At 46.8% G+C, this 288,358-nt stretch overlaps 1 protein-coding gene, 1 long non-coding RNA gene and 3 other non-coding genes across 6 annotated transcripts; 1 reads left to right on the top strand and 4 right to left on the bottom strand.

The window, feature by feature from the left end:
* The first annotated feature begins 47,122 nt into the window (after positions 1-47,122).
* On the top strand, positions 47,123-172,473 carry nau (myogenic-determination protein nautilus). Of its 2 annotated transcripts, XR_011509022.1 has the most exons (6): positions 47,123-47,346; positions 82,724-83,020; positions 100,039-100,167; positions 111,431-111,506; positions 141,174-141,279; positions 171,789-171,852. XR_011509022.1 is itself a non-coding variant. In XM_065439791.1 (5 exons), the coding sequence occupies exons 1-5, from the start codon at positions 47,344-47,346 to the stop codon at positions 171,890-171,892; spliced, it is 609 nt and encodes a 202-aa protein (XP_065295863.1). In that variant the 5' UTR covers positions 47,123-47,343; the 3' UTR covers positions 171,893-172,473. The 2 variants fall into 2 exon arrangements, 1 of the variants encoding a protein (XP_065295863.1); XM_065439791.1 differs by lacking the exon at positions 141,174-141,279 and having other exon boundaries at positions 171,789-172,473.
* LOC135908025 (uncharacterized) lies at positions 59,069-71,668 on the bottom strand. Its single transcript, XR_010566171.2, has 3 exons — positions 71,575-71,668; positions 63,592-63,650; positions 59,069-59,316 (listed from the first exon to the last, which is right to left on the bottom strand). It is a non-coding gene; the product is annotated as an uncharacterized lncRNA (long non-coding RNA).
* On the bottom strand, positions 138,669-138,741 carry TRNAL-CAA (transfer RNA leucine (anticodon CAA)). Its single transcript has one exon. It is a non-coding gene; the product is annotated as a tRNA-Leu (tRNA).
* A 53,101-nt stretch (positions 172,474-225,574) lies between the features above and the next one.
* Positions 225,575-225,647, bottom strand: TRNAT-CGU (transfer RNA threonine (anticodon CGU)). Its single transcript has one exon. It is a non-coding gene; the product is annotated as a tRNA-Thr (tRNA).
* Positions 225,648-226,039: 392 nt separating this feature from the next.
* TRNAT-CGU (transfer RNA threonine (anticodon CGU)) lies at positions 226,040-226,112 on the bottom strand. Its single transcript has one exon. It is a non-coding gene; the product is annotated as a tRNA-Thr (tRNA).
* Positions 226,113-288,358: the final 62,246 nt, after the last annotated feature.

Raw genomic sequence — 288,358 nt, forward strand, 5'->3', positions numbered from 1 at the left:
AAAGGACAAGACAGAGAAAGAACCACACGACACAGGCGCAGACTAACAACTGGTTTAATGCTCCAACACCTCTTTCCTACCAACAACAGAACATTGCTGACGGCAATGTTTGTACCCCACTTTTCGGCGGGACTAAGATTGTCGGACGCGCAAGGGATAAGAAAGAGGGTGAAGTAATCGAAGCTTTAGAAATCGCGAGATTAGGGCCAGATAAATGTGTTAGTGAGGCTTCCATACATTTGTACCGCAAGGAGTTGGCGTTTCTGGGCTCGACTACATGATAGCGGCATTGGTCTTTGCGATTGGTGCGCATGCGTTCTGTTGTTGGTAGGAAAGAGGTGTTGGAGCATTAAACCAGTTGTTAGTCTGCGCCTGTGTCGTGTGGTTCTTTCTCTGTCTTGTCCTTTTTTTGCGCAGTTTTTCTTTGTTCCCATAATACTCTAGTTGCCTGAATTCTGGTTCCGTAACCGTATTACCAAGAATAGTGATGGAAGCAGCGTAGTATGGAGGCACGGTGTACTTGTTACCCACACGCAAGTGCATGAAATTGTCAGGCCACTCGAACAGCGACACTATCCAAGCAGAGGATAACGCTAACTTTGCTAATTTTAACAACAGGTTGTAGCACAGTGGATGTGTTTTGTTACAACACATTGCATTGCGAACGCAAATATATGGACACTCCAGCCGCATTTCTGTAATCGACGGGAGGTTCCTTATAAAGTCCAAGGGCGATAAAAGCTGCACCGAGCGCCGTGTGCTGTATTTGCGAGTGAAAATGTGGGATTGTGAGTGGGTGATCGTGGCTCCATCTCGCGCACCCAAGCGAGGAAAACGGAGAGGAAGCGCACCGTCCTCCTTCGGGCGCAAGGAGAGAGAGCGAAGACAGGAAATGAAAGGTCAACCAGACGAGCACCCAGTTTGCTACCCTACACTGGGGTTGAGGGAAAGGGGAATAGAAACGGGAGAAAGCTAGAGAGTAAGCACTGAGTGCATTTGCGAGGATGCACAGGGGCACTATAAATGGTCTGTTAAGCCGGTGAACTTTAAGTATGCCACTAGTGCACGAATCGCTTTTCGGGCCAGTGACGAGTGTGGCCACGGTCGGAGTACCTTTGACTCGGAGAACGGTCATTAGTCTAGGAAGTTTAATGTTGCCCGCAGAGAGAGGCGTTGTACATGATACCAAGTGCATTTTCACAATAGCTGCTGGATGGTTTCCTTCCACCCACAGAAGACGCACACCGGGCTCTCGGTCATACCCATACAATATGAGTAGGCGTTCTTTAATGCCACTTCCAGCCATAGCCCCAAGTGGCACAGCAAGGTTTTTTTGGCGCGGGAAAGGCTAGATGGCAGTTGTAGCCATAGCGTGGGGTGCAGTCTATGTAATCGGCAACTGAAGGCACTTGAACTCCATAGATGTGACTTTGTGCGTGCAAGTAGGCGAAGTTCCCTGGCAGCGCCCGACCTCGCCAAAGGTATTGGACGTGTCTGGGCGTCTTCGTGGGCAGACCGGGCAGCCATGTCAGCAAGGTTGTTGCCGACGATGCCACAGTGAACAGAAAACCATTGAAAGATAATGTATGCCCTCTTTCCAGAGAATGGTGGTGCATTTCCCTGATGTGAAGTATCATCTGCTCGTAAGTTCTGTGATTTAATGCAGACTCGATACTGTGAGGAGCTGCCTTACAGTCACAAAAGATACGACCAATTTCTGGGTTGGCTCTTCGGTGACGTACAGTCGCCCAAATCTTTAACTGGTGTGCGGGAGTGGCGACTTTTCCGGGCGTCAGCGCCGTATGACGCGGCGAGGCTGGAAACAGCCTAGTAGACGATGGGCCCAGCTGAGCGCGCTTTGTCCGCATGCGCTTAGCCTCAGACTGTTTCCAGCCTCGCCCCGTCAAATGGCGCTGACGCACGGAAAAGTCGCCGCTCCCGCACACCAGTTAAAGATTTGGGCGACTGTACATCATAGCGGCATGGAGAGCTGGGAGTTCTGCCGAAGTAGATGTAGCCATGTGTGACAATTTGAATCAAATTGTCGCCTGCTTAGCTGCAACGACGAATGCGGCAGTTTAGCTAGTAGGCGAGGTCGAACCATCGGTGTATAAATGTATGTGGTCATGATAGGTCTGGTGCAGTAATAGGAGCTTAAGTTGCTTCAGAGCCGGCGATGGATGATTGGCGCTCTTCGTAATTCCAGGAATAGCAAAATTCACTTGAGGCAGCCGCAGGCGCCACAGGGGACATGAACGCCTCGCCGCCGGTGTATCAGATGATGGTATGCACTCTTGATGAGCGCTAATCACGCTTGCAAAGGTCGTGTGAGCTGTCTCGGCTGGCAGGGAAGCTAAATAACGGCCAGGGAACCTTGGCAGATGGCGAATGCGCGCGCTGAGAGAGTGAACCGCTACGTGTGTCTGGATCACATGGTCTCGCGTCATGGCAATGGTTGCTGTTGTTGAGGTGCACCGAGGGAGCCCTAAACACGTGCGTGGGGCTTGACCTTGTATGCTCTCCAAAGCGCGAATGTTCGTCTTGCATGTATTTGACAACATCGGTAGACTGTAACGCAGGAGTTCGAGAACCCTCTACAGCTGCATCATAGAATGGGCGGGTGTAGCTCAGTTTTTCCTGCAGATAAATTGGTAGACCTGATCAATGGCAACTAACTCCTTCCTCAGATAGACGTAGTGAGCGCTCCACGAGAGGTTGGGGAAAGTGATGACACCCAGGAAGCCATGCGTCTTAACATAGGACATAGCTTGACCATTCATTGAAACAGGATACACTGACATGGTTCTATCGGGAAGGTAGGGCGATGGGGGCGCATTCTACTCTGGGTGGGCTGGGCGGCCGCGCCCTCCCGCCCGGGCCACTTGATCTTGAAACGAGTCTTACGATGAGGGCAGAGTCCGCCGTGTTTTATTGGCTTAGTTCGCATTGATACGAGACGCGGCACGAAAGTCAACTCGCTCGCTGGTGCTGCCGCGTTTCCTTATTCCAGCGTTTCGACAGTGAGTTTCCACGGCCATCGAGCCAGATGCGTTCATTTTTGCTTGTGCACGCGTGACATCATCCTTGTTAATTTAGCTATTATGTCTATGTTTAAAAATTTATACGACCGATAGAGCAAGTATCCTTACTTCGCATGCTAGCTATCCACTAATTTCGTATCGCAATCGATGCTCCGCCTTTTGAGCGAAACTGAAACATTTGTTATTGTAATGTGAAAGCACTATATGCCCCCATAGCACGAAAATCTGTCGGCATAGTCAGCGGAACTTAAAGATGGTACCAAAAGTGACCAATGGCGACAATAGTAAAAAAAATGGCTGAAGGCTTAGCTTGGTTAAGCCTGGAAGATTGCGAAAGCAATACCCTTGGCTGCGCCTTGGTTCGCCTGATGGTGTGGACATGGTTGCCCTTTGTTACACTTATGGCCATACATCATCCCACATAGCGCAAGGCCGCGCGCCGACCACTGCGAGGAGCCGAGCTGTAGCCACATTTATCTTCCTAGCGTGACGTCACACCAGCGAGCGCCCTCTCTCGGTAGCGCCGCAGCAGCGGCGCGCAAGGCTTCGCCTCCACCATTGATGCCGCAAGCTGGGGCCCCGTCTCTCGGTCTGGCGTGACGTCACACGGTCACGTGACGCGCAGCTGTGTAAGGTGGCGCCACGACCAACGATGGGCCGGAAGTGCGAGCAGTATTGCTTTCGCAATAAAAAAAAAGCGCACATCACAAAATGCTCGGATTCACGGCAATTTTCGCAGGACTTTTCCTGTAAATGGGGCTCTTGCATTGCCGAGGGGGCGCTGCGAAAAAGGTGCTAAAAAGCGCCTTTTGCGCTAAAATGGGTCGTACCAAGCTCGGTCTTCTGCTTCGGAAAGCACGTTTACACTATGGACCCGCCACTTTCGGTTGTGTTGTTTCACGGCCTGCAGCGAATATCGGGCGCCGAAGATTTTTTCAGGGGTGGCACGCTGCGTAAAGGCAAGAAATTATGCAATGCCGAATATGTGTACGCCGTTCAAGAATTGGGCGGCGAAGTTTTAGCACCGTGTCAATCGCAAGTGAAGCGAGTCGCGTACGAAGTGGAACTTCAGGTAAGGTTTGCACGCTAGCTGCAAGATTCAGGCGCACAAACGCGAGGAAATGCTTGCTATAAATGAATCCACAGCGGCGATAAACTGCTCGAGAACTGCTCGAGCACACGACGGTACGCGCCGCGATGTACGAACTGCTCGAGCGCACGATCGTACGCGCCGCGACGGCAGCGGTCTTTCGGCATGCCGCGAAACGGCGGGCCTCCTGCAATCTTTGTTGACTGCATGCCGCTAAACAAGTAGTTATGCCTGCGTTGTAGTAGCGGCCATCTGTCCTTTTTAGTAACTGGTAATAACTGATGCAATGCATATAAGCTCGCACGTACGTGCGAATCGCGCTGCAGCGCGAGCACGTACGCCGCTCGCTTGATGTAGGTTTTAATGACAGCGCTGGAACATCGATGTGCTGCAATCAATACTGCCTTGCTGCGTTGCCTCAACGTGCTGGCTTGAGATCAAGGATGAGCGCATTTAACTCTCTTAACCTGTGCTGCTCGTAGCGGAGTAGTGAATTGTCATCGAATGAGCCCGACCATTAGTGCTCATTTGCACACACCTGGTCACTTCACCACTTCGCATTGGTCGAATTGTTAATTGTCGCTGTGGCCGGGTCTCGAATCGTGAATTACCAGCCATGCCTGCTGCTATGTCGGTCTCCTGTCGGGACTGTAGGTGCAAAAGACCGAACATTAGAGCGCAGATAATCAAGCAATTAAGCTTGAAGACAGGCGAAGCAGTCAGCATGGCGCGAAGTTTCGCTTACTCAGCGCGACGAACTGCAGCTATGCAGCGCGCCCGACGCTCCACTTCGTGAAGCCTTGAAGGAATACGGCAGAATATTGTTACGTAGAAAGACGCAGACGACAAGCTATGTACAAATATATTTACAAGGAAAATACGCTGCGCTTGGCCAAGAGGCAACAGCCCGCGCTAGCTTCTAAATCGTCGTCGTCGTCTTCACACTGCTGGCCTTTCGTGATCGCACATATTGTGCCGTAGCACTACCCCCGGCTGCAAAAGCGCCGTCCCGGAGCGACTAAAGATCGGTCTCGGAAGCAGTGTAGTAGGCCTTGAGCCTACTGACGTGTATGACATCACTAGATGCCACAGGAGAGGACGAGCTTGAGCCCACAGGAGCAATTTCGTAAGTCACAGGCGTCACCTGGCGCAGCACGCGGTAGGGCCCTGTGTATCGCGAAAGAAGCTTCTCTGAAAGTCCGACGTGACGAGAGGGCGACCACAGGAGCACGAGCGCACCAGGTGAAAACTGTACGTCACGATGGCGGGGGTTGTACTGACACTGCTGAGTGGTCTGTGAGGCCGTAAGTCGAGCACGGGCAAGCTGGCGTGCATGGTCGGCGAGGGCGATGGCATCGCGCGCATACTCGCTTGGTGAGACCGCAGCAGGAGGAAGTGCCGTGTCTAGGGGCAAGGTAGGTTCGCGACCGTACAGTAGATAAAAGGGAGAAAATCTGGCGGTGTCGTGCCGGGAAGAACTGTACGCAAATGTTACGGAAGGAAGGGCACCGTCCCAGTCGAGGTGGTCCTTGGAGACGTACTTGGCCAGCATATCGGTAAGAGTACGGTTTAACCGCTCTGTCAGGCCATTGTTTTGAGGATGGTATGATGTAGTCAGTTTGTGTTGAATGGAGCAGGAACGCACAATGTCAGCGATAACTTTCGAGAGGAAGTTTCGACCACGGTCAGTAAGCAGCTGTCGCGGGGCGCCATGAATCAAGATAATGTCACGCAAGAGAAAGTCCGCGACGTCAGTGGCGCAGCTGGTAGGGAGAGCCCGAGTGATAGCGTATCGGGTGGCGTAATCAGTCGCGACGGCTACCCATTTGTTCCCAGAGGATGACGTGGGAAAGGGACCGAGCAGGTCTAATCCAACACGAAAGAACGGTTCCCCAGCGACGGTGATCGGCTGCAGATGACCGGCAGGTAGCACCTGAGGTGTCTTCCGACGCTGGCAGGGATCACAGGCAGCAACATAGCGTCGAACGGAGCGAGCGAGACCAGGCCAATAGAAGCGGCGGCGGACGCGGTCGTACGTGCGGGTTACCCCAAGATGTCCTGCAGTGGGTGCGTCATGCATCTCAAAGAGCACAGTCTGTCGTAGATGTTGTGGCACGACAAGAAGATCAGGGCCATCAGGGAGGAAGCTCCTTCGGTACAGAATGCCGCCCTGGAGGACATATCGGCGAACGGATGCGTCGGTAGGTGTAGAGCGCAGACGCTCGATGAGTACTCGCAGCGATAGGTCTCGGTACTGCTCATCGGCGATGTTAGCGAAGGCAGACACAGAGAAAATGCCGTCGGCGGTACTACTGTCGGCGTCGTCAGGCTCGTCTACCGGGTAGCGAGACAGGCAGTCAGCGTCCTTGTGGAGTCGGCCAGATTTGTAGGCGACAGAGAACGAATATTCTTGGAGGCGTAAGGCCCAGCGACCAAGTCTTCCTGAAGGGTCTTTCAATCAGCATAACCAACAAAGCGCGTGATGGTCTGTGACAACGGAAAAGGATCGGCCATATAAGTATGGGCGGAATTTCGCAACCGCCCAAACTAGGGCCAGACACTCACGCTCAGTGATGGAATAGTTGCGCTCCGCAGGTGAGAGGAGCCTGCTGGCGTAAGCGATAACACGGTCGTGGCCACGCTGGCGTTGTGCCAGTACTGCTCCAATTCCGTGACCGCTGGCATCAGTACGGACTTCGGTAGGCGCAGAAGGATCGAAATGGGCCAGAACGGGAGGCGTTGTGAGAATGTCGATTAGATGAGAGAATGCAGAGGCCTCGTTATCGCCCCACTGGAAAGGAGCGTCTTTTTTCAAAAGGTCGGTTAGTGGTCGTGCTATGGCGGCGAAATTCCTCACGAAACGGCGGAAGTACGAACAAAGGCCGATGAAGCTGCGCACATCCTTGACACACTTTGGAACAGGGAAGTGCGTAACAGCATGGATCTTGCCTGGGTCCGGTTGCACTCCGTTCGCGTCAACGAGATGTCCAAGGACGGTAATCTGGCGACGGCCGAATTGGCACTTCGATGCGTTGAGTTGCAGACCGGCTCGCCGAAAAACGTCCAGGACTCAATCCGAGGTAGGGGATATACGTCCTTTTTGGTAACCCTGTTAAGGTGCCGATAATCCACGCAAAAGCGCCATGAGCCATCCTTCTTTTTTACCAGCACAACCGGTGACGCCCAAGGACTACATGATGGTTCAATAATGTTCTTGGCAAGCATTTGGCAAACTTCTGCGTGAATAACTTGACGCTCAGCTGGTGACACTCGATACGGGCGGCGATGAATGGGAGGGGCATCGCCGGTATTAATGCGATGTTTGACAGCTGTAGTTTGGGCTAAAGGACGATCGTTAAAGTCAAAAATATCGTGGTAGGAAAACAGAACGCGGTAGAGGTCACGAGCGTGCTCGGAGGGCAAGTCAGGGGAATCATTTTCCGTAAGTCAGCGATGGTACAATTTGTCGACTGCGATGGGAGAGGAGGATCGGATGAAGTGTCGTCTACTGCAATGGATGCTACTGAGTGATCCTCGAATGAACAAAGCTGGGCCAAAGACATCCCACGTGGCAGCACTTGTGTCGTCAAGCCAAAGTTCACCACTGGCAGGCAGACGCAAGTCGCCGTAATAGATAAAACTGTATGGGGTACTGTGATCCCGTGGGTAAGGAGGACGTCTGGCATAGGAGCCGCGATGTAGTGACCGTCGGGGACCGGTGGGGATGACACTAGGTCAACGTAGGTCAGTGCCGAAGGTGGCAAGCGAACGAAGTCGGCGGAACTGAGGCGACTAGGGTGTGGTTCAGCAGGATCCAGAACAGGCAGGTCAAGGCGGAGAGTACTGGCGGAACAATCGATGAGAGCAGAATGAGCGGAGAGGAAGTCTAAGCCGAGGATGATGTCGTGGGGACAGCGGGCGATGACTGTGAATAGCACGATTGTTGAGCGATCGGCGAAGGAGACGCGGGCGGTACACATACCAATGACAGGAGCTGTTCCGCCATCGGCGACACGGACAACAGGCGTCGTGGTGGGAGTGATAATTTTCCTGAGCCGGTTACGAAGGTCAGCGCTCATGACGGACAAATGCGCCCCAGTGTCTATGAGAGCAGACACAGAAACACCGTCGACTTGCACGTCAAGAAGGTTCAGATGAGTGGGCAAAGTCAGTAGAGGATTTGGCGGCGTAGGGGGCCATGCAGCGTCACCTCGAGGCGCTGCATCGTCTAGTTTTCCGGCTGGGAGCGGCGTCCGAAGGGAGTCGGCGAATAGGAGCGACGGGGCTGGGGAGAGCGAGATTGTCGTCGTTGGGGCGAAGGCGAACGAGAATAGGGGCGGTTCGTTGCAGGAGAATCAGTGGCGGCATTATCGGAGCGTGCGGCATAGGGACGAGAAGGGCCACCTGAGGGGCGAGAGTAGGCAGTATAGGGAGACCAGATCGGGGAACTCCAGCGACTACGACAGTGCCGAGAAATGTGTCCGATGCGATGGCAGTGGAAGCAAATAGGCCCGTCGTCTGCAGTGCGCCATTCAGATGGGTTGCGGAAACGTGGTGGGTAAGAAGATGCGGGACGGGGCGAAATCGAAGAAGCCGGGCGGGTATCAGGGCGATGGGCCGAGCAGATGGTGTGAAGACCCATGTTTTCAAACTCCTGGCGGACAACAGCCTGGATCAGTGAGACCGTGACTGCAGATGCGGTGGTGGGACTGGAGTCGAAGGCAGCCGGATAGGCGGCCTCGATCTCACGCCGGACGATCCTGGTAACATCGGTAGTGTTGTTGGGACGAGGAGCGTCGGCACAGGAAGATGTCGCTGGGGTGTTGGGCAGACGGGCAAACTGCTGGTCAATACGTCGGCTTTTGGCGAGTTTCAGGCGGCGGCACTCTTTTATAACAGCATCCACCATGGCTACGTTGTTGCAAACGAGCAAGTTGAAGGCGTCATCGGCAATGCCTTTCAGGATGTGGGAAACCTTGTCTGACTCAGTCATGTGGGTGTCAACTTTGCGGCACAGAGCCAAGACGTCCTGAATGTACGTGACGTAGGGCTCCGTTGACGTCTGCACACGACCGGAAAGCGCCTTCTGCGCGGCAAGTTGGTGACCGTAGGGGTTGCCGAACAAGTCTCGAAGCTTTTGCTTAAGCGAATCCCAACTGGTCAGCTCATCTTCGTGCGTCCGATACCAAACTCGAGGTGTACCACCGAGGTAAAAGACGACGTTGGCGAGCATGATAGTTGGGTCCCACCGGTTATTGCGGCTGACGTGTTCGTAAAGGCTTATCCAGTCCTCGACGTCTTCCCCATCTTTTTCCGAGAATACGCCAGGATCACGGGGAGCGGAGAGGGTGATGTAGGTCGTCGAAGTGGCAGCAGGTGTCGGAGCCGGTGGAGTCGGGTTGGCGTCGCCGGGAGCCATGAAGGTAGGCTCGACGTACCGTTCACTGCGAAGCTCCGTGACGAGGTACAAGGAACGTCCACCTCCACCAAATATGTTACGTAGAAAGACGCAGACGACAAGCTATGTACAAATATATTTACAACGAAAATACGCTGCGCTTGGCCAAGAGGCAACAGCCCGCGCTAGCTTCTAAATCGTCGTCGTCGTCTTCACACTGCTGGCCTTTCGTGATCGCACATATTGTGCCGTAGCAATATGATGTTGGGATTCAGGCCTTCTTGTTCTTGGCAACCCACGACGCAGAAGTAATGACGGTGACGCCTTCTCGAGGCTGGGCTAGGTATCTCCGGATCGGTGCCACCGATTCCGTCTGCTCCCAGCATTGTGTCCCACGGCACACGGAGAGCCCGTTTTCGTTAAACTATAGGCTGCGGCGAGCTCGCAGCGTGGTCGGCATGGTCTGCGAGAAGTGACGAGCCTTTTCGCACTCGCAACAGCGCAGTAAAAAGTGCGAATCGACGCAAAACTCGCCCTAGAAATGTGCTTCGCCACAGCCAGGGCTCAATACGACCCAAGCTGGTACGACCCAGATGTCGTTTCCCGCGCCGCCACCACGCGCCGCTACTATACCTCGAACTCCAGCGCAAGACGCCCATAGAGGAAAGAACGGCTTTGAAAATAATATTTTGTAAATTTTGGTCTGCGTGGGAATCGGACCGGGGCCTCCGGGATGCGAGACGAGCACGCTTCGCTGACTCCATAGCTGCTCCATGGTTCTCGGTGACCAAAGGTGTTCCTAGTGTCCGCGTCATTTCATACGTGCCGGCACAGCCAATGGAGAAGTGGTGGCTCCACGTCGTGAGTCGAGCCACTGAGAAGAACACTGAGCAAAACACTGAGCATTAATGTCCGATTGAACGTCGATGAGTGGTCCTTCGAATCATGAACAGCTCGTGGGCCAGCTAGCCTGTTGAGATGTTTGGCATGTTTATATTTGGCCTTACCGAGGCACAATTAGCAAGAAGGCGAGAGCTTGCACGGACATGAAACGCATGGAAAAAAAGTATTTGACCAAAGGCACTAAGTTTTTTCGCATTCCCACGAGTAAGTCTTAAGTGCCTCTGTGGAACTTTTACATTCTTTTTCGGCCATTCAACATTGGTTCGTAAGAAGCCATGCTGCCGCTATCGCTGGGATCGGCTACTCGGCACGGCAAAAAAATAAAAGAAAACTGAGAGAGATAGTGGTACGATAATTGAAACAGCTCCTTTCAACAGAGTATGATTACAACGATACAAATACAACGGAACATCGTTCTGTTCTCAGGAAAAGCAAGAAGAAGCATTGAATATTATGTACAAGTCGAAAATAGCCACTACGGTATGCCCACGGGAAAATATGTGTCGCCAGAATGTGGTCTTGGAGTGTATCTCACACCGTCTCGTGCTTGCTGGCATGTTAAAATTAGTTGGTGAGCACTGACCCGTGCAATTCATAAATGGAAAATTATGAGAAAGTTGGTGTATAGAACAACCTTCATATTTGTTTAAATTTCTTAACCTCGGGATCAATACCATGAGGTTTGGTTAATTATGTCAGCCTGTTCATTACATTACGATACCCTTACAAAGTACGTATATGGCGTCGTGCATTGGGTACAATCCTGACCGGCAAGTTTTTGCGTGTGTCTCAATATTTCTGGCTTATCAGTGCGCTCACACCATGGATGGGACGCACATACAAACACTGAATTATGCAGCGTGCAATAAAAAAAGGCACGTAAAACGTGGCTTAAACTTGCAGAGAGCATCCCTGAAAACTCCCGTCACCGATTCACAAAGCTATCCACAACTCGCGATACGGTGGGACTTCGCGAAATACGCGCGGGCGTTTGCAGTTAAGAAACGAACAATAAAGACTATTCTTACTGTAAGTTCTCCGGCCTGCGTTGTTCTTTCTTACGTGTATTCTTTCTTGTTCTTTTCCTTTTAAAGCGAATGTTTCTTTGCCAAGTATTCGAGTTTGGCACAGCTGGTGCTGGATCGCTCAGTACGCCGGCGTATATACTTGTGGATATACGCGTAATTAAATTAATTAATTTAATTATGGGATTTTGCGTGCCAAAACCACTTTCTGATTATGAGCCACGGCGTAGTGGAGGACACCGGAAATTTTGACAACCTGGGGTTCTTTAACGTGCACCTAAATCTTAGCACGCGGGTGTTTTCGCACTTCGCCCCCATCGAAATGCGGCCGCCGTGGCCGGGATTCGACCCCGCGACCTCGTGCTCAGGATATACGCGTAGGTTACATGCAGGCCAGAATGCAAATACTAGTGAACGGGCTTATACAGCCCCTGTATGTTGACCGATAAACTAGTGCTAGCAAGTAGGTACCTGTGTTGTGCGTAACAGATTATAGTATCAATTACTCAATAATTTATTTCAAGTGCCAAGGAACAGCACTCAGGTCGGAGCGCCGGTGCACAGTGAAACAGCAAAATGGTACCAATGTAAGACAGTTACAACAAAATTTATATGTGGGATGAAACATGGCGAAAAACAAAAGCAAGAATGAAGGCATAAACACCAAAACATTAAGCAACAGTACAGCAACAGCATACAATTGCGGTGGTCCGAAAGCCCTCACGGCGGCAAGCGCATCCGCTTGGGAGAGCGGCCGCCCTGAGAGCGTTGGCCGTGCCAGGCTTGTGAGTATGCATCGCTGCACGCCGTTTTTTCAAAAAGACCTCGTTTATATTTTTTTTTGATCTGGCTAGAAGTCACTACAACTGTCGTTTTAATGAATGATGCAATATCCACGGCAACCCTTCAGGGACAAACCTTTGTTTGCTACCCAATGCAGCATCGGAAGCCTAAGCGCTGCGATGTTGGGCCCCAATTGATTCGGCTGGAAAAGCACACTTTCGCTGGCTTCGGTGCACCATATGCTCAAGGTTGAATGGTTTGCGACAAGGTATCGCTATGCTGTACATGCTGCGATGGCGGCAAGAAGTTTATGTACTGCCGCGACGCCGCAGCGGTAATCACACAAGGCGTAAAAAAGTTGCCTATTGCTTGTAGACAAATCCTGAAATCAAAACTTAACAGACATTAAAATAACGGTCTCTTTGAAACTATGAAGCTAGGTGAGGTTCATAGTGCGAATCAAAGAAAAAAAGAGAGCGACATACTCAATGCGGGCGGACCACGCCCGTGCTTTCGCCGAGTCCGGACCGGGCAAGCATTGAGGTATGGTAAAAAATTACCGACGATTACGTTACTTCCTAATGCGAAATTTGAGCCCAGCAAATAAGCTGTTTCACCTTTTCGATAGATTGAGGCAAAGAAATCGAGCGAACGGCAGGGTCTTCTCGGCGGCGGCGCTTAGCCTCTGCTTCGGCGACGCGTACTCCTGGATCATCTCGACGGCGGCGACGGTAAGCTTCTGCTTCGGCGGCACGCACCTCTGGATTCTGACGGCGACGGCGCTGGGCCTCTGCTCTGGCAGCTCGTTTAGCAGCAGCAGCAGCAGCAGCAGACGGAGGACTTCCATCGGTCGTCTCGCTCATGGCTCAGAAAGAACTGGCAGATAATTTCGCAGTGGCGAACGGCAGCGGCAATTTCGGCTCGGGCGGTGCACATATACAGATCCGCCGCCACCGATCTGGCTCTCTGATTGCCACCGCACAGGGCGAACGGCAGCGGCAATTTCGGCTCGGGCGGTGCACATATACAGATCCGCCGCCACCGATCTGGCTCTCTGATTGCCACCGCACAGGGGTTGCATTGGAGGAGGAGCGAAGAAAGGAATTAAGTTCGAGCCGGCGCTTTGACAACCGGAGACTCGCACGAAGAGGGGGGAGGGGGGCGGCGTGTACACGCAGCGGCAAACGATGGGGGCAGAAGCGCGCGCAGCAAGCGGACAACACGATAAAGGGAGGAGGGAAGAGATAGCAGCGACTGACTGATGCCGCTGACGCCGAAAGTGAGTCAACCCCAGCTGCGGAGTTGGTTTCAGGGACAACGCCGCCGATGCCGGCACAAACAATATGATACCCTCGCTTCCGCAGCGCTTAGAACCAGGTCTAGCCGTGGGAAGGTGGTCACGTATTCGTCGACGTGCCGGGGCCTACGTGAAATAACCGGCGCGTCGGCAACTGAAGAGCACCCTATCCGCCACACAAGAACAGGGGGGGGGGGACCCTTTCCTCCTCTTTCTGCATGGCGGCGACGGTGTTCTATGCAGTCACGTTATCTTGACTCTCTAGCGGCGTCAGCGGCATCCAGCGGTATCAGTCGGTCGCTGCTAGCGCTGGGGGGATGAAAGGGGGGCGGAGCTGGTTACGAGGCCGACGACAACGCCGACGACGACGCGAAACGCAGGAACGGACGCCAAAGAGCTGCGCTCTAAAACAAAACGAAGACATACCTTTGTATTGATTGTGCAACGGTTACCAGGGCAATGTTGCGTAATGATACATTTCACTCATTTATATTGACACGCGTACTTATCTTTATCGGGCGACCAGGTTTCGCCGCCTAACAAATGTTATCTCACAGCGCGGGACGCGCCTGCATGCATCCGAAGTTTCTGGAAAGTTATCGATGCTTCTATACGGTTGTCTGTTGTCGCCGAACCTTGTGCTATCAGATTTCATCGCGTGATGCGAATGGTGTAGAACTTTGTGGAAGGCACGCGGGTCCCAGCGATTAGTCTGGAACATTCGGCGACTGTTGTATAAAAGCCGACCCGCTTGACCCGCTGATCAGATTTTCGACGATCGCCGACTGTGTTCGCCGCTATCGTTGTGCGATAAGTGTAGCCTGTTTTGTGGGCACAGGTTCGCCCAATAAAATTTAGTTTTGTCGTTCACAGTGGTGCTACTGTGTTCTTCAACGTCACCACTACGTGACAATATTTTTGTGCTTCCTCACTGGCTAGGAAGAGGCTCGCACAATGTCATAACCCAGATCTGGCTCTCCAAGAAAGGCGCGCAGCGTCCTAGTAGCCTGTGAAGAAATACGAAAAAAAGTACTCACTTGAAACGGTTTCTGGAATGAAATGGCACCTCGCAGTGTTTAACGTATCGTTGCTGCGGCCTATTCAGACCACGTGCTTATCTGTGTTTGAGGAAAACAGTACCCTGAGACCTTGTAGCCGGATATCGACATAGTTTTTTTTACGTCTTAGATATGGCCTCCTCCGTTTGAGCAGTTTGCCTTTTGGTATGTATACGCCTCTGAAAAATAAATTATGGGGTTTTACGTGCCAAAACCACTTTCTGATTATGAGTCACGCAGTAGCGGAGGCCTCCGGAAATTTTGACCACCTGGGGTTCTTTAACGTGCACTTAAATCTAAGTACACGGGTGTTTTCGCATTTCGCCGCCATCGAAATGCGACCGCCGTGGCCGGGTGAAAAATTTCCGTGCCGCGTGTAGTGACTAAACAAGCCATTATAAAGAGCGTACACTGCTCGCTATAGCCTTCGATTGCAGCCGTGCTGGCATGATCATGGCGTGGAGTGCCAGTGGCTCTCTACCGAAGCGGAGGGCACAGTGGCCACAGGCGGCACTGTTCGCAAAGCAATGATCGAGGCTCCTGGCGCGTACAGGATGCCTATAAAAATGCGCAGTCTTTACCCAGCAACAACGCAAGATTATTAGTAGGCTACTCGCAGCCGTCCTTCCCGGAATTGGCACCAACGCACGAGGCCATGAGGGGAGCCACAGTGGATACAGGGGGTCGTGGACCCTCGTAGAAACTTTCTGCGAGACGTTATTTGTCCGCCCAACTTTAACTTGTCCTGTCTAGTTCGCCTTTTCGTTCCCAATACTCCCCAAATTGTCAGCTCTAGAGAACAGGTGTCCTTCTCTTTCAATATAAATAAAACATTCGCAACAATCCGTGATAGCAAGGAAGGAAAGAATGCACGTGAAAATCACGTTACTGAATCGGATATTTGAAGCACAATGTCACTTCTACTGTACCTTCTTCAACTTACATATCAATGTGATCGAAATCCACCACCCAGCTAGGATGCGCTTTTTAATTTCAGCAATCATATTTAGTCCCCCCCCCCTTATTCACCAACAAAGAACTATGGAATGGTCACCAATTTTAAACGCTTACGAATGTATTACTAGCATGTCTTCGCTCCGACGCGATACCTTAAAACCGTACTAGTGGTGCTAATATGTCAAACATAGCAGAAATATGATGTGTAGTTACAAAGTAAGTAGCGAAGTTAATCCACAAGTGCCGACAATGCATGAAAAGCCAGGAAAGATGCTCAGCGTGAACGAAAACGGCTACTTTTTTCTTCAGTTTCACTCCGGAAATAAATTCCTAACGCTTCGGTTCAGTTACGTTTCGAGCAATATTGACGTCTCTTTTCTATTTCTGACTTTGCGCTTAGGTTTCAGTTCTACATCCTGCTCCCAATGTTTCGTTGACGGTCTACGTTTCTTTTTTTTTTACGCCACTGACCCCCTCTACCTTTGTCCTTCCAAGAATCGCTTCTTCAATTAGGAGGAAAAGGAGAAGCAGGAAAGAAAGTGAGAACCCAGGAATGTTAACCAGAAATGCGTCTGGTTCGTTGCCCTACTCTGGGGGAATGCGAAACAGGGAATACAGTCGACTCCCGATAATTCGAAGCCGCTTAATTGGAATTTTCGGTTAATTAGAAGTGAAGTGCTGCTCCCGTCAGTTTTGCATGTAATCCTATAGAAGAAATCGCGCGATAATTCGAAGTGCTCATCCAGTAATATTGTTTAATTGGAAGTTAATTTTCAGCCGGGATCCTCGAGGTGGCCGTCATTCTTAGGTAGAATGTGCAATTTTTCAAGTGTTGCAACAGTTCCGCGCTCCGCGTTGGTGTCATCGCCACCGCAGCCGCCCGCAACGTCATCCTTCTTGGAGCGGCGCGATTATTCATTGCTACGGCTGCCGTGGCCTCCGCGATCAACTCCGGCGGGAGACGCAGCGGCTCCTGCCGGAGGCCACGCGCGGCTCCCGGAGCTGATCGCGGAGGCCACGCGGGTGCCATAGGTGCACGCAGCGCTGCATACTGGCAGTGGCGAGATTGTGCGAGATTAGTCTTGCAGCGTGCGCAGCGTATGTCAAGACGTGTGTTGGTCGAGCGCCTTTGTGCGGGAAGCTTGTAGGCTAGGTTGTTCCACGGGTGATTCGGAAATGACTGTACCTAGTCGCGCAGTTTATAGCCATGGCAAACCGTGGCTCTTATCGCACGCTCGACCTGGCAACGAAAGTCGAGGTTTTGAAGGAAGTTGAGAAGGGAGGTGCCGCCAAACAAGACATAGCGCCGAAGTACGGGATCAAGCCGAACACGATCTCAAACTACATCAAGAACAAGCGTACAATAATGGATGCATTTGAGAACGACAAGTTCAAGACTTCTCTGAAGCGAATGCGCACCGGCGCTTACCCAGAGTTGGAGAAGGCTCTGCTGGTTTGGATTAGGGAGGCGAGGAGCAACAAACTTCCTCTCAGCGGAGACATCGTTGCGATGAAAGGCCGAACGCTTGCAGCAATGTTGGGGATCGATGACTTCGTTTCATCAGATGGATGGCTGACGCGCTTTCGCCATGACCTGGTTTTCAAGAGCGTGTGTGGTGAAAAGGCGTCCGTTAACGAGGAAACATGCGCCACGTGGAAGGACGGAAAGCTGCGTGAATATCTCGCCGAATACAGACCGGAAGACATCTTCAATGCAGATGAGACTGCATTCTTCGATCGGCTTCTACCAGAGAAGACCCTGACATTCAAGGACGACGACTGTGCTGGGGGGCAAACTCAGCAAGGAGAGGGTGTCGGTGCTGATCGCGGCAAACATGACTGGCACGGAACGATGTCGGTTACTTGTGATCGGGAAAGCCGCGAAGCCGACATGTTTTAAAGGCGTGAAGACGCTGCCTGTGGACAATGAGGCGAACAAAAAAGCGTGGATGATGGCCCAAATCTTCAAGAGCTGGATAAGCAAATTGGACCGCAAGTTTGCTGCTTCGAACGGCAAGGTGTTGTTCCTCGTCGATCACTGCAGTGCTCACGTGAATGTGCCAGCCCTGAGTGCAATACGCCTCGCATTTTTGCCTGCAAACACAGCGGCTGTTTTGCAGCCAATGGACCAAGGCATCATCAAGAATGTTAAAGTCCTGCACAGGCGGCACCTCCTCGAGCCCATGATTTTGTGTACGAGGTGAGCCTGCTTAGTGCCATCCACATGTTGGCGCGAGCATGGGATCGTGTGAAGCAAGAAACAATCGCAAACTGCTTCAGGGCTTGCGATTTTGTGGCAGCTTCTTCGGAGGATGCCTCTGAAATTTCAGCGGAGGAAGCGTCAACAAGCGAGCTTGACGGCATTGATTTTGGTGATGCTCTCGGGCACGTCAATTTTGAAGATTACGTCGCCGTAGACAAGGCGGTCGAAACGTGCGGTGCGCTGACGGATAGCGAAATTGTAGAGATTATTCGGCCCCAGGAAGCGACCCAGAAAAGCGACGATGACATTGAAGGCGAGCCGCAACCTAAGGCTGCCGATGTAGCTGCGGGCCTTCCTCTCGCGGAGCGCTTCTTTGCCGCTGAAGGTAACGCGGAAGAAGCGTTCCGCCACATCTACAGCCTGCAGAACTTGCTTTCAGCAGCGCGATTCGGCACGAAGAAGCAAAGCAAGATGACCGACTATTTTTCTTGGAGAAAATACTTGATTTCGCCACAAATAAAGTGCTGTTTTTTGTGTTTTGTGCCTAATTGGAAGTTCGCTTATTTCGAGGTTTTTTGCGGTCCCTGTGAACTTCGTATTAACGGGAGTCGACTGTATATAGATGAGACAGAGTTTGAGAGGGGGGCAGGAAGGACGCGGTGACCGCGCAAGCACGCGGTGGGCCTGAGCAAGTCAAGGCGTTCAAATAGGCCAGTCGCCATCAAGAAAGACAACACTGCCTTTACAGCTTTGTGGGCTGACAGCGATGTGGACGGTTTTCAAGTAGCCTTTGTACGGACAACGGCCGATCCTCGAGTCGTCGCAATGCGATAGATAATATTTGCTGTTCCGATTAAAATCGATGACAGTGGCACAATAAATGTTCGGTATTCTTTTCACCGCCGCAGACGTCGCACGCAGCACTGTCGGCCCTTCCAATCAAAGTAGTGTACTTCGTGAAAGCCACTCCCAATCACAGTCAGTACAGAAGTGATGCCTCACGTAGGTGAAGCCTGGGTGAGGTGGGAGTTAGAGCGAAGGGTTCAGTTCGTGCAACCTGGCGCGTCTTTTATTTGGAATTTTCCGCTCTGTTAAAGAGCGCCTATGTTCCAGGTCACGAAGCTGCCTTGCAGCGTCTCTCCAGGAAAGAGGAATGTGAACGCCGTGCTGTTGTTGATGTGACTATCAAAGAGCTATGTTTGGTTGATAATTTCCACTGAACGCGTGATGGCCAGCTAGCCACTGGCAAATAATTTTGTGACCTTTCTGTATATCGTCGTAATGAGGTTTGACAATATGGTACGTTAGCTGTTCGTGACCTCCATGTCTGAGAACTGACTGCATGGTGTGTAAAGCCGGTCTGGATTCGGAAAACACGACCCACGTACCAGGACTCTCCGTGTCAATAAATTTAAGCGCACTGTGAAGAGCCGAGAGTTCTGTAGTCATGGATGCTGTGACATATCACGTCTTGAATCGTAGTGTTATTCCTGTCGTCGGTATAAACACAGCACTGCCAGAACTGGTCGATGTATTCGACCTGCCAGTATAGAGGTGTATGTGGCTACCGTACTCTCGTACAACACGAGTAAGCTCAAGTGTATTTGTGCAGACTTTGGTAGATCTGAGTTCTTCTAAAGTCCTGCGATTCTGAGGTGTACTGCAGGATGACACAAGCACTATGGAGGTGACGCCGGCCTGGCTGCCGGTGTGTACCTCGATGTCAGCGAAGCACAATATGCACTGAGATTTGTGCTAAATTACGTGCGGGGTCTTTCCAAGGTGAGTGCGGCGAGGTGGTGGCAAGGGGTCCGGGCAATGCGCCTGACATGTCCACGAAATATCTCCACGGCGATGTGCGTAGTGTTTGAATAATATTGCGCAATGGCAATAGTTCCATCCGTTGAACCACTCCATGGTATTTCAAGGAAAATTTATTTATTTATCAATTGGTTTGTCTATTTATTTACTTTCAAGGTCGACACAATACAGAGAGGATCTGGTAAAACAGACAAAAAGTAGAACAGGGTAATACAATTATACGATGACACCGGTGATGGCAGTTTTGAAGGCGTTTGCGTCTGTGACTGAAGCAGTGGCGGCGGAAATGTGGTCCCAGTCGGAGCTTGTGGGGGAACAAATGAATTATAATAGAACTTGTTGCTGCAACGAGGTACATTCAGTTTGTAGCAGTGTACATTTACTATTGTGCACTATTAATTTTGCGGCGAAGTGACAAGTGAAGCAAACTCAGAGATGGTTTCGTTAGAGTAGCACTAGCTGTTCGGGAATAGTTCTACAGAAAAACGCGCACAGAGCAATTTTGGATTGCTTTGACAAAAAGGACGAGGAAATTAACATGGGAATCTCAAATAGAGGACTCATATTCCAATTTAGGATGCACTAATGTTTTACAAAGTAGGAATATTTAGCTGCTATAGCCAAGCGAGAAATTACGTCTTAAGTAGCCAAGTGATCGATTACGCTATTAATGATGTGGTCTATGTGTACTTGCCATAAAAGGTTCTTTGTAATGTGAGTGCTAGGTATTTGTACGAGGAAACTTGAGACAGCGGGGCATTAGTAAGAGAATAACTACAACGCGGAAAATTCACAGCTTGTGCTTGAATGCTCTGAATTGTGCGCTAATTAATTTTGCACGTGTTTGATATGATAGGTAGGCTGTACTGGTGCAACCAAACAAACACTACTTTGTACAGCTGCAACGTAGACTGTGTGGCACCTCCCCCCCAGTTCTTTCCTGCAAGGAACCTGAATGGGTGACAAAAATCAATAAGTCACTTTTTCACGTGGTTCACGTGAGGAGTGCAGGACAGGTCTCTGTAAATCACAACCCCAAAAACCTATAACTTCTGCCAGATGATATCACTTGTCTGTTGATTCACATACCTTATGCAGACATTGGCGTCCGGGTAAATGTCACCACTACGCACTTTTCCCCCGTCAACTCCTATCCTTGTTTAAGAAGGCGGGATCTCGATGAGGCCGCCTTCTGATGCCGAGCGCGAAGCTTAAGCCGTTTCACGCCCGACGCCCAGATACAGATGTCCTCGACGTAGATAGAGTCGAACAGCGCTCTATAGGTTCTCGAATAGTCCAATAAGGGCTAGATTAAAGAGCTTTGGGCTTAGTACTCAGCCGGGAGGGACTCCGTGGCTAATGTAATACTGGGGTGCCTGACCATCCCCAGTAAGCACGTAGAAAGATTGCATCTGCAAGTTGCTACGAACCCAGACATATATCTTGCCACCAACTCCTATTGCGCCTAACACTTTAAGGATGAATTCATGTGTGACATTACCGTAAGCCCCTTTAACATCCAGAAACAAGGCAGCAGACAAGCGTTTACAGGTCTTCTGGAATTCGACGCATATTACGAAGTCGCTATATATGAACGGCCACACCTGAATCCCGTCAACGTGTCCGTGTAAATTTCATACTGCTCTAGATATCACTGCAGAGGCATTAGAACCATCCACTCCATTACATTATCTACGCAACTAGAAAGCACGAACAGACGGAATGATGCAACGGCCAAAGTTAATTTGCCAGCTTTGAGGAGCGGAATCAGGCGATTTCGATTCCTGAGGAACGATGCCACTCTGCCACGAGCGGTTGTATAGGAGCAGGAGTGCCTTTCGAGCCCGTTCACCTAGCTTCTACAAAGAGCGATTTCTAATGGCCTCTGGTCCTGGCGCTGAGGATCAATAGAGGAAACGCCGCCTCTAGTTCATCCAGCGAACAAGTGCACTTTATGCGGGCGTCACGTGAGAATGATGAGTGGTCGGAGGTCTGCGTTCCAGTGGAACTGGCTTCACCGGCAATCCTCCTATGGGAGGATTCTGCGTCTGTAATCACTCTTCATTGTAGATTAGGATCCAGGGAATAAAATAGGTGGCGTTGTTCAGGGGTTGTACGGAGGCCCCGAATAGTTCTTCATGTACGAGACAAAGGCTTTCGGTGATTCAGAGACTCAAAGAAAGACATTCATCGTTGGGAAGCCAGCTTATTCATACGGCGTTGTATTTTTTTTTTGTGCGCGTCTGGCCCATCTCAAATCATGGACTGTCTTTTTTCGCCTATATCTTCGTTCCGCACGACGGTGAATCGCCCGAAGCTTCTCTAACTCGATGTCCGATTCGGTGCGGGCGGAGATCTTAAGGTGGAATGTGTGGTAACCTCTAAGGCCTTTTATTGCATGAAGTTTTTTTTGGGTGCTCTAAGCTGCATGATATGTTGTCTCCGCAGAAGTCTTCCAGGATAGATTTAAATTTAAGCCAGTCCATGCATTGGATGTCTCCGGCGAACTTGGAGCTAGTCAGCCCTTCAACTGTGAGATAAGGTGGGAAGTCGTCACTTCCCCGCGTATCCAAGTCCGAGAACCATTCAACCCGTCTTTTAAAGGAGCGCGAAACAAAGCTAACGTCCAGGAAGCTGCTATTGTTTGGACCGCACCGATGGCACCGGCTGTAGGAACCTCAGTGCTGACGCCCGTTATTGCAACTGGGTCGCAAGCCCCAAGGGTAGCGTTGGCCTGGCGGCCTGGGGCACACTGGAAGCATCCGAAGGTCCCAGCAAAGCATGAGGCGACTGCTAACAGAACAACTTGTTTATTCTAGCATCGCAAAGAGCGGGCGGTCAGGTCGACCGAAGTAGAGAGACGGGAGAGCACGTTACTCAACAGCAGAAATCGGAGCCTCTCTCCTGGCGTCCGGGGGCAGCTGCTCTTATACTCTCGGACTTGAGAGCAAGAGGGAAGGTCACGAGATGACACCACGTGACAGCGGCGACGGACGGACTGAGAGACACGTTGGAACAAGGAGGTGACGCATCAGACGGGCCGGCGCCGGTCAGACCTCCTCGCTTCACACTGGGGGAGCTCCTCTCCCCGGCTGCCGCGCTTTGACAAGCGTGGGCACACACACACACGCACACACACAAAGACACGTGGCACTGAACATGCCGGGACGCGCTCGCCGGGGAAGCGTCGCGGCCGCTCCGAACGGGCCAAAATGTCCGCCGCTTTGAACAAAGCCCCGGCGTACGTTGCATCCGCGCCGGCTTTAGTGCGCGTCGTAGGCGAAACGTAACAGACCGCCCCGCCGGGGGAGGGAGATCCCGATGGTCAGGGGACTGCATCCGCTGTCCGGAGGGATGTCGCTCAATGATGCTCATTACCGAAGTCGGTCGTCCCTCGGCGTTTCTTGAGCCAGCGCACCGAGAAGGCCTCGTTCTCACGTTCAGGTTCACAGAGGACACTGCAAAGTGACTTCGGGAGAGTTCTCATTTTTCTCTCGTTTTCAGCAAGCGTTAGAACTACGCCGAAACTCAGCCGCTCAGTCAGCAAGCACGGCACAACCCTCACTAAGCCATGCCAGGCTCTTTCCCCTTTAATACTACTGCCTAGTTCCTTACAGTAGTCTAGCAGCACTCAGAACGCGTCCACAAATCGGAAAATTGCACTAGAAAGCACATTATCACTTTGAAACACTACACAAAAGCAATATGTTAAAAATCCTGCCTCAGGAAGAAAAACATCAATAACAAACAATTTTGAGGCTGATTCCCACGTTAGGGGCTTCGACTTAAGCCATCGGCGTTACCGTTGAGACTCCCCTTTTTGTAACGCACCTCAAAGGAATATTGTTGCAAAGCGAGGCTCCAGCGCAGGAGGCGGCCATTTTTGGGAGAGATGGTCTGCAGCCATTGGAGAGGGCAGTGATCCGTCTCAATGATAAACCTCGAGCCGGCTAGGTAGCATGACAATTTCTGAACGGCCCACACGAGACACGCACACTCTTTCTCGGTGGCGCTGTACGCCTGCTCACGACTGGTCAGCTTACGACTAGCATACAGGACGGGGTGTTCTACTTCTCCATTTTCCCGTTGGCACAGTACAACGCCCATGCCTCGCTCACTAGCATCGCACTGAACAACGAACCCTTTTGTGTAGTCGGGCGATCGTAGCACAGGCTGGCTTGTTAGGGCGCTCTTTAGGGCGTTAAAAGCTCTTTCCTTGGTCTCCTCCCAGACGACTGTTTGCGGCTCTGTCTTTCTTAGAGCATCCGTCAGGGGAGCCGCGATATCAGAGTACCTGGGGATGTACCTCTGATAGTAGCCGGCGACACCTAAGAACGACCGAATATCGGTCTTCGTGCGCGGTTGCGGAAAGTCTCGCACAGCGGCCACCTTTATTTCAGACGGGCGGCGACGACCCCGACCAATCACGTGACCAAGGTAGACAACCTCGGCCTGTGCTAACTGGCACTTGGGAGCCTTGACTGTCAAGCCCGCTTCGCGCAGGCGGGTTAGCACTGCCCGCAAGTGTGCCATATGCTCAGACCAGGATGCGGAGAATATCGCTACGTCGTCTAAATACGGTAAAGCGAATTCTTGCTGTCCCCGCAACACTTTATCCATGAGGCTTGAAAAACAGTATGGCGCGTTCTTCAAACCAAAACTCAACACTTTAGGACGGAATGTTCCCATTGGTGAAATGAACGCCGCATACCTACTAGCCTCTTCTGTAAGTGGAACCTGCCAATAACCCCTGACAAGATCTAGGGTGGAAATAAACTGAGCGCTACTAACTTTCTCAAGGCGCTCCTCGATGTTAGGGATCGGATAAATTTGATCTTTAGTTATGGAATTTAGCCTGCGGTAGTCGACACAAGGACGAGGTTCCTTGCCCGGTACCTCAACTAAAATCAAAGGGGAGGTATAATCACTCTCACCCGCCTCAATAACACCGAGCTGTAGCATCTTCTTTACCTCAGCCTCCATAATATCGTGCTGGCGGGGTGACACCCGGTACGCCTTGGATCGTACTGGCTCTGGGGAGGTAAGTTCTATATCATGGGTAAGGACAGAAGTCCTACCAGGCCTCTCAGAGAACTGACCTTGAAACTCTTGTAAGAGCTGGCGCAGTTCGGTTTTCTGCTCAGGCGACAGCGGTGCTTTACTGATTAAGTCACTAATGACTTGATCGGTGTCTTCCCTGTTCGTCACTGAGCCTAGTCCCGGAAGCTCGACCGGAAGCTCTTCGGGAGCGTTTACCATCATACACACTACTGCTTCCCGTTGCTTATAGGGTTTGAGCAGATTACAGTGGTAAACTTGCTGTGCTTTCCGTTTTCCTGGCAGACTCACCACGTAGTTGACGTCCGACAGTTTTTGAACAATCCGTGCTGGGCCCTCCCACTGCACGTCGAGCTTGTTCTTTAGCGATGTGCGCAATATCATGACCTCATCGCCCACCTCAAAACGACGGGCCCTGGCTGTCCGATCATAATAAACTTTGGCCCTCTGCTGGGCCTTTGCCATTGCTTCACCTGACAACTCCTGTGCCCTTCTTAAGCGTTCGAGGAGCTTAAGCACGTACTCCACCACGACTGGGTCGTCGCCCCTGCCTTCCCACGATTCTCGAAGCATGCGAAGCGGAGACCGCAGCGAGCGACCGTACACCAGCTCAGCTGGCGAAAACCCCGTAGCCGCATGCGGCGCGGTCCGTAATGCAAACATCACCCCAGGCAGACACAGCTCCCAGTCAGTTTGATGTTCAAAACATAATGGTCTCAACACGCGCTTCATGACGGAGTGGAGCTTCTCAACGGAATTCGACTGGGGGTGGTGCACTGAGCTGTGTAACAGCTTTACCCCGCACCTTTCGAGAAAGGCTGTCGTCAAAGCGCTAGTAAACACTGTGCCCTGATCTGATTGGATTTCCGCAGGAAAACCAACTCGCGCAAATATGGACAGTAGTGCATTGACTATCTCAACTGAGCTGAGTTCTTTAAGCGGCACTGCTTCAGGGAACTTTGTCGCTGGGCAGATCACAGTCAAAATGTGTCTGTACCCCGTGGCTGTTACCGGCAGAGGTCCCACTGTATCAATAACGAGCCGTCTAAAAGGCTCCGTAATGATAGGTACCAACTTCAACGGCGCCCTCGATTTGTCCCCTGGCTTGCCCACCCGCTGACAGGTGTCACACGTCTTCACAAAGTGGTCTGCGTCCCGAAAACACCCTGGCCAATAGTACTCTTGCAAGAGACGGTCCTTAGTTTTCTTAACTCCTAGGTGTCCGGACCACGAACCCCCATGCGACAAGCGCAACAGATCCTGACGGTAGCACTGAGGCACGATCAGCTGATCGAACTCCACTCCCCTGCGGTCTATATACTTCCGGTACAGGACCCCACCTCTTTCCACAAAGCGAGCATTTTTCTTGGCGATACCTTCTTTGACAATGCAGCGTATGTTTTCTAGGCTGCCATCCTTCTTTTGCTCGGCTATCAAAGCCGACCGGCTGACTTTTAGCAACCTATCAAGTCCGTCTGACGTAGGCGCTATGAGCAAATCTGCAGATAGCTCTTCTAGCTTTCCCGCATCGGACATTTCCTCTCCAGTATCTGGTGCCTTCAACGCTACAGGCACAATTTTATTCAGTTCGGACGTGCTCTGAATATCAGCTTGCTGCGCCTCTGACCCTTTCTCATCGTTCGACAACGTCGGCCCCGCAACTACAGCCTTTGCAGCGAGCTCCCGAACCTTCGATCTGGTTAAGGCCTGAACGCTAGCCTCACCAAACAAAAGCCCCTTCTCGCGCAGGAGGTGATCGGACCTGTTCGAAAATAGGTACGGGTACTGGGGGGGCAGCATAGATGACACTGCCGCCTCCGTCTCAAGTGCTCCAAAAGGACCTTCAATAAGCACTTTTGCTACGGGCAGACACACGCTATGAGCTTCCACGGCTTGTTTGATCCATGCGCACTCGCCCGTGAACATATCGGGTTCTACGTAAGAGGGGTGAACTACATCCATCGTAGCTGCGGAATCGCGAAGCACTCGGCACTCTTTCCCGTTTACGAGGAGGTCTCGCATGTAAGGCTCGAGAAGCTTCATGTTCTCGTCAGTGCTGCATAATGACAAAAACACGACTTTTGTTTTTGTTTCTGGACACTGCGCCGAAAAATGACCCGGCTTCTGACACGTATAACAAACGCGCGCTTGCCTCGCCTCGAACCGCTTTCTGCGTTCGGCTTCGGCTGCCGCCGTCTCCTTACGTTCGGTCGGAATGCTTTCACTCGCATCCGTACTACGTGTGTCCCCCTTTGCTCTCATGGGCGTGAACTTCGGCCTCTCAAACTTGGAGCCAAATTCACCCTTTTGACCGTCCTTAGCTCCGCGAGCCCGACGCGTCACAAACTCCTCGGCTAGCTCAGCGGCTCTAGCCACCGTACTAACGTCTGGCCTATCCAAGACCCAGTACCGCACGTTCTCAGGTAACCGACTATAAAACTGTTCTAGCCCGAAACACTGCAGAACTTTCTCGTGGTCACCAAACGCTTTCTCTTCTTTGAGCCACTCCTGCATGTTTGACATAAGCCTGTAGGCAAACTCTGTATACGACTCACTTTTGCCTTTCTCATTTTCTCGAAACTTCCGACGGAACGCCTCCGCCGACAGCCTGTACTTTTTTAGCAGACTCGATTTCACTTTGTCGAAATCCTCTGCCTCCTCTCTCTCCAAGCGAGCGACTACGTCGGCCGCCTCGCCGGGTAACAAAGTGAGCAAGCGCTGTGGCCACGTTTCCCGAGAGAACCCCTGCTTCTCGCACGTTCGCTCAAAGTTAACCAGGAACAAACCAATGTCCTCTCCAAGCTTAAACGGCCGCATCAGGTCAGTCATTTTAAACAATACTCGTTCTCCTGCACTGTGTGCCTGACTTCCATTACGAGCGCGTTCCATCTCCACCTCGAGACGCTTCATTTCCAAAGCGTGTTGACGGTCACGCTCTTCTTTTTCTTTCTCTTTTCGTTCTTTTCGTTCAAGCTCATCTCTCTCTCTCTGTTCTTTACGTTCAAGCTCATCTTTCTCTTGTTTCTCTCGCTGTTGCTGTTGCTGTTCTTTAAGTTCGCGTTCCTGTCTTTTTGCCGTCTCCCTCTCCTCAATGGTCTCAAGGCATTCCGACAGCTCGTCATCCTCAGCTCCTAACTCAAGAATTGCCCTTAGCAGTTCTGGTTTTCTGAGTTTGTCTGAGACATCCAGACCCAACTCTCTTGCAAGCTCCAACAATTTCGGTTTGCGCAACGACTTCAAATCCATGGCTGCTCTGAATGCTGCTTTCTCTACTGCCTACTATTGTCTTGCCGCAACTAACCCGGCAGCAACGACAACCACAATTACCAGCTCTGTTTCTGACACTAACAAAAGCCTGGCATAACTCAGAAGAAGAAAGTCCCGCACTCACCAAACCTCGCAGCCAAGAATTCAGCGCAGTCGTTCCGCTGCAGGCAACCAGTCATCACACAGGGCTCGTTGCACTGCTCCCGGATGGTCGTTGTGCTGCTCAGCATACAGTCAACCGCATTTCTTCGCTGCTGGCCTCCGTTGTCGCGATCTCACCGCTGGCAACCAGATGTTTGGACCGCACCGATGGCACCGGCTGTAGGAACCTCAGTGCTGACGCCCGTTATTGCAACTGGGTCGCAAGCCCCAAGGGTAGCGTTGGCCTGGCGGCCTGGGGCACACTGGAAGCATCCGAAGGTCCCAGCAAAGCATGAGGCGACTGCTAACAGAACAACTTGTTTATTCTAGCATCGCAAAGAGCGGGCGGTCAGGTCGACCGAAGTAGAGAGACGGGAGAGCACGTTACTCAACAGCAGAAATCGGAGCCTCTCTCCTGGCGTCCGGGGGCAGCTGCTCTTATACTCTCGGACTTGAGAGCAAGAGGGAAGGTCACGAGATGACACCACGTGACAGCGGCGACGGACGGACTGAGAGACACGTTGGAACAAGGAGGTAACGCATCAGACGGGCCGGCGCCGGTCAGACCTCCTCGCTTCACACTGGGGGAGCTCCTCTCCCCGGCTGCCGCGCTTTGACAAGCGTGGGCACACACACACACACGCACACACAAAGACACGTGGCACTGAACATGCCGGGACGCGCTCGCCGGGGAAGCGTCGCGGCCGCTCCGAACGGGCCAAAATGTCCGCCGCTTTGAACAAAGCCCCGGCGTACGTTGCATCCGCGCCGGCTTTAGTGCGCGTCGTAGGCGAAACGTAACACTATATACTGTTCCTAGCAAATACGTGGGGCGTCCACGTTTAGCAAAGTTCTAGTTCGGAGGCAATGGAAACCAATCTTCTGCCCCTAAAGTTAACGTTGGAACTTCCCCAGGGATAGCGATGGCCATGGAAATCTCGAGTGGTCTCACACGGCTGTGGAGCCGTCGTCAACATTTCCCGTAAGCACTCGCTCTGTAGACAACTAGATGGTGAGAGGTAGGCTCGCATAATTGTGAAAGTAACCTTGCTCTTTTTCACACTGAAGCACACGTACGGGTTTTCATTGTCAGATCACGCGCAAACACCTCTGCTTGCAGTAATCAGCGTCGTGAAGGGTGCGATGATAAAGGAGATTTTCCGCGCGAAGCGGCAAAAATAAGTGCACAGGCCTACGAAACTTCGCAGCGCCTTGATAAATGTGGCCTTTGGGAACTCGGAGACTGCGCGAAGCTTGTCGGAATTGAGAAGGATGCCGGCTTTTGAGACAACGTGACCGAAGACAGTTAATTTTCGGGCAGCGAAAGGCACTTCTTCAGGTGGAGCCGCAGGCGAGCTGAAGAGCCACAGGTTATGATACCATTCCAGCGGATGAGATCCGTTAGAAAATTCTCTGAGAAAACAACTATTCCACCCAGGTAACACAAACAAGTCTTCCACTTCTGTTCACGAAGGATATCAACCATCCGCTCAAAGGTAGCGGGCGCATTGCAGAGCCCCAGCGGTATTACGTCAAGACTGTACAGTCCTTTGCGAGTGAAGAAAGCTATAGTTGGGCGGTCTGCATCAGCCATGGGAACTTTCCTATAGCCAGAGCGGAGACCTAAAGACGAGAAGTATACGGCACCTTGCAGACAACAAGAGCGTCGTTGATTTCAGGCAGTGGGTAAATCTCTTTTCACGTAACCCTGTTTAGGCGGCGATAATCGATACAAATCCACCTTCGTTGGAGCCATCTTCGTTGGAGCCACCTTCGTTGCGCGCTATAACGACAGGTGACAACCAAAGCCTTTGAAAACGCTCACTGATGCCGCGCTGTGGTATGTCGTCCACTTGATCCATGATAATTCGGCGTTATTCTGCGGAAACGCGATAGGGGCGCTGTCTCAAGGGGCTTTGGCAATCTATGCTGATGCAATTAGAGACGCTTGTCTGCTATTTTCTTATCCCTTAACGTTACACCTATCATTCTTCTTTCCATAGCTCGTTGCGTCGTCCTCAAGTTAAGTAGAACCCTTTTCGTAAGCCTCCAAGTTTCTGCCCCGTACGTCAGTACTGGTAAGACACAGCTGTTATACACTTTTTTCTTGAGACTTAATGGCAACCTGCTGTTCATGATCTGAGAATACCTGCCAAGCGCACCCCAGCCCATTTTTATTCTTCTGATTATTTCAGTCTCATGATCCGCATCGGCGGTCACTACCTGTCCTAAGTAGATGCATTCCCTTACCACTTCCAGTCCCTCACTACCTATCGCAAACTGCTGTTCTCTTCCGAGACTGTTAAACGTTACTTTAGTTTTCTGCAGATTAATTTTTAGACCCACCCTTCGGCTTTGCCTATCCAGGTCAGTGAGCATGCATTGCAGTTGGTCCCTTAAGTTACTAAGCAAGGCAATATAATCAGTCAATCGCAAGTTACTAAGGTATTCTCCATTAATTCGTATCCCCAATTCTTCCCAACCCAGTTCTCTGAATACGTCCTGTAAACACGCCGTGAATAGCATTGAAGAGATCGTATCTCCCTGTCTGACGCCTTTCTTTATTGGGATTTTATTGCTTTCTTTATGGAGGACTATGGTGGCTGTGGAGCCGCTATAGATGTAGTTCGGTGTTTTTACATACGGCTAGTCTACACCCTGATTCCGTAATGCCTCCATGACTGCTGAGGTTTCGACTGAATCAAACGCTTTCTCGTAATCAATGAAATCTATACATAAGGGTTGGTTATTTTCCGTACATTTCTCTATCACCTGATTGATAGTGCGAATATGGTCTATTGTTGAGTAGCCTTTACGGAATCCTGCCTGCTCCTTTGTTTGACAGAAGTCTAACGTGTTCCTGATTTTATTTGCGGTTGCCTTAGTAAATACTTTGTAGGTAACAGACAGTAAGCTGGACGGTCTATATTTTTTGAAGTCTTTGGGGTCCCCTTTCTTATGGATTAGGGTTATGTTCGCGTTCTTCCAAGATTCCGGTACGCTCGAATACATGAGGCATTGCATATACAGGGTGGCTAGATTTTCTAGAACCATCTGCCCACCATCCTTCAACAAATCTGCTGTTTCCTGATCCTCCCCAGCAGCCTTCCCCCTTTGCATAGCTCCCAAGGCTTTCTTTACATCTACCGGCGTTACTTGTGGGATTTCAAATTCCTCTCGACTATTCCCTCTTCCTCTATCGTCGTGAGTGTCACTGGTACTGTATAAATCTCTATAGAACTTCTCAGCCACTTGAACTATATAATTCATATTAGTAATGATATTGCCGGCTTTGTCTCTTAAAGCATACATCTGATTCTTGCCTATTCCTAGTTTCTACTTCGCTGCGTTTAGTCTTCCTCCTTTCCTGAGAGCATTTTTAATTCTATCCATATTATACTTCCTTATGTCAGCTGTCTTACGCTTGTTGATTAACTTAGAAAGTTCCGACAGTTCTATTCTAGCTATAGGGTTAGAGGCTTTCACACGTTAGCGTTTCTTGATCAGATCTTTCGTCTCCTGCGATAGCTCATTGGCATCCTGTCTAACGGAGTTACCACCGACTTCTATGGCACACTCCTTAATGATGCCCATAAGATTGTCGTTCATATCTTCAACAATAAGGTGCTTTTCCTGGGTTGAGGCCGAATACTGGTTCTGTAGCTTGATCTGGAATTCCTCAATTTTTCCTCTTACCGCTAGCTCATTGATCGGCTTCTTATGTACCAGTTTCTTCCGTTCCCTCCTCAAGTCTAGGCTAATTCGAGTTCTTACCATCCTATGGCCACTGCAGCGCACCTTGCCGAGCACGTTCACATCTGGTGTGATGCCAGGGTCAGCACAGATTCTGAAGTCTATTTCAATTCTAGTCTCGCCATTCGGGCTCCTCCACGTCCACTTTCTGCTATCCCTCTTGCGGAAGAAGGTATTCATTATCCGCATAGTATTCTGTTCTGGAAACTCTACTAATAACTCTCCCCTGCTATTTCTAGAGCCTATGCCATATTACCCCACTGACTTGTCTCCAGCCCGCTTCTTGCCTACCCTGGCATTGAAGTCGCCCATGAGTATAGTGTATTTTGTGTTGACTTTACCCATCGCCGATTCCACGTCTTCATAGAAGCTTTCCACTTCCTGGTCATCATGAGTGGATGTAGGGGTGTAGACCCGTACGACCTTCAATTTCTATCTGTTATTAGGTTTCACAACAAGACCTGCCTCCCTCTCGGTAATGCTATAGAATTCCTGTATGTTACCAGCTATATCCTTATTAATCAGGAGTCCGACTCCTAGTTCTCGTCTCTCCGCTAAGCCCCGGTAGCACACGACGTGCGCGCTTTTTAGCTCTGTATATGCTTCTTTCGTCCTGCTGACTTCACTGAGCCCTATTACATCCCATTTGCTGCTCTCTAATTCCTCCAATAACACTGCTAGACTCGCCTCACTAGATAACTTTCTAACGTTAAGCGTTGTCGGGTTCAGATTGCAATATCGGCTTGTCCGGTAGCAGGGATTCTCAGCACCCTCTGCTGCGTCGCATGTCTGACCGCCGCCGTGATCAGTTGCTTCGCAGCTTCTGGGGACTGAGGGCCGGGGTTTGACAGTTGGGTTCACTATATTCACCATAAATTAATATAAAATCGCTGACAACCTAGAGTTATAGCCAGAAAGCCACATTTGCGAAAAATCAATGTCACTAGCAACTTCCATAGAAAACATCCTCTGCACATCATCATTTATACAGCAGCACAGCAAGACGTCCTCCAGCCTCCCGTGGAACGCTCAAAACAGAGCACGTGGTAAGAGCTGCAGTAACAAAGGCAATAATAATATTAATAGGAAACTACTGTCGTAACGATTTCTCCCATATAAACGATTTGAGTGCTCGAAGTGGTTCAGAAATAAAACTACAGTATTCTTGATCGATCCTGTTGACAGTACCGGTAACTTGCAGCGAAAGCACTGGGAACTCTTGTATTTCTCTGGACGAGGGGACCACCCATGTTTCTTACGGCGTGTCTGTCGCACGGAAACATTTTTCTGTAACTGGGACAAATATATCACTGAATCACTATCATACTTTGTGACACTTACACTTGAATAACAGTCTGTAGTTGTTAAATAAAAGCAGAGGTAAAATGTCACAGTGCTGGAATAAGTCTTTAGTTCAAGTATACAAAGGTACGCAGCGGCCAAACGAAATTTTCTTTTCTGGGGCAAATGTAACTTTATGATCCTGCCTTGTAAAGCAGTATTTTTAACTTTTGTCGGGAGGATCCGTCTTACTCGGGCTACTGCGCCAATATCATTGCAGCCTTTTCACTGAAGATAATCGACGTGTCAATCTATGTCAAATGTATAGAAATAAGCACGCCAAGTTTTTTCACGCTGTCAACGAGTTGAATTACGGTGCTGTCTAAGCTTACCGGGAAATTCTTACATTCTTCGCTTTTAACCGGTACAGCCCAATTTTCGTTTTACTGCACTTTGTTCTTGAGAAATTTTGATCTCCCCATGCATTTAGCTCCTGTACCGCTGTATGAGCTATTGACGTAATAGTTCTGGGGAAACCCGCAACGCGGAGCGAAGTAATTATTTGAGGAAAAAAATGAGACATCCACACAATTGTAGCAATTGCTACAAAGGAAACTCGTACGAGTTCCTCGAAAGAGAAGCATCGCAGTTGAAGAATTAGTCCTGGTCCACGACTCGAAACCGGGACCACCGCACAACCGGGGCAGCCGCTCTACCATTTGAGCTAACCAGGGCCATCTGGACCTGGAGCTAACCAGGACCAACCAGGACCAGGACGCGGTAAATTTTTGCGGTTTTGTGACGTCGCGTGAGAGGCAGGTGAAGTGGGTGCAGCCCGAAAACTTTTGACCAATAGTCAAAGGCTGATGGCAAAAAGGCGTCGAATCAGAAATAAGTAGTTTTGATTTGATCGGTGAAATTATGCATAATCAGTGCGTACACGTCATATCATGTGGGGAGCTATCGCGGCTTTGGTGACGCAACATCACTGTGCGAAACTATAAACGATGGCTGAACTCCGCATCTCAAGGTGATACTGCTTCGACTAAGCCACCTGAATAAATATTGACAGTTACTTTAGCATAAGTAAAAAGCGTTAAGGTGAAAGCCAACGTGCTCAAGAGACATTCAATAAATTACTTGACATTCTCGTTGGAATGAATTGTTACTTCTTAGTGGTTATTTTCTCCCACTAAAGGTCGTGGGCACAAGTTCCTTAGTTTATGCTACCTAATTCATCATCATCAGCCTGGTTACGCCCACTGCAGGGCAAAGGCCTCTCCCATATTTCTCCAACAACCCCGGTCATGTACTAATTGTGGCCATGTCGTCCCTGCAAATTTCTTAATCTCATCCGCCCACCTAACTTTCTGCCGTCCCCTGCTACGCTTCCCTTCCCTTGGAATCCAGTCCGTAACCCTTAATGTCCATCGCTTATCTGCCCTCCTCATTACATGTCCTGCCCATGCCCATTTCTTTTTCTTGATTTCAACTAAGATGTCATTAACTCGCGTTTGTTCCCTCACCCAATCTGCTCTTTTCTTATCCCTTAACGTTACGCCTATCATTCTTCTTTCCATAGCTCGTTGCGTCGTCCTCAATTTGAGTAGAACCCTTTTCGTAAGCCTCCAGGTTTCTGCCCCGTAGGTGAGTACTGGTAAGACACAGCTATTATACACTTTTCTCTTGAGGGATAATGGCAACCTGCTGTTCATGATCTGAGAATGCCTGCCAAATGCACCCCAGCCCATTCTTATTCTTCTGATTATTTTTGTCTCATGATCCGGATCCGCAGTCACTACCTGCGCTAAGTAGATGTATTCCCTTACGATTTCCAGTGCCTCGCTGCCTATTGTAAACTGCTGTTCTCTTCCGAGACTGTTAAGCATTACTTTAGTTTTCTGCAGATTAATTTTTAGACCCACTCTTCTGCTTTGCCTCTCCAGGTCAGTGAGCATGCATTGCAGTTGGTCCCCTGAGCTACTAAGCAAGGCAATATCATCAGCGAATCGCAAGTTACTAAGGTATTCTCCATTAACTTTTATCCCCATTTCTTCCCAATCCAGGTCTCTGAATACCTCCTGTAAACACGCTGTGAATAGCATTGGAGAGATCGTATCTCCCTGCCTGACGCCTTTCTTTATTGGGATTTTGTTGCTTTCTTTATGGAGGACTACGGTGGCTGTGGAGCCGCTATAGATATCTTTCAGTATTTTTACATATGGCTCGTCTACACCCTGATTCCGTAATGCCTCCATGACTGCTGAGGTTTCGACAGAATCAAATGCTTTCTCGTAATCAATGAAGGCTATATATAAGGGTTGGTTGTATTCCGCACATTTCTCTATCACCTGATTGATAGTGTGAATATGATCTATTGTTGAGTAGCCTTTACGGAATCCTGCCTGGTCCTTTGCTTGACAGAAGTCTAAGGTGTTCCTGATTCTATTTGCGATTACCTTAGTAAATTGTTTGTAGGCAACGGACAGTAAGCTGATCGGTCTATAATTTTTCAAGTCTTTGGCGTCCCCTTTCTTATGGATTAGGATTATGTTAGCGTTTTTTCAAGATCCCGGTACGCTCGACGTTATGAGGCATTGCGTATACAGGGTGGCCAGTTTCTCTAGAACAATCTGCCCACCATCCTTCAGTAAATCTGCTGTTATCTGATCCTCCCCAGCTGCCTTCCCCCTTTGCATATCTCCCAAGGCTTTTTTTACTTCTTCCGGCGTTACCTGTGGGATTTCGAATTCCTCTAGACTATTTTCTCTTTCATTATTGTCGTGGGTGGCACTGGTACTGTATAAATATCTATAGAACTCCTCAGCCACTTGTACTATCTCATCCATATTGGTAATGATATTGCCGGCTTTGTCTCTTAACGCATACATCTGATTCTTGCCAATTCCTAGTTTCTTCTTCACTGTTTTTAGGCTTCCTCCGTTCCTGAGAGCATGTTCAATTCTATCCATATTATACTTCCTTATGTCAGCTGTCTTACGCTTGTTGATTAACTTCGAAAGTACTGCCAGTTCTATTCTAGCTGTAGGGTCAGAGGCTTTCATACATTGGCGTTTCTTGATGAGATCTTTCGTCTCCTGCGATAGTTTACTGGTATCCTGCCTTACGGAGTTACCACCGACTTCCATTGCACACTCCTTAATGATGTCCACAAGATTGTCGTTCATTGCTTCAACACTAAGGTCCTCTTCCTGAGTTAAAGCCGAATACCTGTTCTGAAGCTTGATCTGGAATTCCTCTATTTTCCCTCTTACCGCTAACTCATTGATCGGCTTCTTATGTACCAGTTTCTTCCGTTCCCTTCTCAGGTCTAGGCTAATTCGAGTTCTTACCATCCTGTGGTCACTGCAGCGCACCTTGCCGAGCACGTCTACATCTTGTATGATGCCAGGGTTAGCGCAGAGTATGAAGTCTATTTCATTTCTAGTCTCGCCGTTCGGGCCCCTCCACGTCCACTTTCGGCTATCCCGCTTGCGGAAGAAGGTATTCATTATCCTCATATTATTCTGTTCCGCAAACTCTACTAATAACTCCCCCCTGATATTCCTACTGCCTATGCCATATTCCCCCACTGCCTTGTCTCCAGCCTGCTTTTTGCCTACCTTGGCATTAAAGTCACCCATTAGTATAGTGTATTTAGTTTTCACTCTATCCATCGCCGATTCCACGTCTTCATAGAAGCTTTCGACTTCCTGGTCATCATGACTGGATGTAGGGGCGTAGACCTGTACAATCTTCATTTTGTACCTCTTATTAAGTTTCACAACAAGACCTGCCACCCTCTCGTTAATGCTATAGAATTCCTGTATGTTACCAGCTATATTCTTATTAATCAGGAATCCGACGCCTAGTTCCCTTCTCTCTGCTAAGCCCCGGTAGCACAGGACGTGCCCGCTTTTTTTAGCACTGTATATGCTTCTTTTCGCCTCCTAACTTCACTGAGCCCTATTATATCCCATTTACTGCCCTCTAATTCCTCCAATAGTACTGCTAGACTCGCCTCACTAGATCACGTTCTAGCGTTAAACGTTGCCAGGTTCATAATCCAATGGCGGCCTGTCCGGAGCCAGTGATTCTTAGCACCCTCTGCAGCGTCGCAGGTCTGACCGCCGCCGTGGTCAGTTGCTTCGCAGCTGCTGGGGACTGAGGGCCGGGGTTTGATAGTGTTGTTCATATAGGAGGTTGTGGCCAAGTACTGCACCAGGGTGGCCAATCCTGCTCTGGTGAGGGAGTGCGTTACCGGTTCTGGTCACCGGGATCAGGCCACACTCCAGGCCTGTTTATGCAATTTTTATCAACACGCGGATTTTTTAAATTTTTTTTTAATCCGGTGGAAGATTGCCGGCACCGGGATTCCAACCACGGACCTCTTGCACGCGAGGTGGGTGTTCTACCTCTACGCCACCGCTGCAGCCTTGCTACCTAATTAACTGAACCTTATTGAACTTCGGCCTAATTAACACCAAAGGTCGTGGGTTCGACTATCAACAGAGGTAGAGGGTGCGACTCAAACCAAAGGTCGGGCGCTTGAGTGCTTGAATTGGCTCTATTATAAATAACTGTTGCTTAATTAACTTTGCCTTCACACCAAAGGTCATGAGTCTGACTTCCGAATAGGCTCGAGGGATTGCTCCCATCGAAGGTCATGGGTTGAAGTGCCTGAAATAACCTTGCCTTTTTTCTGGCATGATGAGCGGCATGGAAGCCAGCTGTGGAAGAAAATGACGAGGAACTCGCGAGCAGTGGCTCGAGCGCGTATCTGCTCGAGGTGAGCCCGCATGAATTTACCGCACGCCTCGTTTTCCAGACCATCGGGCTTTCGCCTTAAAACGAAAGCAGTGACATCCTTTCATCTAGTGTTCCTGTATATGCTCGTGCGGGACGCCGAGTTGCGCATAACGTTTCCGGCGCAGCTCGCACCGCTATTCGCCGAGCGCTATCACGTGGCGCAAAATGACGTCAAATGTTCAACAGCGTCGCTGCGAAGCCAACTCTACAGGCGCGACGCCGACTCATCGTTTCCGTCAGTGCCTTCGGCATTGCAATCTGCGGTCCGTCGAGCGTGCGTTACCTCCATCGGCTCCGGGTTGCTTGTACGGCATTCAAGGATATTAGGTTAAGGGCATTGGTGCACTAATAAAGAACACACTATATTGACACATCTATTGCAGTATGACGGGGTGCAGCGCAGCAAGCTGCGCAAACCGTACGGAAGGTGGCAAAGCGTTCTAGGCGGTGCCGTGCCTACGGAAAGATGTGCGCCGGCGACTGGTATGCCTACTGCGTATGGGCCAACACCGGCCGGCTCCGAAAGGGACCACGATACGCGAGGTGTGTTCGCATTGTTTAAGCTAAAGCAATATTTCTCTCGAGTAACACCCCTATTGACGCTAACATACGTACGCCTGGCATGAAGGAAGTCCACTTGTGCGATTTTTGGCGTATATCTGCAGCGCGTCACAGACGCCGGACAAATAATGAACGACACGTCCGTGTCGCAATGCGCATATACGCCAAGAATGTAAACTTAAGAACTCGCCGAATTCCTTGTGTTGCTTGAACGATTGTTCGGACTATTCGGGTCTATAACAGTGTGTTCAAAAGAGAGTAAATGCTATCAGCTACAAGTTTCCTGTTGCAGCCTGGTTTTTCATTCCTGTGTTTTCTTTTATTTTTTGCTGGCATTCTAAATTTGATGTAACGTTGATTGATGTACCAGTGTTCATTGTTTTGTAGCAAACGAAAACCTCGTGAAATCCCACTTTTGAGACACCTGTGATAGCTTCGGCATTTACCTCCCGCGATATCTTGCTGGTTTGATCGGCCTTAGTGGACTTCAGGAATGTAAAATTGTGCCTGTATTTTTAATAAACTTAAGCACGATGTTACAGTAAATTGACCTTAATGTCCTGCATACAGGGCCATGTATAGACATACAGATGCTTGTCGGCTCTACTACTTTGTTCGTTCTATATATACAAGAATCGCGGGCTTTTGCTAGGTATCAGACAAAACACGCCAGCTGTTAAATATTGCACGTGTTTCTCCGGTTGTGTTTACTTATCGCGGAAACTGCTTTTATGCAGGACCACTTCGCGAACATTACAAGTTTCCCATCTTGATATGATTAGTGCAATAAAAATAACATGTTGTTACTCTCAATAGCTTCTTGCCTTTAACAGTTCCTTTGAATTCTCTCCCCCAAGGCTGCAAGAACCAGCACTCTTGCCCTGCTGCCAGAAGCCATTGGTCATCCATTCCCTTGTACGAAGTAAGCTTGATTTAGACGTTCTTGCATATTGAATTTTTTTTACACTTGCATATTTGCTGCTGCGAAGCAGCTGTTTAGTCTTGGATATGAATTGATTTTAAAAATAGGAATTGCATAAAATGTGTGCATGTGAATATTTGAAAGCGCTGAAATCTACGTATCTGAACAGCATATATCGAGAACATGCAGTCACTGTGCACAATGGTTAGCGATAAATGACGCTCGCGGTCTCTGACATTACTGCAGGCTCGGTATTTCACTTGACGACGATCATTATTCGGCCGAATTTGGCAGTAACAATGCGTTCAAATAACTGTCCACCATGGGTGTTTGAAGCTTTCTTTACACTCCCTTAAAAATATTTTGCCTTCCGGCCTCGGCAAGAAACTTCATATACAAACTGCAAACCATTGCACCGCTTTTCGTTGCAAGGTACTGAGTGTTTGTGCGCCAAGTTTTGAGCTGTTCGAGCCACGTTCATAGTCAGGATTTTATTTCGGGGATGAAGAGGTGAGCTACCCTCCATATGCACGTTCATACATGCATATATCTACATACAAACTAAAAATTTCTTGGTGTTGAAACCCTGCCCGCTCCAGCTAAACCAGTGGTTAAAAAAGTATCAAAAAGTGCATTAAAAAAGTGTCATCTTGCTCAGCGCTTGCGAACAATTGCCGCATGTAGCTCGCGACCAACAGACGAAATAGCTAAGGTTAAGCCTGGATATCTCGAAGCGAAAAGGTTCGGTGATGCTTATGGTTTAGCTTATGGTTATGTTTTGTGATTTAGCCTATGGTTATGCTTACGGTTTAGCTTATGGTTATGCTTTATGATTTAGCCTATGGATATCTCTCAGCTGACATTGTCGAACATCGCTGTTCAGCTTCCTTTTCACGCCCTTTAGCTTGTCGTCCCTGTCGTACTTCTGGCGATTCAAACTCGGCTTTGCTGCGTCGTTCAGCGAGACGTGCTTGTCGTTGTTCTGGTGTCTCGGACGCTCGTTGAGCTTTCAGCCATGCATTTCTTCGCTCCTTTTCAGCCAACTCCCGTGGTACCTAGCACTTCTGTATCGGTAGTATCACTCTCTTCTCCTTCTATGTTGAATGCGCGCGCCTACTCTCTGGCAAGCGGTTATATAGTCGCCCTCCGCGATAAACACGCGCTTGCGGTGAACGTCAAACGATGACGCATAGCGCGCGGCAGTGGCCACCTGACCAACGCGCAGGAGCGGCGAAAGGTCAGGCGACGGAGTCGGCGGCGGCCACCTGTGCCGTGCGTGACGTCACTCGTGCTACGATATACGCCGGCTCGCGCGAAGCGCGGTGTTGACTAGCGTAGTGAAGCTTTCCGCTTTAAAAGCAAATTGATAACCCCGCGGCATTCGCCTCCTGCGCGAGCGAGCAGTGGCTTCACTGCATAGCTGGAACATACTGGCGGACCTCTCAGCAACTCTGCTCCCTGCGGTAGCATGCACAGGGACACTAGTTTGATCTTTCCGCCAGAGCTCTCCAGCGACGGCAGGCGACGAGGTTTTCGCGCCCCTTTCGCGAGCCGAGTCACGAGCTAGCGCTCAGCAGTCACAACAAAAACAAGGGCGCGAACCTGTGCGCACAGCCGACCTTTTGTTTCTTGATTATTGCGTCGGTACTATGAGACGTGCTCGTAGCCACCATACTGTGCTGCCTACGCCAATGCGTGCGGCGACACTCCGGCACATTCTCATGCCGCTATAGTCAATCCCCGGAAGGCGAATACTAGTTTCGGTTTCAAGAAACATGCGTGCTCCAACCAGTTGCCGGATATTCTAACTTATTTTTTAACAGCGAAGCTTGCTCGCCGCGAAAGGGACCGCGTATCACAAATCTCCACCGACGCCCACCGACGGAGACACTGCGCGCAGCCGCTTTCGCCGTCGCTCCAAGATCTGCGCATGCACCGTTATAACGGTTACGAATGTGCATGCGCTTGACCTTGAAAAAGATATGAAAGCGTGTGCTCGGCGGCTCTCGGTCACTTAACGCCATGTGGAGGCCTGGGAAAGTTCGTACTGCCGGAGAATAGGCTGCGCATCCTGAAGCTAGACGTCTACAAGTCTGGCCTGCTTTGTAAGGAGATTTACGCCAGGTCGGAGTTTCTGGTTGAGACTCCGCTATACAAATTCTACAACGTAAACATAGACTGGGAGAAGCTTGGTCGTGAACCTGTCGAGAAACGGACTTACCGGGGAAGGTGCCGCAGTTCAGCGTCACAAGCGGCTTGAATATCCGCCCAAGCCAGCGAGACTACCGCGTTTGGACGAAGGGGAAACTACTTGAAGCCAAGTTGCAATCTAGCAGCAGCCACGTTACAACCTAGCAGTAGCCGGAATAGCCCCTAATCGACCAGCTTCGCTGTTTCAAATCTCGCGCGACCGAGTGCGAGCTTCCCCGCTTTTTTATTTCTCTTTTTGTGAATTTTAAAGAGGAGGAAGCGCGGGAAGTGGTTGCCTTCGTGCGTCCGTCGAGCTTACCTCCGCTCACGCTTGGGACTCGCTCAGCGATATCAAAATTTGGATCGCGCTTGGTACACTGCTTCGCTTGACGTCCCAAGTATGAAGATGGGAAAGACAAGACAGAGAAGCTTGATCAGGTATGAAACGAACGGAAAACGCAGAGAACCAGGTCAACCTGCCATTAGATGAAGATGGCTAAACGGGGCATCGCATGTCTTGCTCGACTTTGTGGTGTTCTAACACCCGAAATTCTATTTCTGCAATGTTTTTCCAGGTTTCATAATGACAGCTCGTAAGCACAAGTATTTCACTTCATTTTCTGCGCAGGTATTCATTTCGCATGAGTAAGCGATTTTTGTGCAAGCCTCAGTGAACTGACATTGGAGCAGTGTCGCAGGACCCATACGTCATGACGGCAGGCCATTTGCATGCTGTCGGTGAAATACTTGTACTGAAGGGCTTGAGTGCGTGTTTGTTGAGCTATACATTTTATTTACTCTTTGTCGGTTAGTACGGCCAAGGCTAAAATAAATAAAAAGAAAGCCAGGATGTTTTATCAAATTTCAATCGCATGACGGTAAAAGGATGCACGCGCGTAATTTCTGGTTGCGTTTTGATGCACCATTACTAAGATATCGTACTGAAGAACGTTGAAGCTCTCTATTTTATGGGAATTTTACCCAAGAGGCTGCTCCGTCAGCTTGCTTTAGGCACAGCTGCGGTGTAAGTTTTTGAGTACCTGTATTATTGACGAGGCGCAATCTTATTTGTTTTGCTGGCAAAAATGTATTTATTAATACCAGTTATACAAGTATGGCGTATTCATTGCTAATGAAATGCAAACTAGTAATCCCGCTTGCGATGAAGAGTGCTATTAGGTTTTTGTGTATGTGTGCTAATTACCGGTTTCTTGCGTTGATGTTGGTTCAAAACAGTGTCCTAATACTCGCCGTCCTATTCTGTATATGTGAATATGAGACAAAGTATGTCGACAGGCAGATTACATGCGCTTGTAAGCGCTGTAGAAATATGCTCCCTCATTTTGCGCCTGGTTCAAATAATGAGAGGAATTATAAGGGACTTCCTGTTCATGCAGATGCATATAGCCAGTTTGCGGACATGGCAGAAGATCCTGCTCGTGGCTGAGCTCTATAGCGGCCTGTTACAGTGGCCTGGTGCAGTCCTTCCTGCTGGGCATCGGGGCGCCTGAGCTACCTGTCTGATGACCGAGGCCGACGTTCTAGAGGCCGAGGCGTTACAGGCCAGGCGTTACGGGCCAGCTACAGCAGTGATGCATGAGTGCTAGGCACATCCTTATATAGAAGGACAAACGACTTCCTGATTCTAGCCCGCGTGTATGTAAACCGTCTGTATCGTGTTAGCATGTCTGTATAAAGTGTTTATCGCATGTAAAAAGCTCCCGTCTGCCGTGTCGTTATTGAAAGCACCCTGGGCCCAACGGAAACAGAAAGTTTGTTTCGATCACACTGACTTAGATAAACGTACTCATAAAGAGATTCTAAAGGCATACGGGCGACCAGAAATTCTTGTGTTCTTGCCACGCAGTTGAACATTATCTTTGTCTTCTGTGTAATAATATTCAATTCTACTCCCACACTTACTCGGTTAATCATTTGTTGCAATTTGTTCATGGCTTTGCCGAACAGAAAAATGTCATCTGCATACTGAAAGTTGATGAGATATTCGCAGTTGATATTCACTCTAATCATTCGCATTCTAATAGCTGGAACACTTCTTTGAATCATGCAGTGAACAGCATTACAGAGCTTATGTCTTCTTGCCTCACCTCTGTCTTGATATTTATTTTTCCACTTGCGATAAACTAGAAAGCTGGGAAACGTGTTGTACAACATCTGAAGCCGAAACTATCGCTGATGCAGAGTGACAGCGAGTCTGAGGACTTGCGGAAAGTTGCGCTGTAGCTGAACGTAAATATTGCCGTTACGCATAAATGAAACAGTTCCTGACTTGTCAGCCGAACGCTGCAAGCTAGCACCAGGGTCTGGCCGAGAAGTTTGTCGAGTCCTTCGATACAACGCGTGCGATGTGCACGTACCGCGCTAACTACAAACAAATGTCGTAGATTCGCCCAAACGCGATGATCTATGTGATCGAACTGTGAGGCCCTGGACGATTACAGAACATAATTCGAGCGAATTTAATGCTGACCTTGCCGATATTGCGCATTTTAGTGACCATGCTCATTGTCGTACAACTTTCACATTGTTCACTGGGCGATACTAGACGACTGTGGCCGGCTTTTTCCCGCCGTCTTGCGTACGTTCGTGCACGGGTATCCGCGTATCTGTAATTTACTCGAGCCTATGTACTCGACGTAACAAAAGTGTCGCCAAATGGATATAGCGTCTTGTACATTATACAATACCGTAAATGCGCATTTTATTGTGTACTGCTAAAGAAATTGCAATTTATAATTATAGAAATAATATAGGTCTATGGTGAGCGCATATTACTGCCGCTATATGAGGTAGTATATTGTAGGTTCTTTTTTATTTCTGCACCGGATGGCACGTTAAGAGTATGGAGCAGTTAACGGCGCTGACATCATGTAACATTCTGTAAACTGGATTGCAGGGCGGTCTATGACGTAACCTTGCTGACTTATTTCACGACGCTTCATTACGACAAGGATCTTTGTAGCCCATTAGATTCGAGAGGCATAGACGAACTCGACAGGTAATGTACGCTCAAATGTTCTTACTCACATAGAAGAGTATGCGTACACTTTCCTTTAACGTGACATTCTACAATAGTCTCATGCAACGATCATTCGCTCCGCTCATGAGGTCTATTTTATATCGCAGCATCACGTTTGTTCGAGCTATCCACGTGAGTTCAGCATGAATGGTGGTAGGGAATTTTATTCACCATCTATTTTTTTATATGTCATCGTATTGAAATTCCGCTTCGTTTCATAGACAGGATTGCCGTCCGTCGTTCGGACGCGTTCGCCCACACTGTAAGCTGCAGGATGACCATAACTGTGGGCAAATGTACTATGGATAAAGACTTAGTGCTACATTTAAACGGTCAGCAATATATTACAAGGCTGAGGCTAATAGCACGGAAGACGCAAGCGAATTCACCAAAGTGTTTTGATGATTAGAAACGCTTAGGCGTCTTTTCGTTGTTTCGTCTCGCATGGAAAATTAGAGCTTGAAACGCGTCTGGAAAAATAATCACCTGCAGTGCTATAGGTAAGGGCAAGTTCACTCTAGAAAATAAAAGAACAATATATAACTGCTGGAAACAGATTACTGACCAACGTGACGGTTGGCATGGTCATTGCCACACGTCTATCCGCTATACCACCCAATACAGTCTCACGACGAGCAAGCTATTCCGCCCGTCCGCGAACAAAACCCCTTAGACATTATTCACAAGCTTCGGCGCAGCGGAGCTGTTACTGCGTACCACTGCAGCACACGCCCAGTACACATACGCGCAAAAACTGTTCTATGCGCTGTGACATTACCAAGCAGAGCACGCAACAAAGATGAAGGCACGCCCCATTCACGGCTACCTGTTGTGGCTTCTGTACAATCGGCCGCAAAATCACGTTCAATCGCTTGTCCGCGGTAGCTCGAGTGGCGCCGATAGACATAATGATGTTCGTAAGTCTGCTACCACCTTGTTGTAAAAATTCGTTCTCAGGTCGGTGGCGGCGACTGCTGTTCAAGTTTTCCGAATCGTCTTACGCTTGCTTTCGGCGTAAGTATGGAAGTTCGCACCTTCGGTACCATTACATATGTGCCTTATGTCGAATGCCGCGCTTGTCTTTGCAGAGGCGGGCATCGCGAGCTTGCAGACGTTAAGAACGCTACTATAGTTGTGAATACACTCTTTTTGTAAGATCTTCCTTATGCGAAAGATTTCCCGAAGTTCGCTTAGTGAATCTCGCACCAAAAAAGCATTTACTTATAGAGACTACTCCTGCCTACCCATTTGCTTTCATTGCACGGAAGAGCATCTGTGGAAGATGCATGACAGTTTTATGCACTGCGGGTAAGTGCTTACACGCCAGCCGCCTCCTATTAGTGGCACGTAAAGTTTTTGCTATCACTGAATTCAGGTGCCTGGAGCTTCCGTCGGCAATTACCAGGCACCACCCTAACTTGTCCGGTCATTGGTCTCTTGCTGTTGTTGATCACCTTTGTTGTTACTTCTGGGAGGAAGACGAGAGACGGGCTCTTGGAGCACACGAAGTGGCAAGAAAAAGCTTCATGCAGTGTGTACAAATATGGCAGGAAATAGCGTATATGTAGCGATAAGAGCGCACCAGATTGGCTGGTGGCGAATCTGTTCGAACAGTGCGCTGTTAAGGCCTTTAATGGCCTTGCCTACGCGGGCTCGCTGGTCTATCGTCGGCCAGAAAAAGGTGGGGCATGTGGTGACGTCACCCGCATCGCATTCCTTCGCGTTAACAAAGATTACGTTGTTGAAGACTGGTGATCCTTCGTTTCACGTGGAGCAAGGTACTTTCGAGTCATTAGTGCGGTGTCCTTCAGCTGTCTAGCCTATAGGGTGGCGCCAGCGGCATGCGGTGAAGCTAATTTACTGCAATAAGTGCTCGTCCAAGGATCTGTAACACAATACTACGCCTTTGCACAGCCTCTCCTCACGTAAAAAAAAATTCAACTGGTCGATTGATTCCGCGGCCACTACGGCTCAAAGATTCCTCTTGTGAAAATGAAGCTAAATGCCAACCAAACACGCAATTTGTAGTAAAAGCCACATTATTATCCGAATACGCTATTTGTTTCAGAGGGGCGCTTGTGTTCGTAATGTACAAAAGAGCTTAATATTTTACTGTTGACCTAAACCTCAAGCCTTTATGGATAACTGTACACTTCAAAATCAATGAATGAGCATTCCAACAAGCTTCTCAACATGTCGGCACGCAATGCCTCTAGTTGATATAGTTGAAGCAAATATTCTTATTACACCTAATTTTTCGTCGTGGTGAAGTCAGTCAAAGCATTGCTAATATCATTTTGTAGTGGCAATATTTCTTCACGTGAGGCTTCCGAATGTGTTCCAACAAAATAACTGCTTAGATACTACAAAGAGAAAGTATTTCTCCACGATGGGTGGCCTCGAACTAGATCTGCGACCGTCCTGGGCCACTTCATCATTCATAATTTGTTTTCATCATTCCCGAGTTCATTGCTTGTCTGAGTTATTTATTTTCAGTGTGACGACGCACAACCGCCGCCTTCTCGCGGGCGAGGCAGTCGGCGTGCCGCGTTCAAACCCTCCGAGGAGGCGGCCGCAGCTTAGTGCCCTCCCAAGGGTCCCACCCCGGAGGGGTGGAACCCGCCCTCGTCTTCTGGGGGAAACTTCTTTCGCGACAGTCCCGCGGCCGGGCGACGTTGAGACGGGAACCGCGGACCGTTCGTCGGCCAAGTGGCGCACGGATACCAGACATCTTCACCGCTTAGCATGGTAAGCAGCAGATAGCGCGTTTCACTCAACATTGCAGTGCCATAAACATAAAGGCCAATGTGAAGGACTGATTCGTCGAAGAATGCGGCATGCTCGAAGAAAAGGCAGCTTTAATTGATCGATTCATTTGCAGCAGTTCCAAAAGGTAATGACGCCAAACCAAGTTTACAGGGGCGTCGTGCCGCAGTAGTATACTGAAGAAATGAGATCCCGTACAAGTGGAGCGAATCTCTGCTTAAGGAAGTTGGGTGGCTTTTATGTCTACGGGCCGCATCAGGTTTCCACAGTAGGTATGCGTTAACCTGGTTTTATTATGTCGTCTTTCGTTTACAAGAGGCTGTGAAGACAGTCCTCGCAGCTGTCGTATGTCACTTAGAGACCTTATATTTCGTCTTGCTAATGTCTTTACCTGGAGCAATTAAATGCGCGTCATGCTCACGTGAACAGTGAACATCACCAACATCGCATGCATGATGCCACCGCGCAACGTACTTGTGTCCGGCACCTCATCTTATAGTACCGGATCCTGTATATTGGCTGTAAGTATTGAAATCAAATTGGTGCAAGTTGTATGCAGTTGAAATTTGCAAGAAAGAAACGTGCGAAACTTTTCTTTTTTTGGCATCACAGCAAAATATATTACGTACATCTGACAGAATTATAGAACAATTGAATGAAATGATCACTCCGAATTCTGCGCTCTTCACTGCGACGTAGACAACCGCGTTTATCATACAGCAGGTAACAGCATACTGATTCATATTATGTTTAATTACAACAATTACAAATCTAGAGAATTTCCCGGGGAATTACAGATGGTTCAAATTAAATAGCATACTCCTACCTACGGCGTGCCTCATACTCAAACAATGATTCGTTCACGTGAAACGACAGAACTAAATTTTTTTAGCTCAGATGAGAATATAAGGTACCCGTGCTGGCTTGGAAGCATCTACTTTTTCCCCAGTGGCCGCTACTTCATTCTGTTACCTGACAAGAGAAATTCTCATCGAACTATTGTCTATTTTCAACTCATGAGCAGATATTACGAAGCCAGAGGGCATTTAGAGTGTTGGCTTGCCTAAGTACTCGTTTCCTTGGCCCATGTAAAGTGTGGCTGGCTGCCTTCTGCGGAAATCATGGACTACCCAATCCCTGTTATGCGTTTTTATTGTTACCGTCAGGAATCTGTAATCGGTGATATGTGGATGCTATTTTCTTATTATGGAATAAATGGCTTACAAGAAGTGGAGTGCCTGAACATTACTATGTCAAGGGGTACGTCTGAAGCATGGCCAATATGCACAAGTGAAAGAGATATACAAAAATGTAACGATTGCTGGAGAATGAGTTCTTGAGGCGTTTTCCTTTTTTATCACAAATGTTAAATGACGACTTCACTGCAAGATTCCGTGCTGTGTTCATTGATTCTATTATTAGCTCTCTTGTTCACTTTTGTTGCTGTTTAATTGTTGTTTTGAAATGATTCTACAACACACACTTTTATTCCCCCTTTGTGTTATGCCCTCCGGGCCCTCAAAGGAACACTTCGGCGTTTATTTTTTACATATTAGGTGACACGATATATAATGGCGAAATTGATATAGCCATTTTCTAATGGCATTAACAGTCCTGTCACTGATATGGTGGTTCATTTGGTTAGATACGAATAAAATATTTCGAATAAGGAATAAACCAGTTACTGAATCGGGTAGGTGCTTCGTATGACGTCACAATCAGTCGACGACGTCAGATCCTCCACAACTGTAATGTAAAGAAGCAGCACGCGCGGTGCTACTGCCAGAAAAGCGAAGCTGACCATGTCTTCTGACGACACGGGGAGCTTTTTGAACTCTTTCAAACAGGACGACGGCGATTTCAGCGAGGCTTTCAGCTATGATATTGCCGCAATAACATGTCAGTTAGGAGCACTTTTGTGAGGTACCCTTCCAAGCGCATCATCGCCAAAGCCCCTAGGGATTACTCATCGCATCGCTGTCAGAAGAATGCCAGCAAGGCCTCGCTCATGGCGATACAGCGCGTGTCCCCCGTGCACGTGCACACGGCAGGGCCCGAATCCCCTCGTCCAATGAGGAACGACGGCGTGGCTTCTGGCCTTCGGGGCGCGTGAAAAATTTGTTCGGCGTGGAGATGCGGTTGACCGTGGAATAGGCTCCCGCTAAATCTTTTTTTTTAATTGTGTGAATGCTTAGTATTGAGTGTCTGGGCACAAGTTCGTGCACATTAAAGCAGTTTGTTTAAGTGTGCTTCATTGAAGAGAGCTACATTTCTGGCGGAGGTGTGGGGTATGATTGGAAGTCCCCAGTTCGTAAGAGAACAGAGCCCCGATCCTCAGCGAGTGGAACCCAGGGAACTGACTCCAGTACACAAGCATACAAGCCGCCGCATCCAAGGAGACCCGCCCGAGTTCGGACCATTTCCTGTTGTTGCAGCAGTGTAAGCAACAGTTACCAGCGACGGTGCAATCTTGACCAGCCCAGTGACACCATGCCAGCTCATCTTGTACCCACCAAGCTCGCCCGAGTCCTTCCACGGCGATAGGTTTGAAGATGTGGAAGACTGGACAGAGCACTTCGAGCGAGTGGCAGATTTCAACGGCTGGGACGAGGCACGGACGCTTCGTAAAGTGTACTTCGCGTTAGAAGAGTCAGCGAGCTCATGGTACGTCAATCATGAAGCGGCGATGTCTTCATGGGAAGAACTTCGGCGACATTTGCTTGCCACGTATGCCAGCACCGATCGGCGAGAGATGGCAGAGCACGCTCTATAAGCCAAAAACCAGCACGCTAACGAGAGTGTCGGCATGTATATCGAGGACACGTCCCGTCTCTTCAAGCGCGCTGAACCAAACACGACCGAAGAAAAGAAATTGCGCCATCTGATGCGTCGCCTACAGAAAGAACTGTTCGCAGGACTCGTCCGCAACCCACCGCGCAGTGTTGCTAGGTTTCGCACCGAAGCGACGACCATAGAGAAGGCACTGCAGCAGCATGCCCATCACTACAATCGTGATGTCACCAGCGCAGCCGCCGATCTCCTGTCAGCAGGCCCAGGCAGTAACACCGAAGCACTAAGGCAACTCGTGCGATCAGTCATAAAGGATGAGCTTCGGAAGCTGCAGCTACCGGAAGCCACGCCGACAGTTTCAAGTCTCTACCCCGCCATTCGAGATGAAGTTCGCCACGTCATTCTGCAGCCAGGACGTGAAGAACCGCCTCTGCATCATGAGCAACCACCTTTGGTACGTCACGTGCCGACATACGCTGATGTGTTATGCCAACCGACCAGGCATAGTGCTCCATTCGCGAACCCCAGCAGCCGCCAGCCGACTCTGCGCAGCGGACCCCTTCTAACAAAGCGGAGGTCACGAAAAAGCGACGTGTGGCGCGCACCCGACCGGATGCCACTCTATTTCCACTGCGGAGAAGCAGGACACCTTTACAGAATGTGCCCATATCGCAGAACAGGTCTTCGTGGTTTTATATAAATGCACCTTGTCCCCATAATGGTGAAAGACCCATCGAAATTCAGGACTACTTGACCAGACAACAGTAACCGCCTGCTTGATACGAACACCAGTCACGACCATCCGCGTCTACACGCTACCGATCACCGAGTCCGCGGCAATCCTCGGTTTCACCAAGGTGTCGTTCACTGAGCCCACGTCAGGAAAACTAGTGCGAGCGACCTGTCGAGGCGAGGCCGCTGACGCTCGAAAAAGCCAAGCTCCTCCGTCAAGTTTACCGAGCAGCCACGAGGACCAGAAGCGGATTAATACCACAAGTGAACAGATAACTTCTTCAGACTTGTGCATTACGATAGACGGTCATGAATTGACTGCTTTAGTTGACACAGGTGCTGATTATTCCGACGCAAGGTATTCACTCACCAAGGAACTGAAAAAACGTTTTGATGCAGTGGAGTGGACCTCAGATACGTATGGCTGGTGGGCACGCAATTACCCCCCTGTGTAGGTTTACAGCGAAAATCGGAATTCGAGATTTTTCTTACGTCGCTGATTTTGCCGTACTACCAGAAAGTTCGAAGGATGTAATACTCGGAATCAACTTTCTTCTAACAAATGGTGCCATGATCAACCCGCAGAATTCTAGTGTGTAATTTTTTGCAAAGCAGGCTATAGACATGCAAGAGTCGGAGGAGCTAGAAGTTGCCTTGCGAGTTACCGACGATGACATAACCACGCCACCGCGATGCAGCATGCTAGTTCGCGTAAGAAACGAAGCATTCGACGAGTCGGAAGGTATAGCGGACATCAACGTGGAGCTACTGTTGAAAAAAAGGTATTTTCGTGGCGCGAGGAATTGTTCAAATACGCGAAGGGTGTGCTGATGTATTGCTGATGAACTTCGGTAGTGAATTTCAGCACGTCGCAAAGAACACAGCCATCGCCTTCCTGCACAGCGCTACTGCAGTCACAGATGTGTGTAGCTTAGCGTCAAGGCCGTCGGCTGTCCAAACTGCGCATGACGCCGTAACGTCAGTTGCGAGCAACCAAAGTCTGTCGCCAGCCCAGAAAGACATGATGGAGGACCTTATAAATTAATTTGCAGAACGTTTGTCCACCTCGTCAACGGTACCGCGCACACCAATTGGCGCACATCGTATAATAATAGACGCAGCGACCAGGCCAGTATACCAACATCCGTACCGAGTGTCACCGGTTGAACGAGAGGTCATAAAGAGTCAGGTGCAAGACGGGCTTGAGGACAATGTCATTCAACGATAGAACAGTCCGTGGGCGTCGCCCGTAGTCCTTGTGAAAAAAAAAAGGACCATACATTGAGATTATGTGTTGATTGCCGGAAAACGAACAGTATGGCCAAGCGTGGTGTAACCCCCTTCCCCGCATTGATGACACGTTGGATCGCCTACGACATGCAAAATTTTTCTCTTTATTAGATCTCAAGAGCGGGTATTGGCAAATTGAAGTAGATGGAAGAGACCGTGAAAATGCTTTCGTAACCCCAGACGTCCTGCACGAGTTCAAAGCGCTTCCATTCAACCTCTGCTGTGCGCCGGCGACGCTCCAGCGCATGATGGACAATGTCCTCTCGGATCTCATATGGCAGCCATGCTTAGTTTACCTAGGCGACGTAGTGGTATTTTCTGCAACATTCGACCAGCATGTCGACAGGCTGCGTTTAGTGCTCCAAGCCATACGCTCGGCAGGCCTAACCATTAAACCGGAAAAGTGCCAGTTTTGATCACGTCATTAGCGCGCAAGGTATTGTTCCGGATCCCGACAACACTGCTTCCGCCACGCGACTTCCAAAGCCGACAAACAAGTAAACAATACGGCGATTCTTGGGACTGTGCGCTAATTATAGCTGATTTGTGGAAAACTTCTTAAAAATTGCCGAACCTCTAACGAAACTTATTAAGCAAGGCGTACCCTTCATATGGAATACTGAACAAGAGGTTGCATTCAATGAATTATAAGAATGATTGCCAGCCCATCCGATCCACGTCCACTTCGACGACACTGCGGACACAGAATTCCACACAGATGCAAGCAATCTCCGTCTCGGCGCGGTTTTAGTTCAGTGGGAAAATGGGGAAGAGAAAGTCATAGCGTATGTTAGCCGCACTCTCTCGAAAGCACTCTCTCGAAAAGGAGTGTTTAGCTGTCATATGGGCCATCAGCAAGTTCCGACCATATTTCTATGGCAGGCCGTTCCGTGCAGTCAGTGATCATCATTCTCTTTGCTGGCTGGCAAACATAAAGGACCCATCTGGACCACTAGCGAGGTGGAGCCTCAGGCTCCAACAATACGACGTTACTGTTGTAGACTGGTCTGGAAGAAAACATAACAATGCTGACTGCTTGTCCCGCTCACCAGTGCAGTCTACTCCTTCAGAAGAAGAAGATTCCCGGTTTCTTACAGCGATGACAGCTTATGAAATCGCCGAGCTTCAATGGGCAGACACAGAATTGCTCCCACTCATCAAGCACCTCGAAGGATACGACGTCCAAGTCCCACGTATGTTTACGAGAGCTTTATCGTCATTTTGCCTCCGAGGTAATGCGCTCTACAAGAGAAACTTTGAACGCAACCAGGAAATATTCTTGCTCGTCGTACCGTCAGCAATTCGACCGGAAATTTTGGTAGCGTGCCATGATGAACCATCGTAGGGTCACCTAGGTGTCAGCCGGACGATCGCCAGAATTCGTCTGAGATACTTCTGGCCTAAATTGTTAGCGACCGTGCAGCATTACAGGAAGACATGTCGCAAATGTCAAAGGCGCAAAACACCACTCGTGAAACCAGCCGGCCTTCTCCAACCCATATACTGAACGAATACTTCATTTCAACAAGTTCTAATGGATCTTCTTGGCCCGTTCCCAACATCATCTTCATGGAAGAGATGGATCGCAGTAGCGACGGATTATTTAACACGATATGCAGGAACTGGCTGCCTTTGAGCGAGGAACGACAGTTGAAGTTGTACACTTCTTCGTTTGTAACATAGTACTGCGACAGCGTGCACCAATGGTCGTGATTACCGATCGAGGAGCAGCCTTCACAGCTGATCTGATGCAGTGTTTGATGAAGATGACAGTCACAGAAAAAATTATCCGACGATTACGATACTCCCTAATGCGAAATTTGAGCGCAGCTCTATACGTGTTTCCATTTCGCGATATCTTGAAGCAAAGAATTTGAGAGAGACATGTAGCAGAGTTGGTAATGGTCGAAAATCTGATCTGCGGATCAAGCGAGCCGGCGTTTATACATGACTCGTCAAAGGTTCCAGTGTGATCGCTGGTGCCGCATGGCTTCCAGAAAGTACTATACAATTCGCATAGCGCATACAATCAGAATAAGAAACAATCTCACACAATAACAACCAAAACAAGCGCGAACGAGACCGACCCAACAGAACCAAACAGGCGCGGGCGAGAGCTGTGGCGCGAGCAGACGATAGTACGAAACGAGCGGATCGGCTGAGACCAGACACGAGTGCGCATCGAGCCGTAAGGAGGGTCCGCATGACACCAGCATCGCGCGCGCACGTCACTGAAGGGGCCGCTCTCATTGGTCTCCGCCATTCGCGGCTCGCGTCCTTCGTCTCCCACTCCAGCGAAGGGGGGCGGAGCTGGTTACGAGGCCGACAACAACGCCGACGACGACGACGACGCGAAACCCAGGAATGGACGCCAAAGAGCTGCGCTCTAAAAGCATTGCATACCATGGCCAAACAAACGGCCTGACAGAACGTCTAAACCGAACCCTGGCCGATGTTCCGTCCATGTATGTCGACCTCGAACATAAGACATGGGACGCAATCTTGCCTTACGCCACTTTCGGCTATAATACGGCTGTAGAGGAGACAACTCAGGATACTTAATTTTAGCTCGTCTATGGCCGCACAGTAACAACCACACTGGATGCTAGGTTGCCAGTAGATGATGGCAACAACCCGTACGACGTCGACGACTTCCTACAACCAGCTGAAGAAGCCCGACAGTTGGCACGGTTCCGTATACGCCAGCAACAACGTAGAGACGCAAGCTACTACAACCTGCACCGCACAGAATTTCAGTAGCACCCAGGCGCCAAGCTCTGGGTATGGACAAGGGTGCGTCGTCACGAACTATGTGAAAAACTCTTTCGCCGGTACTTTGGACCTCACGAAGTTATTCGCCGAGTAGGTGACCTGAATTATGAAGTCATCCCCCATGAACAAGAGCGATCAAAGCGGCACAACCATGCGAAGATCGTGCAGGTATTTCCCATGAAGCCTTACTACGACAGGCAATGAAAACACATCTATAGACCAATTTGTTTCATACGCATCGGTGCTATGCGTTTTCGGAGGGGGATTAATGCCGCAATGAGCTCTCCACATGCCACTTACGAGCACTCTCGTGAAGTACCCTTCCAAGCGCCTCATGGCTAAAGCCTCTAGGGATTACTCATCGCGTCGCCGTTAGAAGAACGCCGGCAACGCCTCGCGCATGGTGATACAGCCTGTGTCTCCCGTGCACGCGCACACGGCAACGCCCGAGTTCCCCCGTCCAATGAGAAGCCACGGCATGGCTCGTGGCCTTCGGGGTGCTTTAAAAGTGCGTTCGCCGTGAACACGCTGTTGACTGCGAATTAGGCTCCCGTTAACTCTTCTTTTAAACTGTTTGAATTCTTAGTATTGAGAGTCCGGGCACAAGTTCGCCCAAAATAAACCAGTTTGTTTAGTGTGCTTCATTGAAGAGTGCTACAATATGAGTGCTGAAGGATCGCCTTTTGCATTGTACCAGCCGCTGCCACACGAGGCAGCTGACATTCACTAGCTGAACGCATTGTATTGTGGAAATACGAAGAGAACCACCGGTTATTACGTCTTTCAAAACGGCGAGAGTCGGCCGTTGTCTCGTAGAAAAAGAAACCAGCTTCACCGTTCGTGGGCAAAGTGCCGGTGTAGTCTCAGACATCACAAACACAGGGTGACCAGTAAATAGTCATACATCCATAGGCATGAGTCGGAACACGCAACTAATCTTTAACATTCATACTCAGGAAAAATAAATCACTTGATGTCGTATCGTTTGGCACAGATAATCAGAGTGCAAAAGAAAACGTATATTCAAAATTTTATTAACATCAGGGGATATCGAAAGATTGACGCAGTTGCCTTTAAGGATCATTAACTGAAATAGAATATATTGCTTGCATTCAGCCTTTTGGCGGCAGCGAGAGGATACGTTTACCTCTGCGAAGTAGGTACGCTCAGCTCGCGTTATTAGAAGCAAATCTGGAGAAGTAATTTGTAACGCATTTAGCAGACACCTAAATGTACCCAATGACTGATTACAAATATCGCAAAAATGAAAGTAGAATATCCTAAAAGTATTTATTTAGAGCGTGATGAGTACGAAGAAATGAAAATAGTGATGTTGGAAACAACATAAGGACGCCACCTTTCTCAGCAGATCTATTGTGGTTATCTGAAATTCTACTTGAGTTACAGACACATACGTGCGAATGGGTAGGTCACCCATCACGATGGCTTAGCGGCTGTGATGTTCCGCTGCTAAGCACGAAGTCGCAGGTACAAATCCCAGCCCAGGTGGCCTCATTACGATAGGGGCAAAATACAAAAATGCCGGCGCCCCATGCATTCGCGGCACGTTAAAGATCCCCTGGTGGTCAAAATTAAATTAGAGTCCGCCTCTACGGCATGCTTCATAATGAAATCGCAGTTTTGGCACGTAAAAGCCCAAAATTCAATTCAATTCAAATGGGCAGGTCATGTTTTGTAACGATCAAAATAGTTGCATAAAGTAATGAATAACCACGAGAGAGAGAGAGAGAGAGAGACCAAAGGGAAGAAAAGACGGGGAGTTTAGTCAGCATTCACATTACTGTGTGAATTTTTCTCGTTCTTCTTTCACTTCTTTATCCTTTTGTTCCCTTTATTCCTTTCTCCAGCACAGGGTAGCCAGTGTAAGTACCGGCTGGCTACCCTGTGCTGGAGAAACGAATAAAGGGGATAAAAGGAGAAAGAAGAGAAAGAAGAAAGGGAAAAATTCACACAGTAATGTGAATAACCAGAAAAAAATAATAAAAGCAGTATATTGTGGCTGAGTTGGTGTTCATAACGAAAATTTGATGACATTGAGTGGACTCAGTTGGTGGAAAACAAATGCAAATAGAGCTTTTCATTGCGTTATCACATCGTGTGTTTATATACAAGAGGGGGCATGCGCAGAAATTGAAAGGCAGTCACAAGGGGTATTCTAACAGCAAGTCGTTGTACTAAGAACATGCACTGTAAAAAAAATTTCTTCAGTTTACGGTCAAAGCTGCAGGTAAAACGTTGCCGGACACTTTTCCGTTAAATGAAAAACGGTGTTTCCGTAGAACGGACAGGCCGTAAAAATTATTTCCGTTAAATGGAAAATGGTGTTTCCGTAGAACGGACAGGCCGTAAAAATGTTTCCGTTAAATGGAAAACGGTGAGCTCCGTAGTTGTGATCACAGAATTGACCGTATTTTGCAAATAAGAAAAACGGTGAGTTCCGTAAAACGGAAATGCTGTAAATTGAGCCCCGTACTTGTGATTATAGTACATGACCGTACTTTGGTAATGAAGAAACGGGGACTTGAATGCTCGTGTTCTCGAGGCAAATTGTTTCGTTCATTGGAATAAGTTATTTTGGGCAATGAACCACCCAAGTCGTACATTACAACGTGGATAACTTGCAACATCATTTAAGATATAGCAGGAAATGGGGCAGAAATCATAGCACACAGGAAATACACCAGACAGAATGTGCTGTGTTTGCATGTTTCCTTCTAGTGTCATTGTTTTCTACACCGCTTATTCTTCGTGTCAGTGTTGTCATGTTGCACTTGGGTTCTACACCCAACATGTACACAGCATACATACAGATTTGTGTTCGAGAAACAACAAGCCACTTGAATCTGAAAAAACCTGTGTTTATTCTGCTTTACTGAAAAAAGCAGGGTGTGAGACCGGACTAGTTGGTATTCCATGCTGAAGTGATCAGCGCAAGAGTGAACGCAGGACACTAAAAAGGTGACAAGAACAGGTGCGAACTTCCAGTTGGTGTTTATTACGAAAAGGCATGTATATATACTCTTGTGCACTTGATCATAATCAGTTACAAGAGCGCACTAAGGCCGCCCCGCGGCCTAAGGCGGCCTCCCACATACAGACCCCAGGTATGCAAATTCTTTAATGTCAACGCTAGGGATAATTTGCTAATGCAGTTGCCTTATGAGTTATCTGCCCCCTCAATGATGGGCCTAGTGCTTTCTTGTGTGTTGCTTGCTATTATTTCTGTTTTTTCAGAGTGCATGACATTTACATTGGGAGGTGTGGATTCCAAGGAAACCCTCTCGCCCTTTTGTACTTTCGTATTACGTTCCTGTAGTCTCATATTTAGGCACCTTCCCGTTTGCCCCATGTAACGCTGCCCACAGAAAAGAGGTGTGCTATTCACTACTCCCCCTGAGCATTTCGACGAAACCTTTTCTGTGAGCAATGTTGAATGAAATTGATTGTCTGCTGACAGGGCTGGTTTTGGCACATAACTGAGATAACTTGTTGGGTGCGGGAAAAACGACCGAAACTCCCGCTCTTTCGCCTATTTTCTTTAGTTTATGCAAGATAGCGTGAATGTATGGGATGACTGCTAGATTCCTACGAACAGTATCATATAGGTGTAACTAAAGAAAATAGGCCAAAGGACTGCAGTCTTGGTCATTTCTTCCGCGCCCCGCAAGCTATCTAAGTTATGTGCCAAAACCAGCCCTGTCAGCAGGCAATCAAAATCATGCAACATTGTGCAGAGAAAGGGTTTCTTCAAATGCTCAAGAGGAATAGTGTATAGCATACCTCTTTCCTGCGGGCAGCGTTACATGGGACAAATGGGAAGTTCCCTAAACTTGAGACTACAGGAACATAATCAGAAAGTACAAAAAGGGAAAGAAGGTTTCCTTGGAATCCATTGCACCCAATGCAAATGTCATTGACTGTTTGAAAAAACAGAAATAATAGCAAGCAGTGTGAAAGAAAACACTACTCATCATTGAGGCAGTGGCTATTGCAGAATGCAACTGCGTTAGCAAGCCATCCCTATAGCAATGACTGTTAAAGAATTCGAATATCTGGGGTCTGTATGCAAGAAGCCGCCTTAGGCCTTGGTGCGCTCGTTTATTTGTGATGGCCATGTTGACTTGCACGATTGTAACAGATTATGATCAAGTGTGCAAGAGTACATATACATACCTTTTTGTAATGAACACCGGTTGGAAGTTTACGTCTGTCCTTGTCGCCTTTTTAGTGTCCCGTGTCCACTCTTGCGCAAGTCCTCTCCGCATAGACACTAGAAATTGGCTGACTAGAGGAAGGATTGGTTGAGACTTGGAATGACTGGCTGCTTGCAGAGGCTTTCGGCTTTGCCTGAAAAGAAAGATACACCAATCAATTAAGGCTGTTCAATTATTTACTATCATCATCACTATTGTTTTTCAGATAAACAATGATTTCGTATTCACAACTGTCACTGCTCCATTGCTCCATTAAACAACCTTGGAGATATTACTGTTTCCCAAAACTATGAAGTACTCTTGAAACAAGCGCAAACCATGCATGTTGTTTACTTCTGACCCAGAACAAGCAAGCCAAAGATATTGTCCAGCTGACAGGTCGGTAGAATAGCAACAATAGCAACAATACAAAAAAACCATGCTTGCACCACAACTGTGTCACAACAGCTGTCAGCCCCTTTCGGTTACGGTTTGTGTCACTGAGGAAGTATCAATGTGTAATATTCTTTTTACTCAAGCAGTGAAAATTGAAAGTTACGGTCGTGAATGCATCAACATGCCCTTCCCATCTTCATAAAAAGTTATAGTATTGCACTGTGTTCACCGAAAAATTTGCCCTTTTTGTAAAGAAGCCTGCAATTATGCCTGGACCCGATACATGGCTCTGGCAGGCAGTACTGTTTATTCTGTCCGTTTCTTGACTTGCAATCCCATAACAAAACAAATAATGCAACATATTTTTCCAGATTGCATTGCTTCATGTGAATGTGCTTAATTTGGGAAATTTCCGAAATGAATCAAGCCTCTCCTAAAAAATTTTAAAGTAGAGTAATTCATTAACATGCCTAAACATGAGCACTTCCTGTGGATTTTGAGAGCCAATGAGGACAGAGCTATTTGCTCAAATTTCTACGACTCATGGCAACAGGATGGCCGAATTCTGTGCTGTTAGTAAATGCAAAGAAAAAAAACTTTGGTCAATTTATGCAATGTTTCTTTCCAAAATTTTTCTTCTTTATACCGTAGTGGGGATACTCTGTGGGAATTAGTTGGAATTAATGCTATTGGCCTGCAGTCTGGTACAAAATATTTTTAAAGCCGCAGCGACAACACTATTTCCTTCAGATCTATCCAAAATGCAGATTCGGTAAAATCCAGGGAAAATGCTTCTAACTAAACAGGTAATTCTATATTGTTTTTTGCAGAGACACCTTTTTTTTTTCTTGGAAAACTAAGGTTAATCTTATTGTCGCCAGGCTGGGGCAGCAAAATAAATTTTTAAATCAAAATTAACAGTGATCGCCAGGCATGTCCAGTTGAATTTATCTGAACATGCCCTACTGTCTGCAGTACACATGTTGCCACATTAAAGGCCTGCAAGAAGGCACCAGTTATATTTTCTAGGGCAAGAAGGCAATGAAGTATGTTACTTAAGGCAATTAGTCACAGGAGTCCTGGATCAGTAGAAGAAAATTTAAAGACTATAAATTGTTTAGAAGACTTAAGTCACATAAAGGTACCACCATTGCACTGTGCTAAAACTAACCTAAGAGACTGAAACCTGACATGATAAAAATGGAGCTTGAGAATGAAGGCTTGCTCAACAAGCAACAGATATGCATGAAATGCAAAAAATGCAAATATGCAAAAAATGATATGCATGATAAATTTTAAAAAACGCGCTGATGAGGACGGTAAAGAACTAGGCACCATGACGAAATTTGTAAATATGCAAGCATAGGATGGAGTCAGTTGGCGCAAGCCATATATATTTACAGATTACTAGGAAAGGCCTTCGTCCCGCAGTGGACATAATGTATGTGAGAGCACTGTGCCCCTTCAATTACGCAGTCCCAGACTGTCCGCAAATCACCGGCGGCTTCTGGTCTGGCTTGCATTGACAGAAGGGCACATCACAGTCATGTGATCCCGCTGCCTGGGACTGTCCAAGGTTTTTTTTTTTTTTAAGCACCGTGATTGGAAGTCGCTCTCCTGGCTGCTGTTGTCTCCTATTAGCTACTTAAATTATGGGGTTTTACGTGCCGAATCCACTTTCTGATTACGAGGCAAGCTGTAGTAGAGGGCTCCGGAAATTTCGACCACCTGGGGTTCGTTAACGTGCACCTAGATCTAAGTACATGGGTGTTTTCATATTTTGCCCCCACTGATATGCGGCCACCGTAGACGGGATTCAATCCCACGACCTCGTGCTTTTAGCTTCTTGTAGATAGCGCCCTACCCAGCAAATTCAGTAGCGTGGTCATCAAAATGGTGCAGTCTCAGAGGCCATGTCGCCGACACAACCATAAAGCTTGCATAATGGAATCGCAGCCTGAGCACATTGAACATGTTAACAAAGCTCAGTTTACATCGTGCTCTCGCTCTTCGGGCCCCTTAACCGCTGTATTTAAGCCAGCTCATTCATTTCCTGTAAAATTTAAGCGTCATTGCCACACAAAAATAAGCAAAAACACGGTTGTGCCACATCACTGTTCACCCACAAAGCACAGGCCGATATCCTCAAAGCTCGTGAAGCTGTCTACTAAAGGCCTGACGTGTGTCTAGGACAGAGCGCGTCTACACTGTCTACTAATCCTGCACATCCAAAAGCAAAATTTCGAATTTGGGTAACAGAAGGAATCAGCACACATGTGAACAGCAATCGGTGAAGCTCTGACTATACAGGTTGTCCCACGTAACTTGAGCCAAACAATAAAAGTATGCAAATGTGACGTAGCTCGACAGAACCAAGGTAACATTGTTTGCTGTCACTTGGAGATACATAGATATTTTTTCATTCCACCACAATAAATATTTTATTTTCGTTAATTAATCAACTTTTCAAATATTATAATTAGATTAGAAGTGTCCATGAGAAAATTGTAGAGCAACATGAAAAGCTCCCCATACAGCTTTCTGTTGTTCGAGACATGCTGCGTAGAAGTGTTTTTTCGAGAAAGAAGCTTGCGAATACACGCAAAGTGCTGCGAATGGACAGTCACGCAACAATTTAGTGTGTATTTGCAGGCTTCTTTCGCGCTAGGAAAAACCCTTTTATGTAGCATGTATTAATCGTAATATTTGAGAAGTTGATTAATTACAGAATACTAATGATTTAATCTGGCAAAATGAAAAAAAAAATGAGTATCTCGAAGCGAGGGCAAACAACATTACCTTGGTTCTGTCCAGTTACGTGGCATTTGCATATTTTCAATATTTGGCTCAAGTTACGTGAAACACCCTGTATGCCACGCCAGCTACCAGCATTAAATATCTACATGCAATATGATATGTTTCCTTGTCCACCAGTTTCACTCATCTGAACAGCGAAATCTACCTGTTTACTATGCATATAGCAATGAGCATGACAGATTTCACGAAACACATCAAGAAAAGCAAGCATTTGCGCCTGATCACTGTGCATTGCCTTAAAAAAACACAAGGACTAAGGTTGCAGCAATTAGACCACTCATGAAAACCTCGCATTATGGCACACAAAGCATCGATTTAACGGAAGCGATAGCTGAGTGCATGATATTTTCTGTCTGGAACGCGCAAAGTACACATAAATACACAGCCTCTTTTAAAACATGGCGTCAAGCCCGCATGCATCTTTTTAAGACAGCTGCCGTCTGGTAGCTACTTGCATATGTCTGAACAAATATCTGCTGACAGCTCTGAGAGTCTGCAGAGTCTGTGACTTCTGGTAAAACGAATGCGATACTGGCTGCCCTCGGACTGGTGGATGGGGCTTCCGAAGCTGATTGAGAAAATCGAATGCGGGGCAGCAGTGCTAAGCAGTCCAGGACTGTCAAGGACTGATAATCGAAGAGGCCCACTAATGCTTTGTGTTCCTATCCTATGTAATCTCTTCATACTGATCAGCTCACGCTGCATAGCAAAGAAGTGTTGTTAGTGCTCTGAAGACAAGCCTCTTGCCCAAACATTGGCTATAGAGACGACCATCGTTCGACAACTGTTGATCTGTTCATAGAAGTGAGAATTCCGCGACAAACTTTTCAATGAAGTAAGCAATATGATGATGAACTTGTTTCACAACACTTCATAAGTACACCTGACCTTTGACTCACTTTTGCATGTAAGTAAATATGAAATTGTCGCTGTGAACAGTTGTTCCCGACTGCTGTACACTTGTGATAAAAAATTAACCGTATTTTAAAGTTTGTATAATTAGCCAGGAGAGCCGCACTTGCTGGATGGCTCATCATTTAATTTGGAAAAAAATTCAGCAGTGAGCAGCAATTGCATCACTAATGACCTTGAACATCTTTTATAATTAATTATTTGTAAACACCTGTTGTCGAACAGCCCACCTACTGAAGTTTTCAACACATTGTACACAATTATAGCACATACTACACGAAATAAGATCTGTAATAGACCTTACCAAATACAATATTAGTGTGGCGGCAGGTCAAATGGCTCCTTGCAATGCTTGCGTCCTTCCTGGGAGAACAAAAAACGACATTAGGCTTACACTGACAGCACCAAACCACATAATTTAAGTTGCAAACAAGTGCCCCAGAACATAGGAAGTTCTAATTAGATACGGTCAACCTGCTTAACCATGTCACAGACATTGAATGACAGAATGTACTTTTATGGAGCCTCAACTCCATGAAATACATGCTAATAGAAACATGCTAGTACACAGAATCAAATTGGATGCATGAAAATTCTCAGCAAACTTTTATTTCCTAGCAACCACAAGTTGCTCTTTGTGAAGTGCAACAAGTGAGTGTCTAACCTACACTAAGAAGGTGGAAAATTCGGGATCCTTTCTGGTGAATAACTAACCATATCTCTACCGGTACCCAGCAATACAAAGGTGAATTGTAAGTATTATATTGATTAAAGAAACAGTTCAGTGCTACTAAGCAAGTACAATAAATAAATTATTTCAAGTTCATCTTCATGTCAGGCTAACCAAGTTAATTTTCTTTAGATCACATGAGAGAATGGTTCGAAAAATATATTGGAATCTGTCAACAATGTTGAAGCAATTTTATGACGGCCTGCAGATAGTAGTTGTTGAAATAAGACCTGGGGCAGGGGGAGATAAGACAAAGAAGTGTGATAAAACAAAATGGGGCCTGTGCTGTGCAGCTACTAAATGCAGTTTTATTAAATTATGATGTGCAAAACAGCAGATGTAAGAGATGCGAGACCCTCAGGTGGTATTTTGCAATGTTGTTATGGGAAATTGTTTCAAGGAGCATGACTCCTTAAGCCTTCGAGAGTAAATGACGTAAATATACCGCACCGCGAAGTACAAAAATGGTCGATGCCGTATATTTACGGTGCTGTCTGTAGGCTTAAAAAGCGCGACAATTTCCTAACCTTTTCTTTTCTGTCATGTGCTGCCATTATGTGGAAATACAGGGAATTTCTTTTGCACGCCTCGCTCTCTCAGTTTTCGTTGCATGGTTTGTTTTAGCGCTAGTTTGCTCCTGCGCGTCTATGTACTACCGCTAGTGCATTGGTGTGCGCACGGGCGGGTGGCAGTTTGGGTTTTGTTTTCGCAGGCCGTTTCAGCTTCTTGCGCTTGCAAAACTGATGGCTATCTCATTACTAATCGCTCAAAAGGCTACTGCTTGTTTCTCGCTCAGTTAGTCCTCGCAGGGGTGCGCATAGGAAGGATGCTGCCGTGCATGCGCTTCTGTTGCTCCTTTTCTTTTTTTTTTTTGAAACTCGCGAAAACTAATTGCATCTGGTTGGCGATAAGATGAAGATTAGTGAAAGTTTGTCACACGTTTTGCTTTTTTGATGGGCACACAACCGCACAGTTTTCTTGAGTGCGTGCACCTACACAGTTCGATTGCGCTATGGATGTACTATCATAAGCAATATGAAAGGGAACACAGGAACGCATGGCAAACAGCCTTGAAACAGACTCGGAGCGATACACAGATGGCGCTGTGAAAAACGAAGGGGGAAAGGAGAGCGCTCTTCCACTAACTGGTGGCACTCCCACCACACTGGCATTTCTACAAAGGAGCAGCTTACGTCATGGATCGTCCGACAGCCAATAAGACGGTGATCGTCGCCAGTGACTTACACCGATTCACTTTCTTTTCTTTCATTCTCTTTTTTTTGTTCGTGCAACCACTTGATAGTACCCCGAGAAAAAGTTTGCCCTGTATTGCAAACCAATTCTTCATTTGAATCGACGCACTCGGCTGTCAGGGGCACCTCGAGCAGCGGCGACGCTCGTACCAATGACGACAGAGGAATAGAATAAAGAAAAATTAAAAAAAAAGAACATTGACAAACTGTCTCTCGTGCGACTGTTGCATGAAGTTCATTCAGAAAAAATTCACGTCGCTCACTGCAGTGGCCCACGCAGAGCAGTCAACTCTGAATTTGTAGCCTCAAGATGCCTCGAGTGCCTCTTAAAGAGCGGGAAGATATAATAGAAATGTCTAAAAGAGGTTATACGCAGCGCAATATTGCTCTTGTGACAAGCCGCCCATTGAAAACAGTCAACCGGATTATCCAGGCTTACCGAGACGAAGGGCGCATAAACGATGCACCGCACTGCACACGACCTCGATCAACAACGAACGACCAAGACCTTTGCATCGTGGTGCCGTCAGCGACAAGCCATTTCAAAGTGCAAAAGACGTTCGAGGTGCTCTTGGCTTGAACAACTTGAGCGACAGCACGGTACGACGAAGGCTTAGAGAAGCAGGACTGCAAAGTCGCATCGCCACACAGAAACCTCTGCTCACCGCAGCTAACAAAGCGGCTCACCTGAGGTTCGCTACTCAACACCGCAGCTGGAGTGAGAGTAGGTAGAAGTATGTAGTTTTCTCTGATGAGTTCACGTTCTCGAGCCGCTGGGACCAACGAAAGAGAGTGTGGTGTACCGCAAACACACACTTTAGCCCGCAGAATATCCAGGAGGTGGCCGCCAGTGGACACGTGTCTGTGAACGTCTGGGGGGCGATTTCCCACGCAGGCCTAGGCCCACTGGTGAGAATTGATGGGAGGTTCACCAGTGCTGCGTATTGCACTCTGTTCGAGCACCAGATGATCCCCTATGTGTTGAACAGGCTGCACCCGGATAAGTGTTATTTTTTCCAGCAGGACTTGTCTCCCGTTCACACATCGAAAGACGTGGCTCGCCTTTTGGAAGAGCGAGGGGTAATGCAACTTCAGTGGTGTGCGAAGGGTGCCGACATGAACATTATAGAGCACGTTTGGGGCCGTATGAAAGTGAACCTTTCGAAGAGCTCACTAGAACTGGCGAACTCCGACCAACTATGGGAAGCAATAGAACATGAATGGAAGCCCGCCTTCAGCGTGATACCGCATTCATCGAGGCTGTCTACGCGTCTTTGCCTCAAAGAATGGAGGCCGTCGTTAAGTTGACGGTGGCATGACGCATTATTAGGCCACCAACGAACAAAGCAAAGGACGAGGATAAGCTGCGATAACGCTATTGCCTTATTTCATTTGCTTCAATATCTTTTTAATATTCAGCAAGCGCAATAAACTTATTTTGAACTCACCCTTAAAGACAATTTTTTCCTGGTTTAGAAGATTTACCATAAATCAATATCGAAGTCCGGAACAGTGCTATCTTTTGTAATGATTCGACGCAAAAGGTTACTAGTGACGCAATATCGAACAGTGTTATGACTGTCTGCTGGCGATGTGAAATTCCGCACTTTGCAGACGCATGGCGGGAGTGCGAACAGTTGTTAGAACAGCGTCCCCCTTTCCACTTTGTTTCTGATGGTGGCCGCTGCGTATCACCCATATAGCTGGGTCTGAGGGTGTTTTCTACGCGTTCCTGTGTTCCCTTAGATATTGCTCATAATAGTATGTATTAGTGTAAGAGCAGGAACATTTGAGTCTTGCAAAGTATTCTCGTGTGCACATTTTCAAAGCCTTGAACTATAACAATGTAACAAATTTTTTACTCTTATAGGTTTATTTCCTTTTTTATTATTGTTATTCATGAATAAAGAGTACATATAGTATACCAATGCAAAATAATTTTTTTCTGGCTTTACGAACACCCTAGAAAAATTACGGTAAATTTTTTTCGAAATAAGTCCCTAAGAATTGGAATCTGCAATAAAAAAAATCGACCCTGGGCGGTCAAATATGGCGGAAAAGATCGACCCTCAAAGAGTTAATTATATTCATGTAATCTTTAGAAACGAATGGCATAAAGGACATACTTGTTGACAGTTTCATAGCGAGTCATGAACACGATGCACGCGGGAGTTAAGCATCTTTAAAAAATGCTCTAGAAACTTGCAAAAAGCAAGTTTCTATAACCTCTCACAACACCGAGCTGCACCTACAAGTGTTGTAACATTTCCTTGCAACCTTGTGCATTTCCTTGTTTGTGTGTGTGTGTGCGCGCGCACACACACACACACACACACAAACAAATATTAGGCCTATTTGTCCTGCCTAGTTGCAGCTGCAGGACAGCGGGATGTTGTAAACAACCACACAGTTGAACTGCTGCATGTGCCTCTTGCTACACTTTGCGTCAAGGCCTGGTCCGATTCACCTTTTTGAACCCAGATTTTGAGACTATGGCTGACCCCCTGAATGTGATCTAACAGTGGTCACACCACTGTAGGCCAATGTTAGACCTAGGTATAGAAGTTCTCCTCGACTTGTTGAGGATGCTATTTCGTGCTTCTGTGACAGAGCTTCACAGCCGAACAGTGCGCTGACGCGAAAGGCAGAATTCCCTCCTTAAAAGACGGGGCATAAATGCAGTGCACATGACACTCACCAAAGAAAACAATGAGGTCAAGAAATGGAAGATCACTGTCTAACGGTAGTTTTCCAGTAGAACACGTTGTGGGGCTACTTGGTGAAGGGCTTTCAGAAGATGAAGCGCCAACAGAGACAACACAGTAAGAAAGAACAAAGACAGGACAAGGTGCTACTTGCAACTGTTTATTTAGGTCAAAAGCAGCTGAATATATAGCCATGGGGAGAAGGGGAAGAAAAAAACAGAAGCATTGCTTGTGTGAAGGTGCACGCGTGAGAATACAGAAGATGAAGGGAATCATAAGATTAGCCAAAATTTAAAACTTATCTAAAAACATGCATTCATTTGTGTAAATATTCAGACACAGGCATGCTGACACAGGCATCCCCTCTATTCTTAATCTGGTCGGCCTCCAACAGTTCACGTGCCACAGTGTATTTGCTTTTAAGCACGATCGTTGTATCCTGAAATCCTGAAGCCTTGCTTCACATACTTGCTTATTCTCATTCCTGCAGGCCTTGCAATGAAGTGGCAAGTTTGAGCCATAACTATTTTTCAGCGAAAGCTTGTGCTCCCACAGGTGTTCGCTGATACATCAGCCAGTTTGTCCGATATACTCTTTCCCACACTTCCACGGTATACGACCGCTTCTTCACACTTCACAAAAGGATTTGTATGTTTAATAGAACACTCTACTGTTAGAGTCATGAGATCCAATCAGGCGGCACGAAGTAGCAAGCTTTCGGGGCGCAGCAAAAACTACAGGAATTTCATATTTAGCGGCGACGTGTTTAAGATTACGTGCCACTTCGTGAGAATATGGTATCGTCACTGGATACGGCAGAAATTCCTTGCGGGCACGAGGTCGGTATACCGACCCTGCAATTAATTGTTGCAGTATAAGTCTATGCACTCCAAGACTGTTAAACGTGCGATTGCCACTATGTGCCTTGAATTTACCCTTAAAGAATTATGCTGTCATAAGGCACACAAAACCTTTGACGAACACATTTTGAAGGTGAAGAAAGCTGCTTTCCTTGTTTGGTTTTGAGCAACGTTTCAGAGGCGTTGTTGAAAAAAGGTGCAAAAAAGAAAGAAACTGAAGCAGTGAAGAAGGTCAAACATTGGAAAAGAAAGCTAAACCAGTGGTGATACCGTATTCTCACAAAGCAGCGCATAATCTTACATGTCATTGTTAAATACAAAATCCTGTGGTTTCTTCCAACCCCAAAAACTCGCTACTTTGTGCCGTCTGATTGGATATGATGACTAAGAAAGTAGAGTGTTCTAGTAAACACACAAACCCTTTTGTGAAGTACGGAGAAGGGGTCGTATACTGCATACCGCTGAAGTGTGGGAAGGAGTAAACCGGACAAACTGGCCAATGTATTAATGAACGCCTGCAGGAGCACAAGCTTTCACTCAAAAATTGTTATGGCTCAAACTTGCTGCTTCATTGCAAGGCATGTGAGAATGAGAATAAGCAAGTACGTGAAGCAAGGTTTCCCGATACAACAATCATGTTTAAAAGCAATGACACTGTGGCACGTGAACTTTTGGAGGCCAACCAGGCTAAGAAAAGCGGGGACACCTGTGTCGACACCCCGTCTCCGACTATTTACAGAAATGAACGCATGTTTTTCGATAAATTTTTGATTTTGGTTAATCTTATGATTCCCTTCATATACATCTTCCACATTTTTGCACATGCGCATTCACATAATCAGTGCTTCTTTTTTTTTCTTCCCCCTCTCCCCATGGCTATATATTCAGTGCTTTTGACCTCAATAAACAGTTGCAAGTAGCACCATGTCCTGTCTTTGTTCTTTCTGACTGTGCTGTCTCTGTTGGCACTTCATCTATTGAAATGTAGTTTTCCCCCTTCCATGAGCTCATCTAGCACTGTAGAGAAGACAGAAAACAAATCACTCAACCCATTTAGTAGCTTTACTTCACGTCATATAGGCTAGAAAGTTTTCAATGAAGCAGAATACCTTTACTACGCTGGTCCTTACAGCAGCTAGTGTTTTACGACTAGCTGACAGTGTTCTCAGCAGTGAAAAGTCGCAATTAAAGTGGTTAAAGTGTAGGTTGTCTCCTACAAAGTGCCATGCATGTTCAAGTAAGCAAAACTACTACTGAAAGGCAAGCTCCACTATCTGGGCCTGAAGATTTTCTGTGGTGAGCATCGAGCTGGAGCTATTCCCTGCACTCAAAGGTGTTTTTAACTTTTCTATTGGTGCACTTGAACACTGAAGCATGTTGTTGCTACAGGAACACCAGAGAGCACATTTAACACTTGGTACCACCCCGACGTGGAGGGGAGCTTCCATAGCCAAGTACAATGTTTGCTTTTAACAGTGCGTTCGCACTGCCTTTTAGCATGCATTGCCAAGAAGCATTTAATGGAGTTGAACGTAGCTGACGTCTCAGGTCAGAAAACTTCGAGAAAGCCAAGGCCTATGACTGTTAAGCAATCTGTACACAAAGGCAACCATCAATTCAAGCAAATTGCTCAGAAAGTTGAAACTACCTTTTTATTTTCAGTGCCAAGCAATCTGGGCACGTACAAAATGTTAACCGAACCAGGGCAACACGTGAAGTTTACATCAAAAAGTATGTGCTGGAGTTCATAGGTACTACGCTTGGTGCTGTTTACAATATCCCACTGTCCTGCAGCCGCAATTATGTAGGACAAACCGGCCGACGACTCAAGGATTATCTTACAAAACATGCACAGACCCTTGACACAACATGGGGGAGCAACATAGCTATTGATGCTGCTTTGTGCAGTTGTACACCAAATTTTTAGCAGTGAAGTATCTTCATGACACATTTTCATAGCAGACATAACTTTCAGAATAGCTCCCACTATGCTAGCGTGCCATCACTTAACCTGCTTGGCAAATTGAAGTATTCAGATCAACCTGCCGAACGTTCTGAATTGGGCTGCTTGGTGCATGTTTAGAAGGGAACCGAACAGGGCTACAGACAGGACAAAGGGAATATGTTGCTGTGTACAACGCTGTCACTTCATACTGGCAGTAACACTGTTCGTTCCCTTTTAAATATTCATATCTTTTGGTCCCTGACCACGCAACGCAGCTGCGAGCTCAGGCTATAATTTTACATTGTTACATTGCCTTCCAATGTTGCACTTAATTACATCATCGCATACTCACCTGTTATAGTTAGCTCAACACTAGCTCACAGTGAGCTTATTCGTGGCTAATCTTAGTTACCATGGAGCCCATGCATGACAGTGCTAACGATCAGTGTGCACTGTTGTTGCATACTCATTAAGCCAACACTAGACAAACAGTTATTTTATTCGTGCATGTTTTATCTCTTGCCTCAAATCTTGAACTCTGGCACTATAAGTGTTTTTTAAGCACCACTCATATGTGCAACCAAGTCAGGTACGAAACAATATCCCTTTCAAGTCGACGTGCTAATACTGAACCAATTGGTTGCCACAGGAAAACAAATAATCAATTATCCTTTGAATGCATCTGCAAAAATTACTCTACTTGCATAGGCCCCGTCATTCCACCAACATTTGCAGTCACTGCCTATTAAGACTGCATATGCAAGACAGATATACAATAGAATGGCACAGCTTACCAGAACAAAGAGCACCACTAGACAGACTGCTGTGGCACACTTTTTCAGGCCTGCTGGCTGAGAAACTGAGCACAAACCGGCACACAGACATCCTTCACTGGTGCAATAGCTGCAATTGAAGCAAATATTATCAGGTATTTTCAGACCGGTCGTCCACAGTAAAGCAAAAACATTTTCATATACAAATACTCTTGCACATAAGCTTGTCACCGAATTACCGATTGCTGTGGTATTGTTTGGTGTCTTCAATTGTATCGTTCAACTCATTTAAAAAAAGACTTCATGAAGCACCTTCTATTCGGCAAAACAGCAGACATTTTGCTCTACATAACTCCCAACATGTATTTTAGAATAATTATTGTATTCATGCCTATATGCTGAAAATTAGTCTACGCAACTAGAGACAGTCAGTATTAGAACCAGCCTTTAACATCAGTGTTGACACATCTTTTGATTTTTTTATACCAGTTTGGAACATTTGTAATTTTGGATGTCCATTACACACTTTTGGGCACCGCTATTCTGTGTCAAGGTTACGTTAAAAATTACTTAGCACATGCACTTGCTTTACAATTACGGCCGCAGATGGGCAAAACTTACGTGGCAATCCACTCCCAGATTACGTTAAATGCTGACGTATTGCGTCAGAACGTTGATAGTCAGCCTGGTAGCTGTCTGAAGTAAAAACAAAACAAAAACTCGCGAAACATCTGATGCCGATTACCAGCTAGCAAAATAATCAATTTCTTCTCCAGCGACCCTTAATGGGTATCCACGCGGACACTTTCAAGTGCGATCGCGCACGATTGCTCGGGCTCGATCCCAAGGTGTTCCAAGGCACCGTGTTACACCAGTGTTACGTAACACTGCAGATCGCACGAGGTTACGGCAGCAAGCACGCTACACCGTCCATTCATTGTGATGTAGGGGCATCGCATGCAACATGCTCTATGAGGTCTTCATACACAAGCAGACTTTCAATTCCAGAAGCAGTCTTTCAATTAGGCATATGAACACAGCGATTATGCACGCCAAGCACACTGCGTCCTAAGCTTAAGGAAAAATAGAATTTCGCTGTGATGCAATGCGTCGCCGAATACGGCTAACATAGTGTTACACGCGCCGTGAGAGATTGCTAAGGGGAACAGTAACTTCACTTTATTTTGGAATGCCAAGAACACATCACAACACATTGCAAAACTGGAATGCCAACGTCAGTAAACCAGCTGCCACATACAGCCGATAACGAACTGCTACAGACGACATCCTCGCTGATGTTGCTTACGCGCCTCAATGTACTCTATATGCAATCAACACAACAAACGCTACACCATTTATCACAGTCTCGCAATGCCGCGGCTTTATCAATCCTCATGGCCAAGCGGGAATGTCGTTACAGGGCATTGACAGGACATGCTCACAACACAGTTGAGCCCGTCACCGGCCATCGCGGTGCATTTCGCACGCGCGACGTGCACCACCAACAAAAAAGGACACCTAAATCACTTACTTACGTAACAGTCCATCGTCGATTCCTTCTTATTCTCTCAGTGAAATCCCAAACGCAACAGGTATACCACCACCGCACACCGCCATTGCCAGCCGCTGTCCACTCTGTACTGTTGAGGCGGAGAAATGCAACCCGTCGTGTAGAAGCGATGGGGGGTGGTAAGCAGCGCCACCGCTGAAACCTCTTCCGTTTGTGCGTGCGTACTACGATTTGCCTATGAATAATGTTCAAGCAGCGTTACCTATGGTGATATTATGTAACTGCTGGTAAACGTGGGCGGTGTCTTTTCTTTATATTCGTTGCGTGTTGATTTTTCGCTCTTAACATGCTCAGTTGCCCTCCACATGAAATTACGGACGGTTCTCCGTATTTCAAAAAACAGAGCTCACGTCCGTTTTTTTACGTAGAATTCCGCCGTTTTTCATGAAACTGAACGGTCTACGTAATTTTTACGGCAGGTTTGACCGTAAAATTACGGAAATTTTTTACAGTGTGGTCACTTGAAAAAAAACTAACATTACGATTTCTATCTATTGGGATACATGACTTGACTAGGGATCAGCGCGATATAGGGGACAATAACGCACACACTACCCAGTTTTCTTATGAAATCAGCTTCTAAAATTTCCCCGCTGAGCTGTGAGCTGTCTCGATAAAACTTTCGTATGTTCAAAGAGGGGCACGCAGCCGCAGTCCCGGCACCGGATGCCCAAGTGGCCTTGGACAGTGTTATGGACGTTGTTATAGTGCTCTCTTCTACAGTGCAAAGTTTTTTTAAGGACATTGCATTGTGTTGGAAATGAAGAATAATCCTAATAACAGTTGGTATTTGCTGCCGCTGCTTCCAGATTCCCGTTTTATAAAATAGAGCAACTATTCCTGCGGGAACACTTCTAAAGTGATAGCTTTGTTTGACTATTTCCCACACTGTTGCGAATGTTTCTGGCATGGCCAACTTCGGGATACACAAGGTGTCGCTTTGTATGTGCCCGTCATGTATGTATGTATGTATGTATGTATGTATGTATGTATGTATGTATGTATGTATGTATGTATGTATGTATGTATGTATGTATGTATGTATGTATGTATGTATGTATGTATGTATGTATGTATGTATGTATGTATGTATGTATGTATGTATGTATCAAAGAAATAAACAAAAATGTCTGATGGTGAGCATCGAACACTGGTCCTCCAGGGAACACGCCAGGTAATCTTGGACAATGGCGCATGCCTGAAAGAATTAAACACCATTAAGAATTTCAGACGTGCAATTCAGCGGTTCAGACCCATATCGCGTTATGTTCGTCACATACCAACAATTATGAAAAGTGAACTAGCGTCTCTTCTAGATGACAATGAAGAAAAAAACATTACGCTATGCGCTCACGCCTGAAATGCGCAGCGCGCTTTTCATCGCACTGTGGCGCTGGGGCGTTTCTACAAGGTCAAGCGCGTCGTTTGTTGTAATTCAACGTGTTTTAATGCTGAGTAAAGCTACCGCCATTTCTGCAGGGTCTACCACGGTGGCTCAGGGACGCGTTCATTACTGAAATCTGCACCGCATCTTTTATCAAACCAAATATATCAACGAGTGGTTAGTTTTGCAGGGAATTTTAATCCGAAGCGCTCTTCTCTGACTGAAGCCACTTCTATCTGGCCGTTTTCATGACCCTATACCGATGATAGCGCAGTCTAAAAAAAAACAGCAGTAATAAGAAACAGCGGTTTGGATAGTGAGCATACATGATGTCTTCCCGCATTATATTAGGAGCTTCATGCCTGAAAACAAAAGTCTTTAGAATTGCATAATTGAGCATGACATCCTTGACGCTCTCCACAAAGGGATTTACATCAAATCCAGGCACCGCATGCTATAGATTTCAGGTCGCACTTGGAATACAGTGAGCGTGCGCGCGAACGCGGTTACACTCTGGACGTCTTTCAGGACGCTCTATATACCAACGTTGTGCTACCGAGCTTGTGCCATGCATATGTGCCCATCTATGTATACGTTACGAAAAGTCAAGGCGTCAAGCCGAACACTGGTTTCACTTGTGTATCACGCGTTCTTCTTCAATCAAGGCTATCCAGCGGAATGACCGTGAACTGTTCCACGTTTACCCTTCCTCCCGACGAAAAACATGATCGGCTAGGACATTAATACTGGCGCAACTTGCTGACACGTACAATGTAGGTAGTCGTACCCAGCGGTACCAAGCATCTCCCAATGTCCTAAAGCACTGCAGACACTCTGCGCAGTGCTTTGAACGGTCCTTGCATTACCACAGAGAGTTTCCCTGGCTTTGATGCCACGTTGTTTCGTAGAAAATAAAGTCGCCAACGTGACGTTCTCTTGGTTCTCTTTGTCCTATAGGCCGTTATTATGGCGAAAGCCCGAAGTGCCCCATGGGTCGAAAAATCTGTTGTCTGGTGGTGCCGAATAATTGACCTTCCGGTGTTACCGCACCAAAACCGATGGTGCGACCCACGGTCATTGATGGGACTGGAACCCACGAGTTTTGGTGGGAGTCGGAACCACGACCTTGGGTTTTAATTCGTGTAAGGTAATTAAGGCGCTTGAACACCCTACCTTTGGTGGGACAAAAATTCATTGGCACCAAAATTGTTGGTGCTACCATCGGTAGGGGTCGAGCCTACGACCTTCGGTGTGATTTAGGTGACGGTAATTAAGATACAGTTAAGATATACGTAATTAACACATTAGAACCCAAGAACTTTGGTGACAGTCACACCCACGACCTTTGGTGTCAATTAAGGCGAAGTTAATTAAGATAGAGTTAAGGCACTCGAACATTGGACATTTGTCGTTTATTAAGGCACTCAAACCCACAACCTTCGGTGGGAGTCGAACTGTCGACCTTGGTGGTACCAAAACTCAATAGTACCAAAATTGATGGTGCTATTGATGGTGCCCACAACCATTGCTTAGAGTCGAACAAACAATGTTTGGTGTTAAAGAGAAGTGAATTAGGACACATTTAATTAAGATATACATAACTAGGGAACCTAAATCCAAGACCATTAGTGGTAATTGAGCCCACGACCTTTGATGCAGTAATTCAGTCGCAGTTAATTAAGATCGAGTCAGTTAAGGAACTTGAAACCAAGAGCTTTCGTGGGACCAAAACTCGATCGCACCAAAATTGATGGTGCTACCATTGGTAGGAGTCGAAGCCACTCATTCCGTCTTAATAAGACGAAGGTAATAAAGGGACAGATAATTAAGATATAGATAGTTAATTCATTAGAACACACAACCTTTGGTGATAACTAAGATTAAGGTAATTAGGATACAGTTAAATAAGGCACTTGAACCCGATACCCACTGTGTTTAAGACACCATGGGTATCGTTAAGACACTCAAACCCACAACCTGGGGTGAGGTTAAGATAAAGTTAATTAAGGAACTTGAACCCACGACCTTTCGTCGGACCAACATTAAATGGCACCAAATTGATGGTCGAATGCGCCGCCATTGGTGCGAGTCGAACACACGAGCTTTCGTGGGTAGAAACAAGTTATAGAAGGCATCAGCGCATTCTTATGAGAATGTCAACTAGTTTACTGAACGTCTCGTGGGCGCGCAGGCTTTCGTCTTCATCCTCTGTAGCACATGCTGAAGTTACTGTGAACTTTTATTTGATGGTGTGTGAAGGAATTACGAGCTGCAGCCTTTCTTGTTTCTTCAACATTGTAGGGCTCGCTGTGTTCCCTAAATAAGAAAACCTGGTGAATATCTTGTTACTGCATGTTGGGTCCCGTTCACTTCTACAACAACGTCTGAAAGGTGTTCAATTATGATTTGTGAGGTTTTTCCCTAATTTTGCTTTGAGTCGATTCACTGTAATCTGATATGCGTTGATTTAATTGCATTTAGGATGCTCAGATGATGTGAAGAGCTGATGAATGTTGTCGTGTTTAAAGAACTGTTTGAACTTGCCTGCGGGGATTCCTGTGCCACGGTCAGAAATAATTCATCGGGCTTTGTCTAGAATCCCATGTCGGAAGGCGTGCGGGAGAAACTTTCTTAATTCCCTTCCCGCTAAGAGACGTGTTACCATTTTCGATCGCGCGTTCGCAATGAGAACAGTCATTTAGGTGGTCTTGATTCTCTTGTAAGGAAATAAGTTGAGCACAAGCAATAGGGCTTCAAGAAAACGCGTCTACTTCGATGTTATCGCTGTGTATCTTCTCTGGAAGGTTGACATCGTATTTATACCGCTTTAGCAGCCACTTAAGCAGGAGCCCCTGCGACTTTTTCATGTAAATGAGCCGTTGTAAGGCAGCGGGGTATGTCATGACAGTAGAAGACTTTCTATGCACGTAGCAATACCAATTTTCCACAAAATCGATTAGGGTAAAGCCTTCAAGCTATGTTGTATTGGGTAATTCTGTTCGTTTCGGAAATTTCCGTGGATGGTAAGCAAGGGGTGTTCCTTTCTTCGTCAACTGGTTATTTGTTGAAACAGCTCTGATACCTGCCTTTGAGGCATGTCAGTAAAAATGTCATGGCTTGTCCTCGTTGGATATTTTCTGTATTATCGCTTTCTTTAGACATTTTATTTCAATAAAAACCTGCACATCAAAGATACCACTCCTTCAGAGTTATTGCTCAGCAGTTTTGTAAGAGGATAAACAAAATTGCATAAATAGGGAATGTACTGCCGCTAGACCCTCATGGCCCCTAGAAAATGTTGCAGGTCTTTCTGAAATGTCGGTTTTCAAAACCGAAAGACTGCTTCAGCGTTCATCGTATTGAGTGTCACTGTGCTTTGAGAAACTGTGTCCTAGCTAGTCAATAAAACTCTGAGAAAAATGACGTTTTTCATTCAGCCTAATATTCTGCAACATAAGGTGTTCGGACAAAGCTTGTGAGTCAGCTATATGCACCGAAAATATGCTCGAAAACAGTGACTGTCAGCGAACTACTTGTCAAAATTCTGCAAATCTTAGTTTGGAACTACTGATTTTACCGATATTTCAAATGCGAGAGAGGAGTTCGTTAAACCAAAAAACACACCTAACCCATCCTATGACCGTTAGTTGCGAGAAAAGCCGGTTTAGAAAACGCTTCTTGGTGCATTTTAACATTTAAATATTGTGATGTGCTACCTAAAGTTCAAATGTACAGTGGCGCCTTAAACTTATCAAGCGCATCATCTTGTGCATGAGCTATCCAGATAGTGTAACGGCGTTACGTTTGAGGCAGCCGATGTACAAATGAGTTCGGCCGACATCTTTGTATGCCCCCAGGATGAGAGGCGCAGCGTAAGGTGAGAAAGATGGTCGTACTATACCATGTTTGTGAAGACAGCCGCCTTGTCATGTACTCCCCGCTTTGTCGAACTGGGAATATCGGTATGGTGGTCGCTCAATGGGAACGTTCTTGGTCAGTGTAATACGGTGTTGTTTATTTGCAATGCACCCAAAGTGCATTTGGCATTCGGAAAAAATATCATAGTTCCGAAGAATATCCTCTAATGCTGTTTCCAGAGACTCCTCGATAAGCCTTAAGTCAACACTCTGCAATGAAGGAGCACCAACGTGGAAACGTTCCCTTGAAACAAACCTATGGTCTTGAGTTTCAAAGGGAGATCAAAAAGCAGGCCAAGTAAAGGTTGTTCTGTGCCTTGGAGCACGTATGCTTGGACTTTCTTGTATAACTTTTGTATGCAAATTTCCATTTGCATGCGACGCGATATTCTTGTTTATCAAGTGTAACAGTGATGCAATAATTATTAGCTATTCGGAGTTTGAAAGCCTTGAACACTCTCGTTGATTGTAGCTCCTGTACACAAAATCGCGCTCAAAGTGTTACCATTCACTACGGCATCAGAATGATCAAGAATAAACTTTGGGAGCCCATTCTCGTTTCCCTGGTCCACAGCAGGGCTGGAAACTCTTTCACAGTGAGGGCCGTTAAGATTTCCAATAAGTTCAGCTGTGGCAAGTGCGGCACTCACCGGGGGCAATCCGTAGCTGTCATGACGCGTCTGGTCACTTTGTAACACAATCATGCTGTGCAGTGGCCCGCCTTCCTGACCGATGAAAGTCGGCGTGTTGCAGAATATAAGGACATTGCCACAAGATGCATTTCCATATCCGGAAGCAGATCCTTATTCAAGCCTGAAACGATTAGCGCTTGCTTAAGGTCAGCGAGGTGGCCCAGTTGTTCTTCCTTTTAGTAACCCAACATGATAGGTAGACTGCTCTTCAATCAACAATATATGAGCCGACAGAGTGGTTCCCTGACGGGCGTAGCAAAGCCTACGACAGCGCTTTCTTTGATACTCCCCCAAAATGTGTTAAAGTTATAAATCAGGGTCAAATGTAAGCGGAACGCCTCACCTTCCACGCGCTCACTGAAATAGTTTAACTTATCTTGCTCCCGCCTGCCTACGGCTGTCGTCCTTCCGTCAAAGCAGAGCCATTAGTCCACAGAGATATCTGCTGCTCCTGCTACTATGGCATGTTGATCACCGTTCGGAGCGCGCTCATGATGCTCTTCAGATAGATCCCGTCGACGTAATATGATGAAAAGACCATGGAGTTAATACAAACAATGAGTTGTTACCTCAACACGTGGGTCACACTGCTATATTTCTGCATCCCACCCAATTCCACTTTGTTATTCAGAGCCATCCTGCTGCGGTTACTCACTACTGAATATTCCACGTAAAACAATGAAGCACGCAAAGAGAAAGCACAAGAAACAATATCACGGAGAAGCTCTACTATAGATGCTTAAGCACACGTAAGCATTGTGTCATTGGCTCATCTCCAAGCATGTGACACGACGTATGTTGTTTACCGTGAGTGACGAAGAATTAGACGGTTCATTAAATTTACGCTTTATTGGCCTTGTTATCTGTTTTCGCTTTTGATCCGACCAGCATAAGCCATTTCAACAATTATCCGTCGTTATCAATCTTATTGGACTCAAGCCAACCCTAAGTACTCTGATCAACCTTTTTCGCTCGTTGTCAATGTTTTCCGACCCGCTTCAACTTTTATTGGCACTTATCGGTCGTTATCAAACTTAACGAAATCGACGAAATCGCTCTGACCATTATTAACCTGAACAAGACATGATCCGGCCCTTATCAAACATTGTCCGTCGTAATCCAACTTGTCGGACTCGATCTGCTTTCTATAAAACGTTATCGGACGTAATCATCATTACAGGACTCCACTCCACTCTTATCAACTTCTATCGGTAGTTAACAATCTTATCGGAATCGTCGCCACTTTAATTAACGTTATGAGACATGATCCGACCCTTATCGGCCCTTAGCAACCTTATCGGACTTGATCCGGCCCTTATAAACCCTTATCGGTCCTTATGAACGTTATCAGAATTTGTCCGACCATTATAAGCCCTTATCGCTCTTAAGCACCTTGTCAATCCCCGTCGAACCATGATCAACCGCGAGCAGGCCTAATGACCCCTCATCACTCCTTTCAACTCATTAACTGATTATCTCAGTGTTGGGCAACGACAGAGACAACGCATGCATACATTTCAGATATATTCGTTGTCTGGAAACGTGGGTGTTAACCCGTCGGGAAAGCCACCCGGCTTCTGAGTATGACACATCAGCGGCGGTTTGCCTCGGTGAGCTGACATAGCAATGCTTACGCATTAAAAAATAGTTTTATAACCATTACAGACGATTCAGTCATAACGCGAAAATGAACCGTGAAAAGTGAAACAAGCAGTTGCAACTTTGTTGCACATTCACAAATACAAATTTGACGTGACGACTTCGACGTGTTGGTACATATCTCAAAGGCGGCAGCGCAAAAAAGAAATTCACCGACATAGACAGCACAGCGCTCCCCCTTGTCCTGTCTCCATCCGCATCTTCTTTTTTTGCGCTGCCGCCTTTTCAAATACAAGTTCTGAAGTGTGCACAGTCTTTCTTATTTTTGAAGCATCGCTGAAAACAATGACAGCTATAGCAAGCGCGCGAGGCCTGCGCACTCTTAATAGCTTCTCGGACGCTACCGGACATGATAGGTACTTGTCCGACGAGACGGTGGATGCTATGTGGAAAAACTGCGTCATTTGTTCTCCGGAGGAATCGCGCACCTGCCCACACAGACGTTCAGAAATGAGCAGATGCGCGAAAATGGCGTAAGCCATCGCGCCACCACCCAGCTGTGATGGTTGTCGGATGCGGCCTTCCGAAAAGCGCCGCAAATGGACTGACATGTACATGTACATGCTTATTTTCTTCTTGTTGCTGTTGTGATAAAAATGAACAGAGGAGTTGTCGCGGTTTGGTGGCGACGACTACTGCATTTTGCGTGAGTGATAATATTGGCAAAAAAAAAAAACATCACCGGCCAAGCACTAAGTACAGATGGTTACCCAGCGAAGCTGAAACGTGCGGCCCCGGTGTTTATTACTGGGTTAATCTCGACGGTTCATTAAACGACGGCTTGGTACGCTGCTGGATCTTCGGAACGCCATTGCTGCTTGCGCGCGGCTGCACGGGAGTGTTTTGGTGTCCGGACTCCAACATCTGCACGGCGTAGACAAACTCAATCCTGGTTCTGCTGGCGGCGTTGCTGGTCGACAGCTGCGTGCTCCTCAGGAGTGCGTATGACACGTGACCTACCCATTTCGGAGCCGGAGAGAAACTGCTGCGCGAGCGCTCGGCTGCACCGGTGAGAAACGACGTCAGTACTCCCACAGCCGATGGCGCGGCTCTCTTTCTCTATTTATTTTTTGTCGCGCAGGCGCATGGGGTTGCGCAGGAGGAGTTTTCGGCGTACATGCAACGGTCGGATATAATACGCTAGCGCCATATAGCTTGGCTGTAAAGATAAAGTTAATATGGATCCTCGTGTGAGTTATTGCTTCAAACATAAAATAAGGAAATGTTTCAAACAACAAGACTGAAGCTCCCTCTCAAGAAGCTTTCATTTGCAGCGAAATCCGTGCAGGTCCAGGTAGGCATATTTGCTACCCTTATATGTGTCCAAGCTGCTGGGCGTATTTTGCTGCAGAGCTCAGTAACAAAACAAAGGATACCAAATTATCCTGGTTCGAACGAATATACGACATCAAGAGCACAATTCCTTTAATAAACCAAATGCCTATTAAACAACCACTAGGTAAGCTGGAAACGGAAAAGTATGACCCCGAGATAGCTGCAAACGTACCATATTTAGTACCATTTAGCTGTCCAGGCTGCGAGGCATTTTTTGTGCAGATTAACTCTTTGATAAAACAGATGATGCCTCAATATCTCAATGACGATAGAAATACATCATCAAGATCGAAATGATATTTGCGTAAGGTACGCACACTCGACAAGTTTTCGGCGGAGCCCGATATAAAACATTCTCGCGTTAAAAAATAATACAAGAGATTTCGTACATGAAATGAAGGTTATGGTGATGAATGTTGCTAGAACTGTGCCCTTGCAGGCGCGAGTCTTGTGAGAATAATTTGTGCGTGCCTTTACTTTATATGCTCCTGACCGTTACGGAGTCATTAATGAACAGCTTGCGCTGGAGTACCTTATCGGCAAAACGTTCTCATTTCGTGTCGTTTCTGAATGCCGTAGTCCAAAAGTACCCCCTTTCAACTCTGATGCGCAGGTAAGCGACGGGCGCAACCCGGAGCCCCGACAACCCAGCCCGGCCGAAGAGCAGCCGGGTCAGCCATCGTCCACCGAGCAGCACGTTCTCGCACCGTGCGGAGCCGCGGGCAGCGGTGCTCCAGGTCTGCGACGGTGCCTAGCCTGGGCTTGCCGAGCCTGCAAGCGGCACACGCTGGCCGTCGATCGACGGAGGGCGGCGACACTGCGGGAGCGGAGGCGTTTGCGCCGCGTCAACGAAGCCTTCGAGGCGCTCAAGAGGAGGACCTGCGCGAATCCCGGGCAAAGGCTGCCGAAGGTGCGCTTCCCTTTTGCATGTGCAAATATCAAGCAACTGCTGCTTGTTCGACGATTGATCAGTCCACGCCTTGTGGAGATGTGCGATAGGGAGGACAAGGGGAGCAAGGGCTGCTAGTAAGCCACACCAAGACAAATATGGGAGCACACTAGCTACTAAGTTGCTAGAGTTCTCCCTTATGTGTCTCAGTGCATTACTAGCCTTACTAGCTGTTCGTACTACCTTACTCGTAGGCCTTATGGCCTTCCTACATGTCCTTGTTTTCCAGCACGTCCCCGTAGCTGAGGGCTTGCTATAATGCTCTTTGCTTACCAGTTAAGCTCTTTAACTTACAAGTAAGACTTGTTAGACGAGCGCTATAAAGAGCAGATTTTCTGTCACGAAAAACAAACATTGATTGAGATTACACGTTGCACAGGATGAAAGGTTAACGCAAATGTACCCATAATGATGAGTAGTATTGCATTCATTTCCTGACTTCACTAAAGCGTTGCTAGACGCCGAAGGGAGCGTTGGATGTTCATTATTTGTTATATGGCGTCTGAGTGGGAACGATGCTGGTACAGCTGATTATCGCAACCACCAACTTGCGCTCAATAGAGGAATAGTAGCCACTGAACCGCCGCTTAGGTTTGCCTTCCTATTGCGGTTTCTCTGTATATTACATCCACATTTAGGTGAACAATGCTATCGGAAATCACAAAAGTGACGTTTACAACAAAAGCTCCCCCTTGTTGAATGTACCAGCAATGGTATGAGGGAAAAACTTACCACAGAACGCGTCTCACCATGACTATCGACGGTAGGGTAATTATACAAAAGCGAAAGTCACTTACCGTGGCAGCCTATTGGGAATGGTGATCCTGTGTTTACCTCATGGTTACGGATTTAATCCAGGCCGCGGTGGCCGCATTTTAATGGGGCTGGGATGCACAAACGCTTGTGTAATCATGCACACCCTGGTGGGGAAACCTAAGCTGGAACCCTTCACTACGGCATGCCTAATAATCAGAATGTGGCATTGGGAAGTAAAACTCAAGCACTTAATATGAAAATCTAAGCCGGTACTCCAGCACGTCTGTATTACGAGCGCTGATGTATAGTTTAATGTAGACGGATATGCAAATAGAAACATTAGGTTTATAACAACATTTATTTTTGAAAACACGCGCATTTTCATAAGATAAGCAACACGTTTGAAAAAAGAAGTGTTATGTTCGTCACGTGAACGCGTCACAACGGAAATCACGGCCCATCATAGGGCCAAGCCACGGTGGTCACTGTGGCCGCAAACGTTCAGTTGCTGCGTAAAGAAAGCCACCTGTTTCGTTCAGGACTGAAGCTCTTGTTTCCGTCTTTTGCAAAGCACTGTGTAGCACAAGAATCATTGTGATTCCTACTGAAGAGTAATAGGATAGATAACAATAATGTTTTGCTCGCCATGATGAAGCCACTTGCGTCAAATATGCAATTGCATTGTTCTCGGTTGGCGTGACGGGCTTAGAATACGCGTAGGCATCCGCAAAAGGCGAGGACACCCAAATGCTATCCGACTCGGCAAGTTCATGCAAATGCATACGGCACGAGTATGTCGTACCTCGGTACGACAATATATGCGCTTTGGCATTTCACGTTTTAAAGCCGTAGCTTCTCTTAGCTCGTTGATCAATATCATGCCACTGGTACCGTCTGTAGTGGTGGGCTGTTACCGAAGATCACGCAGTGTTAACTTCCCTCGAGTATGTGCCGCTGGTTACCTCCCACTGAAATTGTACTTATCTAAAGCGGTAGCGGTCATCGTCGCAATTCCTTCGTCACGCCATCGCTGTGATGGTGTCATCATTCTAGAGTCATCGTTACGCCGTATTCATACCGTTGTTGCCTTAAAGCCTTCGTCGTCCCACCTACGTCCTTGTTTCTTCGTTGTTCCGTCGTAATTGGGCTCTTGTTATACAGCCATGATTATGACGCCGCTGTCATGCCATCGTCACTATACAGTCTTCGACATCCGGTCATTTTCTCACCATCGTCGTGATGCCGTTGGTGTCGTTCTATAGTCGTCATTCCACCTTCATCATCCGATTCTCGTCATACCGTCGTCTTCACGCCTCTCTCGTCACGCTATGGTAGTAAAACAATTGTTTTCTTACATTCGTCGTCACGCCATCGTCATCAACCTGCTCGCAATCATCCTATTGTCATCATGCCATCGTAGTCACGCTGTCATCATCGTGCTATTGCGTTTATTTCATAATCGTCACCCCAATTTCGTCGTCTCGTCATTGTCACAGCGCCTGAGGCTGCGTGAGGGGTGGGAGGAAGGACGATGAGTTATCGAACATCCTAGGGGAGAATAATTGTTTAAACGACGATGCCATGAAACATCTTTTCGCAGAAATGTCATGACAGAAACGGGACCGATGGACGCCAAGAAATTCGGTGAGCTTTATATTAGGAAAATAAAAAGATACGAACACTTCAGCATTTGGGTGGCCCACTCGTAATCTTCCTACAAATATTTTGTGGCGGCCGCCATTTCTTCTTCAGCGAAAACTCAAATAAACAAAGAAATATTGAATGGTTCAATTTGCACAATGCATCACCTAGTATTTTACGCTGTGGGTGGCAAATTTCGATTCATATAATTTATGGATCTCCTCCCCTTAGGTAGCCTCTGTGTGGCGGTGTGTCATATGAATCAAAGTCCGCACCGCATTCGATAGCACTTGCTTACATCCCCTGTCGGCATTATTATGCCAAATCGACTTAATGACTTACATTCTCGCAAGAACAAAGTGCGAAAATGTATCTTGTGCCAAGGGACTTCAGGGTACCGCAGTGGTGGCTTCTGGAACCTCAGCACTTACCATGAGTTAACAGGATAGGCTCGGTCTTCCAATGGTTGGTGCTGTACAATGTGGCAACGCAACGTTTTCAGATTTTCGCATTTCAAAGCTCCGAATGAGACTTAATTCCAGGCGTACGCTTATCCAATATGCTTCACTGAAAAACAAATTAAAGACAATTGACTTGAACACACAAGCTTCACACCAGATAAAGCTCGTAATCTGCCTCAATAATGTGTGATCCGCCTATTTTAAGAGGACCAAATTTTTCTATGCGCCTATGCGGATCTCCAATTTGGGCATTCAACATTCACTGGAATGTTCCGACGATGCAAGAGTGGTACATACATGTGTAACTGCTGGACGAGTCTGCACGTTATGAAGTCACAAAGGCCATTAGGCGTGGATACACTGCTGGCATTCATTGTAATGTCAGCGAATATTCAAAAAGGCTAAAATTGAAAACATGTCGGAAAAGAACGAATAATGATTACGATCAATTAGGTGTTTTCACATAACGTTATCCTATAAGGCAAATATTGAGAAGACCAGTAAAATCGGGGAGCGTGATGCGAAGTTCACTGCGTAAAAGAGCGGATAATTGATGTTCAAGCTCATTTACCAGACATTACAAGAACATGATCAGCAACAGAGCATTGTCTCTTTAAAACACTTTAATGCATCTGCGCTCACCCGCGGGTGCAAAATGCTTGCCTAAATGGTGGACAACAAGCTAAATGAAGCTTGTGAATGGAAGGAAAAGCAAATTACTGATAAAGGATGTATTAATAACATCACGGTTAAAAGAAGAAGCGTGGCTAGTGATAAACAAGAAATCACGGTGGCGATTGGTATATTGAAGTGGAGGAGATTGGCAGGGAATATAACAAATACAGCTTGTTTTAGCATTTTGCTTTTACAAGACAATTTTCACCAAGAAATAGAAGCATAGTTCACGGCGATAAAAAATTTGTTGGCATGACGAGTACATATGTGTGGTTCTCGCTCGACGGGGGTAATCAGGACCAGAGCTCTACTGCTAACGACAACAAAAGGATGAATAATCCTAGTTCTTTGTATCGGCCAACAAAACTGCGGCAGCTTGGTTGCCTTGATATTGTCGATCATTCCAAGCTGAAGCTCTCGCCACTGGTTGCCTTGACACCTTGACGTAGCAAACGATGGCTTTATGGCCCACTTCGCTGCTACCACAATCTCACACTGTGTGGTTCCGGCTCTTTAATGGGTTTTCAAACTTAACTTTTCCGTTCGTTAGCCACGTTAGCCAGTTTGCGCTGTATTTTTTGCAGCTTGTTCAAATCCCCGGTCACCCAAATCGTACATCGCCGCTTCAATTTTTGCAAATGAGAACTCCAGCACTAACTTTTACTTGCACCTATGGCGGTGGCTGAGATTTTCGCATTTGAAAGCTCCCAGTAAAATGCTTACTTCCGGACGTACGGTTATTGAATGTCCTTTAGTGAAAAACAGACAACCAAGACGTTTTGTGAAAGATTTTCTTGCTTCAACTCCATCATTCTATAAAAAAAGCATAATAAAGGAAAAATAAAGAACACCTGGTGACGTGGCTGAGGCTTTGCGATATCAGTGGCTCCCTGTCGCTGTCGCATCCGATTTTATGCAGGACGTTGAACACCTCGGAATATTGAAAAAAAAATGGAACATGAAGAGCGGGAAAGCACATTTGCCGCAGCTGCGAACTCTCTAGTTCAAAACCGCAATGAAAATGCCAGCTTGTGAAAGAGGCATTACGCATTCCTGTACAGCAGGAAGAGAACAATCAACGACACCAGAAGCCTACTCAGGTTACTATAATGTCCCCTTTTGCCCCAAGCATCGGGACACTCATGTTTTGTTAACGAAATAAATAAATAAATAAATAAAAATAAGATCGCCGTAGCTTCATAGCTACAGCAGGGCGTGGGTCATGCTATGCCGATGATGTTCGCTATTACTATCGGCAACATTTCCTGATTCGCTTGCTTAATTTGTAATAACAACATGCACATTATTACAAAACTTAGCCAAATTTGTAATTATGCAGTAGCGCAAAAAAGTGACTTATTCGGACTCTTTCCATCTTTCATTTTGAAATAAACAGGTAACATTCATATGTCTTCTCGAACTCTGCTTCTCTCACAGTTTCTGCAGGGGCATGTGAAATCTACCTTTTGCATAAAGCTTCAACATGCTGCCTCGTCTATTCTCTCATACGATCTTTGTATTCTCCGTGCTCGCTTTGTGTTTACCCTGTTTTTAGTTACTGCTTCTTTGGAACCTTGGTTAGTTAGCATTGTGTCACTTCCTTCACGTTTAGAGAAGGCTTTTTTTTTAAATATTGGCGACATTCATTTGGAATCTCAACTTTCTGTCTGCTTCCGTCAGCCTGTTAGAATCAATAGAATTTAGCAGAATGAGCGCGATATTATTGAGGTGTGACCTTTGGCACTTCACAGTTTACATCGATTCAAACTGGGAGAGGCTTGGAAGAGAAGCTATTTATATTTCAGTATGCTTTAACCCTCAATACAAACCATATACTTTCCCCACTTCGGCAAACCGAGAGTTACATGCCTTATCGTAAGTCTTTACAAACCCAAGTATTCAAAACTTCGAAGTACAGTCCAGGGGTAACACCAGGAATTTAAATTGAGAGAACATGCACACCCTGTCGTCCGAAGAGCGAACATTTAACCTGCGTGGCCTACCTAGACATTAGATGCACAGGATGAGCCACGTAGAAAAGTACATGTGTTTCGTAAATTGCTATCGATTTTCGTTAATACAGTGCATGAAAGCAAAACACTTATTTGATATTATTGCGATTAAGATTTTTTGTCTACTTCAACTGTTTCCAATCTATCTATCTATCTATCTATCTATCTATCTATCTATCTATCTATCTATCTATCTATCTATCTATCTATCTATCTATCTATCTATCTATCTATCTATCTATCTATCTATCTATCTATCTATCTATCTATCTATCTATCTATCTATCTATCTATCTATCTATCTATCTATCTATCTATCTATCTATCTATCTATCTATCTATCTATCTATCTATCTATCTATCTCCTTCTTACGTCGACCCAGTGACCCAAGTTGTCCACCAGCTTGGATAACTAGGTACGTGCTCGTAGTAGTGATGCCATCGTGTATATTCAGTCGTCGTCAGTACGACCTCGTCATCTGACTCTCGTTAAGCCGTCGTCGTCAGGTCTTTTACGCCAACTCAGTGAACCAAGTTGTCTAATAGCTTCGGCTCCTATGTATGTGCTCGTGGTTGTAATGCGTCGTGGTCGCTTCAACGCCGTCATGCTGGCCACGTCACGCAACTCTCGTCACACCGTTGACGTCACGTCATCGGCGTGTCACAGTGATCATGTATTCGTTTCCATGCCGTCTTTGTATTGCGATCGTAACTCACTTTGTCATCTGATTTTCGTCATGCCATCGTCCTGAGGTTATCGGCGTCATACAATCGCCTTGCATTCCTTGTCCTACAACCGTCGCGGTGGCGTCTTGGTCCTTTCATCATCTTCAATCCAGATTCGTCATAAATTTTCTCGTGTCGTCGCAGTCACACCAACTTTGCCTTGCAGTCGTCGTGGTGGCATCGTCCTCATACATTCATTACCCTACAGTCCTCTTGATGTTGTTGTCGTCTTTCCATCGTCATATTCTAACTTCGTCATTCGACTTCTTCGTGCGCTCGTCTTCGAGCCATCTTTAACAAACACTCGTCGTCATGATACAATCGTTTCATGCCGTCATCATCATACCATCGTCGTTGTACAGCCGCGAGTCATCCGATGAGCCTCGCGTCATTGTTGTCGAACTGCCTTCATCCCTGTATTGTCGTTACTGCGTCACCATCATAAAAGAGCATTAATGCTGTCAGGCTAATGCCGACCATGGCCAACGAGTACCATGGCAATTTTAACCGCTGCCATGATTCCTTTTCACTTGTCGTACATTGAGTGTGGCGGAATGAGCGTGTAATTCTCGCAGCGTAATAGTGGCGGTGAAGACTCACGGAGTCGCCATCTGTCGGAAGCGCCTCGCTTGCGTTGTATGAGGGATAACGCGTCGCATTCATCATACGTCCGGCTGTCGGCGCTCAAACAAAAAGAAAGAAACACCATGGAGTAGCCCTCCTGTACATTCCTATAAGTAGTCTGAAAACGGCAGAAATATCTTACTGACAAAATAATAATCTTGCGTAAACAGAAAGCGCAGAATGATTTACAGACGCTGTCGCTTTACGGAATACGTACAGTGAACGCCGACTGTGCGCAGTCACCATGGTGGAGTCCCCCGAACAGGCTTCTTGCGTGAAAGGTAGGCAGTCGCCGAAGCAAACTATGTGAAATATGTTCTTATAGTAAACTGCTTGCGTAACCTAATGGAGAATAAGAGAATGAAGCCTCGATGCAGCGATCGCACGGTTTCGCAGCGACCGACTGCACGTCTGCATGCTTGTCCACGCACGATGTATCGCCTTCGCTGCGAGCGCGTTTTCGCCCCGTGCCCTGAGCTTTACGCCGTAGCACATTATCATTTTACAGTAATCAAGCAGCCATCGTTGCGTGGACAGATATATATATATATATATATATATATATATATATATATATATATATATATATATATATATATATATATATATATATATATATATATATATATATATATATATATATAATCTACGGGGCTAGTAGAGGACTCCGGAAATTTCGACCACCTGGGGTTCTTTAACGTGCACCTAACGCTAAGTACACGGGTGTTTTCGCATTTCGCCTCCATCTAAATGCGGCCACCGTGGCCGGGATTCGATCCCGCGACCTCGTGCTCAGCAGTTCAACACCGTAGCCACTGAGCAACCACGGCGGGTGCGCTAATTAAGGCTTTTACCTTAAAGAAGTGCAGGTAATAGGACAAGTGTTCCTATTATAAGTGTTCAGATAGGCCGGTCGATCTCAAGAAGTGCAGTAGAGCTTGCACGGTCTCCTGATGCGATCTTAAGTCCCGTCGATGTTGTAAAATTCTTCCGATAGACGCTGGTCTTGCAATTGGTTGAGCATGATGGCAAGCGATTGTTTCTGTGCACTGTACTGCGGGCCCTGGCCCAGAACATGAGAAATTGTTTCCTCGTCCCCGCAATGCCCACATGCTGTAGTTTCGGTCACCTGTATGTGGAACGCGTAAGAATCGGTAAAACAAACGCCCAACCATTACCTACACAAAAGGGTCCTGCCTCTTCAGGGAAATATTGGTTGAAGTCCAAGCTTTTCATACAGGGTGTATAATAGGACAACCGTGAATTGTGGTTCGCCCTACTCCAGTGTGGTCCATTGACGTGCAAGTAGGCGAAGCATCCTTTCAACATCTGCCTTTGACAGCGATATTGAATAGGTGACGGCCTTCTACATGAGTTAAAAGGGCAACTTGATCAGCGCGATCATTGCCGATAATGCCCCGTGGCTCGGGAGTTTGAACCACTGCCACTGATAAGTGCTTTCGTGCCCTTTCTGAGTCAGCTGGCGTATAGCCTGTGTAATTTCTAACTTCAAGTGTTGATGCGGACAGTGCGGTGACTGACAGTAAACAATTCATAGTCAACTTCGAGTCGTAGGAGTGGACGATTGGTGTGCTGTTTCGTATCTATTAAAATGTAGCACGACTGGAAGCGCTGCGAGTTCTGTGGCGGTGGATGTTGTCAAGTGTGAAGTTGTGAACCTTATGGTGGTGCCTTTTGCTGGAATGACGACAGCTTCGGTGGAGCTGTTCGGCAGGATGGAGTCGAGTCGTCGTAGTAAATGTTTGTGCGATTCCGGTACTTCTCATGTAGACTTTCTTCGCGTCATATACATGGGGGCCGCCATTTTTCGTGAACTTACAGCGCCCACCATCGAGTGCCTTCTGGACGCGTTGGTTGCCCCATTGTTTACAATAGCCGCGGCAGCTGCAGGTTTGAGCCAGGCAGCCGCTGTATTGGCCACCACGAAGAATAGTGAGTGAGTAGACGACGCAAAATTTGGCTAAAGCTGCAAAGGCACTGTAATTTTGGCTCCGATTTCTCGGCTCTGTCTGCAATGCGATCTTTAAGTGCGCAAGCTTAACGGCTGAAGGCAACAAATGTAGCCGCCTGATGCAGTTTTTTAACCCTTTATATGCGAGTCTTTGCAGCGGTACACTTGTAAGCATGTTACAAGTATGCACCTCTTGTCACCGTGAACTCAACGTGAAACAACTTCGTTTACGAATACGCGTGTGTGTGCACGTATCTGCTCCGACTACGATGCTATGTGCCGACCAAGTCGTTCATGTCGAGAGCGCTGACTACAAAGCTTATTTAGGAAAGGTTTTCTGATCATATGGAGCGCCGATAAAAACGCATTCGTGGACGTGTGGACAAAAATGTTACAAGTGATGAAGCGGCAGCTGGTCTGTTGTTTCATTCATTGGAAAAACTCGCAGTGCCCTCCTAGTTACAACGTTTAACTTCGCTGCTATGGAAAGTGAAGTTGTTCGAGTGAGTCAGTCGGACTAGCATATGGGAAAAGCGCTGCGCTGGCTTGTGTGCTTATCATAGTTCAATCTTCGTGATACTCTGTGGCAGGCGTGGTGGCGGCAACGCTGTGTTGTTACTTCGGTAGTTCCCTGTCAGCCATTACCGGCAATCGGTTGCCAGTCATTTCCAGCAATTTTTTTTAATACTGGTAGTTAAGGCTGTGCTCGGCCTGACGACAGTGCATGACGACAGTTTGTAAACAAATTGATGGTCTCGCGGCAGGTTGCAAGCAAGATAGTATAACCTCACGATGCGCGGATACAGTCAGGCAGAACGATCCACGTGGAATCTTCGCAGGTAGATAGGTTAGATAGTGGCATTATGTCCGGGCAAGGAGCCTTACCTGCACCCTTAGTGCTTTAACTGCGATGTCGGTCTTGATGAGGTCTCTAGGGCTCGAAATAGTTGCCGCCGTTGACGCACTTCGACGAAGACCTAGACAAATCCGGAGCCGGCGGGCCTCAACACTTTCCATGGTACGTAGGCTTGTTTTACTAGGGTTTGTTAATGCTCACAAGGTATACCGCGAAAGAACGAAAAAAAAGTGCCCTATATAGTTGCAGCATAGCACTCTGATACTTCCCCATGTCTTCCCATCGAGGACACTCAAAAGGTGACATATGTCTGTCAACTGCTTTTGAATGTACGGTCATTGGGGGCCCGATGAGATGTTTCTACTAATCTTGGCGCGCAAGAACTTGTTCGACCGAACGTACGGTTTCATTTGCTCCGATTAATGCAGGCTAGTGTGTCATGGACTTGTGAGCAAACGCCAAAAGTGCACGTTTCTCAGATGAAATTTCCAGGCTATGATTGCGGAAGTAAAGTGTAGTCGGAGTGGTAGCTTTTTGGAGCCCTGCGCGCATTTGCAGGCGTGTTACTCCAGACGCCCAAACGCATGTCATCCGCGCACATTATTCTTCTAACTCTACTTCGAAGGTAACCAAAGAGACCAGTTAGCGTGAGGTCTAACAACGTAGGGCTCAGTACGCCGCCCTGGTCCCACCAAGGTAGATGTGATTTAAATAAGTGTGACCATCGTCAGTGTTCATTAAGATCGCATGGATAGATAGCTGTAGGTCCTTTGAAGCAATCGAAAACCGAGGCCTACCTCTCGGAGAGCGGCGAGTAAAGACGTATAACGTTTTCGTACACCCCTCTGACATCAATCAACAAAGAAGCGCAGAAACGCATAAATCATTTTTGGTGCTGAACGTAGGTGACCAGGTCGACGCTATTATCAATCAATGAGTGGCCACGTTGGAAACCTGCCATGGAATCTTGGTAGAGGCTGTGGCATTCCAGGTACCACGGCAGGCGTCCCTCGATAATACTCTGCATAACTTTGCCATACAGCTCGCAAATGCGATCGGGCGAAACCGTGAAAGCTTGAACGACGGCTTATCAGGCTTCAGTTGTGGAACGAGACGACTACTCTTTCATCTCGTGGGAAATGTGCCATCTGGCCAGGATCAATTATACATATATAGCGGAACAGGCTGCACCCGCTCACCCCAATGACAAAGGCTCTGTAAGAAATTCCATCATGCCCTAGTGATAACGTAAGCATGCAAAAAGCTAGCGCCACCTTTAGTTCATAGAAGGAACATGGTAGACCGATGCGGGGGTCGCAGGGTGGCGGGAAGCTGATGGAATCTGATAAATTGTTTGGAGCTGTGAGTTTCGCCGCTAATGTAGCGCAGAATTACTATACGACACGAATATCTGGTCGATGTTGGAAGAGGTCCAGAGCCCTGAATTAGGACCACCGTAAGGGGGTTGGGCTGTCCTGAGACCTCGTGCTGTCGTTCATAAGGGGGACAATGGCTTACGAGGGTCAACCGATTCACAGAAAGCAGTCCAGCTTTCTGACTGCAGCTTGTCTAGCCAGCGATGCATCTTCTTTTGTATGTGTCTTGGTGTCCCTAGATAGTCCATTGACTTCGTTTGTCGGTATTTACATTTGGCAAGTTGCTGGATCCCTCGAAGTCGCCCTAATTCTATGAGGAATGCAGCGAATTTCGAAGAGCACGTCATAGTATGCTTAGTGCCTTGTACTGCACTTTTCATTGTCTTCCAAATTATGCAATAAATTACTTTCACGTAAGGCTTCCATTATAAACTGCAGTTTTGTCCAGTCCACAATTTGGGTTGTATCACAGGACTTGAAGAGGACGGTCTTTGGACCTTGACATAGGTGGGAATATGGTGACGCCTGTGCTTATTAATGTCCATAACCATCCAGTACACCTTACAAGACATCGTGAAAGGACACCAAGTCAAGACAGTTGCTATATGTCGAGCCTATGTAAAAATCTAGGAATGCCCTCATTTAAACCCAGGGTTAGTTGTTGGAGGCGAATGATACCAAGTCTGTGCCTTTCGCATTGATTTGCCTATTTCCCCGAAGTATATAGTGATGGTAGAAGTCCTGGATTAAAATGCACGCGCCAAGAGATGATGAAAGCATCTGTCGTAATCTTTGCTAATTAAATTGACTTGATGTAGTATTGCAGGCACCCACAACACTGACGGTCTCTTCTTTTTTTGCTGTTAAGTACGTGTATTGGTTATCCTCATGAGGTGGCACAGGCTGAAGAATCAGAGAGATACGACAGTAAGCACGTGGTTAGTCGACTAGAGTGCGAAAACAGCAGTAAGCTTGTTCTTTTCAGCAGTAGTTGCCGACATAAATAATTCATAACCTGATACAGTTCGATAAATTTGACTCGCAAATGACGATGATGGGAAACCCATCGGAGTACACGAACCGTCCAAAATCGGCGATGTGCTATCGCGGTCACCGGAAAATCCACTAAAAAATTGCTGCTTTGCGGACCTCACTCAAAAAAGATAGATACTGGTAAGCCATGCTTTACTCAAAGGCTGCCAGCACCGGACTCGGTGTGTCAAGTACTTGAAGTGCACTGAGGGTTGTATGCATGTTCTTCAGCAACAAGGAAATGGAATTCAGTAAAGATTGCAGTATGGTTATCACTTGTCGATCTCTGTGTAGCAGCTAATCCGATGGCTCTACTGGATGTGGCTCTTGCTGTGGTTTCTCTATAGGCCGTGCTTTTGTACAGAGATATTTCACAGTTTTCTTGCATCCAGCGTGGGCGTCTACTGCGCTGGGGACGGCAAGATTGTGACGTAATTAGTGCACTAGATAGGAGGATGTGGTGCGCAAAACATGACCTCTCAGTTCACATTTTGTGCAATAGCACCGGTGTATGACTTCGCTGCCAAGAAACAAATCTACTTGCAGAGGCTATTGCTTAGTTCTCTCCATCTACACAGCGAGCATTAGCCCGTTCGATGGAGTATTTTGTGCAATAGCTCTGTAGCCCTCACCTCAACTACTAGGAGAGAGTCGTAAAAGGGTAATAATATTCTTGCTTGAGTAGTAGCTGCGTCTACACTACCATGACTCTTAATTTTTAACCTGAGCGATTGCTCGCACACGTGTCCCGCATAATAATCGGCAAGCACGGCGATGATATAAGGGGCGTACAGGTAGAAGTAGTGGAGCGTCCTGTAGGGTGCCGCTTCTATAGCTATTTTGCTGCCATTGCAGGCTTGGAGCAGTATACAGCAAATTCCCAGTCATATTGTGCCATTGGCAATGTGAAAATTACATAAATCGTTTTAACCTCCAGACGCAACCCTTGTCGACTGCCACATTAACAAGAGACACAAACAAGGAAGTAAAGACGTATTTACCATTTCGGTTAACAATTGCACAGAATGCAAGCGCTACTGGCCCGTCTATTGTCTCCAGGAAACGAGTATTGGAGGCAGAATCATTGTAGCAATTACGCTGTTTTTCTCTAAAATAACCTGTTTCCACAAAATAAAATAAGTAAAAGTAAAGGATTGCGCCATCTCCTTCAATGTGAAGTCTCCAAATATTGTGTTCTGCCAGCTGTAGACATAAGGCAGCCACATGATTTGTTAAGTACAACTTCACCGCGAAGTTTTACAACGAATGTTTGTGTGTTTAGCACCCTTTTCCAAAACTCAGAGCCTAGTACCATGCCGCATTATGGGCCCAGTGTCGCTCCCTGGATGCTGGAATGCAGGCCTGGTGGGTATAAAGGAATGTACTGGGTACTGTTCAGAAAGCGAGCTCTGGAGCGAGGAAAACAAAGAGCCTGCCTACCGTATATATATATATATATATATATATATATACATATACATATATATATATATATATATATATATATATATATATATATATATATATATATATATATATATATATATGATAAAGAAAGGAAGGCACATTTTAATCCAATAAACAGAAAGAAAAAGTGACACCACGAACACGAAAATTCGATCTGAAAACTTATAGATCACAAGCCTAGTACTTTACCACTAGGCTATACAGGAGCTAGGTTACGATAGAAATTCACAATGTCAACATCCGGGTGCACTTTCAGCCAGCGCTTACATGTTACGTTAAGACACTGTAGACGTTCGTCGCCCCGCAGTTCAATCTTACGCGTCTATCAGAAAGGAACAGTTGTTGCCTCTATTGAATAGTATGCCCTGAAGTGTCAGAAGATTGATTTCCTTTCGTGCTTGATATTTAAACTTCGAAAATAGCCTTAATTAAGCTGTTTTTTTTTTGCCGCTGGCCCGGGACGCTGTACGGGCTGTCACTTCGAATTTTGATAGCCGTTTCTCTGTTTAACCATGCGTTTCAATTTTCTCAGTTCTAGCATGCGTTTCAATCGCACGTCTGTGACGACGCATATCTCCCTTAGATAAGTGTCGGTTAGAGCGCCTGCCAGCCTTCGGCGACAGCACATATACGTGTGGTACTCGTGTAACCTGTCACATCGGCGCTCATCGCTTCTTCGGCTGACACTGTATACACAGAAAAATTGTTTATTTAAAAACACTGATGCGAAAGCTGTACCTCAGAGTGATATTTATTTGTTAGACTTGTTTATTCCTGAGCCCAAGCAGGCCAATAGCGCGGAAACGAACTCGGTGTGTAGGCTAGGCGTAACCTTCGGTGGAAGAGAACGATCTCGGGCACGGGTACAACGCTAATGCTAAAATGTGTGTATTTGCGTCTCAGAACCATTTTGCTATAATTATTTATCACATTAGGGAAAGTATAAGCACACGAATGGCGTCAGCTTTGTCATCACTGCGATGATATCAATCAGCGGCCTCCTACGTGGTGTTTTCGTTTGAACGTGTCGGAACGACTAGGCTCCCATAACGTAGAGCTATTCCAAACTCTTCGATTCCTATTCTTCAATCAGCCTTCCACGATTTGTCATAAAATTTTCGAGTTACCACCCGCAGCTGCTGTATATCATGCAACGTCACGAAAACCGCGATAACGCCCCATCTAATACGATATGTGCACACTTATTATGCGTGGTCGTACCAAACGAAAGAAAAATAATTATTTCAGATTGATTCGACGTTTTTTTTTTGCCATTAGCAAAAAAGGCGTCGTTTGATTAATTGCCATTGGTCAAACGCTTTTGGGCTACGACACTAAACGACGAAAATTCACCACTTCAAAGCGAGGTGTATGCGTTAAAGACGCATTGATATGCCAAACAAAAGTGAAAGTTTTTCTGAATAGCTGGAGACTGCCCCGTTCGAAAAGGAACAGAAGATAGCTGCTGCCAATCGTTGCGGCACTGGCTACTCTGAGCTGCCTGAGAGCATGAATTTATTTGCGTGTAATATAAGATTTTGCCATGGCAGTATAATGTTATCAGCACCTTTCGGCACATGTGCGATATCGCTCTGCCAACTCTACTTTGCTGAGGATCCCTTTTAGCGGCATTTTTAGCCTTCCGTTGCACGCGGCCGCGATTTTCGGCCAGCCACTGCAAGTTAATGAAGGGAAGCGTACCAATCGCAGACAACGGTACCACTATCCTCATCCGGCTATCTACTTTCACTGCGCTGGCTCGGCCTCATCGAAACACTCTTCATTTGAGCGTCCTCCTCGCCTCTTCTCAGCCAATTAGATAAGAGAAACTGCTCAATGTAGATAGTACTATCTGCTTTGAAAGCAAAAGAAAGTGAGACCCTATAAACGAGAAGTGCATTTGATTGGGCATATAAAATAGTGGTGCGGACTACCACCCAATGATTGCGTCGGTTGTTACGTAAATTTAACGTCAGCGGATTGGAATAAAATCAGATCATAATAGTTTTACGTTAAAGGGCTCTTGCGAGACCTGGTTATCTCATCGGCTGCGTCATCTCTTATAAACAAATACAAACGCATTACAGGAACACGTCACTGACACTGACTCAAGAAGTTCGATGAACGTTCACGAACTGTAAACATTTACTGCTGCTAGCAATGAGCCCTCGTTGACGCCATGAATAAAAAAAAGCGATCTACTAAAAAAACGAGACGTTATCTGCGTATTTGTATTTTCCTTCAATAACACACCTATCCGCACAACAAAACAGGGCATGCAAAAAAAGTGATCTTCTGTGTAAACCATGCGTGCATAAACAAGAGTGGCTCACGCATCTTTATTCCAAGTGCCCGACAAAATTGCATCAAGTATTTAATATTCGAAAACGCTTACAGTACTTGCGTGCTGGAGACAGTGGGGTACAAACGCAACCAGCGCAGTTTCCAGTACGAGCCAGCGAACTCCAGCGACAAATACACCGGCGTGTCCTAGCGTCATAGCAGTGAAACCAGCGCCTCGTGCAGTTTGACCCAGCTCTTATCGAGCGACCTCTCCGGTGTTCCAGCGACTCCTAGCGAGTGCCAGCATCCTCAGCGCGATTCTGTGTCACAAAAGCGTGCTGGTTTCACATTAGAAGGCACTGGAAGAGGCTGTATTTTTCAATAGGGCACTGTGTCCCCATGGAAGTGCCCGCGGAGTTCTACCAGTAATATGTCGTCACCTAGATGCGTACGAGAGGTAACTCAGTGTTCACTGCGACCGATTTTGAATTAGTGCTTTATAACATGGCTTACCGTAACTCGAAACTTAACTAGCTCAATCTTTACTAAACTTTATTAAAGTACAGCGTCTCGGCATTGAACGGGTCCAGCACATCATGGCAACATGATGATAGCCTATACATCCTTTCTCGTTTGCACTTACATTCCCTTGCCTACACAGGATTAAAGCGCCACAGGAAGATTCATATTTGAAGTGATGAACATTGGTGAATACGCGCAGCCTGAACTAGGAGGCGACATTTTTACAAGGTGACTGCAGTTCGTAAGAAAAAGAGGATATTGACAAAGGGGTGTCTTTGCAATGATCCTGACTCAAGTATCCTTATCAGAAAGTTGCCTCAAGGTCTAGGCTTCGCTTGTCCGCCCACTATTTATCCCTTTTCTGCACACGCATGTGACTTCCAAATTTTGGCTCCGTACGAGTCTCCGCTGCTAGGTACTTTTGAAGGTGAACTGAAAAAAAAAAAAACATTGACATAGCATCGGCAATCGAGGTTTATCTAAGACAAGCTTTCTGTTGCGCTTTCGCATTTTATTGAAGCTTGTTTGTTCGTGCAACAACCTTGACTCTTTTGACGTGTATGTTGCCTTGTGCAGGTCGAAATTTTGCGCAACGCCATCGAGTATATCGAAGGACTGGAGGATCTCCTTGAGGCTGCTGATGGTGCACGGATGACCAACAGGCTCTTCGGAACACCAAAGTCCAATTCAGCGAAACCACCGCAGGTAGGTTCCTTTGTGTCGAGAAAGTTCGCAAAGTTTCAGTGCCAAATTACACTTGCGACAGTGTATTGCATTCCATTGTACGCATTCCTCTTTCATAACCTATTGAGTGTACTACAATGCACCAGAAAGCGCAGAGTGCTCTATTCATACGACTTGTACGTTCGATAACATAAATGCTTTTTTTTATAACGCTGAGGTTCTTTAAGCTAAAAGAAAAACATTCCAGGATATAGATGGTGATGGCGATCTGCTAAAATGGATGTTGCTGTCAACCTGACGTCGTAGTAATGCATTGTTCGCATCGAATTTAAATAGGCAGGTGAAAAAACGCAAGCATGTACTCCCTTGCTTGGAAGTCGAACAGCAGGTTCGCAAGTGCGTTACCAATACAGAAGGTTCAACAGAAAGGAACATAGGAACGCAAGATCAGTGCTCTTTATTGCCTGCGGTGTAATACACCCGGAAGGTCGTGCGGTCATCGAGCATTTTGCACGTGCTGCGAAGAGCGCGGTAACATACTTTTCAGATTAGTCGGATCACTGAGATTACGCGACGCGCCTGGGCCATTCGACTTCTTTATCTATTAAGAGTAAGTGGATCATGGATCTCCAATTAAGGTCCACTGATATTATGGAGGCAAATGCCGCCACTTGCATTAAAAAGACATGCTCCCACTCTTCGCTCTATAAAATTACCATATGCAGAGAAAAGGTAGCGTTTCGGACAACCATTACACCCGTTGCGGAAAACGCACGCGTTGCACGTGGCACCTCTCGAAGTTCTATAAGCGGTCAGGCTGTGCCAAATAGATATAAACATATATTTGCGGCAAGATGCCTTGTGCTGTGGTGACAATCAGAGTTCGTAATCTTGCAGTCATCTTGCTGATTTGATAATAATTTATGCGGAGTTCCCTACCTATGTCTTCAAGCAAGAAAGTCCCGAACTCTGGCAATGTTCCCAGAAGAGCAAGCATCGTAGAGCGTCGCATTATATGACACGAAAGAAAAGCAAGGAATGAGACCTGACGACACTTTTCTCAGAACAAACTTTGTTGCGTCTAGTTTTATTATATTTTGTCTTATGGATCTGTTTCGTACATACTCGAAAATAACAAAGAGGGGCGAAGAAGACACAAATATTCTGTGGAAAGGCAGGCCTCCATGCGTTATTTCTCATGCGCCACTATACTGTGAAAACGTTGTCATTGCATCTAAGGAAATTAGTCATGCACCCTTGAGACGTTATTTATGAGTGAGGCTTCCATGGTTGTCAATGGAGCAATGAACATTAGTATCTTGGCTGTCGTTTTGAAGACAAATGGCATTATTCAATATTTACCCTTTCGAATTGGTGCATTCAACCAGACTATGTGATCGCAGCGGAGATTTTGTTGTAAGTGCTCGATAAACTGACTAGAGATGGTAAAGTGTTTCGCAGCCCAGAGAGATCAGAAACAGAGCCTCAGTTGTCGCATCACTTTTTAAATATTTTACTTTTCTCGACACCCTTACTGCCAATTGACTTAAACTGCACTTTATATGGTTCGATTGATTTCACTCAAAGATTGGAATAAACTACATCAGTGCTACTGTAGAGAAAATATAAGCTCAAACAGACGCGAAGATCTAAGTTAACGGGTCAAGAAATTTCAGAAGCGGCATGTGGCATTCGTTTGGTGAATATATCACCTCTCGGATGTTGTCCGTGTGCATCATGCTTTTCGAACTACTCAACTCCATCAAACCTCAATGCTGTAATGATAATCATTAAAGAGCTAGTGAAGCCACGCGTAGGCACGCATATTGTTTACATAATTTAGCGCTTTTGTTCCCGCGTACGTTACCGAGTCGCCTAGAGTAGTGCTCGGGAAAATGTTCTTTGCATGTATCCCTAGAGTTAAGTATACGAGGACAGCACCCTAACTAAGACTCCAAGGTGGCATATCACATGAGTAACTCGAGTCGGGGACCTGAACTCCGTACCTGCACGACATACATGGAGTCGAAATCAGGCCTGACAGTTCCAGGGCGCCGCGAGTAACAACGATAGCGTAGAGACGTCAACAACTTTAGCGCCAGAGCAAGGACACGGTGGGGACGGTCTAGGCTTGCTCCATAGCATTTCGCTTGTCTACTTCTGCTCATATTTTCCCTCTGAGAATTTCAAGGGGGCCCCAGCGCGGTGACATGTTATCCTTGTTAATGACACCCTTTGGAGCCGTTTCGGCGGGAGCATTCACTTGCACGTTCACCGGTAGTCCGGGGGAAAAAAAAGAAAGACTGCGCGCTAGCGTTGTCATCAGCGCGTCGAGAGTCTAGGAATAGCATCATCTTGCAGATGATGGAGGACGCTACTTCCCCTTCGTTTCCTGGCTTAACGTTACGGTTTCTCTAGAGGACATCCTCCACGCTTACTTTTGCTCTTCGCTTTATGCTGGGGACCGCGAAACAACCCCGAGTCTTGTTCTTCAAAAAGGTGACGTGGAATGCCCATAGGGAGAAGCGATTCAGAGTGCCCGGGCGGGTGTCTTCCGTTGTCCCACGTACGCGCATCGTGTTGTCTCTGCACGGCGGAAGACAGCGTCGTGGTGCTGTACTATCTTCGCAGTGCCATTCACGAACAACGAAGAGTATTATTTGCCCTCTCACTGTAACGTGCTGGACAAAGGCGGCTCTTAATGATAAGCTTTTTTATGTCGCTATGCTTTCGTTCGTAGGGGCAAACTTACTTTATATTTTCTGCTTGTAGCTGAGGCAATGAATTTCCGTCTTGTGCTTGCTGCTCGACGATAAATAGCTTTCACTTAAAAGGACAAGTAAGAGGTGAACGCCCCACGCGAACTAGGAAAATAGATTATGTGACAAAACGGACCGAGAAATATAATGATATTGCTTTCTAGAGTCGAGAGGCGACTTCGGTATTCTGCAAATTTTCGGCACTATGCTAAATTCAAAGCCGAAACGCCTGTGTTAGGTATACTGTGGCTAAAACTGATAAGCTTTGAAAGCAGGTACTCTAGATCCACCATATGTAAACACGAAAAATGATTATAAACTATTTATGCTTAGTGGTCGGTTGTCACGCTCTATTCATTGCTGTTCAATACTGTGGAAGTGTTATGAATTCTTTCGTCTTCTTTCCATATGACTTGCGCAGTATTTGAAGAATATGCTGTGCGAGTATTTAATTAAGCAAATACGTTTTCAAAACAAATCATGGTGAATGAGAAATCGCGCAAGCCGAAAGTGCCTCGTGGCCTTTATTCCTAACTACGGTTCATCAACTTCTTTTCCATAGTTCATGAAATGTTCCTACATGAAATGTAGAGTACGCAAAAGGCGCCGGCGAAGAAAACAAACCCAAAATTCCTTCATGCTTTTCACGTCTCTTTACAGCTTACCGTCGGGCGAGCATGAATCGACTGTCCCTTCCAGCCGCGATCTCACTCGCTTCATGTTCGTCTGAGTGCGATGCGCAGAGAGTCACCACTCAAAGCGTCTTCTGTGAGCCTGGATAGCTGCAACTCTCAATTTCTAATTTATTCATATAGAAAGACTACGCAGGAAATATTGCGCGAAACACTTAGATTCAGAGTTCGAGCCTCGCTGGGATCGATGCTAGTTAGTATTCACAATCACAACGACAATACGGCAAAGTGTAAATAAATGATATGTGCATAAATATGCATTTAGAAACAAAAGGCTGGGAGGGAGCTTCTATTACTGTATACGGCAAACCCACGAAAGAAATTTGTACCTAATAACTGTACACTGGAAGGGACAAAGGCAGACAAATACCCCAACGAAATGAACATCGTAGACAGGACCCTATAATGTAAATCTATTCCAGAGAGAGAGAGAGAGTAAGAGAGAGAGAAAGAAGGGAAGCAGGAAAAGCAAGGAGGTTAACCAGACTGAGTCCAGTTTGCTACCCTACACGTGGGGAGGGGAATGGGGAGTGAAAGATGGAGAGAGAAAACTTAGGTGTAGGATGTCTATAGTCGGGTACCCAAGTCTGTTGCCTTCAATATTTTCTTATTCCTATCTCCTGACGTGAAATTCGCGTAACCGCCGACGCAAGCATCGGGCGTTCGCACACAGGGCTGTCTCAAGAGACCAATCAAACGTTATTCTCGTTCATAGGAGAGAAGTTTTGTTTCCTTGAAAAATGAATAACATTGCCTACACAGAGCGGCTCGTTCTAGTTGGTTGACACGAGGCGACGATCACGCTCAAGTGGAGAGGGATTTGACGGGGTCGAGCGAGTGCACTGAAAATCGACAACCAGATGAAGTTGGTCGTGCCGGCATCCGCGACTAGTCCGCTTTCCGTTACTTAGCATGCGGTGGATGGTGGAAAATCATGGCGGCATGCAACGAAAGCTGAAGAATGACGCTAAATGGATTCTCAGCAAAGAAGAATTGGCAGAACGAGGTGCTAAACGTACCGAAAGTGCACGAAAACGTTAGACGGCCACGTAAAAAGTTTTATTAAGCGCAAATAAACACATGATATCCGGCAGATGCGAGTAGCCAGTGTCGGAGCGATTGGCGGCAGCCATTTTTTATTCCTTTCTGATCGGGGCAGCCTGCGGCTATGCAGAAGGAAATTCAGGTTTGTTCGAGATAATAATGGATCTTCAAAGCGTACACATCACTTTGACGCGGTGAGTTCTTGCGGTTTTGTGACGTCGCGTGACGGGTAGTTGAAGTGGGTGAAGCCCGAAACCTTTTCACAATCGCCGAGGGCTAATTGCGAAAAGGCGTCGAATCAGAAAAAAAAAAGCATTTTCTTTTGTTTGGTCAAATCATGCATAATCATTGTGTACATGTCATATCAGATGCGGAGCTATCGCGGTTTTCGTGAAGTCGCGTGACAGACAGGTGAAATGGCGGTGTTCCAAAGAAGTTTTTGACCAATCGTGGAGTGCCGATTGCAGAATTGGAATAGAAAAGTTTGGAATAGTTTTACATATAGCGCCGCAGGTTATAGCAGGGAACGATAATGTTATTTCAATTATTATGAAAAATGTTTGCGTCTTTTACTTCCGATGGTCAGTTGTTTCATAGGGGTTCTACAGTACTGTTTATCCTCGTGCTTCACTATACTTAAAGAATTTCTGGCAAGAGCTAAGCTCCTTTAGGTGCGCTGCGTGCGTTTTATCTTGCGCTTGCAACACAATTCTTTTAATAGAAAAATTGGGTTGTAATTTGCTACGAGGTATAGATAAGCCGCGCCAGCTATGCCTGCAACCAGTTATGAGCCCCTCGAATGACGAGATTCATGTCTTGAATTAGTCTAAAACCACTGACCTTTCCGATTCACAAGTTACTCTAAGCTTTACAGTTACCTGTCTAATAAATACACCAAGGGATACTAAAAAGTAGATAGAGAGCCGTTCCTCCCAGGTTGACGACGACGAAGCTGCGCCTGCGCATGCTTTGCACGCTCAAGACATTGTGGATCGGCAAGAAAAGATCTAGACCATACAATCAGATATTTCTGGAAGACCATAGGCTAGGCAAAAGGAAATACTCGTCACAGAGTAACTAATTACGCAAAGAACAAAAAATCATGGAGAGAATAGAAACGAACACTTAATCAAGCAAAAACGGACTACGCGAAATCTGCCCAGGAGACAATGAGCCACAATTCCGACACTGTCGCGTAGAGGCCGATCTGTAGCAAATGGTATGGGCTTGACAAGAAAATACAGAAATAGAAAGCCTTGAATAGCGAACGATTGAGCAGTGAGGCAAAATGCCGTCCAACGTAAGGCCGAAAGATGAGCAGGAGCTGACCAAGAGGGCAAGAGAAGCTGCAAGATCCAGCGGACCCCCGCAGCGGGGGAACCCGCCAACAATTTTATTGCGACACCAACTATGTGGACACCCCAAGAGCATGTTTGCCGTCGCCGTCGCCGTGATGTTCCGTATAAAGCTTAAGGATGATAACACCATTGCCGCGAGTAGTTTGGTGTATGTGCGAGTGAAAGCACGGGGGAAGCTGACGAACGTAGTTCAATCTGGCGGCGGCGCAACGGAAGCGGAGAGCAAGCACTTTTTTTTTTTCGTCGCACGCAAAGCCAGCGCGGAGGGGGGGGGGGGGGGGGAAGGGACGGGAAGGCGGCGTTGTGCTGCGGTAGCTACCGCACATTTCGCGACAGGGTGCAAGGGTAACTGACAATCGCGCCATGGGGATCTTACGTTGCCCAGGGGGCGCAGCAAAGATGGTGCTAAAAAGCACCCTCTGCCCTGAACTGGCTAGTACCAAGCTCGGTCCTCTGCTTCGGAAAGCACATTTACAATATGGACCCGCCACTTTCGGTTTTGTAGTACCGCGGCATGCAGCGAATATCGGGCGCTGAACATATTTTCAGCGGTGGCACGCTGCGTAAAGGCAATAAATTATGCAACGCCGAATACGTGTATGCCGTTCTAGAAATAAGCGAGGAAGTTTTAGCGCGGTGTCAATCGCAAGTGAAGCGAGCTGCGTACAAAGTTGAACTTCAGGTAAGGTTTGCGCGCTGCTAGATTCAGGCGCACAAGCGTGAGAAAATGCTTGCCATAAACGAATTCACAGCAGCCATAAGCATACATCATGTGTACGGAACTGTGCGATCGTACGTGCCGCGACGGCCGCGGTCTTTCAGCATGCCGCGAAACGGTGGGCCTCCTGCAGTCTTTGTTGACTGCATGCCGCTAGACAAGTAGTTATGCCTGCAGTGTAGTAGCGACCATCTGTCCCATTGGCAACTGATAAATAACTGATGCAACGCATATGAGCTCGCAGTAACGTACGTGCGAATCGCGCTGCAGCGCGAGCTCGTGCGCTGTTCGCATGATATAGCTTTTAATGACAGCGCTCGGACATCGATGTGCTTGTATCAATACTACCATGCTGCGCTGCCTCAACGTGCTGGCTTGAGGTCAAGGATGAGCACATTTAACTCTCTAACCTCTGCTGCTCGTAGTGGGGTAGTGAATTGTCACCGAATCAGCCCGACCATTTGTGCTCATTTGCACACACCTGGTCACTTCACCACTTCGCATCGGTCGAATTGTTAATTGTCGCTGTGGCCGGATCTCGAATCGTGAATCACCAGCCATGTCTGCTACTATGTCGGTCTGCCGTCCGAACTGTAGGTTAGAATGAATTTTAGAATGCAGATAATGAATGAATGAATGAATGAATGAATGAATGAATGAATAAATGAATGAATGAATGAATGAATGAATGAACTGAATTTTAGAATGCAGATAATCAAGCAAGCTTCAAGACAGGGGAATCAGTTAGCATGACGCGAACGTTCGCTTACCCAGTGCGGCGAACTGCACCTATCCAGCGCACCCGACGCTCCGCTTCGTGAGGCCTTGAAGGAAAACAGTAGAATTTGATGTTAGGATTCAGGTCTAGAATTCTTGTTTCTGGCATTCCACAACGCAGAAGTATCGATGGTGACGATTTTTCGAGGCTGAGCTAGGTCTCTCCAGACTGGCGTCGCCAATTCCTTCTGCTCTCAGCATTACGTCTCACGGAGGGTCCGTTTTCGTTAAACTATAGGCTGTGGCGAGCTCGCAGCGTGGTCGGCGTGATCTGAGAAGTGACGAGCTTTCTCGCACTCACAACAGGGCAGAAAAAAAAAACGCGAATTGACGCAAAACGCGGACTAGAAACGAGCTTCGCCACAGCCAGGGCTCAATACTACCCAAGCTGGTGCTACCTAGATAACGTTTCGCGTGCCTCCATCAAGCGCCGCTACTATACCTCAAACTCCAGCGCAAGACGCCCATATATGGAGGAAAGCGGGGAAGCAGCGCGGGAGGGAGTTAGATTCCGCCAAGAAGTGCGTATTTTGCAAGGTCGCGCGCGCCGTATCTTCAAGCAGATCTGCAGACGGCTCATACCATTGTGCGCGCTGTGTTCTTGCCGCTCTTGCACTGAAGCGATAGAGCGCATGAAGGCCACTTCGCTCGCTGCTGCTGCCGCGCTTGCTCACACCAGCGTTTTCACAGCGAGTGTCGGCGCCCCTCGAGTGTGATGTGTTAATATTTGCTTCTGCGCGTGCACGCCATGCTGGCTTATTCAGTTACTAAGCGAATGTTTCTTTGTTTATAGGACGGATAACCCTGCTATCCCTACTTTATATAGCTGTATATTAATTTGCTACCCCAATCGATGCTTCACCCACCAGGCGGAACTATGACTTCTTAAAATTCAATAAAGAACGTTTTAATCAGCATCAGCCAGACAGCGCGGCAGCAGCTCACTGGTTGATTGTCGGGATAGTTCCTGTGAAGTTTTATTTTATAATCTTTCAGGACTCAGTTCCTCCCATACCTTCCCGCAGCTATGCCTTCGTGGTAAAAGCAATCCCGAGAAAATTTACTTTGTAACGTGCGTTCGATATCTTTGAACACTTGCGAACGTATATTCTGCAGCACCCTCTGCATTAAAATAAGTTAGGACACATTTCGCTAGAAATGTCCCATAGAGTTTACGTCTGAATTTGTATTTTCCAATAGTGAATGTAATAGTGAACACCAGTGCAGGTAAATGTATACTCTTTATTACCTGTTGTTGTCCAATGGACCACTTACACAACTCTGTAAGTGGGCTGTACTAGAATGCTGTTTTTAAACTGAAAACTACAGTTTCGCCCCAAACCGAAACACGAATGCGATATCCATGAAAATAAAGTGCTTAGTATGCGTTTGACGTCCGCATGTGCAAGCGAGCTATCTCCTTTTGAAAAGTAAAAGTGGGAGTCGTATTCGTTCGTAGTTGCGCCTTCCGGTGGTGGGGCGGAAAGCCCAAGTTTTTCTTTCTTCTTTTATCGGTCCGGACTTAGCCGCTGGTATTACTAAAGGAAGGCTCTGGCTTCTTACTGGTAGATTCGTTACTGCTGAACGCTAGACGACGTCCGCGTCATCCAGCAAACACGAAAACAAACGAAGCGCTCAAGAAGTCGTTTTATCAAGACTGAGCAGATGCGCTCAATCATTGTCATTGCATGTATGAGAAGAAAACTTAAATAAGGACCACCTCCACGACTGAGTAGCCCCAAGACAACGAATAAAGTGGAATGCCAACTCTATTCAATGCCCACATGTTGAACGGAAGTTAGCCAATCATGTCAGCTCATGGCGCGATCGCGCTGTGCCGATCACTATTCTTGGCTAGTGTAGCATGCGCAATGCTACCACAAGAGTACCACCACCACCACCACCTACCGGAGGTTGGTTGATGATCTTGCCGGCCTCGGCAGTCAAACGTTGCCAAAAGAAGAAATATTGTGCCCTGTGTGTGACTGCCTATCTTGCTTTCTGGCCATCCAGACCTTGACCGAGTTCATAAAAAAGTACGGGTCTAAACTCTAGGCTTTCAGTTAGACTTGTCCGTTATGTTTATTGCATCTTCCTTCTGTCGGCATTGTCACCCGTAGTGTTCCTCTTTCATTTTTCCTTCGTGAGGGCAGAATAGCTGGCTAGAGGAATATACCTCAGCACGGCCTGCCTTTTTTTAATATCATTAAATTGTCGCTCTCCGCAGTCGCTGCAGTAAACAACAAGTGTAAAGAAGGGCCTGAGAATGAAGGGAGAATCCCTTGCTGCCAATCGGCTGGACGTAAGTTCTAAATCCTCGCGGTACGTGAGACTTCTCTCTTTCTTGAGGGTTTCCACGCAAATGATTTTTGGAGTCCAGCGAAGGATTTGACGCACACCGGCAGTCATCAGAACGACCAGGGATGTCAACTCAGGACAGTTTATGCTGTAAAAGATGTCGTCCCTAGGCTAAATTTCTATCTTTATGGGTATTCCTATCAAGGGGAAATTGACTATCGAACGTTTCTGAGAATACTCGGAAAATCTAATCTCTTCATTCTTCCCCCTCACACGAAGGCTTGCCACCGAGGTCAAATTATTGTTGCCGCTGAATACTTTTTTACCACCACCAAACCCTAGGAAAATAGAGGGATGTGTGGTGTTCGGTGGCAATAGCGGGCAAAGCTGTCGCCTGAGAACAGTAATTATTTCTACTATTCTGCCGTGGTGAGTGTTCTGGTTAAAAATGTCTCTCTCATGCATGCACAGTAATATATGTATCATATGTTTCGTGTCTTAGAAGCTTCAACTGCTTTATTATCAAATTTTGAACTGGTTATGACAGTTAGGCTATAGCCTAGTTGCCTCTGTTTCACAAGATTTTGTTATTTACGGTTCAAAAGTGACATGCACGCAATAAATTTTGGATTCATTTATGTATTGTAATTGAGCCGCCTATTTGTCGTCTCATATCCGCATTTAGCAAACACGCATTTCCTTGACTAAAGAAGAGGAGGCTTGTTTGACATTGAATAGGTGCACCTTGCTCGAACAAGATAGCTGTACCAGTTTGCTGTTTTTTCTTTCTTTTTGTACCTCCAATCACGCTTCACTTCAAGCTATCATCAAGCTAGCATTACACAATACAGAATGGGATGCAGTTACTGGTTATAAACATGGGTGGATCTTCTTACTGGCGCATAAGCTATGCAATCAAGCGCACATAAAATGCGGACCGGAACACTGAAATCAGAACGAGAAAATGACAAAAGTTTCTATCAGTCTTGGTGGCATATTACTGTGTTGATGCTAGCTGGGTGATACGCACATCATCTTTTTTTAATCTGTAAGTGTAGCAGTGGGACCCGACGGGCTGCATGTTTTGTCATTTGCAACCATATGTAGCTATCAGAGAGTGAAGTCTGAAAAAGTATACCTGAAATTAACTGCTAAGTTTAATTGAACGAAGTAGTAATAAGGGGAAAGGAAATTAAACTGTGCGAAAAGGTATCTTGCCGCAGATAGGAGGCGCACACACACTTTTCACACGACGAGTACGATCTTCTGCTATTGAGCTAGAGCTATGGCCATTCCTCCTTCCACTTTCACAATTATTAGAGCACATTTAAGAGATATAGCCCTAGGAGTGCTAGCCGGCGCCGCTGACGATCATGGCGCCAGGTTTAGGCAACGGCACAAGCAGCTGTCTTGAATTGCGCGAACTCTGCACCAGGAAAATGGCTAATGAAGCGTCGATTGGCATCTGATGACATCAACCGAATGACCAGACTCTAGGTATGCAATAAGCGATAATGACAACGCGCGACATCTTGGGATGATAAATTATGATGTGCGGCTTCTATGGCTATGCGAAGTTTATTTATGCACACTGTTTGCCGCGCCGTGTAAATATTGCATATTTCATTTGTTTCGCAGTCACACGACGACGACACGTCAAGCTGGATGCCTTTACCTGAACGAGTGCATCACAGTCCCCTGAGTATCCATGATGGTGAGCTACACTCTTCTATTGTATTTACGGCAATAGAGATGGGACATAAATGGGTGGCATATTGTATGCTGACTGAAAGTTTCGGCGCCAAAAATATCGTGATATATATAGTCACTAGGGACGTGTCAGTGTACTCCAGGTGGTCATATTTTGTTTACCTGTCCTACGTCTTTGCTGGACTTCGCAGCGTAGGAGTACCTGTATCATTTTGCACTCTTCCAAGACTGAGAACTGTGAAATGAATCAAAGGAATCCTTCTTTGCCAATATATATATATATATATATAGATATATATATATATATATATATATAATGTGTGTGTGTGTGTGTGTGTGTGTGTGTGTGTGTGTGTGTATGTACAGCGGTGCCTTGACATTTTTATTTATGCGATAGTAAGAATTGTCTATTGAAATGAACACGCCATGAGCTTTTTAAATGTAATGCTGGAGATAGCACTACTCAATATTGATCTTTACTCCCCATTTGGCAGAAGCCGACCGCAAGTATTCGACAGATTGGACAGTTATCTCTCAACAGGTAGAAGACATGCTACGGAATGGTGTTGTTCAAGAGTCCTCTAGTTCGTGGGTAGCAGCAGTAGTCTCAGTAAAGAACAAGAATGGATCGTGATGGTTCTGTGTTGATTAGAGGAAACTAGACGCGGTCACCAAAAATTATGGGCATCCGCTTCCTAGAATTGATGATGTCATCAATTGTCTACATTCCGCTGCCTACTTTTCATCACTGGATTTGTGATCAGGGCCCATGCACCTAGACGATGAGGAAAAAAGACGTTCCTTACATCGGACAGTCTCTATGAATTTAACGTTATAGCGTTCGGCCTTTGTAACGTGCCAGGAATATTCGTAAGATTTATGGGCACTATCCTCCGAGGACTTAAATATTAAATTTGTTTTTGCTACCTAGATGATGTGGTGATTTTGGCAGCACATTGACTGAGCATAACAGACGGCTCACTATCGTTCTGAATTGTGTCGAAAAAGCCGGCTTGATTCTAAATTCCAAGAAATGTCGTTTCGGTGAAACCGAGGCGTTTGTATTTGTGCGTCTGTTCAACAAAAACGGTGTGAGGCCAGGTCTACGGAATATTGAGGCAGTCAGCTCTTTCGAAGCACCAAAGTCAGTGCGGGATTTGAGGAGCTTCCTGGACCTGTGCTGTGCTTTTGTCGCTTCGTCCCAAGGTTCACCGATGTAGTTGACCCCCTAACATGTCTTCCCCGAAAAGGCGTCTCTTTCGACTGCACATCGGCTTGCGACGACGCGTTCCACCAGCTAAAATTTCTAACATCTTGGCACATATTGCGTCACTTCGATACATCTTTGGCGACGGAAGTGCACTCTGGTGCTAGTGGAATCGGAATTGGTGCAGTGCTACTGCAACGTCACCAAACAGCTGAACACGTTGTGGCTCCTGTTAGTCGCTCTTTGACTAAGGCGGAACGCCATCTTTAGCCAGCACCTCCACTACAAAACTGTTAAGGCTAACGTTGAATCGTGTTTATTTATAGGACGAAGTTGAAGGTTAGGTAAAGATGGCGCCAGTAGGCTGCGCCAGCTAGCGTCGTCTTCGTCTTCTCCTTGCCCGCCTCATGCCGTAGCCAGAGTCTCTGCAATACTTACCACTCACGTTAAAAGCAGGCAGGCAACTGCATACAAAAGTTCGCATACATGTGAGAATCCAAGCAACAACCGTTCTTATGCCAAGCGTTCTTATACAAGGCATAAAAGGACTTCCTGAGGGCCTAGTTGGGGTTCATTTGGCATGCATATTCAGGGCAAGAAATAAACATGGCAATAAAGAAAAATGGGTGCACACGGGAGCATGCTTTATTTATTTTTTTTCATTTTATTTTATGAAGTGGTTGTTTCAGCATTCAGTAATTACAACTAAAACATACGAAAGATTTCGCACCTTTAGAAAGTTCCAGGTGTCGGGTTATCCACTGTGCGCAATCTATCCAAACCTTTACTCACGTGTTGGTATATTGCGTGCATTGCTTTCGCAATACCCGAGTGTTTCTTTGTGCGTCCCTGTAAACAAGCTGGGTACTTATTCACTCTCCGCTATATTCGTCGTATGTTGATGCCGCGCTGGCCCTGCAGCCACCGGCTTCTGGCTGTGTGTTTCGACGGCCTGGTCATGTAACCCCTTCGTGGTACACATCGGGGCTGCGTTGCTTGCTATTCTCTGGTTCGAGTTCGATGCCGTGCCGACGCCACACGATGCCAGCGTACGAAAATAATTTTAGAGCTCCAGTAGCTCCAAAATAGCTCGCTGCAAAAACACGCGTCTGTTCGGCTAGTCCGTGTCACTATTTATAGCATGCTGCCCATTTTTGTGCTTGTCAATAGTGCTATTTTTTAACATAGTAACTCAGACCTATGTTGGCCGTAGCTACTAGGCTAATATTCGGCGTGCGAATGATAATATGAGAGTTGCCAGAGACCACTGCCAAGAAACATCCGATTTATTTTTAACCACACAAGTAGTTTATGACTACGTCTCTGACAGACTTTCTTTTCAAAACGGAACGGAAACTACGTCATGGCCCAGCGCGGGAAGGTAAACTGTGCCGGACTGAGACCGAAGTTAGAGCCATCCCTGAGCCACTGACCCTTCCGTGGTAAAAAATTAAAACACCTTTTCAAAGTTCGCCGCCCTTCTTCTCATAAGCATTGCGGGTTATCTCTGCATTTGGACCTGCTAGATTGGTTCCCGATATAGGGGCATGAAGATTCCTACTCGTGAACAACTTCCGGGGACAATGAAGGAAATGCTGCGGACGCAAAGCACACGAAAAAGCGCTCCTGAAAAAAAAAAAACTTGCAATATTTTCATCCACACTAGTTTATGTTATGCAAAATAATACATAAACACTCTCTTAGAAGAGCGAAGTAAGATGGTATTTACGACTGAACGTTTGACATTTGCGCGTTTCGGCAAATGCGAAACCGTCCCACTTGGAAGCTATGCTAACTCAGTATCTGTTCCAAAAACCCAAAATCGCTGTCAAACGCTGGCGGTATGTTTGGCGCAGTAACAGATGCTCCGAAGTTCCGCCCAGTAGGTTTCCCTTCACGGCTACAAACAGTTTTCTCCGAGCATAAGCTAAATATAACACGCAGGCAGCTCGCCATGTGTCAAGCCACTTCTTGAATAGACATTGCTAAAGGCCGCGTACGCTTATCGGTCGCGAGGGGTCTAGTCGTTTGGCGGAGCACTGCAAACGATTCTGATGAATGACCTTATATTATAGCACCCGTGTTGTAGAAAGTGCAAGGATGATAAATGTAGACGGATACATAAAGCTTATTCCACGAAAAATAATGCATTGTAACAATTGTGTAACCACTGCGTCTCTCACATTGGCTAAGAAAAAGAAAAGCGCTATGCATGCAAGATTTGCATCCTAACCCTGCGTTACCATTGGTACGACGCCTGCGCCAGTTTTGGGCCATTTCAACATTATTCCTTGGGACATCTGATGTATCTTACAGCGAAGCTTTCCTTGCACTTTCCTTCGACTTGCTCACTGCTGATTCTGGTGTTACTGTGGTTGGCTTCCGCTCCGCGTTCGGTCCGGTTCAGAGCGTGTATATATCTTGGAAGAAACGGGGGAGAGAGGACAGTCGACCCAAGAAACTCGTTTGGCTATTCCCATCACGTCGCATGCGCACAATGCCCTCTGGATATCCTTCGGCGTTGTCACATTAGCCTTTCGACAGCAGTAATTATTGGTGACCCTCTGCGAAAACATTGCAGTAACTGCAGTGCTTACCCTTATAATAACGTGCAAGTCCAGGGGGAACGTAAATAGATGCTAGAGAAGCGGCATACAATGGGGTAGAACCGACGGATGCGCGAAACGAGTCAATAACAGCCTTGCCTCTGTTCGGTCGTAGTTCCCACACAAAGGGGAGAGTGGTAGACGGAAAAGGTTACGTGAAAAGGCAAGGAAACGCCATTACCATACACACGACAGCGGTTGCGGGCAAAATGAAACTAAGGTACGGTACGTTTCCGCTAGTTTTGAAAAAAAGCATCACAGTGCACATTTGTCAAGCAAACAAGTAACGCAGGGCGTGCAAACGCAAAGCCGCATTAGAGCAGCATATGGTCCAGGTGACACTACGGAGACGGTCGCACGTCAAATCAACACTTGTGTGCCCGCCGCCGTAGCTTTGCTGCTATGGTATTAGTCCAAGTCGCGAGTTTGATCCTGACAGCGGTTGCCGTATTTCGACGGCAGCGAATTACAACGACGTTAGTATACTTAAATTTAGGTGCCTGGTAATGAACACCCGGCTGTCAAAATTAATCCAGAGTCAGCCACTGCTGCGTGCCTCATAATCCGATTGTGGTTTCATCACATCAATCCCCATAATTTATTTAAAGTTTGATAGTTCTACTATGCGATGTGTCATGTGATGCAATAACAATGATCAGCCCTCTAACAGGTTATGAAGAATTGCGCTCATCAACGCCTTAAGCAAACACGTCTCCCTGTGTGCTCTCTGTACTACGCGGATAAAAAGCGAAGGTGCCTGCAAGACATCATTTAACATAACCTCGCCGCTCTTGTATTTGATTAAACATTGATAAAATTAGACAAATCAGCAGCACTGCTAATTATCGTGAGTCAAAGAAAACAGCACAGAAAGCTTCACTTACGTGCATTCCTACAGTGCATGGGATCCGCATAATTTTCTGAGGCAGGAAGGCCAGCTGAAAACCAACGTCTTTCCATTCATGTCTTGTTTTCCACGTTGAACGCAGGTGTTTCCGTTCTCCGTGACTCCAGAAAGTGTATCAGATTTCGCAGAGAAGGGACAAGATGCCATGTCGCAATGTATTGTGGTTTGTCTCGCTATATATCAGTATTCTTGCGCTAAGGTTCTACGAGCATCGGATTTGATGTATATAACAAGTACCCAGGCTGCCCGTGAACATGATTCCATCTACAAATAATGTACAATGCACGAATTCACAGAGGTCATAAGAAATAATTGCCATTGGCCGTTGGTTTCGCTACAACTGAGTGCAATATCACCACAGCCTCACACCAGTTCTTATGGACAGTTACAGCGCAAGAACGCTATTGAATATACGGGCCCGAGTTTACCTCATTTTTTTTTCTGTTCGCTGTGAATGTATCTGAAGCAAGGTTGGGCTCAGGAAGCGGCTATCTGTAAACCTGAAATGAGAGAAACAACAGAATTCTCAAAGCAACTAGGATCTCTGCGTCATCCATAGTTTCGTAACTTTTGTCACCAATAGGACATCATAAAACACACGCACAGCTACGGCTGCCGCCTGGAACAACCGTGGCCAGCTGCTCGCGAGGCAGCTTTCCGTAGCGTGGGCTCCTGATGAGGTGGCGCCGTGCCTTGGCTCAACTCAATGCGGGCTCTTTGTCGGTTGACTTTTGAAGGTGCGAGTCGGGCATCGCGGACTGGCGCCCCCACGCGCAAAAGAAATATAGAGCTCGCTACTAAGGCGGGGAGGTGATTAGCCGAAACGCAGAAAAGCACTCCCGGATTCGGCCGTATCTGCCTCCCCGCCTCGGATGTGCGGCGTTCTCTTTTAGCGAAGGCGAAAGCACGTCGTATGACGTCGTGTGGAACTCTGGAACGCGCCGACACACGCGCTGTCAGTGAGGCGAAATTCCGTTGCTCCGTAGGCGGCGCCCTTTCACAGCGCTTCTCCAAGTATAAGCGAACGCAAGCGTGTAATGCGCTCTACCGTGGCGGGTCACCTTTAAGGCGCCAGCCTTGTGTATTCTATGGAGGGGCGGCACGCTATCAGCAGCACTGTCTCGACTCTATTTTTTACATGCCATAGCCCGGGATGCTCGCCATGCCTTTTTTTTTATTTCTTTACTTTCCTATGTGTGGCAAATTTCCGCTTTGAAGGTCGTGATTGGGATTAGAACTCATTAAAAAAATAAACAAATATAGTAACAAAGTTGTGCAGATGTATACAAACACTGCGTTTCTATTTTCTCTATTTTCAGACAAAGCTTTTGCTACTTGCCTATGCGGCATGAAACTTGGTCATTTATATAAGCGCGGTAATTTATTATTCTTCACATGAGCGCGTAAACATTCACGGCAGAAAATTACAATAGGCTGTGTCGACACGTAACAAAAATAAGAACATTTATTGGTTTCTGGGTAGCACATAAATGGCTCTTATAGTGCAAGCTGCTGCCTCCAAAAATAATTCATATGCTATGTAACAACACTAAACCACAATGTGCGCTTACTTAGTGGCTAATGTTTCACTATACCTGCACAAAAAACAAAAAAAATATTCACTGTCTAATACTGTTACGATTGAGCACTTAACAAGCGTAGTACTAGGCGTGTATGGAACTAAATTTGTTTTTACAATTCGCATTTTCCTTATGAATATTTGAGGGCGCCTCTCTTTATTGCTATATTTTTATTTTGAACGCCAGAATACGAGAGTAGCATGTGGCTTACCGTAAAAAAAAGCTTTCGCAGATGTATGCCAATCCAAGTGCCTCATACATCAAGGGCAGTGAAGTTGTGCGAGTGAGTTCTCACATCCTTCGAAAGGCTTGGGGAACAGTTTTGTCGCTCCCGTAAACTTACCAAACGTTTTGCAAACGCTTCACCATATCTGCTGTAGCTGCTTCGCTATTCTCGACACGACGACTTCGAAAGGTGCTCCATAGCGGCGCCGTTATGGCTAGAGTCGGCGGCCGAGCTATCGACGTCATTTTCGCACATCGTTCTGTAGGGCCGGCGTTGATGGATGAAGCCCTCTAGCTTAGCAGCAGGCGAGATTCCCAGCGAGACCACGGACGCCGAAGCCAACGTCGATGAAGCCATTTTTTTTCAATTCTTCTTGATTATGACGTCGACTGGACGCTGTCCCTGTGGGAGCACGAATGCTGAGGTGCTTCGTATGGCGCACAAACCAAAACTTATCTTATCCAAAAGAACCAGAGGCCCAAACGCGATACCTTGCAAAATGTCTACTGGTTTGGGCAGTTCCTAGCTGACCTCAACACTGAAGTTCCTCCAAACCGTTAAATGCGATGTGAGAAACAAAAATTACAGCAGAACCCATCTCACGATCACCATCGACGGAAACGCGATGCAATGTAACCACGCACCGTATTGCTGAAGTCACCTTTTATTATGATTTGTTATGATCATTTTGTCACTTCCCGTGCATTGGCTATCTATGCGATATTCACTGCCTCCCGTATAAACCCACATATATGTGGCGCTCGTTTACCAAAATCGCCATTGAGCATGACGGGATGACCACGACTGTATGACCGCGACTCAGTACCGACGATGGAACAACGAAAATGCAAAGACGTTGACGAAATATCAAAAGTGGTATGCCGACAACGACATACCGCCTTTTTTATAGCATCGTGGCGGTTTATGGCATAACAAGGACAGCGTGATGACGCTGGTATCCGGGGAAATGCGAAATCCGCGAAAAGCGAATACCTTTAGATGTGCAGGGTCTATCTGTTACGACTTCCTTTATTAACATGACTCCAATTTTAAAAATTTTATTGCCTGAACCAACACCCTTTTCACGTGCCCATCTCAAGCGGACCCTTCAGGACGCTATTAGATCAGGTAGTTGCTGTCGACATATATTTGGGGTAAGTATTTTTCTGCGAAGAGGAGTAGGCGAAAGAGCGGAGACACACAAGCCAGCGCAGCCGAACATGGTGGCGCATGTGGAGAGATCCGAACAATACACAATGAAGACGTTCCCGACCCGTGCGATGAAAATAGCCCGTTCTAAAAATGATCCATGCTCCCATATGTGTGACGCGGTGACGCGACACGATCGAGGAAGCTGCATTGAAACATTTTCTTTTCTACAGTGCTCTTCTATTTCGCCCGTTTTCTTTTTTTATCTGGCCTTATCTCAGAAAAGAAATAAAAAAGCTACGCCCCGCTTCTTCGGCACTATTCCTCTGTCGAGCCTTTGCGTGCTATCACCTACGTACGCGAGAAAAAAGATTGGCTGCCAGATGAGCCTGCCTGCTAGTAGTAGTTGGCTCCACAATGCTTCGCAACTGTCGTCGACAGAGAGCTTGCTCTTCGACTAACGACGCACCGCACTTTCAGTGGTCCTTGTCTGCTACTTCGGTTATTTCTGGGTCGGTGACTCGATGATCGCATGGACTACTGCGCGGAGTAAATAATTTCGGGAACCTGTGTGACGCCGATTGCGCCATTAATTTTGATAACAGTTCTTACGCTGCTTATCTCGGTTTAGTATCAACAAACTATTTTCCAAGAACAGCTTACATGAATGATACTTCACACTGCGTTGCGACTCATAGGTATACCTCGGCGGCTTGTGTCGAATGAAGTGATGAACGTGGCAGATTAGCGGCTGTGCCATCATTCATGTTATTGTTCGCGCAAAGGCACGCATTAGCTTGCGAACTCTACGTTTCATTGAAGTCTTTTATGTATACTATAATTCTCCAGAGCTGCATGGCGCGTGGCGGCCGTCGCTTCTTGCGTTACCATTGAACGGCAGCTAGCTGAGCACTCAGGGACCGAATTGAGTCACAGTGCATCACAAATACTCTCACTTTCGTGCGATACAATAACACATCGGCTCGGTGTCCTCAGCGCCGACCAGTGGCTCAAGAAGTGGCAGGAAGATACGCGCTTTTAGTTTAGAGTTTCAATCGCTCAGTGCTGTACATATACTCCCACATGCGCGTCGAAACTGCAATTTTTTTCTAACTCCACTGCTGCGCCGATGTCACTGGTCCTCGCAGGCTCCACGTGTTTCTTTGCTGCAAGCATCATTCCATTGTTTCGAAGGTGGATGAAGGAACTTTTGGTTAGTTCTGACTATTGTAGTTTAGCGCGAAGTGGTGGAGGGACACAGAAAAAACCTCAGTGTAGGAAAGAATGGGCCCTATGCTTGCATTCATATGTCCTCGTCGGGCTTGCTGATCTTGTGTGTACGTCCACCACTTTGCCCTAAGCTGCCATAGTCAAAATGCAAGACCAGATAACCCAACATTCATCCCACTTGACTCTCTTGTTCGAGATCAATTTCTTTCTTCCAACATTTGCCCTGCATAAACCTCTATTTGTTAACTAGTCTCTTCGTGCTTTACTTTTCTCTCTTTCGCTACCGAAGAATGACATGGTTGAGACGATTTTATGCATTGATTAATGCGATTGACTCAGTAGTGTCTGTGATGACCATTCCACGACAACTTTTGGTTTAGGAGTTTTGGGTTCTCACTGTCAAAAACATAACTTTATGTTACCGGTAACATTCCTAAACAGGAACGTCGCGATTATTCGCTATGTCTTTGTATCTTTACTGCGCCGTAGCCGGATGCTATTTAGAGCCAAATTATGTGCATGGAAAGTTCTCCTGAAGCTGTATAAGGTGGAATTCAACACAATTCATATGTGCAATGTATTCATCCACTTTATGTCAATCCAACTGCACTTCATCGAGGCGCTAGTATAGGATTTCTCACACGCACATCAGTGTCAACTAAAATTCGCTATTTGCTCTGATAGTACATTCAGCGACGTTTCACAGTGACGCGCCTACTGCATTTTTCACGAACAATTCAAGAGCTACGCGCCCGCGCTTATTCAATGTGTGACATGCATGTTGAAGACTGTTCGATACGGTTGTATCATACTGTCGATAATACAAGTATTACCGTTCTAGTGAGTATAACATGCCCCTTCACATTACTCACATTGTCCAGCCCCGCCCTGGAAGACCAGCTCCGAGTGGTCCACAGGGGCCAGGCGGCCCTGGAGGTATATGGAGCCCGCGAAGAGGGAGCCACCCTGTTAGGCCGCTCATCTCTCGAACACGCAGAATGGACGGCGGAGGGCTGCATGATTGTTTTGTATATACTTTTGAAGTGCCGCGAGTTGCCCGTGCGTTTTGTGAATAGGGAAGCGTCTAACCCCCCAGCGCCTCAGGCGGCAATCGTTTCTGTGGTTGAGGGGTCGGACGGCCCGCGTGGTGTTGGGTGACGAGCCGAGGCGCGCGCCGCCGCGGGGGGCGCGGTGCAGAGGCGAAAAACGGACTCGGAGAAAATGCTTTTACGCGGGCTTTGTTGACATTCCGCCGATGGTCATAATAGGGCCACGCGGACAAAGCTCGAGCGGACAAAGGTTGTATACGCGACGTTGTGGCGCCGGCTCTTGAGTCCCCTGCTAATTAGAGACGCAGCTGCCAGCAAGGTTGACCACGTCTGGCGCGTACGGAGCGGGGGATTCACCCCCCTACGCATTCGGACGGCAGCCACGTGCATCTTGTTTTGAGCGCTGGGGAGAGCCCGCTTTGTGTCGTGTTACAGCATGCAGTGCGCGCCGTAGAGAGGGGCGCGGCGTCGTTTGAAGAGCACCCGAGTCCGGATGCCGCCAGCGGTAATTAGTTTCCTACCAGGAAAAACCTTGAGGGGGGACTACGGTACGCGGTGTTGGGACACCAGCGCCCGAGCCACCCTTGCTGGCTGGAAACGCCGCTGAGGTGCGAGATGGCCTCAATAAATCATGCAGGCCTGGCGTGTTTGACGAGGCCGTCACTGACCACGTGGAAATAGGAGGGGGAGAAGAAGATGTGGGAAGAGGGAAAACAGGGTGGTTTTCCAATAGATTCGCTTATGAGGGTAAGCCCATCCCTTTGGGTTGTGGCTTAAGAAACTGTCAACTCTCATTGGCAATTGCTTCCGTGGGATGGGCTAACGACCCTACCGCCCTTTTTCTTTGTCTCTTTCCCCTATAACAACCGAGACGAGGTGCTTGTTCCTCAGTCTAGGCTGTAATCACTAAACCTGATAGAACAGTAAGACTCCGTACGATGCAACGCTAGTCTGGGCCGTAACCACTTAGTGGTAGAACAGTGAGACTCGGTTGGTCGTATGTAGTGACAGTTGTCCTAGGCTCTAACTTAAGAAAAAGTAGAAGAGTAAGGCGCTGTTTACCTATGTGTTTTGTATCAGTGTTCTTTTGCTAACTCTGTATTTGACTGTGTAAATATTTCCGTTGCAATATATCTTCAAGTTTTGTTACCTCCAACCTGCCTCCTGCTTCATCAACGCCGATAAACACCTTGAAGAGACTTTGGTCGACTTCGAGGAGAAAAGAACAAACAAAAAAAAACTCTAACTGGCGCAGTCGACAGGATCGGCGAGCTCTACAACATCGAATCCTGGACCAGCGGTGAGGGGATCAAGTCATCCAACGAGCACCTCCTGCACCTTCGAGAAGATCCCACAGCAGCCAAGCCCGGCACCGTGGAGGAGATCCGAAAACGACAGTGCATTCAGCAAAGGGTGAGCAGGATTTCTTGCGTCTTTCTCAAGTTGGCATGGCAGTTGATGTGTAGAGCAAATGGTGAGGACACGCAGGGGCGCAGAGACAATGGAGTCTAATGGAGTTGAGGGTGCGACGGTGGCGGAAATGGATCGGAATCGGGAGTTATCAAATGACGATAGGCTAAATTCCGATAAGTCAAATGAAATGAGAGAACCCAGTCAGAGCCAGGAATTTTCGCAGCAGGCATCTCAGCCTTTGCAAATTCCGAATGATACAAGAACGCTTGAGCTTGAAATTCAAAGGCTCAATGCTCAGACTACCTGTATACAGCTTCAGATTGAGTACGAAAGGCTGTTGCAGGCAAGGACGAATGCTGAACGTCTCAATGGCACGTCGTCCAGCGCTGAGTCGGAGCGGGGCGATCGGAGGCGAATGGGCTTCGACTCCGTCGAGCAATGCGCAAAAGTGCTGAAAGGGTTCCGCCTGCCTTGTGACGCGGATGTACCCTTATGGTTTGAGGAGGTAGAAAGACTTTTTGCTACTTACGGGGTACCGTATGAGAGTCGCGTGCATTTAGTCATGCCAGCTCTAACTGAGCGCGTTCGCTACCTACTGCGTAACCTCAACCAGGAAGAGAGTACAGATTACGAGTCAGTTAAACAAGCAGTGTTGATGGAACTGAAGCTTTCTCCGGCAGAGTATCTGCAGAGGTTTGAGAGAGCAGTGAAGCGGAAGGAGGAAACGTGGTCACAGTTCGCGTCGCGAGTGAAAACGTATTTTTCCTACTACCTTCAAGTAAGAGGAGCCGACACTGTAGAAGCGATGGCAGAACTCATGGTAGCGGATCGTATAAAAGCGGGCCTTAGTATAGAGGGTCTTGAGTACGTGAGGCTACGAGAAGGCGAGGAATGGCTTAAGCCACCTGAGATTGCCAAAGTACTGCAAACTTTGGAACAAGCGAAAGGCAAAGGATACGCCTCAAAGCCATCAGCGGCAGAGATGGGGCAAAAGCCGACGCGAATGGCGAAAAGCGCCCTAAAGTGCCACGTATGTCACAGCTCAGGCCATTTCGCTAAGGATTGCCCGAAGTCTAGTGACAAGGGAAACCAGCCAAAGAAGGCTACCGAGCCAAGGCCGAGGGCACAAAGGGTGGTGATAGCCGACGAGACGGGAAATGGGATACCTGATGGAGCCCTTACTGCAAAGGTAGAGGCCTTGAAACACAAAGGCGAAGGCATGACTAACCTGCAGTTGATCCCTATCTCATGCGGAAACGTATCCACAGATGCGATTCTAGATACGGGAAGTGAAATAACTGTCATACGCGAGAGTCTCCTTCCGAAAAGTATCGTGGAGCCATCAGGCACAATAAGATTGGTGTCTGCATTTGGTAAAACTATCGAGGCAAAGCTAGCAACGTTGCCGGTAAAGTTAAATAGCCCGCAAATGGCGGCGGAGCCCCAGAACATTGACCTACTCTGCGCGTTGACTAATGAGCTCGTCGAGGGCACAGATTGTTTGTTGACCAAGGAAGATTGGGAACATTTGTTGAGGGCCAGCAGCTCTCTGGAATCCACTGTAGCACCGGCCGAGCCTACTCAGAGGATAGAGAGATCAAATGAGAAAGCCGAGGTAGTGGCCTGCAACGTTACTTTGGAGGAGGAAGGTGTTTCTGGGGAAGTTGAGCTAATTGATGAAGAGAGGGATGCGTCAGTAAGCCAGAGAGAAGAGTTCCGCAGATTGCAGCTAGCTGACGCTACCCTAAAGAAGGGGTGGGAAGATGCTCGGAGTGGGAAATCCGGCATGTTCGTCTCTGATGGACTCTTACACCACTGGGGCTCAATAGTAGGCACCCGAGTGAGACAACTAGTTGTTCCCAAAGACAAGCGCAGTGAGGTGATGCGTATAGCTCATGAGTCACTATGCGGAGGGCACCTAGGGCCAAGGAAAACTAAAGTGCGTATTAGGTGTAATTTTTTTTGGCCTGGCATGGAGAAGGAGGTATTAGAGCATTGTAGTTCATGCCATGATTGCCAACTTCGCTCTGACAGGCGTCGCACGGACAGAGTACCTATAACTCCTCCCACTAGGCCAAATCACCCTTTTCAAATTGTCAATGCAGACATCATTGGACCCATAGACAGACCGTCAGCGAAAGGTCATAGGTACGCGCTATGCTTGGTGAACATTTGCACAGGGTGGGCAGAGGTTGTCCCACTGCGCTCTTTGACAGCTAAGGCGACTTGCGACGCGTTGATTGAAATTTTCAGTCGCACTGGCGTTCCGGAAATGATCTGTTCCGACCAGGGCACTAATTTCAAATCACAGCTCACACAGTCGGTGCTCGAGAAATTAGGTTGCGCACCAAGATTCTCAACCCCAGAACACGAAGAGAAAATAGCTGCAATTAAGAATGTGGCGACACCACGCACTAAAAAGGAGCTACGCAGCCTGCTAGGACTGTGCGGCTACTATCGCGAGTGCGTCCGAGAATGTGCAGAGGTGGCGAGCCCGCTCATGCGGTTAACAAAGAAAGGGGTACCCAATAGCATACCCTGGTCAGAGGAAGCTCAGACGGCGTTTAAGACGCTGAAACAGTCCCTGTGCGAGGCCGTGGCGCTCAGCACTCCGGACCCATCTGAGTCCTACTGGCTTTTCACAGACGCGTCAGCTACGGTGGCGGGCGCTTGTTTGGCGCAAATGACAGCGGAGGGAAAGGAGAGGCCTATTGCCTTTGCCAGCCGCCGCTTCACGCCGACTCAGACGCGATGGTCGACAATTGAGAGGGAAGCGTTTGCTATTATATGGGCCTTAAAGAAGTTTAACTACTGGCTTTTTGGTGCCGAGATAAACGTTGTTTCCGACCACAATCCATTGTCGTACCTTACAACTTCGACTCCACACGGGGCAAAATTGACAAGATGGGCGCTGGCTTTACAGCGATATCACGTGTCAGTGCGACATCGGAAGGGTGTCAGTAATGGTAACGCGGATGCTTTGTCCAGGCTTCACAACAGCTCATGGAAGCCAGCGTAATACTATAGTGCCATGCCAACTGGATGGGCGTGAATGTTCCTGCTCACTTGGCGCTGTATATTGCGGACTTTGTGAGTGCCGATTCAAGACCCAGAGACACTAGAGTGCTCTTACAGTTTGGAACTGCAATCGTGTGCTTGATAGTTTGATGACATGTATTGTGTATTTCTTTTTACTCTCTTCTTGCTTTGTTATATGAAAGTGTTTGTTGTTGTGATGTAATTAGGCTAGGGTGTGGTTAGAATGTTCATTACGTAATCGCGGCAGTGATTTATCGTATCACTGAGCGAAAATCAGCCCAGTATACTCTTTAGGGGGAACGTGTTAGGCCGCTCATCTCTCGAACACGCAGAATGGACGGCGGAGGGCTGCATGATTGTTTTGTATATACTTTTGAAGTGCCGCGAGTTGCCCGTGCGTTTTGTGAATAGGGAAGCGTCTAACCCCCCAGCGCCTCAGGCGGCAATCGTTTCTGTGGTTGAGGGGTCGGACGGCCCGCGTGGTGTTGGGTGACGAGCCGAGGCGCGCGCCGCCGCGGGGGGCGCGGTGCAGAGGCGAAAAACGGACTCGGAGAAAATGCTTTTACGCGGGCTTTGTTGACATTCCGCCGATGGTCATAATAGGGCCACGCGGACAAAGCTCGAGCGGACAAAGGTTGTATACGCGACGTTGTGGCGCCGGCTCTTGAGTCCCCTGCTAATTAGAGACGCAGCTGCCAGCAAGGTTGACCACGTCTGGCGCGTACGGAGCGGGGGATTCACCCCCCTACGCATTCGGACGGCAGCCACGTGCATCTTGTTTTGAGCGCTGGGGAGAGCCCGCTTTGTGTCGTGTTACAGCATGCAGTGCGCGCCGTAGAGAGGGGCGCGGCGTCGTTTGAAGAGCACCCGAGTCCGGATGCCGCCAGCGGTAATTAGTTTCCTACCAGGAAAAACCTTGAGGGGGGACTACGGTACGCGGTGTTGGGACACCAGCGCCCGAGCCACCCTTGCTGGCTGGAAACGCCGCTGAGGTGCGAGATGGCCTCAATAAATCATGCAGGCCTGGCGTGTTTGACGAGGCCGTCACTGACCACGTGGAAATAGGAGGGGGAGAAGAAGATGTGGGAAGAGGGAAAACAGGGTGGTTTTCCAATAGATTCGCTTATGAGGGTAAGCCCATCCCTTTGGGTTGTGGCTTAAGAAACTGTCAACTCTCATTGGCAATTGCTTCCGTGGGATGGGCTAACGACCCTACCGCCCTTTTTCTTTGTCTCTTTCCCCTATAACAACCGAGACGAGGTGCTTGTTCCTCAGTCTAGGCTGTAATCACTAAACCTGATAGAACAGTAAGACTCCGTACGATGCAACGCTAGTCTGGGCCGTAACCACTTAGTGGTAGAACAGTGAGACTCGGTTGGTCGTATGTAGTGACAGTTGTCCTAGGCTCTAACTTAAGAAAAAGTAGAAGAGTAAGGCGCTGTTTACCTATGTGTTTTGTATCAGTGTTCTTTTGCTAACTCTGTATTTGACTGTGTAAATATTTCCGTTGCAATATATCTTCAAGTTTTGTTACCTCCAACCTGCCTCCTGCTTCATCAACGCCGATAAACACCTTGAAGAGACTTTGGTCGACTTCGAGGAGAAAAGAACAAACAAAAAAAAACTCTAACTCACCCCATCAGACGCTTAACTCCTTTCATTTCATAATGGACCAGTAAAGTTGTTTCTCTCTCTCTTGGATGGAGGTGGCGAAAAAAGTTTTCGGTTGAGCCAGAGAATTGGTAGCAGAACAGCGACAAAGGAAATTAAAAAAAAAATAGTTTAATGCTAGGGTGCCTTTTCTGACAGCTGGTATAAACAAAAATATTATCCGACGATTACGATACTCCCTAATGCGAAATTTGAGCGCAGCTCTATACGTGTTTCCATTTCGCGATATTTTGAAGCAAAGAATTTGAGAGAGACATGTAGCAGAGTCGGTAATGGTCGAAAATCTGATCTGCGGATCAAGCGAGCCGGCGTTTATACATGACTCGTCAAAGGTTCCAGTGTGATCGCTGGTGCCGCATGGCTTCCAGAAAGTACTATACAATTCGCATAGCGCATACAATCAGATTAAGAAACAATCTCACACAATAACAACCAAAACAAGCGCGAACGAGACCGACCCAACAGAACCAAACAGGCGCGGGCGAGAGCTTTGGCGCGAGCAGACGATAGTACGAAACGAGCGGATCGGCTGAGACCAGACACGAGTGCGCATCGAGCCGTAAGGAGGGTCCGCATGACACCAGCATCGCGCGCGCACGTCACTGAAGGGGCCGCTCTCATTGGTCTCCGCCATTCGCGGCTCGCGTCCTTCGTCTCCCACTCCAGCGAAGGGGGGCGGAGCTGGTTACGAGGCCGACGCCGACGACGACGACGACGACGCCGACGACGACGCGAAACCCAGGAACGGAAGCCAAAGAGCTGCGCTCTAAAAACAGATCGCGTAAGCTGCACACAAGACCCAGCCGTACTGGGGCAAGCGAAATGCCTGGTGTGTGCTGCAGACGGTGCATGCGCAGGCAGTATAAATGACTTAACCAAATGCACAAGTTTTATTTTTTTCACGCGTCGAAAACTCTCATATGCCTAACTTACGTCACAGCTAGTGGGTATCCTGCAGGTTAAATTTGCAATTGTGCTCATCATCATCATCATCATCATCATCATCATCATAGTTACGCCCACTGCAGGGCAAAGGCCTCTCCCATACTTCTCCAACTACCCCGGTCAAGTACTAATTGTGGCCATGTTGTCCCTGCAAACGTCTTAATATCTTCCGCCCACCTAACTTTCTGCCGCCCCCTGCTACGCTCCCCTTCCCTTGGAATCCAGTCCGTAACCCTTAGTGACCATCGCTTATCTTCCCTTCTCATTACATGTCCGGCCCATGCCCATTTCTTTTTCTTGATTTCAACTAAGATGTCGTTTACCCGCGTTTCTTGCCTCACCCAATCTGCTCTTTTCTTATCCCTTAACGTTACACCCGTCATTCTTCTTTCCATAGCTCGTTGCGTCGTCCTCAATTTCAGCAGAACCCTTTTCGTAAGGCTCCAGGATTCTGCCCCATATGTGGATACTGGTAACACACAGCTGTTATACACTTTCCTTTTGAGGGATAGTGGCAACCTGCTGTTCATGATTTGAGAATGCCTGCCAAACGCACCCCAGCCCATTCTTATTCTTCTGGTTATTTCGGTCTCATGATCCGGATCCGTGGTCACTACCTGCCCTAAGTAGATGTATTCCCTTACCACTTACAGTGCTTCGCTACCTATCGTAAACTGCTGTTCTCTTCCGAGACTGTTAAACAATACTTTAGTTTTCTGCAGATTAATTTTCAGACCCACCCTTCTGCTTTGCCTCTCCAGGTCAGTGAGCATGCATTGCAATTGGTCTCCTGACTTACTAAGCAAGGCAATATCATCAGCGAATCGCAACTTGCTAAGGTATTCTCCATCAGCTCTTATCCCCAAATCTTCCCACTCCAGGCCTCTGAATACCTCCTGTAAACATGCTGTGAATAGCATTTGAGATATCGTATCTCCCTGTCTAACGCCTTTCTTTATAGGGATTTTGTTGCTTTCTTTGTGGAGGACTACGGTGGCTGTGGAGCCGCTATAGATATCTTCCAGTATTTTTACATATGGCTCATCTACACCCTGATTCCCTAATGCCTCCATGACTGCTGAGGTTTCGACTGAATCAAACGCTTTCTCGTAATCAATGAAAGCTATATATAAGGGTTGGTTATATTCTGCACATTTCTCTATCACTTGATTGGTAGTGTGAATATGGTCTATTGTTGAGTAGCCTTTACGGAATCCTGCCTGGTCCTTTGGTTGACTGAAGTCTAAGGTGTTCCTGATTCTATTTGCGATTACCTTAGTAAATACTTTGTACGCAACGGACAGTAAGCTGATCGGTCTATAATTTTTCAAGTCTTTGGCGTCCCCTTTCTTATGGATTAGGATTATGTTAGCGTTCTTCCAAGATTCCGGTACGCTCGAGGTTATGAGGCATTGCATATACAGGGTGGCCAGTTTGTCTAGAACAATCTGACCACCATCCTTCAACAAATCTGCTGTTACCTGATCCTCCCCAGCTGCCTTCCCCCTTTGCGTAGCTCCTAAGGCTTTCTTTACTTCTTCTGGCGTTACCTGTGGGGTTTCGAATTCCTCTAGGCTATTCTCTCTTCCACTATCGTCGTGGGTGCCACTGGTACTGTATAAATCTCTATAGAACTCCTCAGCCACTTGAACTATCTCATCCATATTAGTAACGATATTGCCGGCTTTGTCACTTAACGCACACATCTGACCCTTGCCTATTCCTAGTTTCTTCTTCACTGTTTTTAGGCTTCCTCCGTTCCTGAGAGCCTGTTCAACTCTGTCCATATTATAGTTCCTGATGTCCGCTGTCTTACGCTTGTTGATTAACTTAGAAAGTTCTGCCAGTTCTATTCTTGCTGTAGGGTTAGAGGCTTTCATACATTGGCGTTTCTTGATCAGATCTTTCGTCTCCTGCGATAGCTTACTGGTTTCCTGTCTAACGACCTTACCACCGACTTCTATTGCGCACGCCTTAATGATGCCCATGAGATTGTCGTTCATTGCTTCAACACTAAGGTCCTCTTCCTGAGTTAAAGCCGCATACGTGTTCTGTAGCTTGATTCGGAATTCCTCTGGTTTCCCTCTTACCGCTAACTCATTGACTGGCTTCTTGTGTACCAGTTTCTTCCGTTCCGTCCTCAAGTCTAGGCTAATTCGAGTTCTTACCATCCTATGGTCACTGCAGCGTACCTTGCCGAGCACGTCTACATCTTGTATGATGCCAGGGTTCGCGCAGAGTATGAAGTCGATTTCATTTCTAGTCTCACCATTCGGGCTCCTCCACGTCCATTTTCGACTAGCCCGCTTGCGGAAAAAGGTATTCATTATCCGCATATTATTCTGTTCTGCAAACTCTACTAATACCTCCCCCCTGATATTCCTAGTGCCTATGTCACATTCCCCCACTGACTTGTCTCCAGCCTGCTTCTTGCCTACCCTGGCATTGAAGTCGCCCATCAGTATAGTGTATTTTGTTTTGACTTTACCCATCGCCGATTCCACGTCTTCATAAAAGCTTTCGACTTCCTGGTCATCATGACTGCATGTAGGGGCATAGACTTGTACCACCTTCAATTTGTACCTCTTATTAGGTTTCACAAGACCTGCCACCCTCTCGTTAATGCTATAGAGTTCCTGTATGTTACCAGCTATTTCCTTATTAATCAGGAATCCGACTCCTAGTTCTCGTCTCTCCGCTAAGCCCCGTAACACACACAGTACATGCCCGTTTTTTATCACTGTATATGCTTCTTTTGTCCTCGTAACCTCACTGAGCCCTATTATATCCCATTTACTACCCTCTAATTCCTCCAATAACACTGCTAGACTCGCCTCACTAGATAGCGTTCTAACGTTAAACGTTGCCATGTTGAATTGGGTCCGTTTGTTTTCCAGCAGTTGTTTTGGCACTAAACGGTAAAGTGACCTCCTACTGGTGGCACAGCGGACTGCCCTATGCTGCTCGATCTCGCCGCACTTGTAGATGGAAGGGGTCTTGCGCTCGCCTTCACTATTTAGGCGGAAACGTGCGCTTTGACAAAGAGGGTTGGATATCCATTCCTCGTCCCACCCGAATTTCGTCATATCATTTCTGAACCCTACGTGTAGAAAGCAGGGAGGTCATAGCCGAGCAAGCGTGAAATTGCAGACTTGTAGACCTTACAACTCCTAATGAGAACCGGTAAAAGCTTGATAAATTGCACCCATTATGACATAGCGAGCACTCCAAAACGCGAACAGCACGTGTGCGGCAAAACTTAGTTTTGATTACATCATGCGTGGTGCGACGACGGCGACACCTACGCACACAACACATGCTTGATCACTCGTAGTGAATCCTTTCTTGTAAAGAACAGCAATATAAAGCGCTTTACATGATTTCACGCATTTGAAAGCTTACGTGCTTGTAATACAGGGAGTTGGTGTCATGCAGTGTAGTCTGACAACAGTGTTCTTTCTCTGTTCGTAGTGGGCGCACCTTGACCAGAAACGGCGGGCGTGAACCGGTTTCTCTCAGTGTTACTGCTCGAGTCCCCTCGTTCCAATTCTCGTTCTAGCGTGCCAACACAGGAGCGCTATAACTGAGTAAGCGTAAAAAATCGTGTCAATATTTCCAAAGTTGTTTATCCTATACCTGCCGATGAGCACTTGTTTGAGTTTGATGCAATGTGTCAATTATGGCTGGTTGAGCTGTACGAAGCGCTACAGTCTACGCGGCTATCAGAGCGCTGTGAAACGCTCTGATAGACGGGAGCACTACCGAGCTATGCCTCTCCGAACGCTGAGTGAGAAGCCAAAATCGGCACCGATAGCTTTATGCGCGGCGCAATAGCGGCATCATCTGTGGGATCGAAACATGCATGGTTGAGTAATGGCTTTTCACGCCAGAGCGTTAACGGCCCCGTGTGGTAGAAAATCCGCGGTCGGTGTCCCACCTTCAGCGTCAACCGTCGTACCGGCAAACAGCATTCCGCACTACGCAAACTCAACCACGCATACCCGACCACGTACACCCTCCGTGTAGCGAAAAGAAGTTACTAAACTACTTGAATTTCTCAAAGTAAAGGAAGTCAGGAAAATCGTAAAGTATGACTCACACACAACCTAAAGGTATGATACGGTCGTACTGTAATTTTATTATAACAGAATAACAGAAAACATAATTTTGTTACACGGAAACGCAAACTCCTTTTCCAGCGTTCCTACCATGCATAGACCGGCCACGGCGTTGGCGATTCTCGCGGACCTGCGCGCCCAGTTCCTTGGAACACCTGCAGGTGGCGCTCGCCTCCGTAGAATCGCCACCAAGGCAAATCGCTGTGATTCTACCAGAAAGCTCAGCTTCGTGGATAGGGCTCGCCGCCAGCATTTCCTGGTAAACATTACGGTTGCATATGCTGCAGTTGCCGGGAAGCGTAAGAAGTGGGCAGGGATCTTTGAATTCCATCACGTTCCACTCTTAAAGGCGAAGCTTAAGCGTCCTCCATTTTTTTTTCTTCTACACGACGATACTCAATAAAGGCGTTTAGGTGGTACGGTTGCCAAGGTATAGGCAACATCATTAGATGTTTTCTTTACATGAAGTTTTAGCCAGGGACTCCTTCTGAGCGATTGTAAAGACGTTTCACGTCAAAAACACCAATATCGCAGGTCACCGCTTATGGAATCAAGATACCCGTGCAAAAGAAATTAATAATGCGTCTCGTACAACTGAAAACATTTAGCACACCCAACCCTCTTGTACCGTACTCGTTAAAGTACCCCATAGGGTCAATCCTAATCTGGAATCCGCTAATATCGCGTGCCTGATAATTAGACCGTTGCTTTGGCACGAAGGACCACAGAAATTCATTTTAACCTAAATCTTTACAGCCCTTCGTGGCTTATCCTGTCTCCAGGCAATTATCATCATCTATCTTGCGCACCTTTGGTGTACATAGGGCTCCGCGCCCGATACGTTTATATCGTAAATTCTGTGGCGCACTCATTCACTTATGTCGTTCATGACTTAAAAATGACGGAGAGCACAGCGTTATAGAAAGGGAGTGCATACAAAACAGATGATCATCCTTGTGTGTGGAAAAGATGAGCTACAAAGGGACGACTTTTATATGCGAAGCATTTCCTTGACTACTCGCAGCCAACACCATAGCAAGATTGACATCATATTCGTCTTTCCGGCGTTTTTACTTCGTGGCTGTCACAGCGTTGTCTTATCATCGTCATCATTTGATTGTGCTCATGCCACTATCGACATCATATCATCCTGACAAAGTCGCCGTCATGCCATCGTAGTGGTTCTATCGTCGTCATTTTGATGTATCAATTTGGCTCTCACCTACACAATTAGGAATTACTTTTGTCCTCATGCAGTCATCGTGATTACACTTTCGTCATCCCTTTTTGGTCATGCCATCACTGACGTGCCACCATCGTCATGCCAGTGTCGTCATACCGTCGTCTTCATAAGAATAATGATTTAACTCCAACATCGGCGTCTCGCTGTGATGACGCCGTGGACGTCACGCCATCGCCGTCGTACCATCACCGTCAATGCAACGTTGTGATCGCATGGTCGTCATGCCGTTGCGTCATATCATCGTCTTCGAGCCTACGCCGTCCCACCGTCGTCATTTTACCATTGTCGCCACAAGTTTCCGCATATTGGCGTCTATAACTTTCAGAAACGCTTCGCATGCATATATATTCATAAAGAATTGTAGCGGCTTCATTTTTTTTCTAACTACGGAAGGCTACAAATAATCAGGTGGTCAGTGGCGATATTTTGTTGGCAAGAATTGCAAGTGGGAACTTCTGTAATTTCACCACATTATTACCGGTGTTTGTGAGGGCCCACGAAATGATTGTCTAGCTGAACGCTGGCACTGTTGTGTCTGCATTTCTCGCTTTCTTTCTGAGCAAACTCTGGGAGCTGCCGCTCCCTCGTTGCAGCCATGGATGAAGAAACTTTTGAGGAACTTTGCTGGCGCGCAGTCGTCCGGTCGGCCTATGCCCAGAAAACGTGGGAGCGAGTCTAGCGACACAGACAGCGAAGCCACCGAGTTGTACTCGGACAGCTGCGACTCCTCGGAGGACGACTCCAAAGTTGTCATGAGCCGAAAGGCAAAAAGAAGGCTGCGGCGGGCGTCATCACTGGCAAGTGTTTCGACCATGAAGGATGTGCCACAGCGCTGGCGGCACACAGATCTCTTCTTGCCCGTGGACCCTACGACCAATTTGTGACTCCTGAATAGGCAGATTCTTTCTTTGTTACTCGAGGGCATCGCATCGAATGAGGTGAAAGACGTGAGAATAAACTCACGCAAGAATGTTCTGGCTGTAGATGTTTTACATCGTAGAGCACTATAGTTTCTTCGGAATGTCACTGAAATAGACAAATTAAAAGTGCGATCAATGATCCCTACAGGCGGTAACGCCACTTTTTGCGTCATTTATGACGTCGACATTAACATTCCGGCCTCCGGCGTGCCTATCCTAATGAAGCCGGCAACAGAAGGCGCTGTCATCACGCATTTCACCAGACTCGGAAACACACCCTGCGGGAGGCTTGTGTTTGAAGGAGACTGCCTTCCCTCTCACGTCAAAGTTGGCCATGTTCGCCATGCACTTCGACCTTACATACCGAAGCCTCTGCAATGCCACAAGTGCTTCAAAGTTGGTCGTGTAAGAAGCGCCTGTGTGAACAATTTTCCGTGCCCGCGGTGCACAGAATCCCATTCAGAAGACGCCTGCCGCGCGACTGTCCTGAAGTGCCCTAATTGCCGTGGTTCCCAGGAATCCTCATCGAAGGACTGCCCGAGGATCCGGAAAGAATTGGCGGTTCTAAAGCGCATGGGTGGGAGTCATTCAACACACAGCGAGGCTGCCGCTACGCTTAGGTGGCGACGCTATCGCCACCGAAGAGAGCAACGAAACGTCGTAACAAGCAACATGCCGTCTTCCACGAAAGCGGCTGCTACAACAACGCGGAGCGCCACTATGAAAGATACCGCGATAACCCAGAAAGTGGCAAGACTCGATCATCCTACAGAGTGTGTCGCACTTCCAAGTGCACAACTTGCCACGAAGACACCTTGATACCGCCGCCATCCACACACTCATAAACCGCTGATGCAACGACATCTGATAAACCCCAGGTTACAATTATGTTGCGGTCATTGATAAATGCTATGCGTGTTCTATTCAGCAACATGATAGCCCCGTCAACACAGAGCGCGCTGCAGGGGCTGGACACCCTGGGACCAGTGCTTGCGGCTCTAGGGTAAAGCAATGGCCCCCCAAATAACATCGTTCCGAGAGGAGGCCCAGAATGCGTCTGTCTTTCAATGCAAGGCATCGCTTCTATGGCTGCTGTGGTTGGGAGTTGCTTTCACGTAGGCGTACACTACTTTGATTGGAATGGCGGACAGTACTGCATGCGACGTGAAGCGTGCAAGAGAACATCGAACATTTATTGTGCCGTTGTCATCGATTTCAATCGGAAACACGAATATTATCGTATTGCGACGACTGGACGATCGGCCGTTGCCTGTGCAGGTGCTACTTGAAGAACGTCTCCATCGCTCGCTGGCCCACAAAGCTATGAATGCAGTGTTGTCTTTCTTGAAGGCAACTGGCCTATGTGAACGTCTCGCTCAGGCTCTCCGTGTGTGTGCGCGAGCTCACCGTGGCTTTTCTCCCCCTCGCCTACATCTCCCTATCTTATGTTTTTATTCCATCGTTTCTGTCCCCCAGAGTAGGATAGCCAACCAAGCGCATTCCTAGTTTTCTTCCTCCTCCTCCTCTTCTTCCTCCACCTTAAAATTATCACATATTCAAGGTATACAGTGATTCTTAAGATCATTTTCCTTGGAGTCCTCTAAGCTGTTTTCGTTCCCTCGCTTTTCGTCCCCACTTCATAGCGCCACCTGTGCTTGTGTATGTCTCGTCAGACGACAACCACTGCCGGAATGCACTTATACTTTTCATTATCTTTAATGTTATTTCATACACACTCTAGTGATTTCGCGAAACGCGATTAGCAGTTAATTATTTCCTACAGTACAGAATTTACTTCGCGATGGCTATACCAGTGCCAAACATCGGTATCACTCTCTTTATAGTTTCGCCAAACTTTGTTGCTATGGCGGCACCGCGCTCTTTCTCTTGCTCTTGATGCAAAAGCACCATATGACCCACTGAGCAAAAAAACTGGCGTCTGTTGCCAGCAATGGCACCTAAATTATCACTGGCTGTGGCACCACGTCATCTGGGCGCTTCGATGGAGCAGAGCGGGCGAAAGGGGACAACTGCTGGCGCGCCTGGTGTTGCGTTAGGTGGGAGGCAGCTTCGCGACGCCACGCCACCCTCGGTCTTGGAAGCGCCTTCCATGTCCACGCAAGCTCTTGCCTGCGTTTTCACTTCGTCTCAGTAATCCCCACAAAGAAATAAATGTGTAAAAACACAATACATTTAAAAGGAGGAAGGTTGCCGCTAGGGAGTTTTGAACCCACGACGCCACTCAGAAGCCTGCGCACTCTGCTTTATGACATCATGCTACTTGGACTGAAATTTCCATTGCCAAGCTAGGCGTGGCGAAAGCGTTGGCGTCAAAATGACCGCGGCTTACTCGAGAGCGTCCCCATTAGATTCTATGGCATCCTGGCCAACACACATAGGCTTTTTCAGGCCCGCGCACTGCTCCCGTTACGCAACGCACTTGGCCTGACACAGCTAGCTGCCTCCGTCGAAGCTTCGTGTTTTCTTCGTGCGTTTTGGTTCGATTGTATTGAACAATGACACCAACAGTTGTGGTAATACATAACAAAAGGGCGAAGAAAATGTTAAATCCTCATAATTAATAAAATGATTTTGTTGGGTATATCAACCTGTTTGTCCTCATACGTTGTCGCTGAAGGAAGTAACATGGTTGACTGACAGCAAAAATAGAACCTTTATTATTTATTTATAAAAACATAGCTTGGATAGATGCTCACTTCACTCAATGGCACTGAACATTTTATCTTTAGAACAAGAAATAGGCTCGTAAACAACAGGCTTAGTCCATGTTCACTTGTGGTTTAGGAATCATTTGTGAGCACTTCTTTTTCGTGGCGAGTAAGTAAATAGATGAACAGGAAGATAAATAAATAAATAGATAAATAAATAAATAAATAAACCAGCCGAAATACATGAACACATGCAACTCACTTTAGAGTGAGCAGCTTTCTTTTTTTTTAAAGAAGGATTCTGCCTATAGATGCACTTTATGATAGCAAAATAATTCTTGAGAAGAGTGGCGATGGTCGGTGGTATGCTATTTTTATGGGGCGACATCAACAGATATCACGTTCCTCTTGGTTACATAGCAGAAGCAGCATAATGCTCTGCAAAGCCTACCGTTGATTGCCTTGTGCACGAGAGTGGTCCTCATACGTTTTGCTCGTAAGGTGTTGTAAAAAACTTTGTTTCATACAGGAACATGTACTACAAATGACTTTGGAAACTTTCGGCATACCCTGCTCATACTGTCAATCAACAGGTGATCGTTCGCCTGCAGCTATCTATCTGCCATTGTTGTGCGCGGCAATCATCGTATAGCTGGCGCTTCCGTGCCGTGAACGCACAATAGTCTCCAATGTATACAATGGTGTGCACCTCACTATTGGACGCCTTTAGGTTACCTTCAGTGAGTCCGATATTGTGTTTGTTGATTAGTGCCGAAGCATTTGATGTCTTTTATTTAGTAAAGCGATGAACGGGGCTAGTTGGTGGACGTTCATGATTGTATTGTCTCTTATTTAGTTATTTACAATACTGCCACTCTCGATCGAGAGGGCAACATTTGGGCATATTGAGCAGACATTGTTCAAAAAAGAAAGTGAGAGAATATATATGTGTGTACATATATATATATAGTCCTGAACACACGTACATATATAATGCATAGCATAGCACATTGCATATTGAGCATACAGTGTACAAAAAAGGAAGTTAAAGAATATATATATATTATTTCTCATATCATGAGAAGCCAACAAACACTGACACCAATAGGGGAAATAGGGGAAATTACTTGTGCTTAATAAATGGAATGAAGAAATGATAAATTAATGGAAATGAAAGTGGATGAAAAATCGACTTGCCGCAGGTGGGAACCGAACCCACAACCTTAGCATTTTGCGTGTGATGCTCTACCAATTGAGCTACCGCGGCGCTGTTTCCCCATCCACTTTCTTGGGTATTTATGTGTACTAGTAAACCCTGGGAGTGTTAGCCAGTGCCACCACTCACAGACCTTGGCGGCGGACGTGGAACGTCCTTGTGGCCGCAGGCGTCACGAGAACGTGATCCTTTTGGGTGAAGGCAACTGGCAACTGGCAATCGGGCCCCTCGGTTAACGCCCTTTATTCTCGTTTATTACATAACGAGGGTCTCGAATCCGGCAACATTGATGCCTTCAGGTAGCATATGTGGGTTTATTCACCAGTTTGCCTGTAATAAGAAGGAGAATAAGGAAACTTCAGAAAAACCTAACGACTCTGCTACTCGTTATAGAAAGGAAAATGGTACGCGTAGCGCCAGAGATACACGAAGACGTCGCTATATGTTATAACAAAACACGTGTAGAGGATATTCGGATTTAGATAAGGAAGAGGTCCTTAACATCTAGCGGGGTTAACCTGTGGCAAGTTAGATGGACGGAAGGGAAGGGAAACGGAGTTTATTGCGGCAGAGGCTTTGGCGATGAGATGAGATAAAAAAACATTTTTGCAGGCGTAGGCTGCAGGCTATGGCTCTGAATTGAGATTGTCGGGGATGGTAAGCGGGCTGCATTAGCCATAAATAGGTTGCCGCTGACGGGAACAACAGCAAAGGCCGACGCTTGCCGAGAGCTTCGCGTAGTATACGTAGAAGGTATCGTGTTGAACATAACTCCTCTGATACGAATTCTTTAAGAATACGAGTCAGTGCAATGCAGGCAAAAATATGACGGCTGTATTCCTGTACAAAATTTCTCACATGCTCGCACTCTAGCGTAGTGACTTATATGCTCCTATTACAAAGAATCGAGCTTAGGTTTTCCGGCGCGTTAGAAACGGCGTACGTGTTCTGTTCTAAGGTAGTGGGCTTATTGCCAGTCAACTGTCCTCACCCCTCATGCCGTCTCGGTACTCGGTCTCTGTCAGCCCGGCGGCCGTCTCTTCTATGCTAGGTTTCCCCAGACACGTGCATCGCTTCAGCGACTGCGCAGCTGGGGAAAGTCGATCTCTTGCTGTGCTGCTGATGTCGCGCTTAGAGGCCTACAGTGGACTTGGCTCAGGACTAGAATAATTTTAATCGAGCCACTGCGGTGAAACTGTGCACAGCTTATATCCAGAGCTCAACGGTGCGCGACTGTTCTCGCTCGGGGAGTTTTGCCACAAATAAAGCTGCGCTAGCGCAAGCGTCTTCTAGCCGCAGACATCCCGGAAAGAAAACGTGAGCGGAGGTGCATACCAAATTGACAAATGAGTGCAGTTCATGCCACGCCCCCAGCTTTGCCCATCTCTACAGGAGCTCCAGCCAAACCTCGTAGGCGGTGCTTCAGCAACCTCCCCAGACACGCGCCGCCTCTCTTGGCAAGCAGTCAAAAAAACGTTATGGTTTCCAGCAACATTCACCATGGCTCTCGATGTGTCCTGTATATACTGGCAAAAACTAAAAGCTCGGTATTTTCACGTTTCGTTAATGGTGGCACGAATACGCGTCTAACCATGAGACAATGAATGACAGCCATAGCGTACACATCCCCCTTTCCTGGAAAATGGGTAAACTACACCTTTGAAACAAGTCGTTACGAAACACAACTGTGTTGCTTTCAACTGTGTCCCAAGCTCAGTACCTGTACTGGGACTGGTAATGATGATAGCCCAAAAAAGAAATCGCAGGGGCGCTGTGATGCCGAGGTTAGGAGAAGGGTCGTTGTTGTTGCCAATTTTTCCAAGAATGTCAAAAACGGAAAATGATCGATACTTGCAAGCAGCCGCTGCCCATACGGCTCGCCTAGCGTTCCCCTGAAATCAGGAACTAAGAAACTGTGAGCTATCCACATGTTAAAATCAAGCATTAAAATTAATTAATAAAATGGACTTAAGAATAACTGTCTCATGAGTTTTTGGTTAAAATGAAAAGGTGCAAACGCGAAATGAAAACAAAGCATAGCAATACAGATCTTGTCAAAAGAGAAGGAAAGGAAAAGAAGATTGACGAAATAATAAATAAATGACGAAAAGATAATGAAGTTTACCAAAATATAATAATGTTTGTGAATAATGCTTGATGAGAAAACGAATAATTTATTGAGAGAATGGCTAACCAGGTGTAGTACTGCAGTAACTTAACTACTGCTGGTTGCATTCGTGTCATTGGTATAACGAATAGATTCTAAGACGTCGACGTGAATCATTTGTAACGTTTTGAGTCGATTTTAGAGTACCAAGCTGATCGAAACGTCTTTGACTCTACAGGTCGGCGATTTTGCAATTCGTATTGCAGAATCGTTCTTTAGTAACGCTGCTTAACCCACCGTTTCCATTTCGTGCCTAGCACATATAACCGCGCGTCTATCGAGTAGTCTTGGTCGCTGTGTCGTTCCCCTGCTGCAGGCCACTCTCACTCACCACGCACCGTCAGGGTTTGACACGCGTGACCGTCGGTGCCGGGCCCGCTCCAAGCGTCTACCGCCCCTCCTCGGCGGAGCTCCTCTTAACGGTGAAGCCGTGAGGCGCCACTTTTTGCCCTTAGCGGCCTTCCCTGCGCGCAGCGCCCCGTAACTGGCGCCGTTACGCCACAGTCGGTGCTAACCGTGACGCCCCTCCTGGAGCTTCGCGTCGGTTTTCATACTCGCATGGCGCTCTGCTCCCAATTAGGACTAATGAGAGGCGCCATATGGTGTCCTCTGACGGTCGCGGCGACTCCCGTCTATGGCAGAGACTTGCGCTTCGAGTTAGTTGCAGAAGATGTTGAAAAATCCGACGATTACGATACTCCCTAGCAAAAAATTTAGGCGCAGCTTTATACGTTTTGTCATTTCGCGATATATCGAGGGTAAGAATTTGAGACCAAAAACTGTCTGTGGCTTAGCTAAGGTTAAGCCCAGGATGCGAGGCATACCAGCCTTTATTTTAACGCGACAGCGTTAAGGAGCTCGTGTCGCAGAAAAGCCGGTGTCGTCGGCTCAGGCGTGCGGCGCTTGCCGAGGCGCACATTTCGTTGTCGCGCCGAACGCTGCGTTGCTCGACGCTCACCGCGTCCGATGCGGGGCGCGTAGTCGCTGCGCAGTAGCAAAGCCACCTAGAAACAGTCTCTGTAGCACGCCGCAACCTTCGCTTCTCATTGCAACGAGCAGCTCTGTCTCCAGGAGGCATCTCACCGCGTGAGTGTCTAGCAGAGGCAAGCGCAGCTGCTTATATACCGCCGCGACGCCGCGAGCGACGGCGCGAGTTGGAGCCCCGTTTCTCCTCTGTCGTGACGTCACGGTGTCACGTGGTATTGAAGGCAACACCGCCGCGCCTGAGGAGCTGGGTTGAGCTCTAGTAGTATGCTTCGCATAAAATCACCGCACCAGCTGGCAGTGGGTCAGTGCCGTCAGCTCCTTCGCAGAGGGAGGGGCAGTAAGGGAATGCTGGTACAATGAGTGGCATTGGAGCCAGCTGTGGTGGAAGACGACGCCGAACGCGCGAGCAGTGGCACGAGCGCGTTCACGGTGTTAATGCCGCCGCCGCCGCCCAGCCGAGGAACGGGCGCCTAAACGCTGCGCTCTGAAACTTTTCGGATGCCGCGGGAGACTGCAGAGAAGCATTCGTGCTGATCCAGCGCATCTACTTAATAATATTGGCCACTTTTAGAGCGCAGCTCTTTGGCGTCCGTTCCTGGGTTTCGCGTCGTCGTCGGCGTTGTCGTCGGCCTCGTAACCAGCTCCGCCCCCCTTTCATCCCCCCAGCGCTAGCAGCGACCGACTGATACCGCTGGATGCCGCTGACGCCGCTAGAGAGTCAAGATAACGTGACTGCATAGAACACCGTCGCCGCCATGCAGAAAGAGGAGGAAAGGGTCCCCCCCCCCCTGTTCTTGTGTGGCGGATAGGGTGCTCTTCAGTTGCCGACGCGCCGGTTATTTCACGTAGGCCCCGGCACGTCGACGAATACGTGACCACCTTCCCACGGCTAGACCTGGTTCTTAGCGCTGCGGAAGCGAGGGTATCATATTGTTTGTGTCGGCATCGGCGGCGTTGTCCCTGAAACCAACTCCGCAGCTGGGGTTGACTCACTATCGGCGTCAGCGGCATCAGTCAGTCGCTGCTATCTCTTCCCTCCTCCCTTTATCGTGTTGTCCGCTTGCTGCGCGCGCTTCTGCCCCCATCGTTTGCCGCTGGGTGTACACGCCGCCCCCCTCCCCCTCTTCCTGCGAGTCTCCGGTTGTCAAAGCGCCGGCTCGAACTTAATTCCTTTCTTCGCTCCTCCTCCAATGCAACCCCTGTGCGGTGGCAATCAGAGAGCCAGATCGGTAGCGGCGGATCTGTATATGTGCACCGCCCGAGCCGAAATTGCCGCTGCCGTTCGCCCTGTGCGGTGGCAATCAGAGAGCCAGATCGGTGGCGGCGGATCTGTATATGTGCACCGCCCGAGCCGAAATTGCCGCTGCCGTTCGCCACTGCGAAATTATCTGCCAGTTCTTTCTGAGCCATGAGCGAGACGACCGATGGAAGTCCTCCGTCTGCTGCTGCTGCTGCTGCTGCTGCTGCTAAACGAGCTGCCAGAGCAGAGGCCCAGCGCCGTCACCGTCAGAATCCAGAGGTGCGTGCCGCCGAAGCAGAAGCTTACCGTCGCCGCCGTCGAGATGATCCAGGAGTACGCGTCGCCGAAGCAGAGGCTAAGCGCCGCCGCCGAGAAGACTCTGCCGTTCGCGCCGCCGAAGCGGAGGCTCATCGCCGCCGTCGAGAGCAACCAGCAGTAAGCGAGGCTGAAGCAGAAGCTCATCGCCGCCGCCGAGAAGACCCTGCCGTTCGCACCGCCGAAGCGGAGGCTCATCGCCGCCGTCGAGAGCAACCAGCAGTAAGCGAGGCTAAAACAGAAGCTCATCGCCGTCGCAGAGAAGACTCTACCGTTCGCGCGGCCGAGGCCGAGGCCAAACGCAAACAAAGGCTCGCATTTGCTGCGCTCAAATTTCGCATTAGGAAGTAACGTAATCGTCGGTAATTTTTTCTGGGGAAAAGAATTCGCACTGACTCTCGTTCGCTATCTTATGTTAAATGTTGCTAATATTCTAAATACGGAACTTTAACCTAACCTAAAACTGAACAGGATATCATTTTATGGAGCGGCACGTCAAAAGAAAAATCGCCATATGAATGCTTGTTTTTTTTTAGAAAGAGCTTAACATGTGACACTCCATCTAGCAAAAACGCAATAAACGCAAATTGACGCACTTGCTTTCGGCCATGACAAAGGTTGCTTCGACCAAAGAATAAGTAGGGCGAGATATGCTGGCTGTACTTCTTACTTTAGCCAATAAGCAGTGATCTCTAAAATAATCATATAGACGTGTGTCTAAATTAATACGTCTTGCGTAATTAATCAGAAATCCACGCACATTACCTGCGCACAAGAAACTTTGCACCAACACAAAAATAAAAATTTGCGTTACAAATACTTAGAATATGCAGTGTTTTTCTTTTTTCAATTCCAAAGAGCGTGCTCGCTTAGCTTGATACTGAAGATTCATGAAATTATAGCGATTTTCGGCCTCCATTTGATTGATAGAGGCTAGCCCGAAATATGATCCCATGTAGCTGACTTGAATATTTTTGCATCATTTGCTAAGAGAAGCTTTTGCGCATTACAAATATTTTTCTGTAGAATTTCATTTCTTGGGCCGTTGGACCGCTTTTCGGGGATGCAAATAATCTTGACACGCGGGTTTTCTTTTAGATAGACACTATTCACCTTTGTAATTATGTATATATATATAGCTCTCCAGTGCTCCCCTTCAAGTCATTGTAACACTGACGTCCTAAGCTAGCGAATCTCAGTTGAAGTGTTCCTTAATTACAAAAAGTATTATTAGGGCATAAAAGTGCAATGGGATGCACTTTGATGTTCTATTCTAAAAGAATGGAAATTATGTCGTACCTTAGCCTCACGCCAACAACGCTGTCTGTGAAACTATGCTTCAGACTATCGACATCATTAAAAGAGCACTAAAAGCTTTTAGAAATATCCAGACGAAGAGATAGGGACAATACAGACGCGTTGACTAGACGTATGTGAGGTGTATACAAGATTTACTATTTTGTGAACGATGAGTTAAGAGCCCCCCTCCCCCCCCTCCCTAGTAAGTACATGCCCACAGCTCTTGAAGAGATCCAAATAGCATCTTCAAACTTATAAACCTATATCATCATCATCATCATCAGCCTGGTTACGCCCACTGCAGGGCAAAGGCCTCTCCCATATTTCTCCAACAACCCCGGTCATGTACTAATTGTGGCCATGCCGTCCCTGCAAACTTCTTAATCTCATCCGCCCACCTAACTTTCTGCCTCCCCCTGCTACGGTTCCCTTCCCTTGGAATCCAGTCCGTGACCCTTAATGACCATCGGTTATCTTCCCTCCTCATTACATGTCCTGCCCATGCCCATTTATTTTCCTTGATTTCCACTAAGATGTCATTAACTCGCGTTTGTTCCCTCACCCAATCTGCTCTTTTCTTATCCCTTAACATTACACCTATCATTCTTCTTTCCATAGCTCGTTGCGTCGTCCTCAATTTGAGTAGAACCCTTTTCGTAAGCCTCCAGGTTTCTGCCCCGTAGGTGAGTACTGGTAAGACACAGCTATTATACACTTTTCTCTTCAGGGATAATGGCAACCTGCTGTTCATGATCTGAGAATGCCGGCCAAACGCACCCCAGCCCATTCTTGTTCTTCTGAATATTTCCGTCTCATGATCCGGATCCTCAGTGACTACCTGCCCTAAGTAAATGTATTCCCTTACGACTTCCAGTGTCTCGCTGCCTATTGTAAATTGCTGTTCTCTTCCGAGGCTGTTAAACATTAATTTAGTTTTCTGTAGATTAATTTTTAGACCCACTCTTCTGCTTTGCCTCTCCAGGTCAGTGAGCATGCATTGCAATCGGTACCCTGACTTACTAAGCAAGGCAACATCATCAGCGAATCGCAAGTTACTAAGGTATTCTCCATTAAATTTTGTCCCCATTTCTTCCCAATCCAGGTCTCTGAATACCTCGTGCAAACACGCTGTGAATAGCATTGGAGATATCGTATCTCCCTGCCTGACGGCTTTCTTTATTGGGATTTTGTTGCTTTCTTTATGGAGGACTACGGTGGCTGTGGAGCCCCTATAGATATCTTTCAGTATTTTTACATATGGCTCATCTACACCCTGATTCCGTAATGCCTCCATGACTGCTGAGGTTTCGACGGAATCAAATGCTTTCTCGTAATCAATGAAAGCTATATATAAGGGTTTGTTATATTCCGCACATTTCTCTATCACCTGATTGATAGTGTGAATATGATCTATTGTTGAGTAGCCTTTACGGAATCCTGCCTGGTCCTTTGCTTGACAGAAGTCTAAGGTGTTTCTGATTCTATTTGTGATTACCTTAGTAAATAGTTTGTAGGCAACGGACAGTAAGCTGATCGGTCTATAATTTTTCAAGTCTTTGGCGTCCCTTTTCGTATGGATTAGGATTATGTTAGCGTTTTTCCAAGATTCCGGTACGCTCGACGTCATGAGGCATTGCGTATACAGGGTGGCCAGTTTCTCTAGAACAATTTGCCCTCCATCCTTCAACAAATCTGCTGTTACCTGATCCTCCCCAGCTGCCTTCCCCCTTTGCATATCTTCCAAGGCTTTCTTTACTTCTTCCGGCGTTACCTGTGGGATTTCGAATTCCTCTAGACTATTTGCTCTTCCATTGTCGTCGTGGGTGCCACTGGTACTGTATAAATCTCTATAGAACTCCTCAGCCACTTGAACTATCTCATCCATATTAGTAATGATATTGCCGGCTTTGTCTCTTAACGCATACATCTGATTCTTGCCAATTCCTAGTTTCTTCTTCACTGTGTTTAGGCTTCCTCCGTTCCTGAGAGCATGTTCAATTCTATCCATATTTGCTTCCTTATGCCAGCTGTCTTACGCTCGTTGATTAACTTCGAAAGTTCTGCCAGTTCTATTCTAGCTGTAGGGTTAGAGGCTTTCATACATTGGCGTTTCGTGATCAGATCTTTCGTCTCCTGCGATAGTTTATGGGTATCCTACCTAACGGAGTTACCAGCGACTTCCATTGCACACTCCTTAATGATGCCCACAAGATTGTCGTTCATTGCTTCAACACTAAGGTCCTCTTCCAGAGTTAAAGCCGAATACCTGTTCTGTAGCTTGATCTGGAATTCCTCTTTTTTCCCTCTTACCGCTAACTCATTTATCGGCTTCTTATGTACCAGTTTCTTCCGTTCCCTTCTCAGGTCTAGGCGTATTCGAGTTCTTACCATCCTGTGGTCACTGCAGCGCACCTTGCCGAGCACGTCCACATCTTGTATGATGCCAGGGTTCCCTGGCATCATAAACCTATATGTCACTGAGGTATAAGTATAGGTGGGGGAATATGGAGGTTTTCTGACACAAATCAATGTGCACAGTAAGTACCGAATATCCAGTCGAATATCGAATAGTCAAACGTAGACACACATATTTTACAGGAGGGATATTTATTTCGTTGTAAATTGTTTTATTTATTTTATCACTCATCATTTAGTACATGACGAGGTCTCGGAGTTACAAAAACTGTCAGGGTGGCCTCCTATTAGTAATTTAACAATTTAGTAATTAATACATTAGAGCAACATAGTCGTGACAGAGATCAGATTACACGAAGTTAGGGAAGTAAATAATTAAATACAAGGCGCTTGCAATATATGAAGGTCAATGAAATAAGGAGAGGAAATAGATGCTGCGCATCAGTAAATGAAGATATAGTAATTGAGACATTAGGAAAACATAGGAATGACGAATATTAATCGCTCTTGTACCGATTAGTGAAATATGGACAGTCAAGTATCGTGGCCGATTACACTGACTTTTAAACGCAAGATCACTTTAATTGCCACGAAATAAACTGCACGAATAGCCACTCGAGAACGTTCGAGCCTGGCTGCAAACAACCGTTAGAAGGATGACCGGCTGCCGTAATGACTTCTTGTGTCCGTGTATTGCTGGGCTACGGCGGACACCATGCCCTTCCAAAAACGCTCAGTAAATTCCTGTTGAAAAAGACATGAAATGTGGAAAAGGAAAAGTTGCCGATGTACTTGTGTGGCTGTAGAAACAATAAGAAAGCCCTTTACTAGCAAATCACCACTCGCTATAGCGTGAAAGATAAAACTGCTACACGACAAGACTGCAAGAAGCAATATTTGGCAGTCCAAAAGGAAAAATAACCGGTGGTCTCGTAATGGACAAGAAGAACGGGAACTAAGGGCCAGACTCGCGTTTCTCAACACCTTATGAAGCCCGCAGATAAAGAAGAATGTAAGATCACTCATAAAGCTACGTGTAGTTTTCTATTCAACTCTCTAAAGGGAAATGGAATTGGAGGGGGAAATACATTTTTCCTGCCGGGGGCAGCCGAACCCACACCCTCCGCATTACACGTGCCGTGCACTACCAGTTGTGCTATGGTGATGGCTGTTCCCAGATCGATATTCTTGAGTAATTACCTATCTGTAGAAGAATTAATCTAAGGAGTGCTAACCAGCTCCACGCTAGCGCCGTGAAACCGAAAACAAAGCTTGCATTATCTATTTTGATTCTGCATTGCTTCGAAAATTTTGGCGTTGTTTTAATTCTGACAATTTGCTACAAGTTTTTTTCGGGGAACAGTCCTCCAACTTTAACAGTCAGTTGTTGCAAAATAATTGGTTAGCTTTCATATTCGACAATACCGAATGCGCCATTTACGAAAACGAATGGAATAATACGCGCTAACTATTCGTATTCGAAACGCGCAATATTCGCCCACCCCTAGTTATATGTGAACCCAAACGAGCCGTTGCTGCAAAGGTGACGTAATTCAGCACCACGCCATTTTTTCAACGTAATTACCGTTTGTGTAGGATTGTCAGGCAAATATATGCATCCGAAAGTAATACTTTCGCAATACTATTGAACAAACGTTCTCAAGTAACGCATAAAAAAAAGTATTTTTTTTAAATGTGCTGTCGTGTTCGTTTTAGCCTTCAAAATTTGATGTTTCGTAAACGGAAGATAGGAGAAGTGTCATGACTATACTACGACAAAAAAGCTGCATGATGCTCCTCAGACGGTCTATTACTTATGGAGGCGCCCATAACTTGCGAGGAATGCGAACCACAAAATGATCGCGGCTGGCGACATCTTATACCAATCCGCTGCAACGAACTTCTACTCCGAGAGCCATAAAGTTGCCACGAAACAGGCATGACCTGAAGAACAAGGGGTCTGGGGACGGGATTTAAGGGGCTGGATAAGGCACAGGGTTCCTCGTGAGGGGCGCAGGCGCGGTATAAGTACTCGTACATGGGCCTGCAAAGAGGATGTCACTTCTCTGAAAAGACGACGGGCGCGTGAGAAGAGGGAGAGGGAGTGCTGAAGTAAAACAGTTGAACAGAAATTCGGAGGGGAAACAAGACCGTCCCAGCAAGAAACAAACACACACAAGAAATAGGAAAGCGCCTGCTGTGGGAGGGGCTGTTATGTATTCTAGGTGCCAGATTCCACTAACTTTCTTTTGCGCATTACGGTTGATTATACGTTTGCCACAGGCTAATAGTCATTAGTGTGTAATAAATTGTATGTTCTGCGGCTTGCGCCTGTTTGAATAGCCCTACTGAGGCGCGATTATTTCTAGGTTGCCAATTTGACTCACTTTCCCTTGCGGATTACGTATTGTGACCCGTTGGCAATAGGCTAATACTGAATTCTGTATACACGCCTTATTCCGTGTTTTGCGGCTCGGGCCTGGCAGCAGAGCCGATATGCAGACGCGTTTTTGATATACTGTTAGGAAATACATTTAGAAGTTTACAACTGGCGCTCCCATGGTATTTTTTACGTGGGTGAATCGCACACAAAATCATATTCTAGAAGTGCTGTGGGATAGTCTTTTATCCAACTAGTTTGACGTTCATGCGGTCGTTGTCAGTTCTCTCCTTTAGTTACCCAGAATCCAGATCAATTTCTGAGAATGCGTAATAAATGTGACAAACAGGGATAAGGGGCATCAGAAAGGCTGGTCAGCCTTTCGAATAATAATAATAATAATAATAATAATAATAATAATAATAATAATAATAATAATAATAATAATAATAATAATAATAATAATAATAATAATAATAATTGTTTATTTCCTCCAATTCGCACAACGTGTTCCAGGCTGCTTAAGCGTTACCGCTTGTGTGCAGGGCTGGGCAGCCAGGTTAAGTACTTGAAAAAACAGCGAATGAAACAAAAAAGAAAAAGAAAATATGCAGCAATTCCTTGCGCGACGTAAGAACGAACGAACAAAGAACTAACAATACAAATGATAGTAAATTTCCAGCCCTGCACACTATACTACGCGGAATGAAATCCTTAAGAATAAGGCAAATAGTAAATTACGTCAGTCTATTTTATCATTCACTCACCATCGGAGAAACTTTTTAAGGTTATTTTATTCCGGTAATGCTTGGCATGGTCAGTATTTTATTTATGTAGCAAGGAAAATAGTAGATGCGGAATTTTTGCCACAGTTGGTGAAGATGCGGGGTGTGACACGCTTTTCCGACCGGCGGAGAGGCCATACTTCAACGTTCTAGATTTTAAAGGATCTGTTTGTATATTTTGTGAAAGATAAATTGCTTCTGTGCAAGTAGCATACCAAAATGGTCCATAATGGCTTTGGCTGACTTATCTTGATAGTTGGTTCCGTGGTCGAGATTGGCTGCAATTCTGTGGAATATGCTGTCTAGTGAGTTTAATTTAGATAAATATGGGGTATTATTAATTGTTATTCCGTATCATATAACTGAATCGCCTAAACCTTTATGTGCCATTTTTCTAACCGACACACCGCAAATAGATCGTAGAGTCTATATACAGACACGCTAAGCGTAAGCGTTTGACTAACTCTTGAATATGTAAGTTTCGCGACAATGCTTCGTCAAATGTGATACCAAGATATTTGAAATTGCATTTAAGTTCTGAAGGCGGGCATGAACAGCATGTACAGTTCCTCTCATGAAGGTATATATTCGAGAAGGTTCTAAATACCTTGTATGAGCTATGAAAACAAAGTAGGCCGGTTTTTGTAACATTAGGAAAACTCTTATTAGGAAATAGATGACATATCTTCATCAAAGGCGGCCGCATCTGACGTCACTCTACTTACATTTTAAAGCTAACCTGCCGAGGATGACGAGCCCGCCTTTGATGAAGATAGGTCCTCCTATTGAAGTGCTGGCCAGCGTTTCTAAGGCACCCCAGTCCTGTTTGTAACTTTAAACCACAGCCTGTTATTCCAGCTGTCGGCGCCCTTATTGATTTTGGATGTCTATGAAAGTGTGATGCATAAATATTGCAACTGCGTACAAACTATTTACTAAGGTGATCGCAGATAGAATCAGGAGCACCTTAGACTTCTGGCAAGCAAAGGACCAGGCAGGATTCCGTAAAAGCTACTCAACAATAGATCATATTCACACTATCAATCAGGTGATAGAGAAATGCGCAAAATATAACCAACCCTTATATATAGCTTTCATTGATTACGAGAAAGCGTTTGATTCAGTCGAAACCTCGGCAGTCATGGAGGCATTAGGAATTAGGGTGTAGACGAGCCGTATGTAAAAATACTGAAAGAAATCTATAGCGGCTCCACAGCCACCGTAGTCCTCCATAAAGCAAGCAACAAAATCCCAATAAAGAAAGGCGTCAGGCAGGGAGATACATTATCTCCAATGCTATTCACAGCGTGTTTACAGGAGGTATTCAGAGACCTGGATTGGGTAGAATTGGGGATAAAAGTTAATGGAGAATACCTTAGTAACTTGCGATTCGCTGGTGATATTGCCTTGCTTAGTAACTCAGGGGACCAATTGCATTGCATGCTCACTGACCTGGAGAGGCAAAGCAGAAGAGTGGGTCTAAAAATTAATCCGCAGAAAACTAAAGTAATGCTTAACAGCCTCGGAAGAGAACAGCAATTTACAATAGGCAGCGAGGCACTGGAAGTCGTAAGGGAATACATCTACTTAGGGCAGGTAGTGACGGCGGATCCGGATCATGAGACGGAAATAATCAGAAGAATAAGAATGGGCTGGGGTGCATTTGGCAGGCATTCTCAGATCATGAACAGGAGGTTGCCATTATCCCTCAAGAGAAAAGTGTATAACAGCTGTGTCTTACCAGTACTCACCTACGGGGCAGAAACCTGGAGGCTTACGAAAAGGGTTCTACTCAAATTGAGGATGACGCAACGAGCTATGGAAAGAAGAATGATTATTGTAGCGTTAAGGGATAAGAAAAGAGCAGATTTGGTGAGGGAACAAACGCGAGTTAATGACATCTTAGTTGAAATCAAGAAAAAAAATTGCCGACGATTACGTTACTTCCTAATGCGAAATTTGAGCGCAGCAAATAAGCTGTTTCACCTTTTCGATAGATTGAGGCAAAGAAATCGAGCAACACATGTATGTGCTATCACAGAATTTTTTTTTATTTTTCACACGTATTCCTTTAACAAAGACTCCACTAAAAGTTCTTGACAGTCATGAAGGAAGCTTTGTGGTCGGAGAAATAGACTGATATATGTTCGACTTGGTACACCAATGCTTGATTCTCAAAGACGAGATCTATACAAGTGCCTCGCGAGGTTGTCACAGCCGTGGGACGCGTTACGAGCGAGAGGAACGGGATGTTCTCCCGCATAAGTGTTAGGAAATTGCTGTTTGTCTTTATGTCAACATTAAAGTCCCCCACTACTAACATCGCTGTGGATCGATGGACGGTTAATGCGAGTTGCAGGAAGTGCACGACGTCTTTCGTGAGTGCGGTAGGGGCGAAGTAGGCAGCTACTACCAGCAAGCCGTTGGGCAACTTTGCGGCGCACAGTTCGCCAACTTCAAAGTTCGAGCCGCCGCTTTGACAACCGGAGAGTCGCAGGAAGAGGTGGGAGGGGGGCGGCGTGTACACCCAGCGGCAAACGATGGGGGCAGAAGCGCGTGCAGCAAGCGGACAACACGATAAAGGGAGGAGGGAAGAGATAGCAGCGACTGACTGATGCCGCTGACGGCGATAGTGAGTCAACCCCAGCTGCGGAGTTGGTTTCAGGGACAACGCCGCCGATGCCGACACAAACAATATGATACCCTCGCTTCCGCAGCGCTAAGAACCAGGGGGGGGGGGACCCTTTCCTCCTCTTTCTGCATGGCGGCGACGGTGTTCTATGCAGTCACGTTATCTTGACTCTCTAGCGGCGTCAGCGGCATCCAGCGGTATCAGTCGGTCGCTGCTAGCGCTGGGGGGATGAAAGGGGGGCGGAGCTGGTTACGAGGCCGACGACGACGCGAAACCCAGGAACGAACGCCAAAGAGCTGCGCTCTAAAAGAAATGGGCATGGGCAGGACATGTAATGAGGAGGGAAGATAACCGATGGTCATTAAGGGCTACGGACTGGATCCCAAGGGAAGGGAAGCGTAGCAGGGGGCGGCAGAAAGTTAGGTGGGCGGATGAGATTAAGAAGTTTGCAGGCACGGCATGGCCACAATTAGTACACGACCGGGGTTTTTGGAGAAGTATGGGAGAGGCCTTTGCCCTGCAGTGGGCATAACCAGGCTGATGATGATGATGAAAGATTGCAACTGACCTCGACTCACACGAATTCGCTTTCAGGGAAACAATATAAGCAGTGACCGTTAACGCTGTACAGGAAGGATAATAGTTTGCCTTTCTCCGTTACTGCTACTGACACCGTTTTCTTAAAGGAAATAGACCTTTGTCGCTACACGCATATTTTATAGCGTATCCTGATTCGTTGGAAACTGCTAGATCAACTTTATTATACGTTTCTTGGTACGGAAAGCAGCCGTCTTCAAAGAGCCGAATTATAGCTGGGATTTCTGTTACTGTTGCGTAAATAATAATACAAAAAACAAAGGGGCATTCTAAATGGCTCTTTGTAAGAGCCAGAGCTGCCTTCATCGATAGTAATTGTGATACTTGTAAGTAAAGTATGCATCTATCAAACTATAACAGCGAACATGCCCTGTGAATTGCTTTCCACATTGAGAGCCATTTTGAAGGCGAAAGGTCGTCGTGTGTATTTTCGATGTTTATGATAATCGTATCAATTTCTCTGCGTCTGTATAATGTCGCCGAAACTTTATGTAACATTTCTAATTATTGCAGTAGCGTTGACTCTCTTCACAAAAGAAAGCCCCTTCATGTTTTCTGAAGAGCCCGGTACTTTCTCCGAAGTCGTTGTTATTCTGGTACGAAGACTTCGCAGGCTATATATGTTTAAGTAAGTTTGATGATTCCCAAAGCAAAAGAAAAGTAAGACAAAATTAATTGCTAAATGGAAAACCGTGAGTGCTACGTCTTTTGACTTAGATATAACTGTAATATTCTTTCTCTCTGTAAGTATGTATGAACTTCTGCGAACCAGAAAGCGATATTGCAAAACTAAGGCCAAATACTCAGCGCACCGCACTAGTATTTAACAAGAAAAGCATTGCATATTATATCTATGCCTAGGGAATAATTTACGTTGTAAGTGTGCTTAGAGAACTATTTACGCAGTAACTTCGCCTGGGGAACTATTTAGCCCGCTAAGCTCGAAGTATTCGAGACTTCTCCTTCACTTACGCCAATATCACTAGTGCGGCATTCGCTCTAGGCAACTGGCACACGATAGCCTGCCATCCCGTTTCATAGCACACAGTATAAGTAGCGGTTGAATGCATTCGCAATTTCTGTTTCATGAGATCAAGATATGCGACGGACCCTAAAATTCGGCATGTTACTTTCATTTTGTGAAAAGTGTCAGATTGGTTTATTTGAAGATTATAATACAACTTTTTTTCATAACAGTGAGCTTTTAAGGATCCTTTGGAAACGGGATGCTGCTTTTCAGCTACACAAGCGGAGCGATAACTTTATTTTCGAAGATATACCTTGACTGCCTTGAACCATGTCCTATTCTCGCTATTTTTTTTTTTGCATCTAAGACGCGCAAGGTACTTTTCTCAACCAGGAATTAGCTTTACACCTGACTTAACGTTTTATGTGCAAATATGCATCGTTTGATTTTTTACAAGGTACACTAACTATCGACAAGATTGTCATTCGGTTATTAAGCAGGAGCAATCAAGCTCATCAAACACCACAAACCATCATCCAACAGATCTAGTACAGAGTATGCTGTTGGTTACATGAAAAAAAGAACATTGTTCATTTGTTGAACAGAACGTGCAGTATTATAAAAATTCGGTTTACCTACGGAAAAGCACTACATGAGTGATGCGTTCCCCGGCTAATAAAGCATTCCTGAAGTCACCATAATAATTACCACATCGGTTTACTGATGGAACGTTATCCCCAGTGAAGCATTGTAGCCATTATTGGTGGTTGTTCACTGCAAGTTACTGAGACTTTCAAATATAAGTGAAAGTTTGATAGCCACTTATGATACCGACGTGTTTGTTGTAGCTCTAGCGTTCTAACTTAGGTAATCGACTTTCAGGGCGAGAGAAAGTTTTACGGCTGAACGAAAAATCACAGTATAGATAGGAGCACAGATCCAGAGTTTCAGAGAGTACTGAACCTCAAGGAAAGCCGCACTAATCTGCAAAACACACATTCTTGTAAACGGCATTTTAAATCTAACTGTTGCTTCCATATTGTGCTTTTTGTGTGTACTCTGCTAGGCTACAGCTCAGTAGGCAGCCATGACGGAGGCTGTATATTTGAAGAGTTAACTGCTGGGCTAGTTGGTGATCTTGCATACTTAAAAGATTTTGCGCCAGAGAACAGCACACACAAGAACGACGACGACACCACGGGCGCCCGTGGTGTCGTCGTCTTTCTTGTGTGTGTTGTTTTTTGGCGCAAGATCCCTAATATATGCTGTATATTAGGGATGTGGTAAGCGATGTATGTTCCTGTAATGCATGAATAAAGAACAAGTCTGCGAGCACTGAAATGCATCCTGATTAGCTAGAATGCGTGCGTGTGCGTGTCACGTGCACGCGCCCAGAGCGCCATTGCGGTCAGGCGGCAACAGGGGACGAAATGTGCGAGAGAGTGAGAGCGGGGAAGGGCGGGCTGGAAGCCACCGCGCCGGGGTACAGATTAGAAGGCCATAACTCAGGCGTGCGGCGCCCGACGACTGGAGCTGCCGGCACTAGAGGTGAAAGGTCGCACATTTGCGCGGCCTATGCCCAACGGGAGCGGTTATACGAAGGAGAGCTACAGGGGCCGTTACGACTGATGCGCAGACGCGGAGGCGAACAGCGCGCATTCGGGAGTGATCCACTAAGAGCGCCGGGCTTGTAGTTTATGACGCCATCCTAATGGCTCACACCGACTGTCGAGCAGCTGCAGGCATACTCCCGCTCCTAGTTGGTGCGTGCGTTGCGTTTCTTTCTTTGCTTGCTTTGAAGACAACGACCATGCATTCATTCGTTGCTGGGTAAAAAGAAAAAAAAGAAGGTCTGCTCAGTTATCCGTAGTTACATTTGCTATTGCGATAGAGATTATATTGACAGCCCAGGCGCATTTCTGCCGTCCTCGTCGCATCCATTGAAGATCGTCACAGAAGTGATTCTCTTTCCGCGTGCGTGAGCTCGTAGCGGGGCCAGGTATAGTCTTTCGCTTTTCCCTGATGCCTTCAAGAGCGACCACGTAATTCTGGCATGCCTCTCGGACATGAGTTCTATGATGGAATCATTCCGTTGTCTGTGCATGCTGCAGACTACAGCTTTTACTCTTCCAATAGATTTTCCTATAGCGCTGTACAGCATAATGTGCTTGTCATGTGCTTGATGATGTTTCGATTATAGATACGCTTTCGTTTTACTTAGATTCATTTTCAGAGAATATTGTAGATGTGCAGGAACTATGGGAACGCTTTAAGAGTATTGTTAATAAATGCATTGAAAAATATGTACCAACTATTGTTAAGAAAAGAAAAAAATTACCGACGATTACGTTACTTCCTAATGCGAAATTTGAGCGCAGCAAATAAGCTGTTTCACCTTTTCGATAGATTGAGGCAAAGAAATCGAGCAACACATGTATGCGCTATCACAGAATTTTTTTTTTATTTTTCACACGTATTCCTTTAACAAAGACTCCATTAACAGTTCTTGACAGTCATGAAGGAAGCTTTGTGGTCGGAGAAATAGACTGATATATGTTCGACTTGGTACACCAATGCTTGATTCTCAAAGACGAGATCTATACAAGTGCCTCGCGAGGTTGTCACAGCCGTGGGACGCGTTACGAGCGAGAGGAACGGGATGTTCTCCCGCATAAGTGTTAGGAAATTGCTGTTTGTCTTTATGTCAACATTAAAGTCCCCCACTACTAACATCGGTGTGGATCGATGGACGGTTAATGCGAGTTGCAGGAAGTGCACGACGTCTTTCGTGAGTGCGGTAGCGGACTCACGAAAGCGGTATCAGTCGGTCGCTGCTAGCGCTGGGGGGATGAAAGGGGGGCGGAGCTGGTTATGAGGCCGACGACAACGCGAAACCCAGGAACGGACGCCAAAGAGCCATTTGTGTAGCCAGCCCTCCTCCACAGTCTCTCCTCCTCCCTTCCATCATCCTCCCTCGCCCGGAGAGCCGACAGCGCGCATGCGCGGCGGCGGAGCGCGGCGGCGGAGGCGAGCTGGTTACGAGGCCGACGCCGACGACGACGACGCCGACGACGACGCGAAACCCAGGAACGGACGCCAAAGAGCTGCGCTCTAAAAAAGAATCCCTGGATTTTTCAGGAGACGCTGAGATTGAAAAGGCAAGCTCCAGAGGTTAAAAGATAAAATGAAAAAATCAAGCAGTGCTTCACCAGATCAACGGCAGAAATTTCTCTCTCTTTCATCTAAACTTCGGATCCAATTATCTACTGAGAAACAACGTTACTATGAAGAATCATTGCCTAAATTCATCACAGCGTCTCCAGATAGATTTTGGCGGGAGGTGTCACCGAAACATTACCAATGCGATGTTTTTGAAGTTGATGGCATTCACTTGAATGATGAAGAAAAAATTGCTAACTTATTTAATGAGCATTTCCACTCAGTTTTTACTAGTGATGATGGTGTCTTACCTATGTTTGAGAATTGTTTGCCCCCTATTTCTGATGTATCAATAAGCGAACAGGGTATATTCCTCATGCTTTTAAAACTTGATGAATAGAAAAGTTCAGGTCCAGACGATATACCCAACACTTTCCTAAAAAGGTATGCCGAATGGGTTTCGAAATATTTGTACATTGTGTTTTTACGTTCCTTGGAAGAAGGTCAACTCCCGAATGACTGGAGAACAGCCCGAGTAACACCACTTCATAAACAAGGTGCCAAACAGTCTATAAAGAATTACCGTCCCGTGTCTTTAACCTCTTACACTTGCAAATTATTAGAGCACATAATACATAAACATATCGTGGATTTTTTAGATACACATAACATCTTAACAAAATGCCAGCATGGATTTCGGAAAGGGTACTCAACTTGTACACAGCTAGTTGCTACTATCCATGATTTTGCCGTATCTGTAAATAACGTGAAACAAATTGATGCAATTTTTATGGACTTCTCCAAAGCTTTCGACAAAGTATCACACAGTAAATTGTTATTTAAATTAAATAGTCTGCTTAAACACTCTCAACTTGTTAATTGGATATCAGCGTATTTGAACAATCGCCATCAGTTTGTTGCCTTCAAAGGACATCAATCTAACCAGTTACCAGTAAAATCGGGTGTCCCGCAGGGCTCGGTCCTAGGGCCACTCCTTTTTCTTATGTATGTCAACGACATGGTAGAAGGCATCTCTCTCAAAATAAAATTATACGCGGACGATTGTGTTCTATATACGGAGGTTAATGATCAATCTGATCAGGCATTGTTAAACAATAATTTTCAGCGTGTTGCTTCTTGGTGTAAGCGGTGGCAGATGAGTATAAACTTCAACAAGACCGTTTTCATGCGGATCACTCGTAAGAAGAGGCCCTTATCGTTTCTGTATAATTTTAACAATGTGCTTTTGTCTGAAGTGTCTGAATACAAATATCTTGGGCTATGGATTTCAAACAATCTAAGGTGGAACAAACATATTCACTACGTTACAGTGAATGCTTATAGAAAGTTATTCTTTTTAAGAAGAACATTAACTTTGGCTACCCCTGCTGTAAGAAGATTAGCATACACATCCATTGTCCTCCCAGTCTTAGACTATGCTGCTATAATATGGGACCCCTACGCAAAAGGTAACATTCTGAAACTAGAGAATGTCCAAAAAAAAGCTGTACAGTTCATTTATAACAACTTTCGACGTAGCTCAATCACTGAACTACAAGCTCGCGCTAACCTAATCCCGTTATCCGATAGAAACCGCTCATCCCGACTAAAATTTTTATATCAATTAGTTAAGGGGCACTATAAAGTCGACGTTAGCGAATGGATTACATTTTCTTCCGGTTATTCGACACGCCAAAGACATGAACTAACAATAACACCTTTTCGTTCTCATAATGATTCTTTCAAGTATTCATTTTTTCCACGAACAGTCAGAGACTGGAATAATATCAGCAGCTGTATCGTTCAAGCAGACTCTTTTTCAACTTTCGCATCCCTTCTTGATGGCTGAAACATAATTGGTTATATTATAGTGACTGTCTATATGATTTATACGTTGAGTGTTCGTCTATTTCATTTGCACATTTGATAAATGTTTTGCTTAATTTTTCTTTTATTCTTTCTTGACTGTGACCTAGGCATGTACATATATTTCGTTTGCCATTATGTTGTATTTTATCTCATGTATTGTAACCCACCCTGCTAAAATCCCGGTGGGGATCGCAGTATCAATAAATAAATAAATAAATAAATAAATAAATAAATAAATAAATAAATTTATTTATTTATTTATTTACACATACTGCAGCCCCTGCTGGGGCTATAGCAGGAGTGGATAATACTATACATGAAAGAAATACGACAGGCAACAAAGAAAGTTTAGGCGCAGTGTTGAGGGAGTACAGACAAGAATTCATTTAATGGGAGAGAACGGTTGGTTCCTGGTAGCGAATTCCAGGCTTCAATTGTTTTAGGGAAACAGCTATACTTAAAAGTATTAGTGCGTGCAAAAAATGGTGTAATGTTAAGCGCGTGATGTCTCCTACTAGAAGAGTTTTTTGCAAAGGTGATATATTCATTACTGGAGAGGCGACACGATGAGTGAATAATGCCATGAAAAAATTTTAAGGAATTAACGTGTCGCTGTTCGGCGAGAGATGTCAGGTTGAGTGAAGACATGACTGACGATGGTGAGAACTGGTGGTCATAACGTCGGTAGGCAAATCTGATCGCTTTCCTTTGTTTACTACTGCTTGTGTCAACAATGCCATATATATGCGCTCTTGATAAAAAAATCTCTTAATACGGCTTCTATGATTCTCGTTCTTCAAAGCTGTATGAAACCCAAAGTAGAAGCAAAAGCACGCCTAGCGCAGTAATACGAATGATTCGACAGACGCGTGTACGCTAGAGAAAAATACACTATCGATGAAAACGACAATTTCAAACTGTCGAATTTCAAGCTGGTCAAAATACCTGTAGCCTTCTTCCGTGAAGTGGTCGGACATGACGCAGCAGCACTGCCGTTCACGCTTTCTTGGCCGCTGCGACAGTTTGCGTAGCCATGCCAAACACGAACCTGGAAGAAAGTAAGTTTTGCTGAGGAGTAGAGGCCTGGTGTCTTGTTATCGACTTCCGTAGTTGCGTTTCTACGCATGAATATTCAGCAAATGCCGCAGAATGTTAAGAGGGGAAGAAAAAAAGACCCCACTATTTAAAGCAACAGCGATGTGTTGCCGAAAGCGCATGCTGACGTGCGCATTAAGCATGCAGCAAAGACAGGCAAAGTCTACCTTAGTAACTTGCGATTCGCTGATGATATTGCCTTGCTTAGTAACTCAGGGGACCAATTTCAATGCGTGTTCACTGACGTGGAGAGGCAAAGCAGAAGAGTGGGTTTAAAAATTTATCTGCAGAAAACTAAAGTAATGTTTAACAGTCTCGGAAGAGAACAGCAATTTACAATTGGCAGCGAGGCACTGGAAGTCGTAAGGGAATACACCTACTTGGGGCAGGTAGTGACGGCGGATCCATATCATGAGACGGAAATAATCAGGAGAATAAGAATGGGCTGGGGTGCGTTTGGCAGGCATTCTCAGATCATGAACAGCAGGTTGCCATTATCCCTCAAGAGAAAAGTATAAAATAGCTGTATCTTACCAGTACTCACCTACGGGGCAGAAACCTGGAGGCTTACGAAAAGAGTTCTGCTCAAATTGAGGACGACGCAACGAGCTATGGAAAGAAGAATGATTGGTGTAACGTTAAGGGATAAGAAAAGAGCAGATTGGGTGAGGGAACAAACGCGAGTTAATGACATCTTAGTTGAAATCAAGAAAAAGAAATGGGCATGGGCAGGACATGTAATGAGGAGGGAAGATAACCGATGGTCATTAAGGGTTACGGACTGGATCCCAAGGGAAGGGAAGCGTAGCAGGGGGCGGCAGAAAGTTAGGTGGGCGGATGAGATTAAGAAGTTTGCAGGGACGGCGTGGCCACAATTAGTACATGACCGGGGTTGTTGGAGAAATATGGGAGAGGCCTTTGCCCTGCAGTGGGTGTAACCAGGCTGATGATGATGATGATGAAAGTCTGGGGAGTTATGGCTCAACTGCAACTGCGCTGCAGTTGGCACAAGGTTCCACTGCAGCGCAAGAAAAAAAGGGCGCCGCCGCACGCGTCCCAATGGAATTTTTAGAGGGCTCATTTCACATGAATGTGATTTCAACGACACGTCTTTTTGCGACGCCCAGAGTTGCTTGCTGCCAGGTTTCATGGCATACGCTGAATAATTTTACAAATGTTGTGAAAAAAGAAACTGTGGTATGAGATTGTGACCGGTCTATATAGGAGCAAATAATGCACGTGCTTTGTAATATAAAAACGCTTCTGAAAATGTTTCAATAATAGCCGAGGTAGAAACATTTCAGTGCCGCGAACCCATGATTTCAGAAGGCGAAGGTCACTGCCAAAAGAGACACTCTCTCCACATGCAAGCGCAATTATTTCCCTGCGTCCTTCCATACCGAAGCTCGAGGATCGCGTGGCGCATACGTCACGACTTCATTTTTTCCCTCGCTTTTTTCCGCGCAGCGCACATTCGCTGACGGCGTCGCGCGTGAGCTGTTGCATTTGTCTTGTTTCGCGTAGCACACAATTTTGCGCGCTGCGCCCGAGAAGACATGACTAGCGGTATAAGTTAGTGCTACGCGAACACTGAGGCAGGCACAAGCGGTGTGACTGCACGACGTGTGAACATGCCGACAAAATGGGAGTGCTTTCCTCTTACTGTGGCACGAAGTAAAACAACAACACGCAGACATTCGGTCTTTGCGTTTTATTATTTCTCGAAACTTTAATTCGTCTATTGAAGCAACGGTTTACACAAATAACAGGTGTTGTCTTGAATAATTCTCGAAGCCACGTGTCACTACGAGCGACGTCATAGCAGTGCGATGTACGTAGCGCACTTGTGCGGTATGCGTCGACTCTTAGGAGACATAATACTTAGGAGACACGATCAATAGCGCGCTTTTTATACACGGCGCTTGTCTGCTCAATATGGCCAGACATAGTGAGGTGCCATTTAACAAAATTTTATGCCTGTTCCTTGCCTGTATTCACCCAATGATTAAAACAGTGGAGATCGATTCCTTTTCTTACCTATGAAAAGATGCTTGGGTGTCCATAGCGTACGATATATTATTACAATATGATCAACAGGTGCAGACGAGACGGGTCGCCTCGAAAAAGACAATTAAGTGTCTGGGCTGTGGCAGTAGGGTATTACCATTTCTTAAATCACTAGATTCTTCGTCAATTTCTCATGGTGGGCGTGAGCCACTCTGGGTGGAAAGCAAAGCAAACCAAATTGTCTGCCTGGCGGTCTGGACTCGGTATGCATACAGTGTAAATAGTCTCTCTTGTCTATGTATTTCCACAAGTGACAGTTTGGTGAAGGTTTGCGACCCCCGTCCAGGGCACGGAGCTCCACAGCCGTCTGTATATCAAGCTTGTCACCATGGCTCCCGGTGAAGGGACCGCATCAGCGACGACTGCGGCTCTTGAGGCTGCTCCAAGCGTCAATGTCGCCCAGCACCGCGACTCTGGTGCGTTCGCTCGCCTGGAGGGACACGACGTTGACAAATGGATCGAGCTCTATGAAGGGCCCAGTGCTAATAACAAGTGGGACCAAGCGATTATGCCTACCGATGTCATCTCTTATCTCAGCGGCACCTCAAGCGTGTAGCTCCAAACGCATAAAGACGAGATCATCTGCTCGGACACTTTGACGAAAACCTACGCGAACTGTCTGGCGGGCCATTTGGGCGCAAGGTTGTCGCGAGAAAGGTTGTTGCGACTCGTGTTCAGATATATACCGAAACGTAGGTTTCATACATCAAAGACATCTTGGCTCTTTGCCGCCACACTGACGACACCTTGGGCCCTATAACGTAAAACTATTCCGATATGTTTTTATTCCAATGTCCTGACGTCAAATTTGCGTAACCGCTGACGCAAGCATCGGGCGGTCACCCGAAGGTTTGTCTGAAGAGACCAATCAAACGTTCATCGCGATTATAGGAGGTCACTTTGGTTTGCTTTAAAAGCGAATAACATTACCTACACTGAGCGACTTGTCTTGCCTAATTGGTTGACGAGAGGCGAAGAGCGTGTTCGAGAGGCGAGGAGCACGCTAAAGAGGTTCGATGGGGCCGAGCCAGTGTATGAACATCGATAACCGCATGAGAGGGTGGTGCCGGCGTCGGCGATTGGTCCGCTTTCCCTTACTTAGCTCACGGTGGCTGGTCGAAAATCGGGACGGCATGCAACGGAAGGTTAAGAATGCCGCTAAAACGTATTTTCAGCAAAGTTGGCAGAGGGAGGTTGTAAATGTGCTGAAAGTGTTCGAAAACGTTACACGGCCACGCAAGAACCTTTATTGTACGAAAATAAACCCATGCTTTCAGGCAGATGTGAGTCGCCAGTGCCTGAGCGATCGGCGGCAGCCATCTGTTATTCCTTTCGGAACGGGGCAACCTGCGGCTATTCAGAAAAAAAATTCGGTGTTGTTTGGCATGTTAATGCATCTTGACCGCGTACACGTCACTTTGACGCAATGAGTATTCGCAGTTTGGTGACGTCGTGTCACAGGCAAGTGAAGTGGGTGCAGCCATAAAACTATTGACCAATAGCCGAGGTCTAATGGCGAAACGGCGTCGAATCAGAAATAAATATTTTGTTTTGTTCCGTACAATCACGCATAATCAATGCGTACAAGTAATCTCAGACGGGGAGCTATCGCGGTTTTCATGACGTCGCTTGTCAGACGGGCAAAGTGGCGGTGGTTCAAAAAGGTTTTTGACCAATCGCGGAGGATTGATTGCTGAATTGAAATTGAAAAGTTTGGAATAGCTTTATGTTATATCGGCCCATGTCTGAACCAGACAAAGGGGCTTATATACTACAAGGAATTGCGGACAACGCTATCAATTTGCTTGTTTTCAGCAACGTCTCGACTATCAACGCCATCATAAAGGAAAGCCTTCGCGTTGCAGAAGCTAAGAGCCGCCGTATCATACAGCACATCACACGGCTACCCAATGCTGTTGCTACGTTGACATGTGAGCGTCGACCGCGTCATCCCACCATCTGTGACGACGTAACCCGCATTTTTCGCCCTGAGCTCTAGGCTGCCTGTTCGTCAACCTTCTTCGCCACGCCTCTTGATCCGCCAGCAACCATGATTGCGATCATTCAGGCCGTTGGCAGACTGGAATTCCAGAATATAGGGGCGCTATAACGTAAAACCATTCCAAACTTTTCTATTCCAATTCTGCTATCAGCCCTCCACGATTGGTCAAAAACCTTTTTCGGCCACCCCCACTTCACCTGTCTGTCACGCGACGTCACGAAAACCGCGATACCTCCCCATCTGATATAATGTGTACACACTGATTATGCATGATTTGACAGAAGAAAGAAAATCAGTTATTTCTGATTTGACCCCTTTTCGCCATTAGCCCTTGGCTATTGGTAAAAAGATTTCGGGCTGCACTCACTTCACCTGCCTGTCACGCGATGTCACAAAACCGCAAGAACTCACCGCGTCAAAGTGACGTGTATGCGATAAAGATGTACTAATATGCCGAAAAAAACTGAATTTTCTTCGGAATAGCCGCAGGCTGCCCCGTTCCGAAAGGAATAGAAGATGGCTGCCGCCGACAGCTCAGATGCTGGCTACTCGCACCTGCCGGAGAGCATGGGTGTATTTGCGTATAATAAAACATCTTGCGTGGCCGTTCAACGTTTTCGAGCACTTTCGGCACGTTTACAGCCTCATTCTGCCAACTCTTCTTTGCTGAGGGTTTGTTTTAGCGTCATTCTTGAGCTTCCGTTGCATTCCGCTGCGATTTTCGACCAGCCACCGCAAGCTAAGTAAGGGGAAGCCGACCCATCGTAGACGCCGGCACCACCCTCTTCAGCCGGTTATCGACTTTCCGTGCAGCGGCTCGGCCCCATCGAATCCCTCTCCACTTGCGCGTTCTCCTCGCCTCTTGTCAGCCAATTAGATACGACAAGCCGCTCAGTGTAGGCAATGTTATTCAATTTTCAAGCAAACAAAAGTGACCTCCATGAACGAGGAGAGCGTTTGATTGGTCTGTTTAGACAACCCTGCTGGTGACCACCCGGTGCTTGCGTTGGTGGTTACGCAAATTTGACGTTAGGAGATTGGAATAGAAACATATTGGAATAGTTTTACGTTATAGGGCCCTAGGTCTCAACTCCGCGTGTTTTTCGACGCAACCCAGCGTGCTACAGTTCAGAGTGGCCCTCCAGGTACCCGGCAGTCCTTTGCCGCCACATATCGCAACCCGTCCGATTGGCGTACCCGGAAGACAAGCTTAACTGCTCCTATTGCTGTCGCATGGACCAGGTCACTGGTCACTGCCGCAACCGATGGCTACCACTAGCTCGGACATACGCAGGCGCTTATTCCCGCACCTTCAGGCCTATTGCTCCCTATGCTACCCGGCATGAACGCACTGGCGCTGATGCCCCCGCTCCGAACCTACACTACGGCCGCTCTCCTTCACCTCGACGCCGTCAGTCTTGTTCGCCCTAACCCCATCCCTTCTCCTCGCCGCGCACCCAGCCGGAATTCAAGGCACTGCAGATTCTAGAGGTGAAGCTGCGTTGTAAAACCTGCCATCAAATCCTCTGCTCACGTTACCGACGAAGTAAAACGTTCTTGACGTTGACGGCTATCCTGCTACTGCACTGATCGATTAGGAGCCCATCTTTCTATCTACCGTGTGTATGTCTATCTACAGAGACACCAAGGAAAACATAGGGGAAATTACTTGTATTTACAAAGTGAATTAAAGAAATTACAAATTGGCACTGAAAGTGAATGAAAGAACAACTTGCTGCAGGTGGGGAAATATCCCAGGTCTTCGCGTTACGCGTGCGATGCTCTAACCAACGGAGCTACCGCGTCGCGTTTTCCCCTCCGCTTTCACGGGTATTTATGTGTTACTACTAGAACTAACTTTGGGAGTGTTAGCCAGCGCCACCACTCAGAATCCTTGGAGGCGCATGTGGAACATCCTTCCTGCCGCAGGCGTCACGAGTACGTGATTTTTCAGGGTTAATGCAACTGGTCAATAAAACCGCACACGCTACATGAAGGCATCAATGTTGCGAGACTCGAGACCCCTGTTATATAAGAACGAGAAAAGAGGGGGTTAACCGAAGGTCCCGGGTTCATTAATTATTTTGTGAGAAGCCAACAAACAGAGACGCCAAGGAAAACAGGCAAAATTACTTGTACTTACCCATTGAATGAAAACAGGTATAAATGAATCACAATTAAAGTGAGTGAAAAAAGAACTTCCTGCAGATGGGGAACAATCCCACGTCCACGTCTTCCCTTTACATGTGCGATGCAGGATATATATATATATATATATATATATATATATATATATATATATATATATATATATATATATATATATATATATATATATATATAGTCATTTACAGTGGCGTCTTCTGCAGCCCCATCTCTGCTCAAACAGGTAGGACGTGTGTGGAGCTAACGCCTGAACACTTAGCAATGTTGTAAGCATAGTTTAAATCACGGAGACTAGACCTCAAGGAGGTGCGACGTCGCGCTAACGCATTTCCCTCGCATCTGTCGGTAAACGGCCATTAAATTCTGTATAAGTATTTTATCGTCAATTTCTGAAATACTCAGAACTCAAGCCAAAAGTAGTTTAGAATGTGAAAACTGAGAATCGGTGAAGAGTCAGCGCCTTTTTCCACGGAAGTGTCTTGCTGGTTACATGACGGTACCCACTTTGTTAAGAAAGGGTTGCGCTTATAAGTTCCAGGCATTCCGTCTTTTCATTCTCGGTACGAAATCACTGTATAGCTCATTCACTCACCCATGTGGACTTTACTCACTTTTTGCCATAACGGTCATTCACTCTGCCTATCTTTTAAGTACTGTCAAAGAAGGATTTATGAGGCAAGCAGTGACGCCCGCTAAGACTTGCTCAACCTATCTTGATGCGCATGGTTCCTCGAACCACCCAAGTTAAGACATATTTGAGAAAAGGGATAGCATAAATCTAGATCAATGTGATATCATAGTAACAGCAAATCAAACATCAACTTGTCCGATGATGTCATCGTCACTGCGTTTAGAGAAAAGGACGAACTAGATTTTATAGACGAAGTCCTTCTTGCGAGTTGCCCCCACATTTTTTCGTACGGGGTATGTGCGTTTCTAGTGTATTTCGTGAGCCTAACTAATGCAGTATAAATATAAGAGCCACAGGGGCCACGGAGCAGGTCACTGTATATGTGCCAGTGCGTGTGTGCCTCTTGTTATTGGCCAGAGGGAATGTGCCACATAGTTTGTGCCAATGGTGTGAGTGGGCATGCGGCACATGGTATGGCTGCCCTTGGCGTTTGTGGGTATTTGATGGCTTTGAAGATGATACCGAAAATAATAGCTATGGTGATGATAAATGATGATGATGAAAACTAGTGGCCAATTTATGGGAGCCCACCGTGACACATTTCCACAACAGTGGACATGCGAAATAGTATAGAAATCGATATCAATACGTGGACTCGCTTGTTGGTCAGTCTGACATTGTGAGTATGTACCATATTATGAAAATCATCATCATCAACGTGCGGACACACTTCGTCGATGCCTTGTGGTGGGTATGTGCCCCAGAATGAAAGTAGTCATCCTAATCAACACCCGGCCACGCTTCACGGCTGAAGCCCCGTTGTGGGTAGGTGCTATAGTATGGAAATAATAATTATCATCAACACGCCGTGAACACTTCGTACAGCTACTTGGCGACCCGATATGCTCCACAGGCTTCACTAATCCCCCGTTGCGGGTATGTGCCATTGTGGCACCCACTCTCGGGTGTGTGTCATTATAAGGGTATCATCATCATTTTGAGAACGGGGACACACTCCTTAGCCGATCCTTCGTTGTGCGTACGTGTCATAGTAGGAAATCATCTTCTTCACCATGCGGCGGCAATCATCTCAAAAAGCCTTGTTGGCAAGGTCAAATTTCTACCGCCCGTTTCTTGGTCAATGCCCTGTAGTGAGTATATGTCACTGTATGGAAACCATCATCATCATCATGATCATAATGGACACGTGGGCCCACTTTTCGCCTGATGACCTTTTGTAGGCCGGTGCCATAGTATGAGAATCATCACATTTTCCCACCGCCGAGAAGCTTTCCCGCCGCCAGACATGCTCATATATATATATATATATATATATATATATATATATATATATATAGTCATATAATGAGAAGCCAACAAACACTGACACCAAGTACAACATAGGGGAAATTGCATGAGCTTAATAGATGAAATAAAGTAATAATAAATTAATGGAAATTAAAGTGGATGAAAAAACAACTTGCCGCAGGTGGGAACCGAACCCACAACCTTCGCATGTCGCGTGCGATGCTCTACCAATTGAGCTACCGCGGCGGCGTTTCCCCATCCACTTTCTTGGGTATTTATGTGTACTAGTAGAACCCTGGGAGTGTTAGCCAGCGCCCCCACTCACAGACCTTGGCGGCGGACGTGGAACGTCTTTTTTGCCGCAGGCGTCACGAGAACGTGATCTGCGACATGCGAAGGTTGTGGGTTCGGTTCCCACCTGCGGCAAGTTGTTTTTTCATCCACTTTAATTTCCATTAATTTATTATTACTTTATTTCATCTATTAAGCTCATGCAATTTCCCCTATGTTGTACTTGGTGTCAGTGTTTGTTGGCTTCTCATTATATGACTAATAATTATCGGGTCCCTCGGTTAACCCCCTTTCTTCTCGTTTATAACTAACGAGGGTCTCGAATCCGGCAACAGTGATGCCTTCAGGTAGCATATGTGGGTTTATTGACCAGTTGCCTTCACCCGAAAAGATCACGTTCTCGTGACGCCTGCGGCAAAAAAGACGTTCCACGTCCGCCGCCAAGGTCTGTGAGTGGGGGCGCTGGCTAACACTCCCAGGGTTCTACTAGTACACATAAATACCCAAGAAAGTGGATGGGGAAACGCCGCCGCGGTAGCTCAATTGGTAGAGCATCGCACGCTACATCCGAAGGTTGAAGGTTGTGGGTTCGGTTCCCACCTGCGGCAAGTTGTTTTTTCATCCACTTTAATTTCCATTAATTTATTATTACTTTATTTCATCTATTAAGCTCATGCAATTTCCCCTATGTTGTACTTGGTGTCAGTGTTTGTTGGCTGCTCATTATATGACTAATAATTATCGGGTCCCTCGGTTAACCCCCTTTCTTCTCGTTTATATATATATATATATATATGTGTGTGTGTGTGTGCGTGCGTGTGTGTGTGTGTGTGTGTGTTTGTGTAAGCGCTCACGCAGTGTTACTAAAGCGGCAGAGACTTGGAGAGTACAAAAAAAAAAAACTCGCGGAGGACCGCGCACAGGGCGATGGAATCAACAATGTTAGGCGTAACGTTAATGGCCAGGATGCGAGCGATGTGCATCGGAGAGCAAATGGGAGTAGCGAATATTCTAGTTGATATTCACAGAGTAAAAATGATGGAGCTGGGCAGGCCATGTGATCCGTAGGGTAGATAACCCTGGACCACTGGAGTTACAGAATGGGCGCCAAGGGGAAGGAAGTGCAGTCGAGGACGGTAGAAGGTTAGGCGGAGTGATCAAATTAGAAAAGTTGCAGGCGCAAATTAGAATCAGCTAGCACGAGACAAGGGTAATTATTGGATGGACATCGCTGGGAGAGGCCATTGTCCTGTAGTGGACATATGAATATGATGATGATGATGATGATGCTGATGACATAAAATATGCTGCGACAACTGACGATTTAACAGCACGAAATTACAAAATGAAGACGGTAATAATTAGAGAATACCTGCTTCAAGTGAAGGACCAAGCACTGCATGTGAAGGCATTGGTGGTTGGCGGGTTGCGAACATGCATTCTAATTTCCACATTGCTTATTATCGCTTTATTTTGTTCATATATACACCCGCCGTGGTTGCTCAGTGGCTATGGTGTTGGGCTGCTGAGCACGAGGTCGCGGGATCGAATCCCGGCCACGGCGGCCGCATTTCGATGGGGGCGAAATGCGAAAACACCCGTGTACTTAGATTTAGGTGCACGTTAAAGAACCCCAGGTGGTCAAAATTTCCGGAGTCCTCCACTACGGCGTGCCTCATAATCAGAAAGTGGTTTTGGCACGTAAAACGCCAAATATTATTATTATTATTATGTTCATATATACGGTCGCACAAAGCACTTTCCGCCGGCTTGGTGTCCTGTTTTGACCGGCGCATGCGCAACTCGCACGCGGTGCTTTAACAAGGCAGCTAATAGAAACACCCTTCCTTGCATAAAGCTTGTAGAAACACAGCTGGCGTTGACTAGGTTGTTCAGTGAGAAGAAGATTTAAGCGAGGCAGTGTTGGATGCGATTGCAGGACCTGCAATTCTAGGCAGTTAAAGATCTGACGCCCGGGCACCGAGCTTCTTGGGATCATATTTCGCACTGTTCAGTTTTTGTTGTTGTTGTTGGGCAACGTGGCTAGGGTTGGCTGGAACACGCTATGTGTTGTTTGCTTTCGTATAATAGTTCCCTGTCATATACAAATGTTAGGTCTGTGTTGCAGTTGTTAGATTTTTATTTTAATGATTTGCTGATTGCTTTTAGCTACAACCGCTGCACTTCACGTGTGAGTTGCCGTTTCATTTTTGTGCGACAGCATGTTTTTCTTGTCTGTTTTTGAGATGTTTTCGTTTATATATGTCAGAACTACTCTCTACCTCTACTGTATTGCTCTTAACTTCGTAAGCCACCGTAGTGGCTAAGCGCTATGGTGTTGCACTGCAAAGCATGACGTGGCGGGATGAAAGCCCGGCCGCGGCAGCTGGCCGCATTTTAATGGGAGTGCACTACAAAAACGCTTGTGTTCATCGGGGGCGCGTTAAAGATTCCCTGGTGGTGGAAATTAAGTCGGAGTCCCCCATTACGGCTGGCGTCGTAATCAAATCGTGGTTTTGGCACGTAATGCACCAGAATTCGATTCTGGACTTTGTAAAAGAGGACAAGGCCCTGTCAGCCTGTATGCGCCTTCACTCTCGACCCCCTCTCGGGCACTGTCTGAGAAACAAACCAATAAATAAATAAAAAGTGCAATTCGTGTTATTTTCATGCTTTTTGTGTAACTGATACTGTGTTCTGTACAAACAACATTTTTGACTGTGCAGGTCAGGAGTCATGCGACCTTCCCGGTACCGTATCAAGCTTGGATCGACTGTCCCTGATAGTGCAAAGTCTGAATGGCTCTAGGAACCAGCTGCAATCTACCTAAAGAGAAGCTTGCTGCAGAGCGACGGGGAAAAATATATGTGTACAATACAATGAGGCCGGACCGTAAATATTGCCAAGTGAAATGTGCCGTCCTTAGGGGAAATACCTGCTGCTTCATATTATTGGCATCTACGATGGACCGACATGTGCCTTACATCATTGCAGGGAGTATTGCCTGCTCCCTGTGGGATGCTAGCTGTTACTGTTAAGTCTGACAGTTCACGCAATAAATATTTTGAGAAAGTCATTTAGATAAGAAAAGTTGTATGTCAGACCTATACCTCATCTGGAGTAAAAAAAACAAATTGTAAAGTAATGAATTGGCTGAAATATTTTACTTGCGAGGAATGAACTAGTCTTTCCGATGACAGGAAATGAAACTGCGTGATTCATTTTTTGCTTAGACCACCGCACGTAATACAAAGAACAGCAGTGTTCATGTAATGAAGTCTCTGCCCACTTCTTATCGAACAGCTTACACAAACACTTATTTGCTGACAATGCAGCCAGTGAACAAAAATTAGATTTTGTTCACTCTGGTATACCGACTATGTACTTGTACGATCTTAAACGCTATTAAAATCTGGCATTTGCATTACTTTCGGAGCTCTCTATATTCTTCCCTATATCTGACGAAGGCGCGGCAAAATATTTGTAATCATCTAATCATGCGAAGATCGACAATACCGTGACATGCAAAAATGCAGCCTGTATTATTCGCGTTTGAGAATTCGCTTGCCTCCAACAGTAAAACGTTTTGCAAAACTGGGTTTACAGATGCATGATTATGTTCTTGTACCCCTTAACTTACTGCAGCAGATGGCTGCGTCAAGGTAGGAAAATGAACTTCGCTTTGAATGAGAGTCGGGAAGTCTTCTGTGACATAATCTACTGGTCAAGGAGATCTCAGGCGAATGTTCAAGAAGGAACAAACATTTAGGTAAATTTGAAAGCGCATCATGGGAAGAATAGAAAAGGTAAGCAGGAGATAATTTCCTTCTACAGCAGCGATAGGAAAGTGGTCGTAAAATATTGCCAGCGCCTAAATAAATAAAGCAAGAATATTTGTCGAAAGATTCGAGAATGGAAATCTATAATAAATATTTTGAGTACATAAAGATACCTGTAGAAGTCACGATACCGATAGCACGTGCTCATACTGTGTGATGCAGTACACAAGAAGAGGATAACATTGTGCACCTAACTATGTGACAGTAGAACAAAATATCAGAAAAATTTTGATTAAAACTAGATACATTTAAGATATAAAACCTACGGCCCCTTGTTATAAGGAATCTGATGCTGAGATATATTATTTTCTGAAAGAAAAAGCATGTGGAAGAGAACTTCGCAAGGTGTTCCAAATTAGTTGCACCAAATGCAGAACCAAGCGATTGGCGGGCCGGTTGGTTTCTTCGCATACGTAAATAATTTCGCAATAACCATGAAGTTCCTGTACGTCTTGAACGCAGTGCCACTTACGCGCTATTCCTCATTGATCACAGCTTCACTTGCACGTTGACTAATTTGAGCTTGGAAGGCCCAAAGGCTATTCGCATTGTTGAAATCTCTGTACTTGCTGCGGCACGCTATTGTCGCGCTATAGATGCATTCACACCATCTGCTGTGAATGACAGCAGATGCTTAGAATATATTGTGGCACACTTTTGTGACTTAGCTCTTCTGTCTCGTTGCGTGTGTATTTGCGTGTTTGCGCGTGCGACTGAGCATGATACCCTAGAAGGCTAGATATTCAAACGAGCACCATGCTAAAATTGGTGTCGTACGTAAAAGGCCAACTGAATATCGATCTTGAAAGCACACAGGACACACGTTAGACACTTTATATTCTTGAACATTGAAACTAGAGAAATATGTTCTCGAAAGTAAAGAAAAAAGTAATTGGACTGAAACGACTTAGCTTGGCACTTGATGCGAAATTATACTAAAGCTTCAATGAAGTGTCCAAAGGGACCAACGTGAAATCTTTTTGGTAGCAGGTGTGACAATTCTCATCTGAGGCGCCATGAAATTAACTTGAAAAGTGATAAACGGTCGCTGAGCCAAATAGAACGTTAGTGTTTTTGTCACGCATAGAAGGCCACTCTGCTCTTCTCCCTCTTGCAGCCATAGTTCCGTATCTATAGTAATTTGTGCTGTGAAAGCAGACGACCTAAACAAATGTTCCGAGCGGAGCTCCTCCTTCGGTATGCGTACTAAATTTAGGTGTGCACGACGGCAGTATTCTTCGTTGTGAGTGTTGATATGAGCTTCAAAATATATGAACGCGTTCTCAACCCCTCGAATAACGCCTTGGTGGCTACACAATAACGTTAAGCTGATAAGATACTTCCACACACATTTCCAAGTTTAGGGAACTGAGCGCAATGGTTCTCTCGAAGGCAAAAAAATATTTTCACCATTCGGAAATGAGAGCCGACATCAATGTTCGAATACGACAAGCCATGAAAAATGCAACGACAATCACAGCACAGCGGTTTCAAAGCATTGCGTCTTAGAGACGAATTTGGTAAACAAAAATGTAGATACGTCGCTCGCCTTGACTCTGAACCACGTGAGGCGAACATATGCTATAGCAAAACAAATATTTTCCTAAAATTTAACATTTAGTGTTCTTGAATAGCTCAATCGTTACATGCGGTTAAGTTTGCTGTGATATCCATTTTCTTGACAACTCAAAAGCAAATGTACATGGAAGGAAACAAGAGTGTGCTGATTGCGACCGCACAAAGCAAAGCTTCTGCGTAATGAATGGGTTGCTCTACTTAGATTACGGGCTTGGCTCCAACCGCAGGCAAACTGCCCATTTTTTCACTTCCATTTCCCTTTTCTCTCTGCACCAAACTGTGTAAGGAACATGAAAACATAAACGCAAACTTCTAACACACATGTGGCTAGAAAAATAGCGGCCCGAGATCCCGAGACAGCATTAGGCCGTCTTCGGGATCATAAGGGCTAAAGGCTGTGTTGTAACTGCCTCTCTTGTCCATGAATTTTCATGACGTAAGATTCTTACAATAACTTTTATTTAAGCATCCTGACATCAAATTCATGCAACCGCCAAGGCAAGCATCGGGTGGTGCAGCGTTATTGGAACCGCCGAATTAAGCCCTCTCCTCGCTTAAAGGAGATCACCTTCGTTTGCTTTCAAATCGAAAATGGCTGTTTTCCTTGAAATATTGTTCTTATATGTTTTGCTGACAAGATGCGAGGAGTACGCTCAAGTGAGACGGTTACGGTCGGGCAAAGCTAGCGCAGTGAAAGTAGGTAACAAGATGAGGAGGCTGGTGCCGGCGCCTGGGTTTGTTCAGCTCATCTTTTCTTAGATTGCTGTGGCTGATACAAAACCGCGGCACCTTGCAATGCAAGGTAAAAAATGCCGTTAAAATGGTTCCTAAGAAAAGAGCTGCCAGAGCCATGTCTTATACGTGCCGAAAGGGCTTGACAACGTTATAATGCTATTACAAATTTTCATTACACCTAAAGAAATCCATTCTACCCGGCTGCTCCGAGTAGCCAGTACCAGAGCGACCGGTCCGCAGACGTCGTCTATTCCTTCTGGAACGGGGCGCTTTCCCTGTCGACTACGAAAATAGTTTAGCTTCGTTCGGCATATTAATGCATGTTTGATGCCAATACGTCATTTTGTCGAGGTAAATATTAGCGGTTTTGTGACGTCATGTGTCAGAAAGACAAAGTGGGCGACGCCCTAAATCTTTTGACCAATAGCGGATTGCTGATGGCGAAAAAGTTGCGGAATCAAAAAGAATTATTTTTAATTTTTCCGCCTAATCACGCATAATCAGTGTGAACACATCAAATCAGACAGGCAGTTCTCGCAGCTTCCACGACGTCGCGCGCCAGACAGGTCGAGCTGGGGCAGCCGGAATAATGTTTAACCAATCGAGGAGGGCTGGGGTGCTGTAACGTAAAACTATTCCAAACTTTTCTATTCCAATTCAGGAATCAGGCCTCCGCGAATGCTCAAAAACTTTTTTGGACCACCCTTCGCCTGTCTGTGACGCGACGTCACGAAAACCGCGATAGCTCGCCATTTGATATGACTTGTAACCGCTGATTATGCATGAGTTGACCAAACAAAAGAAAAATGGTTATTTCTTATTGAACGCCTTTTCAGCATTAGCCCTCGGCTATTTGTCAAAAGTTTTCGGGCGACGCCCACTTCACCTGCCTGTCAGGCGACGTCACAAAACCGCAAAAGCTGACAGCGTCAAAATGACGTGTACGCGTTAAGGATGTATTAATATGCCGAACAAAACTGAATTTTCTTCTGAATAGCCGCAGGAAGCCCCGTTCCGAAAGGAATAGAAGAGCGCTGCCGCCGATCGCTCAGTCATTGAATAGTCACATCTGTCGGAGAGCATCGGTTTATTTGCGTATAATGAAACTTTTTGCGTGGCCGTGTACAGTTTTCGAGCACTTTCAGCACGTTTAGACCTCATTTTGCGAACGCTTCTTTGCTGAGGATCCGTTTTAGTGACATTCATAAGCTTCTATTCATGCCGCCGTGATGTTCGACCAGCCACCGCAAGCTAACCAAAGAAAGCGGACCAGTCGCAGACGCCGACACCACCCTCTTCTTCCGGTTATCGATTTTCATACACTGGCTCGGCCCCATCGAATTCTTCTCCACTTGAACGTGCTCCTCGCCTTTCGTAAACCTATTAGATAAGACAAGCCTCTCACTGTAAATAATTTTATTCGTTTTTAAAGCAAACAGAAGTGAGCTCCTCTAATTGAGATGAGCGTTTGTTTGGTCTCTTCAGACAAACCTGCGGGTAACCGCCCAATGCTTGCGTCGGCGGTTACGCAACTTTGACGTCAGGAGATTGGAATAAAAACATACTGTAGTAGTTTTACGTTATAGGGCCCCTGATTGCAGAAAGGGAACGGAAACATGTTAACATTTCTTTATGGTATCGCGCCCCATAATTGATTGCAACGGTGTCTGTCCTATCACATTCAGTAGCTTCTGAGTGATGCCACATACTGCTTAACAACAATGAATAACCCAAATATTTCCTTACAAGAGCAACTATGCGTGGTGTATTCTTCCGGGATGTAACAAATCATCCGTGTTACAATCCCTTATGTTTGTATAAATAAAAATAAATGCCGCACATACGTAATATTCGTGTTAGCATTGTGGGGTCAAGACAACGCTTATTGAGCAGCCTTAATTGCAGGAGGTTTAAAGAAGTAACGGTCAGCAAAAGAAAAAATTACCGACGATTACGTTACTTCCTAATGCGAAATTTGAGCGCAGCAAATAAGCTGTTTCACCTTTTCGATAGATTGAGGCAAAGAAATCGAGCAACACATGTATGCGCTATCACAGAATTTTTTTTTTATTTTTCACACGTATTCCTTTAACAAAGACTCCACTAACAGTTCTTGACAGTCATGAAGGAAGCTTTGTGGTCGGAGAAATAGACTGATATACGTTCGACTTGGTACGCCAATGCTTGATTCTCAAAGACGAGATCTATACAAGTGCCTCGCGAGGTTGTCACAGCCGTGGGACGCGTTACGAGCGAGAGGAACGGGATGTTCTCCCGCATAAGTGTTAGGAAATTGCTGTTGGTCTTTATGTCAACATTAAAGTCCCCCACTACTAACATCGGTGTGGACCGATGGACGGTTAATGCGAGTTGCAGGAAGTGCACGACGTCTTTCGTGAGTGCGGTAGGGGCGAAGTAGGCAGCTACTATTAAGTTCGAGCCGGCGCTTTGACAACCGGAGACTCGCAGGAAGAGGGGGGAGGGGGGCGGCGTGTACACCCAGCGGCAAACGATGGGGGCAGAAGCGCGCGCAGCAAGCGGACAACACGATAAAGGGAGGAGGGAAGAGATAGCAGCGACTGACTGATGCCGCTGACGCCGATAGTGAGTCAACCCCAGCTGCGGAGTTGGTTTCAGGGACAACGCCGCCGATGCCGACACAAACAATATGATACCCTCGCTTCCGCAGCGCTAAGAACCAGGTCTAGCCGTGGGAAGGTGGTCACGTATTCGTCGACGTGCCGGGGCCTACGTGAAATAACCGGCGCTCGGCAACTGAAGAGCACCCTATCCGCCACACAAGAACAGGGGGGGGGGACCCTTTCCTCCTCTTTCTGCATGGCGGCGACGGTGTTCTCTGCAGTCACGTTATCTTGACTCTCTAGCGGCGTCAGCGGCATCCAGCGGTATCAGTCGGTCGCTGCTAGCGCTGGGGGGATGAAAGGGGGGCGGAGCTGGTTACGAGGCCGACGACAACGCCGACGACGACGCGAAACCCAGGAACGGACGCCAAAGAGCTGCGCTCTAAAAAAGAACCACATGGCGGCATGCGCGCGTTGAGCTTTACTTCATTGCTTCAAACAGCCTGCAGTAGCAGTTTGCGCAGTCTCCGGTGCCTCGTACAGCTGCGCAGGCGTCGGCGCTACGCGCTCACCATCCATCGTCTGAACGCGGTGAATGCTGCCCTCGTGACATACGCATCGTCGGCTGGGCCAGACGCCTGAAATACGGGCGTCGGAACGGCCTTTCCGTGACGCTCGCACGACTAGCATAGTTCCATCCGACTCGGTCCACAAGCTGAAACATTCATTCGTCCTCGATTTTGTCGTTGCTCCTGGGGCCTTAACACATGGCACTTGTACTGTCACTACATTTCTTGCCTTCCTTCTTTTTAATTTTCTATGCCGTGGCGTTGCGCTTTTCCATCAGTGCTACGTCGTGTAAGGGCTCCAGACTGTTATATGTGTCCCTTTGACCGTGCCCACGTCCTTTACGCTGACAGCGACAGCCACCATCTTTATCGCAACTACCTTCGTTCTCCGGCTACAACCTCGCCATAAGGCCACGGTGAAAAGAGCATTGACCATTGTCCACCATTACAACCAGTGGTGCCCACTAGAAGTAAAGAGAACCTGCAAGTCCAAAAACCCCAAAATCTTACCAGCTATAGGGGTGCCTAAAATCCGTTAAAATCTCCCTAATCGCACACAAACATCAGAACGAGGTCGGAAACACATTGTTTTGTATAAGTAAAACAGAGTAGAAATAGGTTAGCTTGGGCAGGAAAGTGCGTTTTTTTTTTCGTCTACAATGGGATAAAGATATGGATTCCTAATAATAATAAGCGCTTTGTTGTGCGACTATGTAGTGTGGCAACTTATTGCGAAACGAAACACAAAAAGGGGTGCTTTCCTGTACTGGCCGGAAATGACGTTGACCTGCCCCACGTAGCGATGAAAATTACAGAGTGATGTCGTCTCTTTTATATTTGCATGGTCGCGCGTCCTCTGTGTCTATTCGTTTGCTGGCGTGGCTGGATCTAGGCTCGTCGCCATCATCGGCCCCATAGACGTCCCTCTTGGCGATCTTGCAAACAACGTGCTCGCGCAGCGTGTAACTGAAGCAACATTTATCATTTCTTCGAAGACCGGACCACACAGTAAGAGAGGCATTTGTCAACCCAGTGGAAATTTTGCTGTTTGATGTTGATTTAAGCATATTCAGCTGGCTGACAACGCGATCAGCATCCGCCATGGACCACGCCAGCACCACTACTGATAAAGCAATATTAGCCAGCTGAATTCTTGGATGTATTTCACCGGAACCATTTCGTGAGGCGAAATTCCCTGAAGTGCGTCTGAGAAAATGGCGAAGTGTGAAACAGCTACGAAGTGCTGAAATTACTGGAGCTGTAGTTCACACACAGGTGGCATACATGCATGGGGTGGTATACTGGACGTCGTCAAATTCAGCCATGTTGTCTAATTTTGGTATGACAACTTTTCGGGTCAGAGTGTCCGTAGCAGCCCTCTGGTCCTCTCCTGTTAGGTTCAAAGTGGTGCGATACAGAATTTGACAATATGGCGCCATTTGGCAATGTCCTGAAAAGCACCTGAAAGTAGCATCTGTGCAAGAAGAAATGCGAGGCGCACTGCGTGTGGATCATGGTCATAATTCCCTCTTCCAAAAGGTCATGGATAAGTAGCACGTATTCGACTCGTGGAGCCCGAATTATTGTCAAAAATGTTATATTCTTGCACTACCACAAAAGAAGACAGCGTTGCATGTAAACCACTAAAGATCCCGCCGCCCGCAAGTGAACAACGTTTCCCGCTCCACAGTGCACAAGAACGCTAAATTTAAAGGGAAAGCAGCTAAATTGGCAACACTGATCACAACTGCTGCGGTCCTGTCGGGTGTCCTTGTTCGTCCTGTTTGTCTGCGCGGTTTGTTCGACATATCGATTTACAATCGAATAAACCAAAGCGACGCTCCTTCAAAACAAATACGCAGAATTGATGCGACTGGCGCGCTCCTCTTTCTTTCTTTTATTGTAAGGGGAAGCTTTAGGTAAGGCCTAACGAGGCCTATTCAAATATATGTAAAACGCAAAACGTTTTTCCGAGATATCCCCTGGGCTGATCTTAATGAAATTTGTTGCATTTGAGGGAGAAAGTTGACTGTTGGAAGCGGAATCACGATTTCGGGCATCAATTTTGTTTAAAATATTTTCATGGATTCGAAAGTTTCATAAAAATAGAAGCATGAAGTTTAGAAGAGGAGGAGAAGGGAAAACATTTATTTAAAAAGAAAAAGAAAGGACGAGCGGGTGTCTTTGTTCTTGTGCGAGAGGCGCCCTTAGTCAAGGGCTTCTGCGGCTCTTGCTGTTTGTCTCCCGGGACCGCCGCACCAGTTGCTGCTGGTTACGAGGGTCCGAAGTCGTCAGCACGGCATCCCACTGCTCGGGTGTGGGGTTGGGCAGTTGCGGGGCCAACTTCACGTTGGGGCTTGCGGTTCTGTAAAAGGCATCAACCAGACCAGTGAAAGCGGTCAAATTTGTTTCGTCGATTTATATCTTACGTTATACTTTTACGTTGTCTACAAGGGTTCTGCAAAAGCTGTATTTTAATATAAATACATTTTTTGACATTCATGTCTAACGTATCATAATTGTCCGCTTTAGATGTACTATTATATGCAAATCACATAATTGGGATATCACTTTTAATTGATGAGTTACGGAGTTGTAAACTTGATAGTTTTGTTTTCTGAAAATGTTCGACGTTTGCCACTATTTAATAAAAACTTAACCACTTAAATAAAAAATTCGAAACTAACAGTCACTAGATTTTAAGTTGTTCTTTTAAATCCAGAAACGTCGCCAAATTTGGTGTAGTGGTTGCCGATAAAAACGAATTCTCCTTTTAAATGCATTTACATACGAGCACCAGTGCTAAAGCTTCCTCTTCAGGATATCTCGCCTATCGCGACTCATCTGCATCAGAAAGAGACAGGATACTCCGTCAGAACAATTTGTAGCACTTCTGTGTAGGTTTCAGTTACCTTTTCTCTGTTGCTCAACCATGACGGGCCTAGACCCGCAAAGAGCTGGTGGAGTGCGAAATTACAACTTGATCTTTCTTATTTGTCGCAAGCGTGCAAATTTACAAAACCACGTGGTGTTGTGTTTGTGTTAGTGGTGAAAGTGCAGCCTCTCTCAATATTCTGCGTTTGTACGAACAGGCTGCGTGTCACACGTTGTTCATTCGAGCTCCTATAAGTACATAGAATGTCCTCTTGAGAAAAGAAATGTCATCGCATTCAGTAAGACAATGGCGCATTTAGTAATGTAGCTTTAGGCGATCTCATTACTGAGAAAGCGACTCACAAAGAGGGTAATTGTGCACGCTTGAAAGGACGCTAAACAGAAGCTAGACCTTGTGATGAAATAGTTAACAACACTTCTACAATAATAAAAAAACACTGTTGCTGCTAAAGGAGTAGTGCCAGCTGGAGAAAACGCAAAACAGACATACTGGCGGCAACGCTTGCTCGGGCGTATAGTTAATGTTTTAATAATAAAGGTGGAGTGTATTGTATTCCGAAAGAGTGAATGACTCTGCTTGAGAAGCTTCGAGAATTTCTTGTTGAGCAATAAAGGATAAAATACGCGAATATTAACCTATACGAGATGGCACTGAGTACCGCTGCTAACTTTCGGCGCGAGGTAAAAAAAAAAAAAACTAGAGCTACAGCTAATAATTTTTCATTTATCTATTTAATTAGTTATTCTTTTGTTTACTGCACCCTCAGGGTCAGAGGCATTAGAGATGAGAAATGTGCACGAAATGCTGCACAGTATGCAATAAACGCAGTGACAAGAAAACGTATTGTGTACAAGAGTTTCTTGCAATAAAATATTAGGTATCGTGTGCCAAGAAAATAAACAGGAAAATGCAAAAGTTTCTTGTTTTACAATGTTTGCTAAAATTTCACCGAAAAGAGGCGTTATTAGTATTTCCTACAATATGTGCGGGAAGGTGGATTCATGGGAGGCTGAAAAGACTGCGGAAAATTTCTCGTATCACATAGATCAGTCGCAGCCTGATGACACTGGTCAGCACAGTGGGATGCATAACGTGGTCTTGTAAAGAAGTGTTGCTACAATGACGGATGCTGATGTAATATGTGAAATTAACTTTTCTGTTTCCTTCGAATGATCATCCTATTACAAGCTAAATCACAGACAGAGAGTTTCGGAAAGAATTATATAGTCTAAAGGGGGTAAATGCTTCAGTTAACTGTTGATTCAGCAATTAGGACAAAAGAACTAGCGACGGAATAGGCATGCGTATGATACAACTATTACACACGTCCTGAAAAAAAAAAAACTTCCGTATCTTGTATATGCGCTTCCTTATTTGGATTTCGTCTCAGCTGACCGTGTTAATACTAGCCCAGCGCTTGTCTTATCCGGTTACTAATGCAACGGTGGACGTATTACTGTGGAAATGGTCGATTCTACGACTACCTTTCTAGCGAACCTCTGCTGGAAGCATCAGAACGGCCCGTGCACTCCAAAACCTCTTTTCGACTCCGCGTACTCCGCACTGGTGTCACTCCGGTCATCGGCGCTCAGCACGTGGGGCTCTTTCCTCACAGCCAAGCACGTGCGGAGCCTCGCTTACCGCTGCAGAGTCACGTGGTTCCGTCGAGCTCGCGTCACCGTCGCGTGCAGGAAGCCGTTCTTCTGCGCCCGCCTAGTCGCGGGCAAGGATGAATGAGTGCGGTCGCACCGCGGGGCCTCTCCTGCGCTCATAGTCGCCCAGCTCGCACGTACGCCTCGAGGCTGTCTCTCGCTATCTCTCTCCTTTCCTTTGTACCTTTCAACTTCCTTCACTACCGGGGCGTCCGTGGAGGGCTTTATATATATAGAAGGCTAACCGGGCGCGAGGTGCATCCCGGGCTACCACGTTGGCGGATGTACGACGAGGGTGTTGAAAAGGCATGCGCCCCGGAACAAGCGCCCCGTTTGATCTCCGGGCTTCGGAGAGCACCGTAGCACTGAGGGGTGCACGGACCCTCGCGTCATCTAAAGAGTGAATATCTTGATTTGTTTCTTCACCATACAATGAAGCCCTTCTGTCAGAGGGTATTTCAATGGACGGGCAAGGGATTTACTTTTATTGCACGTAAGTAAAACATGGAAACTGCAATAATAAAGAAGACACTGAATGAACTGAACTGAACTAGCAGAGTGTCCTGTAAAAACAGGACACTCTGCTAAAGCCCGTGTAAGCAGTGGACCGTGCTAGAAAAAAGAAGCAGACAGAAAACCGCGCTCAGAATATGAACACCGATTTCATGAGATGATCGCGATCAAGTTCTTGGAAATTCATCATTAGTCGCGTTTTTTTTTTCTTCTCTACTTCTTTCCTTTTTTTTGCTCTGCCTCAAACGCCGTCTTTGTACCCAGTCACTCGTGCACTCGGCGGGACGCTATCCGGACAATCGAGCAAGCGAATAACCAAGCCAGGAAAAAATGTATTCATATAAAAGCACCATGAGTCGAAAGTGAGCCTTGCTCGCGTGCAGGTGCCTTTTGGATACTGGAAAACGTTACTTAACGCGAATGAGATAAAACGCGAAAGAACAGGCAATGAGAGGCTGTATTTTGTAGCAGCGCTGTGTGTTCGGCTGCATTTGTGAGTATGTAGTTCCTAGGTGACAGATCTCACAATTTCGTTTCTCAAGTACAACAATATTGCTCGGCTGCATGGCTAAACGCTAACACTACACACAATTTAATATCCTCGTCGTTCCGGACACAATTAGCCTGCAATATACTTAGGAAAAAGCAAGACATTTCATGAATCATTTCTCCCCAATGACATTAAACTATGGAATGATTACCGAGGGTAATTTTGATGAAAGCCATGCTTGAAATTTTGAGACTTCCTAAACTTCTAATAAAACATAAGTTTATTATTACTTATGCAACTTCCTTTTTATGATTCCTTATTTGATCGTATGTTGCACCGTATTATAGCCAAAAATCTCTATTGAATCAATGCTGTGGTTGATATTCATTTATACTGTTACCTTTAATACATAACCCAACTTACGTAACTTAAGGAGGGGCTTATAACGCTGAAAGAGGCGACTCGACTCAAGGCGGATGCTGCTAATGCCCAGATAAGCCACTCGTCAGTACCTATAATAGGAATTGAATAGACTCGGAGGTAATGCATTTTGAACAAATAATGGGACCAGAATAAAATGTTGCTTGTATTGATATATCGAGGTATTACCCACTTCATTCTTGTAGGCAAGACGCCGTGTGATGATACGGCTATCTATAAGTTATTATGCGCCTATTCGTCATAAACCTTGGTAACGCGTTGTATCACATGTGGATCAATTCATTTGTCCTTTAGACGCCTCATACTCCGCCCTTAACCTGATAAATTGGGTTGGTCGGCGCCTGCGGAGCCTACGATTTTCTAAGCACGAGTTGTATTGAAAACTGGAGGTGTCTTTGCAACTATAGCTGTCGCTCATCTTTGTGATCAGTGAAGCACGTTAAACTACTGTTGCGCTTCTGAAAGGGAAGAGTGCAAGCGTGTTAGAATTCTTTTTGCTTGAGTTCTATTGCTTTCTTATTGCTTTCTGTTCCTCCCCCTCCCCCAGACTGTGCCACCAAAGCAGATCACTTTAAAGCTAAAGCACGCGCGACCGCACAGTGCAACGGTATGGGGGTACCGCTGGCAGGGTAGTTTCGTTCAGTGCCGCATGGGGGCATCGTGGTAGGGAGAGCGTCAGGAAAGAAACCATTTATGATAACTCAAAGGGAAGCTCATTACTTTTCGAAGCGAGATCAGGATGCCTTAGAACACGCACCTATAAAGCGAGATATAAGAAGGAGGAAGAAGCATGTGCTTGCTGTGGTAAAGCTAGGGAAACTACGGAGCATGTTTTATTAGAATGTGAAGACGTCTACCCAGCGGTCGATTTAGGCACCACTGGCCTCCTTGAAGCCCTTGGGTTCAGAGGGAGCAGTGGTAAAGCAAACATGTCCGCAATAGACATTAGTAAGAGGCGACTGGAGGATTGGTGGAAGAAAAGTAGGGAAACGACAAAAGACGGAGACGTACAAAAGCACAGTTCGCAATAGGGGATCAGGAAATTTGGGCGTGGTAGTTCATAGTGTTTTTTGTGTCTTTTTTCATTGTTTAACCTAGGTAGAATATTAGGCAGTACAGTAGCAAGAGCTTGGTGGCGCAACCCACCGCCCCGTTCCAAAGAGGACACTCATAACATCCATCCATCCATCCGTCCTCGCATTCTTCCCTCGTGACCGCTAGCGCTTTGAGACGCTGTCGTTGAGATGCCGCGCCTCTGTTCGCAGCGTCTGCGATCGGAGGCGACAAACCGGAGCCAACACGGAGGCCCAGGCAACTTCCTCGTTCGCTGGCTTCGCGGCTTCACACGAACAGCGCCGATTTCACGAGCTGGCCAGTGATGCTTGAGCGTAAAAAGCATTGTAGGCACGATTGCGTGCTGCCACCGCTTCTTGCGTCATTTTGCCTTGGTTCTTCACGAAAGCTTCTGGTACATCGGTACCCGCAGTGCATGACGTCTAGATAATTTTTGCTTCTCATTTTTGTCGCAGCCGCACGCGAAGCGGCAGTCAATAAGAGTGGGGGCAAAGAGCAAGAATTGCTTAGGCAGCAAGTTCACCTGTTTCCATGACGTTTACAGGTTCTTTAGCCGCATTGAAGCACGCAGGGCATGTAGGCTCACAAATACGCGCCCGGTAACTATCTGAACTCTCCGATAAATTTGCTTTCAAGCACTGTTTTTGCTTAGAAACATATTTCTATGTGATTCCATGGCGAATATTTTCTTTTTTTTTGTTAGAAACTAAACGCTTGGCCCTACGCATAAGACCAAGAGAATTTCAGATCAATTGCATTTATCGATTATGCGCAGCCAAGACACATTCTATGAGCTAGTAGACCTAGTTGACCTTCCTCTGTCGTTCGCCGCGCGAAGGAACTTCGTGAATAACGTTAATGTCACCAACATATAACTCCCCCTCCAAAAAGGAATGAAAGAAGTAACATAGTGGCAGAATTGCAAGGTAGTTTCATTATGCATCGTGGCAGGCCCCTTGCCAGCAGCTGAAAACAGCCCCCGAGTAAAGTAAGTTATGCGCGGGAAGAATGCGCGTGGAACAGCTGGTGTTGCACCCCCCCCCCTCCCCCGTCGATGCGTACAGCCTAGCAGCGCCAGCATGTATATTAGCATGAGAATTACGCAGAAAAGACAGTAGTGCGACGGACAAAACATTTCAGTACGGTCATTATGCATGTTTGTCTTGCTCTTTTTGCAAGCTAACAATGAACAAAACGTTGCAGCAGCACGTAGTAGTTTCTACTGTAAAAATATGTTATGGTACACTGCAATTCATATAGCATTTGTATAGAATAGACCGTTTGAATTACAATATGCGTGGCATACTACACGGTTTAAGTTGTATAATAGGCCGGACACTATGAAGTTAGCGTAATCGTGTGTAATAAAGCAGTGATATAGCAAGGTTAAACCTAAGCCAAACAATTTTGACAACCACAAGTGCTATTGTCTAACGGATGCAGAAGATACAAAAAGGAAGAAAAACAAGAAATCACAATAAATGTTTGAAAACCACTGAAATCACTGCTGCAGCATCGTCATCACTGCACATCTATATTGCACATGTATTTCTCATGCCCATGAGCGCCCGAATTATCTCTTTCAAATTCTGCTCCAGTTGTGTTTATCGTTACCATCCATCATCATGGTCAGCCAATTTTATGTCTGCTGCAGGGCGAAGGCCTCTGCCTGCTATCTCCAATTACCTCTGCCCTGCACCAACGGATTCCAACTCGCGCCTGCTAATTTGTTAATTTCCTCCCTCCACCTAGTCGTCAGTCGTCCTCGACTGCGATAACCTTCCACTGACACCCATTCTGTAACCCTAATGATCCACCAATTATCTAAACTACGCATTACATGGCCTGCCCGGCTCCATCCTTTCTTCTCATTGTCAATTAGAATAACGTCGATCCCCGTTTGCTCCCTGAACCACACCGCTCTCTTCCTGTCTCTTAGCGTTACTCCTAACATACTTCGTTCCATCGCTCTCTGCGAGGTCCTTAACTTGTTCTTGAGCATCTTTGTCAATCAAGAAGTTTCTTCCCCATATGTTAGCACAGCGATAATGCTTTGATTGTACGCCTTTCTTTTCAATAATAGTGGTAAGCTTCCAAACAGAATCTGACAGTGTCTGCCGTATGCACTCCAACCCATTTTTACCCCTCTCTGAATTTCCCTCTCCTGATCAGAATGCCCTGTGAGTAATTGATCTAGCTAACCGTATTCCTTCAAAAACCCTAGAGGCTGATTGGCGATGAAGAACTCTTGATCCCTTGCCAGGATATGCATCATTATCTTTGGCTTCAGCATATTATTCTGCATCCCTAATTTTACGCTCTCTCTCTGAAAGTCCCCAATCATTTGTTGTGACTCATCCCTAGTTTTGCTGAGCAGGACAACGTAATCTGCCAACAGAAGGCTGCTGAGATATTCGCCCTGAACCCTCACTCCTAAGCCTTCCCAGTTTAATAGCTTGAATACTTCTTCCACGCACGCAGTGAATAGCATTGCAGAGATCGTGTCTCCTTATCTGCCCCGTTTCATTGTAGGTATCTTCCTACTTTTCTTGTAGAGAGTTAAGGTAGCTATGAAATCTTTGTAGATATTTTCCAAGAAATTTACGTAAGCCTTCTGTTCCCCTTGATTACGTTATGCCTCTATGACTGCTGGTATTGCTACTGAATCAAACGCCTTTCGTAATCTATGAAAGCCATGTAGAGAGGCTGATTGTACTTTGCAGATTTCCCGATTACCTGATTGATGTAATGGATGTGATCCATAGCAGCGTATCCCTTCATGAAGCCAGCACATTCTCGTGCTTGACTTAAGTCAAGTGTTGTTCTTGTTCTATAGTAAATTGACGAATATTTTATATAATACTGGAAGTAGGCTAATGTGTCTATGATTTTTCAACTCTTTAAAGTCTCGCTTCTTGTGGAATGTATAATGTTGACAATCTTCCAGTTCCCTGGGGCCCTTCATTCCGTGAGACATTTCGTATACAGGGCTGCAAGCTTTTCAAACATGATGGCTCCTTTATCACTGAATAAATCGCCTGTTATTCTATCTTCTCCTGCCACGTTTCCCTCTCTCATGTCTTGCAAGCCCCTTCCAACTTCATCGCTAGTTATAGAAGTGGACTCTGTAAGCTGTTCATTACAACTTCGAATCGAAGAACCGTGGCTGATCTGGATGCTGTACAGGTCAGAAAAGAATTCTTCCGCTGCTTTTGCTATAACTTCGAAATTCCTGATGATATTACCCTGCTTGTGTTTCAGTGCATACATCTTGACTTGTCCTATGGCAAGTTTTCTTCTGACTGATTCCGTGCTGCGTTCATTTTTGCTGCTTCCTTAGTCTTTCTGACGTTCTAATTTCGAATATCCCTTACTTGCTCCTTGTTCAACAGTTCTGACAATTCCGCAAATTCTATCTTATCTTTTGTATTGGACACTTTCATTCTCTTTCGTTTCGTTATATGGTCTTTCGTTACTTCAGAGAGTTTACCTACTGGTTGGCTTGGTGCCTTGCCTCCGACTTGAATTGCTGCTTCTGAAGCCAATCTAGTTACGGTTTCGTTCATTAGCTCTATGTCATCTTCATCGCTCTGTTGTAACCTCTAGTAAATTCCAAATAGGCCTGTTGCGTACTTGCAAATTCATGCGAAACCCCAGTACTTTGAGCTGCCTTTTTCCTCTTAGCAGACTGGCGTTCTCTGTAACTACGATATGTGTAGTGAGTTTCATTTCACCTAACCAGTAATATTTCACCAGCCATGCCTCAGCTAGTTATTTAATAGGTAACAAGGTCCACTGAAATGGTGAGCCACAGAAGACACTCCATTCAGGCAGCTTCCTATTGTCTCACAGTCTTGATACGAATGGTGCGTTTGACTGGTGGCATTCCAGCCCTTAAGAGCGCCCTGGCAGGCTGGCTTAAATTTGACAGGTCGAAATAGGATGTTCGGAACGCATTCGTCAAATTCATTCAGGACACCGTGCTCCGGCGGAGTGCGCTCTGGCGCGCTCTTACCTTCGGGATATGGGTGCGAAAAAGATTCGACAGAATGGTTATCGTGCGGCTGCAACGATTCCTCTGCGAGCAGCAAAATGTTCGCCTCGGGCATGCTTTGTCTGGCTCTGACGTCGAAGGCCTCGTAACCTGTGCAACTCGCGTTGTAGTGCGGTAGGAGCCAGCAGATTGTACCGTAAGTTCACTTGAAGCTGTTGTTCTATTACCAGGAAATTCCTAGTGAAATGCATTGAAATTCCTAAGGTAAAGTAAAACTTGAACAAAACGTGTTAGGATGATAGTCGTAACGGGCGGGTGCGCTAAGAACGCTAGAGCACTACCTTGCTTCCAGTGAGATTGACTGCCTATCTTTTCAAATCCATTTTTGTTCCACACACACACACACACACACACACACACACACACACACACACACACACACACACACACACACACACACACACACACACACACACACACACACACACACACACACGAGCGCGCACACACACGCACGCACGCACGCACGCACGCACACACACACACACACACACACACACACACACACACACACACACACACACACACACACACACACACACACACACACACACTCGCTTTCAAGCAAGATTTGCTTGGCGTCGTGGCTGGCTCTCTCGAGGGCCACAGGGGTTTGGAATATGTTGCAGGCGCTTAGTGGCAGCGCGAGTAGGGCTCAGACCTAATGTAAAAACAACAACGATCGCTCAATGGCAACGATGTGTGCAAGGCAGCGTTTCCAGCGCACCCATCTGATGGATCACCCGTGAATACAGCGCGCGGTAACTATTTACGGCTAGAAACGGAGGGGAAGATGTACAGGTCCTCAGTCATACAAGGTTGTGGATGGCTGAAAGCTTGGTCCTGTGAAAGAAGCGGCCTGGAAACACTCTGAGTGGAACGCATGAGAGATCGAAAAGCTCCTTTCTGGCACCTCAAAGCTTCCTTTTACTTTTCTGTAGGTACGCGCATATACCGAGGAATGTGATCAAAGTTTTAATATTTGAACACCAAAATATAAAATTTAACAACATTCTTCTTCACTTGAAGTTTAGCAATGAAACTTCCATTCTATTCGATGTAAAAATATCCAATAATGCTCCTGAAAATGTACTTTTTTGATACCAAGGGCACAACTGCCACTCATGGAGATAAGTATCTTAGTGACTGGGAGTGTGAATGAGTAGGTGAGGGTTTCTGGCTCAACTATATTCTTTACAAGATATGCCTACTGGAATCAATAAAAACCTCACGTAGGCAAGCAAAGGATAAATAGAGCAATTTTGGGAGTGACTAATTGAGTTTTGTTACTCGCACGTCCGTCACATTATTTATGTCTAATATTTCACGAATTGGACCGGCCATCGATTCATGACATAGTACTCGTTCATGACATGGATGGATGGATGGAATAACTTCACTGAAATGTCCTGCGAGCTACGGGGAGCAAGGCTCCATAGAGCGGGCTACTCCCACGTTGGGACCGGGAGTTTTAACTGCCTGGCCGCATCGTGGGCTCGCTGGAGGGCCCAGAGCTGCTCCTCCAGGTCCGTGCTGCGTAATGCTTCTTGTAGCCTGGCGGAGTCTTGATTCTTGGTTGCGTGGGTCCGACCACACGGGCAGGGCAAGTGATGTACGTCTAGTGTGCTAAGGCAGTTTTCGCAATATGATGTTGTGTATAGCTCGGGCATGTGATGTAGTGATGCAGTCTGTTCTGCGTGTGGTACGTTTTGGTTTGAAGCATTCTGAACGTGAGGGCTTGACGCCTTGTGAGCTTATTGTGAGGTGTGCTGTATATTCTTCATAATGCACTGTAATCGTTATAATGCTCGAGGCTCCAGCCAAATGGATAAAATCTTAAGGTGCACCTGTCTCTTTTGATGCTAAAAATCTCACAAAATAGAATAAAGGACACATGAACAAAAACATTCCGAGCGAACCTGTCTTGCGATTGCTGTCAATGTTAATGCGATTAATATTTCGCAATGCACCGACGCACCGTATCGCTAAAGACTAGTTTATTCTAAATCTGTAATGGTCCCTCTGAGACTGCCGCTGGTTCGGCTACACGCGACACCCAATTTTTCCGATGTGCGCCCAGTTGGCTATGACACTCGCACGTACCAATGTCGGTAATGCGCTTGAACGCACTACGACGACGGTATTATGACGCCGTGACATAGAAAGAACGACATGGATGAAACGAAAAGCAGAGTATGACGACGACCACATGGCAACAGTAAGATTATGATTCTGAAATATTCGCAATGGTATAAGACGACACAGTCGCTGCGACGGCATGGGGACAATGGAATGGTGACAATAGCGCGACGGTCACGGTATGTTTCCAGCGCGATCATTCATGTGACACTCAATCATTCGAATTAGTAACCGACTTCTATCATGCTGTCCATGCGTCTATACTAATTGATGCCACATTTATCAATTTCGTTAAAGCATTTCATAAAATTACTTACAGTTGTCTGACAAAGAAACTTGACTGCCTTAACATAAGCAGATACATTCTGACTGGATAAGTAGTTTTTTATCTAACCGTTATCAATTCGTTACTGGGAATGATTGGTCGTCTTCAATATACAAGTTGAATTTGGGGTACAAGGCTCAATTTTTGGACCGATAGTTCCTCCCCCACCATCTATTCCATTGCCCCCTTCCCTTTAAAGAGGGATAAATAAAGTTTTTCATCATTATCATCATCTTCTTCATCATCTGCATTAACGACATTATTAACAGCCTTACATCTACTACTGGTTTATTTGCAGATAACTGCACGATTTATAAACAGATTACTCACCGCGACGAAAACACGGCTTTACATAAAGAACTCGACAGCTGTTCCACTTGGTGTGATCAATGGCAAATGAAAATTAATGCTTCTACAACCAAAGTTATAACATTTAGGACTGCTAACCTTGAAGCTTCAAGCTTGCTAAGCTTGAAGCGCACCAAGCTTGAAGCACACACGTCTACACTGACTGCACCAATCCCTTCGACTTGGACCCCCCATCTGTACTCTATCGACTCGAGACAGCAGTAGTTTGCCGACTGTGGCTTTCTGTCGCTTTCACAAGGTATTTCGCTTTCCGAGTCGGTGTGGATGAGAGCGTGACTTGCAGTCACTCCGGCGCTGAGGAGACTATCGAACACGTATTTTGCCACTGTCCTCGATACAACGCGCACCGGCTGTTACTAGCGGCCGTGCTGGTGCGCCTTGACGACAGGCCACTTTCAGAACAGACAGTCTTGAAATGCCGACATGAACTCTCGTCACACCGAAAGTCGGTCAAGATTTTGTTGACCTTTTCACGTGGCAGTGGCCTATTCGCAAGCGTATAATGATCCCATCCCGTACCCACCCCCCTTTTTGTTTTCACGCCGTACTTTTTGTACCCGCTCTTCTTTCCTTCTTTACTCCCCTTTTCCATTCCTCTAGTACAGGGTAGCAAACCGGAGGCTTTCACGCCGGTTAACTTCCCTGCCTTTCTCTCCTTTGCATCTCTCTCTCGCTCTCTCTCCAACTGTACAAAAAAAAATTACAACCCAAAATCGCCCTAGTAAACAGCATGTACACAATTTTGACGTTTTACCCGTTACACGCCACGGGATACAAGCATGGAATTTGCTCGAAGTGAATTTTACTCGGAAATCGACCTTGGAAAAAAACAAAACATATGCGTATTAGTACGTGAAAAAATGAGCTTCATAGCGTGGGTGTGTTTATTACGGGGTGTTTTTGGGTGCTCTTTAAAGTGACCTTTACCTCGCATTTCTATGCAATTAGCTTCTACAGGTATATAGAATTGAAGATCTCCAGTTTCACCGTTTTCCTTGTGTCCGCCAGAGGGTTGGTATTGGTTACATTTAGCATGGCCGACGGGGAGTCGTAACGTCTGTAACGATTATAAACAGTGGACGGCTAGCCTTACATTTCTTTTGCTATTTTTAATGTTTTTTGACGCACATAAATATCATACGGCACTTTCATACTACAGGGTAAGTCCTCTAATTAATGTTTACGCTTTCCGAAGTAAAGCACTCGTAAAACGTAAAACACCGTCTTATTTTACGCTTTAAGCTAATTAGTTCTCTGTTGGTAAATTGTTCTGCTGGTTCTTCTGATAAACAGTCGAATCGAAACTGTGCCGCACTTTACATTTGAATGTGCGTCTTTGTTGAATTTAGTTATGTTTTGGTGCGCGATTCCATCGACCAAATTATCGTTATAAAGCTAGTTCTTACATTTTTCTCGCTCAGAATTGCAGTACGGCAGCATTAGGAATTTTAAAACCTACTGTCCAAACGAACGTTTACAAACATCACCACTGATGTTCCCGCCAACGCAATGGTAGACAAATGAGTGATTTATATGTATAAATTTCAAAAATTTGGCAACTACTCTGCTACCGCAGCGTCTCCACAAGCAATAGACCGCTGACTGTTCAAATAATGACAACGTGAATTCGTGTGAATACAACACCCGGCATGTGAACAGGGACCGACTGGAATCATCTGCCCACCGACGAAGTGCACCACTCCAATCCTAGCCACTTCAAGCCATTCATCGAAGACAGAGCACAAATGTAATGCCCACTCCTAATGCAAAACCCCGCACCAGGGGCATTTGATGTGTGAGTAAATAAATAAATAAATCACACTTTGCAGAAGTCCTTAGAGAGCCAATATAAAAAAAAAAACTGCAAGAAATCGGTACGTTTTCATGTTGCTGCAATTAAATACAGGTGAAGCACCGACAAAAGATGTGAAAGAAGGGCTAATTGGTGCCAATTCATTATCAAATACCGCGCAACAACAACAAGAAAAAAAGCAATGAACACAAAGCAAGCGAACGTACAAAGTGGCGACTCTTTGCCGTTTCTTATCTGAAGAATCGTAAAGAACCAACTAATACAAGTGCATATTAGTTAATGCGTGTGCATGCGCATTGGTTTATCATTTATGTTCCTTACAATTAAATTCAGTTGAAAGTTAGTGTTCTGTGCGTTCACTTTTTCCCTGTCCATCGTCTTGCCGTCGGGCTGCAGTTGATAATGAACGTGTAAGTCGACTGCAAACGAGCAATATAGAATCAATAAATACACGCACGAACAAGGGCGCGCTAAGTGTCAATACATTGACACAGCGTGATTTTCGGTAAGGGCGGTTACCACAGTTTTCGCCCCAGATCACGGCAACGCAGTCACTGAATACGCGTACTTAAGTTTTATGATGGTATACTTGAGACTGAAAGGATCCACCGCTTAACCGAGTTCTAACGATGTGCGCTGCCTCCAGAGTCGCCCCCAGGCGGAGGCCTTGTGTGTCGGTGAACCGCGACGGCTGCCGCCGCTACGCTGTCCGCAGTGCCGGCAGCTCCGCCGGGGTGGGTGAGCGGCGTATCGCTGCAAGCCGGGAGTCGTCACGGTAGCTCTTCACGGTGCCGTCGGCCCCGCTTCGAATTAGGCCCAATGCGCGCACCCCTCGCGAGCTACACCGCTTGCGGAGCGCGATACAGGGACGGCCCGCCCACGCAGGCCGCTGCTTGCGGTGTGCTCCGAAAGAACCGCTCCTTTGGCGGTGCCTTTACGCCATGGAGAAAGCAAAAAAAAAAAAGAAAGCTAGGCGGGAACTTGACGTCACAGGGATAGTCCTTTGACTTTTCTTTCACTGTTATGCGCGAACAAAAAAGCCGCCGCACCACCACGTGTCCCCAGCGAGCTCGACCCCGAGTGATTTGATCTTGGCACCTTTATGTCAAGGCGTTGTGGTTGGCCTACGTTGCCAACAACTGCGGACGTCTTCTCGCAACTTACTCGCTCAACTTGCTAGTTCTCTTGCCATGTAGCGTATTTGTTTTCCTCGTGTTTTCTCGTTGGAGCAAGCGGCTGCATAGACCACGTGTTCCTGTTACTTTCGTTTGTTTGCTCGAAGAAGGAGCAATAAATTATATCTCGCGCATTCACGCTCGATATCACCTGGAGCGATCACGTGGTAGTAAAATAATTGGTTTTTAATTATGCTAGGTGAAGTGATTTCCGAATTTCTTTCCTTCCGCCGTGCTTTACAGGCTTAAAAAAAAAACCGAGTGATTACCACAGCCATCTTATGAGCTAACGTTCTTCGTTATACCCAGGCAATGACCATAAGAAAGAAAGCAACTGGCGACGCTAAAAAAAGAACTCACGGTATAGCAATGAATTTTGCATGTCTTCACATGTGTGAGCTTCATCATACTCAGCTTTACATCTACTGCAGAGTTTACTAGTCAGCCATGGAGTACACCGACAGAATACATCCTTCGTTTTGAAATTTTCAAATATCCACTCTGTACTTGGCCACTGTTAACATTTTTTTCTATTTATTGGCACCCATAACGTCACATTGATAAAGCTTCAGTTGTTTTTATTGCGATAGCAATAATACGGACAATCCAGGCGCATTATTTCCGTCGTCGTGGCCATGATGTTCAGTCTAAATTCACAGGGCAATGACACCGTCGCAGCGCGCCGTAGGCTATACTTGCGAGTGAAAGCACGCAACGGAAGCCAACGATATCGGCTCCATCTGGCGCACGCGAGAAAGGAAAGCGGAGAGCGCACCGTATTCCGTCGCGCGAAACGCCGTGGAGGAATGGGAGTGAGGGAACGGGGGTGGGTGCGAGGCGTTGTGCTTAAGTTGTGCTCCGGCAGCGACATAGTATTTCGCGACCGGGCGCAAGGGGAACTGATCATCGCAGCTCAATCTCCCGCGCGAAAAGGAAGAAAGTGGGGAGGCAGCGCGGAAGGGAGTGGCGGGGGGGGGGGAGGGGGAGCGAGAGGCGGCTTGTACTCCGCCAGCAGCTGCGTGGTTTTCGCCGTCGCGCAGGCCAATCTTGAAAGCGACCTGCAGACAGCTCGTACCTTTGTGCGTGCTGTGTTCTCGCCAGTCAGTTTGCGTTGAAGCAATAGAAAGCACGAAGGTCACTTCGCTCGCTGCTGCTGCCGTGCTTGCTCGAGCCAGCGTTTGGATAGCCAGTGCTCGCAGTCATCGAGTTTGATCGGATCATTTCAGCCTTTGTGCGCTGACGACACGCTTGTTAATTGACTAAGGAAGCGAATGTTTTGAAGTTTATATGGCCGGTAAAACTAGTATCCTAACATCGTATAACTATCTAGTATTTTGCCATTGCAATCGATGATTAGCCTTTCCGGCGAAACTTCGACTTCCTTATTTTAAGCAATCCAGTACTTCTGAGAGGGAGCTTCTGAATCAATACATTCGTTTTTTTTTTCTGTCTGTAAATTCCAAAGCTCTCGCAACACATAGCGTTTTCATTACTTGTAGCCTCGGGCTCGAATATTACGGCGAATAAAGTTAATTTTCTTTGGTCGTCTTTGTCAGTTTCACTCATAGCTGAAGCCTCAATAGATTATGCTTAAATCCTGATTATTGGAACTGTACAAATGTCAAACTTGCATAAAATTTGGAACAAAACGTGATCTTGTTCTTCGTCTTTTTTTTTTCTGTGGGTTATATCTCAAGAAATGATGTATATGTTGTCTGAGTTCGCTTAATCCTTCATCAAGGAAACAGCAAGTACGCAATCCCTTTGACACACATGGTTCTCTCAATGTCAGCAACACACGGTGAAGTAAACAGCGTAGCTCTATATAACAATAAAGATCGCTAATGCCTTGTCAATCGCAATTTTACTTGTTTTTTCAAATGACGTTATTCTGTTCGAAATCTTTTTCCAGTGAATAAACTTTATCGACTGTTATATTCCCTGGTGAAAATGAAGGAGACGGGCATGGTTTCAGGGAAGCTTTGCGGTTGAGCGACCGTACGATCACTTTTCAGGAGAAGACGCCTATTGACCCTAAAAAGTGAAGCCGACTATCGATTATTATTTTTCATGGGGCCTACATGATAGCTCATTCGACACATATAAATACGTTCTACTCCGGCGGCGGCAGCGTAGCAGCGGCAGCGCACTGCTCGGCTGCGCGCAGCCACGCTGGCCTTATCTCGGAAACGATCTGCGATGAGCACAGAGTATAGGAGCGCCGAGGGCTCATAGCCTCGTGTGCTCTGTGTCTCCACCGCTTAGTTACCGTTGAAGCGCGAGGAAGCAAGAAGGTAAATTCGCTCGCTGCTGCTACCGCTCTTCCTTACGTCATCGTTTCGACCGCGAGTGCCCGCGCTCATCGAGTAAGGCGTGTCTACTTTTGCCTGCGCGTGCCTGACACCATGCATGTTAATTTAGCTAGTAAACAAATGTTTTCGCATTTATACGACCGGAAAAACTACCTTCATTTCCTATAGCTATCTACTAATTTGCTTTAGCAATCGATGCTTCGTCTTTCTGGCGAACAACGAATTTCGATTCAAGAGCGTCAAATGCCCCAGTGAGGGAAAAAACCGGCGGCGTCTGCAGCAATGATATTTGCTTTGGCTGCGACATCGCGCCACGAGCGCGTTCCCATTGTGACGTAACGTCCCGCTCTCGCGGGCTCGCGCTCGCTGGCCCGGGCCTCTACGGAGCAGAGTGGGCGAAAGTACGCAACCGCTGGGTGAGAGGGCATTGCCTCCACGCCACGTCAGCCTTGCTCGCGGAAGCCTGTGTTATCCGCGCGTTCCTTGCCCGCGCAAGCTCTCGCCTGCGTTCTAACTGCGAACCGGCAAGGCAAAATCAAAACATGCCAGTGTCTCAACGCGCTCACTTGCCCGCGATTGAGTTCATAACTCGAAGGACGACTCAACGCGCTTCAGTTGGACAATAATGTTGTGGCATCAACAACTCATAAGTGCTTAGGTGTCTTCGGATTCTTTCATTTACGAGTATACCGGGCTTACTTTTGGAAGCCCAGACAGGAGTAGTTTATTGTTTCATTATTTTACGTTATTTCATACTATGTTCCCTCATGGGAATAGAAATACTAAAAGCCTAATAAGCAAGCCAAACATTTTGAAACACACAGATGATTGCAAACAAATATCATGGCGCCATTACATTTGCTGAATATAGGAATGGCATAAAAAAAAATGGCTGTGGCTTAGCTAAGGTTAAGCCCAGGATGCGAAGCATACTAGCCTTTATTTTAACGCGATAGCGTTAAGGAGCTCGTGTCGCAGAAAAGCCGGTGTCGTCGGCGTCGGCTCAGGCGTGCGTCGCTTGCCCAGGCGCACATTTCGTTGCCGCGCCGGACGCTGCGTTGCTCGACGCTTACCGCGTCCGATGCGGGGCGCGTAGTCGCTCCGCCGTAGCCCCTTGTGTTACACCCCTTGGCGGGTCGACGAGAACGCTCTCGCGTTCCACTCTTGAAGGCGAAGCTTAAGCGTCCGCTTTGCAGCTGTTATGACGTCATATGGTAGCTACGCGGCCGCGCGCGGCGCAGCAAGGAAGAGCGTGGTTGTGCGGCTAGTATGCTTCGCATAAAAGAAACATTTAATACCTAAGAGATACAAAAAAATGGCTGTGGCTTAGCTAAGGTTAAGCCCAGGATGCGAAGCATACTAGGCTTTATTTTAGCTGTTGAACCACTGTTTAGCCTGGTGAACTGCTGTTGCTTGGCTATATTTGGTTCGACTAGACGAAGAAACAACTCATGCAGGCGAGCGCACGAGCTGAGACCCGGCTATGTAGCTACGCGGCCGCAAGCGAGCGCACGAGTTGAGCCTCCGCTTTTGCAGCTGTCATGACGTCATATGGTAGCTACGCGGCCGCTCGCAGCGCAGCAAGGAAGAGCGTGGCTGTGCGGCTAGTATGCTTCGCATAAAAGGAACATTTAATGCAGGACACTAAAAATACACCTGCACTACAGATAAGACGAGGCGGTTTAGTTTGCCAGGGTTTGCGCAAGGGCATTCCATTCGCGTACTTTGTTGACAGGAAGCAAGACAGATATGCGTTTGCTCTAGTATACGGCATTAATATCATTTCATTATGCTTACGTTCTGTTCGTCGCAATTCATTAAATAAAATCTAAATGTCAAATATAATTCTAGTGTTGTTGTCAATGCTGTTTTATATTGTTTGTATACGGTGTAGATTGAGGTGAGCTTCTAGTGTTTGGAGTCCAGATTGCAACGTTTGGTCGGTGACTGAAGTGTGCTACTCATAAGCACAGCAGGTATATCTAAGTAATTTCTTTGGTACTCTTTCGATTATGACTATGCTAGTCTTTGTGTGCGAGTTCCAGACAGTGCCTGCATACTCGACCATTGGCCTAATGACCATCTTAAATGCCGTTAATTTGCTAGCACTGGTGCGGTTGTTGAAACGGTGCTTTATTAACCATAACTTTGTTTTGCGGCCGTGGAAGCGTACTAAACTTGTGGGTTGTAGCTCATGTTATGCCGAGATATATAAATTTCTTGCCTTATTCGATGTCTGTACTCTTGTAAGTGCAAACTAGTTCATTTATTTACGCGTAATAACCATGTGGGCGCATTTCGCGATGGTTAAGGTCATATGCCCCTGTAGACACCAATTCTCTATATTGCTATCAAAAAGTCGTTTATGCATCAGTCGTCCCGCAGATTCAAATGCCGGAATAAACAACTCAGTCGTCCGCGAAAAAGCAGCACATCACGGGAAATTTGCAAGTTAGGTCGTTGAGCAAAATAAGAAAGAGAAATGGCCCTAAAACCGGGTTCTGCGGCACCACCGTAAATACGGGGGCGAGGGAAGGATTCGAAGCGCCTATGCCGACAAATTGTTTTCGATATGTCAAGAAACAATCAAGCCAATGCAAAATATTTTGTTGCGTAGGATGCTTTTAGAACACAGCTCTTACAGGCTGTCCCATAAGTTGGTTGCTGCACTGCGAAAGCTGGCCAGATTTCATCCAGTCAGGAAGGTGAGCTCCTCCGCTTTGTGTTAGCCTGCCCTCACTTTTAGCCGTGGCCTAATTGGTTGGATGCCCATGCTGCGAGATCGTGCGAGTTTCAGCGGACACATTTTCAAATCCGGATAAGTCGAATATTTTCTTATAATATTTTTTTTCGCTGCCTGACTCCATACACCGCACCGCGCTCCTTGAGTCGTACTTTTGTTCCTTTACGTTCTGTAGCGTGTTCGTCGGTTGTCCGCGTCCTACGATTGCTCCTCATAGAAGTCGATAAAAACATCTAAAGGCAGTGAGGATAGCAATAGGGGCTTGTTGGTACGGCATATCTTATTTTGTTATAGCGCAAGCTTGACAAGGACAATAGAAGGCACACCTGACACACACAGCGCTATGTGTGTCAGATGTGCCTTCTATTGTCCTTGTCAAGCTTGCGCTATAACAAAATAATCTAAAGCAGGCCCTTACTATAAGGCTGGTTGTGTTTTTACGGGTATGATGTCGCTTTAGAGCGAAACTGTATGCGGATCACACCTAGCCAGTGAAGGCGGAGCTTGGGCTCGATCACTGGCAGCACCATCAAGATAAGTTAAGGCTTTCTGGCTGTTGGTACACTCCCCCCCCCCCCCCCCTCCTGAACTACGTCACGCAGAAGAGGCCCACATAGAAGTTCCGTGCAGCGCACTGCGAAGCCACTGTGTTGAAAAGGAAGCGAGGAAGATATGCAATGGTTAACTCCGGCTATACGGAGAAGACCGAGGGGGTGACGGCGGCGTCAACAATTCGCTTAGTTCCAGGAGGCTTGGAACTCCATGAATAGCTTCGGGGTTAAAAAAGTCCCGGCATGCTCGGCATGCTGCTGCATGCTTCTGAACGCAAATGTTTTTCTGGAAGTGACCAGTGTAAACATAATAATAATAATAATAATATTTGGAGTTTTACGTGCCAAAACCACTTTCTGATTATGAGGCACGCCGTAGTGGAGGACTCCGGAAATTTTGACCACCTGGGGTTCTTTAACGTGCACCTAAATCTAAGCACACGGGTGTTTTCGCATTTCGCCCCCATCGAAATACGGCCGCCATGGCCGGGATTCGATCCCGCGACCTCGTGCTCAGCAGCCCAACACCATAGCCACTGAGCAACCATGGCGGGTACCAGTGTAAACAGTCTGTGCATTTGTGCTGTGCTTGCGAGTGAGTGTCTCGCGAGTCTTCATTGCCCGGGAATGTGGATTTCGCTCATGCTGGCATATGCCTAATAAGTGCCGCACGCCCAATTGGCGGAGCAATTACAAATCGGGGCCAAAATATGTCTTCCAGTTTCCGCAAGATGAAGAAGGCCAGAATGCCTGGATTAGCGCAATACCACGTGCAAATTTCATTGCACCACCGCACTCCAGGGTAAGATGTTCAACACTTCTTTAAATATTTACTTTTGGACAATATGGGGAGGTTAATTGCTCAATTACAGAAAGTGCCTTTAAATCACGAATGTTGTTAGAATAAAGGTTAGAACAAATTTTAACTTCCTTCTTGGTTTGTAAACTTCACTTCATTGAGGCCGACGTCGTGCTGGAGGTCTCTCACCTTGACGACCTTACAGGACCCAGCGTCACTGCACCACTCTCGCACCTCCGTCTTCGCCCAGGCGCAGTCCCATCGAAGTTTCCTCATTGTCCACCTTATCTTTTGAAGCCAAGCACCTCGAAGGTGAACACTGATTGCGAGCGCATGCGTCTTGAGGCTGCTTGTTTGGAAAAAGCCTGTGAAGCGTCTGCTCAAGCATTCCGCAAAGAGAAGGAAGCGTATAAGATTGTAAACCTAGAAGACCTGAAGCAATTTATAACAAGCAAGAACTCTATATTCTGGAATGCTATTGAACGGAAGGTAGGACCAATTTTACTGCACATCACTGAAAACGACGCTTTATGCATCAAACTTCAGTAAAAGCCGACTTCGGAGTTGACAGTTTACTTCGCAATGACGCCGATAACGACAGTGGGCACCGGTTCTCCCTTTCCAACTGTAGCAAACAGCAAGAAATCGGTGACGAAGCTGCTCGAGAGCATTGTGAATAGCGCAGTGCCTATCTCGGTCAAAGTCCTGAATCCTCTAACGAAAGTTATCTTTCTCGCCCACAGATGGCAACTCCAATGTCATACAGTTCCTTAGCGAGCAGTTAAAGCTACTCTCAAGAAGAAAGTTCGCAGGCGTTACTCAGCCGACAGGTGCAGCGGTGGCGTAGAGGTAGAACACCCGCCTCGCGTGCAAGAGGTCCGTGGTTCGAATCCCAGTGCCAGCAATTTTCCACCGGATTAAAAAAAATCCGCGTGTTGATAAAATTGCACAAACAGGCCTGGAGTGTGGCCTGATCCCGGTGACCAGAACCGGTAACGCACTCCCTCACCAGAGCAGGATTGGCCACCCTGGTGCAGTACTTGGCCACAACCTCCTATGAACACTACAATCAAACCCCGGCCCTCAGTCCCCAGCAGCTGCGAAGCAACTGACCACGGCGGCGGTCAGACCTGCGACGCTGCAGAGGGTGCTAAGAATCACTGGCTCCGGTCAGGCCGCCATTGGAATATGAACCTGGCAACGTTTAATGCTAGAACGTTATCTAGTGAGGCGAGTCTAGCAGTGCTATTGGAGGAATTAGAGGGCAGCAAATGGGATATAATAGGGCTCAGTGAAGTTAGGAGGCCAAAAGATGCATATACAGTGCTAAATAGCGGGCACGTCCTTTGCTACCGGGGCTTAGCGGAGAGAAGAGAACTAGGAGTCGGATTCCTGGTTAATAAGAATATAGCTGGTAACATACAGGAATTCTATAGCATTAACGAGAGGGTGGCAGGTCTTGTTGTGAAGCTTAATAAGAGGTACAAAATGATGATTGTACAGGTCTACGCCCCTACATCAAGTCATGATGACCAGGAAGTCGAAAGCTTCTATGAAGACGTGGAATCGGCACTGGGTAGAGTGAAAACTAAATACACTATACTACTGGGCGACTTTAATGCCAAGGTAGGCAAGAAGCAGGCTGGAGACAAGGCAGTGGGGGAATATGGCATAGGCACTAGGAATAGCAGGGGAGAGTTATTAGTAGAGTTTGCGGAACAGAATAATATGAGGATAATGAATACCTTCTTCCGCAAGCGGGATAGCCGAAAGTGGACGTGGAGGAGCCCGAACGGCGAGACTGGAAATGAAATAGACTTCATACTCTGCGCTAACCCTGGCATCATATAAGATGTGGACGTGCTCGGCAAGGTGCGCTGCAGTGACCACAGGATGGTAAGAACTCGAATTAGCCTAGACCTGAGGAGGGAACGGAAGAAACCGGTACATAAGAAGCCGATCAATGAGTTAGCAGTAAGAGGGAAAATAGAGGAATTCCAGATCAAGCTACAGAACAGATATTCAGCTTTAACTCAGGAAGAGGACCTTAGTGTTGAAGCAATGAACGACAATCTTGTGGACATCATTAAGGAGTGTGCAATGGAAGTCGGTGGTAACTCCATTAGGCAGGATACCAGCAAACTATCGCAGGAGACGAAAGATCTGATCAAGAAACGCCAATGTATGAAAGCATCTAACCCTACAGCTAGAATAGAACTGGCAGAAACTTCGAAGTTAATCAACAAGCGTAAGACAGCTGACATAAGGAAGTATAATATGGATAGATTTGAACATGCTCTCAGGAACGGAGGAAGCCTAAAAACAGTGAAGAAGAAACTAGAAATTGGCAATCAGACGTATGCGTTAAGAGACAAAGCCGGCAATATCATTACTAATATGGATGAGATAGTTGAAGTGGCTGAGGAGTTCTATAGAGATTTATACAGTACCAGTGGCACCCACGACGATAATGGAAGAGAAAATAGTCTAGAGGAATTCGAAATCCCGAAGGTAATGCCGGAAGAAGTAAAGAAAGCCTTAGGAGATATGCAAAGGGGGAAGGCAGCTGGGGAGGATCAGGTAACAGCAGATTTGTTGAAGGATGGTGGACAGATTGTTCTAGAGAAGCTGGCCACCCTGTATACGCAATACCTCATGACATCGAGCGTACCGGAATCTTGGAAGAACGCTAACATAATCCTAATCCATGAGAAAGGGGACGCCAAAGACTTGAAAAATTATAGACCGGTCAGCTTACTGTCCGTTGCCTACAAAGTATTTACTAAGGTAATCGCAAATAGAATCAGGAACACCTTAGACTTCTGTCCACCAAAGGACCAGGCAGGATTCCGTAAAGGCTACTCAACAATAGACCATATTCACACTATCAATCAAGTGATAGAGAAATGTGCAGAATATAACCAACCCTTATATATAGCTTTCATTGATTACGAGAACGCGTTTGATTCAGTTGAAACCTCAGCAGTCATGGAGGCATTACGGAATCAGGGTGTAGATGAGCCATATGTAAAAATATTGGAAGATATCTATAGCGGCTCCACAGCCACCGTAGTCCTCCATAAAGCAAGCAACAAAATCCCAATAAAGCAAGGCGTCAGGCAGGGAGATACGATATCTCCAATGCTATTCACAGCGTGTTTACAGGAGGTATTCAGAGACCTGGATTGGGAAGAATTGGGGATAAAAGTTGATGGAGAATACCTTAGCAACTTGCGATTCGCTGATGATATTGCCTTGTTTAGTAACTCAGGGGACCAACTGCAATGCATGCTCACTGACCTGGAGAGGCAAAGCAGACGAGTGGGTCTAAAAATTAATCTGCAGAAAACTATAGTAATGCTTAACAGTCTCGGGAGACAACAGCAATTTACAATAGGCAGCGAGACACTGGAAGTGGTAAGGGAATACATCTACTTAGGACAGGTATTGACGACGGATCCGGATCATGAGACGGAAATAATCAGAAGAATAAGAATGGGCTGGGGTGCGTTTGGCAGGCATTCCCAAATCATGAACAGCAGGTTGCCATTATCCCTCAAGAGAAAAGTATATAATAGCTGTGTCTTACCAGTACTCACTTACGGGGCAGAAACCTGGAGGCTTACGAAAAGGGTACTACTCAAATTAAGGACGACACAACGAGCCATGGAAAGAACAATGATAGGTGTAACGTTAAGGGATAAGAAAAGAGCAGATTGGGTGAGGGAACAAACGCGAGTTAATGACATCTTAGTTGAAATCAAGAAAAAGAAATGGGCATGGGCAGGACATGTAATGAGGAGGGAAGATAACCGATGGTCATTAAGGGTTACGGACTGGATCCCAAGGGAAGGGAAGCGTAGCAGGGGGCGGCAGAAAGTTAGGTGGGCGGATGAGATTAAGAAGTTTGCAGGGACGGCATGGCCACAATTAGTACATGACCGGGGTTGTTGGAAAAATATGGGAGAGGCCTTTGCCCTGCAGTGGGCGTAACCAGGCTGATGATGATGATGATGACTCAGCCGACTTCATGATATTTTGCTGTCTACTATTTAAAGTATCACCTCATGCATAAAAGAATATACGCAGATCCGGAAGCGGACTCTCCAGCACCCAGTGACCATTGGTTCAATATGCTCATCGCACGGCATGAATAATCATGCCGTGTGATGATTTCTAAGCCCTTTAAGTGCTTAGAAACGAAGGGTTCCACTACCTTACAAGATGTGCGCAGCGGAAAGATAGGTGCGTAATTTTCTGCGCTAATTTTGTCTCTTTCTGTGGACTGGAACTACTCTGGCGGCTTTCCTTTCGTTAGGTAGATCCCCTTCACTTAGGCTTACGTTAAATATTATGAACAGCTATTTCATGAACAATTCGTCGAAATGATTAAGAAAACCATTATGTCATCAGGACCCGCAGATTTTTTAGGAAGTAAGTTTAGTTGCCACGAAAAGATGCCTTCGTCAGGTATGACAACATCGGAAGCTCGAAACCAACCCAATGAGCACGCGGTCCTACCCCGGATTCACGTAAATCTGGAGATAAACAAAACGTGTTAAACGATTCCGCTATACACTTAGCTTCGGTAACATCGCATTCACTCAAATTTTTCTTGTCAACAAGGCCGTTCCTCCTCGTTATATGCATCCAAACTCTTCTTGGGTTGTTTTTTAGAAAGAAGTGGATACCGACACTAAACAGTGGTAATTACGTGATTTCATCTCGGTTCTATAGATTTACTCGGAGGGAGAGGTTTGGATAGAAGGGATTTCATCTGGGTTTTAAGATTTACTTCGGGATAGAGGGTTGGACTGAGTGGATTGGCCGAGATGATATTTGTTTGAATCGACGCATGAACTCATGGATTTTGCGGCTAATATACGGGATTTTTAGGTTTATATTTTCTCGCTCTCTGTGAACGTATTCGTGCATTCCTGGACGGTGCTATTAAACAGCAGCCACAGCTCACCTGCGCCTAAAAACCTTGCCTGTGGTTTTGGCAAAGATATGCTGGGTAGTCGAAAAAATTTTCGTCTTCGGCGTTATTGGAACTTATTCCTTAATAGGTTCGTGCAATCTTGTTATCGTACAGTTGCATTTGCATAATCGTGTTTTCCGATCCGATATTCCGCAAAAGGATCGAAAGTTGGGCGAGTTGGTATGGTAACATGATCTTGGGTTGCAGCGCAAAGGGACACGGACACAGACTAGAAGAAGACAGGACGAGTGCTAACTCCCAACTAAATTTTTATTTAAACGTTCTAACCGGTATTCCGGCTAGAACATCCAGAGAAAAGAGCTTCTTATGAGTGGTTTGAGAAACAAAAGTAAGGTTAAGTATGGTGCGTGAATTCTAAGTGACACTTGTTATTGTGTGCACAAGTTTGTGAGATTTGGCAGTACGCATTGTGAAGCAACACTTTAGACTGTGCAAAGTGGTAGTGAGCGCATTTGCAAACACCTTATTGTGGGCAGTCTGCAGTCGCCACATATGGTAATCTTATATCAGTTGGCGTTCTTTTTGAGTAATACAAGGAATGATTGATGAATCGATATGACAGGATGCGGAATTCTGTAGACTACACCAACTAGCAGGCTGAATTCACACAGATGAACAAGGCTCCAAACGATTTTAACGCTCGTCTCATATGGAATAACATTGAAGTCAATCCCGCCTTGTGTCACGATACCTCCTGATCAATGTCTGAGATCAGCTGGGTACTACGTCCGCATCCAGGATGTTTCCGCTTAGCCACGTTTTATTGCGGAGCGTTACTTCCGGACGAGAGGCCAGCAGGGCGCTTTCTAGTTCTACAGTTTTATTATTTATGTTCACTGCATTAGCACGTAACATAACAAGCTCCCGTGGAGGAACGAGCATACCTTAATTGTTTTCATGTTCTCTTTTCCTTTTGAACTGCAGCTCGATTTGTTTACGGTACCTGGTCACTTGCGATTCAAGAGGACTGCTTCGCTGAGTGTATCATCCCACCTGGAAAGCTTGCTGTTAATCTTTACCTTTTCAAATGTTAACAAGACTTTGTTGCGATTGCCCTTGCTTTCCTTTGTGCATTCCCGCATCTTTTTCGCTTAATAACTGAACACGAGACGAGAAATGCTCAAAAAGATTGAAAGGGGTACCTTTACTACTGCTACAGTTATAACGGATCTTTATATTACCGCTACAATCAACTAGTTTAAATATGACTGGTGAGTTGTTCTAAATTCATTTCATGTTTATTACGTACATTAGGAAAGACACGCAGTAGTGCATATACGGAAGGAGCACCCAAAGTTTAATCACCATTGGCAGGACCTCCTGTGCAAGTAAAGCGAGTAAAACTACAAAGTAAAAAAATGGCTGTGGCTTAGCTAAGGTTAAGCCCAGGATGCGAAGCATACTAGGCTTTATTTTAGTTGTTGAACCACTGTTTAGCCTGGTGAACTGCTGTTGCTTGGCTATATTTGGTTCGGCTAGACGAAGAAACAACTGATGCAGGCGAGCGCACGAGCTGAGACCCGGCTATGTAGCTACGCGGCCGCAAGCGAGCGCACGTCTTGAGCTTCCGCTTTTGCAGCTGTTATGACGTCATATGGTAGCTACGCGGCCGCGCGCGGCGCGGCAAAAAAGAGCATGGTTGTGCGGCTAGTATGCTTCGCATAAAAAGCAAAGCAAATGAAAGAGAACATCTGTAGTTTGGCGAGCCACATCACCAGCGGCCTAATGAGGAAGAAATGAAGACGAGGAGAGCAGGAAGAATTTAACAATATAATTTTCCTCATATTGCCAACTAGTAAACTAGGTCTAGCATTTACAACGCCAAATATTTTTTTTCTTTTTGTGCGTGTAAATTAGGCACCAGCCATGACTCGACGATTGGTGATCTGAACATGTTCATTGAAGCATCCGGAAGGAGTACGCTGCTAGGGTATCAACTGTGGGACATCTTAATTTTTATTACTGTTATTTTTAGCATTTGAATTTCATTTTATTTTTGTTTATTTAGTTGATGTATAGGTACTCTCAAAATCTGTGTTATCAGTTATATTTCTAAATGATTTGTTCTAAATGCTCGCCTTCACCCATTTTATTATGTTGTTGAGTGCACGTTTCAATTTATCCATTGTTGCCAATAACCCTCGTTGGTGCGAGCGTTGTTTTAAGGCAACAACAACAAATGGGTTCTCACTGCAGTACCCTAGAGTGAGCGAGTGAGTGAAAACTTTACTGAGCTCTAGTAATTGTTTTTTTTTTTTTTGCGGATGGGGCAGATTGCTCAGGGGAGTCTTTTTCCTTGTGTCTTCCCGGCAGGTCCTCACGCGCTGCTTCATCCGTCCGCTATCGCAATGGCCGGCTGCCCTCAGCCTAAGGCTCTGCTGGCCTCTGCTGTCCGTAGTGCACGCCGCACTGGACCTAGCTGGTCTTCGCAGCGGTCGCTGTACAGCAGTTCCTCCCATTGCTCCGCACTTGGGTGTGATATGACTGTGACTACGTCAGTTTGTTGGCATGTGCATGTTATTCGGTATAATGTGGCTTTCTCAATGCACCATGGACATTTTTCCTTATATAATGTGGTGTACATTTTACTTAGTGCGTTGAGCTTAGGGTACGGCCCTGTTTGTAGTTGTCTCCATGCGACAGCTTATTCCCTGCTAAGGGACTTGTGCGGAGGTGGGTACCGCTTTCTGCTGCCTCTGTAATTGTCGAAAATGGCGGAGTACTCTGGAGGTGCAGGCGTGGGTTCCTCAAGGCTGTCGACGTTGGACGCTCGGTAATTAGTGCACCCTCGAGCTGTCCTGTCCGCCTCTTGGTACCCTGCTACCCCCCTGTGCCTCGCTACCCATACGAGCTTGTGTGTGATGGCTTCATATGGTTTTGTGCCTGTTTGTTGTTGAGTTTCACAGTCTACTGAGCAGAGTATGCGGAGTGCTTGGTGACTGATTCTGCCATGCAAGTATATCCGGCAGGCTGTGTGTGTGTGCGCCATAGTATTGTAAGCGACTGTCTGATCCGATAGCCCTCCGCTGCCGCTAGAGTAACGGCCACTTCTTCAGCCTCGACTACCGTGCAGTCTTGAAGCGAAACGCTGGTCCTTTCTTGTAGCGCCGAGCTGAGCATCGTTGCTACTGCATTCTTGCTTCCCCATTGTCATGTGTATATGACTGCGTCCACATACGCAGTTTTCTTTTGGGGAGTGTAAGTTTTCCGGAGATATTCGCCCCTTGCCGCCCAGTGACCTTTATAGAGGTTGGGGTCCATGTTCCTAGGCGTCTTTGACAGCGCGTGCATTTTTGCTAGCTAAGCCAGCTGCGATACTCACCGGGGATAGCTTCCGCCGTCGAGATTTCCCGTATCTGCTCAACGTAGCCGAGTCTCTGGAGTAGAGCTCGGCCTGTGGCTGTCTGCTGTAGTCTGCACATTTGGGCCGTGAGTTGTGCTTCTCTTAGTCTTTCGAACGTGCTCTGCAGCCCCAGGGCTAGAAGTTTTTCGGTGGAGGTGTTTTGAGCTAGACGGAGGGTAGTTTTGTACGCCTTACGCATCATCGAATCCGTGTGTTGGATTTCGCTCTTGATGTGGCTGTGGTACTGTAGGCTGTATGTCATACGGCTGACTACCAAACTTCTAACTAGCTTGAGTGTGTCTTCTTCTCGCAAACCATGGTATCTTTTTCAGACTCGCGTGATCATGCGTGTGGCTTGTAATGTTGAAGCCTTTAGTAGCGTGAAGGTATAGGAACAGCGTTGGTTTGGGGGTGGGGGGGGGGGCGTAGTAGCCACATGCCTAGTATTTGTATGGTTTTTTTTTTCGGGTATCGGTGTTCCTTCCAGGTAGACCTTAAGCCACAGCTCTGAACTGGTTGGGACAGCTGAGTTTTGTTTTCCTCTCCATACACGTAGGAGCTCAGAGTTTTTGGTCGAGTACGCTAGCCCTCTTTCTTTAACATAGTTTTCTACACAGGTGGCCGCTTTCTGTAACTTCTCCTCTTTTTGACGGAGTGAGCCCGTGTTGGTCCATGTGGTGATGTCAGCAGAAATTGCGTGTTGTATGCGCCAATTTCGCCTAGTCTTCGCGCCAGACCGATCATTGCCACGTTGAAAGGCGTGGGCGATGCGACCGACCCTTGCGGTGTTTCCTTGTTAGGTGTTTGAAACTTCTCCGATCGAAGTTGCCCCATGCCTATGGTTGCCGTTCAGTTTGACAGGAAAGCCTTGACGTAACCGTGAATCCTTCGTCCACAGTTCAGGTCGTCCAAACTCGTGAGGATAGCTTCGTAGCTTACGTTGTCGAATGCTCCTTTGATGTCTAGGGCCATTATTACGTAACAATTAATAATGGCTCTAAACATCAAAGGGGCAGCACCCTAGAGAAATCTTTACATACCTTTCAAAAGAAAAATAGATATATAAGTTCATCACTAACGTTCCTTTGTAGATGGATTTTTTATAGTTTAAAAACAGAACTTTTTCAGGTCTTTAAACAAGTGCAAGTGTGATATTGGTTTCATATGAGTGTGTAAACGATTTCCAAATGTTACTGAACAAAAATGCAAAGTGGCTCTACAATTATTATTACGCATACTAGGCAAGATCAAGTTACGATGGGTAACGGAGCGAGTAGATTTAGGAATAGAGTGTTCATGTTGTGGGACAATGCCTAAAGTGATGTGATGGTTATAAATTTTTAGGAATATAATACATAGATGATAGAAACAAAGGCTAGACAAAAGCAATATATTAGGATGAACAAAATAACAAAGAAGGTGAAAACTTTGGAGCAATTTTTATTATGTGAACTACGTGTTTCTGGAGTTTAATTAATAGGGAGAGGTGAATAGAGTATGTATGACCCTTTGATGAGATGCACTAGTTTATATGGCTGTGCAAAAAAACCTAATACAGTGTTGTCAGTATATGAAGGCGGAAGTAGAATCTGGTTTCAAGAAGGGCACGTATGCCAAAACATATTCTAATACAGACTGAATAAATGTTTTTGAAACTCAAGGAGGATGTCAACAATAGCTCCGAGAAAAGTAGCGTGATTCGATGAAGAGCCTGCTTGTTGATGAAAAAACAAGGAGACATATTTTTCTTGTTTGGTGAATGAAAAAGTATAAAAGACAATTTATGCGGGTAAATTATTAGCCGGTTTGCTGCACACCACTCTACAAGGAAATTCTAATCTGCTTGTAAATCGGAATCTAAAACCTTAAGGTCAGGGCTGTGACGAAAGCTGGTGGCATCATCTGCATATAAAATACACTGCGAGTGAAAAAAGCAAGAAGGCAGGTCATTAATGTAGGTTAAGAACAAAAGTGGTCCTAAAATAGATCCTGGGGGAATACCTTTAATATCATATGAGGCATTAGAAAAACATTCATTAACAACAACAAGCAGCCGTCTATTAGTCAAAAAGCTTTTTATCAGCGCTAGCGCTGACCAAAATATACCGTAATACCCAAGCTTCAAGAAAAAAAGAATGTTATGGTCAATGGAATCAAAAGCTCTTGAAAAATATGTACACAGGTGTTGAAATGTCGCCATGATCAATGTAATATTTATTATTATCTATGAAACGTGAAGTGACAGCGTCAGTACACAACCCTGAGCGGAATCCAAACAGAGAACTTAGATAACTTAGGTTAAATTTAGCATAGTAATTGTGTAGTCTTGTTTCAACCTATTTCTCGAAAATTTTGTCGAGGAATAGAACAGAAATTGCACGGTAATTTTTCGATAAGCACTTAACACTTTCTTCCAGAAAGGTATGACCTTGGCAACCATGACTTGGTCAGCAAAGCACCAGAACTGAAAGCAAAGTTAAATATGTGGCTTAAAATGAGTGAGATTGAAGAACGAATTTATTTGATGTGTTCCGTGGGGATGTTGTCCAGATCAAGGCCAGTTTATTTTAAACCTAAAACGATGAAATCGATTTCTTCAGGGTTAGTGGGTCGAAGACAAAACTGTGGTTGACGCGTGAAGGAAGGAGAAAAATCATAATTGTAAGGGAAGGTAGTATGCGCCGAAAAGTTATCACTGAAGAAATGGCTATCTCATTCGGTGATGTTATGATCGAACCATTTGCAGATAGTGATGTAATCAGGTCATGTGAATCAGAATTATTTAGGAATTCATTGTGCAACGGCCATTTTCTTCTAGTATTATTGTCGCATTATTGAATTTACTCTTCATAATAGCCACGGTTTGCATATTTCAGAATTTTGTATAAAGTGTTAGAAAATGCTTCTATCGAGCTTTAAGGGGCATGTTGAAAGGCTGGTACTCGTTTTTTTTTCTTTCGTAGAGGTTGTTCTTTTTTCTTAGACAACGTAAGAAAGCATTTCATAGCCCGGGGTAAAACGAAGCATGATAACGTGGCTAATAACGTAACGAGACAGGACGGTAGTAATTATAATGTGACGGCAGTAATCATAATGTGGATAAGTTTACTTAACGCAACTTCCGGACTTAGAGCTTAAAAACTTGCTACCAGTCTGCATATTCAACAATTTTAGTGTATTTAATGTTATTAAAATTGGTCTGATTTGCAGTTTGTTCACTCGGAAAACAAGTTTGACCCTACCCGCTTTGACCGTATTGTTACTTTCAATAACACCAACTTGAGCAGGACGGCAAAGTTAGAGATAATGTCGTCAATCAAAGGCTGTGACCTATTGTTTGTATAGCATGCAGGGTCAGTTATACGGCAGTGATAGCCCTAGCTGTAAATAGAGGTGAGGTATTCTAAATAATTTGATGTTTATATCACCTAGAATTAAGAAATTTTCATTTCCGCTAGGCAGTTGATGTAGTATCACTGGAAGTTCCGTGAGAAAACTGGTAGAATCTGAAAGAGAACCATGTGTGAAACCACAGACGACTTTGAGATGGTTGTTAGTTATGGCAAGTGTATCAAATTCTGCCCAAACCGACTGACAGATATGTTTGCAGTTGGGTCATGAAGTCTCGTGAATGATAAACTATTTTTTAACACGTAGATGGCAAAGGCTCCATATGGATCACCATCGCGATGGCAATACTCGGATGAGGAACCTCATAGATCGTAAATGTCTTTATCTTCAGGCGAAAGCCACGTGTCAGATAGATCAATAATCCAGAACGGACAGTAAAAAAAGCCCAGGCAAGCCGAAATCTCAGTAAAATATTTACGCGAACTGCAGGCGTTCACACGAATTGGAGAAAAACGTGCAGCATTGGATGTGATCACGTTAGCATCATGCCGTGATAGGTACGCCATCATGAATTTGTTTAAGAAGCTTGTAAAAGTGACGTGATGTTGGCTCCGCTGAGCATCTTGAAGTCTTTATCGCACAAACAGTGATAAACCCGCGTTTCCTGCGTTTGCCGTGGTTTGATAGTGCCATTGTCAGTCCGGAGGAACGACCATGCCTTGTCTTTTCAAGGTAAGTGCTTTACGAAATAAATCTGTGTTTTCAGGGGTCAGATGATGGTTAAAGTAGATTGGCGTTTCACGGGAGTTAGCACTTCCTCTTTCACTTGCCTCACTCAAAATTTGCGCTGACGAGGATGAAATGCGATAAAGGCCAGGACGACTTGTCGAAAAATTAAATTATGGGGTTTTCCGTGCCCAAACCACTTTCTGATAATGAGGCACGCCGTAGTGGATGACTCTGGAAATTTCGACCACCTGGGGTTCTCTAAAGTGCACCTAAATCTAAGTAAACGTGTGTTTTCGCATTTCTTTCCAATCGAAATGCGGCCGACGTGGCCGCCATTGGATCCCGCGACCTCGCGCTCAGCAGCCCCACACCATAGCCGCTGAGCAACCACGGCGGGTACGACTTGTCGAAGGGCGATCCTTAACGTGCTTTAATACGAAATGTGATGCGTTTGTCACGGTAACAGAAGGGGGCGCACTATCAAGTGTCTTTAGTCGGCATTGTGAGTTGGAACCCTGTGGACCGTGCCTGCCAATGTCTGTAGCTTTCACAAGACAGCCATTTTTTTCGTCAAGGGCTTCACTAATCTTAACGCATTCTCTTTGCGGGACAGGGATGCCTTTGATTTCAATGTTCTTGGAGCGAGAGTACTTCTCAAGCTGAAAAACGTTGCGCTGGAACATTTGGTTATCTTCGACTAATTTGTTGTTTGTGGCTGCCAGATGCACGTTTTATTCTTTCACGGATTAAAAATTTTAACTCATTGTAATTTAAAGAATCTGTAATTTCATTTACTTCTTTCTAAAGGTGTTTCACGTGATCAGGCTTGTGTCTAGATACTACAATCTTCAGGATTCGCAAAGCGTCAGTCATGTAAGAAAATTTCGCACTGAAAACAGCTCCAAATCCTCAAAATCGTTACTAAGGGGAGCGACAGTGTAAGCCATATACATCAGGAGCGATGTCAGATCTGTGCTCGGAATGGAAGCACGAAGGCAAAAAATACAGAATTTCTTCACCTGTGTACGAAGAATAGTCGAGTTAGATGCAGGCGCCGATGTTGACAGCAGTCTCTGATCTCACAATTTCAAGTGGCATGGTATCCTCGCATGGCATTCAAAGCCTATGAATATACTCTATATTTAGTTTTAGAACTTTCAGTGTGTTCTCAAGAATTTTCTTAGCAACTTCCTCGTTTTATACCCAGTGCTTTTCACCCTTCTTTTCTTCAAGTCCATAAAGAAATTGGTTGTTTTGTCTGGATTTGCCAAATCGTCTACTTCAAGAGACAGATGATTGACGGTTGTTTGTAGTTTATCGACTTTACACGTGTATTCGGTGTCAGTGGCAGCGGTAACGTCTACTTTCCTGAAAATAGCCCAGCCAGCGGCTTGGAAAGCTCATGCTTACCTTGATCTCGCGTATTTTATGCACCCTGAATTTAAGCAGTTAACGCGTAGACGTTTCCGGATTAGGTTTAATATCGGCGCAAGATGAAATCAGATCTACAAAGCGCACATTTGTCAACACTGCACGCAGTGGCAATGGGTGCGGCATAATCTTGGGTTGTTACTACTGTACCTAGGGATTGGGCAATATTCTCTCACCTGGATGAAAAACGAGAACGGATTGTTCTGATGCATTGTGCTGGTATCTTCGCCATGCCGACTAAATGGTTGCCCAAAGGTTCATTTCTGGTCCCCTTAATCAAAACAACTATACTGTATATTACGATGGAACAGCCTAAAAAAATGATTGAAACAATAAGGAAGGATAATTGAAGGAAAACCCAGTCAAAAAACACAAAGGACAAGAGGAGAGGTTTGCACCACAACGACTGCACTATTAAATGAGCTTTATTAGAATCGGTGTAGTCCCAGCAAGGCTAGCAGAGTATGCGCAACCCCATCATCGCTAATCACAGAGCATGAAAAGACAAGATATCGCTTCTGTCGTGACCGCCCTAGAAATGCAAATTCTTTTTCAAGTAATTGCACCGAAGTTGTACTAATGCAGTCGTCACCTAATAAACTGATGTATTACGCTTCCAGGATTTCTCCCTGTTCTTTGCCTTTGCCCCAACCAGGAGTCGTTACATTCCTGAACGAAGGGTAACAACCACATTCATTGCAATGGTCAGGTAAGTTTGCACCATTATCTGACCCCAGGGAGGAGTGGTGCTCATGCAGGCGGTCATTAATACATCGACCGGTTTGGCCTATGTAAAATCTTTCGCATGTGAGATTGAGCTTATACACAACCCCTGCGACACATGCCGTTAAACGGTTTTCATTCTGCGTTGTGCAAACGTGCTTCTTTGCCCTGCCTCGAGAAATGCGAGAGCACAGACCCGAAAGCTTACAAGGGACAGAAAACACAACACTTACTCCCTGCTTGGCGGCAACCTTCTCGATGTTGTGGCTCACTTTATGCACATAGGGCATGACTTCAAGTTTCCTACGTTCAGTTGCCCCACCATCTACCAGCTTCGTACGTTCCTCCTTTAGCCTCTGAAACAGCGATTCAGCCACCGCTTTCAAAAGGGGCGGAGGGAACCCTGCGGCTTCTAAACGTTGGAATTGTGCGTCAAAGCTACTTTTAATAGCGTGGTCACAGTTTCTTTCGAGTGCATTGCGGAAAGAATTCATTGCAATTGCTCTTTTTACAATCTTTGAATTTGCAGATCCAAATGGTAAAATAGGTTTCTTGCCCTTAGCTGAAAACATCCAGCATAAATGCCCGTCATCAAAGAATGTCACTTGCAGTTCTAGGAACCTGATGGAATGATTGTTAGGAAGTTCATGAGTGAAATTAAGAGTGCGTGAAGAAGCTTTTAAAGCAGTCAATACATCGTCTACTGCTGCGGGCAGAGTGTCATTAGGTAAAAGCTCTAAAAGTACTAAAATATCACCCACATACCTAAAGACTTTGCGTACACGCTTTGGTTTGCTGGGACTACACCGATTCTAAAAAAGCTTAGTTGATACTCAAGTCGTTGCGGTGTGAACCTCTCCTCTTGTCCTTTGTGTTTCTTGACTGCTTTTTTCCTTCAAGTATGTACCAACTGGCCCGGATTTCAACCCTTCTGCAAAGGAATGATAAGCTTCGATAAAACAAGATGTGTGTATTTCAGGACAAGCTCAATGCAGCCAAAAACGTTCTCTTCCGAATTAATTTCAGTGCACACACATAGACTTCATACGCAAGCACGCGCAACATGGGATGGTGTAACGTTAGCGAACACCCATGGAATAACGAATTGAAAGTAAGTAGCGTCAATGCAAAGTGTAAACAAAACCGGTGCTATAGAAAAACCGCCTGAACATGAGTTTCGGATTTTGCCTCCCTTGTATACTGTCTACCGCGTCGAAAATAAGATAACATGATTGAAATTCGTTAATAGAACAATTGGCAGGCTTCAGTTGGACAGATTAAACAGTTTATAATTTCTGCTAATGCAGAAAAGCTGTCGTAAACAGAGAAAAACACTAGAGATTAAGTCTGATAGCAAAAGAAGGGAAATAAAGGCAGCAGTCTTTTTCAACGCGCACTAAGCGTCACGTAACTAAAGAAAATGCTTCACATTGTTCGACAGAGTTTATATTTCTGCACCGTTTAAGATTAAATGTAATTAGTCTATTGCCAAAAAATTGAAGCTTCAGACACTCTATTTCGGTGCAAATTGCCTCCATGCCTTTCAAAGTACAAAAAAAAACACTGGCCCCATGTGATGGACAACGATTTATTTCAACACAGTAACTCCTAACACTCAAGAACGCAGTATCCAACAATGTGGAGTGAGTGGGGGGGGGGGGCAACAAAGACCCAGATAATCGCGACAGTAGAGTGTATATGGCATGTAGTGGGACCATCCTGCTCGATGAGGAACACAGCTCTCGTCACCTTCCTGTCAGTTTCACGAATGCTGTGTTCGTTGCTTGCCACATCAACAGATAATAGGAAGACACAAAGGGCGTACTGATACCTTTTTGCGATGGCTGCTCGTAACATACAGGACGTACACTTGCATAACCTACATACATTAGCACAGAAGAGACGGAGCTTCGCAGAAAAGTGGACGCCTGAATTTATCAACAGTGTTCGAACAAAGCATGTCGCTGGAACCACCGCTTACACAGTTGTGTTCGTCGGGAATGCAGCTGCTTTCCGTGGCAGCGTCAATATACGCGTACACTATCGCGCTCACCCTCAAAAGGGAGGGGCAGGAGAGTGAGCTGATGTGTAGAGCAGAATGAAAACAACTGAAGGTTGGGGAATGATCTGTTGTCATAAGCAGGGAACGGGTAAAGGTATTGCTATCAGTTGTTCAAAGTTCAAAGAAGTATAAAGGGATGACAAAAATGGAAAAAGAAGTACACGTGTAAGCAAGCGTTGTTAATCTGATGGACCTAGTTTTCCTAGAAAACAGGAACGCCAGAGAGGCTGAAGTTTACTCACACAATTTTCGCCGTGCACCCGCACACCTCTCCAGTAGCCATCCAAAACTACTTTTTTTTTCTCGAGTAATCATGTCACTTTTGCAAATTGCTGCACGAATAGCCGTCTCCATTAAAACTTCTTTCTGGGCGAGTTGGTGCATACTTGACATAAAAATTGTTACAGCGCAAACACATGCAACCACAAAGTATGAAGGACGGGACACAGCGCTTGTGCCCCGTCCTTCATACTTTGTGGTTGCATATGTTTGCGCTGTAACAATTTTTATGTCACGAATAGCCGCCTGCTTGTTTCAGCGTCGGTGTTGACATTTACTGTGAACCGGTAAACCGCGGGTCACTCTATTTGTCGGTTACTCTAGGTTTAGCATGTGCCGGCAAATAAAGGTCCTTCATAGATCGTCCTTGAGTAGTGTGCACCTAATGCGAAGTGCTGTAGGGAAGTAGTATATTGTGTAGGCTTACAATGACTTGCGTGGGAAGCCTGGTTTATAATGACATTCGCTCACAATTTGTTTTCCTTTTTAAAACCTAGAACCTTTTAGCCGAAAACTTTCCCCGCGATATTGCATCCCACAAATGTGCGTAAAGTGTCAGGAAAGAAAGGGGCGATCATTATGCGAGAAAGTGCGGCATAGGGCTTGCACATTTGGAAAACGAGCAATGAAAGTTCTGCACAGAATATTAAACAAGTACAAAAAAAACACTAAAGATTTCATAACGGCCTGATTGACGCATAATAAATTTTTTTTTCCCTCGAAAAACTTCCGCCAGAAAACGATAGCCTAGACGTAGGAAGCGGTTGCTGTAAAAAAAAAAACAAAAAAAAGAGCTACGCACTGAAATGCGCCACGACGCGCCCACTGCTAGTGTTTCTGGATTCATTCTCTAAAACGCAAGAAGCGGCTCGGGCACAAGTCGGCAAGGCCCCACCGCTCTCGGAGGCCGGTAGTGACAGAAACCCGACCCCACCCTCGAAACCGGGAGCGCCCCTCCTACCCCTCCCCCTCCCCCTCCCCCCCCCCCCCCCCTTAACGGTCCCGGAACGGGTCATAAAGCTTCCGCTAGTCAAGAAGCGTTGGAACCCCAGACGACCAGCTGTACTCGGCGGCAGAGAGCGAGTGGGGGTTCTTCCTACAGATGCCCGCTTGCGAAGGTCACCATGCATAAGCTGAAACACAGAACAAACACGAAAAAAAAGGAGTAGACAGGGGACGCAAAGAGGCCTCCTCGCTTCCACGTGCGCTGATTTTGTTGTTTTGTCTTCGCGTTTATCGGTGCATCGGTTCTCGCGTTACATACATTTTTTTTACTCATTTTCTGAAATCTAAGCGCCTCGTTTGTGAAACTTTTTTTGTGTGCGCGTGTCAAGGCGAATATACGATTCAGACTTTTCGGTATTTGGCATGATTCGCTTCGCATTTCTTTCTTGCATTCACAACAGACAGAAACAAACTATAATCAATATTATGCTGGTTGAAGAAGGAAGGACGTCTAGAAGGGAGAAAGATGGGCAGAACATAATTGGCCAGTAGCTGCTGCAGAAAGAATCACAGCGCCGGTCTTTCGGTACGAGACTCATGCGAGGATAGTGGCACAGGGAATACGAATAGCGAGCGAAGAATAGGAAGGGAAATATACAAAAGAATAATAATAATAAATAGAGGCACTTTGAAGACCAACACATATTGCACATGCACGGTAAAAAAACGTTTATGCCCTTAAGAGTGTTTTCTTGTCGCACTGTCCATTACCATCACGATGTTACAAAAATTTATAGAGGATGACAACGGAGCTCTAGCTGGAAGTGCGATGACAAAAAACGGGGTTGAAAACTGTGTAATCATTCTTACAGCATTGGACGCTCAGATATATGCGACCAGAAAGTTTCATGCTTTTACCTGCGAAATTCTCTTGTCGGATGTTTCTGTATGCACAGGGCTGTCAGAATGATTACATAGTTTACAACTACGTCTTTTGTCATCGTATGTCTAGTTCAGAGCTCTGTTACTTTTCTCTATAAATTTTTGTATAGCCGGGAAGATAAGGGTGTTACTAGCTCGACAAGAAAACACCCTCAAGGGTATTAACATTTTTATGGTTTAAATAATATGCGCATGCTACGTAAGCGGGAGTTCAAATTTGTCGCTTTAACGAAGATTATAAGTCTTTGCAACACCTTCTTGTCTAGGTGCGATCAGTCGGGAAATAAATTATTTTCTTTATAGCACTGAACGAGTAGGAGCTAACACCAACGCGGCAAAGCGCACCATGCTCAGCATTTAATGCGAGGCAGTCCGCGATTAAGTGTCTGCGTTTTCTGCGGCACAAAAGACAGTTCGAGACCCATTACGAGCTTAAGCACACTGCAGGAAGGTCGAGATCGCAGCGACATGATTGTTTAGACTGAAAGTTTTCTCCGAAACTCTGGTTTTCTTCGTTCAACAAATAAAATCAATATAAAAAAATAAAAATGAGATAATGTAATAAAATTGATAACTAACGTAAACTTGCTTCCCAGCAGCAAAATATTGGCCACCCTTTCTCGATCTCTATGTCTTGTCCAATACGCCGCATCATTTTCCAGTGAGGCGACTCATATTTTGAAGCATTTCCTTCCATTGCGGCCCATTTTACAAGAAAAAGGATGTCCAAAATTGCCACTTTCAATCTTTACTACATTTATAGCGTGTTATAGTTCATCGTAAGCAATAAACTTGTCTGAAGCGTTGCTATCATAGTGAATCGTATCACGGGTAGCTGATCGGGAACTTAAAAGAGGAAGCTTTAGCTCGCAGCCAACCCATATGTCCCTAATGAAATTCATGAAAAAAGCAGAAATTTGCTTGCGAGACAGAAGCTTTATCTTTTTGAACAAAATTGGTTGCACTTGAAATAAAAAGTTGAATTCTGGGGATTCTAGCAAGCAAGATGCGAATTTAAGAGAAATTATTTTTCAATAAGTGCTAAAACTCAGACGTGTAAAAGATCTGAAGGACTAAGTTTGCAAATTCCTAAAAGTACGACGCACTAAAATATCAAAGTTCTGGGACTACACCTGTTACAGCTTATAGCATTCACTAAAATGGACAGATTTGACATATAACCTTGATATTTTGATTGAAATTGTTGGAATGTTTACGAAATATTCTTAAATCCCTATTCATAAATTAATGCTACTTTCGCGGCGGTGTGCAATGCGCCAGTGAGACACGATATAGACATAATTTGCGATATATGTTTTTTTTTATTTCTGAGCGAAACGTTTGCAGGCTTGCTACACTAGGGCTTTTTTTTTGCGAGCTAGCAATATTCTGCAATTTTTGCAAAGAGAAAACATGAGTCACAAAATAAAAAAAAATTCAACTGACACTGCCATGTAGAGTTTACTCATTCTTTTAACTGCACCACACGTCATCAAAACTGGTCCACTGGTTGCCGAGAAAAACGATTTATTCGTGCCCACGTATCTGGACATAAGTGCCTCCAACCTAAAGCGTTCTCCTAAAGAGACTTCGCCAAGCATATTTGTTGCTTCATATTTGTTAACTTTCCAAGCCTCTGCTCTCTTTAAGATTGCATGCACCTTGAATATGCGAGAAAAGAAATCGGGTCCTCATAGGCTAACTCTCAGCAATTTCAGAAAAGAGACTACGCTAACCAACCAGCGCATTGCGAAAAATACAAAAGCGGAAATGAGGATGCTTCTCTAGCATCTTGCGATCAATGGTACTTGTTCATTACGAACCCATTATAACTAGCCCGCAGCAAAGTATGTTTCAAAATCGGCAATTCTAGCTACGCAAGTGATATATACATTGGTGCATTATGTGCTTTAGCGGACACAATATTAGCCAAAACGTAGGGGCAGCACGTACATAATGAACAAAAAGTTCTTCCGAGCTTCATAATTTTTAGGATAGTTGGGTATATTTATATTTGAAATTTGAGGGAAATCACGTTAGAAGAAAGCTACATTTTACTTCATGAACAGCAGGTTACCATTATCCCTCAAGAGAAAAGTATATAATAGCTGTGTCTTACCAGTACTCACCTACGGGGCAGAAACCTGCAGGCTTACGAAAAGAGTTCTACTCAAATTGAGGACAACGCAACGAGCTATGGAAAGAAGAATGATAGGTGTAACGTTAAGGGATAAGAAAAGAGCAGATTGGGTCAGGGAACAAACGCGAGTTAATGACGTCTTAGTTAAAATCAAGAAAAAGAAATGGGCATGGGCAGGACATGTAATGAGGAGGGAAGATAACCGATGGTCATGAAGGGTTACGGACTGGATCCCAAGGGAAGGGAAGCGTAGCAGGGGGCGGCAGAAAGTTAGGTGGGCGGATGAGATTAAGTTTGCAGGGACGGCGTGGCCACAATTAGCACATGACTGGGGTTGTTGGAGAAATATGGGAGAGGCCTTTGCCCTGCAGTGGGCGTAAACAGGCTGATGATGATGATGATGATTACATTTTACTAGAGACTTTTAAAGTGTTTGTGTTCCGAATTGTAAACCGTGAATTCGTACGTTCAGTTGCTAACTTTGTGTTCTAAGACTCAGATTCAACGCGAAATTGAACCCCGCTCGTGACGGAACCCATTACAGGGGAAAGCGCTAAGCCAGAGTTTGGTTTGCCAGTTGAAAGCAGGAGCGCAGAAGTTATCAGCTCCATCTAGCTTCTACACTGGCCTGGTCTCAGCGACCTCATGTGACGGAAGGAGGGGAGGTGAGGGGAGTGGCAGAGGTTTATTTCCGTGTCGGGTTTCCCACCTCTGAATGCAAAATTGGCATATCAAGCGTCCAATTCGATGGCCAATATCTCGGAACACATTTTTTTTAGAAGTTTGAGTCCTGAGATAATAATCATTGTTTCAGACAATACTACTGTCGTGAAGCTTCCGATATAAAGATATGCTAACACTCTCAAAGCAGTTTGCACCCTTTCGGGCGCACCTTTCTTCTGCAACAGTGATTGTGTATATTTTTATTTTCTTGAAAACTATCCACGCTCGCTACTTTTCTGTCAAGGATGATAAGTCAAGCTGCTAACGCTCCTGCCAATCATGAACTGGAAAAACCGGGCGCGCAGCGTTAGAAGATTGCCTACAGGAAATGTCCGCCTTGCTTTGTTGGATAGCCGTTGACACAAGAAATGTCGAGGGCGATTAGGCATCGCCTTTAATAGCGGAACGCGGTAGCATTCAAAGATCTCTGACTGGACCTCGCACTTCCCGGAAACTGCACCTTATGTAAACATAATATTTACCGTACAACGCTGGCGGTGAACACTATGCAAGAAGGCGAGCTGTCTTGTAGAAAGGCGACCTTTTGCGTGGCCGATTCCAGAGGTAGGGAAAAGCCACGCGAAGAAGATAACACCATCTTGATGTTTCCGTTATTGTTTCGCACTTTTAATACTTACGTCTGCGAAGTTTTAACTTAAAACCATGCGATGTCGCTGTTCTTTTTTTTTTTGATGAGATTGGTTTTTGGGCTCTCATTCTCAAAGTTCTGAGGCATACCATTGTCGACAATGTAAGACAAGGTACGAGCGTCTTTAGTGATGGAATGGTGTAGCAATTTAACCCGCATATACCGCATGCCATATGCAAGGGGTGGCCTATACATATACCTAAATACACACGTCACTTTTCGCTCACCGACAATTCCGCCGACGCCACATGTTCTGCCACAGAGCGCGCTTAAATGCCGCAGCGCTTTCACGTTGAAGAGATACATTCGGGACACTGAATTGGACCATTTCAAAACAAGCGCCAGGAGCAGCGCGACGTCGGACGCGAAAGAGGAGACTAAGCGCGTCATTTAAACCTGCTGCGGCGGTGTCGTGGCACCAGATACCACTGGCGTGTAAGCATATAGGATGGTCGTGCTTTTGAAAGCTGAGCCCATTATGCATGCACACCACGGGAAACGCGGGGAGAGCGTGGCCCCCTTGCGCTTCCGTGAAAAATCCCACCATGGGAAAGGCCGCCTTGACTACTGTTGGCGACGCATTTTTTTTCACGGCCTTCAAACCTTGCTGACTGTTGGGGCTCCTAAGTCGCTTGTGATACCACGTGGCCACCACCTTCACTCTTCTGACGTATTGAATCTTTTTTATCATGTCCGAAGCCCTTTGGCGCATCGCGGGCATTTTGAGGGAATCGTTCAAAGGTGTTGTATTGAAACATTCGTGGCGCTCTCGAGAACTTGAGGCTTCGCATTGTAAATATTGAGTGGACAGATACGTAAAAACTAGAAAAAAGGAAAGTGCAACAACAATGTTTCGCGTTAGTACTCCTTTACAGAAAGAAAAGCCACGTAAAATAGATAATGATCAGTCTTGTGGAACAACTTGACATCCCGAAGCGTGTACACTTTTGCTGCAGCTAACTTTACCTTTATCACAGTTAGGAAATTATGGGGGTTTTACGTGCCAAAACCGCGATATGGGTATCAGGCACGCCGTGGTTGGGGTCTGCGGAAATTGAGACCGCCTGGGGTTCTATAACATGCACCTAAATCTATGTGTACACGGGTGTTTTGCCCTTTCGCACCCAACGAAATGTGCCCGCTGTCGTCGTGATTCGATCCGGCGAGCTCTTGCTTAGCAGCCCAAAACCATTAATCCCAGGTATGAGCAAGCTGTGCAGGCATAGTATGGCTAACTTTGATATACATATATAGCAATAGTTTCTTAGGCTCCATCCTTAAGTTACTGTAGCGGGACAACATAGTTCAACCATCAGTTCCTATATATATATATATATATATATATATATATATATATATATATATATATATATATATATACGAGAAGAAAGGGGGTTAACCGAGGGACCCGATATTTATTAGTCATATAATGGGAAGTCAACAAACACTGACACCAAGTACAACATAGGGGAAATTGCATGTGCTTAATAAATGAAATAAAGTAATGATTAATAATGGAAATTAAAGTGGATGAAAAAACAACTTGCCGCAGGTGGGAACCGAACGCACAACCTTCGCATGACGCGTGCGATGCTCTACCAATTGAGCTACCGCGGCGGCGTTTCCCCATCCACTTTCTTGGGTATTTATGTGTACTAGTAGAACCCTGGGAGTGTTAGCCAGCGCCCCCACTCACAGACCTTGGCGGCGGACGTCGAACGTCTTTTTTGCCGCAGGCGTCACGAGAACGTGATCTTTTTGGGTGAAGGCAACTGGTCAATAAACCCACATATGCTACCTGAAGGCATCAATGTTGCCGTATTCGAGACCCTCGTTATGATAGACGAGAAGAAAGGGGGTTAACCGAGGGACCCGATATTTATTAGTCATATAATGAGAAGCCAACAAACACTGACACCAAGTACAACATAGGGGAAATTGCATGTGCTTAATAAATGAAATAAAGTAATGATTAATGAATGGAAATTAAAGTGGACGAAAAAACAACTTGCCGCAGGTGGGAACCGAACCCACAACCTTCGCATGACGCGTGCGATGCTCTACCAATTGAGCTACCGCGGCGGCGTATCATATCATGCGAAGGTTGTGGGTTCGGTTCCCACCTGGGGCAAGTTGTTTTTTCATCCACTTTAATTTCCATTAATTAATCATTACTTTATTTCATTTATTAAGCACATGCAATTTCCCCTATGTTGTACTTGGTGTCAGTGTTTGTTGGCTTCTCATTATATGACTAATATATATATATATATATATATATATATATATATATATATATATAGAGAGAGAGAGAGAGAGAGAGAGAGAGAGCGAAACTGATGGTTGAACTATGTGGTCCCGCTCGAGTTATTTATGGATGCAGCCTACGACATTATTGCTCTACAATATCCCTTTCAGAACCACAATTTCAAAGAAATAACTGTCAAATAAAGCAGCATATGTATCTCCTATACTCGATCAATAGTAATATTACAGATAATTTTAATATCTGTTTCGGGTACAATCTTGCGGAGTTGTAAACATTGCTCATCGTGTGGCACACATGCTAGCGCAGCACTTCCGGTTCACCTCCTGATTTGACAGGGAACGAAATTCAACATAAATCAGAAAAAAATTGAAATATAGTAGAGTACGAAATTTATCGTTTCAGTTCATCGCTACAGAAAAAGACCACCGAATAGTGTTCGAACGAATCCTGCGACACTACGGTGTGGTAATGAGACCGCCGATGCTGAAGCAAGGTGCGCCCTCAGCAATGGCCTCCGAATTGCTAGGCCATTCTCTAAACCGAACATGACGTGCCTCATTTCGGAATTAATGGGGAGTGCGACGGGAAGATATCGGACCGAGCCAGACGCTCACGACGTCCGCCCTAATAAGCTGGATCCCACGATGCATTTCTCTGTTACACGTGGAATTCCACGTACTCCTTCCTACCTGACAGGTTTAGGCATTGCTTTCACGCGTAGGTACTTGCAGATAATTGGACTGACGGTCTCCCCGGGCTGTTCAGCATCTGGTGTTGTTGATAATATAGACAATGTGATCGTGGTGTGCTATGTGTATGCGCGCGAAAGACTGACATTGGCAGCTACATTGAGGCATTTAGATAACAAATCACTATCGGAGGACCTCCTGCTAGGCGCATGGTGGGAGAGTTGGCTAACGATAGAGTCAATGGGCGTTTTTTTATGCGAAGCATATTACGAGAGCTCAACCCAGCTCCTCAGGCGCGGCGGTGTCGCCTTCAATACCACGTGACACCGTGACGTCACGACAGAGGAGAAACGGGGCTCCAACTCGAGCCGTCTCTCGCAGCGTCGCGGCGGTATTGGCGGCGAGGAATTACGGAGTCGCCATCTATCGGAAGCGCCTCGCTGGTGTAGTATGAGGGATCACGTGGCGCGCTCTTCATAGGTTTTGCTGTCAGCGCTCACTGAAAACACCATGCGTGAGCTCTCCCAGACATTTCTGTAAGTACTTTCGAAACGAGAGAAGTTTCTTACTGTCTAAATAATAATCTTGGGCAAACTGAAAGCACACAATCGTTTACAGACGCTATCTCTTTACCGAATACGTACAGTGAACGCCACTGCGCGCGGTCGCCGCGATGGAGTCTCCCCAACCCGCTTGTTGCGTGAAAGGTAGGTAAACGCTGGGAGCAAACTATGTGAAATATGTTCTTATAGTGTTCGTATAACTAAATGGAGTGTAATAGAACGAAGCCTCAATGCAGCGATCGCGCCGATTCGCAGCGACCGACTGCGCGTCTGCATGCTTGTCCGCGCACTGTGTCGCTTTCTCCGCGCGCGCGTTTTCGCACCGTGCCATGAGCTTTAGGCCGCAGAATATGAGCATTTGACAGTATACATGCAATCATTGTTGCGTGGGCGCTATCAGAGCTGTTCAAAAATAATTTCATTGTAGAGACTTCGACGCCTACGGGGACTGTGACGTGCCGTCGCGACGATTCAATCTTTTTTTTTCTTCTAAATTCTTTGATCTTTCAATACTATTTCTCGAGTTGCGTCGCACTGTATGTTTATCGTTGTTCTCAGCGTGCCATTTCCCGCTGCTCCTTTTTTGTAATCCAGTGCATTAATTCATAACACAAACATGACCATATGCCATGCTTTTTTTAAATGTGCTTCTTACCGCTGCCTTTCCACTCCACTGAACTTGCCAGTATCTATAGCATCGACAAGTTCATAGACCAAACCGTCATGACATTAGTCGGGCAGCGGACTCGGGCGAGCGTCTATGTGCGCGTTTTCAGAACATCGCAGACCGGGCGCCGTAGCAGAAATCGTCCTCGCGTCTGTTGTAGCCGATGACTGTTTGCCGGTTTTATGTTTCGCGAGCCAAGCTTCACACAGCTTCTTGTCTTGCGGCTACGTGTGAATAAGGCTGACACCGGCCTCCGTTACATGCGTCCGGCCCTGCGGCACCGAGCAGTAGCCTACCATGTTGCGCGCCTTCAAAGGCAGCCACTACCTATTTTAGTGCTTTCAAGCGTTGTAAAGGAGACACTCGAAGCGGGAAAATTTCGCCACTAAATGAGGACCGCAGCGCACACGGGAATTTAAACTCGTTTTCAGCTCGCTTCGGCGCGCCCGAAGCAGCCGACGCGGCCGCTATGTCCACGTGATCCCTCCTAGCACGTCACGCCGACGGTGGCGCCAGCTTTTCCAGTGGTGGAGCTCGAGGCCAATATAAGCAGCTGCGCTTGCCTCTTCTAGCGTAGCTAGCCTCTGCTAGACACTCACGAGGTGAGATGCCTCCTGGAGACAGAGCTGCTCGTTGGAATGAGAAACGAAGGTTGCGGCGTGCTACAGAGACTGATTTTCTAGGTGGCTTTGGCTCAAATCTTGCAAGATGGGCTGGGTGGGATTCGAACCAGGGTCTCCGGAGTGTGAGACGGAGACGCTACCACTGAGCCACGAGTACGATGCTTCAAAGCGGTATAAATGTGCGTCTAGTGAATGCGGTGTTGCCTTAGAAACGAGCTGTTTCTAATGCCGCGTTCAGACTACAGTCGCATCCGCTATAAGTGGCATATTTATTGCAGTTTACGCAACTGCTGGAACGACTGTTTACGGAGCTAGCAACCGCCTACGTTCACATTGAGCCTTTCGATAAGATACGTTTTTTACGACTGGCCAATCACCGTTCTGGGACAGCCGCGTTTCGCATTTTTTGACATGGCGCCGATCAGCAAGTGGCTTTTAGCGCAGGTCGAGGCTCTTCAAAACCAAATTTTTCAGGCGCTGGTCATAGAGTATCGGCCTCTGTCGCACTTCTTCAATTAGTTATTCATCGCTGCACAGCGAAGAAGCTTCCGCACTTAGCATCATCACTAGGCACAGGCAGTGTACACAACACAATGAGACCGGAAAACCGCACTGCACTCAGGGACACCGCGCGCGTTCGGCGCGAACCCGGGAAAACGCGGATGGCGTCGACAGCGGCAGCAAGGAACAGCGTTGCAACGCCGGATGGCTGGGAAGGCGGTCACCGGATGAAAACACGGAATATGGGGAGGCCGGAAGCTCCGTGACCGGAAGATGCAAACCGAAACTGCTTCGTGCATTGGCGGCGTCGTAACAGTCGTATCCGTGCCTGTCGTAAAAGTAGCGGGTACTCCAACACTTACGCCCAGGCTGGTTGCGATTGTTGCGTACTTTCCGCTAAATGCAGCATTAGTGTGAACAAAGTAGTTGCGCTTTTTGCGTTTACGCTTACGTTCCGTGCGAACGATCCGTACGTAGCGCACGTAGTCTGAACATAGCATAAGGCTCAGGCGTGCGTCGCTTGCTCAGGCGCACATTTCGTTGCCGCGCCGAACGCTGCGTTTCTCGACGCTCACCGCGTCCAATGCGGGGCGCGTAGTCGCTGCCCCGTAGGCCATTGTCTTACACCCCTTGGCGGGTCGACGGGAACGCTGTCGCGTTCCACTCTTGAAGGCGAAGCAGAGTAACGCATGAGTGGTTTCTTCGTCTAGCCGAACCAAATATAGCCAAGCAACAGCAGTTCACCAAGCTAAACAGTGGTTCAACAACTAAAATAAAGGCTAGTATGCTTAGCATAATAGGCTTAACCTTAGCTAAGCCACAGCCATTTTTTTTTACGTTTCTTAGGTGGCACGGGCCTGTATTCGCACTTGTGATGGCAGAACTTATGGGATGTGCTGTTTCACCCATTGTGATCCTCTTTCCTCTCCCCTTCCCCTTCCCTTGCCCAGAATATCAGCCCCGATACTCGATTATACGGCCGACCTCTCTGCCTTTTCCAGCCAATGGACTTCTTCCATGGGTTACATTAGAGATAGGATATCAGAGCATGTTTCATTACAAGTTACTGAAATATCTGAAAAAATTAGAACTCACTAGTTAGCTCATGTCGAAGCAGAAAATCATAGAACTTAGAGAGCGGCCACGTGAGGAAGAGTTCGGCGAAATTGCTGTTAACCCAGAAGTAGAAAGTGGAAATAATGACTTCAGTAATGACATCCAAACCAGAAGGTCACATTATATTTAATCGCTCAATTAATGGAAAACACTTGCCTGGCCTAAACTGAATAGCTGCCTAGCCGAGCGGATGTGACGTCACTGCCCTCTCTCTCGCTTCTCCGCTGCCGGCGCGCGCTCGTCACATGCCCTGACGTCTGTACGGGAGAGGGCGCGTGAGCTGCACTAAGTGCGGTGCTCGCTAGGGGGCTACGCGCCGCCAGCTGTGACGCGCTGCGCTTTCTCCTTAGGGTGCCTCGATGTAGCGCACCGCCGTACAGGGTGGTGACACCTTCCGGCCTGCGCCGCGCCGCCGTTTTGCTCCGCGGTCGCCATATTGGGGCGAGTCGATTGCGGCGCCCGTTCCTTCCAGGGTTGGCAAAGCAGCATTGTTGGGGAGTGTGCGAAGCTGCTGTGTTGTGCGCCAGTTGCTGTGCGATTGAACTGCGTTCAGTCGCAAAAACCAGCATGCCAGAGTGTGGTGTACCGCTGTGTTCCGACTCGACAACGACAGGCATGCGCTGTTTCCGCTTTCCACGGGATAAGGAACGGAGAAAAGTATGCACCTATCCGCTTTTAGGTACCAGCTTGGTGTGGCTAGAATAACGCCACGAAGCTTGCTTTTGTTTGTTGGATCTTTCTTAAGGATAGGATAGGATAGGAATAAACTTTATTTGTCCAGCGGTTGTTGATGTTGGTGCCCGGGGCTAGGCTGCCAGGGGTCCATCAACCGAGGAAAATCTTTCGAGATCCCCGGCAACGGCCCTGGCCCGCTGGACTTTCTTAAAGCGGCCCGAAACCCACATTATCAGATTTCCTGTGGCGCGAGATGCGACCAAATTTATCTCGATTGATCCGAGCCATAGGCGACTGTGTTGGCTTCCATAATTTTGTCGTTGTCTTTAGCATATTATCTCGAAGTTTCCTTGCCGTCTCAAATTGAGCTCGGCCGAGAGCGGCGGGCATCCTGTTCATCGATGACAGCCGAGCACGTTTGCCGCTATAGCCGCCGCAAAGTTGTGCAGTTCTTAGAAGTCGCATGTCAGCCTAATAAAGTGTTTCTTTTAGAAGCCTCAACTCAACGTCAACTGGTTGCTGATTTGTAGTAAGATATACAGTTGAAACCTGCTGCATGTAATGCACCTTATAAACTCTCATGCCCGACAGCACCGAAAGGCGTTCTTTCATAAAGCGGTCGATCTAGTCAAGTAATTCATCGGTTTGCGCATCCCAGTTAGCCAACGCGGACCTAGCTAGGTGTAGACTAGTCATTTCCCCTGAGACCTATGCATGCAATCATACGCTATTTTATTTCTGTGTGTAAAAAGCGCGAAGGATTGCGAGTAAATGTGCAAGACCTTTGTACAGCTGAATTTGCTGGCGCAAGCGCTTGCTAAACAAGAATATCGGCCGACGCTTCATTGCCCGCCGTATCTGCGCTCGCTCCAATATGACGTTCACGAAGGCACTAGAGAGTTTTAGATTAGGGGACGCAATCGGCTTGCGTACACGAGAACTAGGGGCGACAGTACTGTGCATGCGCAGACCGTGACATAGCGGTCCGTGCATGCGCAACATCGTGGCCCCTAGTTCTTGCGTGCGCAAGCCGCTTGCGTCCCCTAATCTAAAACTCTCTAGTATATTTACCCTGTACGGTGGCGCGTTACATCGAGGCACCATATTTCTCCGCGCCATCCCTCGCTTCTGGCCCGCATTTCATGCCAGGGGAAAGACGTTGGTGCCCTTAGCCTAAAGAACACCATCGCCGAGGTGCGAGTGCCACTAAGAGACACCTAAATCAAAGATTAGGGTCGCCTACCATTTTTATATCCGAAGGTGTTTGCGTAACCCCGTAATTAATGGTAGGCTCCGCTCTCGCCTCTTCGTGTTCCTAAAAGGAAGGATACCTGTCCGATAACACGAATCGAACTTTTTTATCCGTGAGCGATAACCTTATTGTCGACAAATTAGGCAGTGATCATGTAGCAATGCATTACTCTTTCCTACGCAGTTGGATTTAATTGAACGGGTGCGCCATATCGCGACAGATTATATTCAGAACAATAGTTGAATAGCTATTCTTGGAGCCAAACGCAATCGAAACACGAAACATTGCGTTGAAGCAGCGATATATCGTGAGGCAGTGCCTGCATGACCAAAGCGCTATCAAGAAAGGACCCTGAGCTCATTCAAATTACTAACAGCGCGCACCTCTCGCTGAGAAAGTTGAACTGTGCGTGATTATTTCCCTTACAAACGCGTAATCAATTTATAGTCGTATACCTGTGGTGACTGTGGATAGGAGTGACTACTATTTTGCGAGAGCTCTGTCATGATGAACTTCTGAATTACTGAGGCGTGAAAGCGCGGTGTTTGTGTAATTCTAAGTGCAGGTGGCGCAACGCAATTTATTCATAATAGCAACACTCTTAAACCGCTATGCCGCATTTGGCATGTCTACACAGACGCTACGTCAATGCGCATATTTCTGTACCGTTTTTAATTGCGATATCATCTCTCGAGCAGGCGTGCCGTGCATTGTTATTTAATGTCAACGTCTTTTAACCTTATTTAACTATTTGTGAGAGTTCCATTGCTTTGTTGGGTAGGCTACTAGTTACTTACGGCGTCATACATTGCTGAAGTTTTGATTGGAGTTACTGTAACAACTTTTTCTGATAGTTTCTTTTAATCCCATTAGCATTCTTTGGAAACTTCATGATGCTGTTTTCGGTATGATGTCCTTCTCTTCTACGCTAACTTGTGCCACTGCGTACACGCCCGGATATACATTTTAGGATAGGGAACTTGGGCAATACTGAGTATTTGCCAGTGGGTATGCGTATCTGCGAATGTGTCCCTACATGCATGTGAAAATTATTGGCCAGCATTAGAGAGTGTTTATGTGCTCCTGTTTGGGGCCCGGATATACAAATATACAGAGCCAGAGGCAGGAACTTAAGACTTCGCCAACAGACTCCCGGGAGGGTGTGCTGACGAGCTCAGAGCCGCAGGGGCAGCATACATTGGGCGCGCGGGGTGGCACAAGCCGATGTAACCCTGAACAAAGAGCCCAACCCTGTGACGGCGATGCCCCACACCAATACAAATATATGTATTCCTGACTATCTGGTTCTGCAACAGAAAATCGGAGAATTCAGCTACAGGATGCTGATAAAGTCGGCATTAAAAGCATTTGAGTGTGGGCTACAAAGAAATGGAGATGTCGATAAAAAAAAATTACCGACGATTACGTTACTTCCTAATGCGAAATTTGAGCGCAGCAAATAAGCTGTTTCACCTTTTCGATAGATTGAGGCAAAGAAATCGAGCAACACATGTATGCGCTATCACAGAATTTTTTTTAATTTTTCACACGTATTCCTTTAACAAAGACTCCACTAACAGTTCTTGACAGTCATGAAGGAAGCTTTGTGGTCGGAGAAATAGACTGATATATGTTCGACTTGGTACACCAATGCTTGATTCTCAAAGACGAGATCTATACAAGTGCCTCGCGAGGTTGTCACAGCCGTGGGACGCGTTACGAGCGAGAGGAACGGGATGTTCTCCCGCATAAGTGTTAGGAAATTGCTGTTTGTCTTTATGTCAACATTAAAGTCCCCCACTACTAACATCGGTGTGGATCGATGGACGGTTAATGCGAGTTGCAGGAAGTGCACGACGTCTTTCGTGAGTGCGGTAGGGGCGAAGTAGGCAGCTACTACAAGCAAGCCGTTGGGCAACTTTGCGGCGCACAGTTCGCCAACTTCATGTGACGTGCCAAACATTTCGACTGGTATTGCAGAGAGACCTGTGCGGAAGTAGATAGCGACTCCCGCCGCTCTGTTGTGGTCTCTGCGAGCACCACAGCAGTATAGGACGGCAGCGGCAATTTCGGCTCGGGCGGTGCACATATACAGATCCGCCGCCACCGATCTGGCTCTCTGATTGCCACCGCACAGGGGTTGCATTGGAGGAGGAGCGAAGAAAGGAATTAAGTTCCACCCGGCGCTTTGACAACCGGAGACTCGCAGGAAGAGGGGGGAGAGGGGCGGCGTGTACACCCAGTGGCAAACGATGGGGGCAGAAGCGCGCGCAGCAAGCGGACAACACGATAAAGGCAGGAGGGAAGAGATAGCAGCGACTGACTGATGCCGCTGACGCCGATAGTGAGTCAACCCCAGCTGCGGAGTTGGTTTCAGGGACAACGCCGCCGATGCCGACACAAACAATATGATACCCTCGCTTGCGCAGCGCTAAGAACCAGGTCTAGCCGTGGGAAGGTGGTCACGTATTCGTCGACTTGGCGGCGCCTACGTGAAATAACCGGCGCGTCGGCAACTGAAGAGCACCCTATCCGCCACACAAGAACAGGGGGGGGGGGACCCTTTCCTCCTCTTTCTGCATGGCGGCGACGGTGTTCTATGCAGTCACGTTATCTTGACTCTCTAGCGGCGTCAGCGGCATCCAGCGGTATCAGTCGGTCGCTGCTAGCGCTGGGGGGATGAAAGGGGGGCGGAGCTGGTTACGAGGCCGACGACAACGCCGACGACGACGCGAAACCCAGGAACGGACGCCAAAGAGCTGCGCTCTAAAAAAGAAATGCAAGAAGTCGGCTACGCGAAAGTGACGAATTTGGCATTGCGTCCGTTCCCTGCGTTGCTTCAAACCTAATCGCAATAGCGTCGACATTCACCGAGAGATGGGTTCTGCCCACAATTTGTTTTGCAGTGTTCTTTTTTTCAGTATGGTGCTGAAGAAATTGATATATTGTATTTCCTAGAATGAATACTCCATTTAACGCATGCGCTTTTGCTCCGTAACCACTGCTTCTGCATGAGAATGTAGCAAGGTTCGTTCATTTATCATCATGTATTACGTCTTAAAGGCCCTTTATTGGAATGTTACATAAGCGGCGCACATAAGAAGGAAACGCACAAATGTAGTCGTATTATGTAATCACTTAAAATACAACGTTCGACTGGACGGAACTGGTACAATCTTCAAAAATTTACACACTTTGGGGCTTAGCTTGTCCTACAAGAAAATCGTTATCTGCAACGCTTTTGTTTTCTTTCTTAAAAATTCTGCGCCCGCTACATTCCTGTCGGAAATGGAATGTTGCGTTGACAACCCCCCTGCCCTTCGCACCTGCAAGTACAGGCGCATAGCGTTAAAGAAAGGAAAGCCATGCCAAATAGATGAGGATTACTGTTGCAGGACTAGGTAAGCCCGAAAGGGTGCAAATGTTTTGAACCCCTTAACTGCCGCTGACAAGGTGTCTTGAATTTTGGATAGATTTTGCGCACATGTACGTGTGCAGTGGTAAACTTGAAAAGCAAATAATACGCGATCAAATTTGGTAATATCTTCATCTAGACCAGTAAAACAGCAATAGGCACTTCGGTGTGACATATTTTAGCAAAAAAATGGCGCGAAATGTGTAACTCTAAAATGAATTCCGTACTTTAAAAATGTATTTCGAAATTTGTCATGGCATTTAAAGGGTTAAGAGCGGTGAATAGAAAGAAATACCAGTAAGACCCACAGAAAGAACGCATTGAAAGTGTACAAGCCAGTTAAAAATCAAGGATATAATCTACAGACATTAAAACTGCTTGTTGGAAATGGCCGAAACTTGGAACGTTTAGATCCATAAGTGTGTAGTCAAGTAGTCTGTTTTATTGATTAATATCCATTATATAAGTACCTAGTTCTATTCATTGAAATCAAGTGCTCCAGAAAAAAATTACCGACGATTACGTTACTTCCTAACGCGAAATTTGAGCGCAGCAAATAAGCTGTTTCACCTTTTCGATAGATTGAGGCAAAGAAATCGAGCAACACATGTATGCGCTATCACAGAATTTTTTTTTATTTTTCACACGTATTCCTTTAACAAAGACTCCATTAACAGTTCTTGACAGTCATGAAGGAAGCTTTGTGGTCGGAGAAATAGACTGATATATGTTCGACTTGGTACACCAATGCTTGATTCTCAAAGACGAGATTTATACAAGTGCCTCGCGAGGTTGTCACAGCCGTGGGACGCGTTACGAGCGAGAGGAACGGGATGTTCTCCCGCATAAGTGTTAGGAAATTGCTGTTTGTCTTTATGTCAACATTAAAGTCCCCCACTACTAACATCGGTGTGGATCGATGGACGGTTAATGCGAGTTGCAGGAAGTGCACGACGTCTTTCGTGAGTGCGGTAGCGGACTCACGAAAGCGGTATCAGTCGGTCGCTGCTAGCGCTGGGGGGATGAAAGGGGGGCGGAGCTGGTTATGAGGCCGACGACAACGCGAAACCCAGGAACGGACGCCAAAGAGCCATTTGTGTAGCCAGCCCTCCTCCACAGTCTCTCCTCCTCCCTTCCATCATCCTCCCTCGCCCGGAGAGCCGACAGCGCGCATGCGCGGCGGCGGAGCAGCGGCGCATGCGCGGCGGCGGAGCGCGGCGGCGGAGGCGAGCTGGTTACGAGGCCGACGCCGACGACGACGCGAAACCCAGGAACGGACGCCAAAGAGCTGCGCTCTAAAACGACTTGTATTAAATAAAGCATGCGGCATTTCTAATGGAACTGCCCGGAAGAGAGAAGCCGAGGAGACAGCTAGCTTCGGAAGTGCCGCACGCTGCCTTGCTGACGAAAAGACTCGCCCCCCTGCATCTGTGCATTGCATCGGCATGCCGAGGAGGAGATCTCCCTTCCGCCTCGCTTCCACGCGCGCGCATACACACGCACATGCACACACACGCAAACCTGACAGCACGCCACTTTCCACACCCCGCCCCCCGCGGGACCTCCCTTTTGCGCTTCTCACCGCCCACGCGATAGAAAGTGGCACGCTGGATTTAGGACTTTCCGCCGCGCCCTCTCATTGCCTTGTATCAAAGCGAGTAATGTACCTCAGAACGACCAGATGGCGCTGGCGCGCATAGAGGCGCGTTATTCAAAACGAACAGTTCAGTATCGGAACGGCTGTGGGGAAGGAAAGAGTAGAATGGTTTAGAAATACCTCCACGGCTTTTCGTGTTTCTGTGTATCCAGGCTGTTGTACGGACACTCGATGTGACGCACGAGAACTGTGCGGTCCCTGGAGTTCAAGAGTTCTGTTGGAACTCGTATCCGTGTCTCTTTTTCACGTGCTCTTTCTGCGTCCTTGTCTTACGCCGAGATAGTCTGAGGTGCCAAAGGAATCTTTAGGCAAAAACAAATATGCAGATCCGACGCGCATATTGCAGTCTGTGTGAAGCCAAGATTTAGTAATGTGGTTCATAAAATATTGGATATCTGACGGCGATACGGAAAATTTGTTTCGCTTTCATTTTATTCAACGAGCAAAACCATGGAGCCTTTATGTTCGTGCACAAGCTATGCTGAAATGCAAACCCCTACTCAGGCCGGTGCACAGCGTGAGACGCATACGCAACGCTGTCACAAGACCGAAGGCGATGCAGAATGCTTCGTGAGGGGAGAAGGGTGACGACCAGTCTATGCTCAGAAAAGCACGACACGTATCAAGGAATATTTTGGGTTTCCGTAGAACTTGCGCCGCGGTGGTATATACCCATCTTGTAAGACTGGCCGCATACACCCACTGACACATAGCGAATAGCTAGCTGAAAAGAAAAGTAAATCTAAGAATCCGCGCAAAATAAGCCAGCGTTCTATTAATAGATTGGGTTTCTTTAGAGGTATCTGTAAGCCGATAATAAGTGTTCAGGACTTATCAAGGAATCGTAGGGGGACATGCCGCCCGGACGATTGATCGAGAACAAGCATACAACCATTGACACCATACCACACCCCCCCCCCCCTCAAGAAAAAGGAACTAAACTATCCGTTAAGTATAAGTCAACATTGTATAAACAGATCGGTTTAGTTTAGATATAGTCGTAAGCGGACAATAAATGTAGATGACTAATGTAGGAATAGCAGTGAGACATGCTCATTCTAGAAGATTGACCAAGAACAGGCATACGCCTAGCGGCACATACAGAATGGATAAAAAAAAAGAAATCCATGAATCCATAAACTATAAATGAATATATTATTAAAATATTGCCTTGCTTTAGCGATATCTGGAAGCCGTAATCAAATGTTCAGCGATTATGTATGTATCGTACTGGGGCGTCGCCCGTTGTGGGAGATCGGCCAAGAACAGGGATACATCCCGTCGCACATACTACGTGCCTAAATCATAAAGATGAGGTAAATCTAGGAATGCGGCAAATCTAATTCCCAATACCGTTGACAGATTGGTGTGCTTTAGAGGCGCCTCTAAATTGACCTTCTACATTAAATGTTGCTGTAGGAACGTAGCATAATGAAAAGTATAATTTTATGTGCAAGCTTGGTCGGCATACAAGGGCTTTCTGCATAACTTGTCTGGTAGTTATATATATATATATATATACATATATATATATATATATATATATATATATATATATATATGTATATATATATATATATATATATATATATATAATATAGAAGGATAGCGACCACCTCAAAACAGCAGCCAGGCACCCCTTCGAAAACCGGAAAAGTAGGCAAAGAAAGCTACTCCTTAATAATTGTGAGGTATACGGGACGGGTGCAATTGAATTCAAGAAGCAATCTTTCGCAACTGAGATGAGAATCTTGTTGACTTCTTATTTTCAGGTTGAGCCTTTGTGTTCGAGGAGACATTGCTCCAGGCTAAAGATTCTCAACATAGATATTTGCCGCCGAATAGTGGATGATGTGTTAGTGTGTAGCTAATCATAGTCATTGAAGTCGATACCAAAATACACGAAGACGGAGTTTTCGTGTGCCAGCCTTCGCGTTTGTTCGCTTGCACTTGAAAACCATCAATAGATATTTGCTGCAGTGGCATTCAAGTGAGAGAATTGTGTGAGCGTGTTTCAATGCATTATAACGTCATTCATCTCCATGCTGACAAGACAAGTAAATATTAACATGGAGCTTTGATCTTTAGCTGCTGCGAAAGAGACATCCATGTGAGCAGCTGGATACAAATGATAGCTGCTGAAGAATGACGGAGAACTGTTATATTGTTATTGGAACATCTTAAGGCGAAGTAAAAAATTACCGACGATTACGTTACTTCCTAATGCGAAATTTGAGCGCAGCAAATAAGCTGTTTCACCTTTTCGATAGATTGAGGCAAAGAAATCGAGCAACGCATGTATGCGCTATCACAGATTTTTTTTTTATTTTTCACACGTATTCCTTTAACAAAACTCCACTAACAGTTCTTGACAGTCATGAAGGAAGCTTTGTGGTCGGAGAAATAGACTGATATATGTTCGACTTGGTACACCAATGCTTGATTCTCAAAGACGAGATCTATACAAGTGCCTCGCGAGGTTGTCACAGCCGTGGGACGCGTTACGAGCGAGAGGGACGGGATGTTCTCCCGCATAAGTGTTAGGAAATTGCTGTTTGTCTTTATGTCAGCATTAAAGTCCCCCACTACTAACATCGGTGTGGATCGATGGACGGTTAATGCGAGTTGCAGGAAGTGCACGACGTCTTTCGTGAGTGCGGTAGCGGACTCACGAAAGCGGTATCAGTCGGTCGCTGCTAGCGCTGGGGGGATGAAAGGGGGGCGGAGCTGGTTACGAGGCCGACGACAACGCCGACGACAACGCGAAACCCAGGAACGGACGCCAAAGAGCCATTTGTGTAGCCAGCCCTCCTCCACAGTCTCTCCTCCTCCCTTCCATCATCCTCCCTCGCCCGGAGAGCCGACAGCGCGCATGCGCGGCGGCGGAGCAGATTCGTCGGCGAGCTGGTTACGAGGCCGACGACGACGCGAAACCTAGGAGCGGACGCCAAAGAGCTGCGCTCTAAAATGTATCGGTGTGCATGTGGTTTTGAGATGAAGGGTAAGACCCTTAAAGCACTATATAAAAAAAGGTAGGAGGTGGATGAGAAGAGAATGAAGCACGCCTGAGTAACAATTGTTTACATGGCAATTGATGCACATCAAACCGAAGCACTTATTGCATCGTGCCAGGCACTTTGCTACATTTCTGTTGCACATCATTTCGGCCCTATGCAAGAAAAAAAAAATAAAAAGCGTACGACGGTGGAGCAGAACAGCTCGATGGTGTAACAGCTACGCAACATTAACTTTCTTTTGTTTAGTATATATGGCCACGCAGTACGCAGAACACACAGGGGCAGGTGTTTGCTTGAGGCGTTGTTGGGCACCACAATTCATAACTTCTGACAGGATTGACCATATTCATTGCCTCACATGGCTTATCGCCTCATGGTGGAAGTATTAAACCCAATTGAATTATGGGGTTGTATGTGCCAAAACCACAATCGGATTATCAGGTAAGCCGTAGTGGCGAACTCCAGAATAATTTTGGGACCGTGGTGTTCTTTAACATGTCCCTAAATCGAAGTGCCCGACAGCTTTCGATTTCGGTTTCGTCGAATTGCGGCTGCAGCGGTCGGGATCAAAGCCACGACTGCTTGCAATGCCATAGCCGCAAAGCAGCCGATGCCGGCACAGAAGTGTTGATTTCACGTGCGACCGCTTCCTTACTGCCGCCCAGACTCTGTAATGCGCTTTAATGCAGCTCTCCTGCACACCCTGCGTAAGATATCCGCTCGATAATTTTTTATGATGCTCATTTTTCAGAGAGTGAGAGAGAGGGCACTTTATGAGAAAAACAGAGAATTTCGCCGGCGCGTATACAACCGCTGGCATGCTACTCTGTATCGGGGATGTTTAACGTCTACGTGAACGACCTTTCAAACGCCGTGCCTGCAAGCCTGTATCAGTACGCTGACCATACTGTCCTCGTATCCCAGTCGCCGAACTACTCTGACTCCCTTTCTTCTCTTCAAGCTGCAGCAACTATTGCTATGGACTGGTTATCACGCAACCTAATCAAAGTAAACAGCTCTAAGACCCAACTTATATGTTTTCACAGCCCGATGAAGAAAGTAGATTTGAACCAACAGCTGCTCTTGCACGGATCTAATTGTTCTCAATGTCAATGTCTACCCCTGAGCTATAAAACTACTGTGAAATACCTAGGATTATACTTTGACAGTGCTCTTTCTTGGAATGACCACTTATCCCACATTTGTAAAAAGCTCCGAACCGTCTCCTGTGTGCTGTATAACATTAGATACTATATGCCACTTTCAATACGCAAAGCTATTGTAAACGCTCTCGGTTATAGCGTACTGCGTTATGGCATAACGATCTATGGTCACTGTGCAGTTCGTTGGAAGAACAGGATCAATTCTCTCCTAAGATCTCTGTTAAAAAATATTGGCTATGATTTAGGCCTGCCCCCCAATTCTGATGTTTTTAAGGTATTTTCGCTACCTGATTTTGATCGCCTTTTGATGGAAACTATTGTCCTGAAACATTTTTGGTTTAGTGACTATAAAATTCCGTATGTTCCCACACGGTCTCTTCGACCGAAGGAAGCTTTTTGTATTCCCCGACGGTTTACAAGATATGGAAAGCGCGTAAGAGATTTTTACGTTCCCTTTTACTTCAATAGGTTGCCTCCAAGTGTTCGCCGTGCAAAAACTAAATATAAAATAAAAAAGATGCTGCGATACGCTACTTAGTGGGTGTACGACGTTGTACACGCATGCTCCACCACTTATCAAATGAATCCTGTGAATTTGCTAGTTACTGCAGTATTTGTTGCACTTATCTGAGTATTTCCATGCTATTTTATTTTCCTTCCTTGCTCTTTACTCTGTTGTGTTTTTTTTTATATGTAACTTGGGTTCCGTGTCTATTTTGATTATTATTTTTTTTCTGCCACTATACTAATTTGATGTTCTGTAACTTTTCATGTGCGTTCATGCCTGTGTGTTTATCTGCGTGGTTCCGCTGCCTGTCGGGCTCTGCCACTCAAGCCCAATGAGGTTTTGGCAGGCCGGATGTTTGTACATTCTTTCAATACTTGGCGCAATAAAGTATTATTATTATTATTATTATTATGTGGAATGGGATTAAAGGATTCCAGAGGAGAGCGGGAGAAAAATCGCATAAAAATAAATAGCAAATGTCCGAGTGGACCTGATACTAATATTTACAGGTGACATGGCGGGTAAATTTAAGCTTTTGTATATGAAGTGTGCAATAAATCTAAAACAAGTCGCTGTTTTGAAGGGCTGGGCATTGGACCTAAGATGCTCGGTAACGTTAACGGTTCGTCGCAAATCATGTCCATTTGTTGCTCAATATATTGTCTCTCGTCGCGGTACGCGGGGCATTCTAGTAATATCTGCCCCATTGTCTCTAACCTGAGACAGTTATCACAGTATGGGTTAGTGGCAATTCCTTTGCGGTACAGATAATTGTTCGTGTGTGCCATCTTCAGTAGAAGGCATTGGTACAATGTCTCTAAGTGTCGAGGAACTGGTCGTGGAATTTTCGGTATCATTTCTGGGTCAATGTAACGCAGGAAGTTATCTTGGTGAAGCGGCAGATTCCAGATGTGGTCTTTCATTTTTCGGAGTTATAAACGTACTGTACCGTACCTTGAACTTAAATTTATCCCGCTTGCCCAGAACCGCTGTCGCTTCTCTAGCAGTAGCGTTTGCTCGCCTAGTCACGTCACCCTTTCCCCTATCCCTTCCCACCTTCTGTGGGAGCTACGAGTGAAGGGTGGTAAGGCAGTTATTAATTCCTTCCGCGGTTGAGTCGATTCTGCCCATTCTCTGCCCTTCTCCCTCCCTCCTCTCTGTCATTCTATCTAGCTTTCCTATGTACTTGCATGTTAGCAAAGAAGTAAGCGCTGCAATTTCTGCGATGCTTTTGCGGGGAGGTCAGGGATGATTAGAACTGTCAAGAAACTAATGTCGCGATGCCCAGAGAAGCTCTAGAATAGCTCAGCTTGCGGAAGAAAACGCGCGCCTCAAGGCGGAGATTCAGCAAATGAGGGCGGATTTCGAATCGTTTCGGAAACACGGTTCCACTCCTCAGCTAGTCGACCAACAGCAGCAGCAGGTGCCGCAAAGTACACCGACCCCGCAAGGGGAGCAGTCGGTTCGCTCGGTCAAACGCAGGGCCCCTCCCCTGACGGAGGAGGGAAACCCGGCGGAACCCGAGTCCAGTAGCGTCCTATTGGGAATTAAGCAGTCGATTAGCTCATTGCAGCTAATGGTCCAGCAACTAGCGGAGAGCATGGTAGCGCTCGCGGCGAGAGTGACGCGTATCGAAGCACACGTGGCGCCTGTGGGTGCTAAACAAATCCAAGGCATCAATCATGGCGACCAACTCAACTAGAGAGCTGTTAGTGTGGCAGTGGAATTGCGCTAGCTTCAAAAAGCGCAAGGCTCCGCTGCTACAGTTCGTTGCCTCACAGGTGGACAAACCGCACGTCATAATCTTACAGGAAACTTTGGGTAGCGAGGTGTCCCTGCCCGGCTACCGGGTCGCCTCGTCGAAATTCGAACAGGGTAAGCGCGGAGTGGCGACCCTCGTCGCGAACAAATGCTCCTTCCAGGAACGAGATTTGAAATTAGGCAACGCGAAAGCGGAGGTAACCGTGATCGAACTCATACCGAACAGTTGGCTGAAAAACAGCGTATTCGTAGTGAACGTGTACAGCCCGCCCTCTGACCACAGACAGTCGTTCACATCGATAATAACGAAGGCGGCCTCAATGGCCAGGGGGGCCCCTCTCATAGTGGCAGGAGATTTTAACGCGCCCCACGGAGCATGGGGTTACGCAAGGCCAGTGCCTAAGGGAGAGCGGCTATTGGTGGCAGTCACTACGTGCTCGCTAGAGCTGGTGACGGACCCCCGCTATCCGACTCGACTAGGCACGTCGGTGGCGCGGGACACGACGCCCGACCTGACCTTCGTCAAGAACGTGCGAGGGGCCGAGTGGTGCAACCTGCACGAGAACCTCGGCAGCGACCACTACATACTGGCGGTCACGATCCCCATCAGGGCGGCACCACCGAGAGAATTTAAGGTCACCGACTGGGACGCCTTCCGCAAAATAAGGAAGGAAGACACAAACGAATACGCGGATCTAGACAGTCTTTTTAGAAGGCTCAAAGAGGACGTTAACACCGCGACGAGGGTTGTCCAAACTGAACTGAACGTGGAAAGGATGGACGCGAGATTGGCACACCTATTAGAGGCAAAGAATTCCATCACGGCCAGGTGGAAAACGCAAAGACTGAATCGCAGACTACGAAAGAAAGTAGCGGCACTAAACCGGGAAATCGAAGCGCACTCGATCGAGCTTTCCAAGCAACAGTGGAACGAGGTGTGCGCGTCGGTAGACGGACAAATGAGAACCGGGCGCAAATGGAACCTCCTAAAGCAACTGTTAGACGACAAACAATCCAAAGGAAGTCAGAGATTGGCAATCGATAGGATTTTACAAAAGCAAAAGGAGCAGGGCAAAACGGAAAGCGAGTTCCTAAAGGAGCTGGCGGAGACGTATCTGCCACTGGGCCCGTCAGGCGACAGCGACTATCCACAATACGCCGGGGCAGAGGTCGAAGAACTCGACGCGCCTTTCACGGAATCAGAAATTTGGGATGCCTTACAAGGCCTCAACGGACGCTCCGCTACAGGCCCGGACAGGGTCTCGAACAAACTGTTGAGGAACCTAGACGGAAGGTCGGTCGAGAAGCTCACCGAAGAAATCAACAGAGTGTGGGAAACGGGAGAAGTACCAGAGGTGTGGAAAGAGGCCTCGGTCATACTTATACCGAAACCCGGTAAACCACTTGCGGCGGAGAACATGCGGCCAATATCGCTCACCTCGTGCGTAGGCAAGACGGCCGAACATGCCATACATAACCGAGTATCCCGGTACATAGAGAGAGAGGGCCTCTTCCCACATAACATGGTGGGCTTCAGACCGGGCCTCTCCACACAGGACGTAATGTTGCTACTCAAAAAGCATATAATTGACGGCATGACCAGAGACACCAGGGGCATACTGGCGCTGGACCTAACGAAAGCGTTCGACACGGTCAAACACAGATTTCTAATGGAAACGATCTCGATGATGGGGCTCGGCCGGAAATTCCACTCTTACATAGGCTCCTTCCTCAGAGACAGGAAAGCCACGATCAAAATTGGACAGGCCACGTCCGATTGGTACACGCTGGGCGCGAGGGGCACCCCACAAGGGGCGGTGCTCTCCCCACTATTATTCAATCTGGCAATGAAAGGGCTCTCTGACCGGCTGACGAGAGTGACCAACGTCAATCACGCCCTGTACGCAGACGACATTACGGTGTGGTGCCCGGGAGGGTCCGACGCAGAAGTCGAGCAGGCTCTTCAAGAGGCGCTGGACACAACGGAAGAGTACCTGAAGGAAACGGGACTCCGTCTGTCACCCAACAAATCGGAACTGTTGCTGTACAGGCCCTCAAAACAAGGCATGAGGAATTTGACGCCGATCGATCAAATACCGATCAAATTACATACGAATGCCGGCCAGCCGATTCCCAGAGTGGACACTATACGAATCCTGGGGCTGCTAATTGAGGCGAAAGGTGGTAACACACAAACTGTCATGAAACTAACGTCCAAAACGGAGAACATGCTCCGGCTGATCCTCAGGGTGACGAACCGCAGAGGAGGGCTCAGCGAGAGCAGTCTCATCAGACTTTACCACGCCTTCCTCATGAGTCACCTCAATTACGTAGCCTCGGCGCTAAAATGGACCAAGAGAGACGCGGCCAAAATAGAGACACTGATGCGCAAGAGCGTCAAAAGGGTGCTAGGTCTCCCGATCACTACAAGCACGGAGCAGCTCGATCGGTTAGGGGTCCACAATTCACTATCAGAAATCATCGAAGCGCAGACCAAGGCACAGGTCGTGCGGCTGTCGACCACCAGGGCCGGCAGGCGCATCCTAGAAGAAGCAGGGGTAAATGCCGAGGCAGAGTGCAACGCACACAAGATTGCGCTCAGCGCGGCGGTAAGGGGCACTTTCAAGGTAGAACCGCTTCCGAGAAACGTCCACCCGCAATTCAACGAGGGGCGCCGAAAGGCGAGGGCCCGAGCACTGCTGAAATCGACCGCCAGCTGCCCGGGCCTGGCGGCATTTGTAGACGCGGCCCAGTATGGGCGCAGCGACCGGTACGCGGCCGTCTCGGTACGCTGGGATGGCACAATAATTAACGCAGCATCGGTCAAGGGGGTAACGTCCGAAGTGGCAGAACAGGTGGCAATAGCCATGGCAATGAGAGACCCCGAACGTCCTCACGTCTACACAGATTCGCGATCGGCGGCAAGAGCATTCGCCTCGGGCTCGATATCCCGGGAAGCGGCGGCCGTCCTCGGCAGCGAGGGAGCCGCGGGTCAGCACCTCGTCAAATGGTTTCCAGCCCACATGGGGGCCGACGTGCACCCCGAATTTCCCAACGCCAACGAGCTGGCGCACGGACGCGCGCGAGGACTCACGCACCGCGGCGATCGTGGCGAGCGAGGTGACGGGGAGGGAGGGGAGCACCGAGACCCGCTGCTCACCTTGAACGAAGTAACAACACACTATCAGCTGTCGAGGAGGACCTTCCCACTCCCCCACGCTAAACTCACGAGACCACAGTCATCGATATTCAGAATGCTTCAGACAGGGTCGTTCCCCTCGAGAGGCAGACTGAGCCGTTATTCACCAGAAGTAGAGCCGCAGTGTCCGGATTGTGGCGAATCTTACTGCTCGCTAGCGCACATGCTTTGGCAATGCTCCGCGTTAAGCGGCACCGTGTTCACTAAAGAAGAAGACTGGCTGGACGCCCTGCAAAGCGACGACCACCAGACCCAGCTCCGGGCCGTCCAGAGGGCTCACGAAAGGGCGGAGGCTCACGGGCTTCCCGTCCCAACGTGGGTGCGGCCCGCGACCCCTGCCGCCCACTAAACCAAGAGTGGGTGGGGAGGGGTTCCTCAGGACATATTAAAGTTATTTCCTCCTCCCAGAGAAGCTGCAGACAGCATTCTGTACTTTTCACGCAGTACAAAGGAGTTTCTAGCGCAGCCTTTCCTCTCTGCAGCGCTCCTATGTATACTTACTCTCTGAACCACCTCACGACGCTCTGTACCAGACAGCAGTAGCAGCAGTGCGAACGATGACGGAAGAGGCAAACGAAGCTTCGCTTTAAAATTCTATAATGCTAAAAGGGCCTGCCCCTGCTTGGCCTACACAGTCCTCTAGCAACACTTGATATTTGCAAGCTCATTCGAAAAATTGTAGCCCACTAACCGTGCAATAAATTCAAGATAGGCTTCCTTATATCACAGATATCTTCAATGAGGTTGCCCCGAGTAGTGTCTGCATGTCTGACAATCACACGCGTCTCCCCGCGTTCGCATGCAAACGTTTCTTGTGGCAGCGAGAGAACAAGCTTTTTGAGACGACTTTCGTGCGTGTCAAAGTTGGATAGCACCACCAAGAGTAGGTGCGCGCGCCACTTTCCATTCGGCCGCAGACGTACCACTGTGTTTCGCATGCATCCCGTCCAGCAGTTAGACGCAGTTTACAAACGCGACAGCGCGCCTATTTCTCCTCTTCCCGTGTGGCAGCTGGTCTGTGTTTGCAGAAAAACTGAAAGCTGGGCAAGCTGGTAGTGGTTCATTCTGTCGGTTGCCCGAAAAGCACAGGGCTAAGGACGGATCATACGGTGCCCCTACGAGCTTCAAATCAGTTTTTACAATGAGCTGGCTCGGCTAGACTCTGCCAGATAGCCCAGTTCCACAGTACGCGCAGCCTCTAGGAGGCCTATTCCCGTTGTAAACAGAAAATGTAACGTCTAGTGGCAGACAGGATTAAGGGAGAAATGAAGTTGCAGCCTTCCCGCAAATGCATAGGTTTTCGCGTGGTCTAATAAATGTCGCGTAACGCTACAGTGCCAGCACAGCGTTTACCGTGCGAAATAATTTTCACACTTGTGCGTGCGTGTTACGAACAAAGCTGATGCCCCAGTTCTACACAACGAAGGCAGTTGTCTGCATGAAGCATGCTGAGGCGCTACAGGTAACGCCGAACTGCTGTAGAATTCCATCCACCTGCGGACCAACCATAATATACGCAAACATTCGACCAAGGCCAAATGCAGACTCTTGTAGGACATCGAACGCCCAAAAAACAGGCGACACACACAAAACACACGGCAAGGTGCGCTGCAGTGACCATAGGATGGTAAGAACCCCAATTAGCCTAGACTTGAGGCGGGAACGGAAGAAACTGGTATTTAAGAAGCCGATAAAGAGTTAGCAGTAAGAGGGAAAATAGACGAATTCTGGATCAATCTACAGAACAGGTATTCGGCTTTAACACAGGAAGAGGACCTTAGTGTTGAAGATATGAACGACAATTTCATGGGCATCATTAAGGAGTGTGCAAAAGAAGTCGGCGGTAACTCCGTTAGGCAGGATGCCAGTAAGCTATCGCCGGAGACCAAAGATCTGATCAAGAAACGCCAATGTATTAAAGCCTCTAACTCCACAGCTAGAACAGAACTGGCAGAACTTTCCATGTTAATCAACATGCGTAAGACAGCTGACATAAAGAAGTATAATATGGATAGAATTGAACATGCTCTCAGGAACGGAGCCAGCCTAAACGCAGTGAAGAAACTAGGAATAGGCAAGAATCAGATGTATGCGGTAAGAGACAAAGCCGGCAATGTCATTACTAATACGGATGAGATAGTTCAAGTGGCTGAGGAGTTCTGTAGAGATTTATACAGTACCAGTGGCACCCACGACGATAATGAATGAGAGAATAGTCTAGAGGAATTTCAAATCCCACAAGTAACGCCGGAAGAAGTAAAGAAAGCCTTGGGAGATATGAAAAGGGGGAAGGCAGCTTGGGGGATCAGGTAATAGCAGATTTGTTGAAGGATGGTGGACAGATTATTCTAGAGAAACTGGCCACCCTGTATACGCAATGCCTCATGACTTCGAGCGTACCAGAATCTTGGAAGAACGCTAACATAATCCTAATCCATAAAAAAGGGGACACCAAGGACTTGAAAAATTATAGACCGGTCAGCTTACTGTCCGTTGCCTACAAAGTATTTATTAAGGTAATCGCAAATAGAATCAGGAACACCTTAGACTTCTGCCAACCAAAGGACCAGGCAGGATTCCGTAAAGACTACTCAACGATAGACCATATTCACACTATCAATCAGGGGATAGAGAAATGTGCGGAGTATAAGCAACCTTTATACATAGCTTTCATTGATTACAAGAAAGCGTTTGATTTAGTCGAAACCTCAGCAGTCGTGGAGGCACTACGGAATTAGGGTGCAGACGAGCCGTATATAAAAATAGTGAAAATATCTATAGCGGCTACACAGCCACCGTAGTCCTCCATAAAGAAAGCAACAAAATCTCAATAAAGAATGGCGTCAGGCAGGGAGATACGATCTCTCCAATGCTATTCACATTGTCTTTGCAGGAGCTATTCACAGACCTGGATTGGGAAGAATGGGGGATAAGAGTCAATGAAGAATACCTTAGTAACTTGCGATTCACAATGATATTGCCTTGCTCAGTTACTCAGTGAACCAATTGCAATGCATGCTCACTGACCTGGAGAGGCAAAGCAGAAGGGTGGGCCTAAAATTAATCTGCAGAAAACTAAAGTAATGTTTAAGAGTCTCGGAAGAGAACAGCATTTTACGATAGGTAGCGAGTCACTGGAAGTGGTAGGGCAATACATCTACTCAGGACAGGTGGTGACCGTGGATCCAGATCATGAGATTGAAATAATCAGAAGAATAAGAATGTGCTAGGGTGCGTTTGGCAGGCATTCTCAGATCTGAACAGCAGGTTGCCATTATCCTTCAAAACAAAACTGTATAACAGATGTGTCTTAGCAGTACTCACCTACGGGGCAGAAACCTGGAGGCTTACGAAATGGGTACTACTAAAATTGAGGACTACGCAACCAGAATGGAAAGAAGAATGGTGGGTGTAAGGTTAAGGGATGAGAAAAGAGCAGATTGGGTGAGGGAACATAGGCGAGTTAATGACATGTTTGTTGACATTATGAAAAAGAAATGGGTATGGGCAGGACAACTAATGAGGAGGGAAGATAACCGATGGTCATTAAGGATTACAGACTGGATTCTAAGGGAAGAGAAGCGTAGCAGGGGGCGGCAGAAAGTTAGGTGGGCGGGTGAGATTAGGAAGTTTGCAGGGACAACACGGCCACAATTAGTACGTGACCGGGGTAGTTGAAGAAGTATGGGAGAGGCCTTTGCCCTGCAGTGGGCGTAACCAGACTGATGATGACGACGATGAATATCATGATGGCACACAAAAAGAGCAACTTCACTCTATATAACGATGCTTCTTTACGCCTCGAAACGAGCTAGTTATCAAATGTCCTGTTTTTGAAATTACGGCTCACATGGTCGGGAATATGAGATCTGCCTCGCTTGTATAACGCAACTTGTAAATAAACAAAAGGCTCGTAATTCAGAATACACAGTAAGAGAAGTTAATAGTATATATATATTTTTCAAATTAGCACGTCTATATGCGGATGGCGAAGCAACATGCGCACTGCGAGCATTTCTGGCCAAAGGTAAATCGTCAGCTCCACTAGCAAACTAAGGTGTATTTGCGCGTGCTTTATCTCAAAATTAACTCATTGCGATTCGCAACGTGAAAGGAATTTATTACGTATAAGCATTGCACATAGCAAACCACCTAAATTCGAAATTTGAGGACTCTTGCATGTTTCTGGACCGAACTGATAGCTCAGCGTCGAAGAATCGCCTGTCGCTTGGGAAACGGAGACATATCACTGATCTGTTGAACGGATCATCACATTCAAAGCCAGCAGATGATCAAAGCGAGAACAAGGCAAAAGCGGAAGCCATTGCTTAGAGATGTGGCCTTGTCTTTTTCAAGGCGGCATATGCTTTTCTTGGCGCATTATACAGGGTGTTTCACGTAACCTGAACCAAGGATTTCGAAAGTGTGGTTCGCAGCAAGTGAATGAAACCAGCAGCGTAATGTTTGCCTTCATGTGGCGCTCTTTGAGAGTATTTTCTATATTCCGCTGAATGAGTTAATGAACTAAGATCAATTATGCAAGCTTTTTAATATTCACATGAGGGCCAAGTGCTTTTCCATGTGTTGAAGAAGGGGAACAGAAACCACCGTGGGATTATCTTCTTCGCTGCAGGTTAGTAAGCAGTCTTCTCTCTCAAATAGATAAAAGAAGCGGCAAAAATGGTGCAGAAAATGCGGAATGACAAGGGTGGAACTTTATTTGATGTCATAGAAGCCCAAGAGAAAAATTTGTCTTGAAGACTTAGGAACATATGTCAACATAACTGGGCGGCTAAAGCGCAAAAACATATTTACATGAAAAGCGTAGACACAGAATGGACGAAGAGGTCAAGAAAGTTAGCTACTATGTACAGGGTAAATAAAAGCGTAAATAGACAACCACGAGTCACCAGAAAGAAAGTGAGAGAAAACAAAAAAGTGAACTGGATGGAAAGAATAGAAACAACAAAGACTATGGAATTGACAAGAATGACAAGAGTGACAACTAGCAAATTACCAGGAAAAATCTGTACGCTAACACGAAGGGAAGTGCCTTGCTATTTGATGCTCGAGCTGGTGTCTTAAGGACGAAAACATACGGCCGCAAATATTCACAACTATATGAGGCATGTGTATGCTGCAGCAAGCATCTGGAGACCACTCAGCATATCTTAATGGAATGTGAAGAGATTCCCCAGTGGGACCGGTAGGTAACGCGCACTTTCCAGAAGCGCTTCAATTTAAAGTGTGTGGAAGGAAGCATCAACCAGTCAGCAGTCGAGACAAACAAGAGAGTACTTGCGGAAAAAGAGCAGGGAAGAGACTCACGCTACCAAATCCATTACAGGCATATGTAACGCTACGATGTAGATAGAGAAATTTTGAGGAAGAGAAGAAAGGCTAAAGAGATTGTTACGGTTCACTGTGCGCGGGGATTAATGGAATGGATGTGAAGCGCCTGAGACTCGACGTGCCTGATAATCCCGCTCGTCCACAAGAAAACACTTGTACGCCGGGTGTGTGCGACGGGATTACGCACCATTGAAAATCCTACTCTCCTTTGTCCTCTACACCAAGCAATGGTTTCTCTTCGAATTTCTGTGGCTGGGTTGACTAGTGAGTTGACCCGAGGTCAGCTGCGCTCTCATCGGCTGCACCATTAAGGGGTTCCTCTCCGAATACCTCTGTGTGGGCTGACAAGTGTTGTGACAAAGCCCCCTACCAGGAAGCAAGCAAGAATGAGGTTGTCGAGATGGTACATGGTATAAGAAGGCCGGTGAGACGCCACGTGGACATCTTCTCTACCCTTACGTGGTTTCTGTATTTATTATAACGAGCGCACCCCTCACCCCTAAGAAGTCTTAAACTTCTGTTAGTTGTTACTTCATCATCTCGTTTTCCCTGCGAGCACCTCTCCGATGGTCAGTCTACTTTGAGCTGTGATGATTAATAATAAGCATCGATGCCAAGTCGTGACAAAAAAAAAATGTCGACGTGCTGTTTTAACCAGAGATTGGTACCGGGCATCGCATTTTTTGTATCCTTTCCATGAGACAGACTGCCTGTCTTTGCCGCGTTTCGATAGAGACGCTTCTTTTGGTATTGAGACGTTTTAGTTTATTATTAAACCATGGTGGGGTTGTTGCTTCATTTGATAGCAATACCTGGTATATACAGTTACGCGAAGGACGAGTCTGTAAGACGAGCAACTATTTACAGGTTATATTTACAAGAGTGGTTGCAGCGCTGACCTGTTAGATTCGCAGCACGAGCCCAGTTCATTCTTCCTCCTCTTTTCTCGAGTGATGGCGCCCACGCGGCTCGTTCGAACAATCAAATACCACCCGCGTATAGCATAATCTCCCGGCGGCAGAAGCAACGTCCCGGACTGTCTTAATATCATCATTCTGAGGGTGATACTGCTTCAGTAGTGTAACGTGTGCGATATCACAGGACTGGGAAGGGCGATCTCGCAGGTGACTGGAGTCACTACACGAAACACTCGGTATAGACCTGCCTAACGAGGCAACAGTTTTTCTCACAGGCTGACATGACGCGACGGAGACCACAGAAGCACCAAAGAACCATGCGGGAAGTGCACGATTCGGTGTTGCCGGTCGTACAAACGCCTTTGACTATCCTGCGGTTTCAGAAGGCGGTCACGGGCAATTTCCCTGACGTGGCCACAGTGGGCGATGGCGTCAAGTGCACATTCACTGGTCGGTGACGGGTGAACAGCTGGTGGCATACCCTCAGCCGGGTGTGCCGAGGGGCAATGCTGGTTCTCGGCCGAACGGAAGGAAAAATGGGGAATAACCGGCTCTGTCGTGGCGTGAGGAATTATAAGCAACTGGGACAAACGGTAAAGCGAGCTCTCGGTCAGTGTGGACTGATGAGACATGTTTCGCGAGCATATCTGTGAGAGTGAGATTGAGGCGCTCCGTCAGGCCATTTGTTTGCGGATGGTATGACGTGGATAGCTTGTGGTTCGTGGCACAGGACTTCAGGATGTCCGGGATAACTTTCGATAGGAACATCCGGCCATGGTCTGCGAGAATTTGTCAAGAAGGTTCATATAATAAAATCACGTCGCGTAGATGAAAATTAGCGACGTCTGTGGTGCAGCTTGTAGGAAGAGCTCGGGTGATGGCGTAGCGCGTGGGGTAACTCGTGGCCACAGCGATCCACCGGTTCCCAGAGGTAGAAAGACGAAAAGGGCCAAGTAAGTCCAAACCAAGCCGAAAGAGTGTTAGGATGGATAGTTGGGCGTGTTGGTTAAGCATGATTTCTGAAGTGAAGGCGCTAAATGACGGAGGACAAAGAAGAAACACACACACCGATAAAAAGAGCAAAAAGAGCAGGGAAGAGACGTGGATAGCTTGTGGTTCGTAGCACAGGACTTCAGGATGTCCGGGATAACTTTCGATAGGAACATCGAAAGTTCGCCCTGTGTGTGTGTGTGTTTCTTCTTTGTCCTCCGTCATTTTAGCGCCTTCACTTCAGAAATCCGAAAGAATGGTTCCGCGAAAATGTCGAGTGGTGAAGGTACACAGCAGGGAGCGTCGATAGTGACTTCAGTCGTTGGCATTTCTCACACGCAGCTACGTATCTTCGAACGGGGCGAGCAAGACCTGGCCATAAGAAGCGTCGGCGGATCCGGTCGCAGGTACGTGACTTACGCAGGTGACCAGCAGTGGGAAAGTCTTGAAGTTTGTGGAGTACAGCCGAGCGAAAGTGTTTAGGGATCACAAGAAGAAATGCAGGGCCGTTGGGGTGAACGTTGCGGCGGCAGAGTACGCCACCTTGAAGTGTGAATAAGCGAAGCGAACTCTCAGCAAGTGATTCCAGACGGTGAATAATGATGCGCAAGGACGGGTCACGGCGCTGCTTGTCGGCGACATGGAGCAGTGGATAAACAAAGAGAATGGAAGCGTCGGTGTCAGAATCAGACGTAGAGGTCGCGTCTTAGACTGGGTAGCAAGAGAGGCAATCTGCGTCCTGGTGTTGGCGTCCCGACTTGGAAGTCACTGTGTAGGAATATTCTTGTAGTGGGAGGGCCCAACGAGCGAGCCGGCCAGTAAGATCCTTGAGCGACGAAAGCCAACAGACCACATTATGGTCTGTGATTACTGAGAAGAGCTTGCCATATAAATATGGGCGAAACGTTGAAACAGCCCAGACGAGAACAAGACATTCGCGCTCAGCTATCGAATAGTTACGCTCTGCAGTTGTCAGGAGCCGGCTAGCGTAGGCTTTAACGCAGTCGTGTCCGTGTTAGCGTCGCGATAAGACGGCGCCGATCCTATAACCAGTGGCATCGGTTCGGACCTCTGTAGTTGCGGATGGGTCAAAGTGGGCCAATACCGGTGTAATGGTGAGAATCGCGATAAGGTGTTAAAATGCGGCAGCCTGAGGGGAACCTCACGGAAAAGGCACGACTTTCTTCAGAAGTTCAGTGAGTGGTCGAGCGATTGCTGCGATGTCTTTCTTGAACCGTCGGAAATAAAAACAGAGCTGCACAAAACTCCGGAAGTCTTTGACAGACTGACGTAGAGGAAAAGCCGTTACTGCTCGAACTTTGTCCGGGTCAGGTTGTACTCCGGAAGCATCGACGAGGTGGCCTAGCATTGTAATTTGTCGGCGCCCGAAGTGGTACTGCGACGAGTTTAATTGGAGCCCAGCCTTGCAGAACACGTCAAGGATAGCTGCGACGCGCTCCAGGTGCGCCACAAATGTAGGACAAAACAGAAGGACGTCGTCGAGGGAACAAAAGCAAGTTTACCATTAAAAACATCGAAGCAGAGAGTCGGTCATCTGTTCGAACGTGGCGGGGGCATTGCATAAACCGAACGGCATAACCTTGAATTGGTAGAGCCCATTCAGAGTGACTGAAACGGCCTTTTCTTGGTCTTGCTCAACGACTGAAATCTGCCATTAACTAGATCGGAGGTCAATGGACGAAAATATTTGGCACCGTGAAGACAATCAAGAACGTCGTCTATTCGTGGTAAAGGCTAAATGTCCTTTCTGGTAATTCGGTTTAGGTGGCGGTAATCAACGCAGAAACGCCACGTGCCATCTTTATTTTTGACGAGCATGACCGGCGACGCCCAAGGACTCCACGAGGGCTGAACAATGCCTCTGGCAAGCATCTTGTTTACTTCCTGCTGAATAACTTGCCGCTCTGCCCTAGACACGCAATAAGGCCGGTGGTGGATTGGAACAGCATCACCAGTGTTTATTCGATGCTTAACAATGGACGTCTGACCAAGTGGTCGATTGTCAGTGTCAAATATGTCGTGGTAAGAAAGCAATGGGCGATATAGGGCGGCTGCTTGATCAGGTGCGAGGTCCGGTGCGACCATGGGACGTAATGGGCTGTCGAGGTTCAAGGCATCCGGCGGGTAATCAGGAGGATCTAGAGACGCGTCGGCTGCAAAAGCAGTGACATGGTCGGCTGTCACTGACCGGAGCGTGGCGACCGCTATGCCTGCAGGTAACACTTGATTCGTCAAGCCGAAATTGATAACGGGGAGACATCCGATTAGCGGCAAGGGTTACAACGGAGTGCGGCTCAGAGATGTCGCGCGGTAGGAGGACATCACGAATGGGTGTGAAGACATGGGCGTCTTGCGCTGGAGTTTGAGGTATAGTAGCGGCGCCTGGTGGCGGCGCGGGAAACGACATCTGGGTCGTACCAGCTTGGGTCGTATTGAGCCCTGGCTGTGGCGAAGCACGTTTCTAGGCCGAGTTTTGCGTCGATTCGCACTTTTTTCTGCCCTGTTGCGAGTGCGAAAATGCTCGTCACTTCTCGCAGACCATGCCGACCACGCTGCGAGCTCGCCGCAGCCTATAGTTTAACGAAAACGGGCTCTCCGTGTGCCGTGGGACGCAATGCTGGGAGCAGACGGAATCGGTGGCGCCGATCCGGAGAGACCTAGCCCAGCCTCGAGAAGCCGTCACCGTCATTACTTTTGCGTCGCGGGCTGCCATGAACAAGAAGGCCTGAATCCCAACATCATATTCTGCCGTTTTCCTTTAAGGCCTCACGAAGTGGAGCGTCGGGCGCGCTGCATAGCTGCAGTTCGTCGCGCTGAGTTAGCGAAACTTCGCGCCATGCTGACTGCTTCGCCTGTCATGAAGCTTGCTTGATTATTTGCGTTCTAATGTTCGGTATTTTGCACCTACAGTCCCGACAGCAGACCGACATAGCAGCAGGCATGGCTGGTAATTCACGATTCGAGACCCGGCCACAGCGACAATTAACAATTCGACCGATGCGAAGTGGTGAAGTGACCAGGTGTGTGCAAATGAGCACAAATGGTCGGGCTCATTCGATAACAATTCACTACTAGGTTAAGAGAGTTAAATGCGCTCATCCTTGATCTCAAGCCAGCACGTTGAGGCAACGCAGCAAGGCAGTATTGATTGGAGCACATCGATGTTCGAGCGCTGTCATTAAAACCTACATCAAGCGAGCGGCGTACGAGCTCGCGCTGCAGCGCAATTCGCACGTATGTACGTGCGAGCTCATATGCATTGCATCAGTTATTACCAGTTACTAAAAAGGACAGACGGCCGCTACTACAACGCATGCATAACTACTTGTTTAGCGGCATGCAGTCAACAAAGATTGCAGGAGGCCCGCCGTTTCGCGGCATGTCGAAAGACCGCTGCCGTCGCGGCGCGTACGATCGTGCGCTCGAGCAGTTCGTACATCGCGGCGCGTACCGTCGTGTGCTCGAGCAGTTCCGTACACATGGGGTGCGATCTTGTACGCGTTCTAAAATAGAACGGAGGCAGTCCGTTCCACCGAGCCGCACACGCTTGGTCAGTTTGAACGGTGTCGAACGCCATGACGTCAATTGTGAAGTGATATCTGCTGTCAATCATTCCGTGTTGTCTGCTATCGGACGAACGCAACGGAACGGACCGCCAATTTTGCGACGGAAAGAACAGACCGCCTCCGTTCGAGTTTGGAACGCGTACAAGATCGCACCCATGATGTCTGCTTATCGCCGCTGTGGATCCATTTATAGCAAGCATTTCCTCGCGTTTGTGCGCCTGAATCTAGCAGCTAGCGTGCAAACCTTACCTGAAGTTTCACTTCGTACGCGACTCGCTTCACTTGCGATTGACACGGTGCTAAAACTTCGCCGCCCAATTCTTGAACGGCGTACACGTATTCGGCACTGCATAATTTCTTGCCTTTACGCAGCGTGCCACCCCTGAAAAAATCTTCGGCGCCCGATATTCGCTGCAGGCCGTGAAACAACACAACCGAAAGTGGCGGGTCCATAGTGTAAACGTGCTTTCCGAAGCAGACGACCGAGCTTGGTACGACCCATTTAAGCGCAGAGGGCGCTTTTTAGCACCTTTTTCGCAGCGCCCCCTGGGCAATGCAAGAGCCCCATAGTCGCCAACAGGCACGGTTGCCGTTGAGGACAATTTGATGAAGGTTAGGGCTTCTGGAGGTAAACAAACAAACGCTGTTCGGGGCGAACGTCTGAAAGGAGAGGAAACTCGAGGGATAGCGTACCGGTGGAACAGCGGATGAGAGAAGAATGCATCGTCAGAAAGTCGACCCCGAAGATTGGGTCATGATGGCAACTGGTCAGCACGGTGAACAGGGCTGGAACTTGGTGGCCAGCAATTCCTATGCCAGCAGTGCACATATTGCACATTGTAGGGGTTGAAGACGGGACTTCGCAGATGAAAACCACAACTTGGGAGGGATTTATTCTACATTATGTACAGGGAGGTGAGCGACAAGTAACATTCGTGCAGACATTACGGGCCGGCAGCAACTCGGACGCTGCGGCCCGCGGCAAGAAGTTCGAGAGAGGTGAATCAGGGAATCAGGGCATGTCCCAGGATGCTCAGGTCTCTCTGGAAGGCTTCTTATAAACCCTCCGAGCACTGCAAGTCACGTCATGTTTGACCAATGGGAGAGTCCACTCCGATGACGCCACTTGCAGCCAATGGTAGGCGCCCGTGTCGTGGTGTCACACCTGGCGGCTTGCTGCGGTCTTGCATCGCAGACTGGCAATGCACTTCGAACAAGGAGAAGGGGAGGGCTGCACCTGCTTCATTGTCGGATGCCCACCTGCTAATCCCGGCGGCGCACGAACTTGTTGGCATGTAAACTTGTTGCCTTAAACTTGTCTGCTCGGCCGCTTCTCTGGAATGCGCTTTCCTGCTTCTGCATTCCTCAATTAGCTGTGCTGCAATCCGATGTGGTCTGGGGAACTCGAAGTAATCGCAGGAACCAGCTCCATATCTAACAGCTCGTCCTCGCCCCGGTTGTTCTGAATGGCCGGTGAAATCAATTCGCTGGCCATGAAGAACGCTGATAGAAGCTGCAGGGTACTGGGGTCGAGCCACGTTTGACGAACTTCGGGATCCTGGGCCCTGGAGAACAAACGTCAAACAAACAAAACAGCACCGCGCTGCACCACGCGTAACCGCAGGCTCTTCACCCCTGACTCGCCAGACTATTACTGAGTCAAAATCAACCCTGATCTTTTATTTCCCCAATTTCGACAAAACAGTTCCAACCACCCCTCCAAACCGCTATCCATTTCTCCCCGAATGCCGACAAGACCAGAGCACTATTGTTGTTGCAAAACAAAAGGGTCGTTGATGATGCAAACAACAAATGAAAACAGCCGAACATAACATAAGTGGCCTAACTACCCGAACAGCATGTTTCCAATCTATCGCAGTGGCGTACTTATCGCACGTAATGGTGCCACTGAACAATCTGGTCAACCTCACAAGTACGTAATCACAAGCGCACTAGCCTTGTGGTCACTAAACAAAACGCGTACTTGCGTTGTAGGCAAACTTTTCGCTTACGCTTACTCACGTTTCTTCCCTGAAAGTCCTACAGGACACGTGACATAAACGAACAATTAAACTTGCGGGACTTACACACTCCGCAGAACCCTTAAAATAATGCGTCTTTTCATAACTCGTTCCACGCATACTTATTAAAGAAGTCAGAATACGGCTGCCCTCAACATACACGAGCAACCCAGTCATAAAACTGCTTCCTTCCGTCCACACAGGACACGCGCTAATGGAACTAAGAACGCTTCTCCGTGCAAATCATGCACTTACTAAAAACCTACGCGCTTAACCTTACAAAATTCAAAAACACTTAAAAAGAAAGAAGGTTAAATAACACACACGCGCGTTACGATAGGCCTCTTAACAATAACCTTGACCCTCAGGTTACTCACACACACAAAAAAAAAGCCTATCTACTTATTAATGAGCATCTCGCGAGACTACATGTTTACTTAAAACGCATCTTTCAAATCTCGAGCTTCTCAAACGAAAACACAAAGAAAGCTCAAACCTTACACATTGAAAGAAATCTTAGTCTCAAATCGCGAAAACTTTCCGATGCTCAAAAATAAAACAAAATAACATTTCACTTCTACGGAAGCTCTCTTGGCTTCCCGTTCCCGATTGCTTACGACTGACTCATACTCTGAGCCGTCCCCGAGGTGGGCGTGGTCTGAAAGCTACTCTGGCTGCCGGGGAACAACAAAAGGGCTGACTAACTATCAGCTCCCCCAAGACGTTACGGTCTCCTGCCAATTTGCGTCCTCGCGCCCCGCTTTCAACACAAACTCGATTGACCGCGTCGCTACTCCCCACCTGGTCTCGTCCTGCCACCTTGCGTTTCTTCGAACTGCACGCTGAGCTGTGAAAAGAACTACGGAACGACGAGGAGCTTAACTGCCTCGTGCCCTTTGTCCGCGTCCGTGCAGAACCTTCTTCGCGGTCCCCCTTTGACCGGTGGCTCGAACGTTTAGGATGCGTCAACATCGTCAGTGACGACCGCACCTTTCTTCTCCTCGCGCCCTGCCCATTTGGGGTTCTCGCCATCTTTGGCGGCGCTACATTAATTACCGTCTTTCGGTCTTTACCGCGCTTCTTTTTACGGCGCTTTCTCTTTGCATTCGTTTTCATGTCGCCTCGTGCCTCGTGCTGGCCGGTACACATTTCGTCGGCCCGGATCGGTCTCTTACCCGCACAGTCTGAGTGATTTACATTTAAATCTACTCTCTCTCTGCCTCGACTGGCGGACAGCTCAACCGACTCTGGCACAATGCAGCAGGCTTTACTCGAGTAAGACAACTCGCACTCTTGCGAACTGCCCTCTACTACATTGCCCAGCTCACGCTGTGAATCGGCACACAGCCCGTCGGTATCGAACGCTGTCTCACGCGCACAGTCCGAATGATTATTAACTGAACCATCCCTCTCTAGGCTACCTAGACTGGCGGAGAGCCGCACCGATCCCTGAACAATGCAGTTGTTCTCTCGTGAGCTACGGAGCTCGCCACCCCGAGAACTATTCTCAACTGCATCGTCCAGCTCGCACTTCACTTCTGCACGCAGATCTGGCTCTACATGGGTGCTCGCATCTGTCGCGTCAACAGTACCCTTTTCCTCGCTAGCAACCTCGCTAACCTTACCAGCGACGCACACACGCGGTAACTGTGCCAATTTGTTCGCAGCTGGCCTAGCTGTCTCTACAGTCATCTGTTGGCACAGCACCTCGTCGCTCTCCTTGCGGCCTTTAACGGCCTCTGTTGCCACTAAGGCATCGTTAGCAGCTAGCCTTTTCCCTTCACTTATCAATCGGCAGCCAATCTCACAGGCACTACTCTTCTCGTCGGCTTTTGGCGAAGATCTGCTAGATGCTTCCTCATTCTTTCGCTCTGTACTTCCTACAGAATTCTCAGACAGCCGTTGTCTCTGTGCCAATAACTGATCACAATACTGTATCTCTTTGATCAGTGCTGCCTTCTCTCTCTCATACTTTTCCTCTCGTTCACGTTCGCGTTCATTCTCACGTCCGTGACGCTCACACCTAAGAGTAAGTTCTTGAAGCTCCTGCTTCCGTTCATTCTCGCGTTCTTCACGCTGACGCTCACTCCTAAGCTCACGACGCTCTCGCAAACGTACACGACGCACACGCTCCCGTGGCTCCTGTATCACTTCCCAAGCAAGCTCAATGCTTTTGTCATCATTGCCACTATCATTAATCGCCTTTATGATAGCTGGCGTTTCCATCCGTTCGTCCGCCTCAACTCCCAAATCGTCGCACACCAACAACAAGTCCAACCTCGTCAACCTTCTAAGATCCATGGCAGCTGCCCCGACAGGTGGTTAAAACTGTTTTCCTTAATTAATTTGTGCAAACACACAATGCAACAAACTCCCGATTCCCAGAACTATCAAAATTGAACACACAACCTTTGAGTCTGGCGAATCATAAGGAAAAAAACCACGCGCTCACTTACGGTTGCAGCACCCTGCCATCCGGTTCGCTCGTCCGCTGTTGCCGGTTCCTCCGGACTCCCTGGGTCGAAGGCTCGCTCCTTCTTCGCTACTCCCAGTTTCTTCGGACCTCTTTTGACGAAGGCTCTCTCTTCTTCGTTCTTCCCGGTTCCTTATGATCTTTCTCGACGAAGGTTGATCCGTAGCGCTGCCACCAGCTGATGCATTCGGAGGCGATCCTACCGCTGCCAACCAGATGTAGGGGTTGGAGGACGGGACTTCGCAGATGAAAACCACAACTTGGGAGGGATTTATTCTACATTATGTACAGGGAGGTGAGCGACAAGTAACATTCGTGCAGACATTACGGGCCGGCAGCAACTCGGACGCTGCGGCCCGCGGCAAGAAGTTCGAGAGAGGTGAATCAGGGAATCAGGGCATGTCCCAGGATGCTCAGGTCTCTCTGGAAGGCTTCTTATAAACCCTCCGAGCACTGCAAGTCACGTCATGTTTGACCAATGGGAGAGTCCACTCCGATGACGCCACTTGCAGCCAATGGTAGGCGCCCGTGTCGTGGTGTCACACCTGGCGGCTTGCTGCGGTCTTGCATCGCAGACTGGCAATGCACTTCGAACAAGGAGAAGGGGAGGGCTGCACCTGCTTCATTGTCGGATGCCCACCTGCTAATCCCGGCGGCGCACGAACTTGTTGGCATGTAAACTTGTTGCCTTAAACTTGTCTGCTCGGCCGCTTCTCTGGAATGCGCTTTCCTGCTTCTGCATTCCTCAATTAGCTGTGCTGCAATCCGATGTGGTCTGGCGAACTCGAAGTAATCGCAGGAACCAGCTCCATATCTAACAGCTCGTCCTCGCCCCGGTTGTTCTGAATGGCCGGTGAAATCAATTCGCTGGCCATGAAGAACGCTGATAGAAGCTGCAGGGTACTGGGGTCGAGCCACGTTTGACGAACTTCGGGATCCTGGGCCCTGGAGAACAAACGTCAAACAAACAAAACAGCACCGCGCTGCACCACGCGTAACCGCAGGCTCTTCACCCCTGACTCGCCAGACTATTACTGAGTCAAAATCAACCCTGATCTTTTATTTCCCCAATTTCGACAAAACAGTTCCAACCACCCCTCCAAACCGCTATCCATTTCTCCCCGAATGCCGACAAGACCAGAGCACTATTGTTGTTGCAAAACAAAAGGGTCGTTGATGATGCAAACAACAAATGAAAACAGCCGAACATAACATAAGTGGCCTAACTACCCGAACAGCATGTTTCCAATCTATCGCAGTGGCGTACTTATCGCACGTAATGGTGCCACTGAACAATCTGGTCAACCTCACAAGTACGTAATCACAAGCGCACTAGCCTTGTGGTCACTAAACAAAACGCGTACTTGCGTTGTAGGCAAACTTTTCGCTTACGCTTACTCACGTTTCTTCCCTGAAAGTCCTACAGGACACGTGACATAAACGAACAATTAAACTTGCGGGACTTACACACTCCGCAGAACCCTTAAAATAATGCGTCTTTTCATAACTCGTTCCACGCATACTTATTAAAGAAGTCAGAATACGGCTGCCCTCAACATACACGAGCAACCCAGTCATAAAACTGCTTCCTTCCGTCCACACAGGACACGCGCTAATGGAACTAAGAACGCTTCTCCGTGCAAATCATGCACTTACTAAAAACCTACGCGCTTAACCTTACAAAATTCAAAAACACTTAAAAAGAAAGAAGGTTAAATAACACACACGCGCGTTACGATAGGCCTCTTAACAATAACCTTGACCCTCAGGTTACTCACACACACAAAAAAAAAGCCTATCTACTTATTAATGAGCATCTCGCGAGACTACATGTTTACTTAAAACGCATCTTTCAAATCTCGAGCTTCTCAAACGAAAACACAAAGAAAGCTCAAACCTTACACATTGAAAGAAATCTTAGTCTCAAATCGCGAAAACTTTCCGATGCTCAAAAATAAAACAAAATAACATTTCACTTCTACGGAAGCTCTCTTGGCTTCCCGTTCCCGATTGCTTACGACTGACTCATACTCTGAGCCGTCCCCGAGGTGGGCGTGGTCTGAAAGCTACTCTGGCTGCCGGGGAACAACAAAAGGGCTGACTAACTATCAGCTCCCCCAAGACGTTACGGTCTCCTGCCAATTTGCGTCCTCGCGCCCCGCTTTCAACACAAACTCGATTGACCGCGTCGCTACTCCCCACCTGGTCTCGTCCTGCCACCTTGCGTTTCTTCGAACTGCACGCTGAGCTGTGAAAAGAACTACGGAACGACGAGGAGCTTAACTGCCTCGTGCCCTTTGTCCGCGTCCGTGCAGAACCTTCTTCGCGGTCCCCCTTTGACCGGTGGCTCGAACGTTTAGGATGCGTCAACATCGTCAGTGACGACCGCACCTTTCTTCTCCTCGCGCCCTGCCCATTTGGGGTTCTCGCCATCTTTGGCGGCGCTACATTAATTACCGTCTTTCGGTCTTTACCGCGCTTCTTTTTACGGCGCTTTCTCTTTGCATTCGTTTTCATGTCGCCTCGTGCCTCGTGCTGGCCGGTACACATTTCGTCGGCCCGGATCGGTCTCTTACCCGCACAGTCTGAGTGATTTACATTTAAATCTACTCTCTCTCTGCCTCGACTGGCGGACAGCTCAACCGACTCTGGCACAATGCAGCAGGCTTTACTCGAGTAAGACAACTCGCACTCTTGCGAACTGCCCTCTACTACATTGCCCAGCTCACGCTGTGAATCGGCACACAGCCCGTCGGTATCGAACGCTGTCTCACGCGCACAGTCCGAATGATTATTAACTGAACCATCCCTCTCTAGGCTACCTAGACTGGCGGAGAGCCGCACCGATCCCTGAACAATGCAGTTGTTCTCTCGTGAGCTACGGAGCTCGCCACCCCGAGAACTATTCTCAACTGCATCGTCCAGCTCGCACTTCACTTCTGCACGCAGATCTGGCTCTACATGGGTGCTCGCATCTGTCGCGTCAACAGTACCCTTTTCCTCGCTAGCAACCTCGCTAACCTTACCAGCGACGCACACACGCGGTAACTGTGCCAATTTGTTCGCAGCTGGCCTAGCTGTCTCTACAGTCATCTGTTGGCACAGCACCTCGTCGCTCTCCTTGCGGCCTTTAACGGCCTCTGTTGCCACTAAGGCATCGTTAGCAGCTAGCCTTTTCCCTTCACTTATCAATCGGCAGCCAATCTCACAGGCACTACTCTTCTCGTCGGCTTTTGGCGAAGATCTGCTAGATGCTTCCTCATTCTTTCGCTCTGTACTTCCTACAGAATTCTCAGACAGCCGTTGTCTCTGTGCCAATAACTGATCACAATACTGTATCTCTTTGATCAGTGCTGCCTTCTCTCTCTCATACTTTTCCTCTCGTTCACGTTCGCGTTCATTCTCACGTCCGTGACGCTCACACCTAAGAGTAAGTTCTTGAAGCTCCTGCTTCCGTTCATTCTCGCGTTCTTCACGCTGACGCTCACTCCTAAGCTCACGACGCTCTCGCAAACGTACACGACGCACACGCTCCCGTGGCTCCTGTATCACTTCCCAAGCAAGCTCAATGCTTTTGTCATCATTGCCACTATCATTAATCGCCTTTATGATAGCTGGCGTTTCCATCCGTTCGTCCGCCTCAACTCCCAAATCGTCGCACACCAACAACAAGTCCAACCTCGTCAACCTTCTAAGATCCATGGCAGCTGCCCCGACAGGTGGTTAAAACTGTTTTCCTTAATTAATTTGTGCAAACACACAATGCAACAAACTCCCGATTCCCAGAACTATCAAAATTGAACACACAACCTTTGAGTCTGGCGAATCATAAGGAAAAAAACCACGCGCTCACTTACGGTTGCAGCACCCTGCCATCCGGTTCGCTCGTCCGCTGTTGCCGGTTCCTCCGGACTCCCTGGGTCGAAGGCTCGCTCCTTCTTCGCTACTCCCAGTTTCTTCGGACCTCTTTTGACGAAGGCTCTCTCTTCTTCGTTCTTCCCGGTTCCTTATGATCTTTCTCGACGAAGGTTGATCCGTAGCGCTGCCACCAGCTGATGCATTCGGAGGCGATCCTACCGCTGCCAACCAGATGTAGGGGTTGGAGGACGGGACTTCGCAGATGAAAACCACAACTTGGGAGGGATTTATTCTACATTATGTACAGGGAGGTGAGCGACAAGTAACATTCGTGCAGACATTACGGGCCGGCAGCAACTCGGACGCTGCGGCCCGCGGCAAGAAGTTCGAGAGAGGTGAATCAGGGAATCAGGGCATGTCCCAGGATGCTCAGGTCTCTCTGGAAGGCTTCTTATAAACCCTCCGAGCACTGCAAGTCACGTCATGTTTGACCAATGGGAGAGTCCACTCCGATGACGCCACTTGCAGCCAATGGTAGGCGCCCGTGTCGTGGTGTCACACCTGGCGGCTTGCTGCGGTCTTGCATCGCAGACTGGCAATGCACTTCGAACAAGGAGAAGGGGAGGGCTGCACCTGCTTCATTGTCGGATGCCCACCTGCTAATCCCGGCGGCGCACGAACTTGTTGGCATGTAAACTTGTTGCCTTAAACTTGTCTGCTCGGCCGCTTCTCTGGAATGCGCTTTCCTGCTTCTGCATTCCTCAATTAGCTGTGCTGCAATCCGATGTGGTCTGGGGAACTCGAAGTAATCGCAGGAACCAGCTCCATATCTAACAACATATCCCTGACGGCATCAGTGGCGCCATTGGCGACGCGTACGGGTAGAGTGATGGCAGGAGTAAGAACTTTTTTGTGGCGACGACATAGGCTAGCGCTCATTATGGACACTTGGGCTCCAGTATCAATTAATGCTGTCAACGGAAAACCACCTACGTATACTTCAATTATGTTCGTGTTGGTGAGGAGCGTCAACGTAGGATTTGAACTGGACGAACGTGATCCAGCACTACCACCAAAAGCTGCATGGCCTAGTTTTCCGTCCGTCGGTTTGGCGAGTAAGAGCGGCGAGGATGGGGTGACGGGGAGCGATGGCGTTGAGGCGATGGAGTTTGCACGGAGGAGCGGCTGTCAGGGGTATCAGAAGTAGGGTACAGATGGCAGGGTGGGTAACGGCGATCGTCGGCGTATGGGCGATGAGCAGGGAATGAGCTCCGGTACGGCAGCATCCAGGTGGTGAAGCAGTGGCGGGATACATAACCAACGTGGTGGCAGTGGAAGCAGATTGGTCTGTCGTCTGGGGATCGCCATTCAGCAGGATTGCGTTGTCTGGGCGCGAAACACTGGCCATTGCAGGTTGTGGACGTAGGAATGAGTGCCAAATTAGGTCGGGAGACAGAGCAGGTGGTAGGGACGTCAAGGTTTGCAATGTCTTGCCGCACAATTGCTTGAATAAAGGAAAAAGTGGGGGCCACTTGGTCGAAGGTACAGGTCGTGGGTGAAGGGGGGTCGGACTCGCCACTTCAATCTCACTGCGAATGATACGCGTGACGTTCTCTTGAAATGACCGTGTGGCGGTAAGAGCGGAGCAAGAGGACGTGGCGGGGTGTTTGGGAGCCGGTAAAACTGTTTGACGACACGCCGCCTTTTATGCGAAGCATATTACGAGGGCTCAACCCAGCTCCTCAGGCGCGGCGGTGACCATGAAATCACGTGACACCGTGACGTCACGACAGAGGAGAAGTGGCTTTGGCTCAACTCTTGCAAGACGGGCTGGGTGGGAATCGAACCAGGGTCTCCGGAGTGTGGGACGGAGACGCTACCACTGAGCCACGAGTACAACGCTTCAAAGCGGTACAAAAGCGCCTCTAGTGAATGCGGTGTTGCCTTAGAAACGCGCTGTTTCTAAGGCGTGCGTCTCTTGCTCAGGCGCACATTTCGTTGCCGCGCCGAACGCTGCTTTGCTCGACGCTCACCGCGTCCAATGCGGGACGCGTAGTCGCTGCCCTGTAGCCCATTGTCTTACACCCCTTGGCGGGTCGACGGGAACGCTGTCGCGTTCCACTCTTGAAGGCGAAGAAGTAATGCATGAGTTGTTTCTTCGTCTAGCCGAACCAAATATAGCCAAGCAACAGCAGTTCACCAGGCTAAACAGTGGTTCAACAACTAAAATAAAGGCTAGTATGCTTCGCATCCTGGGCTTAACCTTACCTAAGCCACAGCCATTTTGGCTACCTCGAAGCGTCGGCATTCTTTGACGATGGCGTCGACGGTAGAAACGTCGGTATAGACGAGCAAATTGAAGGCGTCGTCCGTGATGCCTTTTAGGATATGGCCCACCTTGTAAACCTCTGTCATGTGCTCGTTGACTTTCAGGTGAAGCGTGAGCTCTTCGTGTATGCAGGAGACATACGATTCGGGTGACGACTGGACACCGGTGACAAGCTCTTTTCGCGCCGACTGTCGGCGACCTAACCAGTTGCCAAATAGGTCGCGAAGCCGCTCTTTGAAAATATCCCAGCTGGAGAGCTCAATCTCATGAGTGCAAAACCAGAAACGAGGTGTGTCGTCTAGATAAAAGACCGCATTGGCAAGCATGATTGTAGGGTCCCAGTGGTAGCTTTGGCTAACATGCTCATACATGCGAGCCAGCCGTCGACGTCAACGTCATTTTGGGCGGAGAATGCCCTAGGATCACGGAGAGTAGGAACCGTAACATACGTTGCGATTGGCGCCGCAGGTGTAGGTGGGGACGGGGTGGTTCCATCGAAAGCCATGGCTGAGAAGACGTCGGTGCGGCCGCTTCGGAGCTCCTTGGCGAGGACAGGGAACGTTCCACCTCCACCACAACGTTACGCGAAGCACGAGTCAGTAAGACGAACAACTATTTAGAGGTTATATTTACCACAGCGGTTGCAGCGCTGCCCGGTTCGATTCGTTCGTTCTTCCTCCTCTTTTCTCGAGTGATGATGCCCACGCGCCTCGTTCAAACAGTCAAATATCACACGCGTGTAGCAATACCTCTCAATGACTCTATAAAACGTATCCCTGAAAAATACCCAGTTTTCTTCAACTGTCCGTGCTATGTGGTCCTCCAAAAACTGCTCTCTAAACAATGACAACTCCGAAATGATGCTTGCATAATGAGTTTTTAGCATCGTGTATGATTGGAAGTAACTTTTTATTTAGCGCTTGCGTCAGTTGACCAGTGATGATAGTATGATCGGTATGATGGGATGATCAGGAAAAGTGATATCCGAACAGGAGGCGGAGTCAGTCATTCGTCAAAATGAGGTCAAGCATATTGGCTGTCGTGGCTGAAGAACTCGCGGAGTCTGTAAGGAACTGTGTTAATGAAAAGTCCAGACATGCATGAAGGACTGCACGTGCCTTAGTTTGCGAAACTGGAACGAACTGAGTGTTTCATTATTACAAGGAAAATATAAATCAACAAAAATAATTGGCATTTAAGTCCGAAACATTGCCCAGACTTCGCTTATCAGGCGATGAAATTCGCTTGAGAAAGAAGTGCTATTTGGCGGGCGAAAAAAAGTTGCGGCGATTATTTTCCATATCCCTTAGTTTCACACTGGATGCAGATGGTGACGCACTCAAGGAATTTGATGATGTTGACAGGCGAACCAACGTAATCTTTTTTCACCGCAATGAGCAAGCCCCCACCTCTGGCTTGCTTGCGATCACAGTGAAAAAAAATTTAAATTCAGGTAAAGTGACAAGTATACTGCTATCAGAATAAGTGTCATCAAAGCATGTTTCTGTGAGAGCTACCAGGCACGCTGAGCTTGAGTCAGAAAGTGATGAAAGAGCGACATTTTAAGATAACACGCTTGTGATCTTTGTGTATGAAAAGGTAAAGCTTCACGATTTCTCTGCACGTGATGATGAAGACAAGCGGAGCACAGCCGTTGGGAAGATAGTACAAGTTTCTCAAACTGCTGGACCCTGGGATAAGGAAGCTGCTCGATTTGAGTCAGCTTCCCAAATGTACGTGCCATTGTTTAACACTAGTCTGGTGAACGCAAGTCTGATCCGGTCTGATTGTTTCTGATTGTTTTACCCTATTGCCACAACTTGCGACGTTTATTTTGCGCATCCTGTGAGTAGTCGCGGCCAATGCTGAAAGCTGTGTGCTTCAATTGATGACCATGGCTTCTTACTCTTTCAACTTCTTCACCATTAAAAAAACTTGACACTGATCGGTCGCCTTTCTTCCGCAGAAAAACGACCCAGTCGATGAGCTCTGGCAACTGAAGTGACTGCGATTCCTAGCTGGTTTTCGCAGAATTCTGCAAGAAGGCACGCGAATGATTCCCAGGTTTCATTTTGTTGTGAATCAATTGAACCATAAAATACATTTGACCTTCGAGACCTATTTTCCAAATCGTCAAACTTGTCTGATATTTTTGAAATGAATTCTTTGCTAGTGCCTGGCGATGAAGTGCTTGCCAGGTGAACTGTTCACAGGCATCTATATAGCACAGCAATATAGTAATTAGATGGTGAATAATATTTTTGTCGGGCGATCAACGGCGAGGGGGCTCATTTATACTAAATACAAGGAGACTAACAATGGCGCAGCAACAACCAAGACGATGGATGGTAGACATCACTTCGCCCTTTTCTTGTCCGCTCTATATTTCAGCATCTTCTTTTACATCGGCAGAACAATCGGTTCATAACACTAACCTCCGGCGGCGAAAGCACCGACGTCCACCGGCACCGAAAGCACTTCGTGTAGGTGAACAGAGCTATATGTAAGAAGGAGCACACAAGGTATTGAGGGGTGTAAGGGGCACGATAGGACTTGAGACAGGCAACGTGGGCAACGTACGTGCGGGGATGAGCAGATGATGACGAAGGTACTGTCGCCACAGTGACGCACTTGTTCAAACAAGTGGATAAGGGAAACGGAACAAGTAAATCGAGGCTGACATGGTGAAATGGCTCGTAGGGAATGTCCAGAGCCCGATGATGGCCCGCAAGCGGGAGTGTCGAGCTTTTCCGGCGTTGGCAAAGGTCGCACAAGTCCACGTAACGGCGCACAAGCGGGACATCCCAGGCCATTAGAAACGGCGGCGTGCGCGGTCATATGTGCGTGAGAAGGCGAAATGGCTCGCCGTTGGCTCACCGAGCAGATGCACCAGGATAGTGGAACGGCAGTGAGCCGGGATGACAAGCAACACATCAGGAATGTCAGGGACTACAGTGCGACGATATAACGCGTAATTTTGGAGTACAAAAAGGCGGAGAGAAGGATCGGGAGCGTGGGAGCATAAATATTTGATGATCTTGCGTAGAGACGCGTCAATGCGTTGTTCGGTAGCCATGTTCAAGAGTTGAGAGATGGAAGGAACAGAAGGTCTGGAGTCGCTCACCGCACTGTCCCGTGAATCTACGGGGTATCTGAAGAGGCAGTCTGCAAACGACGGTGTGTGAGTATTCTTGAAGCCGCAGTGCCCAACAACGAAGGCGACCCGCAGGATCTTTGGGAGAAGACTGCCAGCAGAGAGCGTGGTGGGGAGTAATGACGGTAAATTGTCGGCCGTAGAGCGTGAAACCTTCGGGCAGCAATTCTGGTATGCGTCCAAAGTTAAGAATACGGATAGATGCCCAGTTGGCAAAAACATTCGCAATAGAGTGAGAGAGTGTTACACGCCTTGTCAAAAAAGAAAACGTCAAGGGAAGTAGAGATCACGTAGTCGCCGTCACAAACCGCGGGATCTGGAGTCAGTGTGACATATGTCGCAGTAGCTGGTCCAAGGCCAACAAACTCAGCGACACACAGGCGGTGGTGACTCGGTGGTCAGATCGGCCACAGAAGGTAGTTCCAATTGTAGAAATCCAAAACAACAGTCGATTAGGGCAAGATGGGTACTCAGAACGTCATCGACCAGGATGACTTCTTGTGGACAGTGGTGCATAACGGCGAATATAAGTGAGGTCTGATGGCTAGCGAAGCTCACGCGCACCGCACACATGCCAGCTACGCAAGATGTACAACCGTCGGCAACACAAAGAACAGACCAGGTAGCGAGCGGAAGAATGTTTAGGAGACAACGAGAAAGGTGAGCGCTCACAAACGATGATTGTGCTCCTGTGCCTATGAACTCGGAAACGGGCACGTCGTCCAAACGTACGTCCGAAAGATCTTGTCGTGTGGCCAGGGTCAGCAGGAGGTTTTCGGATCGGTTGGCCACTGCAGCGACACCTCCGGGAGCTCCACTCCTAAGTGTCGATGAATGTATGGCGAAGGCCAGGGACGGGCATTCGGCGAGTGAGAACGCCGGTTATATGGGGACATCGAGCGGTGGTCGTAGCGTGGTGTCGGAGCAGCAACATTATAGGGCGGCGGGTCATCACGGGCGTGAAATGGCGAGAACTGACTCCCCTCCGGGTGGTAAGCTTACGCGGGACAAGGAGACGAATGCCGACCATAGCGTCAATGGCGGGAGATATGACCTATCCCATTGTAGTTAAAACATAATCGCTTGTCGTTATGTGTGCGCCACTGGTTTGGGTCACGGTATCCGAGATAGGTTGATTGTGGGTGGGGAGGTGGAAAGTAATTGCTGAAGGTTGGGCTAATTACAGCACAGATGGGTCGGATACCTGCGTTCGTCAACTCTTCGCGTACGACAGCTTGAATCAATCATACAGCCGGGCGGCGCTCGTCGTAAGAAAGAGCCTGAGGAACCGACGGAGACGCAGCTTCAATCTCGCGCCGGACAAGACACCGCCAGTGTTGGGTATCAACTGGCTGGACGTCTTCATAGGATGAGGTAGATTAGTGAGCCGGATTAGCGAGGAGACTAGGTACTAGGGAGCAGAACAAATTGTGAGACACGACGGCTCTTTGCTTCTTTAAAGCGTCGGCACTCTCATAATGTCGCCGACGGTCGAGCAGTCCTTATACACGAGTAAAATAAAGGCGTCGTCAACGATGCCCTTAAGAATGTGACTGATTTTTCAGCGTTGGGCATGCTGTCGCCGACATGCCGAGAGGTTGCTAACACATTTTGAATGTCTAAATGTACGGTTCAGTAGATGTTTGACACAGGCACGAAAATTCCTTCTTGGCGGATCGCTGACGCCCGTCTGGCTTCCCAAAGAGTTCCTCCAGCTTTCTTGCAGGTGTTGCGACTGGTTAGTTACTCCTCATGTGTTTAGAACCAAGCACGGGCCATTTCGTTGAGGTAACAGGTGATGTTAGCCGGCATTATAGTCGGGTCCCACCAGTCGTTCATGCTGGCTCGTTCGTATTCGATTAGCCACTCTTCGACGCCCATGGTGTGAGTGACGGAGAATGAGCCAGGATCTCGAAGTTGGTTCATGACAATCGGTATTGTGGTAGCCAAAGCCGAGGCAGTGGGCCTCTCAGTCGACACGGTCGAATGGCGCCCAAGAATCCACTGCGAAGTTCCGTGTTAGGATCGTGATGTACCGCGCAACTTCACCAAGATGTTATGGGGAAATCGACAGAAAATCGCGTTTGTTTACACAATGTACAGGGAGTCTGAAAATGGGGCATCAACACCGAAGAAGGCGGATGAGAGACCTCACTTGGTCTTCCTCTTGTCCACTCTACGCTTCACGATCTTCTACATTCGCAGGACAATTGGCTCATCCTAATATTAAACAGATTTCTTTGTTTACTTTATTTTCCTTCATCACGGGGACATCCAAAGAAAAGGAAGCTTTTTTACACTATGTACAAGGAGACTAAAAATGGGGCAGCAACTACAAAGATGGCGGACGATATACTTCACTTCGTCCTCCTCTTGTCCACTGTACCTTACAGCATCTTCTTGTACACCTGCAGGACAATTGGTTCTTGCGGGATCGAACCCCACCCACGGCGGCTGCATTTCGATTGGGGCGCAATGCGAAAACACCCGTGTACTTAGATTTAGGTGCACGTTAAATAACGATAGTTTGTCGAAATTTCCGAAATCCTGCACTACGGCGTGCCTCATAATGAGAAAGTGGTTTTGGCGCGTAAAACCCCATTATTTGATTTTAACGACAATTCGTTCATACCAATATAAAACAGATTCCTTAATTTATTTTCCTTCATTTCACCAGTCCGTATGCGGCAGTGAGTGCGTATGCTTTCTTGATCAATCCTCCACAATGGCATGCCCCACTACGAATCGCACATCATCACCACCATCATTTATTATACCCTTAAAGGCCCTTGCGGGTATTACATAAGCAGGGGGAGGGTGTAAACAACATTCGAAGGATGTTGGCGTACAACAGTCATGCGAGTTATCACAGAAAAGACACATTAATAACAAGGCTCTGCACCTGTAAATCACACAATTACCAATAAATGAAATGAACAAAAATATTACACATACTCAGCTCTGACATATTGGACTCACATAATGAGCGGACAACGTTTCATAAATTTGGCATACATCAAACATGTTGAGTTGTTCAATGAACGATGCATTAATAAAAAAGCAACGACACGGTAAATCATGAAATCAGTAACAATTAAATGAATGATAAGAAGGACACTGTGGTTAGCGCATGTGTTTATTTACATCTCTCATTTTTTTCTGAATTCCTTCGTTGACACTGTATAGAGGCTAGGAACGATTTGGTTGAAAGCCTTAGTGTATCCATGCAACCGTTGAATCCTCCAGAGTGTGTATAGAACACTGCGAATGCCACATAAAACCTGAACATAAGATGTCCGCTCACAGCCAGTCGTCGATATTTCACGGCTTCTGCGTCGCACTGCTAAGCACGAGGTTGCGCGGGATAGAAGCCCGACCGTGCCGGGCGCATTTTGATGGGGGCGAAACTCATAACCGCCCATGCATTGGGGGCACATCAAATGACCAACGTGCTCAAGGTTAAACGGGAGTCGGTCTCTACGGCGTGCCTACTAATTAGATGGCCGTCTCGGCACACAAAACCCCACAAATATTTCATGTCAGCTCACACTGATCAGCACACCGATCTGTTAACAGATTGCTGAAATGTTTATCGTACGTGCTTTGATTTACTTTATTTGATTTAGCCATTCAGTATGTGCCACTTAGGGTGTGCTTGTTGTTGGCGAACATTATAGAAGGGCATTGCCTCCCTGTGGTACAACAGAGATCATATCACTAAATGTTGGTTGATATTTTTATGGGCATACACCTGTCGTCAGGATTCTTCTGTGAAGAAGCACCATGCGTCATCTTCGTCCTTGTGACATCTCACACCTTGAATCCATCCGACAGCGAGTTCGCGTTTTGGCATAGGTTGTCAGTGATACAAAAGTTGTGGTAAAATAAACGTGTGACCTTTTTTGTTAATAAACATAAACAACGCACGGGGGGCAATATCAGCTGCACAGTAGTAAACGAAATTGTATGTATTGTGGTTAGCTTTAAAGTAGGGGTGTGCGAATATTCGAAATTTCGAATACGAATCAAATATTTTCCTTATTCGAAGCGTATTCGATTCGAGCAATGCATATTCGTAAATTCCCGAATATTCGAGAACGGTCGAATAATGGTCGAAACGGCGAATATTCGGACAGACTGTGAATAATTTAGCAATTAACGAATTATATGCTTGCTCCACATTCTTCTAAAAACATGTTTATTCACTGAGAGCTTCACATGATCCGCTCATTATCTGTATGCTCTACATCAAGATGGCAAGTTGGGCCAGTTTGTTGGGATTCATAGTAAGGTTCGTTACAGCGCAACACAAAACAGGGACAAAAGAAGGTACAAAACGACGACACAGCGTTACAGCACTGTGATATTAAGTGCTGTAACGAACCTTACTATGAATGTGTACGCTCTGTTCTAGTCTATCTGCATTAGGCCCGCGAGACATGATCAGTTTCGATTTTTTTTACCAAGCTTTATTCCAGGGCTCTTTCATAACAATATATGATGTACTTTCGGGCTTTGTAAGTATGCGCAATAAAATATGCACCTAGAAAATGTTACCTGGACAAATGTTGTCACAGTGCATAGAGAGCCCTTACTTTCTGAACATGTTGAGCAGTATATTTTCTTTCGCGATAATCTGTAACAAGCGCTTACCTGACAGAGCATTACCTGACATTACCTCAGTGCATTACCTGTAATGAGTGCCTCTTTAACCTGAAGCAACCTCGTAAAATGCAATATTATTTTTAAAAGGATAATGAAGCTATTGTTAACTTGTTTTGCAATTTTTTAATACCAGACATATATTCGATATTCGATTCGATATTCGAAGACAGTTTTTCGCCTTATTCGTATTCGATTCGTATTCGAAAATTTCAATATTCGCACACCCCTACTTTAAAGCTTTTAATGTAGCGTTTTAATTAGGCTTCGCATCACACAGATTCGAACGTGTGCATTGTAGCTGTACAATATATTTTTGGGGAATTTCGCTTGCGCCAAATTTCCAGATTGGCCTGCTGAGTCTGGCTGTTGATGCAATACAAGTAATGTACTTAACTTTCCTGTCTAAATGCAACAAGTTTCTTCAAATTGTTTCCGTGGTTATTGGGTGAGATAATTTTCAACTTGCGTTCGACTATAGAAATTGAATACTATTGTGTACCGAGATAAACCTTCATCGTACGGTTAAAATTTCTTTTCATGCGTAGCATTCTCATGGTAGGTTCCCGTAGGTATTTCCTGCTACCTAGTAGTAGGTCAGACAAAAACCTACCTACCTACCTACCTACCTATACCTAGTACCTACCTAGACCTACCTAGTAGTAGTAGGTCAGACAAAAAAAAAACAAGAATTTCTGGGTGAGTTCATTGCTTGTATTTCCTGCTCTGTTACGTTCGTTCTTTCGTAGAGTGTACCCAAAAACCCGCAGCGCCATATAGGCATTACAGATAGATTTCCTTAAATATAAAAACTTCTGTACACTTGCGCGATCTTCTTGTAGCCGCAGAAACCTCTGACGCGATATTTTTTCAAAAGGCCGCCAGGATCCGGCCTTTAGGTATTTCTCGACACGCAACCACCGCACCCAGCATGGTGGGATCTGCGTCGCATCATAGGTCAGACAAAAAAACAAGAATTTCTGGGTGAGTTCATTGCTTGTTATACTTTGAATGATTTCCTTGACTATGCCGCGCCCATTAAAGTACTGAGTGAGGAGGAATGGAGACGTCAGAATGCGGCTAGAAAACGTGCACAACACGCAGCCCGTTAGGTAGGCGCAGTTAGAACGCAAGCGAGCGCTTGCGCGGACACGGTGCGCGTGGGAAAAGTAGCTTCTGGAGAAGACGAGTGGGAATGGAGGCGAGTGCGTTGGCGGGCAAATTATGCTAGAAGAAAAGCCGCTTGCGTTATAAAAAGCAGGAGAGCGTTTTTTTTTGTTTGCCAAACATAGGCTTAGTTGTACAAAGGCGCTTACTAGGGTGCTTCTCATAGTGCGATTTGTGTTCTTTGGAGTTGCTTATGTATTAAAATGCGGAAGTCTGGCTTACATGGATAAAATATAAGCTTCGTAAGTAATGATTCCAAAGAATGCTACGCACTGAATGGCAGTTCTCTAGAGAACAGTTCCTACGCATCTTTTTTTGCGAGTGCAAGGGGGGGGGGGGTTGTTTGGCTAGGCGCTAGGGTGTGAGTAGGTAGATTGCCTTTGTGGGAGGCTTAGTGTTTTGGACGTTCTACAGCGTCGTACCTTGTAGATAGAATGTGGCATCGCGCTTGCCTTGTGCAACGTCTCGTCAAAATCACACCCATTAACACACGGACGGAGCGGGCGCAGACGCGGCGCCCAGTATGCATGGCGGCTCGGAGTGACCCAACCCGCGATGGTCGTCCGGCGGACGCGATCAGAGCCTGGTCGTCGTGAGCGTAACGTGAGACAAGTTCACGGGGGCGCACTTTACCCTTCTCTGGATCGCACCGCGCCAGCGGAGGGACAGGCGCTCACTCACACTTTTTGCAGCAGCCCAACAGTCTGTGCTGTGACCCCTAACCATGCAGAAGGAATAATTTAGGAAGTACAACTCGCTTCCTTTCCACGTCGTCTTAATTTTATGGAGGAGCGCGGCGGATTGATGGATGGGTGGACGGACGGACGGATGGATGGATGGATGGATGTATGCTATGAGCGTCCACTTTGGAATGGGGTGATGTGCTGCGCCACCATGTTTGTACCTACGTTAAAAAAGAAAAAAAAGGAAAGGGAGAAAACCACGATAATTTATGTAACCAAATTTCTGAACTCCTATTGTGGACTTGTTTTTCACGCCTCCGTTGTTTGTCGTTTCCTTACTTTTTTTCCACCAACCTTCCAATCGCCTCTTACTAATCTCTGCTGCGGACATGTTTACTTTCCCCCTGCTCTCGCTGAACGCATGGGCTTCAAGGAGGCCAGAGGCGCCTAAATCGACCGCTTGGCAGGTATCTTCACATTTTAATGAAACATGCTCCATCGTTTCCCTAGTTTTACCGCAGCCTGCACATGCTTCTTCTTCCTTCTTATATATCGCTTTATAGGTCCGTGTTCTCAGGCATCCTGATCTCGCTTCGAAAAGAAATAAGAGAGAGAGAAGCGGTTCTTGAGAGGAAGGAAGAAAGACCAGCACTATCTTCTGCAATCCATGCGGGAGCCCGGCTCAACGCCAGCAGGGTGGGGGAGATGGGACTAAAAGAAAGAGAGGATAGAAGGGAGAAAGGTAGAGGGTCGTTTCAGCAGCATCAGAGCAGCCCGGCCGGGAGGGCCCAGTGGGTTCGACCGGAGCAGTAGGTTGGAGGTAGACCGTATAGGAGGTGGCCCAGCAGAAGCAAAGTAGTGGCGGATCAGGAAGCCCGAGGTGGTGGGATGGCCGTGAGAAATTTCCTATAGTCTCGCCGAGAGCCCCAACGAGTCGAGGTACTCAACGACACTTAGGAAGGCTGGTAGCTGATTGCGACAGGGAAAGAAGATATCTTCCTGTCGTGAACAGCGAGCCCCAGGCGGCGGAACTCTTGCAGAAATCAGCCGCGGTGCTACAGGTGAGCAGGGTAGGCCAGCAGGAGGTGCTCCAGAGACTCTGGTTCACCAAAAGAGACACAGGCTGGCGAGGTGGCTTTCCCAAGGCGGTGCCGGTGGGCTGCCGTTCAGTAGCAGCCAATTCGCAGTCGCAGCAGCAACGGGGCATCCCTTCGTAGGAGGCCGTGCTGTGGAAGAGGCCGTGGAGGCCGGCCCAGGGATACCCGTTTGTTCGGGTGGCAGGCGATGATGTGCCGGCGCAGCCTGTGTCTCGAGAAGTCTGCGGCCATTACAGCAGGGCTGAGAGGGTGACGCTTGAATGGTGGGCACTTTTTGCAAGAGTGTCCGTCTCTTCATTGCGCGGGATCCCCACGTGTGCCGGTAGCCAATGCAGGGCTAGTGAGCATCCTGCATCCTGAAGGGCCGTCAGTTTTGAAGAGAGCAGCGCAACCCCAAGGCTAGCCCTGTCAGGGTTCTGCAGGCAGGGCAGCGCCGCCTTGGAGTCGCAGAAGATGGCTCTCGGTGTCGCTGGTAGCTCCTCTGCAAGTACGCCCACAGCAAGGTGGAGTCCGGCTAGCTGTGCTGTGGTAGAGCTTGCTTGTCCCGGAGACGGCACAGCTTGCTCTTTTGTAGAGTCGGTGCTACGCAGGCTGCTGAGGATGAGCCCGTCTCCGGTATCACGGATCCATCGACGAAGATGTGAAGGGGTCCCCAAGTCTATCTTGTAGGAGAGAGGCTGCCATCTGCTGTAGGGCACATGCTGGGGAACGGTTCTTCAAGACACTTTGCAGCTCCGTCGAGATAGGGATAGGTGGTCGATGTGGTGGGTGAAGCTGCGCAGCATTTGCAGGCGGGTCCCCTATGACTTCCTTACAGAGGCCACACATCCGTCCCATGTGTGATGGTGGAGCGTAAGCGAGTGAGGAGCACTTGACCATCTGCGGCGTGGTGTAGGCGATCGATGTGTCGTAGCCCCCGTTGCAGGAAGAGTAATGAGAGGGGCCAGGCACCTGCCTCTGCCAAAGTGCAGGCCACTTGTGAGGTTCGGGGAACGCCACGACAGAGCCGTATTGCTTACCGGTGCTGCAGCTCCAGTTTCCGCAGGCGGGGTGGGGGCAGCGCCACAAGAGGGAGTGCATGCAGTAGCCGTGAAGAGGCTGCAGCTTCAAATAGCTGCAGGGCCCACCTGGTGGTACAGCCCTGTCTACGGGCAAGGAGCTGTGAATCGCCTTGCGGACCCGAAGCGTCTGGACGCAGAGGGACTTAGTAGGCGGCAGCCAGGTTAGCCGTTGCATATCGCTTTGCTTGTTAGCTAACAACACAATGTGGTCCGCATAAAACAAACCTCGAAGCTTGCGCCGCAGCTTCTGTCCGGCTCCGAAATAGGTAGTCCTGCACACGCGCAAGAACGACAGCAACTGGTCTCTTCCATTGCATACGTCCGTAAGAGGCCGCTATCAGACGTGTTTCCATTAGGTCCTTGGCCAACAGCGCAGCCCTGATAACAAGGGCTGCTTTAGTCTTTGTCCAAGCCACTGCGCTGTACGCACAGCTTTAGTGATGCCACAACTGCGTGAACTTGTATATACGCATCTCTTGCTCATACCATCATCACCCTTCATCAGCCCTTTTCCTCACCGTCCCTTTTCCTGAGTGTATAGCAGCAGGCCAGAGCAAGACAGATGTCAGGCCGACTTCTGCGCCTTTCCGTAAACAAATGTCTCTCCAAAATGGGCAGGCGACGCGTCATGCGTAGTCCTGAGGCGCAGCAGCTTCGGATCAGCAACGCCGCGAGCAGAACGGCAAACAAGCTCGTCCACGCCGTACCGATGCTGGAGTCCGGGCACAAGGACAGGCTCGTGCAGCCGAGCGCAAGCAGCAACTTCGTACCGAGGATCCGGCAGCCTACCAAGCCGTCGTTTGTAGAACCGTTGGGATTAACCCAGCGATAAACACCGGGGCCGGACGTTTAATCTTCGCTGGTTAACCATCTGTACAAAGTGCTTAGGCGATGATTTTGCTGACACACACGTCTCTCGCGTTTTCTAGGTAGCTACGCTTTTCTGGCTGTCGATTACTTTCTTCTCTTTTTTATATATCTTCTAAACGCCATGGTGAGCGTATTTTTCAGAGCGTTTGTCCAGGAAACGCCTGATGCTGGGCTCAAGCCGTTGTTATAGAGGCATTTTTCTTCGTCTGAAGAGCCTTGGTTCTGACGAATATATGTTTTTTTTTCGTAAGTTTTTGGGGCTTCTAGGTGTAGACAGATTTCTTGTTCAGGTCTTAGCTTCTTTTATGAAAAACTCCTTCTCGTTCGTGGCAGTGACGCTGACTGTTTATTACGATTACGTGAGCTACCTTTCGACCATCAAACTTAAACCAGAAGCAAGACGGTTTTTTCTTACGCAGTAGTTAAAATTGACAGCTCCATGAATTTAACTAAGCTTGCTGTTAATATTTTAGCTCTTTTGCATAGGTACTTGGCATATGTCCTCACGTCACTGGTATATGAAAGCATCTAAGGGAATGCCGTATGATAAAACAACTTAAATATGTTCCACAGCTATAACTGTGAATGACTCGTTTTTTCCTCTATGTGCACAATGTTGCCAGTATGCTAATTATGTTACTTTAAATTGAACACAAAAAAACGGGTATGTGCCCTGCGCTTACTTGAACTTTGTTCCTCAAAGACACACCAGCTGCCTTACCTCTGACCCAAGATATCTCCCCCTCTTAATAATGGCGCACTCTTATTGCCTACTTCAGAGGAAGAGGTCTAGGCACCGACCGAAATGGTTTAAATTATATTTACGTTTCTCCTCCCCCACGGAAGCCGATGTTCACAAGGCTCCCGTGAGGAAGCAAGCAGAAACGCAAATATATTTTAAACCATTTTTGTCAGTATGAGGAGCTCTTCCTTTGAAACATGCATCATCCCAATCAGACGGGCTTCCGTCATACTCTCGACTTCAACTGTTATTGACTTTATCTCCGCTATTATAACAGCGATACGTACCTCAGGAGACGCGATAATTTTTCGCTGTTGGAAACTGGCTGATCGCATCTTTACTCCTTGGAGTCGCAATCGAAGTATGTGCCGCGATGATATATCGCTTTAGGTGGCAACATCATTGCAAGCGCGCCAGCCAGGCACCCGAAATTTTGATAGCTGAAAGAGTTCTCCGTACGTTGGTTGCTGGATCAGACCACCGCACGGCGCAAATATTTAGCGCCAACATCTGCGGAAGGAAGGGAGGAGTGTACCTTGGAAAACCACAAAGCAGAAAAATACGTTTACAGAGCCAGAGAGTCCACTGGAGTAATGGACGCCTGTGATTGCTGGGACATTAGTTGGTCGCACCAAATGTATTTCAATATAGGCAAGTCAGTGCTCCTCTATATTTTACTCCATGGTGACGGCCGTGTTGTGACGAGGACAGCATTAGGAGAGTCGGATGGCAACTATGGAATGATGATGATGATGATGATGATGGAATGGTCAATATGGCATCGCGACCACATGCCCAGACCTAGTGGCTCACGCTATAGGAAAATTTTAACCGCTGATTCAGCGTAGAAGGCGTGATGTCGATGGCGAGACGAGAGTTAGATGATCAAGCTAAAATGACCACCATGGCATCAGGACCACAAGCACATACCTAGTTGCCCCAGCTGGTAGAAAACTTGGATCACTAGGTGAGCACTAGAGGACGAATGGATGAACGGAGGATGGATGGATGGATGGAGGGAGTGACTCAAAACGTAAGAATAGTCGAAGAATTCTAATCGCATTAAAACAAGGTGCTTTGATAATAAGCAATCCCATAGCGCAGGACGATTCAAGCGGCCGGTTACATAAGTTACATGTAAAGGATGTTCCGTCATTGGAATCATCGTCAGTCTATGTTATGTCCCCTGGAGGGCAAGGACCTCTCCGAGTGAAGTCCAATTACCCAAGTCTTGCTCCAACTAGGCTCCTGATAACCCTGCATATTTGGTAATTCAATTACATCTTAGAATCTTCAACTAGCCTCGAGTGCATTTGCCGCCGCTTGGCATCCATTCTGCCACTGTAATGCACCACGGCTTCTCTGCCCTACGCAGTCGATGGCCTCCTATTTCCATTTGTTTCTTTTAATGTAAACCAGAATATCTACTCTCCCAGTTCGCACGCTAATCCACGTCGCTGTCATTCCTTCTTTTAACGTTAACATGTTGTTTCGTCTTCCGTTGCACGGTCGTTAAATTTTCTCAAGCTCCCTTACTAACCCCACTTTAAAGGGCTCTAACGCCCAGTGTTTTCCCAACAGCGTATGTCTTCGTTGCCCATTGACACATCCACAAGAAACTTAAAGTTTTTCTATTGAATAATTCACCGGCACCCAAACGAAACATTCTTCCTTTTATTTAGAAGCTCGTGGGAGCGACTAGAAGGCTCGAGTTCAGGTTAAATTCACTATGGAGCACGGGTCACCGCGCCTGTAGTTGATGATGTAATTACTCAGCGACCGAATGGTAGAGAGCCGGCCGAAGGCACCAGATTCGATGTCCATCTCCGGGCAGCCTTCAGGCGACGAGTCAAAATCGACGTCATAAGCGGCCACGCCATAGGTAATGTCGTCGCTGTGCTGTCTGGAAAGGCAAAGCTGCGGAGGAGCACCGCTAAAGGTAATCAGTCGTGAAAGGAGCACACCTCAACACATTTTTGAAACGGTAGCAAGTCCGCCATATTGTTGTCGTACCTCAAAGGAAGGAACTTGGTGTGTGGGGAGGTTAGGAGCGCTTATAAGGAAATAATTACGTAATCTTAGAGGCACCGAAGCAACGTACCTTGCCTTATGAATGTTAGATTGATCTCCTGCCGGAGATTAACATTTACTGAATTCGTACAGCAAGATACTCGGCAGGATGACGTTGTTCATGACCATCATGATCATCATCCGGGACTGCGCCCAGTGCCCTTCACGTTACACCCATCATTCTTCTTTCCATAGCTCACTGCGTCGTCCTCAACTTAAGTAGAAGCCTTTTCGTAAGCTTCCAGGTGTCTACCCCCTAGGTGAGTACTCGTAAGACACAGCTGTTATACACTAGTCTCTCGATGGGAATTGGCAACCTGCTGTTCATGATCTGGGAATGCGTGCCAAACGCACCCCAGCCCATTTTTGTTCTGATTATTTCAGTCTCATGATCCGCATCCGCGGTCATTACGTGTCCTAAGTATAAGTAATGCCTCACCAATTCCAGTGCCTGACTACCTATCGTAAACTGCTGTTCTCTTCCGAGATTGTTAAACAATACTTTAGTTTTCTGCAGACTAATTTTAGACCCACCCGTCTACTATTCCCTGTCCAGGTCGGTAAGCATGCATTGCAATTGTTCCCCTGAGTTACTAAGCAAGGCAATATCATTGTGAATCACAAGTAACTAAGGTATTCTCTATTAACTCTTATCCACAATTCTTTCCAATCCAGGTCTCTGAATACCTCCTGCAAAGACGCTGTGAATAGCATTGGAGATATCGTATCTCCCTCCCTGACGCCATTCTTTATAGATATTTTGTTTCGTTCTTTGTGGAGGACTACGGTGGCTGTGTATCCACTATATATATTTTCAGTATCTTAATATACGGCTCGTCTACACCCTGATTCCGTAGTGTCTCCATGACTGCTGAGGTTTCGACTGAATCAAACGCTTTCTTGTAATCAATGAAAGCTATGCACAAGGGGTGATTATATTTCGCACATTTCTCTATCCCCTGATTGATAGTGTGAATATGGTCTATGGTTGAGTAGTCTTTACGGAATCCTGCCTGGTCCTTTGGTTGGCAGAAGTCTAAGGTGTTACTGATTATATTTCCGATAACCTTAGCAAATACTTTGTAGGCAACGGACAGCAAGCCGATCGGTCTATAATTTTTCAAGTCTTTGGCGTTCCCTTTCTTATGGATTAAGATTATGTTGGCGTTCTCCAAAGATTCCGGTATGCTCGAGATCATAAGGCATATAGTATACGAGGTGCCCAGTTTTTCTAGAACATTGTGGTCACCATCGATCAACAAATCTGCTGTTACCTGATCCAACCCAGCTGCCTTCCCCTTTTGCGTAGCTCCGAAGGCTTTCCTTATTTCTGCCAGCGTTACTTATTGTGGGGTGTCAAATTCCTCTACACGATTCCCTCTTCCATCATCGTAGAGGCGGCCACGGGTACGTCTAAATCTCTTATTAATTAATTATAAGTCTCTTGAATTATCTTATCCATATTAGTAATGATAGCGCCGGCTTTGTCTCTTAGCCCATACATTTTATTCTTGCCTGTTCCTAGTTTCTTCTTCACTGCTTTTAGGCTTCCTTCCTTTATCATACCAATGTAAAAACGAGTGCTGCGCACCTTTCTTTTAGCTGCGCTCGCACGTGACAGCTGTAGCGACTGCGCGGACGGAGCTAGACACTGCGCTAGGATGACAAGAGAACTTTCATAATGGAACGTTCATAATAGTTTGACTCCAGTGGATAAGGCGCTAAAGAGCGATAACGGCTTATTGTGATCGGAACGTCATCAGGCAGTAGTTGCACGCCGCCGCAGCACAGTCGTATGTAGTCGCCGTATTAAGTTTCACAACATTGATAATGACAGCAGGCTTCATGGAGGTGAGGAAGCCGCACAATCCTTACGTATACCTAATTCCCAGAGGAGTTTCTGCGTAAGTTTTACGACTAGCACGGGTAGTAAGCTTAGAAATCTTACATAGGCAATAATACCGGCATAGGTATAACGGAATTAGCTACCCATTATCTTAGTGGGACTCAAGGGTATTAACATTTTTATGGCTTAAATAATATGCGCATGCTACGTAAGCGGGAGTTCAAATTTGTCGCTTTAACGAAGATTATAAGTCTTTGCAACACCTTCTTGTCTAGGTGCGATCAGTCGGGAAATAAATTATTTTCTTTATAGCACTGAACGAGTAGGAGCTAACACCAACTCGGCAAAGCGCACCATGCTCAGCATTTAATGCGAGGCAGTCCGCGATTAAGTGTCTGCGTTTTCTGCGGCACAAAAGACAGTTCGAGACCCATTACGAGCTTAAGCACACTGCAGGAAGGTCGAGATAGCAGCGACATGATTCTTTAGACTGAAAGTTTTCTCCGAAGCTCTGGTTTTCTTCGTTCAACAAATAAAATCAATATAAAAAAATAAAAATGAGATAATGTAATAAAATTGATAACTAACGTAAACTTGCTTCCCAGCAGCAAAATATTGGCCACCCTTTCTCGATCTCTATGTCTTGTCCAACACGCCGCATCATTTTCCAGTGAGGCGACTCATATTTTGAAGCATTTCCTTCCATTGCGGCCCATTTTACAAGAAAAAGGATGTCCAAAATTGCCACTTTCAATCTTTACAACATTTATAGCGTGTTATAGTTCATCGTAAGCAATAAACTTGTCTGAAGGGTTGCTATCACAGTGAATCGTATCACGGGTAGCTGATCGGGAACTTAAAAGAGGAAGCTTTAGCTCGCAGCCAACCCATATGTCCCTAATGAAATTCATGAAAAAAGCAGAAATTTGCTTGCGAGACAGAAGCTTTATCTTTTTGAACAAAATTGGTTGCACTTCAAATAAAAAGTTGAATTCTGGGGATTCTAGCAAGCAAGATGCGAATTTAAGAGAAATTATTTTTCAATAAGTGCTAAAACTCAGACGTATAAAAGATCTGAAGGACTAAGTTTGCAAATTCCTAAAACTACGACGTACTAAAATATCGAAGTTCTGGGACTACACCTGTTACAGCTTATAGCATTCACTAAAATGGACAGATTTGACATATAACCTTGATATCTTGATTGAAATTGTTGGAATGCTTACGAAATATTCTTAAATTCCTATTCATAAATTAATGCTACTTTCGCGGTGGTGTGCAATGCGCCAGTGAGACACGATATAGGCATAATTTGCGATACATGTTTTTTTTTATTTCTGAGCGAAACGTTTGCAGACTTGCTACACTAGGGCTTTTTTTTTTCGAGCTAGCAATATTCGGCAATTTTTGCAAAGAGAAAGCATGAGTTACAAAATAAAAAAAAAATTCAACTGACACTGCCACGTAGAGTTTACTCGTTTTTTTAACTGCACCACACGTCATCAAAACTGATCTACTGGTTGCCAAGAAAAACGATTTATTCGTGCCAACGTATCTAGATATAAGTGCCTCCAACCTAAAGCGCTCTCCTAAAGAGATTTGCATTAGTAAGATCTTGATGAGGGCTAGATGGTTCATACTTAGAACTGAGGTGAAACAGCGCGAAAAAGACTAAAAAAAAAAGACTAACCTAAAGAATGGCTATAGGACTCATTTAGCTGGACACTGTAACAAGTGTCAATGCACCCCCATATTTGAAAAGACTAAATTCATAGGGAAAGGAAAGAGCAAGAAGGAAAGGGAGATAATAGAGGCCTTTCACATAAGAAAGGAAGGCGATAAATGTGTGAGCACTCCCTCTCTTGCCTTGTCGGGAAAAGACATAACATTTTTGGAAGAAAGATTAAAATGATGATTTGCAGACGTTTTTGTGAATGATGTGCGCATGCCTATGCTGATGAAGCTATAAAGGTCCGGTGATTTTCAAATAAACTTCCAGTTGGCAGTCAGCGCTTGTCTGTGGTATTTGTTTCCTTGTGTCCTCGTCTTTTTCGCGCTGTTTCACCTCAGTCCTAAAGAGACTTCGCCAAGCATATTTGTTCCTTCATATTTGTTAACTTTCCAAGCCTCTGCACTCTTTAAGATTGCATGCACCTTGAATATGCGAGAAAAGAAGTCGGGTCCTCATAGGCTAACTCTCAGCGGTTTCAAAAAAGAGACTACGCTAACCAACCAGCGCATTGCGAAAAATACAAAGGCGGAAATGAGGATGCTTCTCTAGCATTTCGCGATCAATGGTACTTGTTCATTACGAACCCATTACAACTAGCCCGCAGCAAAGTATGTTTCCACATTGGCAATTCTAGCTACGTAA

The sequence above is a fragment of the Dermacentor albipictus genome, chromosome 10 (genome assembly GCF_038994185.2).
Source record: "Dermacentor albipictus isolate Rhodes 1998 colony chromosome 10, USDA_Dalb.pri_finalv2, whole genome shotgun sequence".
Taxonomy (NCBI): domain Eukaryota; kingdom Metazoa; phylum Arthropoda; class Arachnida; order Ixodida; family Ixodidae; genus Dermacentor; species Dermacentor albipictus.

Bases quoted from the DNA above. Each gene is read 5' to 3' on its own strand.
- nau (XM_065439791.1), top strand. The intron at 83,021-100,038 runs GTGCGCTTCCCT...TGCCTTGTGCAG, and splicing joins CCGGGCAAAGGCTGCCGAAG to GTCGAAATTTTGCGCAACGC. The intron at 100,168-111,430 runs GTAGGTTCCTTT...TTTGTTTCGCAG, and splicing joins ATTCAGCGAAACCACCGCAG to TCACACGACGACGACACGTC.